Source organism: Salvelinus fontinalis, chromosome 4 (genome assembly GCF_029448725.1).
Source record: "Salvelinus fontinalis isolate EN_2023a chromosome 4, ASM2944872v1, whole genome shotgun sequence".
Taxonomy (NCBI): domain Eukaryota; kingdom Metazoa; phylum Chordata; class Actinopteri; order Salmoniformes; family Salmonidae; genus Salvelinus; species Salvelinus fontinalis.
The window spans coordinates 37,537,121-37,757,538 of record NC_074668.1 but is presented as its reverse complement, the minus strand read 5'-3'; the positions used below and the strand labels follow the sequence as shown (position 1 = coordinate 37,757,538).

At 43.9% G+C, this 220,418-nt stretch overlaps 6 protein-coding genes and 1 non-coding gene across 17 annotated transcripts; 3 read left to right on the top strand and 4 right to left on the bottom strand.

Moving 5' to 3' along the window:
• Positions 1-5,254: 5,254 nt before the first annotated feature.
• LOC129853700 (synaptic vesicle glycoprotein 2C-like) lies at positions 5,255-45,063 on the bottom strand. The gene is made up of 13 exons (XM_055920035.1): positions 44,973-45,063; positions 32,683-33,491; positions 24,446-24,626; positions 23,018-23,169; positions 15,774-15,907; positions 14,857-14,946; positions 14,102-14,212; positions 13,893-13,981; positions 13,246-13,410; positions 10,775-10,908; positions 10,346-10,552; positions 9,515-9,674; positions 5,255-9,365 (listed from the first exon to the last, which is right to left on the bottom strand). Exons 2-13 carry the CDS (start codon positions 33,287-33,289, stop codon positions 9,182-9,184), a joined length of 2,214 nt encoding a protein of 737 aa, XP_055776010.1. The 5' UTR covers positions 33,290-33,491; positions 44,973-45,063; the 3' UTR covers positions 5,255-9,181.
• On the top strand, positions 37,903-71,884 carry poc5 (POC5 centriolar protein homolog (Chlamydomonas)). 4 transcript variants are annotated; one of them, XM_055920037.1, is made up of 15 exons: positions 37,903-38,004; positions 38,680-38,734; positions 53,747-53,842; positions 55,262-55,345; positions 60,569-60,722; positions 61,510-61,617; positions 61,824-62,026; positions 62,865-63,041; positions 63,300-63,404; positions 64,006-64,185; positions 65,330-65,501; positions 68,100-68,236; positions 68,659-68,760; positions 69,072-69,254; positions 69,395-71,884. In XM_055920037.1, exons 3-15 carry the CDS (start codon positions 53,759-53,761, stop codon positions 69,527-69,529), a joined length of 1,824 nt encoding a protein of 607 aa, XP_055776012.1. In that variant the 5' UTR covers positions 37,903-38,004; positions 38,680-38,734; positions 53,747-53,758; the 3' UTR covers positions 69,530-71,884. The 4 variants fall into 4 exon arrangements, with proteins under 4 accessions (XP_055776012.1, XP_055776013.1, XP_055776015.1 ...); XM_055920038.1 differs by lacking the exons at positions 37,903-38,004; positions 38,680-38,734 and adding an exon at positions 45,091-45,182; XM_055920040.1 differs by lacking the exons at positions 37,903-38,004; positions 38,680-38,734; positions 53,747-53,842 and adding an exon at positions 45,092-45,182.
• A 39-nt stretch (positions 71,885-71,923) lies between these two features.
• LOC129853703 (ankyrin repeat and death domain-containing protein 1B-like) lies at positions 71,924-77,082 on the bottom strand. The gene is made up of 15 exons (XM_055920041.1): positions 76,740-77,082; positions 76,012-76,112; positions 75,534-75,632; positions 75,248-75,346; positions 74,901-75,005; positions 74,661-74,765; positions 74,456-74,554; positions 74,224-74,322; positions 73,985-74,083; positions 73,733-73,831; positions 73,383-73,481; positions 73,186-73,281; positions 72,469-72,670; positions 72,079-72,210; positions 71,924-71,979 (listed from the first exon to the last, which is right to left on the bottom strand). The coding sequence occupies exons 1-15, from the start codon at positions 76,912-76,914 to the stop codon at positions 71,924-71,926; spliced, it is 1,665 nt and encodes a 554-aa protein (XP_055776016.1). The 5' UTR covers positions 76,915-77,082.
• Positions 77,083-78,818: 1,736 nt separating this feature from the next.
• polk (polymerase (DNA directed) kappa) lies at positions 78,819-92,611 on the bottom strand. The gene is made up of 16 exons (XM_055920025.1): positions 90,814-92,611; positions 90,467-90,617; positions 90,135-90,254; positions 89,832-89,984; positions 89,253-89,384; positions 88,953-89,109; positions 88,198-88,398; positions 87,773-87,897; positions 87,474-87,640; positions 87,319-87,351; positions 87,106-87,202; positions 86,103-86,274; positions 84,651-85,895; positions 80,024-80,072; positions 79,761-79,841; positions 78,819-79,658 (listed from the first exon to the last, which is right to left on the bottom strand). The coding sequence occupies exons 2-16, from the start codon at positions 90,596-90,598 to the stop codon at positions 79,655-79,657; spliced, it is 2,868 nt and encodes a 955-aa protein (XP_055776000.1). The 5' UTR covers positions 90,599-90,617; positions 90,814-92,611; the 3' UTR covers positions 78,819-79,654.
• A 693-nt stretch (positions 92,612-93,304) lies between these two features.
• On the top strand, positions 93,305-130,630 carry LOC129853697 (ceramide transfer protein-like). Of its 5 annotated transcripts, none has more exons than XM_055920028.1 (18): positions 93,305-93,846; positions 95,456-95,590; positions 106,403-106,519; positions 120,059-120,166; positions 121,212-121,350; positions 121,554-121,637; positions 123,357-123,514; positions 126,323-126,415; positions 126,720-126,806; positions 127,019-127,105; positions 127,701-127,778; positions 128,501-128,596; positions 128,771-128,903; positions 129,039-129,109; positions 129,219-129,347; positions 129,500-129,629; positions 129,912-130,048; positions 130,379-130,630. In XM_055920028.1, exons 1-17 carry the CDS (start codon positions 93,754-93,756, stop codon positions 130,037-130,039), a joined length of 1,866 nt encoding a protein of 621 aa, XP_055776003.1. In that variant the 5' UTR covers positions 93,305-93,753; the 3' UTR covers positions 130,040-130,048; positions 130,379-130,630. The 5 variants fall into 5 exon arrangements, with proteins under 5 accessions (XP_055776003.1, XP_055776001.1, XP_055776002.1 ...); XM_055920026.1 differs by having other exon boundaries at positions 93,306-93,846; positions 121,551-121,637; XM_055920027.1 differs by having other exon boundaries at positions 93,307-93,846; positions 121,215-121,350; positions 121,551-121,637.
• Positions 130,631-131,579: 949 nt separating this feature from the next.
• Positions 131,580-218,273, bottom strand: LOC129853698 (phosphatidylinositol 4-phosphate 5-kinase type-1 beta-like). 4 transcript variants are annotated; one of them, XM_055920032.1, is made up of 15 exons: positions 218,183-218,273; positions 182,514-182,610; positions 181,459-181,527; positions 180,263-180,393; positions 165,850-165,967; positions 163,678-163,830; positions 163,189-163,485; positions 145,474-145,676; positions 145,153-145,236; positions 144,825-144,873; positions 144,613-144,697; positions 142,131-142,286; positions 139,398-139,518; positions 134,925-135,054; positions 131,580-132,844 (listed from the first exon to the last, which is right to left on the bottom strand). In XM_055920032.1, the coding sequence occupies exons 3-15, from the start codon at positions 181,525-181,527 to the stop codon at positions 132,842-132,844; spliced, it is 1,599 nt and encodes a 532-aa protein (XP_055776007.1). In that variant the 5' UTR covers positions 182,514-182,610; positions 218,183-218,273; the 3' UTR covers positions 131,580-132,841. The 4 variants fall into 4 exon arrangements, with proteins under 4 accessions (XP_055776007.1, XP_055776008.1, XP_055776006.1 ...); XM_055920033.1 differs by lacking the exon at positions 218,183-218,273 and adding an exon at positions 217,502-217,775 and having other exon boundaries at positions 181,459-181,563; XM_055920031.1 differs by lacking the exon at positions 218,183-218,273 and adding an exon at positions 217,502-217,773.
• trnat-ugu (transfer RNA threonine (anticodon UGU)) lies at positions 200,822-200,891 on the top strand. Its single transcript has one exon. It is a non-coding gene; the product is annotated as a tRNA-Thr (tRNA).
• Positions 218,274-220,418: the final 2,145 nt, after the last annotated feature.

The following is a 220,418-nucleotide window of genomic DNA, read 5'->3' as shown; positions in this document are numbered from 1 at the left end:
TATTTGGTTTTAAATATACTTACATATCAAAGGTAAAAGCAGATACATAAATAATTTAAAATTCCTTATATTAAACGAACCAGACAGCACGATTTTCTTGTTTTTTTTTTAATTTATGGATAGCCAGGCGCACACTCAGATAATTTACAAACTAAGCATTTGTGTTTAGTGATTCCGCCAGATCAGATGCAGTAGGGATGACCAGGGATTTTCTCTTTGAGTGCGTGAATTAGACAATTGTCCTGTCCTGCTAAACCTTCAAAATGTAACGAGTACTTTTGGGTGTCAGGGAAAATGTATGGCGTAGAAATTGCATTATTTTCTTTAGGAATGTAGTGGAGTAAAAGTAACAGTTGTCCAAAATATAAATTGTATAGTACAGATACCCCAAAAAACGATTTAAGTAGTACTTTAAAGTATTTTTTACTAAAGTACTTTATACCACTGCAAAATAGCCTCAAGATGGCAAATGAATGAAGATGTGGTGAAGATGTGGTGGCTATCTCGTCTATGGAATCATTAGAATAAAAGGGTCGTTTTTTAAAGTTGACGTAGTTGGTATATCAAGAAATGGGATGACATTTGGGATGTCACGTTTGGGATGACATTACACTTGGCTTGCAGACATCAGCATAGTTGTGGACTCCAGTCACATGACTTGGACTGTCTGACTCCAGTTACAAATTTTATGACTTGAGATTCGACTTGAATGAAAATAAAATAACTTGACCTGGACTTGGAGCCTCAAGACTCGGGATTCGACTTTGATTTAAGACTGATACCTTGAATTTATATGGCCAGGTTTTGTAATGCTTTGTCACTCATTTTGTGGCACAGAGTCTATGTGGACTACTCCACACGCAGCCAGAGACAGCAGCCGCAGCACTGCACTTGCAAAAAAAACTGCAACAGATTGGCTAGTGAAACGCACACTCGGCACTCTGGTTGAACTAGAAAACTGCCAATCAATACAGGTCGTGGGTGAGCTAGCGAACAGATTGCTGATTTGCTATACAGATATAGGATCTGGTAAAGCGCAAACGTCAAATTATTGGAAGAAAGGATTGCCATGATAAATAAAAAATATTTTCTGATCAAGAATATTAACTCAGCAATGGGGCAACAATTACTAGCATAGGCCTACTGGTATTTTGGTATGTAACAATTGCTTGAAACTGATAGTTTACTGATGAAGCTTGCATTTGGAATTTGTTTAAAATGAATTATTACTGTGGCGAAGACGCACCATAGGCGAGACTCTTCACTTGCGCTCTCCAAATTCCCACCAGTGGAGAGTGCTGTTTTTCTCTTGTTGAAACGTTTGTTCTTGCTTTCACACGTTTAAATGCATAGGCCCTATGTGATATTCCATCTGATACTAAAATAATTGTTAGCGTTTCATTAATCCATCCCTGTTCCGTTTACCAATGTTACAATGGATGTGGATTTGATTTGATTTATAGAATCCCAATAGATTTACTGGGGTATCGACACAACGAAAAATATATTACAGACAAAAGACTACAATTTACGTACACACACTCACGTTCGTGTTTTTACATGGATCTATCAGTTACACGTACAGTACACATGGAAATTGCCTTTTACATTGTAGAACCAGTTTATTGGTTGTAATTGCCAATTGGTTAATTGTATGATCCTGGGGTCCAATTGCTTATATTATGTAGGCCTACCTGTTTGAGCTTCTGTTAAACAGATTCGATTTGGTTTCTTAAGGGGAAGCTATACAATCTTGCCCTCTACCCGAGGCTATTTCTTTTGGGTTATTACCGGTGTAAATTTGGTAAATCTACTTGTATATTTTGTATGATATGGTGTTACGTTCCCCAGTTTCTGTGTTCTGTTTTGTATTTTAGTGTGTGTTTCAGGAGATGGCTTCTGGAAGTACTCCCCAACCAGCTGATTGGTCTACCCCCAGGCTAATTGGTGATTGGAGCTGACCCCGCCCCCTCGTCAAGAAGCAGCTGACTCTAATCACCATTGCCACCTGAAGATAAAAGCCAGTGTTCTGCCCAAGAGGGAAAGAGATTGAGAGAGAATTGAATATTTTGGAAAGATCGAGAGAAATTAGATTGTGATATAGTGTTGGTTGTGTATCAGAAAGTGTGGTATGTACTGTTGTTGTTGGTAGCAGTTTTTCTATGTCCTGTGTTTGTGAAATCGTTAATAATTACTCTGTTTCGTTTGTTCCCAGGGGGGAAGGAGAAGGCACTTTGGGAGTGCTTAGGCAAGAGGCCCGCGGGCATACATATACCCGTAGTATATTTACTGTCTAGGCACACTAGGTAAGACCTGGGCGGACCACCCCCTGTATTTTGGTTAGGGCACCAGGCGGTGTTAAGTTAGGTAAGTTAAGTGGGTAGGCAGGTTAGATAGGAGAGGGGGAACTTTGATATTTACTTTCTTTGCTTTGGTTCCGTCCAGCCCCTTTTCCCCATATTACCGTGTAAGAAAATAAATTCTAGTAAACGGTAAATTCTGCTTTTGTGTCATCCTTACTCGCACCTACAGTCCATACCTCTTGCACTTCAGAGAGTTGAGTTGTAGCAGGGAGTTGCGTTCCCTCTTCTCAGAGGCGTGCGTAACATATGGTGCTTTCACCATTGGATCACCAGGACCTGTAAATATATCTACACACTGAACATGTCAACCTGCCTTGCCTTCTGCTGATTTCATGCCTTTACCACTGCTACACGGTCCCTATTTAACAAATACATAAACAAAATGTGTTGTAGACAAAATAATGAAATGGGCTGTCTGGTAGCCTCAATAAATACAAAAAGATTTGTATTTGAAAAAGTCTTTGCATGTATAACTTTTTATTTTTACTTGACTTGAGACTTGAAATCTTGTGACTTGCTCTTAGAACGCACGACTTGGACTTGACTTGAGTCAAGACCTATTCTACTTTGGACTCGACTTGAGACTTGGATCTTGTTACTTGTGACTTGCTTGTGACTCGATTCATAGTGACTTGGTCCCACCTCTGGACATCAGAGAGGTTCACTTTACACACCAAGCTTGAAGTCAGCCAGGTGGAAGAGGTTCTGAGTCCCATATGGCTCCCTATCCCCTAGAGTGCACTTACTTTGGACCAGGACCAATAAAGCTCTGGTCAAAAGTAGAGCACTATAAGGGCTACGACTGGGCGATATATTGTATCTTAAGGTATGCCAGTATCGACTCACATACATTTTTAACGATATGTTGATACAGTGCTAAATAAATGAAAAGTTATACAAATTGTGCTACTTCACTGTCAGTTTTGTCTTAGTTTGGTTGAGTATAATACAATTACAATGGTTGCAGTACCTTAAATGTTGACAACATATTGTGATATGATATTTTGGCCACACGCCTGGTCCTAATAAGGGCCCAGAAGGGCCCCCTCTGGTCGAAGGTAATGCATCGTAAGGGCCCATAGGCCTCTGATCAAAGGTAATGCATCACAAGGGCCCACAGGGCTCTGGTCAAAGGTAATGCATCATAAGGGCCCATAGGATGCATTACCTTTGACCAGAGCCCTATAGGCCCTTATGATGCATTACCTTTGACCAGAGCCCTAAGGGCCCATAGGGCTCTGGTCAAAGGTATTGCACTACTGTATAAAGGGGGAAGAGGGTCCTTCTGATAACGCAATTTCCTATAGCTCACTTCATGCTAGTCTGACCACCTCTGAAGCCTACTGCTGCCAGCCATGCTTTTCAGTTCCTGGTAGAATGGGTTTATGGACAGGGATGAGAAATTAATGCTGGCTACACACTATCATGCCAACCTAAACCGTACTTGTTCAGATATTTAATTTTCCATTCCAGCACTGTCCCAACAATGGTGGATTACATACATGTCCTATTTCACACATGTACAAGTGTGTATTAATGCATGTGTGAATTGGAAATGCCATTATCAATGGTGACCCACAAGCAATAAGGGTTACGTGCCTTGCTCAAGGGCACCTAGGCAGATTTTACACCTTGCTCGGGGATTCAAACTAGCGACATTTCAGTTACAGGCCCAACGCCCTTAGCGTTAGGCCACCTGCCGCCATGACATGTAACCAGGCCAGAGCAGTGCACCTTGACATGCCTGCCTGTAATAATTTATTGTGTTGTCCAAGTTTTTTCTTGTCTCTGCTGTGCTGATGTTGCAGGGTGTGTGTGAGAGAAGTCTATAACTCCAAATTCCACATAAAATTTCACTTGACATTTTATCTGTTTGTTTTGTTGGAAGGTTTTTTATTTTTATTAAAAGGCAAAAGCCAGGGGTAGATGTAATTTCTTTACTTGGCATGCGTAATGCCCACTAGTTCTACTTTGGGGTAGGGTTGGTCCTGGTCAGGGTTGGTCCTGGTCAGTCCCTGGATGGGAGACCAGATGCTGCTGGAAGTGGTGTTGGAGGTCCAGTAGGAGGCACTCTTTCCTCTGGTCTAATAAAATATCCCAATGCCCCAGGGCAGTGATTGGGGACACTGCCCTGTGTAGGGTGCCGTCTTTCGGATGGGACATTAAATGGGTGTCCTGACTCTCTGAGGTCATTAAAGATCCCATGGCACTTATCGTAAGAGTAGGGGTGTTAACCCCGGTGTCCTGGCTAAATTCCCAATCTGGCCCTCAAACCATCATGGTCACCTAATAATCCCCAGTTTACAATTGGCTCATTCATCCCCCTCCTCTCCCCTGTAACTATTCCCCAGGTCGTTGCTGCAAATGAGAATGTGTTCTCAGTCAACTTACCTGGTAAAATAACGGTAAAATAAAAATAAATAAATAAATAGTTACGACAATAAGGCAGTGAATATGGAAATGTGGACTGTGTGGATGAGAATTTTGATGTCTTCATTGCTGCTGTTTGTGTTGTTGTTTTAAAACGAATACCACAAGCCCTCACTTTAGTTTAGCCGCATCATCTTTTCCAACTTTATAGGACTGGAATTATAATAGTCTATACTAATTGAAAATCAGCATTTTTCATTCCTGACAACAATTGATAATATTTTCTGACTTGCAAACATTGAAGGCAAGATAACTCATACATTTCTTCGAGGTCTGATTATGGGAGTACAGTGCTAAACAAAAGCTATTATTAGTGTAATACGATTTTGGGCCCATTGCTCTTCAGTCTGCATGCACTCTCTGATATATTATTATCTACAAAAAGACCTGCTGCAGACCTATATAAGCGGCAATGCAATCAAGCTTTATATTCTCAGGAGTTGAATGAACACATGATTGACTTTGCTAGAGAACATAAATCTTTATTTCATATACTTGATGCTCATAAGCAGCACTATTTGCAATTCCTGCCATTCTCCTTTAATTAAAACAATATTCACAGGGCATCATTTGGCAAATATTTCTCTACACAGCTTCATGTTTATAGACGTCTGTACATACAGTCATCCCACAATTGGCATGCCCTTCACAATAATGTACACACCTTTGTTCATCAGAGCCCACACATTTGTTCATCTGAGCCCACACATTTGTTCATCTGAGCCCACACCATTGTTCACTTAAAAAAATGTCCCAAAAAAACTGACGAGTGATACATTCACTTTCTTTCTTCCAAAAATCTACATTTTCTCTTCTTCTGGCAGAAGAATACAATAAGAACACAAAGTTGAGCACAAAAAAGAGAAGTTTCATACACACATGCAAGTTTGTACACACAGTAGTAGAGGACATGTGGCTTTAAGCCAAGGAAACACAGACGTAGAACATGGATAGATGGATTTTTTCGCTTGAACAAAGCTGGAGACGCATCAGTCAATCAAAAAGCATACAGATTTAACTCAGAAGTCCACCAACTACAGCATTGATATGTACAATACTTACACACACACACGCGCACACGCACACGCACACACACACACACACACACTTGTTTTACTATCCTTGCGGGAACCCCAAAAAAATTCCCATTCAAAATCCTATTTTCCCTAACCCTTAACCTAACTCTAACGTTAACCCTAAAACTAAGCCTAACCCTAACTCTTATCCCTAAACCTAACCTCTAAGCCTAAAATAGCATTTTTTCTTGTGGGGACTGGCGAAATGTCCATACCTGTCAACATTTTCCTTGTTTTACTATCCTTGTGAGGACTTCTGGTCCCCACAATGATAGTGAAACCAAACCACACACCCACACAAAAAAAGAGAGACACTTATTTATCCTTTGTAAGATAGGCAATGCTGTCACAATTAGGTTAAGACGCTAGGTTTAACACATCCAGTACCACCATACAGCTGCAATCCTTGTTGATAAATAACTGGTATCTTATTGTATGCACAACACTGCTGAGATGGTAACAGTAGTCAGTCAGTAGCTTTGGTTTGACACAAGCCCAATCAGAATGTTATTACTACTACTATAAATACTCAAGTTCCATTGATTATGTCATCACTTAAAACGAAATCATCAAAAAGTCAGCGGTTGTTCATTTGTAGTGCATACCAAGAAACAAACAATCAGCAAACAGACTTTACCATATCCAAGATGATGTAAAGCTAAAATAAGGAGGGTGGAAGCAGACAGCAGTTTTGATACAGTGAACTACTAACACTACAATATACTCACAGATACGACACACACAGGAACAGGAGAGCTACACCGGCAGTAAGCCACAGAAAATACTAAGGAGCCATGTAGAGATGTAGACCTGTGACTGAGGTCTGGTGATCATACTGCTTACAGTACCAACAGCTATCTGCAGGATGCCTTATAAACATCAGATGCATTTGTCAACTTTGGGTGAGAATTTAGAGACTGAAACGTTATGCAGTGTACAGCACTAATGAAAAGCCATTATACAGTGCAAAGATTTATACATGTGCTGTGTATTGAACTATGTGTGCAGACATTTGGCAAAAAGCCTTTTGAAAAATACTGTTTTGTTACTGATTCTAAAATGTCTTCCAAATGGTCACAGGTGTTTTTTTTTTATAACAAGCACTGGAATAGTTTCCTCAATGTTGTAAAACTGTTTAAATATTGCTTAAAATATCCACGCAATTGCATTCCCACTGGGCACACACTGGTTGAATCAACGTTGTTTTCACGTCATTTCACTTAAATTACGTCTGTGGGGTCACTCTTATGCAAGCAGTTACTAAATATCTTATTGCTCTAAATAACATTTGATATTTTCCAATCCAGTTTAAAAATAATATTATCTTCCAAATTCATCTGAAGGGAGGGCATCTTTTTTGAAACTGATATGGATGTTGTACCTTTTACACGTCACTGTCACACCAATGTGATGATGTACAGTACTTGAAAATGTTGACCATAGTGAGAAGGGACATCACACACACACACAGACAGAGTTCACTTCCTGTTTACCTCCTGTACCCTTTAGTCTCCTGTTCTGTTGTCTATGAGGAGAACGCTCCGGTGAAGAGGCACATTTAAAAAAAGGCCATTCAGTATCTTGAAAAGGAAGCAGCCTGACATGTCATTACAAAGTCAGTGGCGAAGAGAAACGCCAAATCAAAGGCTGAACATAAATAAATCCCAACAAGGAAGCCTGCATAGAATACAACAAATAGGGGAAGTGGAGAACAAGAGTTGATACAAAAAAAATGGATTCTTACATTTTCCCCAACAAATTCTTTAGAACTGCTGCAGATATATACCCCCAAAAAACCATAAATATTAACATATTGATACATTTAGTATGTACACTTCAAATAACAACAAATCAAGTTATTCAATATGGCCTAGAGAGCTGGTGCAAAGGGCTTTGATATTGAGTGTTTATATATGACTGTGGTAGAGTGGGGCAGAACACTGTAATGAAAACCCATCTTTATGCATCTGTCAGTGTAAACTAATAAATAAATAGCCACAACTGACAACAAGCTCGTTATTATAGTTTCAGATGTTTTCTGGGAGAAGCTTCAAACCAGCTACTGTGGGTTAAAACCTGTCCATCACCATGACTCTTCATGGTTGACAGTTCAGGGTATGTGCATATATCCAGCAGACATTACAAGTGAAACATTATGTGAGAACACATCAAGCCTGACAAAGATCCATCTACACTCGGTGGCCCAGAAATACCCTTGTTCTCTCTCCGGTTCTGTCTGTCTGTCTGTCTGTCTGTCTGTCTGTCTGTCTGCCTGCCTGCCTGCCTGCCTGCCTGCCTGCCTGCCTGCCTGCCTGCCTGTCTGTCTGTCTGTCTGTCTGTCTGTCTGTCTGCCTGCCTGCCTGTCTGCCTGCCTGCATGTCTGTCTGTCTGTCTGTCTGTCTGTCTGTCTGTCTGTCTGTCTGTCTGTCTGTCTAGGCCAGCTGTGTTGCAGCTGTGTGGTCTCCAGTCTTTCTGATCATCTATTCCCCCATCTCTCCCACTGCAGGGTGGCTGTGCTCAGAACAGCTTGTTTTCCCCTCTCTCCTCCATCTGTCCTGGCCTAATAAGAACACATTCATATGTACAGCACTAACCATGCCCCTGCAATGACTCCAGACAAACATGCCTGGAAGCTACTGCTCATAAGATACAACGCAACAGGCGCTACTGACATCTATACAACTCACATAGCACTAACTCAGTCCTGACTTCACAAGCCAGCTCATAGCAAACAGCCAATGACACTGATCTAGAGTCTACTTCAGCCAACTACAGGACCCACATACAGTAGTTCCCTTCACAGCCAGTACTATACGGGGATGGATGGACCTAATCCACAGGCAATGGCCCGGCCATCAATCAGTCATGAACAACTGACCATCAATTCCCCTGAACAATGCTCACCACAAGCTTCACTAAAATATCTACCCCACTAACTATTATGATTATATCATGATGAAATAACATGAAAATATTGAGTGACATCATTCCATCCTGGAAGGGGCGTTGTGATATCCCCAAATATTACATTCAACAATAAATAGGAGTTTCCCTTTGACACCAGGGAATTGTGCAGATGGTCTGGAGCTTGGGTTGTGTCTTGTACATACATAAATTGATAAAGTGAAAGTAGATATACTGTTTCATAGCGATATGGGGTGGGGGTGGGGGGTTATGCAATTGAACTCCCTTTGAGACCACAAGTGGCAATAAGCAAATCAAATCTCAAACATCCATAGGACATGTTTGAAGCAAACCCTTTGCACCAGGTTTGGCCCAAGTCTTCCACAGGCCAGGTGGTCCTTCCTGGGGCTACATGAGTACGTTGGCCCTGGTATCAGGCAGCCGGAGCCCCACCAGGCCTCCACACACCAGCACAGATGAGGCCAGGAGGATGGGGATGGACTTGGTGATGCCAACCAGAGAACCAAAGATCAGGTTTCCCAACACTGCAGCCAGCTTACACAAGGCGTTACAGAACCCAAAACCTGTCCCTCTGACACACAGAGAGAGAGAGGGGGGGGGGGGGGATTAGAAAGTCTTTTAGTGATTTACATGAGTTTTATATGTATGTTTGTGTGTTTGTTCATGCTTGTTGTTGTTGCAGATAGGAATGGATCATTTATATTTTCTTGCTAACTATACCTTCTATCTGTAGGGAAGGACTCTGTGGTGACCACGTCCAGTGAGTTCCAGGCTGATATGCTCAGGCCGTTGTAAAGGCACAGCATGAAGATCATCATCGACTCACTGGTGCCGAACCACAGGAAGAAACAACTGATCCCTGACAGAACCATGGAGCCACCTGTACCACACACACACAGAAGCAAACACACACAGACGCAGACACACACACACAGACTCAAACACACACAGACGCAGGAACACACACACACACAGACGCAAACACACACAGACGCAGGAACACACACACACACAGACGCGCACACACAGACGCAGGCACACACAGACGCAGGCACACAGATACACACACACAGACGCAGACACACACACACAGACACACAGACGCACATACACACACACAGACGCAGACACACACACACACAGACGCAAACACACACAGACGCAGGAACACACACACACACAGACGCGCACACACAGACGCAGGCACACACAGACGCAGGCACACAGATACACACACACAGACGCAGACACACACACACAGACACACAGACGCACATACACACACACAGACGCAGACACACACACACACACACATAGACGCAAACACACACAGACGCAGGAACACACACACACACAGACACGCACACACACAGACGCAGGCACACACAGACGCAGACACACACACAGACGCAGACACACACACACACAGGCAGGCACACACACACACAGACGCACACACCACATCCTTTTTAATTTGAACAACCTAATACAGTCATGCTCATAACAAAGTTAGCCCTCCGAAAGCACTATGCACACTATCCCCGTACATACCTAACATGGAAAGGCGTCCGATTTTATCCATGAGCAGTGCCGAGACGATGTTGCCGGGCAGAACAGCCAGAGTTCCAAGGAAATTGATGAAGTAGACCCAGTAGGCGCTGTAGTCGTCGTCAAATGTCATCTGACAGCCCGTCTTGTTGTGGTGAAACGTGCTGTTGATCACCTCTGTGCCATCTATCAGTTTGGAGTCATCGATGTCTGCCATCACAAACAGGAATATAGGCATGACTGAGACAGGACTTTAGCTGAGAAAGGACAATACCTAGCAAACATTTTTCAGCCCATCGAAACTATATCTTTACAAAAAAGGAAGTATGAAAGAAAGGAGAACAGGTCAAGCCTGACAAAGATCCTTCTAGATTCTTCACGGTGGCCCAGAAATGCCACTGTTCTCTTTCTGGTTCTGTTTGTCTGTCTTACCAGTGTTGTAGAAGAACGCCTCGATGAAGGTACAGTTCCGGAAGTAGGATCCCACCGACGTCACGTCGTCAAAGTAGCAGTTACGGAAGGTTGAGTCAATAAAGGTGATGGACTTCAACTTCATATTAACAAATCTGGAAGGTTCAACAGAGGAAAGTGTATGTGTGGACATGGTTAGTTACTAATGCCTACATGTCACGTTCATTTTACAGAGAAATCCTTGGCTATTCTGTATTTAACGTTGATTCATCTCATCTAGTTGACATAGACAAAGCAGATAAAACATGCCAGATGAATATAAAAGCGCCATAGTAATGACTCACATTTCCATCCATACTCCATTTTAGTACATCAGTCCCATTTTCATTGAGGATGAGGTTATAACCGCTTGTCCATCATTACAGTTTTTAACAATCACTTTGGCACTAATTTCAGAACCTTGTGGTCATTTTTCAAAACCCTAGACACAAAACTCATAACGGTCATCACTTGTAGCACAGGCTGTCCAATGTTCAAAACATTGCATTGTGCATTCATATCTTTAAAGAAACCTTGCACTTGCAGAATCATACGTTCAAATAAGTCATTTATCATGAAATACCATAGGAGCATTCATTTAGATCACCCACACACAAGATACCGATAGTTTCACTGTGTAGTTGTTCATACAATCATTAAATATTGTAGTACAAAATATGTGATACGTTTCATTATGCTACTACACGTAAATACATCACTGTAAAAGGACTAGTAGAGAGAATACTACAGACACTGAACAAAATATGAAATGTATTGATGAAATACAATAAAATCACAACATAGGTTTCTTTGAATCAAAGCAAAAATAATTTGCTACAAAAAAAGAAAAAACAGTTAAAGGTCAACTGCAGTGTTCCTCACCTGGCTTACTGTAAAAAGCTAAACAAAAGATTGATTACTGTACTTCTATATTTCCATCAACCCTGTCTTGTGGATTTGGCCACAGGTTCTCATCCACATCACAATGGATGTTTTCATTAGCCAAACATCTTGGGAAGAATCTTCGGGCATGGCAAATTCGGGCCTGACACTGGTCTTCCGTGATGTCATTGCATGCGTCCTCCATGGCCTGGAGAAGGGTGGCTTGTTCACGAGGGCGCCTATCATATACCTTCCACCTTCATGTGGAGAAAAATTCCTCAATTGGGTTTAAGGAAAGGAGAGTATGGGGATAAGTACAAGGTGGTAAATTGTGGATGGGCCTGAAACCATGCTTGCACCATTTTAGCATGGTGGAACCTGACATTATCCCACGCAATGACATAGGTCATGCCATCAGCTCTACAGACCTGATTTAGCTCATCAAGGAAGGTTACATTCGAACAGTGAATCATGTGGCTGCCCGCAACTCAATATATAGAGTATATAGAGTAGAGAGCTTTAGATGTTGTTCGACTAAACATTAGAACGGGCAAGATGCGTGATCTAAGCAACTGACCGTGGGTATGATTGTTGATGCCACACATGGTGATTCCAGCATCTCAGAAACAGCTGCCTTCCTGGGATTTTTACGCACTACAGTCTCTAAAGTTTACAGAGAATGGTGCGATAAACAAAACACATTCAGTGAGCGGCAGTTCTGTGGGCAAAACACCTTGTTAATGAGAGAGGTCAGAGGAGAATGTCTAGACTTATTCAAGCTAACAGAAAGGCCACAAATGCTCAAATAACAGCTGTTTAAAACAGTGGTGCAGAATGGCATCTCTTAACGTACAACACCGTGAATAATTCAGGCTGTTGTGGAGGCAAAAGGTGGTCCTACCCAGTACTAGATAAGTGGCCGGTGAGTGTACAGTAATGTAAAATCTGAAAACATGGTCTGGAAAAGTGGTACATGGGACCATAGAAACAGTGTCTGATAAAGAATGATGATTAAATATTACATCCATAGATAATGTAGTCCAGTTGGTTCATGTTCCACGGTAATTGGTGTCAATGGATCTCATTATCCTGAAACTTTCATGATCTAAACATGGAATATTGTTCGTCAGTTTCCATAAAACTATGCATTTAGAGTAATGCAACAGTTACTTATCATTTTGAGCAGTTGTATCAGTTGATAGTTAGATCATTGTAATGAAATGAATAGACAGTCATTTCAGATGTAATGTGTGAATTGCATTTTGAAATGATAATACTTTGATGTTAAATTGTGTCATTTTGAACAGGTGATTTGAGTTCAATGAACAAATGATCTTAGCTTTATGTGTATTGTATCCAAGCAATTGGGAAAAGCGTTAGAGTTTTGAAAAATGTGCATTTTGACCATTGGTTGTGAGTTTTGTGTCTAGAGTTTTGAAAAATGTGCATTTTGACCATTGGTTGTGAGTTTTGTGTCTAGAGTTTTGAAAAATTACATCAAGGTTCCGGAATGAGTGCCAAAGTGATTGTAAGAAACTGTAATGTGGAAGAGTTGTCTCTTTCTTCCCTACCTGTCGTTGATGAAGACACCATTGGTGTGGATCTGGTTCTCCATGGTGAAATTGAAGGTGAAGTCCTCGATGCGTTCGTTGCTGTGGATCTTCACCTTGGAGGCGTAGTCATCTGCCTGGAGGTGCTTGATGACGTCAGGGAACCACACAGACAGGCCGTAGTACCTGGATCCACAGACACACACAGTGTCGTCACCAACATAAAGGTTAGGTTATGTACGTACCACAGGGAATTTGGCGTAGGGAGTCACTTTAGTGGATATAGGTTAACAAATAGAAAGAAATCCATGTTTATACATAAGAGCCAGTTGAAATGTATTGGAACTATAGGGGTAGAATACACTGTTTCAGTTGGGTTTCCAGGAGTGTTCTTTTCTTCTCAGGCTGCTTGAATTCCCATCCTGTCACACTGAGAGGAGAGGCCAATGAAAGTATATTGATTCAGTAGTTCTCCTGAGAGCAGGGAGCTGCGACCTCAGCTACCACGTTGGACAGCTGACAGAAATGCAATGTGGCTGCAAGCGCAAAAGTCTATGCATTTCCTGACGAAAGAAGTTAGCCTATTCTGACTCCTACATCTCTAAATTAAGAACCAGAACTTTCTATCAGGAGAGAGGGAGTGGGAGTCATTACAATAAAAAGCTTACCCAAATGACAGCGTAAACCAAACAATAGCTAGCTTGATAGTGCTTTCTTTCAGAGGGTAGTCGAAACACTTCATAAAGTTAACCCAGATCTGTGTGGAGAAACAAGAGAGACACATCAATAATGATTTGTGAAAGTGCAGTGCAGGATAATGCTGCTTCTAACATGGCCATCTAGCGAGCCAACAGCAGGAGAGGCAGAGAAAACCCACCCCACATAGCTCTGTCTTGGACCTGAAGAGGGCCTTGGAGACTGGGTTCCCCGACTCTGATTTCATCTCCACCAGCTCATCCAAATGCTTGGGGATCTTGATTCTGTTCACCTGGGATGGGAATTATGGGAAATTGAGTTTTTAATAACATAATTACATCAAAAGTAATGTTTATGCTGTTTCTTTCTTGTAGGCTACTGCTGGTGGAGAAATGTAACTGGAAGGTGGTCTGTGGCTGTGGTCCATTCATTGGATATCCCTGGGTGGTACAAGAAAACACGGGCCCTGGAAGCACCGAGGAATTGGAATTTACCTGGTTCTCTTACCGTATCTACAACTATTCTGCATTGCAATTAGATTTTCCCATGGAAAAAGGTAGGCTCTGCAAATTGATAGGCAAGTTTTGCAATTCAAGATTGATTGAGCCCTTATGCTATTGCATTAGCAGCAAAAACCTGCATCTGAAAATATAGGCTACAGATGTATCATGAGATTTGCAAGGGCTTTAGTTCACTTCCAGAGACAGGAAATCTGACACCAAATTAAAAGCTCTAAATGTAGATTGACTGGGGTGCTGTTTCCAGGCGCGCCTCGGGCATTGCGTATTTGAATGACACAAAATACCTTTCAAAACCTTTTCATATCATAGATATGATCCTCGGCACATATTTAAACATGTCGCAGCGCTGGTGGTTATAAGCCTTCGTTTTTTTACTGTGTGAACAAAGCAAGAGCCGAGGCGGGAAAATACTCACAGTGAAGACTTTCTCCGGCTGCCCACGCGCTCGCATGTTGGTGTCATGGATCTGCTTGAGGATCATCCAAGCCTCGTCGTGCTTCCCCACCTGACAGGAGTGAGAAACGGGGGGGAATTAACGGGATTAACGGAGAGAGAACCAGGAGCGCTCCTCCGTGACAGCCATGCTCACACAGGGAGGAGATGGGGTGAGATGACAGGAGTCACGACAATGATGACTCATTTTACTTCAAAGTGTAATTCTCCTACAGTAACAGGCGTAACCTACTGTCACAGACGTTAGCTTATTATTAGCTTATTATTTGCCATCTTCGACAAAACATGCAAAATGGCGTGCCATGTGTAGCCCAGGCCTCTGCTGCTGAAGCTTTAGGCTGACTAACTGTTTGCCTCATAGGCCTTTCTGTTGAAGAACAAAGCATTTCCAACTTTCATGAACCAGGGGCATAGTCATGTGTGGGCCTGGGTGGACACAGGCCCACCCACTGGGAAGCCAGGCCCTGCCAGGCCCACCCAATCAGACTGAGCAAAAACAAAAAAATTATACTTTATTATTTAAAAAATACTCCTGAGCACCCACTGTCATGAAAACACTTAAGCATTATAGTAACCTAGGATAATGTACCCTCTTCAATGGTTTTCTGAGTAAATAGATGCTATAGGGACCTAAGCTGCTATAGGGCCCTAGGTTAATGATAACCAATCCTTGCACTATCATCAGACTTAAATAACCAATTAACTAGGCTATATGCCTATCTGGGATTGGTCTACATTCTATTAGTTGCCTATACTTGCCTATACTGTTCAGAACTGGAACTATTGAATTGAAAGCTGACCATCCATGCACACACACACTGACATAGTCTGTGAGGGGAAGACATTCTCCCTAAAACCCCATTTCCCATAACACTTTACCTCCAGGTAAAACCTGGGGCTCTCGGGCATGAAAGTGAGAGCCACGACAGCACAAACGCAGGGCAGGGCGCAGACGACCACAAACACTCTCCAACTGTGGAACTGGTAGGCAGAACCCATACTGAAACTCCAGCCTGCAACCAATCACACACAAGAGAACCCATCAGCAACCAATCACACACAATACATCATCAAACAATCAGACACAAGAGAACACATCAGCATATTTTACATAATGGTCACATTCTCAAGAGAGGGAGCTTCGATTTTTCAATTCATACAGTATTTAGCTTGTTTTTGGTCTCCAGTCATAGTAGTTAAAAAATGTCACAGGAGTGGGTCTTTTAAGCTACTTGTGGGCAACTGATTGTTGCTTCCCTTGGTGATGTGACGTCTGTTCTATTTGCACAATTTCTATGGGGTATATTCCAGAAGACCCCACACAGAGGAAAGTGCAACACACAAAGCAAACAAATAAAGGAAGGAAAGAAAGGACATTTAAGTTAAATCATGTTGTACCTGATCTCATCCCACAGGTAGAGACTATGTCCGATTCATCTTCATAGCAGCAACACACATACGCATACACACACACACACACACGTATTCTCACATACACAAACGCACGCACGCACACACAATCAATTTCCAATTCCCCTCTCTAAATGACACTTATCTCAGCACATTCTAAAGTCATTTTCTGGACTATTCAACAGCGAAGTTGCATAAAGATGGCGGCCCCTATGTACTTACCACAAATGCCTAATTTGCTATGTTCACCTTATTGTACATTGCTCTACGTTACTCTTTTTTTGTATTGGCATTATCACAGTATACATGATTCCAATTCTAGCTCCAAGACGGCTCCAATTTGAAAAAACGAAAAATTAGATTGTGCTGATTTACTGGCACATTGGACCATGTGGCACACCGTAGTTTAAGAACTCTGTGGGTCGTGCTAAAAACAATGTCATATCTGAATTCCTCCATCTTTATGCACCTTTGCCATAGGAAAGGAACATGCCGGACTAATTATGTCCTCGAGCTGGAAACGGTTGCTAAAGCCTTCAATTATATCTATCCTTAATCATTGTAATAGTACACAGCCATGTACATAATCTTATCCTCAACACTGAGCTACCCATGTACAGCACTGTAATTTCATGGTGCTTTCCCTTAGGCACAGTAGAACCCTTCAAAGCCTTAAATGTGTTTCATACATTCTGTGAAATAGTTTATAAATATCAAATTTGTTGCCCACTTTAATGGATATTACTGAAAATGGGTCTTACTGAAAATTTGATGGAACATCGAGAAAGTAAAATCTTTTCAGAATCACCTTTATTCGCCAAATAGATTTGTATGTACAGGAATTTGTGGTGCCGCCACAATAAACAGGATTTAGAGACAGATGATAAGCAGGATATGCAGACAGACGATAAACAGGATATACAGACAGATGATGAGCAGGATATACAGACCGACGTTAAGCAGGATATACAGACAGACAACATAATGGACACAGAATTAATACAAATCCACATGCGGTGTAAGAGCTGTCGCTCTCCTCATCCTCAGATGAGGTGAGGAGAGAAGGATCTTCTGACCAAAATGCGGAGTCTGGGAAATATGCCATCTTTATTATAAATTACAATGATGCAGATGGCAACACGAAAACTAAACAAAACACTTTCAAACTACAAAAATAAAAAAACGACGTAGAACGAAAACCTGAACATAAACTTACATAACTGGAACGTAAACTCACGAACAGGCAACAGACGACATCGAAACAAAACGAACAGCCAAACAGCTCCATATGTGAAAAAACATAGATAACGACACGAAGACATCACAGGAGACAATCCCCCACAAACACACAGTGATAATGCCCTACCTAAATATGACTCTTGATTAGAGGAAAATGCAAACCACCTGCCTCTAATCAAGAGCCATACCAGGCACACCGAAACCAACATAGAAACAGATAACATAGACTGCCCACCCAAAACACATGCCCTGACCATAAACACATAAAAAACAACATAAAACAGGTCAGGACTGTTACAGTACCCCCCCCTCAAGATGCGCACGCCGGGCGCACAAGCACAAAGTCCAGGGGAGGGTCCGGGTGGGCAGTTGACCACGGTGGTGGTTCCGGCTCAGGACGCTGTCCCCATACCACCATAGTCACTCCCCTCTTCTTTCTACCCCTTCTAATGCCCACCCTAACACTACCTTCCCCTAAATAAACAGCTAGCACCAGGACAAGGGGCAGCACCGGAACAAGGGGTAGCACCGGGACAAGGGGCAGCACCAGAACAAGGGGCAGCACCAGGATAAGGACCATCACTGGGACAAGGGGCAGCACCGGGACAAGGGGCAGCACCGGGACAAGGGGCAGCACCGGGACAAGGGGCAGCACCGGGACAAGGGGCAGCACCGGGACAAGGGGCAGCACCGGGACAAGGGGCAACACCGGGACAAGGGGCAGATCCCGGCTGAAGGACTCTGGCAGGTCCTGTTTGGACGGCTCTGGCAGGTCCATGCTGGCTGACGGCTCTCTACGCTCATGGCAGGCTGACGGCTCTTGACGCTCATGGCAGGCTGACGGCTCTCGACGCTCATGGCAGGCTGACGGCTCTCGACGCTCATGGCGCTCTGACGGCTCTGGCTGCTCATGGCGCTCTGACGGCTCTGGCTGCTCATGGCTCTCTGACGGCTCTGGCTGCTCATGGCTCACTGACGGCTCTGGCTGCTCATGGCTCTTTGACGGCTCTGGCTGCTCATGGCTCTTTGACGGCTCTGGCTGCTCATGGCTCTCTGACGGCTCTGGCTGCTCATGGCTCGCTGGCGGCTCTGGCAGATCCTGTCTGGTTGGCGGCTCTGGCAGATCCTGTCTGGTTGGCGGCTCTGGCAGATCCTGTCTGGTTGGCGGCTCTGGCAGATCCTGTCTGGCTGACGGCTCTAGCGGCTCCTGTCTGGCTGACGGCTCTAGCGGCTCCTGTCTGGCGGATGGCTCTGTAGGCTCATGGCAGACGGGCGGCTTTGCAGGCTCATGGCAGACGGGCGGCTTTGCAGGCTCATGGCAGACGGATGGCTCAGACGGCGCTGGGGAGACGGATGGCTCAGATGGCGCTGGAGAGACGGATGGCTCAGATGGCGCTGGGGAGACGGATGGCTCAGATGGCGCTGGGGAGACAGATAGCTCTGTAGGGAGGAGAAGGAGAGACAGCCTGGTGCGTGGTCTAGGCACCGGCTGCGCTGGAGAGGAGGAAACAGCAGGAGAGAGAACCCGGAGAGACAGCCTGGTACGGGGGGCTGCCACCGGAGGACTGGTACATGGAGGTGGCACCGGATATACCGGACCGTGAAGGAGGACACGTGCTCTTGAGCACCGAGCCTCCCCAACCCTACCAGGTTGAATGAACCCCGTAGCCCTGCCAGTGCGGCGAGGTGGAATAGCCCGCACTGGGCTATGCAGGCGAACCGGGGACACCACCTGTAAGGCTGGTGCCATGTACACCGGCCCGAGGAGACGTACTGGAGACCAGCTACGTTGGGCCGGCTTCATGGCACCCGGCTCGATGCCCAACCTAGCCCTCCCAGTGCGGCAAGGTGGAATAGCCCGCACTGGGCTAAGCACGCGTACTGGGGACACCGTGCGCTTTACCGCATAACACGGTGTCTTACCAGTACGACGCCTTCTACCTCCACGGTAAGCACGGGGAGTTGGCTCGGGTATCCTACCCGGCTTTACCACACTCCTCGTGTGCCCCCCCCCAAGAAATTTTTGGGTCTTACTCACGGGCTCCCAACCGCGTCGTCGCGCTGCCTCCTCATACCAGCGCTCCTGGGCTGTGGCTGCCCTCTTCTCCTCCTTAGGACGGCGATATTCCCCTGGTTGAGCCCAAGGTCCTCTACCGTCCAATATCTCCTCCCAAGTCCAGAAATCCTTATTGCTCCGTCGAGCATTCCCATACCGCTTGGTCTCTGTATTTTAGGTGGGTGATTCTGTAAGAGCTGTCGCTCTCCTCATCCTCAGATGAGGTGAGGAGAGAAGGATCTTCTGACCAAAATGCGGAGTCTGGGAAATATGCCATCTTTATTATAAATTACAATGATGCAGATGGCAACACGAAAACTAAACAAAACACTTTCAAACTACAAAAATAAAAAAACGACGTAGAACGAAAACCTGAACATAAACTTACATAACTGGAACGTAAACTCACGAACAGGCAACAGACGACATCGAAACAAAACGAACAGCCAAACAGCTCCATATGTGAAAAAACATAGATAACGACACGAAGACATCACAGGAGACAATCCCCCACAAACACACAGTGATAATGCCCTACCTAAATATGACTCTTGATTAGAGGAAAATGCAAACCACCTGCCTCTAATCAAGAGCCATACCAGGCACACCGAAACCAACATAGAAACAGATAACATAGACTGCCCACCCAAAACACATGCCCTGACCATAAACACATAAAAAACAACATAAAACAGGTCAGGACTGTTACATGCGGTATGTACACTATAAACACTGTAGCTGAGAACTACAGTAACAGGGCATATCCAAAACAATGAAGAGGTATATTTTTGTTCTCCTTATCTCGTTTTTACTGAAAATGACTGTTCTTCAGTGTGTGGGAGTGTACATTAGTGTAAGAGGGATAATGCAATGTGTGTGTGTGTGTGTGTGTGTGCTTATGTTCCCTGTTCCTATTTGGGGAAGGAGGGAGAAGAGGGATGTTAGTCGTGACCTCCCACGTCTCTCCCTCTGGATCAGGCCCTTTTCTTTTTAACACGATTTAAAGGAATAACCCCATTATCCATCAACACTGTTCATATTAATGCAAGGAAATTACTGCTAGAAATGAATCTAATGGCAGATTGATACCACCGCTTATCAACCACTGTGGAAATAAAGCCAGACTTGGAGAAAGGTTGTCATACACAGATCATCTCTCTCAAACCACCCGTGTATGGCGGTTGTGGGGCTGTACATCAATTTGTGCGTGCATCAGAGTCATCCACACACCGTGTTTGTAAGCGTTAATGTATAGAACTGCTGGGGTGTTACTGTGGTTGTGTGCTGAGTAATGACACTGTCCTGTAGGTGTGTGTGGGAGGATGCCAAGGATTCCCAGTGACTACCATGTAGGCAATCTCAATTCCTTACATTCAGGGTCTCGTGCATGTGTGTGTTGGTGTGAATGCATGAACTTTGTGTGTCTGTGCGTGCTTGCACGTGTGTGTGTGCGTGTGTGTGTGTGTGTGTGCGTGTGTTAACATGACACATGTATGCTGATGGTAATGTATTAGTGTGTGTGTGTGTGTGTAAGATTTGATGTGCTGCAGTGATTGCCTTGTCTATGGGGATATAGCTGTGCTGTCAGCCCCGGAGGGTTAGTGTTTTTGCCATTGAAAATGCCATTACTGGGATTATGTACATAATTGACTAAGTGGATGGATGGATGGAGGGAGAGAGACTCCTAGTAGTGTAACTAAAGGCTGCAGTATGACGGAGATCTCTGCCGGCTGATTCAGGCTCCTGTAGTCTCCATCTGTGTCTTTGTCATGAGGCTTTAGAAGACATTAGGAGCTGCAGAGCGTTGAAGACAAGTGAGGAGGTATATAAAGAACTTTAATGGAGTATTAAACACCAATGAGGTGGTAGATGTGTGGTAATCCATCATTATCTGTTTCTGTATGAGACAAAAGACTACACCTCAGGCTCCTCAGCCACATCGCTGTTGGCGGGCACTGCGGCAGTTGGAGAGAACATAAAAATCTCCCAAAAGTGCTGGAGTATGCAAGGCACGCTCAGAGAGAGAGAGGGGGGGGGGGGATAAAGGGGGGAGGGAGATAAGGGGGAGATAAAGGATAGAAAGAGAGAGGATATGGAGAGAGGAAGAGTGAGAGAGTAAAGAGAGAGTGTGTGTCAGAAAGAATGAGAGCAGAGTGGGTTTACTACCAAGCCTTCAAAGGGATATCTGCAGACCTGACAGCAGAGCTTTCTCAGTGAGACTCACTAGGTTTATCAGATTGTGTGTGTGTGTGTGTGTGTGTGTGTGTGTGTGTGTGTGTGTGTGTGTGTGTGTGTGTGTGTGTGTGTGTGTGTGTGTGTGTGTGTGTGTGTGTGTGTGTGTGTGTGTGTGTGTGTGTGTGTGTGTGTGTAGCCCTCCTCTATAGCTTCTGCACAATAAAGAGAAACTGTGGATTTTCCTAAAAGCAGCTCAATGATCTGAAATCTTAAATGAACCCCAACTGTTTCAGGTATCATTGCCTTCAATGTCTACAGTGCAGTCACTATTTGTACAAACAGGGATTTCAGTGGCTCAGCACGGCCGGCACAGTGAAATATCCTCCATGAAGCCTCTCACTGACGTCACCCACGGCTGGGCTAAAACACGGCTCGACCATAAATCATGGATAGCTGTAGCTTTGTCCCATTAGGTTAGAGCAAGAAGAAAAAGCTAATTATGCTTGATCAAGAAGAACATCCCCAGACAGAGAGAAGGAGAGGAGGGACAGGGAGGGAGGGCCAGTAAGAGGTGGTTGGAAGAGACATTGGGAGACAGTGAAAGAGGGGGAGGAAAGAGAAGAACAGAAAGAAAGGGAAAGAGAAGATGAGCAGAGAGAAATAGGCTCAGACAGAGAGACGGGTGGTGGGAGAGATTGATATAGTGTGAGGAAGAGAGAGAGAGGAAAGCCCATTTTCAAGCCTTTTCCCTTTTCTTTATTGATGAGTGCAGCTTATTCCAGTGTAGCAGTCGTAAATCACAGTCTCCTATCTCCCACCGTTACGCCTTCATCCTTTAAATATCCCTATGTGTGCCTGTATGTGTATCCCCGTGGTTTCCAGGCCTACATTAATCACTTAAACTGTCCCTCTCCCAGTCTGCAGCCACTTAGTTGACGCGCCAGCAGGGCAAACTGGCACCTTCACCCACGGTCACAGCTAAACGTTCACATCCGCTGGTTATACTCTGCTAACCTGGATTTGTGCAGAAAGTTTTAACATTGTGTCCCATTTTTTTATTTGTTTTTACTTTGTAAACAATACAATGTCAAAATATTATACCACATTCAGGGGCATCATAACCATCTAACCAAGGTTTTATTACTAAAATGCCTATGATGTGTTCATTCCACCTGTGTGAGTGTGAACTAGTCCGGGTGAGTCACCGTAGTGCTTTAACGTGGTATAACAGTATACTACTTACCGTAGTGTGGTATAATGGCCCAGGCCATGGCTGAAGCATAGATCTCGCCAATCATCCAGAACATGCAGAGCCAGCTCAGGTGCTCCCCTCTCTTCTCTCTGGACAGCACCTCCGCAAATAAGGAGAAGACGATGGGTACAACCCCCCCTGTTCTGAAGGAGACAAGGACAGGACAATGAGTTGCTTAATTACTTGGTGGCGCAATGCACCAGAAGATGATATGCCATAGGACAACGAGTAGAGTCTCACGGATTATGCGGAAGGTTACATTTTCTTAACACCTACAAATTAGTTGACCCATGAAAAAGAACTATATCTATAGTACATTGCTGCAACAATAACAAAAAGCTGTTGTTTTTTTGTTATTTAAAAAATATATTTTGTGGGGCCTTTATTTTCTCTGAGGAACCTTTTGTATTGTTCAGATGTGACGCAGCTGGAACAGTTTTTACTACTGTAAAAGTAGATAATAGAAACAAACACTCTAACAATTTTCCTCAAAATAAGACAACTTTGCCAAAAGGGCATTTCCTTGGCTTTCCAGTTAACCATTAGGCTTGGAGCCAGTCGTCCATGACTCGAACAGAAGGCAGTTTGGCTGGCAAGCCTTTTCAATTACATTGAGTCCCTCTGGGGAGAGGGGCGGGAGGCAATTAGTAAATTAGCTTTTGACAGGGACCGTTACACCCCTGCAATATTTTCTCTCTATAAATCAATGCTCTGTTCTTACATTGCTAGACATGTGAGGCTAGAGGCCATGCAGCCAGTGAATAACAATATGGACATTTTGAAATGGTGCTGTAAAGTAGTAGCCTGCTCCACTATCCTGACTGCTGCGCTTTTGTTTTCGTTTCATTGCGTAGCGAAATAGAATGTAAGCTCGCGAGATCAGGATGGTCGTACAGCGCTAGTACAGTAGTTTCCAAATCAAATGTCACTTGTCCATCATAAGGCTGCCTTTAAATGCCCCAGAAGCATATTTCAGACAATCATTTGTCACAGAGCCTTTCACTAAAGGCTTACCAAAAGCCAGTGTGGCATGATGACGGTGATGGCTAAGGAAACATCCCTAGGATTTGGCAAGCCAGGGGAAACCTTGACAAAAACAGATCTGATTGAATGAGACACCAGAATCAGCGAGTGCAAGACCGAAAGAAAGGACTGAATGTTGTTTGTTGAGATATTGCTTTTAGAATTCTTGTGCACTTTTTGCTTGAACTTTTTCAAATTAATTTGACGAATGAGGGGAATTCTTTTGTGCTAATTGTTTTGTTTTTGAGCCTTGTAAAGCATTTTACCAGCAATGTTAAAATCATTAATCCACTCCAAGTAGAAGACGCACAAACGTGTTTACAAAGGCTCACATCAATGAATGAATGAAACAAGGTTTTAGGTTGCTTGCCATTGTAACCCCAGTCAGACACTCACCCAAAGCCTGCGATCATGCGGCAGAACAGGAAGATGCCGTAACCCTGAACGAAGGAGGACAGGAAGGCGAAGAAGCCGTTCACACACATGCAGATGAGCAGACACTGTCTGCGGCCCACCTTGTCCGACATGCCCCCCCAGAAGAACGCCCCCACCATCATCCCCAGGTACACAATACTGCCTGCAGAGAGAGAGAGAGAGAGAGAGACAGACAGACAGAGATAGATAGAGACCGAGACAGAGAGACAGCGAGATACTTTAGATTTATACCATATCTATTTGCACAGCACAAAGCAATGCTCAAACCAATTGTCATCGAACCTTCAAACAAACCAACAAATACTGTGTGAATTTGACTGTGTAGATAAGAATTGTTTACTGGTTGATAAAGCTAATCTTAATGGTGGATTCACATTGTCTTCAGCAGAACACAGTGGACATTACTGTTAAATATTTTTTTATATCCCATGCTATTTTAATATGCAATGTCATAATCACCTCTAGTCCCTCTCTACCTGACATCATATCCCTGCCAGGAGACATTGTGTGCTTCCTAAATGGCACCCTATTCCCTTTCTAATGCACTACTTTTGACAAGGACCCAGTGCTCTGGTCAAAAGTAGTGCACCATCTAGGGAACAGGGTGCCATTTGGGACTGAACTATTAGGATTTATGGCCCCTCCGTGGGCTCTAGCTGCTAAAGTGAAGGGTATAAAATTGTCGCAGTAAAGTATGGAGCGGCATTAAGGCCCATTAGTGCTGATTATCATACATCAATAAGAACATGTTATCACCAAATCTGTTGAATGACTCTGTTTTTGTGTAATAAATTCCACTTCTCCTGAGAGTGGAGATGTCTTGGTAGAATAACAACTTGAAAAATCCTGCTCATCTTTTGACTGTTAAAACCTTTATCTCATGCAGGAATAACAAAGGATCTCTCTTGCCTTACTGCCCAAATCATAACCCAAATTATACTGCAGATTAAACTTTTCTTTCAGTTTTGTGTTCAATTATTTGCACATCCCAAGAGAACACTTCATAAATACTTTCACCGAGAACTATTAAATTCCTGTTACCGGACAGAATGATAAGGAGTTATACAATATAAGTAAGAGTTGAGGGATGAAGTCCGTACAGTAAAACACAACCCATTCTCAATCCCACTGTGATGTGATGAGTAAACACAGATGGAATAAACCTGGACCCACTAGTGTGACATGAATCAATGGGATGAAGAATGTGGTCAGTAATACAGTGCCCTTCTTTGCGAACCATAAGAAAACCTCCCTGGTCTTTGTTGTTGAATCTGTGCTTGAAATTCACTGCTCGACTGAGGGACCTTACAGATGATTGTATATGTGGGGTATAGATATGGGGCAGTCATTGAAAAATAACACTATTATTGCACACAGAGTGAGTCCATGCAACTGATTATGTGACTTGTTAAGCACATTTTTACTCCTGAACTTATTTAGGCTTGCCATAACAAAATGGTTGAATAATTATTGACTTGAGACATTTCAGAATTTCATTTTTAATAGATTTTTAAACATTTCGAAAAACATAATTCCACTTTGACATTATGGGGTATTGTGTGTATAAGTGACAAAACATCTCAATGTAATCCATTTTAAATTCAGGCTGTAACACATCAAAATGTGGGAAAAGTCAAGGGGTGTGAATACTTTCTGAAGGCACTGTACTGGGTGACTTTATCTCTGCATCAATTTCACCCACTGCTGATCATGGTCTTGGAACACTATGAGATATCCTTCTCTATTATTAATGCCAAAGTACTGTTCCTGTACCCTTCTGCTCTATAATCTCAGGAAGATGTTCATCTTCTCAAGTCGAAACAGTATCCACCTTTAGTCATTGTCCTGCTATGGCCTACCAGTCCATTTTGAATCTTTCTAGGATTGAATTATTTCATGCATTGATAGACTGAATGCTGTGAAGTCCTGGTCAAGAGACTTTCCCATCAAACATGATTCCTTAAGAGGACTCAGACACCATCTAAATATATATTTTTTATATAATAAGAAACCGCCATATAAACAGATAAACCGGCGAGTAAACAGGAAATGGCGTCCAAGGGATAGCTCTCTCATTACAAAAGCACTGTCATTTGTATTTTACATTTCAGTCGCTATGACAATAAAGAACAGATTGCAGATAGATTAGGCCATATTCTGATTACACATGGTGTGATATAATTTAGCCTGAAGCAATGACGTCTGGTCCAAATAATTGCAATTCAGGGTATAACAAGATACACCTCATTCAGATCTCATCTCCCCACTGTTGTGGATAGATGAGGATCTGACTTAACTCTCTTACTTCAGGGGTCAAACTGGGGTCATTAACACTTGGCCATAGTCGCTGATCTGAGGTTCTTTTTTATGATCTAATGGTTGAGATTAGGATTTGGGGAGAGTCAGCAAGCAATTCGGCCATCTTGATACAGCCCTGAATCCAAGGCATTAGGATGACAGCATACTCCTTGACCTCTTCCTGACAAAAGGGACAACACAAATAATAGTGATATATCAAATACTGCCCATACTTTTCCCCACACTGTTTTCCAGGCCTTAGATTTCCATTTGACAAACAGACATTTGTGTTACACATGCACTAGGACCATAGATTTTTTAATACATTTTAGAGAGGGTACTTCAGCTTGTCCCCTTCTGTCGTGATGGTGGAACACATCTATACAGTTACATATTGCTGTATGTTTTTTGGACAATATTATATTGATACTTTGACTCCAAGTATTGATTTGTAAAAAAATATATATATTTTTTTTTTTGCGCTAGTCGGCTGTACCTGCATCATATAGCTTTCTCTCCATCTTCTTTTTAAATAGTGAGCCAACATGTTTTCAGCACTTTTATTCTCATGCTCTCTCATCTCTCTGCAGCAGACATGTGATTTTTTTATTATTATAATTTTTTACTTTTACCCCTTTTTCGTGGTATCCGATTGGTAGTTACAGTCTTGTCTCATCGCTGCAACTCCCGTACGGACTCGGGAGAGGCAAAGGTCAAGAGCCATGCGTCCTCCGAAACACGACCCAACAAGCCACAATGCTTCTTGACACAATGCCCTCTTAACCCGGAAGCCAGCCACACCAATGTGTCGGAAGAAACACCGTACACCTGGCGACCGTGTCAGCGTGCACTGTGCCCACAGGAGTCGATAGAGAGCAATGGGACAAGGACATCTCTGCCGGCCAAATCCTCCTCTAACACGGATGACGCTGGGCCAATTGTGCGCCGCCCCATGAGTCTCCCGGTCGCAGCCGGCTGCGACAGAGCCTGGACTCGAACCAGGATCTCTAGTTGCACAGCTAGCAACTGCGATGCAGTGCCTTAGACCACTGCGCCACTCAGGAGGCTGCAGCAGACATATATGTAATATGTTTGGAACATCAAATTGCAATAAAATCACGGTATCTAATTGTAATACTAGAATCGTGAGAATCGCCATACATATCGTATCGGCACCTAAGTATTGTGATAATATCGTATGGTGAGGTCCCTAGAAATTCCCAGCCCTACCCATAAGGGAACCCTTTATGGTTCTAGGAATAACCCTTTCCCCCCCACAAATAACCCTTTTGTCTCAAAAAGAGAGAAAGGAGCCTAGGATGCCAGATATCTTATGAAACAGTAAAACAGTTGAACCATGATCATACTGTCTAATAGCCCCTAGAGGACGTCCGAATACCTCATTCATGTATTGATTGGTCTGTGTTTTACTGCACAGCATCTGGGGGTTTGATTATCTCAGCACTGGCTGATAACGTGAATCATGGGGGAAAGACATCTACAGTATCACTATGTTGAAATACTCTAGCGTCCCATTCACCAACTGTCTAGAAGCATTTAGCCAGCTACACATGGTTGAGTGCTGTACTGATTGTGCAAAACCTATATTTATATGCTAGTATCCTCTATATGCTTTTCAGACACACAAGTACCCATAAAAGCTGTATGACTTCAGACAAGATATTTCTATTTAACTGTGCAGCTTCTAGTCTACAGACTATAGTCCCCTGCTACTCTTGTTATGACCAGGCACTTTGCTAGGCGCTAGTTTGCTCCTGTAGAACCCAAGCAATTATTACGCTGCACAAACTGTTCTGCAGAAGGAAGCAGCAGTGGACAGAGCATCTGGTGGTGAAACAGGGTTGGCCACACTTTCTAAGAAGTATGATACTAGTGCATTTAGGAATGTTCATTCCACACACATTACACATGGTTACTAAATAAAGTACTGCTAGACTAAATGACATACAGGAATAGATATGACCAAATAGACATTCACCCCTCAGTTAAGGCTAGGTTAGAAACAGACAGCCCGTTTTTCAGAGTGGCTCAGTGCTCCCCATTATCTGTAGCCCCTCCCTGTCATGGCAGGGGAGTGGCGGGGGGGGGGGGGGGGGGGGGGTGAATGCAGCTTCATTCAAACCTGCAGGCCAACAGAGGGTCAAGTCAATTCACATGTTATCCTCTGTCACAGGCTTTCACCTTACCTTCGGTATAGAAACCATGTGAGCAAAGCCTGGGCGTCCGAGTCTATTCACGTGTAAAAAGTCTAGTTCTATAGGCTATGGCCCAGAAGTCTGGTGGATGGAGAGATAGATGACATAATGTATACACAGGTCACATCTAGAATAGCTTGGGAAAGGCAGGGTGAACGTGTGTGTTTCTATTCCCTGGTGGGGTCAAGAAGGTGTGAGAGAGGAGAGTTGTGATGATGAGGTGATCTGTGGCCAAGCAGGAGGTGGTGAAACAACATGACTGTCTGGGTGATTGGGTTCTCTCAACAGGGTGAAACGAGACTGAATCTTTGATAGAAAAAAAGACACCCTAGTACACTGCCCTGGGATTTTTTTTTTTAGACCAGAGGAAAGAATGCCTCCTACCGAGACCTCCAACACCACTTTCAGCAGCATCTGGTCTCCCATCCAGGGACCGACCAGGACCAACGCTGTTTAGCTTCTGAGGCAAGCCAGCAGTGGGATGCAGGGTGGTATGCCTCTGGTCCCAAAAGTGAAGAGAATATACAGTATTTGAATTTGGACAGGTTAACCTCATGGCAACGAAACTCCACATCGTCCCATAAAAAAACCCCTGCATCAGAACTCTCTGTCCCAAAGCACTCACATAGATCACAGATATGTCAAAACACATCTCCAAAACAGGGAAATGTTCAACAAACAGTCAGACACGCACCAACACACAAACCCTAAAGGGAAAGGTGCTGGAGCTGAACAGTGCGGCAAAACACACACACATACACCCAGTCAAGTATCATGATTCAGCAGCTCTTGTAAACTTGACCATCAAGGGCAAAAAGAGAGAGATAATCAAATAAATTGTAATGGGGAGGAGAAAAGGGCAGATGGAGAAGGTGAAGGAAAAGGATGTAAACAAATAGAAAAGGGCAGAAAAAATTAGCATAGTGAGAGGAGAACGAGGGAGAGAAGTTCGGAAAAAGAGGAAAGGAGTGAAGAATAAGAGAGTGAGAGATAAAGCAAAAGAGAGGAAACGGAGTTCAGAGAAAGAGTGCATGAGAGGAAGTGAAGAGAGAGAGGGGGGGGGGGGGCATGGTGGTGGTGTTTTTTGTGCTGTCAGATCCTAAGGAGCCCCCTAAGAGTAGTGAGAGCGCTCAGCTGCATCATGGTCTCTTTTCCGATTTCACGCTTTGATGCTCTTCACTCTTAGAGGGGTAAACTGATTCAGCGCCACACAAAACGCTTGCCCTGTTCTGTTCATACTGCATATTGGGGAGTACGGCGTGCCTGTCGGAAGCTAATTCTGTCACTGTAAACAACGGTCTGGTGGTTTCCTTTTATTTGTATTTTTTACTGTTTTCATACTCTCTCTTTACCTATCCTCTTGTCTCTTTTCTCCTCTCCTCTCTTCTGATCTTCTTTCATTTCCTGTCTGCTTTCTATCTCACTGTGCTGATCTCTCCCCGCTCTTCTTTTTCTGCTTGTGTCCTCCTATTCTTCCCTATATCTTTCCTCTCCTCTCCTCCACTCTCCTTTTCCCCTCCTCTCCTCGCTTCTGTTCAGCTCCTTTACACTGAGCAGCGTGTAATCATATTTGTACCAGATCATGTCAGGCTTGATGGGATTCGTGCCCCCTCTTTTGCCGTAAGAAAACCACCACCTCTGCAGAAAAAAAGATTGGGTCTCTTTGTCATATTTTTGGTTGGTGGGGGTAGCAAAGATTTCAATGAAATCTTTATGAAATTATACTTATCTTGGGCCCAGGGGTGCAAGCACAATGGGATGACTCATTCAGCTAAGTAATGCTTCTAAGCTCCCTTGCATCAAGGGTAATGACCAGATAGGCGTGAAGTATTTTGATACTATGAGTGCTCGATAAGAGAGCCCCCCCCCCCCCACACACACACGCTCTCCCACCCCACAGCCCTCTATCACACACACTCTCTCTGCGGTAGCAGCGGGTAGTGTAATCTCTGCAGTGGCACTGCGATCTCACTGCAGTTTAGCCATGCTCAGCTGCCCCTGGCCTGGACCACGCAGATACTCACAGCCTGCCAGCTGGCTACCATATACAGAGAGAGAGACAGGGGGAGGGAGGGAGAGAGAGACAGGGAGAGAGAGAGAGAGGGGGGGGGAGTGGTAAAGAGGAGGAAGGAGGGAGAGATGTAAAGAGAGAATGGAGACAAAAAAGAGGAGGGATAACAAAGGAGAAAGAGACTAAGAAAGGAAAGGGAAAGAGAGTTACAGAAAGGGAAGAAAACAGAGGAGGTGGAAAGTGATACGGTGAGGTGCTTTCTCATTCCTCCATCGTTCCCATGCAGCAGTTAAGATTCCTGTGGGATCCTGTTAGGTACACATTTTATTCTGTAATTTAATCCGATTGATTTCATTGAATTTTTCATATTGTATTATCCTGTTACACTGGGCTCAGTTTGACCAGCTTGCGATGCAAAGCCTCAATATCTTGGATGTTATTGATGTTTCCCTGCGATGGGTCTGCATGGAAACAACTAAGTAAACTCAAGTTGAACTAACTAACCAACGAAGCACTGACACCTGTGTTGTTTGTATACAAAATGCACAGATGTGTATCCCGTCCTCCCGCGGGCGGATTTATTTGAATATTTCTGTAGCTCTAACCTCGCTCTGAAAAAGAAAAATGACAAAACTAAATGAAATGAGACACATCTGATGTCCCAGACCTGTCCCAGACCTGCTGCTTTCAACTCTTAATGATCGGCTATGAAAAGCCAACTGACATTTATTCCTGATTATTATTTGACCATGCTTGTCACTTATGAACATTTTGAACATCTTGGCCATGTTCTGTTATAATCTCCACCCGGCACAGCCAGAAGAGGACTGGCCACCCCTCATAGCCTGGTTCCTCTCTAGGTTTCTTCCTAGGTTTTGGCCTTTCTAGGGAGTTTCTCCAAGCCATCGTGCTTCTACACCTGCATTGCTTGCTGTTTGGGGTTTTAGGCTGGGTTTCTGTACAGCACTTCGAGATATTAGCTGATGTACGAAGGGCTATATAAAATAAACTTGATTTGATTTGATTTTGATGATGATCACATTGGACTCCAACAAGGTCAAAGTAACTCCACAATACACAAACACAATCCCCTTCAGCCTGAGTCACCTCATCTGGGGAGGGAGGGAGGGAGAGAGAGAGAGAGAGAGAGAGAGAGAGAGAACATGAATAAGGGTAAGCAGAGCATGGAGCAGTGGAAGTAGTTGTGCCATGTCTCACTGTGCAGGGGGTGGAGGGCTGACTGATTCTATGTTTTTACAGTATGACATTAACACAGGCAGCCCCTGGACACACACGTCATGTCAGACTCGATAGTGATGGATTACAGACCTGCAGCCATCTGGACTAGTGTGACTCCAAGTGAACACATTGGGAAAACTAGCCCCTCAACAAGGACACAGAAACCAACGTACCGTTACACGCTACTCTGTGGACAACAGTAATTTAATCCTGTTGTGATCTTACAGAAGCTTACAGAAACTGCTAAGCACTCATGTTTTAAACACACACACACACACACACACACACACACACACACACACACACACACACACACACACACACACACACACACACACACACACACACACACACACACACACACACACACACACACACACACACACACACACACACACACACACACACACACACACACACCCCTAACTGCTTACCTAGCCATCCAGATCTGGAGTTGGAGCCACCCAGAGCACACATGTCCGTCTCGGCGCTGGGTAGAACAAACCCCACCACGAACACCTCCACCCCATCCGACATGAGGGCCAGGCCCAGCACCAGGAACAGCTGCCACTGGAACCTGCCGTGGCCACACTCCTGGATGATCAGCTCATACTGCTGGGCGAGTTCCTCCTCGTCCGCCTGCCTCTCCTGCTCCAGCTCCTTACGGTCTTTCAGGCTGTCTGTGACGGGCTGCCCCAGAGCCACCTGCCCCTCCCTGGCCCGCCTGTCTCCGGCCGCTGGGATTCCCTGGTACTCCCCTTCGTAGATCTCATCTTCGTCATCATGGCCCTCTGTGGCGTCGCTGGCATCACTGGCCTGGTCGTTGTCATTGTAGCCTCCGTCCTGCCTGGGAGGGTTACGGTAAAAGTCGTCCCCCTCGTCCACCTCGTCCTCGAAACGGCTGTATTTGCGCTGGGAGTACTCGTCTGTGGTGCTGTCCACGACCTTGTTGACCTTTTTCACAGCGTGCCGCTTGGCCTCCTTGGCGATGTCCTTGGCCCCCTTCACTAAGGAAGTCCTGTTTTCGTTGCTGTCGTCCATTTTAGCTCTGATGGACGTTCAGGGGTGGGAGTACAGGGGGGTAGGAAGAGGGCGGAGGGAGATGGATGGAATCCGGCAGAGAGGTTTGGGAGCAAATCAGAGTGGTGGGTCTGGAGATTCAACAGGGAAAACCCTGAAGTCTGCAGTCACCACAGAAAGTTACCCTCACTGGCTGTGGTGTTCATTGATCAAGCTGTGGAAGCTAGAGAGAGAGGGGGTGGGAGAGAAAGAGCAAAAGAGAGAGAGAAGTTCCAGTCAGATAAGGTGAATAACTCGTGAAGTTTCGACAGCTGCATTCATAACCAGACAAACAGGTGTTGCAGAAAAACAGCACTGACACCTAACTCTCTTAAACATTCACTCGCTGTCCTGCCTGCCTGACACTTTCCCCTTTAATCATTTCCTTGAGTGATGTAAAGAAAATGGCTTTGGCCGTATTACACAGTTTATATTCATGAAGTATATTACATTTCCAGGAGAGCTCCCCTGTTCTATATTTCATGAGTCTCCTTCAGTCTCAGGTCTTAAACAGAGACAGGAAATATGCTGACTCATGATCAAGGTTCTGGAAAAAATGTACTTGTCTTCCAAATAAAGCGCTGGTATATAAGAGCAGGTGTGGTGACCCAAGCGGAACCGTAGTGTCATCCTTAAATCCATGCATGAGGAGGATCCACGGGAAACACTGAAGGCAAATGGCCTCTGTGTCACCAGCATAATGTACAAACACACACACCACGAAGGTGTGTTCGAAGGAAATTGATTTGGCAATGTCACTGATTTCATACACATGAATTAGGACACACAATGGGCAGGGGGAAACCCACCCAGTCAGAGGAGGCCTGGGTTGGCAAGAGGGCACCCTCAGCAGAGTGGAAACAACCGGATACATCCGGTTTTCAGGGGAAATGGAAAGAGAGCCTGTGACGTGACTTCCGCTTTTGGACGTTAACAATGCAACACTCCATCTTAACTCCTCCTCCACATTTACTGGATTGGTTGAATAGTGCAGAAGAGAACCTCCCCTCTCGTCAGGATCAGAAAGAAAGAATTGCCGTTCAGGTGTTTCCTTTACGCCTGCTACATTAGGTTAGCAGGCAGAAGTGTGACCCCAACATAACCCTGGAGTGATTCATTGTGAATGATCAAAGTGTAAACCAAGACCTACAGTATATCACAGACTGACTTAATCGCCCTGGCTGAACTCTTTCATACTACAGCTGCATAAAATATACATTGCTGATTGGAGGGAAGAAAGAAGTTAATTGGGAACTGTCAAGCAATTGTCCAATGGAAGAAGGCTTTGATTCTGGTAGAGACTGAGAGGTGTGTCCGTATTTTGTAAGATTATAAGTGCTGAAATGTTGTATTTTTTTGTATTTTTGATTAACAAGTGTGAGTGTGTGTATCTCTGCATCCCTTCAGTGTGTCTCTGAGCTGCTCTCCATAGGGCCTAATGAACACTGAAGCTCTGTCAGGAGGCCACAAATCACCTCCCAGGCTCCAGCTCCCATTATACAATTTTACTGGGCAGAATGACACCGCTGATTCAAGGTGACTCTGCTAATCTCTTCTGTCTCATTGGCTGGCTTCTGCAGTTAAGACCAACTCTCCTTTTCTATGTACTGGTCATATTGCCTGTGTTATTCATCATTGTGACTAGTACAGGGTTCTCTGTGTTACTGCTTTGTCATTCTCGTTATTGGGATCCTTTTTTTGCAGAGAACCTTAGTTTGATGAACATCGCTGAGCTGTATTACAGAGGACACTCAGGTTAGGTGAAGTTAAATAACCATCTTCAGAGATTTAATATGCAAACCTGTCTCTCTCAACCCCCCTGCTATACTGTGCTACACTGCTATTGGAGCCCATTCTGCAGTTTATCTTGACAGCGAAGCTTGCACTTTTAATGCTTGTCTTATGTGAACTCAGAGTCAGGCACTGCCAGTGGCTTGTCAAGACTCCTGACAGACTCTCAAGACATTGACGCGTCCTAGTGTTTCATGCAGGTCATGAGTTGGGTGGTCACACATACACAAGCACCTCTAAATGCAAAGTAAGCAAGCATACAAACACTCACACACACAGACGCACACTCTCTCATGCACTCTCTCTCTCACACACACACACTGATCACACACACACAGTGGGTTATGTGCGTGTGTGTGTGTGTGTGTGTGTGTCCAGCATCTGTCTGTCAGAGAGTCTGTGGAGCAGAGTCCAAGCCTCCCTGTCAGTGGTGATGAGGATCAGTGAAGACATGTGTGCATACCAAGGCCCTCACAGTCCACCTCACCTGACCACCACTGACGAGACCGAGACAGCACAGACAGCCAGACCAACAGGGGCAGTCTCACTGCCATCTATCATACCACTCCTACATCCCTCTCCTCACATCTGATCTGTCTATCACTCCCCTGCCCTATTCCCCTTTTCTATCCATTATACCTCGCACTACTTTCTTCTGTTCATTTACACCCTTCCATTCAACCTCTCCCTCCACCATCCCCTCGTATCCACCTGTCAAACTAACTAACTAGTTATCACTCCAAACCTCTACCTAGTCTCCTTCAAACATATCTAATTGCCCTAACTGTATACAGTAGGTAAGGCATTTCACCAAACTAGGCTCTATGTACCTTCCTACCGAGTGTGCAAAATGTGTCAAAATTATTATTTTTAAAATCCATTAATGTGTGTACTGATTGAAAAGGGATGTTTTTACAACAAAAAAAATCAACCAAAAAAATACGTTCGGTTGTAACGCCCCATCCCCACCCCCATCATTCTTCATCTCCTCCATTCCTACCAAACCCATTTCAGTTCACACTGTGATGTCATCCTGCACCAGGCCTGACAAGGCAATCAACGCCCAGAGATTGCACTCGCGGGGTACCTCTGTCACGGGAGAGTGTGGACTGGCATACAGAGGGGTTAACAGGGAAAAACTACTTTGGGTTGGCTGAGATCAACAATGCGAAGAGCTATAGATCCATTAGGACCATGATTAGTTGAGTATATCACTGAGTCAGGAGTTCCTGCACCCCATTCCATCTGAGTCAAGACTCAAAGAGATATAGCCACTAGCTAGCAACATTGGTTTTACATTCAATGTATCGCATTGGCCATTTGTGTCTTCAGCAGTGTTGCATGCAAATGGGTCTTGGGGCCCCACAGTTAGTTTATATCATAATATGTTGCTTTCTCAGTTTGGCCTGAATTCATGACACAGATCACCTGACACAAGGCCATTTTACTTTTACAAGCAGGAGGTTAGAATGAAAAACAAAAGCTTGCAGGAGGAGTTTACAGGTTTCCTGATCCACACCTACTGAAGGCAGTGAACACCTCCTTTATTTTCATGAGATCATAAAATCCTATGGTGGATATAATAGCAATGTAGGGGAAGCAATCTATTTAAACAGAAATGATTAATATATTCCATCTTAGTCATGTTTGACTTGTGGATGTCCTCCCTTTTGAAAGACAAGTGTGGATGGACAGTTTGGCAGTTGGTTTGTTCCATCAGCATCAAAACGGAGAGTGCATGACCTCATCTGCAAGACGGAGCCTGGGATTGGGATGTCTTCAGTTAGGAGATTTCATCAGACACTGATGCCATTACTGAGAGTGGAGAGAGAGAAAGAGAGAGAAAGAGAACGAGAAAGAGAGAGAGAGAGAGAGAGAGAGAGAGAGAGAGAGAGAGAGAGAGAGAGAGAAAGAGAGAGAGCGAGGGAGAGAGCAGAATGGTGGAATACATAGAAAAGAGAGATGTATAAAGAGGGATAGGAAAAGGGAGTGGTATGGAGACAGGAGGATGAGAGGAGCGATATGGAGGTGAGATGGGGAGAGGGAGAGGGGGAAAGAGTTGAGATGAAAGAGGAGAGGGGATGGCAGGAAAAAAAGAGAGAGGGTTGAAGGGAGAGAAGAGGGGGATGAGTGAGAGAGATTAAAGGAGAGTAAAGAAAGTGAGAGAGGAATGGAAGAGAGCTAAGGCAAACTTGTCATGTGGGTACACAGATTAGACCTGGAGGAAACCTGCTTCTATAGTGCTCTGTAGTGCAGTCAACCTTCACATGTCAACTTTTGCAGGTTGGCAATACCTTTTTTTCTCTGTAAGAACCAGAATTATAAATATTATTGTTGACTTCAATGAATCTCGTGCTCAGTGGAGATAAGACATACAGTAGGAATTCACCCCATGCTTATAATAATAGATAGCTTCGCTCACGACTGCAGTGAATGGAAGTAATGATGTTGTGACGTCACGTGATAGTGCTGGTCAAAATGAATGGCACTTATATATGCACTCTACACACACTATGTAGTGACCTAAAATAAAGCTGAAGGATCCCATATAGAGCATTCACAGTTCAAGCCAAGGTAGTATACACACATCCGGCAGATTTCACAGATGCAGGACATAATGGCCAATGGGATATCAGATAACTGCACCCTGTTCATCTTTGGTATTTGTATTACAATATCACCTAGTTCCCGTTTACTATTACTATGTCACATAATAGTTAACAGAGTCACATTTGAGTCAGGGAGGGAGGGAGGATCCAAACAGTGTACTGTAGGTGTTGTCCCTTGGTTCCCAGTGGACACACACTGCTTCCTGTTTGATCTGAGCGGTGGACATATGGTCACTCAGCCATGCCAGCCCCTCACTGCAGAGCTAGGAAACACAGAGAGCTCGAACAGAGAAAACGGTGAGCACGCAGTGATTTACCAGCCTGACACTAGTTAGGAAAGGGACTTCTTTGTATCACCACAAGTTACACCAAGAGAGAAAATTATGAAAATGGAGACACACATGTATGTGTGAAGAGATTCAAGAATTTATGCAGGACATTTTTGCAGAAAATTATGTGGTTCAAATGTTAACTGGAGATAGAATGCGAAGTTCAGAGGTCGTGGCTGAATAACATTACTGTATGATGCCAAGTAATTACATTACCAGGTTCAATCATCCCAGATATACAAATGATGTATCTGTAAATTGTTAATTTGCTTAGTGCTTAGACAGGGTTACTTGCATGGCTGACTCACTGGGTCTATTTGGAGGCTTCCACTTTTACTGCATTGTCATTGGACCAGTGTCAATTAACTACCTCTCTCAATGATGTAGCTTTGAGTCGAGAGGGGTTGCTAGAGTGTATGGTCCACCTGGGAGAAAACGATTTGGGTTTAGATTTGAGTGACAAAACTAAAAGATTTGGGATTGATTGGTGTTTGATTGGTTAACTGATTGGAGAACTTCCAGGAGCTTTTTCCTGAATCTGAAAGCCATAGTTTACACATGGCTTAATTTAGCTGTCAACACCATTAAAAGTCAAGTGAGGATAAAGAAAAACTGTCTCTTGTTTCCCACCAACTGACTCCAGACAGACAACACCGCCCATGAAAATCTGTCAAGCTGTTTTGAAGACAACGTAAAGGGTAAGAAGCATGAGTTTTTACTCACCAAGTAACGTAGTATGGTCAAAGACTTATTAACTTAGTTGTAGTCACGGTGTGGTTACCCATAATTCCAAAAATAGTTATGTTTTGGGGTTTTGAAATATTTATGAACTTATTTTTGGATATCTTCAGAACTACCCACAATGCACTATTGTCAATGTCATATGGCGAACCGGTTAGCTACTAGCAATGCACGTAATTACATTCAAGACCAAGTGTTGGCATTAGTGGGCTACTATGTACATCCACGAAGAAGAAACCATATACACTGCATTCGGAAAGTATTCAGACCCCTTGACTTTTCCCATTTTGTTACGTTACAGCCTTATTCTAAAATGGATTAAATAAAACAAAATCCTCATCAATCTACACATAATACCCCATAATGACAAAGCAAAAACAGGTTTTTCAATTTTTTTGCCAAATTTATAAAACCTTATTTACATAAGTATTCAGACCCTGTGCTATGATACTCGAAATTGAGCTCAGGTGCATCCTGTTTCCATTGATTATCCTTGAGATGTTTCTACAACTTGATTGGAGTCCGCCTGTAGTAAATCAAATGTATTGGACATGATTTGGAAAGGCACACACCTGTCTTTATAAGGTCCCACAGTTGACAGTGAATGTCAGAGCAAAAACCAAGCCATGAGGTTGAAGGAATTGTCCATAGAGCTCCGAGACATTATTGTGTTGAGGCAAAGATCTAGGGAAGGGTACCAAAAAAATTCTGCATCATTAAAGGTCTCCAAGAACACAGAGGCCTCCATCATTCTTAAATGGAAGAAGTTTGGAACTACCAAGACTCTTCCCAGAGCTGGCCGCCAGGCCAAACTGAGCAATTGATCAATTTTAGAATAAGTCTGTAACGTAACAAAATGTGGAAAAGGTCAAGGGGTCTGAATACTTTCCGAATGCACTGTAAATGCATGTGAAAAACTGCATCACCTCTTGTTCTGTGCACTTAGCAGTGGATGAGCTAGCGAGTGAGTGTTGTATTCGTTTTCTGTCATTCGTAGCTAGTACAGTAATACCCACATACTGCAGTAATACCCACAAGGACGGGGTTACGGCTCATTTGTGGCCCAAAAATAAGAAGCTAGCTTTGAAGTGGGACTGGTTTGTCCGGTTGAAGCGAGCAGATTGGAATAAGGGAACCGTGCGCACATCTACTGTGTGCAGTGCTCATTTCACCCCAGAGGACTTCGATGGCTTAGCTTAACCAGTGGAAGGATTCGGATTGAGACTGAATGAAACCAGGTGCTGTGCCATTTGTGAATGTGAACCCTGCAACCTCTGTTTCCTATCAACCTACCGGTACACCGCAAGTGTCAGCAGTGATGTACATGAACCGGGTAAATTCAATGTGAATTTACCTCATTACATCGCATTGGATTAGCTGACTCTCCCTCGGCCGGTGAAACGGACTCTCCCTCTGAAGGCCTCTCTCTGACTCTTCTTTGGTAGCTAACTCAGCCGTCAATCTGTATTTCTCCGCTCTCTCTACATTATATCTGGTGGCGTATTTGTGTGTGTTTTGTGGGTTCCTACCTGTGCTAGACAAGTTGTTCTCTGGCTTACTACTTAGCTATTGTCACGCCCTGGCCTTAGTATTCTTTGTTTTCTATATTATTTTAGTTAGGTCAGGGTGTGACATGGGGAATGTTTATGTTTTGTTGGTTTTGGGTGTTTCTATGGTAAAGGGGTTATGGGGTGTAGTATATGGGTTTGTGTTGAGTTCAGATGTCTAGCGTTGTCTATGTATGTTTAGTTATCTAGGAGAGTCTATGATTACCTGAATGAGTTCCCAATTAGAGACAGCTGATTTCGGTTGTCTCTGATTGGGAGCCTTATTTAGGGTAGCCATAGGCTCTCATTGGTGGTGAGTAATTGTCTATGTCAGAACGTTTGTAGCCAGTGTGTGTAAGTGCACAACGTTATTTAGCTTCACGGTCGTTTGTTGTTTTGTTCGTTTTGTTAAAGTGTTTCGTGTCGTGTTTATTTTTCGTCATCTTTAAAAAAATAAAAGAAGATGGCTTACTTTCCAAAAGCTGCGTTTTGGTCCATCAATCCGCCACACGATCGTGACAGAATTACTCACCATTATAGGACCAAGCGGCATGGAAAGCGGCAACAGGACCTACCTACACAGGATTCATGGACATGGGAGGAGATACTGGATGGTAAGGGGCCGTGGGCTCAACCGGGAGAATATCGCCTTCCTCGTGAAGAGCTGGAGGCAGCTAAAGCCGAGAGGAGGCGATATGAGGAGGCAGCACGGAGACAAGGCTGGAAACCCGTGAGTACAACCCAAAAATTTCTTGGGGGGGGCCTTAAAGGGAGTGTGGCGAAGTCAGGTAGGAAACCTGCGCCTACTCCCTGTACTTACCGTGGAGAGCGAGAGTACGGGCAGACACCGTGTTACGCAGTAGAGCGCACGGTGTCTCCTGTACGCGTGCATAGCCCGGTTCGGTACATTTCAGCTCCACGTATCGGCCGGGCTAGACTGAGCGTTGAGCCGTATGTCATGAAGCCGGCCCAACGCATCTGGTCACCAGTGCGTCTCCTCGGGCCGGCGTACATGGCACCAGCCTTACGCATGGTGTCCCCGGTTCGCCTACATAGGCCGGTGCGGGTTATTCCACCTCCCCGCACTGGTCAGGCGACGGTGAGCATACAACCAGGTAAGGTTGGGCAGGCTCGGCGTTCAAGGGAGCCAGTACGCCTGCACGGTCCGGTATTTCCGGCGCCACCTCCCGCCCCAATCCAGTACCACCAGTGCCTCCTCCACGCACTAGCTATATGGTGCGTGTCTCCAGCCCTTTACCACCAGTGTCTAAACCACGCACCAAGCCTCCTGTGTGTCCCCAGAGTCCTGTGCGTCCTGTTGCTGCTCCCCGCACTAGCCCTGAGATGCGTGTCCCCAGCCCGGTGCCACCAGTCCCGGCACCACGCACCAGGCCTACAGTGCGCCTCAGCCGGCAGGAGTCTGCCGTCTGCACAGCGATGACTGAACTGCCCGTCTCCCCAGCGCCATCTGAGCCATCCGTCTCCCCAGCGCCATCTGAGCCATCCGTCTCCCCAGCGCCATCTGAGCCATCCGTCTGCAATGAGCCTGCAAAGCCGCCCGTCTGCCATGAGCCTGCAAAGCCGCCCGTCTGCCATGAGCCCACTGAGCCGCCAGCCAGACAGGAGCCGCTAGAGCCGCCAGCCAGACAGGAGCCGCTAGAGCCGCCAGCCAGACAGGAGCCGCTAGAGCCGTCCGTCAGACAGGATATGCCAGAGCCGCCAACCAGACAGGATCTGCCAGAGCCGCCAACCAGACAGGATCTGCCAGAGCCGCCAACCAGACAGGAGCAGCCAGATCAGTCAGCCAGCCATGAGCAGCCAGATCCGTCAGCCAGCCATGAGCAGCCAGATCCGTCAGCCAGCCATGAGCAGCCAGATCCGTCAGCCAGCCATGAGCAGCCAGATCCGTCAGCCAGCCATGAGCAGCCAGATCCGTCAGCCAGCCATGAGCAGCCAGATCCGTCAGCTAGCCATGAGCAGCCAGATCCGTCAGCTAGCCATGAGCAGCCAGATCCGTCAGCTAGCCATGAGCAGCCAGATCCGTCAGCCAGCCATGAGCAGCCAGATCCGTCAGCCAGCCATGAGCAGCCAGATCCGTCAGCCAGCCATGAGCAGCCAGATCTGTCAGCCAGCCATGGGCCGTCCCTCAGTCCGGAGCTGCAGTCCCTCAGTCCGGAGCTGCCATTCCTCAGTCCGGAGCTGCCATTCCTCAGTCCGGAGCTGCCATTCCTCAGTCCGGAGCTGCCCCTTATCCTGGTGCTGCCCCTTACCCTGGTGCTGCCCCTTACCCTGGTGCTGCCCCTTACCCTGGTGCTGCCCCTGACCCTGGTGCTGCCCCTGACCCTGGTACTGCCCCTGACCCTGGTACTGCCCCTGACCCTGGTACTGCCCCTGACCCTGGTACTGCCCCTGACCCTGGTACTGCCCCTTACCCTGGTACTGCCCCTTAGTCCGGAACTGCCCCTTCATGCAATGGGGTTAATGTGGAGGGGGGTCGTTTGGAGGAAGCCTAGGAGGTGGTTAGGTACTGTGGGGACCACAACCAGAGCCGGAGCCGCCACCGTGGATGGAAGACCACCCAGACCCTCCCCTAGACTGTGTAATGGTGCGCCCGGAGTTCGCACCTCAAGGGGGGGGTTTGTCACGCCCTGGCCTTAGTATTCTTTGTTTTCTTTATTATTTTAGTTAGGTCAGGGTGTGACATGGGGAATGTTTATGTTTTGTTGGTTTTGGGTGTTTCTATGGTAAAGGGGTTATGGGGTGTAGTATATGGGTTTGTGTTGAGTTCAGATGTCTAGCGTTGTCTATGTATGTTTAGTTATCTAGGAGAGTCTATGGTTACCTGAATGAGTTCCCAATTAGAGACAGCTGATTTCGGTTGTCTCTGATTGGGAGCCTTATTTAGGGTAGCCATAGGCTCTCATTGGTGGTGAGTAATTGTCTATGTCAGAACGTTTGTAGCCAGTGTGTGTAAGTGCACAACGTTATTTAGCTTCACGGTCGTTTGTTGTTTTGTTCGTTTTGTTAAAGTGTTTCGTGTCGTGTTTATTTTTCGTCATCTTTAAAAAAATAAAAGAAGATGGCTTACTTTCCAAAAGCTGCGTTTTGGTCCATCAATCCGCCACACGATCGTGACAGCTATGTTGACCATGGTGATGGTCAACATTGGTAAGCTTGGGTAGTTATCTGTATAGGCTAGCTGGCAGGCTAAAATAACTAACTTTGGCTGTCTGGCTTGCTGACTAAAATAACTTTAAATACAGGTAACATTATTTGATAACTGGTTAGATAGAATTATGTATTTCCAAAACATTGGTTTACTTCAATGTAGCTGTAAGCTAGGTGTTGATAGCAACTGGCTGACTAATACAGTGTTAAAGTAACGTTAGCAGGCTGGTAGGGCTAATGTTAGCAGGCTAGTAGGGCTAACATTAACAGGCTAGTTGGCTAGCAACCTTGCAAGCTGATTTGTAACAATAAATTCATCAAGTATTTGCTTGTAAATTGGCTGAAAATTCAATTGAAACCAGTAGTCATGAGTGCAAACGATTTGGTTTAATTTGAAATTATACTTTTGAAGTTATTTCTGTTGGCGTTTACATTATAGGGATTAGGCTTGCTTCCCAGGTCCTCCATATTACATCACACACATGACTTTGGCATTCTTCGGGAATTCTGATCACGTTTTCTTTGTAAAAAGTGAGATGTAACTTTGCATTGGGACTTGATGCATATACTAATGCAAATCCATTAGTTACATGTGGTTAGGTGTATGCTCCCTACCCTTTAAATGTTGCCAAGCAAGCCTACCTATAGTGCTCCTACAGAGGACTTTGATGCAGATTTCCGGTTCACTGGCCATGCTCTTTGGTAGCCTGCCTATCAATCGTTGCATTTTCTGAGGTGCAGTCCACGGATGACTCAGTACCCAGCACGCTACTGTACCCGCAGCCTCGCGCTCTTTTTGGCGGTAATGCAGAGTGCTATAAACGCTCGGGTTAACCAGCCATGTGATAGCCTACTCATTCACCGCAGCCGAGAGCTCCTGTCAGACTTGCAGAGATTTGAGACTGTAACAACTATCGACTTCAATTGAAATAAAATGTAATGAAGAACAGATATCATGGACATCATGACTTTACTTGGTGGGTCTGTAAAAGGGTAGCTACAATGTTACATGACTAAAACCAAACTTTTCTCTTTGATGTTAACATACATTATAGGCTAGTGTCCCAAATGAAGCCTATATATACTCCAAGTAGAGTATCTGGATGGTTCGAAGCACATTTATTGCACGGACTATGCATAGCCCAAAGAAAAGCCAAGCATAAACACTGAAAAAGCTGGTCAACTTCAGACGTAGGCTATGAATGAGATTAAGCAGTAGCTTTTTATCATTAATAAAGTGGGGATCCCTGCCAACATCCTCCACACAGTTGCACTGCAGTCTAGAATTACGCAATGGAACTTTGCATTTAACAATATCAAAAGTGTATTTTGCTACATTAGCCTACTTTGCACTTAGCCTATAGTGAAAATGATTCTGCATTCCCAGAAAGTCTATATGAAACAATAAAGGAAACACTGTAGGCTAGGCTTTTTGAAAAATACTAATCTCAGTTTTGCCTCAAGAAATTAAAGCGCTTACCGTTGTTTAAAGAGAGAGGAAAAGTGGATTTCGCTGGTTGTTAGCCATTGCACCAGGCGAGTTGCTTGTGTCTTGTGAATGTAAATTTGCTGGTGTCCCACTGTAGAACTGAGGTAGTTGCTGTCTGCCGGTGTTTTTTCGATGCTGTTCTCTCCCTGCAGTACTTCAGGAAAGAAAAGAGAGAGAGAGAAGTAGGAGGGACAGGGAGAGGTAGGAGAGAGTGCAATCAATAATTGTATTTCATTGAGTGATGCCGGCAATTCCGTGAAATGGAACAATGTAATTAGAGGGAGCATGACGTGAAACACTGCGACGGACTGTAGTGCTTGACTTGGGCCAGAGCTGTCCCGAGCGCCGTACAGGCATTTCTATTTTTGGGGGGAATTGCTTACTGGATCTGCATTGAATAGCAATAGGGAGTGGGGATTAATTTCCTGATCCCACTTTGTTCAAGTTTATTTGCCGCTAGTCTGTGAATCTGTGTGTGACAGTAGGCTGTTTGAGATTGTGCAGATTAAAAATGCGCCAACCTGAATGCGCATGATGCGCTGTTACAAAATGTCAAATTAGGGGTTGTATGGTCATGAAAAGTCATGGAAATGATTGTATTAATTTTTGTTAATGTAATTCATGAAGACACGCTTTTTAATATTATCAATCACTTACAATTCTACATATCAGCCATTATCGGACCCTTCCGTGCGTGTATGTGTGTGCCAGTGTGAGTGTGTGCCAGTGCGAGTGCGAGTGGGCGGATGCCGGAGGAGAGAACGACATTTCAGCAGCAAGTATAAAATAATGACAGACAAACAGACTAACTAGATAACTACTACAAGTTATGTTTTGAATTGGCTATCTCGTTATTTAACTATAGCTATACCTCAGCATTAATGTAGTTGTCGCCTTTCCACCGGGACTGTAGATAGCCTAAATAAATGTGCATCGTTGGAAAGCTAGGATTCCCCTCTATTAAACAGTAGGCATGTAATTGCAATAACTTTAAACCATTTCTATGAATATCTTAATTGACAAATTAAACATTGATCTCCCCTGAAACATTTATATTTTAGCCTTAAATATTGTAATGAAACAGTCTCGAACCCTCGTCCGGCACGCTATCGACCGTGCCGCAAAAGCAACCTCAAGCGGCAGAGTCGATTTCCGCGCTTATAAACCCAGGGTCGTTACAATATATTAACATGTCTAGTTAGATATCTTGCTTTGAAGTAGCCTACCTTATCCATTTGATCCCTGATTCATTGAATGATTTAATAATTTCATAAAGACAAAAGTATATGGTTGTAATGTTGCAATATTTTACATCAAGGGTGGCAACCATCCTCCAGGATAGCTACTGGGTGTGCAGGCTTTTGTTCAAGCCCTGGTCTAACCACATTGTAGCTTAAACATCAGTTGCTCAACATGACTTTTATAAGCTGACTTGGGTGTTTCAGGGCTGGCTCAAAAGCCAAGCCTGCACACCCAGGAGGTCTCCAGATGAACAACATGTGCAGTTTTACTTTGTGGGGGGTTAAGTGCCCACCACAAAGGGCACAATGGCAGGAGAGGGTAGGCCTTCATGGGATCAGACACAGCAGCCTTCCAGCGTCAATAATGCTTACTTTTTCATGTAGGCTATAATAACAGTCATGAAAATTTGGTTAAAAGTCATGGAGAAGTCATGGACATATTAATAGTGAATAATCAGAAGTCTATAGCATTATTTGTGAATTTCGGTTAACACAGTCTAATGGACCGACATGGAAAAAGACAGCTCGTGCACTTCTTTCATCCCAAGTCAAGCACTCCCTGTATGCGATATGATACGAGGTTTTGATTTCCAGAGCAGGACTTTTTAACAGACAGTTCTTAGATGACTCTAAACAAACACATTTTCTACAGATTTAAGAACTCATGCTATTCTACAAATGCATTTTTAAAATGTCATATCTTTCCGATGACAGGCTAAAGATGAATGGCATCCATTTGAAAGGCAAATTAATGGTGCTGTAAACAGATTGTATTTGCTGAAACGTTTGTGTAGTATAGCCTTGTGTTTATGTTGCAGTATTTTGCTCATTTGTGTTTTATGGAGTCAGCTTTGTTCAATCCGGCATCGTTCCAAATTCCAACAGCTCGACCTGTTGCAAACCATTGTGCCAAATTATAATTCCCGCCAGTCTCCAACAGCGTGAAGTGTAGGCTAAAGAAAACACAATTTACCCTACTGCAATGTTTTCAAGTTCACTTGACTGTCACGTTCCTGACCTTATTTGCCTTTGTTTTACTTTGTTTAGTTGGTCAGGACGTGAGCTGGGTGGGTAGTCTATGTATTTATGTTTCTATGTTGGGTTTAATGTGTTGCCTGATATGGTTCTCAATTAGAGGCAGGTGTTTGACGTTTCCTCTGATTGAGAACCATATTAAGGTAGGCTGTTCTCACTGTTTGTTTGTGGGTGATTGTTCTTGTGTCTGTGTCTGTTGCACCACACGGGACTGTTTCGTTTGTTCGTTCGTTTGGCTAGTCTTTCCTGTTCGTGCGTTATTCGTGTCTATATGTAAGTTCTCAAGTTCAGGTCTGTCTATGTCGTTTGTTGTTTTGTAGTTTGTGTAAGAGTTTTCGTGTTTCGTCTTTCTTTAATAAATATCCTTTATGTCTGCATACAACGCTGCGTTTTGGGTCCGACCCTTACTCCTCCTCCTCATTCGAGGAGGAGGCATTAGACGATCGTTACATTGACAAAAATGAGTAATTATCTTTCTTAAATCTTTGAAAACATTTTTAGACCATGGCTGGTATAATGTTGAAAACAAAGTTGGCTAGCTAGCGTATTCCGCTAAAAAGAGGCAGTGCGTTAGGCTATGTGTAAATTCTTTCTAACCACATAAGGCCAACAAGGCGACAACAGATTTTCATTCGCAGCTGTCCATGGCCCAGAAAGCAATTCTCCGCGAATGGCTGCTGTCCACGGTCCTGAAATTATTTCAGTGCTGAATTTGCGAAGTAACAATACCACTATTACCGTATGTGTGTACATTTTCAGCGGCATTGCTGGTTTAAATGAGCTGATTTGTGCACATTTAGATTGTGTGGGTGAGGAACACCTTAACTCCAGCATAATACATGTATTTTCCCTGGCGCAGGGCCGGCTACTAGTCTACTATAGAATGAAGAATAATCTACTTATTTCGACAGTTTACTGCAGGTCCAAAATTGTACTGGTACGTCCAACACGGTTTACTACTACCAGCACTGGTAGGCTAGGCTACATACCTGTTGGTGGATATGACACACTGGATACATGCATTATTGATTACCTTTCTATTGCAGGCAGTCTCCAGATAATTCAGTGAATTAGGCCACAACACACTTTTCTCTCAATAAAATTGCTGAATCATGATGAGATACAGTCCTTAAAATCTTAACCTCCACTAAATACATTACAAGTAACACTGCTTTGTGCTTGGTTAGTTACAAGCATGCATTCATCAAGTTGATCCAAGTAAAAATATATATACACTGAGTATACAAAACATTAAGAACACCTGCTATTTCCATGACATAGATTGACCAGGTGAATCCAGGTGAAAGCTATAATCCCTTATTGATGTCACTTGTTAAATCCACTTCAATCAGTGAAGATGAAGTGGAGTACACAGGTTAAAGAAGGATTTGTAAGCCTTGAGACATGGATTGTGTATGTGTGCCATTCAGAGGGTGAATGGGCAAGACAAAATATTTAAGTGCCTTTGAACGGGGTATGGTAGTAGCCTCACCGAATTGTGTCAAGAACTGCAGCGCTGCTGGGGTTTTCACACTCAACAGTTTCCTGTGTGAATCAAGAATGGTCTACCACCCAAAGGAGATCCAGCCAACATGACACAACTGTGGGAAGCATTGGAGTCAACATGGGCCAGCATCCCTGTGGAATGCTTTCGACACCTTGTAGAGTCCATGCCCCGGCAAATTGAGGCTGTTCTGGGTGCAACTCATTATTGTTCCTAATGTTTGGTATACTCAGTGTATATGTATACTTTCCTACCTAATTAAGCCTTGACTTAGTAGGTTACATTCATTTTCTTTTGCGTCTCAGTGAAGCGTTCTGTCTGGTCCATTCTTGGAGTAACTCCTTTCTTTACCATAGATCAGGCTTTTTATAATCTAAGACAAACAGTTAGAAGATCATTCAAATGTATTAAATCAGCATAATGGAGAATTAAAATTCTGTGTTGGCATTTAGTGAGAAGCATGGGATTTGCTTTCCCTAAACGCCAACACAGAATTCCAATTCAGATATTAATACCAGTTCCTACCTTTCTGCAAACATACACTGTAGGTTGCACCTGCAGAATAATGGCATGCAACCTAATGCAGGGCAGTCCAAGACCCAAATCTGGCATTAGTCACCAGGAAGAATACTGACTGATAATCAACAAAAATTATGCCATGCGTGTCTCATGCTTCCATATCTATAATGATGGCACCCATAATTACTTGGCAGAACATTGAATGAATGTTATTCATTTAGTCAGTATTTCAAAGTATCATCCTGGTCTATCACCGCTCCCCGGTCATTGCACCTTCTTCTCAGAACAATAACATTGAGGGCATAGTGATCCATGTTCACCGTTTTGTAAGGTGTTTCCCTTTCAGCATTGAAATGAATAAAAAAGTTGACTATACAGTATATTTTCAGCTGATGAAAGAGACTGCAGTCTAGAGTCATGAAAAGAAAGAGACACTTTAAAAGTAGCTAAGAGTTTATTTTATTTATTTCTATACACACAATACAGTACACACAGATTCTAATTCTTACATATGACAGAATATCACACAACGATTATATAATAATGTTATATAATTACATAACCAGAGATAAGTAGGCTCTTCAGATGAAGTGTGAGACAGTGAGTGCTGGGCTTGTTATGTCAAATCCTAGCGCTTCTCAAATCCACAAGCTGTGGAGAGAGATGGTCAGAGAATAAAGTGAGGGACTGATGCAGGACAGGACACTCAGCCATACAGTACTCACATCCTTAAAGACCGCAAACCGTTGCAGCAGTACCACAGAGGAACAAGATCCACTGCAGAGAGATGATTATCTGCACAAAACATCACATTTTATATTCCTCTGTGGGGTTTACCTCTTGTTGTATATGAGGTTTAAGCCACTGTAAGATATGATTATCAAAGGAATTGCATTTAAAATGGGTTTCAGCAGTTTGAGATAAATGCAGAGGTGTAGATGGTAGCAATGGAATGGTGATACTGCCAGGGACTGGTGGTATTATGTTGATATATTTTCTTCTTTTGTTGTTGTTGGAATGACAAGAAATGTAGAGAGCTGGCACAGGCTATATACTGTACGTGCATTAAATACCATCACAGAAAAGACTCACACACAGAAAGGCATTTATACACACAGATGCATACATACTGGCACGGACACACTCACTAACACACAAAAGAGAGGCTTCTCTCTTTGTCCTCTGATTTTGATGATTCACAGGAGCGGTGACCTGAGGCTGGGGACAGTCTCTGCTTTTCATTCAGAGCTGGAAGACAAAACCTCCTCAGGCTATAAGACTTCATTTACTACTGCTGGAGAGCCAAGGAGCACTTAGCTTAATGTACGGGAGAGCAGAATGACCCTCACACACACACACGCTCTGACGCACATGGCCATTGGCCACACGCACACACCATTTTATCACATATTTATTCATATTTCAAAGAATCCTACTTTGGCAAAACATGCCCATACACATAGATACAGAGCTGCACATTAGCAGCCATCATCTGCAAATCAACAGTTATAGTGGGGGTGGACTAGTGCAAGAGTCTAGTCATAAAGTGCCTTATCTTTGTCCAGACAGCGATTTAGACATTGATGATAATAGTTTTTGCCTAGTGGGAGAGGTAACTGACTTAGCTCCCCCCTCTCCCATTTCCTCTCCTACCTTTGTTATTGGTCAGCTGACCTTTATCCCTCTCTTACACAATTGCCAGGGAGTGTATACTTACATTATATGAACGGAGACAGCGTTGCCATATTTACAGGCACAAGACCAAGAAGCCAACCCCAGTGATTGTATGGGAAAGGAGCATCATGAATGCAAAAGGACACTGGTGTTATTGCCGTCGTGATGTGATAGATGACTGTAGCCCGAGGGGATGTCCAATATCGCCAACATGTAATCAAAACTAATCTGAAAACAGCAGGCAGCTAAGAAAAGCACCCCCCTGACTATTATCACCATGGTCTTGTATGAGAGATCATCACTGTCGGATTTGAGCAGAAAATCGGTTGATATCATTATGATTGAAGATAGCACATTGTAGTTGTTGTCAGGAGTCTGCAGAAAATCGATTGTAGGCAGCAGCAGCAATTTTGTAGAAAGTTAAGTTACTTTACAGTTTATTACAGTAGTATAACAAATGTAATTATAGGACCTAAATTCTGTACATTGTACAGATACGTACATGCATCAGGTAGGCGAAAGGTATAAACAAACGTACTTACTTACTTAGGCCCATCGCTCATTTGGGAGCATAGGCCATCTTCTCTATGGCACTCTGTTCTGAGAAGTCTTCTCCAGCTCATTCTATCCACATTGATTATTTTATCTGCCTAAGGTATAAACAAAGGATGTCTTTTTTGTCAACGTACAGAATTAAACAACCAAACGTCAGCCAAAACCTGAATTATACTTTTTTCAATCAGTTTTAGCCCCGGACATTATTTCCTAATTTCTCTACTGTCTACTATTTCAAGGTCCTGAATAGTCTTACGTACCTGAGCTAAAATACCAGGGGGAGGAAAGTCAAATGGATTGTGATTATTGTCCTGGAACAGACTGAACCTCTTACAGGCTAGAAGAGGATGTGAGCTGCATCCCATTTCAACACAGGCCCAGGTGCATTTCCTCTATCTCAAACAAAGGTGCCATTTACAAATGGGATCTAGTAATACACAGTAATACAGAGTTTAATCTCACCCCTATCAACTGTAGTTTATAACCTCTTTCCACTACAAGAATGAGTGTTTTGAGAAAGGGCACTGCACTGCCTGTGGTAAGCATTATCTTCTGCGCTAACTCTTTCTCTTGTATGCCTGTAAGGATCAAAACACAGCAATTACCATTGATATCTAGAAGGGACAATATATCAGCTATTCCATGTGTAGAAATGAATGTGTACCATAGGAACAGTGAATAATAGTGATATTGTTTGACCCACCCACACACACTTGCTTACTAGTAGTCCATCGTATCCAATGATGACTTGAGTGTCTTAGTGTGGCTGTAGTCCAAACCCTGAACCACATTGTCTGTTGGAAATAGGGTATACAGACTCGGATTGGGGGTGGAGGTGCATTTCCTGCTTCATTTCACTTGTCATTGTGACATTGTGTCTCTTGTGACGGTTTCTTTTCTTTAGTTCATTCCTGTCACACACACAATGTAAGGATTATTTTATCATGTACCCATGCCTTGTTCTGTTATATCTTACCACTGCAGAAAAGCATACCAAATTAGCAGTTGCTCACTAATGCCATCATAAAGGGCAGGGAAGCTGCTACAGAAAGATCTGGTGACAAAATCATCTTCAAAGAGACATATGTAAAATGGAAATAGGTCATCTATGTGAAGCTACTGAATTCTGTCAGTCATCAGAACAAAATGCGAAATAATGAAATTAAATGAAATCGTATTTGCGCCGAATGCAACAGGTGTAGACTTTACCTTAAAGTGCTTACTTACAAACCCTTTCCCAACAATGCAGACTTAAAAATTAAGAAAAATTTGCTCAATAAAAAAAAGGAAATAGTAACACAAATATATAACAATAACGAGGCTATGTACAAGGTGTACTGATACCAAGTCAATGTGCAGGGATACAAAGTAGTTAAGGTAATTGAGTTAATATGTACATGTAGGTAGGGGTAAAAGTAAATAGACAATCAAGATAGATCATAAACAGAGTAGCAGCAGCGTATGTGAAGAGTGTGAAAAGGGGGAATGGGGATGCCTAGTCAGTTACACAACTGAATGCATTCAATCGAAATATGTCTTCCACATTTAACCCAACCCCTCAATCTGAGGTTGTGTGAGTGTGTGTGGTGTCAATATGCATTTGTGTGTGTGTGTGTGTGTCCAGTTTGTATTGAGCCAGCGCAAGAGAAAAAAAAGGGGGGTGGGGGGTCAATGCAAATAGTCCATGTAGCCATTTGATTAACTGTTGGCAAACTGTTAATTGAAAACTGATCTATGTGGTTTCATTGCATACTTTATCATGTCTTATCGACTTGTTTTCTGGACCATATGTTATAGTGACCTGAAATACACACCTCCTTCTCAGCCAGAGTAACCTATGCTTTGCCACTTAGGGGATCAGTTGTCAAGCACCCTTTTGGCACTACTGTTCCTCCTTGGCAGAATAGCCCAGATACTTTGTCAGTTTAATCTCAATGACACCGACACACATGGCATTACACAGTGTTTTCCCTCATGCATCTAATTCAAAGAAATGCCATAAGTATCATGTCAATGCTGCTAGCATTGTGTATGGCAGTGCCATTGCAGCCTTCTCACTGCGCATCCAGGTGGTAAGGAGGTCCTAGTCCAAGAGTAACATACATTTCTGCCATGGCCAAGAGGGACCATATGTCTCTGCTGTCTTGAGTCTGCCAGGGCTCTGCAACATATGGGGCTTAATGCTATTAAGCATGAGGTTTATGACCTCAAAGGCGTTTCTGTCTTCGTTTGTACAGGTGAACCTAGCTATGTGTCAGTCGGGCACAACAATGTCAACAGGCAGGTTCTCAGGGTGGTGGTATTCACCAAAGACATATACCTACTTCAGACAGGTAAGTGGGACTGATTGTTTTAATTAATGAATTAACCAAGGCAATGGTCTGCAGGCTACTAAACCAGCAGTAACCAGTACTGCTGCCACCACTGCCATGTGCTATCAAAGAAGAATGGACACACACAAGGTGTTTGCCCTGCTTAATGCCAAATGAGAAAGGAGCATTGACAGATCAATTTCAACTGGCAACGCAGCTAACGTTACAGTACAAGATGTTTACTAGCTGGAGTTAAATATTACAGTAGCCTACCTCTGATCAGTGAATAATACCAGCAGCTAGCAAGCTAACGCGTTAAAGCATGGCTCCAAATCTCACAGATTAATTTAGGCAGATAATATGGAGTAAAATCCATTGTCATCAAATAGTCTTTCTCGATACGGCTAGCTAGTATTGTAAACGTATGGCGCTACTACAACTAACTATTTCGTTATCTAGTTAAATCCAATTGTTACAACATGACACGCAAAAGTACATGACCATCATTTTAGACGACACAGAGTTCAACGTTGTTTCCGTTTACTGTTACCAGAGAAACGCGCTGCCCAATCAAAAGTCGTTTAGTAGGGACCTTCGACTCAGTAACCAATCTAATCCCGCATTGTTGTAAAATTAGCCAGTTTGAAACACAAACCAAGCGATTTGAAACTGTCAAGATCAACAAGTTGATAACACAAAACAAACGCAAGACGAAGGCAGTTCGAGATACTCCAAAGCACCAAGGTAACACTTTTGCAAATGTGGACGTGATATAAGACAAAATTAGACAAATTCGTTCCAAAGCTGCATCGTGTGTGTGTTTGTGGAAGCGCTAGTTTGCTATTGCTACTGTTAGCTAGCTATGTTTACTACGCTAGCTAATTTAGCGAACTGATACTGGTTAACATTAGCTAAATTAACGCCGGCTAGCTAGCTAGCCTAAATGATGTTGATCAAAATGAACATGGTCTGTGCTATTCGGGATTCTAGGGACGTCCCTACCGTAAACATTACCTAACCATTTAAAATGTCAACTTCAATTGGGTAACGTTAGGGCCGTCCCAAGGATAGCACGGACGTAGTGCTATGGCAAAAACCAAAACGTGCCCCAGGAGTTTGGGAAACTCTGCCTAACCATAAACCGTACTGCAAGCATTTAAATTTCAACGGGTAGGGACTTCCCGACAAGGATTCCGAACAGCACCGACCCTGACAATCACCAAACGAGATTTTGTAGGCTGTCGTCGCGAGACTACCCTAACCTTATCTACCTTTATGTTGGTCCTTCTTCTAGGCTGAATCTTTGAATATAGTACAGTAGTTATGTAGTTGGTTTACATCTCAATGAGCTATGTAGTAATTGTCATCATGCTATCTGACTTCATCCAAGTGCCTTTCCTGTTAAAACAACCAGTTGCATTTTTATGTATCTTTCCTCAGATGTCCTCAGATGAAGGGGATCTGAGCAGTCCAGTTCTGCCAGGGGACTCAGATCAGGGCAGCTCTGTCTCCTCTGAGCTGCAGGTAACAAAGCACTTACTTTTACAAATTTATGGAGATGTGTTTATAAAGAAAAATGCAATTCTTCATGTTTTAAAACTCATCAGTTGACTGTTTTGATGAGGTTGCATTTGAAGTTACCACAGCCACAAAGTCAATATCGTAAAAACCAATGGAAACTAAAATGAGCCTTTTGGTCTTCATTTAAGGTTATGGTTAGACATAAAGTAAGCAGTGTGGTTACGGTAAGGGTTAAGGTTAGGTTCAAAATCAGATTTTAAGAAGAAATTGTAGAAATATGTGGGGTTTAGCCATTTATTATGGATCCCCATAGCAGCTACTCTTCCTGGGGTCCAGCAAAATTAAGGCAGTTTATACCATTTTAAAAACATTATAATACACTTACAGATTTCACAACACACTGTGTGCCCTCAGGCCCCTACTCCACCACCACCACATATGCACTAAATCCATGTGTATGTGTGTGTATAGTGCGTATGTTATCTTGTGTGAATGCATGTGTCTGTGCCTATGTTTGTGTTGCTTCACAGTCCCCGCTGTTCCATATAGTGTTTTTTTAAATCTGTTTTTTAAATCTAATTTTACTGCTTGCATCAGTTACTTGATGTTGAATAGAGTTCCATGTAGTCATGGCTCTATGTAGTACTGTGCGCCTCCCATAGTCTGTTTTGGACTTGGGGACTGTGAAGAGACCTCTTGTGACATGTCTTGTGGGGTATGCATGGGTGTCTGAGCTGTGTGCCAGTAGTTTAGACAGACACTTCGGTGCATTCAACATGTCAATACATCTCATAAATACAAGTAGTGATGAAGTCGATCTCTCCTCCACTTTGAGCCAGGAGAGATTTACATGCATATTATTAATATAAGCTCTCTGTGTACATCCAAGGGTCAGTTGTGCTGCCCTGTTCTGAGCCAATTGTAATTTTCCTAAGTCCTTTTTTGTGGCACCTGACCACACGACTGAACAGTAGTCAAGGTGTGACAAAACTAGGGCCTGTAGGACCTGCCTTGTTGATAGTGTTGTTAAGAAGGCAGAGCAGCACTTTACTATGGACATATTTCTCCCCATCTTAGCTGCTATTGTATCAATATGTTTTGACCATGACAGTTTACAATCCAGGGTTACTCCAAGCAGTTATGTCATCTCAACTTGCACAATTTCCACATGATTTTATATAAGATTAAGTTGATGTTTAGTGAATGTTTTGTCCCAAATACAATGCTTTTGGTTTTAGAAATATTTAGGGCTAACTTATTCCTTGCCACCCACTCTGAAACTAACTGCAGCTCTTTAAGTGTTGCAGTCATTTCAGTCGCTGTAGTAGCTGACATGTATAGTGTAGAGTCATCCGCATACATAGGCACTTTGGGTTTACTCAAAGTCAGTGGCATGTCGTTAGTAAAAAAAATAAAAAGCAAGGGGCCTAAACAGCTACCCTGGGGAATTCCTGATTCTACCTGGATTATGTTTGAGAGGCTTCCATTAAAGAACACCCTCTGTGTTCTGTTAGACAAGTAACTCTTTATCCACGTTATAGCACGGGGTGTAAAGCCATAACACATATGTTTTTCCAGCAGCAGACTATGATCGATAATGTCAAAAGCTGCACTGAAGTCTAACAAGACAGCCCCCACAATCAGTTTACAATTGGCTCATTCATCCCCCTCCTCTCCCCTGTAACTATTCCCCAGGTCGTTGCTGCAAATGAGAACGTGTTCTCAGTCAACTTACCTGGTAAAATATAATATAATAATATATATTTTTTTTATCATACATTTCTCTCAGCCAATCATCAGTCATTTGTGTAAGTGCTGTGCTTGTTGAGTGTCCTTCCCTATAAGCGTGCTGAAAGTCTGTTGTCAATTTGTTTACTGTGAAATAGCGTTGCATCTGGTCAAACACCATTTTTCCCAGAAGTTTACTAATTGGTTGGTAACAGGCTGATTGGTTGGCTATTTGAGCCAGTAAAGACTATGGGGATATTTTATATATGAATGCTTCCGCTCAGTGTTTGAGATCAATTGACACTCTTTACCATGGCACTTTGAGATTTATTTTAAACTGCAAAACCCTTACGCACCACTGCACTTTGTATACCAGGGTTGGCTGGCCTTCTCTAGTCACTCGTAGGCTCAGTCACTGGTATACTTTTATTTACAAAGCCATTTTGGATTTACTTCCTTTTTATTTGGGCATTTTTATTGTTCAGAAATGTGGTGGGTACTCTCTTCGTTCGCTGGACTTTATCCTGCTAACTGTTCCAAATGTCCGAACTGAATTTGGTAAAAGGGCTTTTATGTACTCTGCGCCATCGTCTTGGAACACCTTACAAAATAATTTAAAACTGGAAGAACTTGTCCCGATTTTAAATCACTGATGAAGGATTTTGAGGCTGATTGATTCCCTGACCTGTCAATGTTTTTAATTTGCTGTTTTTGAATTTGTTATACTCTTGTGAATTCAATGGTTTTTACTAGATTACTTGTAGTTTTTCATGTTGTCTGTCTGTAATTTTTGCTGCCTATCTTGGCCAGGAAGCTCTTGAAAAAGAGATTTTAAATCTCAATGAGCCCTTCCTGGTTAAATAAAATAAAAAAGGGGGATTTACTATTCTTGGGTAGCGGAAAGACCTTAGCTTCCCTCCAGGCCTGAGGGCACACACTTTCTAGTAGGCTTAAATTGAAGATGTGGCAAATAGGAGTGGCAATATCGTCTGCTATTATCCTCAGTAATTTTCCATCCAGATTGTCAGACCCTGGTGGCTTGTCATTGTTGATACTGACTTTACGGATTTCAAAAGTACAATTCTTGTCTTTCATAATTTGGTCCGATATACTTGAATGTGTAGTGTCAGCGTTTGTTACTGGCATGTCATCCCTAAGTTTGCTTGTCTTGCCAATGAAAAAGTCATTAAAGTAGTTGGCAGTATCAGTGGGCTTTATGATGAATGAGCCATCTCATTCAATGAATGATGGAGCCGAGTTGGCTTTCTTTCCCATAATTTGATTTAAGGTGCCCCAAAGCTTTTTACTATCATTCTTTATCTAATTTGTCTTTGTTTCGTAGTATAGTTTATTTTTATATTTTTTTTGTTTAGTCACATGATTTCTTAATATGCAATCCGTTTTCCAATCAGTTGGGCTGCCAGACTTATTTGCCATATCTTTGGCCTCATACCTCTCAATCATAAAGTTTAAATTCCTCATTAATCCAAGGGGATTTAACAGTTTTTACAGTGAATTTCCCAATGGGTGCGTGCTTGTTAGTAACTGGAATGAGCAATTTCATTAATGTGTCAAGTGCAGCATCTGGTTGCTCCTCATTACACACCATAGACCAGCAAATATTCTTTACATCATCAACACATGAATCACTACAAAACTTATTGTATGACCTCTTATACACTATATTAGGCCCAGCCTTTGGAACTTTGGTTTTCTTAGATATGGCTATTATATTGTGATCACTGCATCCTATGGATTTGGATACTGCGTTAAAGCAAATTTCTGCAGCATAAGTAAAGATGTGATCAATACATGTTGATGATTTAATTGCTGTGCTGTTTGTAACTACCCAGGTAGGTTGACTGACAACCTGAACCAGGTTGCAGGCACTGGTTACAGTTTTCATTTTTTTCTTGAGTTGGCAGCTTGATGATAGCCAGTAAATATTTAAATCACCCAGAAAATATACTTCTCTGTTGATATCACGTACATGATCAAGCATTTCACACATATTATCCAGATACTGACTTTTAGCACTTGGTGGGCTATAGCTGCTTCTCACAAGAATGGACTTTAGGTGAGGCATGTTAACCTATTACTTCAACAGTATTTAACATTAGATCGTCTCTAAGCTTTACAGGAATGTGGTTCTGAATATACACTGCAACACCGCCCCCAGTTGGCATTTCTGTCTTTCGGTAGATGTTATAACTATGTATTGCTACCACTGTATCATCTAAGTGAGTTTTAGAGATAGTCAGAATATGAATGTCAGCTGTTACAAGCAAGTTATTGACTTCATGGACCTTGTTTCTCAGGCTGCATATGTTAATTTTAGCGCTTTTCTGGGTTGCTTGATTGTTTTTAATGCTTTACTGGGAAGCTTATCAGAAGTAGACTTATTCGTGTTATTTCATATTGGAGCTGATAGTGCAGGGTGACCTGCACAATGTGGTCTTCCTACTAGGGCACACTGCCTCAGTGCTAACAATGTAACTCTGGTTCATAGGCTTATGATTACTGCTTACAATAGCTGTAGGATAAACAGAAGTATTCAGTGCAATTAGGGGCACATAAATGAAGTTACTTACATTGTGTTTGCCAATGCCCCTAGGATCATGTACATTTGATGCAGCATTATGACGACTCATTGTCTCAATGGTAGTGGTTAACTGAGCTGGTCTTGGATCATTGAACAGTCATTGTTTCAACGCAGCCTTGAAATGCATGGACAGGAGCCAAGATGATTTGGATGGACTCCTTCATTCCTGTAGAGTATCTTCTATTTCCAGAAGTGACTCCAGCAGAGCAATGAGTCTTTCAGCCAGATGTGTAATGACAGCAGTCTGCTGAATCTTTCACACCCGCAGCCCAACGATGGTACTGGACCTGAAATGATTGGCCATTTTTTTGGAGTCTTTTAATGCAAAAATCAGTTCTTTAAAATCAAATTTCAAATGTTCCGAACTAGCCCTCCTGACGTCGTTTGACCCCACATGGGCTACGACAGTGTCAGCTCCCGGCATTTGTCGTAGAACTGTCAGAAGCAGCCTTGTGATGTCCTGTACTCGTGTAGCACAGGGTTTCTGCCTTGGGAACCGAAATGTTTCTCACCATAGTGTTGCCTATGATGACAGCTGGTGATGTTGAATGGGCCGCTCAGGCAGCCTCACGGTTGGATGAGGGTGGGAGCTTTGTTGCTGTGGTAACTAGTAACTAATCTATCTACGCAGTAAGCAGAACTTTATTGACACTTTTTTTATTCACATTTTTTAAACCTTTATTTAACTAGGCAAGTCAGTTAAGAACAAATTCTTATTTACAATGATGCCCCCCCCCCCCTGGGTTAACTGCCTTGTTCAGGGGCAGGACAACAGATTTGTTTTACCTTGTCAGCTCGGGGATTCGATCCAGCAACCTTTTGGTTACTGGCCCAACGCTCTAACCACTAGGCTACCTGCCGCCCCGTTTCAATGTCTCTTCTCATATGATGGACAGGATGAATATGAAGAACTTCTCCGCTATGCAGTGGTCACTCCTAAGTATGACCCGCAGCCCGCCGCTCAACTGCAGCTTCTGAGTGCCTCACAACTGTCTGCGGATGGACGGAGTTCCCGTGGAAATGATGACGCGAGGTCCCATCGCTCAGCAGGTACAGTGGGCCGCTGCTCACCCACACACTCGTTACACTAAGCCGTTTTGACAGACGCACAGCTTGAGGCCCTCCACATTGCTCCCTTCAAATGATCCACTGTCATAAAGGATTTGGCTTCTCTCCTGCTTTGGGTCTTTCTGTTAAGAAATGCTCCTCTCTCTGTCGCTGTCTTTTAACCTGGGCACACACAAACTCGATTGCACCAAGCCCAACAAACTGTTGAATGTTCCATGTGTATTTCACAAGTACCCAAACACTTGACATGGAGAGATTAACTGCTTGATGATAGCCAAGACCTGTCCTTAAACACAGACTGAGAGGCATTGACACTATTAGTTAATCATATAACTGAGAATGATATCAGACCGTACATTACAGGTGTGTAGGTGTCTGAGGTATTCTATTTAATATCAGAAGAACCATTAATTCTCTGTTCCCAGCCACAAGCAAGCTTACGCGCAGCTTACACCCAGTCTATCAGTCTTTTCTCCAGACCACGGCATTCTCAGTTGTAGAGCTTAAACTGTCATGGTCTAGTGTACTGGGATGTAAAAAGCAGGCAGGATTTTGTGCGCCTGATTGGTAATGATATGCTGGCATCCTGCCCAAACTGCTCTTTAGAGTACAGCCTTTTTTTCTTCTCACTGCAGGGTTTAATTAAGATATTGCCATAAATGCATTCCTGGATGAAGAGCCAGAGTTTTCTTACTTAGTATTCTTACCATCACACGCACTCTCTGTTTCTCTATCACCGTTTCTCTCTCCGGCTCTCTCTGCCTCTCAGGCTCAGTTTCTGAAGCTGAAGATGGGAGACGCTGTAGCAGGGGAGTGAGGTCAGCACGGGCCTCCCCTTTTATAGTGGAGCCAAGGGCACACTCACACACCTTTGAGGGTAAATACACACAGCCAACACATGCTTTATAACTATAGTCCAATAAAAAGCATTATTATAAAGACCATGAGACTGAACAGGAATGGGATATATACAATTATAGTATACTATTTTGATGCTCCCAGAGCATCAAACATTCTTTGGGACCACTGTGGTTCTTTATCAGGTCTGTGTGCAGAAAATCAACCCAGTCTCTTGACCTCCAGGTAATGAAGTGATGGCTGGCAGGTCATCTGTTGCCTCAGACGCTCACTCAGACAGACACTCAGACAGACTGCCGACGCCGTCTGAGAGCTCCAGACACGGCAGTCCAGACCCCCTGGTCACCGTGGTGACGGAGATGTTTATATCTGAGGAGAACCTGAACAAGATGGAGAACATCCTGGACACCTGGAGCGACAAGCTCAAGGTTAGCCTGCCCTGCCTCTTTATTGTCTGTCTGTTCAATGTCTGGCGATTTTGTTTTAGCTTGGCGAGAATAGAGGCTGTGTTCTATGAGGCTGTGTTCTAGGGTTATGTTCTGTTGGCCTGATAGATGCGGTAAAGAGGCCAGTGGTACTCGACCAAAACAATGGAAACGCATGGGGAGGGGAAGATCCCGAATCTCCTCATTGCCCCCCAGCAAAATTAGTGTACATTTAGGCTATTGTTTATATGTGTATTTCACACTATGTTGAGGTAGAAATCGGAGTATCATGCTGTATGGATGTCAAACCCAATAATATGTTCATGTCATCGTCACCAATCAACTGCATTACAGTTTAAAAACACTTGACTACCACCACCGATTTCTCTATGCTAGCTATGCTACCTGCTTATACGAACAGGAGTTAGCATTTAGCAGTCATTTCTAAACCTGAAAAGGGACTATTTCTAAACGTTATGCAGCGAAAAACAGCCAAATAAATCCAAATCTGACTTTAGTAACCACAGTGTGGGCCTGTTACGATGCATCAATCATGTCGGATCATGTCATGACCAATATCCACTTTGTTAGATCAGATTTGTTGAATGTGTGCCAATCCGGCGTCCCTCTTCTATCCCCCACCGTCTGCGTTCCATTGACCTCGTTACCGCATCTACAGCGCTTATCAGATGTCTCTTTCAGTGATGTGTTTCCTAAATGATCAGGAAGTCCTCATCTGATTCTTGATTTGTCATTTGTGATTCAGTATCTATATTGTGCCGTTGAAGTGGACTGCTATGTTTCTTTGTTAAACCATTCCATCCCTGTCTCTCCACCCCAGGCCAACGTGCTGATGGAGCTGAGGAAGTGGAAGCTGGCCTTCATGGAGCAGCACAAGCTGGAGGTGATGAAGGAGAGGGAGAAGCATGCTGCCTGTATAGCAGGCCTCACAGCAGAGATGGACAGCCTGAAGGAACTGCTCCACACCTACGAGACCTCCAACCAGAGGAAGGACGAGGTACGCAGTCTACACATATCATACCACACACACCTCCGCACCACACACCCACTACTGGTAGGGTCTTACCTATGTAAAGACAAGTCATACAGTTCTCTTCAACTGTGTGTGTGTGTGTGTGTGTGTGTGTGTGTGTGTGTGTGTGTGTGTGTGTGTGTGTGTGTGTGTGTGTGTGTGTGTGTGTGTGTGTGTGTGTGTGTGTGTGTGTGTGTGTGTGTGTGTGTGTGTGTGTGTGTGTGTTATTGTTTTGCCCTGTAGGTGATAGTGAACCTGAGCCAGGCTGTGGACAGACAGAGGGAGAGGCTGGAGCTGATGAGGACCTTCACCCACTGGAGACTGCAGCACAGCGAAGCCAGGGAGCAGGTGAGGGACAGGGGGAGAGGGGTCTCCCTCAGAGGGCTAGGGTGTGGTTGAGATGGGGAGCAGTGGGTACGGGACACACGTATACGGCACACTGCATCTTAATGTCTGTTTTTTAAATGACAGTTCACCCCTTTAACCAAGGAATGAGTTGCACATGTCTATTCTGTGAAATGAATGTCATAACATCCTTGGTGAACTGTACAATTTAAGCGCTGACAGTACTCCAGCAGGGTTATGCAAATCCTGGATCTCTGCATGATTAACCGACACATGCATTACCATGTCACATCACATTGAACATGCATACATTACGTTTTCACACTTAGATTTTCCACGTGTGATTTTTTATTTATTATTACGTCTAGTATTATTGGTCCGGTGCCTGATATTCATGGGTTAAATAAGTGATATTTGCATCCATGTGACAGTATTTAATACCTCGTTTTTCACTAAATATCTGAAGTGTAGAAAATCCCAAGTTTTTTCCTGTTAAAATGTGACGGTTTGATTCCTGTGTGTAGCAGAGTCTTCCTAAACATTCCTCCTCCTGTCCCTTGTCTGTCCTGCGGTCCCCCGTGTCCCTTCCCCTCCCTCTCTCCAGGCCCACAGTGCCCGGCTGGCAGAGCAGCACTACCGTCTGCAGCTGAAGAGGAAGGTGTGGGCAGGCTGGCACAACCTGGTCCAGGGGAGCTGGAAGGAGAAGGTGGAGAAGGCGTGCCGCGCCCGGGCAGAGGAGGTCTGTGTGCGCCTGTCAGCTGACTATGAGGACAAGATGGCAGAGGTAGGGAGGAGCTACACACACACACACACAGGTTGCTACATAGAGTAGGCCTATACAGTTCCAGCCATATAATTGCATATGATCTCTGGTTCCAGCACTCTGAAATGGTGTTCTGTCCTAAGAGAAGAAGACCGTTTCACATGAGCACAGAACAGTAGCTAACTACACTTACTGCACAGCCGAGAAACTGAATAAACATTGTCTTACAGAAATAGTGTCATTCACCATACTGCATAGTTCTGCAGGCCTGGCACCTTTCAGCTTTTTAAATGGCAAATATACCTTTTTGAAGGTTTTTCTGTAAGTTGGGCTATGTGAAGAGATTTGAATAATGTTGATGCATAATTGCTGCACTACAGCAGTGAGTGAGCCTGGTTGATGGAGGCTGCAGTTAGAAAGAGAGGAGCAAGAGCAGGAAGTGGGCCTAGCACGCAGAGAGAGAGAGAAAGAGGGAAGGAGGTAGGGATGGAGGAATATCGACCGTTCCATAGACGTGTAGAGCAGTGGAGGCAGCTGAGGGGAGGACGGCTTATAATAAGGACTGCAACGGAGCGAATTGAATGGCGTCAAACACATGGAAACCCAAGTGTTTTGATATATTTCATACCATTCCGCTCCAGCAATTATCACAAGCCCTTCCTCCCCAATTAAGGTGCCACCAACCTCCTGTGGTGTTGAGACAGTATAGTAAAGGCTTGTAGGCCTAGCAAAAAGTGAGGGGGAGGTAAAGAGAAGGTTTTCAGAGTGGATAAGAGGAATGGCAGTACTGTAGATGTGCAGAGAAAGAGTAGAGCTAGAACAGAACACAGCCTGGGAGAGAGAGAGAGAGAGAGTTATTAGAGAGGGATAGAGGGAGGGAGAGATGGTTATTACAGCGAGAGTGAGGAATTGCAGCATGGAGTAGGTGGTCAGTTCAGAGTTCAGGAAGTGAAACAAGCTTCCCTTCAACCTCATTCCTCAGTTACAATCGAGCCAGTCCTCTTATTTATGTTTTCCCCAATGTCACCTTTGCATTTTAATTACAGTACAGTTAACAATGATGATAAATTAATGAGTCCCTCTCTCTCCTTCTCCCCCCCTCTCTCTTTCACCCCCTCTTTCTTCTCTCTCCTTCCCTGTCTCTCCTTCCTCTCCCTCTGTGTAGCACGTGGCAGCGCTGGATGCTGCCCAGGCTGAGATCCAGAGGCTGCACTCCGAGAGGGAGCGTTATGAGGAGTCCATGAAGAAGGCCTTTATGAGGGGCGTGTGTGCCCTCAACATGGAGGCTCTCAGCATGTTCCACACTGGAGAGGGACGAGCGGAGCACGACCTGCACGGTTAGTAACACCCACACACGGCTCTGTCAAGAAACCCCTCTGTTCCTGACACTTTAATTCGTAGAACAGATTGTTAAAAGAAGTATATTATACTAGGAATGGGCATGAGTAATCTAGTACTCGAACGGACGTCAAAACGTTTCAAGTGCTGTGAAACTATTTAGTGGAATGTGCTTTGTGGCTGCCAGAACGGGCAAGTGAAATGTTGTCCCAAATGTTTTGGATTCTAGTGTTCCATTTGTACATGTGCATTTGCAGGGCACTTTTTTTTTTTTTTTTTTTACAAGCCTAGCATCAAACAGTCTTCTCCCTAAATTCCCTTTCCCCTCTGTGTCTCCTTCACTCAAATGCATTCCACCACTCCCTCTACACACAGGTGCTGAGTGCACACACACAAGCTCATGTTAGGCCTACAGAAATAAATGACTACAAAAACGTATCTAACTGATGGGATACACAAGCTACATTCCTTGACAAGTGACAACATGTTATCACAAATTGAAAATGGACTGGTTGATTGAATTAGGAAAATATGTGTTCCAACAACGAGCTGCAGTTTTGGAATAATTATATGAATAGAATTGCGTCCCGTCTATTTTCCTCTTAGGCTACTTTCTGAATTGCTAGTGCCATTTAGAATTGGTTAGCCTAGGCTATAACCCCCCTCCCTAAATATAGACAGGTTCCACATTGAAAATATGCAAAAACATTAGTTTGATAAAGATCAAGAGGGTTTTTTCATTCGAATCATTAAGCCTAGGCCTACTCATCAAACAGATGTCTGGGACATAATTCATCAGCATACTGTGTTCAATGTGGAGATGGTAATCCATTTGATAAATTCCAAAGAACAGGCATAATAAACTAAATAGAACATCTGTATATCGAAAAGAAAACAGATTTTGGTTGATGATTCACCAAATTGAGCCCTGTTACAAATTATCAATTTTTGAGACTAACTTTTCCAGACTCGAAATGCGCATCACTTCGTACTGGCAACTTTTTTCATTCTGAAAAATATTCAGTTTATATATCTTAAAAATCTCAAATTTGGACTCATCAGATCAAAGGACAGATTTCTACAGTTCTAATGTCCATTTCTCGTGTTTCTTGGCCCAAGCAAGTCTCTTCTTCTTATTGATGTCCTTTAGTAGTGATTTCTTTGCAGCAATTCCACCATGAAGGCCTGATTCACACGGTCTCCTCTGAACAGTTGATGTTGAGATGTGTCTGTTACTTGAACTATGTGAAGCATTTATTTGGACTGCTGTTTTCTGAGGCTGGTAACTCTAATGAACTTATCCTCTGCAGCAGAGGTAACTCTGGGTCTTCCTTTCCTGTGGCGGTCCTCATGAGAGCCAGTTTCATCATAGCGCTTGATGGTTTTTGCGAATTGACTGACCTTCATGTCTTAAAGTTATGATGGACTGTCATTTCTCTTTGCTTATTTGAGCTGTTCTTGACATAATATGGACTTGGTCTTTTACCAAATAGGGCTATCTTCTGTATACCACCCCTACCTTGTCACAACATAACTGATTGGCTCAAACGTATTAAGAAGGAAATAAATTCCACAAATTCACTTTGAACAAGGCACACCTGTTAATTAAAATGCATTCCAGGTGACTACATCATGAAGCTGGTTGAGAGAATGCCAAGAGTGTGCAAAACTGTCATCAAGGCAAAGGGTGGCTACTTTTTAAGAATCTCAAATAAAAAATATTTTGATTTAACACTTTGTTTCTACAGGATTCCATATGTGTTGTTTTATAGTTTTGTTGTCTTCACTATTATTCCACAATGTAGAAAATAGTAAAAATAAAGAAAAACCCTTGAATGAGTAGGTGTGTCCAAACTTTTGACTGGTACTAATATATATATATGGGACAATTCAGCAATTAGGATTGATCTGTAATGGTTATGATTTAATTAGGCATTGTTGCTCACTGTTGGCATATAAACAGTGCGGGCCTTGTGTTGTAAAAATATATATTTTACTCGAACAGTCCAAAAATGTCTAATGCCCACCCCTATATTATACTACCTCCCCCAGTTGTATCTGATCAAGCCACGCATTCAGTTTATTAGTCTATTGCCTAGGCTCTGTTACCCTAAAACACAGACACACAGACACAGACACTTAGACACTTTGGCTCCTTGTGTGATGATGGTAAATCTTTGGAAATGCTGACTGCGTGGTGCTCTGTGAAGGTTGTAACCTTGGTGTGGCGGTCGTCGTCCGTAAATGCATGTATGAGATTTTAGGGATTCGGCTTGAACTTAAAGAGTGGTTCTAGTTTCAACACATATATTTATGTGTCTGATTTGAGGGGGGGGGGGGGGGGGGTGTAAATCTAATTCAAATTTTCTCATCAGAATAATCTGGAATGTCATACAGTAATTTGTCTTTTGTTTTATAATTGACAGGGCCGCTGTCTGCAAATTACAGAATGTGATTTATGTTGGTCAGATTTGATTATACTGGGCTTATTTGATTATCAGCTTTCACATGTCCAGTCATGAAGCTGGTCTGGCTTCAGGACTTAAGCCCGTGTACAGGTGATTATATGACTGCTGTTATTGGTCTTCCCTCCATAGATGCTCCGCCCCCTCGGGATGATCCTGGCACCGGCTCATTGGCCCATCTCCAGCAAAGGCCTGCCTCCTCCACTCGGTTCAGCCCGGTCCACTTTGACCCCCCTGTACCACCGTCCCAGAGTGACGCAGAGGAGACAGTGAGATGCTGACACACACACATGCGCGCGCACACACACACACACACACCCACCCTGGTTACAGTCCATAAATGCAATGGCAATCACTACTACTATGGATCAGGTTCCGCCATCATTAAACATCATATTGTCATATAATTTGCTGCAGTTGTATTTATTCTTTCTCAAGACTAAACATTTTCTCACTAACAGTATTTTATAATTGCCACTACACAATGTTCAGTCGCAGCCTGTCTCAAGATAATGGTTTATGACTGCTGACTCCTCAAACACACACAAGAGGCCTCTGTGTGATACATTGGATAGACCTGTTGTATTTACAGGGCATCAGTTTGTCTAATTTCGTCATCTCCTTTCCTGTGTATGGGTTTCTACCTGCACTCTTAATATTTGCCCACTCACTCTCTCCCTCTCTCCGTCAGGTGGGTTCCAATGTCCCAGCCTCTAGAGTTGAGTTGTTCCCCTCAACCACGGTGGTCCACAGCACCCTACCACCAGGGGGCACTGCAAGCTCCCACAGACAGGTTAGTACTAGCATCGATGATGGTCTATGGCACTGGGAGCTTCTTATGGCCATGTCCCGATTCTCTACCCCGCTCCTAAAGTGTGCACTTGCACACTTCCTGTCATGGATCTACAATCATTGCATTGGATTGGTGTAATCATTGGCTAGAGGGAGTTTCACCCAATCTGAAATCCACAATGGGAAGTGTTTGAGAAAAGGGTGTCAGCCACTGTCTCTGGTTACTGTGACCTTTTCCTCACCATTTATCAAACAAAGTGAAAGGTCACGCGTATTTGTTGACTGTTCCTTAATGATCATCATTTGTATCAGGTCAGTACACGGGTGATCACATCGGGTCAACAGAAAGCCTCCAAAACCGTGACCGCTCGCATCACGGCACGCGCCGACCTCCGCGCTCCCAGCTCCGTCCGTGCTTCCAGCAACCTCCAGGTCATGGGTGTGGCTCCTCCCATGAGCTCTGTCATCGTGGAGCGCCATCACCCCGTCACACAGGTACACCATCATCACCTAGCATGTCTATTTTACGATGAACCAAAATCACCAGACAAGTTGATTTATGATCTGTAGAAACACACACCTTCGCTGAACAGACCTCAACCTGTCTCACTTATCGCTCTCTTTCTCTCTCCTAGCTCACGGTGGGTCAGGCCACCGCAGCTAAGTTCCCCCGCTCCTCCTCTCAGCAGGGCCAGGGCCCCTACAGCAGCAAGAGTTCCTCCAGAACACACTCAGCCTACCACGTACACTCTATCAAAGTGGTTGAGTAAACACACACACACACACAACAATATCACCTATGGTTCACATAGGAAAATTCCACTACCTTATATGCAAATACAAGTAGTCTTCCCGTACATGACTTGGTCAAGGTGATACAGGTGCAGAATTGAATATTCCCAAATATTCTACACATACACACACACACACACACACACACACGTTCACTACTATGAAAGAACTATGAAGGACCTGAACCATTTCTGTGAGAACTAAGTTTAGGATTAAAGAAAATAACTTTTCAAATGCAATCAATAAACCTGATAACACTCTGGAATGGAAGGTAGAATGGTGACTGCTGGAAACGCCTTGTCTTTTCAGAGCATTTGGATAATAACTTTTTCACTAGTTTTACTTCTTATTGTGAATGACTGAACTGTTTTTGTATTTTCTTCAGTTTTTTTATTTGTTGTTTTTAAATGATGGAAAGTCAGTCTCTTGACTGTTGTGTGAAAACGCATATTTGAAACAATATTGCGTTGATGATGTGTTGAGAACACTTGTGGTCAAGTTTTCAGGACTGTATCAAGGCCATATGTTCATGTTTTGATCAAAATCTGCACTATAAACTTTTACAGTAAATTGCTTGAACATGAATAAAACACGAATTGCAAATATTCTTAGAATAATAAACCATTCACTAATTAATGTACAGTTGAAGTCGGAAGTTTACATAAACTGAGTTCAAATGTATTTGGCTGAGGTGTTTCACAAATCCTGACATTTAACCTTAGTAAAAATTCCCTGTCTTAGGTCAGTTAAGATCACCACTTTTGTAAGAATGTGAAATGTCAGAATAATAGAATGATTTATTTCAGCTTTTATTTCTTTCATCACATTCCCAGTAGGTCAGAAGTTTACATACACTCAATTAGTATTTGGTAGCATTGCCTTTAAATTGTTTAACTTGGGTCAAACATTTCAGGTAGCCTTCCACATGCGTACCACTGTGAATTTTGGCCCATTTCTCCTGACAGAGCTGGTGTAACAGTCAGGACTGTAGGCCTCCTTGCTCGCCTACACTTTTTCAGTTCTGCCCACAAATGCGCTATAGGATTGAGGTCAGGGCTTTGTGATGGCCACTCCAATACCTTGACTTTGTTGTCCTTAAGCCATTTTTGCCACAACTTTGGAAGTATGCTTGGGATCATTGTCCATTTGGAATACCCATTTGCGACCAAGCTTTAACTTCCTGACTGATGTCTTGAGATGTTGCTTTAATATAGCCACAATTTTCCTACCTCATGATGCCATCTATTTTGTGAAGTGCACCAGTCCCTCCTGCAGCAAAGTACCCTCACAACATGATGCTGCCACCCCTGTGCTTCACGGTTGGGATGGTGTTCTTCAGCTTGCAAGCCTCGCCCTTTTTCCTCCAAACATAATGATGGTCATTATGGCCAAACAGTTCTATTTTTGTTTCATCAGACCAGAGGACATTTCTCCAAAAAGTACGATCTTTGTTCCCATGTGCGATTGCAAACCATAGTCTGGCTTTTTTATGGAGGTTTTGGAGCAGTGGCTTCTTTCTTGCTGAGCGGAATTTCAGGTTATGTCGATATAGGACTCGTTTTACTGTGGATATAGATACTTCTGTACCTGTTTCCTCCAGCATCTTCACAAAGTCCTTTGCTGTTCTGGGATTGATTTGCACTTTTCGCACCAAAGTAACCTCATTTCTAGGAGACAGAACACATCTCCTTCCTGAACGGTATGACGGCTGCGTGGTCCCATGGTGTTTATACTTGCGTACTATTGTTTGTACAGATGAACGTGGTACCTTCAGGTGTTTGGAAATTGCTCCCAAGGATGAACCAGACTTGTGGAGGTCTATAATTCTTTTCTGAGGTCTTAGCTGATTTCTTTTGATTTTCCCATGATGTCAAGCAAAGAGGCACTGAGTTTGAAGGTAGGCCTTGAAATACATCCACAGGTACACCTCCAATTGACTCAAATTATGTCAATTAGCCTATCAGAAGCTTCTAAAGCCATGACATCGTTTTCTGGAATTTTTCAAGCTGTTTAAAGGCATAGTCAACTTAGTGTATGTAAACTTCTGACCCACTGGAATTGTGATACAGTGAAATAATCTGACTGTAAACAATTGTTGGAAAAATTACTTCTGGAATGCACAAAGTAGATGTCCTAACTGACTTGCCAAAACTATAGTTTGTTAACAAGAAATTTGTAGAGTGGTTAAAAAACGAGTTTTAATGACTCCAACCTAAGCGTATGTAAACTTCTGACTTCCAACGGTACATGGAAATGTGTACTACTGTAGATCCATTGAAAAAGAACCACACAAATGCTCTCATTTGGGAAAATATAGAATCTGGTTGTCTGAATGTATGTCTGTCTGTAGATGTCGACACTTTCACCACCCTTTATGAAAGGATGCATTTCTTCATGTCTCCGTCCTCTGTGTCTATTCGTATTTTATCTGCAAAACAACCAAACAGCCATCTATAATTCTCTGTTATGACTTCAACATTAATGTAATATTTTTTTCTATGAGGTAAGGATCATAGATACACTATACCTGCTACGGTCTTTTTGTCTATGGCAAGCAGGTCCTGGTACAGCTCTTTAGCTGGATTCAACTGGGCCAGCTCTGACCCATGGAGCCAGATCAACAGCATTCTGTTCCCATGGTCCTGGTAGCTCCGCTTCCCTACACACAAGCAGTGAACAGACTAAATGAGAACGTGTTCTCAGTCCACTTACCTGGTAAAATAAGGGATATATTTAATAAAATAAAGCTAGTGTAGAAGCTTTCCTTATTGGGTTTGGGACACAATGCCAAGTAACTACAGAACAATACTTTAGAATCCCTCTTGCCAGATCTTTACATTTTGTATTTATAATCAATGAGTTATTTTCTGATATTCCTGTGAATGATTACTCCCTGAGCTACACTGGGTTGTGTCACCTGTCCACTGCTCCTCGATGGCAGCCACCTGCTGCTCGGTGAAGTGCCAGTGCAGCGCCAGCCTCTTCCAGTCATCCGGCTCCAGCAGGCGGTAGGCCAGGTGCCAGGCGGTACCGCGGACATGTTTGCTCTCCGCGCGATGGTCTAATTTAAACGTCAGCGGAGACTGGCTGTGAAGGTTCTCATTAAGCTCAGTGTTGGCCTGGAAGGGTAATCACATTAAGTCACCTCCTGAGAAAGGGCACAAGCTTCACACACTGAGCACGGTGTCCACAGACAAGCACACGCAGGCCCATGCTTATTGAATGCCAGAGCCATTTGTTTTGTGTGTCAGGTAAGGTTGGAAGAAACACTATAAAATTGACAATGAAATTGGTTGTTGAGCATTTCAGCACAAATCATTTTTTTCACAGCCAGCATTAATGGTATTACAGGGATTCATCTGGAGTTGTGATGTTAGGAAATTAATAATCTGTGATGAATGTAATCTTTGATTTCCAGCTCCACTACAGTGCGTGGATTAACAGATGACTATAGCAACGTATTAGTCTCATTGATTGATTAAATTTACAGAACTGTATCATTTAAAAACACATACAGCCATATCACTAATAGGGAGGACTCCCATAACAGTACACGGTCTGCATTCTTTCACAATTATATAAAATAAACAAACACACAATGAAGTTATTTATTTCCATTATGGTCCTCTATTACCCTCCTCCATGTGAAATATCTCTCTGCCTTGATGATCATGTCCACGATGATGACCTCGTCTGCTCGGGCTGCCACACCCAGTGCTGTCTTACCCTGCTGCTCAAAACAAAGCAGAAAACATTGAATGGGAAGTTGCAGTGAAAAGGAGAGGGGTCAAATTCAGGTTAACATCATATTTGTGGTTGTCCATGTTCCACCTTGTCCTGGAGGGTCAGGTCCATCCCAGCTTTCAGAAGCATGTCGACAATGTCCACTCTGGCCAGCTCTGCTGCCACATGCAGGACAGTCTGGGACCTCTAAGGAGGACAGACAGGAGCTCAAGGTACAAGTTGCCCTTTACCACAGATCTAGAGTCAGATTACCAAACTCAAACCCATAACCATTACAATGACTCTAAATCATTAGTTGCATCCCAAAAGGGACCCTATTCGCTACATAGTGCACTACTTTGACCAGAGCCCATGGGACAGAGAATAGGGTGCCATTTGGGATGCAACTGATGATTTCAAAATAGCATTAGGACTGAGTGCACATGCATTGTACATACGTGATCAGTGATGTTGATGTTGCAGCCAGCCTCCAGCAGTGTGTGGATGACAGGGATGTGACAGTTCTTCACTGCCAGGTAGAGAGGAGCCTGGAGGTGCTGCCAACAGAGACACAACCAACATGGACCATTAGATAGGAACTCTCTCGGATGTCAGGTCACTTACTACTGAGTAATTACTAGGATAACATGTTGGCTTCATTCATGTTTGACCAAGACGTAGTACGTAGAATCCTCTATGCTCACTCTCACCTGGTTTTGTAAGTCCATCTGGGCCGTGTTCTCTATCAGGAGTTTCACCAACGACGTGTGGCCTTTCTCTGAGACAGAGTGTAGAGCACTGCTTTGGCCCTAAGGGGGGTGGTAAAGTACTATAGTAGAATAAACTGGGTCTGGAGGGATCCTTCCTTTAATGATTTAGTAACTTTGCCTAGTGGTGACCATTATACTGACTGGTTGGAGTGTGTGGTTGGTGTGGTTTGCTGGCGTACCATGGTGACAATGTTTGGGTCACAGCCTGCCTCCAACAGAGCCTGGACACAGTCCTCATGGGCAGCGTCAGCAGCCAGGTACAGAGCCGTCTCCCCAAGCTGCCCCAGATACATCACTCATTGATCAGCTATTGACCTAAAGCAGCTACTGTATGGTGTAGGCATTGAGCAAACACAGTCAAACATGCTGGCAATCAAACAGCTCCAGACAGTGTTTCCAGTGGGACTCTACCTTATTGACTTCATCACGAGTATCAAAGCTCTTCAACAGTAGCTGGACGGCATCCAAATGGCCATTGCTGGCAGCCAAGTGCAGAGGTGTGTCCCCATTCTAGCAATTAAAGAAAGAGGAAAAGCAGGAGGAGAGATACACAGTAAACAGGAAGGGGAGATGGAGAAACAGCCAAACAGTCATACAGCCTCCTACACACACACACCTGGTCTTCCTCCATGGTGGCCATATTGTATGCCTCCTCCATCAACATCTGCAGCATCTCAACAGAGCCATGCTCTGCTGCCGACGCAAACGCCCTGTGTCCAGACTGAGAAAGAGAGAGAGAAGGAGGGGGAAGAGAAGAGGAGAGGAAGAAAAGGGGTCAGCTTACTGAACTAAGGCAGCCCAACCAACATTTGAAATGGATGCAATGGTTACTGATACTCTATGTCTATGTGATTACCAGGTCCTCTTTGTCCAGTTCTTTCATCATCAAGTCGTAGATAATGAACGTCACGATGTCGGTGTGGTTGTTGATGGCAGCACAGTGCATGATGTTCAGTCCCACCTGAGAACAGATAATACAACTCACCATCTCCATGCATGACACCTCAAGACAATTTGACATATTGGATTCTCCAATGGCTATGTAGAAATTGGCTCGGTGGTTGATTATTGTAATTGACATCCCAGATGGCTGAGATGTCAGAGAACTTAGGTCTGACCAGCATCACAAGGAAAGAGATATCTGAGACACACTCAAGGCCTTCTGGAATAGCAGAGATAATGTTTTAAACAGAGGTTCCCTACCACATTCTGAACACTTGGGTCAGCACCACCATGCACAAGCAACTTCAGGATGGTTACACTCCCAAACCAGGCAGCCAGGTGGATGGCTGTCACTCCATGCTATGTGAGTATGTATGGAAGAAATAGGGGGAGAGAGAAATATAGGGAAAGAAAAAGACAGAGGGAGTTGAGCCGTTTCATTTTCACAAACCATGGCCAACCTCTCCACCTGTCAGATTGTTTGTTGAAGATGACAAGCTTAAAATGTCACCATCACTAACAATGGAATCGCGTTGTGTCGTCCTACCTTGTCCGCTTGATTGAGATTTGCTCTGCGCTGTAGAAGTACTTGGACGGCCTCTATGTTTTTTCCAGCTACTGCATAGTGCAGGGCAGTGCGATCATGCTAGGATCAATGCATGGGACAAGTTAATCGAACAAGTGACACAGAGCAGAATATATGGTGATATTAACTGCAGTGTGGCTAGCTGCAGGTAGCTTAGCGGTTAGGGGGTTGGGCCAGTAACAAAAAGGTGGCTAGTTCAAATCCCTGAGCTGACTAGGTCAAAAATCTGTTGATCTGCCCTTGAGCGAGGCACTTAATCCTAATTGCTCCAAGGTCACTAATGGCTGATCCCTGGCTGGGACCCCACTCTCAGGTGGAGTGGGATGTGCAAAAAACACATTTCCATTTCATAATACACACTTGTACATGGTGAAACAGGACAAATATAAGCACCCCCTATATGACCTTCGGTGTTCCATGGACATGAGGAAAGACTCACCAAGTTCTTTGCGTCGACATTGACCGCCCTCCCCAGAAGCTTCATGGTCTGTACATCATTTATTTTTGCTGCGTCAATGTACTCCTTCTCTAGCGCCAACACTACAAACACACAACAGAGACACAAGGTGCTTCACAATAAGTAACACATCAAAATGCATGTTTTTCTCCAGAGAAAATGTTCTTCTTCAGAGCGTGTGAAATAGGAGTTACTTTGAATAGTATCAGGGTGGAATTAGTCATGTGTGTGTGTGTGTGTGTGCCCTATACAAACACAGCTCTTTCTCTGTGTTTGTAGAGCCTATACATCTGTCACGGGTAATGATTTGACTGGATGTGAACACCCAGTGTGCAAAGAGCTTGTAGGGTATGCCTAACACACCTCACAATCAAGAGGATAAGGATATTCATTGCTTGCTTTGATCTGTTGAAGAATTTGCTAGCATGAATATTCACAAATGTTGCTTAACATGTGATACCATAATTACAAGAACACACTTTACAATCCTGTCAAACAGGGCAAATGCCAGGCTGTTTCCTCGGGCTATAATTCTTAAATTGGACCTTAACCAACCACCTTAGTCATCAGTGTTTACTTAAGTTAGATGACTTTGATAAAAACATTTAAAAAAATCTAAACGGGCTTCCAGTCACTCACCCATTTATATGAGTGCGCACACACACACACACACGCGCATGCGTAAGCACACACACAAACCTGGTACTCACACATCTCTTTATTATCGTAGCTGTTGTCTGTCTCCTTGTTCTGTATAAAGTCTGTGAATCCCTTCACTGCTTTTTTAGAGTTTTTTTGTGTTTTAGGGTTCAGGTTTAGTTCCTTCAGCTGTGCCCCCATCCTCTCCTTCAGAGACTGTATCTCCTTCAAGGACCTTTTCTCCATGGTGAATATCTGGTGACTTCTCCCTGGAACCTGGGTTTGATCCCAGTCTGTCTGCTTTATACAACCTCTGCTTCTCTATACTTGTCTTGACAACCAACCATGTAGAATTACTGAATTAATGCAGAAAGTCTGGTCAGGAACTTGAGCAGATACTGAGGAACCTGAAGAAAACTCCGCACTGTCAAATACACAACAGTCTGGTAACCCTTTCTCTTATACTGGTGATATAGCATACACTGAAGCCCGTCCTGCATAAGTTATACAAATTGGTGTGGGAATGGAGAAATGTATGTACATTTCCTGGGCTGGAGGGCTGACGTCTGTTTGCTCTAGAAGCTCACACCCTTCACATTGAGTGCATGATCAATATTGTGTCATGCACTACCTGCACATGCAGTCTAACATTGGAATAAACTGTATGAGTGCAGAATCATGAATCCCATCTTGTCATTCATCTATTTGATTAGTGACTAAGCGCCTACATGTTTGTAAAGTAGACTATCATTAAATTATTATGAATCTAAGCTCCAATCTAAACTACAACAGTAGTCCAGGTCATATGTGTGTTTAAATGAATTTGTACTAGCTAGGGTTGGGCGATGTCAGATGTAGACTGACATCGCCCAACAGGGTTTCCCAAACAGGGTTTCCCAAACTCGGTCCTGCCCGAGTTTGGGAACTCTTACAATACGAGGTCCGGAGCCTGCTGGTTTTCTACATGATAATGAATTGCACACCTGGTGTCCCAGGTCTAAATCAGTCCCTGATTAGAGGGGGACAATGAAAAGAAATGCAGTGGAACTGGCTTCGAGGTCCAGAGTTGAGTTTGAAGGTGCTAGAGTTTCAGTATGGAACGAAACAGGTGTGTGTGTGTGTGTGTCTCGCGCACATGATGGAGCAAAGTGACAGTCAACTGATGAGGAACGGGCTTTCTTACCATAGTGAGTTAGGTTATAAATCATGAGCTGGATAGAAGCAGTCTACTCTGTTCAGAACTGGATAATAATTGCTTTGCCTCATCCTCCTGTCATAATAGGCTATTGTTTGTTCTATCTCATAAAGCTGAATAGCCTGGCCTAGGCCTATGGCTATAGACTTTCATTCTTGTTATTTTTTAAAGTGGCAACTTTAAGACAACAGTACCTTCTCAGGCTATTAGAATATTTGGGAAATAGGCTACTATTCATAACTTTAATTTGTTTTAAAGTTATGGTAGGCCTAGTAGGATATATTATAGGCCATTTGGTTTTAACTTCGCATGGATGGATTTTTCTGACCAGATGGATAATGTTCCTTAATTAATAAGCTTGAACTTGATTAAACTTGTAATTAGATTTTTCTATAGGCCATTGATATTGTTGGTTCGCTCTCATTATTAGTCCCATGGCTACCCTACATTTGTAGGCCATTCAAAAAACTTTTTGAGATGGAACTCAGATTAATTCATTGTTTGATCGGGAGAGAATGCATGCATAAAATGATGAAAGCATACTATATCCCAAACTCAGTCATATCGAATGGAGAGACAAGGGAATATAGCCTACGTTTTTTAAAACAGCTAGACACAATATAGTTAATGAATAGGTGTAGACTATGAGGCCCATGTATCTGACAGAGCGAGAGCGAGGATATTTTCTGACTGGACATTTTCCGCTGAAATAGGCTATAGCAAATAGGAAGATAGATTACTGGGAATGTCCCTTGTCTGCTGCCCTGACCGACTCCGTTCTAGGCATTCTGCGTGGCGTCAGTCAGTTCAAATAGGCTAAACCATCGTCTGTCACATCACGATGTTGTCACCATTGACGATGGCTGTCAATCTTCATCGATAGACGATTCTATTGTAATAGCTTCATTTGTACTGTACACATTAAATGCTCAACACAATGACACAAGGAGAATAATTAATTGAGCCACATTTACAGTGGTGGCAAGTTTTATTTTCCATAAGAAAAATAGCATATGAAATTTGAATACAATAATATAGCCTATATTTAAGTTATCTTATGCAAAAATACACCATCTCATACTGGTATTCTATTCACAACCCTCTTCTCCACATACACGTGTTTAAAAGACTGAGGATCAACTCTATTGATGCTTATTATTCATTACATTTAAAACGGTGCAACACAAGATGCAAAAACACAGAGTTCACTCCTTCAGCAGAAGGTAGTAGTCACTATAGACACCAGGGTTGCCTCCTACAACGTTTCACAGGAGGACAGCTCATAATAATGGCTGGAATGGCGTAAATGGAATAGTATCAAATACATGAAAACCATGTGTTTGACCACCATTCCATTGATTCTCTTCCAGCGATTACTATGAGCTCATCCACCCCAATTAAGGTGCCACCAGCCGCCTGTGGTTTCAATGGTCGGCTTAACACCTCTGTACATAATAGAATGTCAGTTTGGCATAGAGGAACTATGTCACTACCTTATCCGCTTGAATAAATACAAAATAGTAGCTGGCAAGATGTAGATCAGAGGTTATTTTTAATGTGTGCATTTTGCACGTGGTTAGTTTGCATCAACTACCTTCACTAACACCCCTGCAAAAGTTCTGCTTGCTAACTAATGACCATTATGACTTGAAAAAAACTGCACAAGAGAAAAATGTATTTATTTTGAAAGTAGTGCATCTTCAATGCTTGAGTAAGCAATCCAAATTCCCAGCAATCCAAGAAGTACTAGGTAGGTAGGGATGGTTGCTAGTAAGGTCACCAGCACTCCATTCACCTGAGATCAAGGTAACAGTCAGTCATTATCACTGTCTGAGCATAATACCTCATACACAGGATCGTCTGGGAGTAGTGTGTGTTGTCACCAAAGCTGCATCACCTGAAGAACTTGTCAATGGTGTTCCAAGCTGGGCCCAGGGCTTTGGCCTTCTTAGAGGGGGGTGGGGGAGACAAGCCTCTCCTGGAAGTGTAGCAGAATAAAAACACAGCACATTTTACTGCGGGATTCTCACTGTCTGCACCAGTATCTGCAACCATCTTATTTTGATCTACCACACAACATGTTGAATTAACTCCTTTGTGAATGTGCTGACTTTCAAACTAATCTCTCTCTTTTATGTGTGTAAGGAGGTGTAGTCATACCTTTTGCTCTTGCCTTTCTGCGGCGCTCTCTGCAGGGGCTGCTCTCTCTCTGTGGAGGGAAACACGAAAAACTCCATCAGATTCTTCCGCTAAAACCAGAATGACGACTGTCTATGTCCGGCAAGTCATTTGTGTTAATTTCAGAGCTATAAAGACTAATCTCCCAGGCAGGATAGTTAACTTCTTTGGGGTAGGGGGCAGTATTTTCACGTCTGGATGAAAAGCGTGCCCAGAGTAAACTGCCTGCTACTCAGGCCCAGAAGCTAGGATATGCATATTGTTAGTAGATTTGGATAGAAGACACTCGTTTCTAAAACTGTTTGAATGATGTCTGTGAGTATAACAGAACTCATATGGCAGGCAAAAACCTGAGAAAAATCCAATCAGGAAGTGGGAAATCTGAGGTTTGTAGTTTTTCAAGTGAACGCCTATCAAATATACAGTGTAAATGGGGTCAGATTGCACTTTCTAAAGCTTCCACTAGATGTCAACAGTCTTTAGAATGTTGTTTCAGGCTTCTACTGTGAAGGGGGAGCAAATAAGAGCTGTTTGAACCAGGGGTCTGGCTGAAAGCCATTAGTTTAGTTACACGCGCAGCTGTGAGCACGAGCTCTGTTCCCTTTCATTTCTAAAGACAAAGGAATTGTCCGGTTGGAATATTATTGAAGATTTATGATAAAAACATCCTAAAGATTGATTATTTACATCGTTTGACATGTTTCTACGAACTGTAATGGAACTATTTTTTACTTTTCGTCTGAACTTAGTGCCTGCGTCTAGTGCATTTGTAATAGTAAACTAAACCTGCAAACAAAAAGGAGGTATTTGGACATAAATATGGACTTTATCGAACAAAACAAACATTTATTGTGGAACTGGGATTCCTGGGAGTGCATTCCGATGAAGATCATCAAAGGTAAGTGAATATTTATAATGCTATTTCTGACTTTTGTTGACTCCACAACATGGCGGGTATCTGTATGGCTTGTTTTGGTGGCTCAGCTCTGTACTCAGATTATAGCATGGTGTGCTTTTGCCGTAAAGCTTTTTTGAAATCTGACACAGCGGTTGCATTAAGGAGAAGTTTATCTTTAATCCAATGCTTAAAACTTGTATCTTTCACCAACGTTTATGATGAGTATTCCTGTAAATTGATGTGGCTCTCTGCAGAATCACCGGATGTTTTGGAGGCAAAGCATTACTGAACATAACACACCAATGTAAACTGAGATTTTTGGATATAAATATGAACTTTATCGAACAAAACATACATGTATTCTGTAACATGAAGTCCTATGACATCTGATGAAGATCATCAAAGGATAGTGATTAATTTTATCTATATTTCTGCTTTTTGTGACTCCTCTCTTTGGCTGGAAAATGGCTGTATGTTTTTGTGTGACTAGGCGCTGACCTAACATAATTGCATGGTATGCTTTCACCGTAAATACTTTTTGAAATCGGACACTGTGGTTGGATTAACAAGAAGTTTATCTTTAAAATTGTGTATAATTTTGACTTGTATGTTTGAGTAATTTTAATTATGAGATTTCTGTTGTTTAAATTTGGCGCCCTGCACTTTCACTGGATGTTGGTCAGTTGGGACCTTAGCATCTCACGTACCCTAGAGAGGATAAGGATAAACTGGGAGAGACAGTCTTTCCATTGCCAGGATTAAATGGGTGAAGAAGGGATTTACCAGTGGCAGAGAGCAGGGAAGGGGAGCCCCCACAGGGTGAAATGAGATGTCTTCTTTCTCTCAAAGGGAATCAATACAACTCCAGCACTGGCCTCACACTGACCAAACAAATCCTTCTAGTTTTAACCATAAGACTTCAGGACAGTGTAATTCATTTTCAGGATGGAAAATAGATTTCAGTGTTAACCTAAATGAATAAAACCAGACAGAAAGTATGTAGAAAAAATAACTGACCTACAGTCAGGTCCATAATTATTGGCACCCTTGATAAAGATGAGCAAAAAAGACTGCAACCCTGTTTTCAGTACACCAGCCCCTCCCCTGTTTTCAGTACTCCAGCCCCTCCCCTGTTTTCAGTACTCCAGCCCGCTCTCCTGTTTTTAGTACTCCAGCCCGCTCCCCTGTTTTCAGTACTCCAGCACCCTCCCCTGTTTTCAGTACTCCAGCACCCTCCCCTGTTTTTAGTACTCCAGCCCGCTCCCCTGTTTTCAGTACTCCAGCCCCCTCTCCTGTTTTTAGTACTCCAGCCCCCTCTCCTGTTTTCAGTACTCCAGCCTCCTCTCCTGTTTTCAGTACTCCAGCCCGCTCCCCTGTTTTCAGTACTCCAGCCCCCTCTCCTGTTTTCAGTACTCCAGCACCCTCCCCTGTTTTCAGTACTCCAGCCCCCTCCCCTGTTTTCAGTACTCCAGCACCCTCTCCTGTTTTCAGTACTCCAGCACCCTCCCCTGTTTTCAGTACTCCAGCCCGCTCCCCTGTTTTCAGTACTCCAGCCCCCTCTCCTGTTTTCAGTACTCCAGCACCCTCCCCTGTTTTCAGTACTCCAGCCCCCTCCCCTGTTTTCAGTACTCCAGCCCCCTCTCCTGTTTTCAGTACTCCAGCCCCCTCCCCTGTTTTCAGTACTCCAGCCCCCTCCCCTGTTTTCAGTACTCCAGCCCCCTCTCCTGTTTTCAGTACTCCAGCACCCTCCCCTGTTTTCATGTACTCCAGCACCCTCCCCTGTTTTCAGTACTCCAGCACCCTCCCCTGTTTTCAGTACTCCAGCACCCTCCCCTGTTTTCAGTACTCCAGCACCCTCCCCTGTTTTCAGTACTCCAGCACCCTCCCCTGTTTTCAGTACTCCAGCCCCCTCCCCTGTTTTCAGTACTCCAGCCCCCTCTCCTGTTTTCAGTACTCCAGCCTCCTCTCCTGTTTTCAGTACTCCAGCCCGCTCCCCTGTTTTCAGTACTCCAGCCCCCTCTCCTGTTTTCAGTACTCCAGCACCCTCCCCTTTCGAGGATAACGACACTAAGCCTTTTTCTAAAATGTTTTATGAGATTGGAGAACATATTGGGAGGAATCTTAGACCATTCCTCCATACAGAATCTTTCCAACTCCTTGATATCCTTAGTCTGCGCTTATGGACGGCCCTTTTCAATTTAACCACAGGTTTTCAATGGGGTTCAATTCCAGAGATGGAGAAGGTCATTGCAAAATGTTGATTTTGTGGTCAATTAACTTATGGATTTTGACGTGTGCTTGGAGTTATTGTCTTGCTGGAAGATCCACTTGCAGAAAATGTCATCCTCCTGGCAGAGGCAACATGGTTTTTGGCTAAAATGTCCTAGTACTTGGTCAACTTTATGATGCGGTTGACCTTACCAAGGGCCCCAGGACCAGTGGAAGCAAAATAGCCCCATAACATCAAAGATCCACCACCATACTTTACCGTAGGTATGAAGTACTTTGTCTCCATACAGTATGCTTCTGTTTTTCGACACCAAACCCACCACTAGTGTGTGTGGCCAAAGAGCTCCATCTTCATGTCATCTGACCATAGCACCGCCTTGACTTTGATAAACGGCATTGGCACTTGGATTGGAACCGTTTCTACGGTCAGATAACATGAAAATATAGGTATTTTATGTCAAAACCTGGTTGCCTCTGCCAGGAAGCTGACACTTGGCTTCAAGTGGATCTTCCAGCAAGACAACAACCCCAAGCACTAATCAAAATCCACAAAAATCTACATTTTGCAATGGCCATTTCAGTCTCTGGACTTGAACCCCATTGTAAATCTGTGGTTTGAATTGAAGAGGGTAGTCCATAAGAGAAGACGAAGAATAAAATATCCGTCCCAACGTGTTCTACAATCTCATTAAACATTTGAGAAAAAGGCTCAGGGTCGTTATCCTCACAAGGGGAGGGTGGTGGAGTACTGAAAACCAGCTTTTCCCAAATTTCCTGCATAAAATATAGCTCAGTATTTGTATTATTTATTTTATACAGTCTTTTTTGCTCATCTTTATCAAGGGTGCCAATAATTATGAATAAAAAAATAAATATCCTAAATAAAAGCTAGACATTCAGGAAGAATCAAAAATTCTAATTTATGAGTATTTTTTGCATGGCTGGATTACCAACCGAGCACGCAGGGCACATGCCCAGGGCCCCCGGTTTGGGTACCCATTGATTTAAAAAAGTAATGTTTGAGCATAAGATCACAGGGTGCGGGGGGCTGACCTTTCAAAGCTAGCATTTTCAATCGCTTGTTCTAGGCCCACCATGTGGCCAATTGGCATGGTATTGCATGAGAGGGTGTGGCCCTTGGGCCTTTACCATGTTGCTAAATTTCACAATTAGGCATGGCAAAATGCGTAGAATTGCAGAAAACATTTCCTGTAAAACAATTTTTTTTCTCTATGCCCCCGACACACCTCTTTTTGATCTAGAAAAATACTGAGTTTTACTCAATATATAACCTCAATTTACAATCTCCTGGATTACATATTGAGTAGGAAGAGGCAGAAACAGGACCCATGCAAGCACTGGGGATGAGACTGGTAGTGGCAGCACATAGAAAAACAGAGTGGAGAAGTCCCTGGTCTATTTGAATGACAATGGCAGTAATGCATGATCATTCAGTAAATAAAAAATCTCTGAAACACGGACCTTTGTGGGCAGCAGGTGGTGCAGTGTGGGTGGTGCGGTCCACAGATGTCAGTCCTCCAAGCTCATGCAGGACTTCCTGGTTCAGACAGAGGTCAACGTGTCGGTTAAAAAGGGTGAGGTCATTGGTGTCCTGGGTCTCCTGACACACTGGACAGGTGAGGGCGGGGCCTCTGTGGTCACGTGACTCAGGCTTGGGCGTAGTCATTGGCCGAGGGCCACCGGGGGACAACAGACAAACCCGAACATGAGGGTCACTTTGAGATGAAACCTTCAGGGTGTTAGGGTCTGTACCTCCATGTATAGATACATCTCCATTTGGACAAGTGTTAAGGCAGACAGGGTTCAGGCCCACAGTGCTTAGTGAAATATTAGCTGTACTAGTCTCATATAGAAGTAAACCTGTAGTGGACTCTGTATGATCACCTGCACTTGAGTCTAATTGAAGGCCCACTGAGTCGAACATGCACCTACTGAGCAGCTCCCTACCTTTCTCCATCGCCCCCTCCTCCCTCTTCCCTCCAGTTATCTCTTTCTCCACCTCCTCCTCACAGACACTGGGGCCTCTCTCTAGTTCTGTGTCTGTGTGGTTGTTTTGCCCCATAGTAACCCCACTGAGACACTGGTCAATGTGTCTGTTGAAGACTGTCAGCTCTGTGGTGTTCACCTCCCTGAAGCATACAGGGCAGGTCAGACTGTCTGTCCTTGGCTCTGTTGAACAGCATGATGAAGTAGATGCATGAGCTGTAAGTTCATGTGTCATTTTGTCCGAAGCTGTCAATGCACTCCTAGAGATGTGTGTCTCTGCTGATATATTTGTATTCTTCGGAGTGTGTGTCTGTGTCCCTTTGGGGTTGGTGGTCGATGAGGCTGAGCCCCATCTGGTCTCGAAGCCATTCCAATCTCCCTTCTCTGGTGGGTCCTCTCTCTCAGCTTGCAGCCGCAGCCTCTGGGCGTGAGCTCTCTGCAAGAAGGACTGCTGCTTCTCCCCAGTCCTGCCTACCTCCACCCCTCCCCGGCTAGGTACCCAGGCGTGACCCTCCTGCCCCTGTCTCTGCTGTACCAGGGAAGGGCAGGCAGAGGGCTGGGTCTGGCCTGGAGGCTTAGGTGGATGCTCTTTCACAGGCTTCTGGAAGGAGATCTGGGAGGTGCTACTAGAGTCAGTCTGTTTTTTATGGAGAAATCCCACAATGCTTTTCTGCAGGGGTTTCTTGTCGTCAGCGCTGGCAAAACTGGAAACCCGAACGCCTGCAGACACGTAAGCGTTGATTTAAAACTGCAGTCAATTGTTTTATTCAAGCTTCAAGTTCAAATATATGAATTATTAACAGAATCAGTAGAATGTACTTCATATATTATTGTTATATACAACATATATGAAAGGTGATATTAATGTATTTTCTTGCCAATGGGACACCTCATTTAAACCGACGGGAGAAGGTAAAGTAAGATTACCCATAAGCCTCAGTCTCAGTGGCTGGGGGCTGACGTTGTCGATCTCAGTCTTCAGCAAGTCCTTAGCGACAGCAAAGAGCTCTTCCGTCGTAGCAACAGCACACGGCAACGTCCACGCTCTGGTTTTCACCTCAAAGTTGACATTTTTCAGCTTCAACGTCACCGTCTTGCCCTGGAAGAACACAGAGCAAATTAAAGGGTGAAGCACAGATTAAATCTGGTTGGACCTGGGGAAGGAGTCAAAAGGACAGAACAGACATTGACTGATAGATGACACTAAGTGAAGAAGGGTCAAAGGCATTTTTCTGGGAGAGTGATGGTCATTCCGAAGCAGCCTATTCCCCAGGCAGGCTGAGGCTCACACTGGTCCCTGGTGGTCTCCATAATGGCTCTCCATTTCCTCCAGGTATCAAAAGCATATTAGGGCTCAGTCAGCGGGTGATGGCCGTGCCAAGCCAGTTCTCTCTATCGATTGGGATGGGAACAGACGCTCTGGTAATTGTGAGATGCTGGTTAGAGACAGATTGAGTCTGGGAGCCAACACTAGCGCTGAAATGTTTTAAGACCCCAAAATACCCTCTCTATGGAAATATTCTTTCTGTTCAAGAACCCTTTTCTGCTCTCTCTTCCCCAGAGGAAAGAGTCATCTGAGGCAATCTCAATGCACAGAGCAAGAGGCAGGCAGTCAGGCAATGGCTGTTCACAATGGTGCTGAATACTAACACACCGGCCATAACAAACAGTTCCATGTGTTATGTACTGTCGAACGGCTCTGCATTTCACAAAATAGCCACAAAAATTAAAATACTGGAGTTCGATTTCAAACATATACTACAATTATTTTTTTTACTATGAATCCAATAGGCTATCAGAAGGTGAATTTGAGTTTAAGAATATACTGTTTAAGAATATAAATGTGCTATACAACTGCAATATATTCCAGTAATGACCTATACTATTACTAATAGTGTACTGTAATCAACTGAGCTGTGCTGTAGCGTACCTTGAGCGCCTCCTTCTGCAGGTCCTGAGCCAGGTCTTGGCACAGCTCCCTGCACAGAGAGAACTGCTCCTCTAATGCACTCATCTCTCCAAAAGTCCTAACAGAGAATGAGGGAGATAGAGAAACATGTTGGATTGGATATGGGGAGCATTCGAGTACCATTATTTATCTATGTATTTCACATATATGTTGCCAGAAAAGAAAAACAACCACCTCTCTGTACTCATGCTTTTTCTCTCTCCGTCCCTGTAAGTAAATACAAAAACAGACAGACTCAGTCAGATGACTTGAACTCATTTTACAGATGAATTTTCTGTATAGTTACCCCTCTCCTCCCTGCCCACCCCCCTCTGGTTGCCCGCCAGCACCTCTCGATAAGTGTGGAGCCCAGGCCCATGGAGATGTGGAGGAAGTGATGCCAAGACGTCTCAGAGAACAGCAGGGTCAGCAGCGTCATCTCCTGGCCAAGATGGGAACAGCTGGTGATACCTAGAGCTCCCAGCATCTTCTCTGTCACCTTCCCAATGCCTGGGACCTGGCACACCAAAAGACCATCATCTGTATTTGTAAGTCATCAGCCAGCAACATGTTCCATAAACAATCACCTAGAGAATGCATACCTTAAAATAGGCTGTCTAGGTTTAAGGGTAGGCGTACTACAGCCTACCTTCCGGACTGGCAGGTCTTGTATGAAGTCTATGACAGCCTGTCGGTTAGAGGGGAGTCTGTACTGGCCGTTGGGTTTGTTCTTATCACTACACACCTTGGCCAACATCATGTTTGGGGCAATGCCTAGAAGGAAAAAAATGGGGGGGGAAATTATATCTATATGTCTATATACACACACACATACATACATGCTTGATGTAACTATACACAGAATATGATGATAAAGCTAGCCTGGGATTGTAACATATCAAATATTCCCTGAGGTATTTTAACACAACTAACAATGTAACTCTGAGGTATGTCCAAAAAGGCACCCTATTCTCTATGGGCCCTGGTCAAAAATAGTGAATAGAAAATAGGGTGCCATTTGGGACTCATCCAATGTATCCTCCAAGGAACATGAACACACAGCGTCTCTCTCACCTGCGCTGGCAGTTAGTGAGGTCTTCTGCTCGATGCGGAAGCGCATCTCTCTTACCGCCTCCTCGGCACAGGTCCCAAACACTTCCACCTCTCCCCCAGCAGCATCCTGCAGACAGGGGGAGGAGCTGGGGCTGTTCTCAAACAGGACAGGAGACAAACCTTCTACCTCTACTGTCTCTTGTAGATCACCATGGTCATCGACTAGAGAGAGAGAGAGAGAGAGAGAGAGAGAGAGAGAGAGAGAGAGAGAGAGAAAGAGAGAGAGAGAGAGATAGACAAGGAGAGAAGGTGTGAGATAATGAGAGATGATTCACAGAAGAGTATCCATGTCTCTTATCGTCTGCTCCCCTTGTCCCTCTTTACGCTTGACAGGTGGCAAAAGTGAACTAGATAAGAGAAAGAGACAGAATACACAGACATAGTTCTAATCCCTTCTAATTCACTTTCTCTGTCAGGCAGGAAATAGAGGAAGAATGACATGAGGCTTTTGCTATTAAGATCTTAGTAACCCTCTCTCCTTTTGTTACATCTTCCATATAAAATGTAGCTGCCTTATACTACATCTAAACTACTTACAGTCTACTCTCAAAGTTGTCTTACAAATGAAAACTTTATCACAGTCCGTAAACCACAACTGCAATATTGGTTTAAAAAAAGCTATCCAACAGTGTAACAAACAACCATAACTCTCAGTTATGACATAGTAATCCACTGTGTTTAGACATCTGACCTAGCACTGACATGGATCTAGCTACCTCTAGCTGTCCCAGTGTTGTTGATGTGGAGACGGTGGGTACGGAGGGCCTCTGGCCAGCCTCTCCTCTGCTCAAGGTGGTCACTGATGTCCAGGTATGCTTCGTCGAGACTCATGGGCAGGAAGTGAGGGTCATAGTCTGCAAAGACCTCCCGGACCTAGCAGAGATTTAGGATGATTAGGGACTCATATGTCTCTTTGGGGAGGATTTATATATACAGTGTGTGTGTGTGTGTGTGTGTGTGTGTGTGTGTGTGTGTGTGTGTGTGTGTGTGTGTGTGTGTGTGTCTCAGATCCTTACTTCAGCGCTCACTGCTCTGTATTTGTCAAAGTTGGTTGGAACAATAACCAGGTTTGGGCAGAGCTTCTTTGCGATGAAGCCAGGCATGGCGGCACGAACCCCAAACTTCCTGGCATGGTAGTTGGATGTCGACTGAGGAGAGTGGACAAAACACATACGTTTGTAGAGATAAATAACCTGGGGTTCAATATGGGATATGTGTTGTAGTGCAATAAAAGGACATCTTTCAGATCCAGTTAGAAGACTATAAACCAGTTAATATGTGAAGGAGAAAGATCCCCGGATATGATCCTCCCTCTGGGTAGCAATGATGAGACATTTAACAGACTTGGCTTTGTTATTTTGACATCACATGATAACTGGAGACAATTGGTATGACGAATGAATGACAATCAAACAAAACAACCACTACACTCATCTACATGATTTGTCTCTAGCGGGTCTTGTTGGTCATAGTCTTGTGTGGCCAGCCTTCTAAATCCTGTCTCTTTCACGAGAAGCCTTGGCTTCTGAGGCTGTTGGTCAATATATACGTTTCTAGCAAATGAACAGTCCTGTTCATGGCGTATGGAATCTCACCAACATGCTCATGGAACCCACGGCCATGGGTTTGTCCATCAGGTCAGGACAGTCTCTCGTCTCCACCGCAGCAAAGAAGGCATCCATATCCACATGCACGATCACACGGCTCAGGTCACGACCCCTCTCCAGGTCAGAGGTAATCTTCTCCACCTACAACAAGACGTTCAGAGGTGACAGCTTCAAACAAATTATAACACAGAAATATATACTGTAGAAGTTATACTGTAAACCTACTGTATCTGTGTGTTAGAGGTCACATAATACTTATTTGTGTAGGTGTGTGTGTGTATAGCCCTGTACCTGTGCTTGCGCTTTGGTCAGCTGTTGCTCAGTGATGTGTGCTTTCTGCAACATCATCCTCTCAATGCGCTGGTTCACCTGCTGTTCCTTCTTCAGCTCGTTCTCATAGAACCTGGAGCCCTGCAGAAGAGAGGGAAACAGAGAGGTGGGTGACCTCCAGTAACAGGCCATGGAACACTGTGAGAAGAGAACCCACTGGACCTCAACAGACGTGGGTTTGTCAGTTCCTGTGCCATTAGAGTAAGGTAACTAGCTAGGGTATTGACTCAAAGTCTAGGGTGTTCATTTGGGTGTTTGGATAAACAGACAGAAGTTCTCAACCTGTACTGTACCTTGGAGGAATCCATGATGATCTTGTTTATCTTGTCCCTGTTAAGGCCCTCCATTCCAGCCTTGTTGTCATTGAGGGCCATTCTTGAGAGGAAGCCCTCCCCACTGGAAGAGAAGGTCCCCCCTGTCGCCATACTTCCTTCAAGTGAGACCCTGCATTGAATACATAAACCAAACAAAATTTGCTAAGAAGTATTATGGTAAGTTAACTAGCTTGCTAGCTAACAAGCTAGCTAGCAAAATATGTATTCATCCATAAAAGTTGGTTCCACAATGTAAAATAATCTAAACAGTTAGTAATACTAGTTTCTAACTATCCATGGCAAGAATAATTATTTAGTTTGTTTACGGTAAAAGTATATTCTTTGCCTATGCCTCTTCAGGCTTGAGTTCTGAATTTGCTTCCGCACTCTACGTCAACTAGGGGGAGGTGCAGTTTCCTTGTTTACGGATGTAGACCACGCAACGCGCATATAAACAAAACCTTCAAGAAACAAATTCAGCGACAAACTTTTAACAGGTGTCGAAATGTTGTTGATTTATGAATAACGTGATATTAATACATTAATTTATTAAAACAATCAAATATCACAATCGGTTTCAGGTATTTTGAACAGTTTCTGCATAGCGGCGATGTCCTAACCAGAGATAATGGAGGAATTATCTTCCTTTCTCTACCACCTCTGACCTAACAACCACAGGCGGAGTCCAAGGTTTGTGTCGTCCCCATAGAGATGTATAGAGGACTCTAGTGCCCAAAATATAATTTATGCATGAGCAACGTCATTGAGGACTTTCCCCATTTTGAAGTAAGTCAACCGAGTGAGACTTCCTATGGGTTAAGGAATGATCACATAATTCCATCCAGGTCAGCAGGAGGGATCAGCCAATGAATTATACTTGTGAGCAAACATTCCAGAACTGCAAGTAGCAGTAAATCACCAACAGTGATACTTTTTCAAACAATACATTCCAGGTGGCAGTAAGCACAATTTTGTTTGTTAACCAACTCATAGAAGTAGTAAGAAGAAAATGGACTACTTCAAAATGGAGATGGCCACAATGGCGCTGCCCATGCACTCACAGAAGCCCTACATTTTTTCTATTTTATTCTTGTTTGCATAGTCTCTATGCACACTCACAGGGCCCTACAAACTACGCACATGGATACTCCAACACACTAACACCATAATTTGCTCGCACATACATTTCTACTGACTACTCACATACAATCATCATATACGCTACTGTTACTCTGTTTATCATACACTATATATACAAAAGTATGTGGACACCCCTTCAAATTAGTAGATTCAGCTATTTCAGCCACACCCGTTGCTAACAGGTGTATAAAATCGAGCACACAGCCATACAATCTCCATAGACAAACATTTGGTTTCCATGTGTTTGATTCCATTCCAGCCATTATTATGAGCCGTCATCCCCTCAGCAGCCTCCACTGGATGCCACCTTTCCAACAAGTCAGTTCGTAAAATGTATGCCCTGCTGGCGCTGCCCGGTCAACTGTATGTGCTGTTGTGGCGGGTGGCGCAGTGGTCTAGGGCACTGCATCGCAGTGCTAGCTGCGCCACAAGAGTCTCTGGGTTCGCGCCCAGGCTCTGTCGCAGCCGGCCGCAACCGGGAGGTCCGTGGGGCGAAGCACAATTGGCATAGCGTCGTCCGGGTTAGGGAGGGTTTGGCCGGTAGGGATATCCTTGTCTCAGTATGTAAAATGTAATAAAATGTATGCACTCTACTGTAAGTCGCTCTGGATAAGTGACTAAAATAAGTGATAAGTGACTAAATGACTAAAATGTAAATGTAAAATGTAATTGTGAAGTGGAAACGTCTAGGAGCAACAACGGCTCAGCCGCAAAGTGGTAGGCCACAAGCTCACAGAACAGAACCGCAGAGTGCTGAAGCGCGTAGCATGTAAAAATTGTCTGTTCTCGGTTGCAGTACTCACTACCGAGTTCCAAACTCTCTCTGGAAGCAACGTCAGCACAAGAACTGTTCGTAGGGAGCTTCATGAAATGGGTTTCCGTGACCGAGCAGCCGCACAAAAGCCTAAAATCACCATGCACAATGCCAAGAGTGGGTTGGAGTGGTGCAAAGCTCGCCGCCATTGGACTCTGGAGCAGTGGAAACGTGTTCTCTGGAGTGATAAATCACCCTTCACCATCTGGCAGTCTGACGGACAAATCTGTCCCTATATATATAGACCCCTCAGTTCCAGTGAAGGGAAATTTTAACGCTACAGCATACAATGACATTCGAGACGTTTCTGTGCTTCCAACTTCGTGGCAACGGTTTGGGGAAGGCACTTTCCTCTTTCAGCATGACAATGCCCTCATGCACAAAGCGAGGTCCATACAGAAATGGTTTGTCGAGATCGGTGTGGAAGAACTTGACTGGCCTGCACAGAGCCTTGACCTCAACCTCATCGAACACCTTTGGGATGAATTGGAACGTTTGACGAGCAGTGTCCCCATACTTTTGGTCATGGAGTGTATATCCTGATGCCTAGTCACCTTTCCCCTATACTTATGTGCCTCTATCGATCCAGTATCCCTACACATTGTAAATATTGTTCTGGAACTGACCCTGTATATGGTATGCTTACTTTATAGTGTTTTTATTTTATATCGTATGTGTTTTTGTTCTACCTTGATATTTGTAGTATTGCATTTTAATTGATTACTGCATTGTTGGTGTTAGAGCTTGCAAGAAAGGCATTTCACTGTACATGTGCATGTGACATTAAAACTTGAAACAAACTAATTGGACAAATACTACATAAGAGAAATCTATACATCTCTATGGTCGTCCCAAGGTACGCCAGAGGGCGCTAGCGGGGTAGCTAGTTAGCGATCGTAGTTCTGAGCCATCTGAAAGGATTAGCGCTATGTTTATTTGATCGTTGAGGATATGGCGCATTTGAACAGAAGGACTATTTTGTCTGCTGGATTATGACTGGATTTCTAGCCAGCTAACTAGCTTTCGCTAATTGCATTGCAGAGCCTACCTCTATTAAACGTTACGTCGTGTTGCTTATTGAAACACACATCCCGCAAGAAATTGTGAATTTAGATTGCATGCCAGAGTCTTAACTAGCTACGACAGCTAAGCAAGCCACTCCTGATTGTCTCATGTTTTGCTACAACCTTTGCTGTCTTATCGATTTGGCAACACTCGCTTGGCCACGTCTTATCAATTTGTGTATTTTAGTTTTCTCGTGGTAAACGCCAGCCTCTACCTAGCTAACGTTACCCAACGACCTGGTTGCCAAATGTCGGAGAAGAGTTCGAACTCGTCGGGCTCCGATGAAGATGTGGATCCCGAATCTGGGCATCCTGTTGAACTCGGTGGCGTCCTAAGCAAGGTAAGTCTTACAAAACAAACGATGGATCTTTATTAAAATGGCTAATGAGGGCGTGAACCTCTCAAAAACACTGCTGGGATACAACTAGAATAACTACACTGAACAAAAACGCAACCTGTAAAGTGTTGGTCCCATGTTTCATGAGCTGAAATAAAAGATCCCAGAAATGTTCCATATGCACAAAAAGCTTTCTCAAATGTTGTGCACAAATTTGTTTACATCTCTGTTAGTGAGCATTTCTCCTTTGCCAAGATAATCCATCCACCTTACAGTTGTGGCATATCAAGAAGCTGATAAACATGATCATTACACAGGTGCACCTTGTGCTGGGGACAAACAGCCACTCTAAAATGTGCAGTTTTGTGACACAAGACAAGGCCACAGATGTATCAAGTTGAGGGAGCGTGCAATTGGCATGCTGACTGTAGGAATGTCCATGAGCTGTTGCCAGAGAATTGAGTGTTCATTTCTCTAAGCCGCCTCCAACTTCTTTTTAGAGAATTTGCAGTACGACCAAAAGGCCTTACAATCGCAGACCACGTGTATTGCGTCGTGTGGGCGAGCAGTTTTCGGATGTCAACTTTGAACAGAGTGCCTCATGGTTTGCGGTGGGTTTATGGAATTGGCAGTCATGAGCTATGGATACCGAATACCGTGATGTGATCCGATCCTTAGGCCCATTGTCTTGCCACCCATCCGCCGCCATAAGCTCATGTTTCAGCATGATAATGCACAGTGTTGCAAGGATTTGTACACAATTCCTGGAAGCTGAAAATGTTTCAGTTCCTGGATACTCACCAGACATGTCACCCATTGAGCATGTTTGGGATGCTCTGGATCGATGTGTACGACAGCGCATTCCAGGTCCCGTCAATATCCAGCTACTTCACACAGCCATTGAAAAGGATGGGACAACATTCCACAGGCCACAATCAAGTTTGAGCAACTCTATGAGCAGGAGATTTGTTGCGCTGCATGAGGCAAATGGTGGTCACACCGGTTACTGACTGGTTTTCTGATCCACGCCCCTACATTTTTTAAAGGGATCGGTGACCAACAGATGCATATCAATATTCCCAGTCATGTGAAATCCATAGATTAGGGCCTAATGAATTTATTTCATTTGACTGACTTACTTATATGAACTGTGACTCAGTAAAATCTTTTACATTTTAGCACGTTGTGTTTATATTTTTTGTTCAGTGTAGATAGCTAGCTGCTAGCTTTTGATTCAAAGCCCTCAAACTGGTGTATGAGTTGTGATTGATAGTCAACTGTTGTACACTTCCCTGTGGTGGACACTTCCTTATTGTGGACAATGGTTGGATTAGGTTGACAATCTCAATTAGGCCTACTATCAGACAATGGGTACCACAAACAAACAGCTCCAGCCACTCATAACAAGGTGGGCTCAGTTGCTTTGTATGGCATCTTTGTGGGCCACAAACATCCAGTTCTCTTTCAGTTAATTTGGAAATTCATTAAACTAATCATCATCTTTAGTGATTTGATACTTAAGTGTGAAACTAAATACATTACCTCCTTCCTACTGTAATTGCACTGCTAGTAGAATTGTAGGCTTGACTATCTGCCTTTTGTTTGTTGACAGTGGACCAACTACATTCACGGATGGCAGGACCGGTGGGTAGTGTTGAAGAACAACACTCTGAGCTACTATAAGTCCGAGGATGAGCGGGAGTTCGGCTGCAGGGGCTCTCTGTGTCTCAGCAAGGCGATCATCACAGTAAGTTAGAGTAAAGGTTTATTTCCTCTCAGGAAGCAGCGTTATGGCACATTATTATGGCACCTGTCACAACAAAATGGACTTCATGATTTCCATCATACCAGCAGGGAAAGTGAAGGTAATCTCAAAAGACTACCTCGGTCCCGTTCTATTGGTTTTAAAGATTAGGTGAAAATATGCGAGTGAAATGCTTGCGTAAAACTCAGACAATGTTAGGATGTTCTCTGTCATTACTTTGAGCAATAACTTGTCATTCCTTGGGTCCAATTTTCTCTGCCCCAGAGAGCTAAACATTAACCAGTAATGAGGCTGTTAGTGCACAGTAGGGGATAGAGAGCAGTATTTTATCAGACAAGGGCATACTGACACTACAAGGAGACCCATTTGTAAACACGTGTACATAGTCCTTTATTAGGCAACCGAAATCCTGATTCCGTCTTGAAATGTAATCTTTGGCCACGTACTGTTAGCCTTTGTATGCCATGCCTCTGTTTCTTCTATAGAAAAGTGTGTGGTCACATGCACATTGTTAAAAACATAGGTGCTTGGCTAATAAAGAATACTAGTAAAGATCAAGAAGGCGCGCACACTGTTGAAGCTCCCAATTCACTGCTTTGTTGACACCGTTTCGATCAGAAACGGATCTTCGTCAGGTCAAACAAACCGAGTGTTCACATCCCAAAGTATGTACATGTCACCTCACATGATCATTGCGGACATGACGCACGGTGGGTGCAAAAGCAATTTGTGTATCTCTAAATTTGATATCAATGAGTTGGGCACATGTAGTAGTTCCAGGAAATAATATATATTTACAAAATGACCAAGTAGGAGACCTGGAAGGCAAGACAAATCAGAGTGACATATTCATATAAGAAATGGTCTGAAATCAAACTCTTGGTCCCCCCCCCCCCCCCCCCCCTACTCGGAGTATTAACATGTGTGATAGCAATGTATCTCAGAGAGCTAATGTTGTGACGAGCGTCCTGAGTCCAGGTCAAGAGTCCTGATATTACTCATGTGTTTCGCTATCCTTGTTTTCAGAGCTCATTTCATTTTTGCCTACATAGCGTAGACCACAAATACACTTGATCAGTTACATCACATTTTTTGTGGAACACGTGATGATGGCCTGGCCTGTAATAAGGTGATTGAAGATTGTACATCGGCCACATCTATAGTTACCGTCCGGCACATTGTCTAGAAGGGTACTACGTGGCGCTGGTGGAAGATCAGACCCCACCACCATGTGACTGATGTTGTGGGCGTGTCTGAAGACTACCCGCAGGGGGTTCTGTAAACGTCCAGTTGTTGATCAGTGCTCAAGATGTGCCAGTGTTGTTTTTAATGATGTGGTCGAACTGTTTACTGAGTGAGGAGTACTGAAGGAAGCATTGAAGGCGTTGGTCAGAAGGGCGGGGAGGTTTGGCCGTGAGAATGTCATCCTGGGTCATATTTTAATAACGTTCCCTTGCCTCATGCAGCCAATCATCTGGGTAACCCCTCTGTCTGAAACGCTCATCCAGATAGTCGGCTTGTTTGTCATTGTCGCTCTGTGTACTACAAATACTCCGTATGTGACTGTATTGGCTAATGGGGAGGCTCTTTAAAACAAAAAATTATAATTTTAAGGGGTGGAAGCTGTCCCCGCGTAACAGGGAATTCCTGTCCGTCGGCTTCCTGTATAGGTCCGCGCTAAAGCCACCCCCCTCCCTCTTAATCAAAATGTCAAGTACTTGTTTCGTGTCCATCAAAGGTGAGGGTGAATTTTAAATGTTCACTGCTTGTATTGATGGATTGGAATCGATGGTTCCTCTGCTGTGCCCTGATATAGAAGGAATACATCATCAGTGAAGCGTTTCTAGAGTCTGATAAATGGCGCAGGAATGGATTGTTAGGGCTGGAAGTCACCTTCTCAAACAACCCCACATACAGTTTGGCATAATTTGGTGCCATTTTACTACCCATAGCAGTTTCCTTCTGTTGAATGAACATTCTTAGTCAGATCTTAGTCAGAACAGTCTCGGCCAGTTCAACAATCCAGTTAGTGCTAGGGAGTGTGCCAGTGGGTCGTTGACTAAGACAGTGTGCAAAGGCTTCCCTGATCGGTGATATTAGTATACACGGATTCAACATCAAACAAGCCACAATAGGTCTCCCTGGTGGCTTATCCAATAGTTTGTGGATTTTTGGTAAGACGTGAATAACGCTCCTGATTGGATTGTCTACTTTCATAAACTCATATTCTTTTTGCATAATTTCTCCGCTTTCCAACAGAGACTTCAGCTTGCAGTGAATCCCATCTTTGAACAGTGGTGTGGGGTCACGTGACAATTTCTGATAGAAAGTAGTGGTGTTCAATTGTCCCCGAATCTCATTCACATAGTCATCACAGTTTTAACAACACCACAGCTCCGCCCTTGTCGGCATTACGCACTATCAAAGTGGAATCATTTATTTTTCAATCGTCCAATGCCTCTGTTTCTGTTCTTTAGGGAGGTTATTGTAGACTCTGTATTCTCGTTTCTTATTCAGAATCTGAGACCTCGTTTCCCACCGATCTGCAGTATGTTTCTAGGAAGGGATTTCTGTATCTGGGCGGACAAATGGTGGATTTTGCTCGAAAAGGGGTATTTGTTCTGTGGGAAATGTCATTCTCTATTGTGTCACCCATACTGGACACATCCACATTTGGACTCTTATCATTTATGGAACAGCTTCTGTTTCTTGCCATTTGACCCTTTGTTTCCCTCAGGCAGGCCTCCTGTTGGTCAGATAAGCTGAAATCCAACACCCTGGTTAAACATTACATTTTTTCTCTGAAAATACCATGGTTCAGTACAGAGGTCAAACAAATTGTATTACTGCTATTTGTGCAATATGATCAAATCGGATTAACACTACAATATGGGATGTTGTAACTTCGGGATTTTGGTAATGAAGCCCTGTATCTACTTCCCCAGAGTCAGATTAACTCGTGGATGCCATTTTTATATCTGCGTGCAGTTTGAAGGAAGTTGCAACGGTGTCTTTGTGCTCTTGAGAGAGCATTAGTTCCTTTTCTCTAGGTAAATGCAACTCCGAGGACTACAAGGTTTTAATACTAGCAGCACACCCACCCAGTCGGTGGCATTCAGTCTGGAATAATGAAGGCAACAACAAGACTCATACTGCTTTCATTTAGGATTTACAGTATTTTGCATGTAAAATAAATAAATAAAACTAGGGCAATGTTTATGACCCCCTTACAAACAAGCCCATTTTTCCCCCACATTTTGCCTGCATACGCCTTTATACCTCCCGTGCACATACTGTAGTGGTATGCTGGTGACTAGTAGTAGTGGTGTGCAGATGTGGGTGAGCCTATATTTTAATAAATCCATTGAATATACACCATTAATAATTTGTTTAGGCAGGTCCTAAGAAGCATAAGATTAATAAAAAGTATTTTCAAAACCATAGAATGGCATATTTTGAGTTTAATTATGTTATCTCCAAATGAATGAAATCAGTAGTTCATTATTTTGTTCATTAAACAGACAAGATATCACAGTTACAATACATATGTTTTGTAGTAACAATGTAATGGAATATAACATAATAAAATACAAATAATATTTTTCCCACACAACAACTTGTCACGGAAACGTGTGGAACCTCTATGTAAAAAATAAATACATTGATATTTGGAAACAGAGCCCGAGTTTAATTTTATATTTTTTATCCACGTTTCATCTCTTTCCCACCCTCACTCTACTTTTAGGGAGCGGGCGTAGGGGCTTACCATTGAAAGTATATTCTTCATGATACCGATTTTAGAAAAGAATAGCAATCCTATTTTCTAAAACATGTGAGTGTCGTATTCATATTTCCCAACCTCCGTGGGCTTTTGGAGTTGCATATACGCGATCGAGCAAAATAGTAGACCTACACTTGATTTAGGCTACATTATGGCACGCTAAATGTGACCAGTGATAGATGAGAAAACCAATAGATGAGCTATACCACCTCCACGTATCTGTCCAACCAGAAACCAATTAACCAAATAGTCAATACAGACAGAGATTCAGTGAAATCAAAATCCCATTGATTGAGACAAGTCAGACTTTTGGTCGGGAGTAGGCCTAGGCTACTAAGTGACTGCGAGTGAAGAGCAAAATAATCTAATTGTTAAACTACATAACATGCTGTCAAAAATGTTGTAATAAATTAACCAATTAGACAAGATGGTCACGGGCAGCACTCACCTCCATTTAGCTAACATTTTCCCAGCCTGACTGTAGCCTAACCAATATCCAAACAGAGATTAAATGAAAACAAAAATCGGACATTGATTGATTTATCAAGATGAGTCCCCACCGTTGTCTCAAAGCAGTGCGACGGCGCTGTCCCAATCAAAACGGTTCTGAAATGATCTAGTTGACCACACGCGGGTAGGCTATTGCTTAAAATGTGTTACAAAGATTGGATGACTTTGGGAGTTCCAGTAAGCAATAATTTGATACATGCCTTCAATTGCGTTAGCCTACTTTATTCCAATATTTTCATCGTTCATTGATTTTTAATCCACACATTACACATTAATTCTACATGGATCCATCCCGTTGTGCTTAAGAAAACATGCATGTTTCGTGGTGGGCTATGCGACGAGTTGGGAGAAGTGACATGCCCCGCAAAGTTTAGCACTGGCGGGAGGATGGTTAACTGGCACTGCCGAGCAACCATCGTGAGTTTAAGAGCGTAGTGCGTAGCATTACGGCTACGTTTCATACTAAGCCGTAGGCAGAAGTTTACGAGATGATTACTACGTTGTTAGGCGTAAGTAAAAGTTGTGGCTTTGATACTGGCAATCCCTTTCAGATAAAAGGTATATTTCTATTGTTATTGACTCTACTTTTGTTTGTGTTTAACTCTGTGTTGTTTGTCACTGCTTTATCTTGGCCGACCTGGTTAAATAAAGGTGAAATAAAATGAATAAATAATGAAAATCTGGAAAAAGAAGTTGCCGGAAAACGTCTTGGTGTGAAAGTGATATGATATTAAAGGGATATGCCTCATGACTCCTGCATGCTTCACACTCGGGACTCTGACTCTCTATTGGTTACACAGACTTTTGGCCTCCCATTTTATTCTAACCACCTCTCGCTGGATTTGTATTCATGTTACCTGATGAAATTGCTGTACAATATGATCTTTTTGCCATCTGATGCACATTCAAATGTCGTAATCAGCACTATAGAGCTCTCCCTGTCCTCCCTGATTGTATTACTGTTGACAATATCTGGAAATGTGCATGTACACCCTGCTCCATCTACTGTTGCTAGCCCCAATTCTGACTTGTGCTCTATCTGCTTCCTGATTTCTGCTCTCGTAAAAGCATGGGTTTTCTGCACATTAACACTAGAAGCTTATTACCTAAAATGGATCAATTGAAAGTGTGGTTTCACAGCTCCAATCCAGATGTGTTGGTTGTGGTTAAGGAAGAGTGTTTTGAATACTGATGTTAACCATTCTGGTTCTAAACTTTTTCGGGCAAGACAGATCTTCCAAAGGTGGTGGAGTGGCAATCTTTACCAAGGATCACCTTCCGTGCTCTGTTGTCGCCGCCAAGTCTGTCCCCAAACAATTTGATGGTATTAAGCAGTAAACTTTCAAATAGCTCTTTGTTGACTGTTGCTGGGTGCTATCGTCCACCATCAGCACCGGCATGTACCCTACCTGCCCTAAGCTCCCACCTGGCCCCTTCTGAATTTTTCCTGCTATGTGACCTAAACTGAGACATGCTTAAACCACCCGACCAAGTCCTAAAGCAATGGGACTCCCTAAATCTTGCTCAGATTATTCCCAATCCCACAAGGTATGACTCCAAACACCCAGAAAAAGCTACTCTTCTTGATGTTATCCTCACAAATACTCCTGACAGGTATCAGTCTGGTGTTTTCTGTAATGACCTTAGTGATCACTGTTTTATAGTGTTCATAATGGCTGCTCAGGGAAACAACCTGTCCTGATTTGTCATAGACACTGGCTAAAAAACTTTAATGAGCAAGCCTTCCTTCATGATCTGGCCTCTGTGTAATGCTTGATACCCTCTGAAGATGTTTATATTTTCAGTGGTATTGTAAACAAACAAGCCCCAAAAAAGAAATTGAGAATTAAAAACAGGTGCAGCCCCTGGTTCGAACGTGATCTTGCAGAGTTACTCCACCTCAAGAATTCCATTTGGCAAAAGGCTTGGCACACGCATACCCAGGCTGATTGGCTCTTGTTAAGGCAAATGAGAAATAAGTGTACTCAGGCTATCCGGAAGGCCAGCTAGTCAGCGCATGTCCTGGTAATCCGTCTGGCCCCGCGGCCTTGTGAATGTTTACATTGTGTTTTGAAAGCTTTTGATACAGTAGACCATTCCATTCTTGTGGGCCAGCTAAGGAGTATTGGTGTCTCTGAGGGGTCTTTCTCCTGGTTTGCTAACTACCTCAAAGAGTGCAGTGTATAAGGTCAGAAAATCTGCTGTCTCAGCCACTGCCTTTCACCAAGGGAGTACCCCAAGGCTCAATCCTAGGCCCCATGCTCTTCTCAATTTACATCAACAACATAGCTCAGGCAGTAGGAAGCTCTCTCATCCATTTATATGCAGAGTATAGTCTTATGCTCAGCTGGCCCCTCCCCAAATTTTGTGATAAATGCTCTACAACAAAGATTTCTTAGTGTCCAACAAGCTCAACAAGCTCCAACAAGCTACCCTTAACCTTGTTCTGAACACCTCCAAAACAAAGGTAAAATGGTTTGGTAAGAAGAATGCCCCTCTCCCCACAGGCGTGACTACTACCTCCTGGGGGTTTAGAGCTTGAGGTAGTCACCTCATACAAGTACTTGGGAGTAGGGCTAGACAGTGCACTGTCCTTCTCTCAGCACATTTAAATCTAGACTTGGTTTCCTTTATCGTAATCACTCCTCTTTCACCCCAGCTGCCAAACTAAGCCTGATTCAGATGGCCACCCTACCCATGCTAGATTACAGCGACATAATTTCTAGATCGGCAGGTAATGGTGCTCTCGAGCGGCTAAATGTTCTTTACCATTCGGCCATCAGATTTGCCACCAATGAAACTTATAGGACACATCACTGCATCTATACTCCTCTGTAAACTGGTCATCTCTGTATACCCGTCGCAAGACCCACTGGTTGATGCTTATTTATAAAACCCTCTTAGGCCTCACTCCCCCCTATCTGAGATATCTCCTGCAATCTTCATCCTCCAAATACAACACCCGTTCTGCTAGTCACATTCTGTTAAAGGTCCCCAAAGTGCACACATTCCTGGGTCACTCGTCTTTTCAGTTCACTGCAGCTAGTTACTGGAACGAGCTGCAACAAGCACTCAAACTGGACAGTTTTATCTCCATCTCTTCATTCAAAAACACTCGTACTGACAGTTGTGGCTGCTTTGTGTGATGTATTGTTGTCTGTACTAGAGGTCGACCGATTATGACTTTTCAACACCGATGGCGATTATTGGAGGACCAAAAAAGCCGATGCCGATTAATCGGCCGATTTTTAAGAATGTATTTGTAATAATGACAATTACAACAATACTGAATGAACACTTATTTTAACTTAATATAATACATCAATAAAATCAATTTAGCCTCAAATAAATAATGAAACCTGTTCAATTTGGTTTAAATAATGCAAAAACAAAGTGTTGGAGAAGAAAGTAAAAGTGCAATATGTGCCATGTAAAAAAGCTAATGTGTCTTGTCGTGTGTTTTGTACTGTATTTAAAAAAAAAAAAAAATTCAATTCCCTTTTGCCTTTTGGTAGGCTGTCATTGTAAATAAGAATTTGTTCTTAACTGACTTGCCTAGTTAAATAAAAAAATGAATACAAATAAAATATCAGAGAAACGGAACCCCTTTTCCAAATATCCCAAAGCCTGCGCTCTCTGTTGACGGACTCTGTCAGCGGTATGTATGTGAAGTCTGAGGAATGCAGAAACAATCCATCGGTTAATACCTTGCTCAGTAGAAGCCTGCTTCACAGTTAGGTCGTACACCATAGACAGTACGCTCACCTCACACACATGGTAGATATTTGTGCAGGAAATGCAACAGTTAGATGATTGTGCTTCTGGCTATGGCTCAACCCCCTGCTGTGTCATGACAGTGCAGACTACTGTTTACACATCGCTCTCTGACATATCTTCTGCAGTTGTTCAGTATCTTGTGCTTCTAGAAAAGCTCTTTTCATGCAGTATTTGTGTTTTTTTTCCCAGAAATGGATTGTGTTTTGTATTCTCTGTTACTAGTATGTTCTAGTACAATGTAAACTCATTTCACATTAGAGTTGTTCATGCTGCTATGAAACTACTATTGATCATGAAACTACTATTGATCATGTCAACAATACGAGCAACGTTTTCAAAACCTAAGAACCAGCAAGCGTAGCAACTGTAGTGTTGGCTGAAGTGTTCTAAATCAGATCTCTCCACACACACACACACACACACACACACACACACACACACACACACACTCACAGAGAAATGGATAGCAGCACACTGTGCTGCTGGGGAAGGAACAGATTTAAAGGAGAGACAGCCAGGCTTTATGGGCCGTGTCTGATACAGCCTTGTGCCAGTGGACTTAATGCTTCCTATGAGTCACACAGATAAGAGTTTCTTAAAGGAATGCTTGATAGGAGTAGGGTGGAGAAGTCAAATAAAATGTATATTTGTCACATGCTTCATAAACAACAGGTGTAGACTAACAGTGAAATGTTTACTTACGGGCCCTCCCCAACAATACAGTAGTGCTGATCGATTTAGTGCTTTTTGAGGTCGTTTTTCGGTTAGTTTATTAAAAAATAATCACTGTTTTTGATTTCGGGGGAAGAGACATTAAATGCATTATGTGTGTTGAATGCTGTTAACAACACAGAATAAAACAATTAATAAAAGTCATGATTGTAGTTCATGCGTATCACTTATTAATTCCTTTTGTTTCATTTGATGACTTTATTTGTTTATTCCAAGTCATCTCTATAGAGCTGCTGTCTGTGCTTTCAAAGTAAATATAGCCTACTTTTTATGACTGCTGAATACCAACTATCAATCACTTTGTCATTAGATAATGTATTTTCAGGTAGAGATACCTCGCAAAGCAACTTGTTTCTATCCCTCTCGCACGTTCTCTCTTTGCATCAAAGAGGTCTGTGTCGACTCCAGACAAGTAAGCGGGCGCACAATGGATTATGGTCATTGTAGTTTAGCGCAGAAAATGTGGTAATTAACTATGTAGAATATTTGCCTGTTGGAAACTACAACTCCCTACTACATTGCACAGTTCGGACTTGATCTGATTTATCTCTACAGAAACTGAGCATGGAGCTCACAGAAAAAAAATGAACGAAATGGAGATCAAATAATTGAACCTACGTTGGTCAATCAGTTAAAAAAATTTTTTTTAAATAACCAACTTTTCCGTTATTCGCCTCAGCGCTACAATGCAGAGAAAAAATGAGAAATAATAGAAAAATAATAACGCAATGAATACTGATAACTTGGCTATATACACAGGGTACCGGGTCGATGTGCAGGGGATCGAGGTAATTGAGGTAGATATGTACATATAGGTAACCAAGAGGCAGGTAGCCTAGTGGTTAGAGAGTTGGACTAGGAACAAAAAGGATGCAAGATCAAATCCCCAAGCTGACAAGGTACAAATCTGTCGTTCTGCCCCTGAACAAGGCAGTTAACTTTGTTCCTAGGCCGTCATTGAAAATAAGAATTTGTTCTTCACTGACTTGCCTAGTTAAATAAAGGTAAAATAAATAAGTAGGGATAAAGTGACATAATGAGTCAAAAGAGTGTTTTCCCCATAGACACTGATCTAGTGTCAGATTTGTCTTATTTCCTCCAATGGTGAAGATCTTGTTTAGGGGAAGGGCCATCTGATTACAGATCTGTGCTTATGTACTTCTACCAGCACTGGTACAGGAGGGGAAAGGGAAACCAGCAGCCCTCCAAGTTCAGCTTAACTAATGAAATTAAACTAATGGGGATCGATTTAAGTGTTATGATTTAAAAAGCTAAATGCAATGTTGTGTGAAATTGTGGGAATTACATGTGTGTTCTAGAGAATGTGGTGTGGGGGGCACTGCAGTTTGTCGACAAAGGTTACAGAAAATAAAACTGGGAGCTTAATTAGTCAAGTTGATTTAAACAAGGGCAACATCAGCTAGCATCAGCGGGCCATTTCTATTGGAGGAGCTGTAATTTAGAGAACAGAGAACGGACCCAATCCCAAAGGAAGCTATGGAATTCCTGGTGCATGTGCTTGGATTCTTGAAGCTGGGCTGGGGATCGGGGAGGAGGAGAGGGATGAGAAGGGAAGGTTTATGAAGACCCTGGTTCCGAGAGGAATGCAGGAGACATTAGACATCAGGTTGTAATTACAGCCCTGTTTATTGAGTTCGAGAACATTCTCTATATGGAATCCATATGTGTCAGAACCACATTCCTCATTCATTCGACATGGTGATGGAACATTCCCAGGACAACAACTCAGTGAAAGGCATAATAATAAAGTCTATTGTTGGCTGTTTTTGACTAATCTGAAAGAGGGAACATATCATTTGACATGCTATTGACCACTCGTTTGTTTTAAACTGGTAATGATGGAGACACTTCACTTTTCAGTCATTTCTGCTGTAGGGTTTGATGTCTCCTAGTGTAAGTGTTGTCACTCATGTGTCTCATCTCTCTCTGTCCTCTGTCTCTTTCTCTGTCTCTCTGTCTCTCTCTCTCTGCAGCCCCATGAGTTTGATGAGTGTCGTATTGACATCAGTGTGAACGACAGTGTGTGGTACTTACGGGCAGAGGACCCAAAGCACCGGCTCCGATGGATTGACTCCATCGAATTACACAAGGTAAGACTAAAGAATCTCTCCTTAGATAGAACTGAGGTATTCCCCTTGGTATGTGCTGAGGCTTGGACTGAAGTCAGCTGACATGTCTAGTAAGTGTAGCTCTGGTACCCATCAGTGAGGTGGCACTGGGCAGGGGCTCAGCTTGAAATGCCACTACTTCATGTTGATCTGAGCAGGTTAGATGGTAATACACCATAGCGTCTATACGGTCCTTGTTGTTCCGGCCTGATTTTCGCCGTGTTACTTGTCCAATACTTTCATATCTACACAATAAGTGGGGTTGACTAGTACTGGGGGTAGAATGTACTAGCCTAAGGGTTGATTTTAGAACAGAACAAGAGAAGGGCCTGGTGTTTCTGTGAGGTGAACAGAAAGGGAGTGGAGTCAGGAAATGTGGGGGGGTCACAACCCATCAACCTGGGAATGCTGGGAATCTTGGGAGTGGCCAAAGGGGGGGGCTGTTCACACACTGATGGCGTGACCACCTGATGTAGGGTGAGTCCCATTGCTGACAAACTGTCCTACCACTAACATGTGCTGCATATGGGCAGAGACCAGGCACTCCACAGGCTGACACATTCATCACTGTCTGTGTGAAGGGATCTCTGCTGGTTAGGACAGGAGAGGACTTCAGTTCAGCAGTGCCCTCCACATGGCCGAATTGAAAGAACCACAACTTCAACCGTAGACTACCAAGAATCCATTCAATTAAATCTAGTCCTTGACCTTGTTATCTACCTTTTGGTCTGTTTAAGGAGTTTCTCTTGAATGCTCAGGTAGGAGCAGAAGTCCTTCAAGGCAAGTATTAGACCTCAGGTTGGTGCAGACAGCGAAGTAGCAGTAACACGTCTGTCCACTGTGAAGTGACGTCAGAGAGAAACGGAGAGCGAGGCGCCCATCGTGTATCTGCAACCGTGTGTTTGGGTGTAGGTGTTGAAAGGATGTTTTTTTTTGGAAGTGGTGTGACTGATCACAGGAGCCTGTTAAGTGTCTTCCAGACTAGTAGCGGGTTTATGCCTGGTCTCTGACCAACCGCAAAAGCCAATTTAGGCTCCCAAGTGGCGCAGTGGTCTAAGGCACAGCATCTCCAGTGCTAGAGGAGTCACTACAGACACCCTGGTTCGAATCCAGCCTGCATCGCAGCCGGCCGTGATTAGGAGTCCCCTAGGGCGGCGCACAATTGGCCCAGCGTCGTCCGGGTTTGGCCGGGGTAGGCCGTCATTGTAAATAAGAATTTGTTCTTAACTGACTTGCTTGATCCGAAAATGTCGTAGAGTATGGAGGGTGTGACACAATTGCTGAGCCTCCGGAGGCCAAATTGAGCTCCGTAACGCATCGCCGCGCGCCTCCCAAATGTTGTAACAATTCAGAGGGCTCTGTATAGTTTCACATTGACTTGATTGATTGATGGTAGGTGAGGGGGGGAGGTCCTGTATAAACACAAACTCCCTTGACAACGTTCTTCACAACAGCTCTGCTCAGTATCTCAGTAAATTCTGTACGGCCACTGCAGAAGTCGGATTTACCATGCAGTCTTTAACCCACTCACTCAGCCATACCCACTGCAGGAGTGGAAATGTGTCTGCACTGCCACCTACCGACCTAACAGGGACTTGCATGTGAACTTCCTTGGACGCTTGACTCTCTTGTGGTGTGTGTGTGGTGATGGTTCAGTGTGGCGGCGGTGGTTCAGTGTGGCGGCGGTGGGTCAGTGTGGTTCAGTGTGGCGGCGGTGGGTCAGTGTGGTTCAGTGTGGTGGTTCAGTGTGGCGGCGGTGGGTCAGTGTGGTTCAGTGTGGCGGCGGTGGGTCAGTGTGGTTCAGTGTGGCGGCGGTGGTTCAGTGGGGTTCAGTGTGGCGGCGGTGGTTCAGTGTGGTTCAGTGTGGCGGCGGTGGGTCAGTGTGGTTCAGTGTGGCGGCGGTGGGTCAGTGTGGTTCAGTGTGGCGGCGGTGGGTCAGTGTGGTTCAGTGTGGCGGCGGTGGTTCAGTGTGGTTCAGTGTGGCGGCGGTGGTTCAGTGTGGTTCAGTGTGGCGGCGGTGGGTCAGTGTGGTTCAGTGTGGCGGCGGTGGGTCAGTGTGGTTCAGTGTGGCGGCGGTGGGTCAGTGTGGTTCAGTGTGGGGGCGGTGGTTCAGTGTGGTTCAGTGTGGGGGCGGTGGTTCAGTGTGGTTCAGTGTGGCGGCGGTGGGTCAGTGTGGTTCAGTGTGGCGGCGGTGGGTCAGTGTGGTTCAGTGTGGCGGCGGTGGGTCAGTGTGGTTCAGTGTGGCGGCGGTGGGTCAGTGTGGTTCAGTGTGGCGGCGGTGGGTCAGTGTGGTTCAGTGTGGCGGCGGTGGTTCAGTGTGGTTCAGTGTGGTTCAGTGTGGTGGTATTGATCCAGATTTCAGACAGATCCTGGGTGTAGTTTATGCTGCACTCGACATCACCCCACGGACACAGAAGATTAGTAATATATTGAAACAGCAGAGACTAGACGGCCATTTTAAAAGGGTTGTTGCGCTGTGTCAGCTTCTCCGGTGAGTGGGGGCTAATACGAGGTGTTTGCTTTGCGGGAGCGCCTTGGAAGTGGTGACACCAGTCATTTAGGATGATGACTAACACATTCCATACTAACTAAATGACCTACAGAGACCACTTAGTCATTGTCCTTGTGAGTCATGTTGTATTACACCACAGTACTTCAACAGAAGAGTTAGGTTAAGTCTTTCATTTGACTATACTTCTAGGGCCTATACCCTTTCTTAGTTGTTAACATGGACATCGTTCAACTCTTTTGGCAGCATCTTTCCATTTGGTCAACAAGGTTTTTTTTGAAGCACTTTTAATTTGCGTTCTGTGAAAAACAAGTGTTGATGTCAGCTTTGAAAAGACCTTAGTGACCAACAACACCAAGGATACCTCATTTGCGTAGCAGTGAAGCTGTGTGTGGTCCTGGACAGGTGTTTTACTACTCTGAATTGCAGCTCTTGATGAATAATGCATGTGTTGTAGTCAGCCATCCGACACAATCGCAGATATCAAGAGGTGCCGTACACAATGTCGTCAACGCTACACTTAGCGAAAGCACTGTTAGGCTCAGACAGGACTATTCCATTTGCAGGTACTGGATAGGGGGTGGAAAGGGTGGTGAAACTCAACACCCCTCTAGACTGGTTGTTTGCACAGTCCTGCTCCAGAGGAAGCATAACAAGCAGACTGGAAAGGAGAAAGACAGAGTGCAGGGGAGATGACTTGTAGTTGGAGGGAGGGAAGGGGAGATGACTTGTAGTTGGAGGGAAGGAAGGGGAGATGACTTGTAGTTGGAGGGAAGGAAGGGGAGATGACTTGTAGTTGGAGGGAGGGAAGGGGAGAAGACTTGTAGTTGGAGGGAGGGAAGGGGAGAAGACTTGTAGTTGGAGGGAGGGAAGGGGAGAAGACTTGTAGTTGGAGGGAGGGAAGGGGAGAAGACTTGTAGTTGGAGGGAGGGAAGGGGAGAAGACTTGTAGTTGGAGGGAGGGAAGGGGAGAAGACTTGTAGTTGGAGGGAAGGGGAGAAGACTTGTAGTTGGAGGGAAGGAAGGGGAGATGACTTGTAGTTGGAGGGAAGGAAGGGGAGATGACTTGTAGTTGGAGGGAAGGAAGGGGAGAAGACTTGTAGTTGGAGGGAAGGAAGGGGAGAAGACTTGTAGTTGGAGGGAGGGAAGGGGAGAAGACTTGTAGTTGGAGGGAGGGAAGGGGAGATGACTTGTAGTTGGAGGGAAGGAAGGGGAGAAGACTTGTAGTTGGAGGGAGGGAAGGGGAGAAGACTTGTAGTTGGAGGGAGGGAAGGGGAGAAGACTTGTAGTTGGAGGGAAGGAAGGGGAGAAGACTTGTAGTTGGAGGGAAGGAAGGGGAGAGGACTTGTAGTTGGAGGGAAGGAAGGGGAGAAGACTTGTAGTTGGAGGGAAGGAAGGGGAGAAGACTTGTAGTTGGAGGGAGGGAAGGGGAGAAGACTTGTAGTTGGAGGGAAGGAAGGGGAGAAGACTTGTAGTTGGAGGGAAGGAAGGGGAGAAGACTTGTAGTTGGAGGGAGGGAAGGGGAGAAGACTTGTAGTTGGAGGGAGGGAAGGGGAGATGACTTGTAGTTGGAGGGAAGGAAGGGGAGAAGACTTGTAGTTGGAGGGAGGGAAGGGGAGAAGACTTGTAGTTGGAGGGAGGGAAGGGGAGATGACTTGTAGTTGGAGGGAGGGAAGGGGAGATGACTTGTAGTTGGAGGGAGGGAAGGGGAGATGACTTGTAGTTGGAGGGAGGGAAGGGGAGAAGACTTGTAGTTGGAGGGAAGGAAGGGGAGAAGACTTGTAGTTGGAGGGAAGGAAGGGGAGAGGACTTGTAGTTGGAGGGAAGGAAGGGGAGATGACTTGTAGTTGGAGGGAGGGAAGGGGAGAGGACTTGTAGTTGGAGGGAAGGAAGGGGAGAGGACTTGTAGTTGGAGGGAAGGAAGGGGAGAGGACTTGTAGTTGGAGGGAAGGAAGGGGAGAGGACTTGTAGTTGGAGGGAAGGAAGGGGAGAGGACTTGTAGTTGGAGGGAAGGAAGGGGAGAGGACTTGTAGTTGGAGGGAGGGAAGGGGAGAGGACTTGTAGTTGGAGGGAAGGAAGGGGAGAGGACTTGTAGTTGGAGGGAAGGAAGGGGAGAGGACTTGTAGTTGGAGGGAAGGAAGGGGAGAGGACTTGTAGTTGGAGGGAAGGAAGGGGAGATGACTTGTAGTTGGAGGGAGGGAAGGGGAGAAGACTTGTAGTTGGAGGGAAGGAAGGGGAGAAGACTTGTAGTTGGAGGGAAGGAAGGGGAGATGACTTGTAGTTGGAGGGAAGGAAGGGGAGAGGACTTGTAGTTGGAGGGAAGGAAGGGGAGAGGACTTGTAGTTGGAGGGAAGGAAGGGGAGAGGACTTGTAGTTGGAGGGAAGGAAGGGGAGAGGACTTGTAGTTGGAGGGAAGGAAGGGGAGAGGACTTGTAGTTGGAGGGAAGGAAGGGGAGAGGACTTGTAGTTGGAGGGAAGGAAGGGGAGATGACTTGTAGTTGGAGGGAGGGAAGGGGAGAAGACTTGTAGTTGGAGGGAAGGAAGGGGAGAAGACTTGTAGTTGGAGGGAAGGAAGGGGAGATGACTTGTAGTTGGAGGGAAGGAAGGGGAGAGGACTTGTAGTTGGAGGGAAGGAAGGGGAGAGGACTTGTAGTTGGAGGGAAGGAAGGGGAGAGGACTTGTAGTTGGAGGGAAGGAAGGGGAGAGGACTTGTAGTTGGAGGGAAGGAAGGGGAGAGGACTTGTAGTTGGAGGGAAGGAAGGGGAGAGGACTTGTAGTTGGAGGGAAGGAAGGGGAGAGGACTTGTAGTTGGAGGGAAGGAAGGGGAGAGGACTTGTAGTTGGAGGGAAGGAAGGGGAGAAGACTTGTAGTTGGAGGGAAGGAAGGGGAGATGACTTGTAGTTGGAGGGAAGGAAGGGGAGAGGACTTGTAGTTGGAGGGAAGGAAGGGGAGAGGACTTGTAGTTGGAGGGAAGGAAGGGGAGAGGACTTGTAGTTGGAGGGAAGGAAGGGGAGAAGACTTGTAGTTGGAGGGAAGGAAGGGGAGAGGACTTGTAGTTGGAGGGAAGGAAGGGGAGAAGACTTGTAGTTGGAGGGAAGGAAGGGGAGAGGACTTGTAGTTGGATGGAAGGAAGGGGAGAAGACTTGTAGTTGGAGGGAAGGAAGGGGAGAGGACTTGTAGTTGGAGGGAAGGAAGGGGAGATGACTTGTAGTTGGAGGGAGGGAAGGGGAGAAGACTTGTAGTTGGAGGGAAGGAAGGGGAGAAGACTTGTAGTTGGAGGGAAGGAAGGGGAGAAGACTTGTAGTTGGAGGGAAGGAAGGGGAGATGACTTGTAGTTGGAGGGAAGGAAGGGGAGAGGACTTGTAGTTGGAGGGAAGGAAGGGGAGAGGACTTGTAGTTGGAGGGAAGGAAGGGGAGAGGACTTGTAGTTGGAGGGAAGGAAGGGGAGAGGACTTGTAGTTGGAGGGAAGGAAGGGGAGAGGACTTGTAGTTGGAGGGAAGGAAGGGGAGAAGACTTGTAGTTGGAGGGAAGGAAGGGGAGATGACTTGTAGTTGGAGGGAAGGAAGGGGAGAGGACTTGTAGTTGGAGGGAAGGAAGGGGAGAGGACTTGTAGTTGGAGGGAAGGAAGGGGAGAGGACTTGTAGTTGGAGGGAAGGAAGGGGAGAAGACTTGTAGTTGGAGGGAAGGAAGGGGAGAGGACTTGTAGTTGGAGGGAAGGAAGGGGAGAGGACTTGTAGTTGGAGGGAAGGAAGGGGAGAGGACTTGTAGTTGGAGGGAAGGAAGGGGAGAGGACTTGTAGTTGGAGGGAAGGAAGGGGAGAGGACTTGTAGTTGGAGGGAAGGAAGGGGAGAAGACTTGTAGTTGGAGGGAAGGAAGGGGAGAAGACTTGTAGTTGGAGGGAAGGAAGGGGAGATGACTTGTAGTTGGAGGGAAGGAAGGGGAGAGGACTTGTAGTTGGAGGGAAGGAAGGGGAGAGGACTTGTAGTTGGAGGGAAGGAAGGGGAGAGGACTTGTAGTTGGAGGGAAGGAAGGGGAGATGACTTGTAGTTGGAGGGAAGGAAGGGGAGAGGACTTGTAGTTGGAGGGAAGGAAGGGGAGAAGACTTGTAGTTGGAGGGAAGGAAGGGGAGAAGACTTGTAGTTGGAGGGAAGGAAGGGGAGATGACTTGTAGTTGGAGGGAAGGAAGGGGAGATGACTTGTAGTTGGAGGGAAGGAAGGGGAGAGGACTTGTAGTTGGAGGGAAGGAAGGGGAGAGGACTTGTAGTTGGAGGGAAGGAAGGGGAGAAGACTTGTAGTTGGAGGGAAGGAAGGGGAGAAGACTTGTAGTTGGAGGGAAGGAAGGGGAGAGGACTTGTAGTTGGAGGGAAGGAAGGGGAGAGGACTTGTAGTTGGAGGGAGGGAAGGGGAGAAGACTTGTAGTTGGAGGGAGGGAAGGGGAGAAGACTTGTAGTTGGAGGGAGGGAAGGGGAGATGACTTGTAGTTGGAGGGAGGGAAGGGGAGAAGACTTGTAGTTGGAGGGAAGGAAGGGGAGAGGACTTGTAGTTGGAGGGAGGGAAGGGGAGAAGACTTGTAGTTGGAGGGAAGGAAGGGGAGAGGACTTGTAGTTGGAGGGAGGGAAGGGGAGAGGACTTGTAGTTGGAGGGAGGGAAGGGGAGAGGACTTGTAGTTGGAGGGAGGGAAGGGGAGAAGACTTGTAGTTGGAGGGAGGGAAGGGGAGAGGACTTGTAGTTGGAGGGAGGGAAGGGGAGAGGACTTGTAGTTGGAGGGAAGGAAGGGGAGATGACTTGTAGTTGGAGGGAAGGAAGGGGAGAAGACTTGTAGTTGGAGGGAAGGAAGGGGAGATGACTGAGCTCCAGGTGGATGCTGCTGTTCTCACCCTGCCCTGCTAACAACCTGCTTTTGACACACACACACACACACACACACACACACACACACACACACACACACACACACACACACACACACACACACACACACACACACACAGCCTCTTATAGCCGTGCCTCACTAACCCTCACTCCACACACACTAGCTTTCGGCATAGATGAATGCTGTTCAGCGGTGCAAGCAGCAGGAAGAGAAGGATTCTCATGTTAGTGTGTGGTCTGATTGTCCTTAGACGCAGTGTGTTTCAGGGCGCTAGGAAAATGTGCCACTGGACATTTTACCGGCAGCGTTTTTAATTGACCAGACATTTTGAGAAATTGACCCGGGCCCATATGCATTGAATGCGTAACCTTATTAGGTTGTCCACCTACGATGCTCAGAATGACAGGAATCACATTTAGATGGTAATTCATGTTGACAGAACATGCAAGTTGAGGATGCAGCGATGTGCGGTCCTTACCGAATTCTGATGTGCACTTTGAAAATGGTAGAATAACTGTCCACATGTACTTTTCCTCAGCCGACAAGACCAGTAACAAACAGCAGAATCACTAGCCTATATAAATCTACTATTCCCCCATGGTAGAATAGTTGACCTATTCTATTGGTCAGCTTGTCGACAAAGAAAGGACCTATTCCAAACAGATTCTGGGACAGATGTGGAATGATGGATCACAAATTCATACATCCACTAGTCCTAGGTTACATTAAAAAACAGTCTGATACAGATCAGAACGTTTATCTTTAAATATCATTTATTAACGTTAGAAGTACTGCAATGAGCTGTACTTCAGTAGGTGACTTGCAAATGTTTGTTCCATGAATGCAATTAACTGGAAAATACCTTATCAAAAGCGCACCGCACATGCAAACGGTTTCGTGTGACAGAGATGCAAATATCCATTATAGTTTTAGAAAGAGGGGAGATGTAATATGCAGCAACTAGCATGGGTTGCTAATATGACTGGGATTGTGCCAATGGTCAGAGTTCTGGCTAGGCTACTTTGAAGCAAGTTAAGACATGCCTTTTATAATATGTCGTAAAATGTTCAGGTTTCAAACAATTTTAAGTACATGCTTTCAAAATGCATACGGCCTCCAGCTCATTCCAGAGTGGCGTGTGACGCGGTGAAGTCTGCCTTCCGTTGCTTATGCATTTGCTGTTTGAGATGCTGCTGCAACAGCAGCTTTCACGCTGTCTGACAGATTTTCCACTCAAAAGGCTCTGTATCTACATGCTGCACGCGTGTGATAAATAAGATGCATAACTAATATACTGTACACGTGCCAACTTCATTCCACTAAATAATGCAAATGAACCTAGAGACTGATAAGCATGACCAGTCAAATGTATTTCCATCGGTAAATAGTCTAAAAAGCATTATTTCGCATTGGGATTTTTCTTCTCCCGGACAATTGACCAGCATCGATTTGTAATTAAAAAATATATATATTAGAATTTTTTTTGTATTTATTTATCAGCTTTTAAGCGTTTTTATCGCCCAAAAGCCAGCTAATGGAAAACTCTGGTGTGTTTGAACGATTCCGCTCCTCTTTCACTCATACAACAATCTGGGCATGGTTGGTCTCTCTCTCTGCTCTCGCCGCTCTCTCTCAGTCTGCTTATCAAGCAGGAGAAACCAGCGCCTCGCTCCTCTTTTTAGTCCGCTCCACCTCAGGAACAACTGGTCTTTGAGCCTTTCCCCCCTCCCTCTCCTATTCCTTTGTTCCTGCTCCATGTGAGCTGATGCTGCTGCTTTTCTCATCTTCATCTCTTCCTCCTCTTCCTCTCTGTGCCACAGTGAGACCTGTCTGCAGGGCACTGTCTGGGAATACTGGATTACGTCCTGGGAATAGCAGGAAGAGGGGGAGCGTTGTGGGAATAGCAGGACTCGGGTGGAGTGGGAGTGTTGTGGGAAGGTGCAGCAGGCGGAGGCCGGGATGAGGCCGGCCGGCCGGCAGGACTACTGCAGCAGAAGAGTCCTGTTCTGCTTTGGCTGCTGGAATGGCAGAATGGTGGGCTTGCCTTTAGCACGATGGATAGCATGCTGCCAGCAAATCAATCAATAACTTCAACGGAGCTTTGTCAGCATGATGGCTGCTTCAGATCCAAAACGTTCTCCTCTCTTCTTCACATGCACTTCCTATGTGGGATGTTAGCATGCTAGCGCGCTAGCCACAGCACGAGCTACTAGCTTCAATGATTCACCACGGACCGACTGTAAATTGGTGTTGGCGTGCGTATGCTATGCTAGCCTGCTGCATGCTACGCCTCATTATCAAGCACATTGTCTCATTGGTCCCTGTGTGTATAGTCATCGTATAAAGGGGGAGGGCTGTGGTTGATGCAAAACTAGTATTGGAACTGAATGGGGTTATCGTTGAGAGAATGCCTTCTTGTGTCTCTGCTTTTTATGTCATTTTTGTAGAGATATATATATATAAGGCTAATTGTAAATATCATAGATAAATGTGGATAAGGGAATATTGAATGCCTAGCTCCTAGCCTTTGTTTTACACGTCTTTTTTCTCAGTAGAAGTTAGTTTCTAAGTGAATTTTAATGCTGTATAAAACCATAATATACACTGCTCAAAAAAATAAAGGGAACACTTAAACAACACAATGTAACTCCAAGTCAATCACACTTCTGTGAAATCAAACTGTCCACTTAGGAAGCAACACTGATTGACAATACATTTCACATGCTGTTGTGCAAATGGAATAGACAAAAGGTGGAAATTATAGGCAATTAGTAAGACACCCCCAAAAAAGGAATGGTTCTGCAGGTGGTGACCACAGACCACTTCTCAGTTCCTATGCTTCCTGGCTGATGTTTTGGTCACTTTTGAATGCTGGCGGTGCTTTCACTCTAGTGGTAGCATGAGACGGAGTCTACAACCCACACAAGTGGCTCAGGTAGTGCAGTTCATCCAGGATGGCACATCAATGCGAGCTGTGGCAAAAAGGTTTGCTGTGTCTGTCAGCATAGTGTCCAGAGCATGGAGGCACTACCAGGAGACAGGCCAGTACATCAGGAGACGTGGAGGAGGCCGTAGGAGGGCAACAACCCAGCAGCAGGACCGCTACCTCTGCCTTTGTGCAAGGAGGTGCACTGCCAGAGCCCTGCAAAATGACCTCCAGCAGGCCACAAATGTGCATGTGTCAGCATATGGTCTCACAAGGGGTCTGAGGATCTAATCTCGGTACCTAATGGCAGTCAGGCTACCTCTGGCGAGCACATGGAGGGCTGTGCGGCCCCACAAAGAAATGCCACCCCACACCATGACTGACCCACCGCCAAACCGGTCATGCTGGAGGATGTTGCAGGCAGCAGAACGTTCTCCATGGCGTCTCCAGACTCTGTCACGTCTGTCACATGTGCTCATGTGCTCAGTGTGAACCTGCTTTCATCTGTGAAGAGCACAGGGCGCCAGTGGCGAATTTGCCAATCTTGGTGTTCTCTGGCAAATGCCAAACGTCCTGCACGGTGTTGGGCTGTAAGCACAACCCCCACCTGTGGACGTCGGGCCCTCATACCACCCTCATGGAGTCTGTTTCTGACCGTTTGAGCAGACGCATGCACATTTGTGGCCTGCTGGAGGTCATTTTGCAGGGCTCTGGCAGTGCACCTCCTTGCACAAAGGCGGAGGTAGCGGTCCTGCTGCTGGGTTGTTGCCCTCGTACGGCCTCCTCCACGTCTCCTGATGTACTGGCCTGTCTCCTGGTAGCGCCTCCATGCTCTGGACACTACGCTGACAGACACAGCAAACCTTTTGGCCACCCTGACCCTGTGCTTTTCACAAACAAACAAGGGGTTGGGAGCAGAGTAGAAGACTTAACATCACAGCAGAGAGGAATTAAGTACTGTTGAAGGAAAGTGCTATAATTCTGCTCCTCACTCCACTGAGCTAAACTGTGCTCTAGTCTCCAGTCAGGACAGGTGTTAACATGTTGCGTCCTGACTGTTGATGAGTGTAACGGATCGACTGGTTGGTGACCGTTGAAAGTGGTACAAACAGGAAAAACTTGAGGTGTGTGTCATCTTCCTCGTCAAGGCATACAATGCACCTGGACAAGCCTCCTATAATAGGCCTCCAAACCAGGGTTTCCATTAGCCGGTAAATGTAAGAAAATAAATATGAAAAGCCATTTTTTTAAGTACAATTTTTGCCAGCCAAATTGTCTGGAAGATAATAATATCCATTGCAAAAATGTTTTTATTCATTGACTGAAATATCAGTCTGTGCTCCAACTTCAAAGACAAGTATACTTCATAGGCTAATAAATCCTCAAGCTGCTTGGAAATTAGTGTAGTGTTTTTCTATATTTCCTCACGTAAAAGACTTGAGGTTGTCATAAGGGGCTTCAGCTGTGTTCACCCGACACGGCAACTTTGGTATCGATTGTGTTGATTAGGCCTATCCCCATTTCCAGTGTGCCTGCCGAGAGGGGCTTCTTTCTCCAAAACAGATGGCCTCCAGATTGTGCCTTCTTGAGCACAAAGTAAGGAGGCTGATGCTCATCGCAAGCTTCTCCAAGGAGTTGGACAGTTTTGACTTCTCAACAGCAGCTCTCACTCTGCCGCAAACGCAAGTCAATTAGAGGCAAATTGTTGTGTTTGTTAGGCCCGGTCCTCGCAATTCTGCTGCCGCCCTAGGCAAGATCAACATATGCCGCCCGTGTCATGTATAGTATAAAGATTTGGAATGGATTGATCAACTAGAGTAGAATAATAATGTGTACCATGCTTAATTGGTTGATTTCAGTTAAGCTTATTCAGTGTCAATTGGAAACGAAACATCGTTGCCAACTATTTACATTGGAGAGTTTGTGTTGCAATCACTAGGCAGCCAACTGTCTATCGTAAGAAACAGAGTTATCAATATGCCACGTAGCTCACACATGACGCGATTCACGACCCCCGACATAGTTGAAACTACAAACAACATAACATTTAACATCGTCCAGTAGAACTGTAGAAAGAGTGAGATATAATTTGAAGTGCTTTCATAAATGCATGGCGTGGGCGTCGTTTCACAGGGAGCATTGTAAAATAAGCTTTCTTTCAATGAACCAGCCTTAACAAATTTTGTTTACATATTGAATTTGAGTGTCCAACATCAGTTTAATAATTTCTTCATTTTGTGGCCTCCTAGAGTGTCCTCTTTCTACTGCTGTAGTGCTGAATCACAGCGGGAGAGGGTGGGGCTGATCCGGTCATGGGTAGAAGGGATTCCAGCTTTTGTCAAATTAACCTACCAAAGTAATTTCAATTTTTTGGGGGGGGGGGGGGCGTTTTAGCTAACCCTAACTCTTTTCCTAACCTTAACTGTGACAAGGTGTATCCCTTCTAGCCGTGACCTGCCTGCTGGCCCTGGTGTTCGTAGACAGCACTGTTTTATTTATTAGACCTAATTTAAATGTTCATGCCTAGGCTAAATTAAATTAGAGCGGCCTAGTTTTTAAAACAGCTGTGTTTTATTTATTAATAAAAACATTCATACAAATAGCCCATAGGACACGTTGTTTGCAAATTATATTATGTAAATATTATATTTTGACGTTGTTTTATTACTGTGTAGGCGAGTTGTTCGTCTTGGCTAAATGTTTTTTATTTTTTATTATATTTGATTTATAGCAGGGATGAAGACACAACGGGAAATGTTTTGCTTTTCAATTAAATCAGTCTTGTTGGTATAAGAACATCATTCTAACTTTACAGGCTAATGTATATTCTGTTAAAATGAATTACAATAATCTAAATGTGATTTTGACCACCGTAGGTGGACACCCTAATGCGTTACGCACCCAATGCATATGGATGTCTGGTCAATTTCTGAAATGTCCGGTAAATGAAAATCTTGCCGGTCACGTTGTCCGGGCGCCAAATTTTCCTGACGGAAACCTTGCTCCAAACCTATTGGGTCACATGGGTTAGTCAGGGTTCCTGTTCCCCCTTCTTTCATATAGGCCTATTTGTCTCTGTACACATACTGTTTCTCTGGGTTTGATTTACTCCCCTCTGTGTCTATTTCTTTGGGTGGGGGGTATGATGTTTCTCATTACTATGTAGACTGATCTGAGGTATTATCCTATCCTTCTCTCCCTCCCTTTCTCCAGGTGGAGTCGGGGTATGGTTCAGAGTCCAGTCTGAGGCGTCATGGTTCCATGCTGTCTCTCACGTCCGCTGCCAGTGGCTTCTCCGCCACCTCCACCTCCTCCTTCAAGGTGAACTACCACCACAACACTGTTGTCTGAACATTACAGCCCCTGGAAAGATCTAGGCCCGTGTTTCTTAATCCTGGTCCTGGGGACCCGAAAGGGGGCACATTTTTACTTTTTGCCCAGGATCAGGTGTATAGTGCTAGGGGAGAAAGCTAAAATGTACACCCCTTTGGGTCCCCTGGGCCCAGTCTGTCAAAAAGTGTAATCGGATCAGAATAATCTGGATTTTGTCATCCTTTTTTTTTTTTTTTTTGCTATCGAGGATCAGATATATTTTTTTAGCAAGTTTATCATAAAAAATAAACTGAGAAAATGATTCTGATCCAGATACCATAATATCAAGATCACAGAATTAGTTTCTTTTTTCAGCGCTTTGAATACGCCTACACCTTGCAATCTACTGGACAGGTTGTTGTAGAACTTCTACACTGTCATAGGGAAACAGAGACGAGTAAACTACATGAATAAAGCTACCTTAATTACAAATAATAGAGCCTGCATATCACTTATAAGTAAGTGGATGCATTTATTTGACACTTCTCAATATAACAACTGACCACATGCCTATACTGCCGTCAATTGAACATAATGAACCTTTTGGTTTTTAAATTGTAAGAACCTTTTTTTTTTTTTTTTTTTAAATCTCACCTTAGTTAGATTTTTTGTTTGAGCCTTTCACCTTTCTGAATCCACCCTTCCAGTGGGATCAAGATAATCCATATTTTTTACATCAAAACTATCCTAATCACTACCCTTTGACAATTGAAAAAGTCAAACGACATTTAATCCTGATTTTAAAAGTCAAATTGGTTTACTGTGAATCCCTATCTGGAGGATCCGAATCTCCTTTTTCAGTTTAGAAAAAGTTCTAACATTTAATCCTATACAATTGCCGAAATCCGATCAGACAATTTTTGAAGAACTGGGACCAGGATTAGGAAACCCTGATGTAGTCAGCCCTCCCATTCATTCCCAATGCATGATTGTTTAGTTATGTTCGCATTTAACGGTGAACCCCTGTGTTTGTTTGTGTGTGGTGTTGGACCAGAAGGGCCACAGCCTGCGGGAGAAGCTGGCGGAGATGGAGACATTCAGAGACATCCTGTGCAGACAAGTGGACACACTACAGAAGTACTTTGACGGCTGTGCAGACGGCGTCTCCAAGGACGAGTTCCAGAGAGACAGAGGTACAAATGGATTTGACAAAAAATATCTGCTAAATAATAATTTGAAAGTTCCATTTGGACTCTTGTACTTGAACTGGCCATTTAAACTGCCTCTGTCACATAGATGCGTTTGCTCTGTATTTCTGTGGTGTAAATACCACACCTGCCTAGTGGTTACCCAGGAGGTAGATCAATGATGGACTCTTGTATGTCGTTTCCAGTAGTGGAGGAGGATGAAGATGACTTTCCCACGAGCACGCGTCCCAATGGTGACTGCCTTCACAACAACAACGGCAGCAAAGAGAAGCGTGAGTAACAGTGTAGATTTAAGCAATAAGGTCCATGGGGGGGTGGTACAGTGCGTTCACAGACGCCTTCACTTTTTTCACATTTTGTTACGTTAGTCTTTTTCTAAAATTGATCATTTTTCCCCCTCATCAATCTACACATGATACCCCATAATGACATCACAATACCCCATAATGACATCACAATACCCCATAATGACATCACAATACCCCATAATGACCAAGTGTAAAACAGGTTTTTAGACATTTTTGCAGATTTATTAAAAATAAAAACCAGATACTTTATTTACACAAAATGGAGCTCCAGTGCATTCTATTTCCATTGATTATGCTTGAGATGTTTCTACAACTTGATTGGAGTCCAACTGTGGTAAATTCAATTGATTGGACATGATTTGGAAAGGCACACACCTGTCTATATAAGGTCCCACAATAAGGTCCCACCTTTATGGTCGAGTGACCAGACGGAAGCTACTCCTCAGTAAAAGGCACATGACAGCCTGCTTGGAGTATGCCAAAATGCACCTAAAGGACTCTCAGACCATGAGAAACAAGATTCTCTGTTCTGATGAAACCAAGATTGACCTGAATGCCAAGTGTTACGTCTGGAGGAAACCTGGCATCATCCTTACAGTGAAGCGTGGTGGTGGCAGCATCATGCTGTGGGGATGTATTTCAGAGACGGGGACCGGGAGACTAGTCAGGATCGAGGGAAAGATGAACAGAGCAAAGTACAGAGAGATCCTTGATGAAAACCTGCTCCAGAGCGCTCAGAACCTCAAACAGTGGAAACGGTTCACCTTCCAACCAGACAACGCCCTAAGCACACAGCCAAGACAATGCAGGAGTGGCTTCAAGACAAGTCTCTGAATGTCCTTGAGTGGCCCAGCCTGAGCCCGGACTTGAACCTGGTCGAACATCTCTGGAGAGACCTGAAAATAGCTGTGCAGTGACGTTCCCCATCCAACCTGACAGAGCTTGGTAGGATCTGCAGAGAAGAATGGGAGAAACTCCCCAAATACAGGTGTGCCAAGCTTGTATACCCAAGAAGATTTGAGGCTGTAATTGCTGCCAAAGGTGTTTCAACAAAGTACTGAGTAAAGGGACTGAATACTTATGTAAATGTAATATTTCGGAAAAAAATTGCTTTTGCTTTGTCATTGTGTAGATTGATGAGAAGACAATAATTTAATCAATTTTAGAATAAGGCTCTAACGTAACAAAAAGTGAAGGGGTCTGAATACTTTCAAATGCACTGTATATGGCCAATATACCACGGCTAAGGGGGGTTCTCTGCACGACGCAACACGGAGTGCCTGGACACAGCCCTTAGCCGTGGTATATTGGCCATATACCACAAACTCTGAGGTGCCTTACTGCTATTATAAACTGGCTACCAATGTAAACAAGTAGTTTTGCATCATACCCAGGGTATGTTGCCTGATATACCACAGCTTTCAGCCAATCAGGACCCAAACTACCTGGTGTATATAATCACACTTATAGTAACTACTACTGGCGTTGCTACTACTCATAGCAGTTCCTTTGAGGAAGGCCCTTGGCCCCTAATATAGCTCTAGGGGTGCTGTACTGTGGATGACCCTGTTCTCGTCCCAAATGTGTGTTTGTGTAGAATGTGTGTGTTGTGCATCAAAATATTTATCAGGTATTTTTTTTCTCTCCATCTAACAGTCTCTCGCTCTCTCTTTTCTTTCTCAGTGTTTCTCCCTGCCAGTCCTAAGGGCATGAATGGGATCGATTTTAAGGGCGAGGCCATCACGTTTAAGGCCACTACAGCTGGGATCCTGTCTACCCTGTCCCACTGCATCGAGCTCATGGTGAAGAGGGAGGACAGCTGGCAGAAGAGGCTGGACAAGGTATGTCACAGCCTACTGCTTCACATGTCTTCTTTAGCCAAGGTCACTGGGGCCTTGGAAGCATTCAACCCCTCACCTCCCATGGAAACTCTTCCCCAGTCAGGTTGTTGTTGCAGAAGAGTATGCGTTGTCAATCAACCTGGTGGGTAAAATAGAAGTGGACTGGTGTGTGTCTGGTTTTAGCCAGTGAGCAGACCGTACACCACTCATGCCAAGGTTCAGCAGTTGCATTGTCTAACATGAGGTGGCAGATCCAGTCTGTCTGTTCACTCAGTTTGTGACGTGTGTGTGTGTGTGTGGTGTCTCAAATGGTCGTATCAAGAGCCTTTGCTGTATGGAACTGGATGGGATTGGTGGACCCCGTCAATGCCCCACCCAGCCGAGATTGGCCACACTGTTGTGCAGTAATAGGGAAGTAAAACATTTGAAAAGAATTCAACTCTTCAGGGGAGATCATGGTGGATTTACATGCTATTAGGCTCTCATGTGATCTGTTGAATGACCGAAACATGGCCAGATTGACATTCTGTCTGGAAGCACTTTGTAGTGAAGGCCCTTGTTAAACACCTTTCAAGACACTCCTGCTTCTGAAGGTAGAGTTTGACTGTTTTAGACATTGCATGAAATAAATCACCCTTCAGCTGCCAGGGCTCAAAACTGTGACAAACTCTCTCATTTTGAGCATTTGCCTTGGCAGTCGCTTGGGTGTCAGTGAAGAAAATGCAGCTGGTCGCATTTAGTTTTTGGTTCACATTTTACTTTTTAAAATGTTATTATCAAGATGTACTGAAACAGCAATGGGTATGCGACGATGGGTATTGAAGACCAGGTATTCAAAAAGTCTTGGTTGAATTTTTGCAATGTTGTTTTTCAACCTCAACAAAAAAGAGATTTTTGAGAGTGAAAACATCAGAGAACTCAAACAGGGAAAATTAAACTGGGAAAACTGAATTTGCCAAAACATGAAACGGATTTTATAAGGCCCTACAACTGTTCAGAATCTCTAACAATTAACAGCCTTTTTGAGGTGGCGCAACGGTTTCATTTCTTCCCGCCAGACAATCAATGTAAATATGATAGTCATAATAAAACGTAATTATTTGTGTATGGATGGTAGGTTGCTTTAGGCTACTTGTTCAGCCCACAAATGAAAGATAGCGTATTCTTGTCAGTCGGGCCAGTAGCTTTCAATTGGCATTGGCCCAATGTGGCACTGGCAAATTTACCTGAATGTCAAGCACTGCGAGGGCATGTTAACTTGAAATATGGCTAGTCATTACTAGCCTGCTTCTGTATGGAATGCAGGTACGTTATGCGACTCAGGTCATTATCGGCGCACTGCGACCAAATCATGTGCTGGTGCCATTTAACTGAAGTGGAAAACGTAAGTCTAGAGCCCTGGCTGCATTTCTGTAAAGCAAGGTTTTAATGGGGATATGAATGGATTAAGGATTTAGATTGGAGTCTGTAGATACTGCTGTCTGTTGGTATCCGCCCCCTACTTTGCATCAGACACATGACAAAGCTCCACATCCTCACCCTGCTCAGCTGTCGAAAAACCAGTTCTTCCATTTTATTCCCATGGCAAGTTGCCCAACCCCAAAGAAGGTAGGAATAGGCTGCAGTTGGCTGATGCTACCGGATTGACACTAGCGTGGCTGGGTGTGTGTCTTGAGCGTAGCCTATGTGGATCAGGGAGAGAGCGTCACAGAACGGGACACACACCAACACACAGACTGGACCTAGTAGTAGGATGACTGCTCGGACGTCGTGGTACAGTCTGTCTTTCTGGAAGCCCTCGTTCCACTTGGGGGCCGACTTACTGAAGTACGACGGCCGGAGATGGATCCCACTACAGACATGCAGCTTCTTCTTTACAGTAGGTGTAGGCTTACGTCTCTGCTATGGCTGCTTCCTAGACTCCACAGTGGAATACACTCGAAATGGAACCTAGAACCAGAACTAACTGCTCTACTTCAGTTCTCTCCTTCCCTCCACTATTCTAGTGGATATTTGGAGTTGTATTTGGATTGTTACAAAGCGGTAGTGTATGATAATGGTTTATTCACTGGTTTGACAGATCTGTTCGTTTCGAGGTGGAGATCTTCATTCCGAAGGTATACGTTCTTTCTATCCTTAGTCAGTACAATTTGTAATGGACCTGGGGTAGAGATGAATCAGTACCTTCGTGTTCCATCTCGTAACACTTTGCGCTCCTCTCTCTCTCTCTCTCTCCACACTCCTTGTGACAGGTTCTCAGGCCGGTCGGCCAGGTTTAGTACACATAGGGGGCACAGTGAGCTCGTCTCAGAGGTTGCCAGACAAAGGCGAGACTGTCTTGTCTTGAGTCAGTTTTATTTGCCTGTGGTGGAGCTTGAGACTGGAGGTTAAACCAGTTTGTGCAGAAATAAAGTCCCAGGTGTCTGCTGGCTGGCTGGTATGTAGGCCTGGATCACTGTGCGTTGATGTACAGAGAGAACACACACACCAACGGGGTCAGGATCGAGAACCCTTTTGTGAACTAGACCTACCGTACTCTTAACTGTTTTAAGATCCGTGTAAGATTATCTCCAGCAACTCTTATTTTCTGTTCATCCTCTGAAAGTACAGGGTTGTTGATTTATGGGGTTATTAACCAGCTTGATAACTACCTTTTTTAATGTTTAATTGAAACTAGCGAGAGTTAGAGTTGAGCTGGTGATTTATCCTACCATAAACGCATGCTCTACAAGAACAGTGTTCCTTCCAGTTGACGTGTATGTGTGTGTGTGTGTGTGTGTGTGTGTGTGTGCGTGCATGCGCGTTCAGGAGCTGGAGAAGAGGAGGAGGGTGGAGGATGCCTACAAGTCGGCCTTGAGTGAACTGAAGAAGAAATCTCACTACGGAGGCCCCGACTACGAGGTAAGAATTCCAAACCTTTCAAACTGCCGACACTCTGACACTTCCACCTGTAGTGATGATGTATACTGGAACCACATGAGTGATCTTAGTCATGTTTTACCACTGGCTCATCAGTATAGATACTAGACTAGAAAATGGACATATTGCGGGTCATGGCATTGACATTGTATTAGTCATAGTGGGAATTTATCCGTCAGATTGCGGGGCATTGATTCCTGTTGCATGAGGTTGATTTGGCTACTAGATGCTACATCCTGACCTGGAAGCAGTACAGCTGTCTGACTGTGGTGTTGTGTTTCTACAGGAGGGTCCTAACAGCCTCATCAATGAGGACGAGTTCTTTGATGCGGTGGAAGCTGCCCTGGACAGACAAGACAAGATAGAGGAACAGGTAGGTTACACTTCTACTCTGTATACAGACAGGCAGCTGCTCGCTAGTCCCTCCCTCTGGCCATTCCGTGTAGATCTGAGAAGTCTCTAGAGGGAAAAGCAATATGGCGGGTTGTGGATGTTGGACCTAGAGGTGTGAGCGAGTTTTGAAATTGGACAACCTGAGAGTAATGTGGTGTTGATGTCTGGTTGTGTGTTCCTCCTCCGTGTCAGTCAGAGAAGGTGAGGATACCCAGACTGACCCCCGTCCCCCCTGGAGACGCATACTCCGTCATCGGAACACACCGCTTTGCCAAACAGGTACGCACACACACACAGTCCAACTAAATATGACAGTGCATACAGCACAGTCAAGAGTCTGTTCAGTTGATATGGTTTGTCTCTGACATTCTTCCCTCTCACTATGAAGCTGTTTCACTGTAACAGGCCTGCCAGTACATGGCTATTGGCGTCGTCTCCTCTGTAGGCCACATAGAGAGACATCTGAGATCGTATGTGTGTTGGTTTGATACGTTTTCCAACATGGGTGTTCTTACTGGCCTTTCTCTGGTGGTGTTTGTGTGGGATTTCCTCTACTCTCCAGTCCGGTTGTTTTACGATGTGTTTCTATTGACCTCTCTTTATGATTTAGTCTGTTTGATTTGGGTGACCTTCTCATGTAGTGAAGGGTGGTAACCCTCTCTGCTCGTCTTTCACGTGTGGCGGCATCCCGGATCTCATTCCCTGGATGTTTTTCTCCCCCTCCCCTCTTTCTCCCCTCCTCACCTCTTTATTTCTCTTTCTCTCCCCCTCTTTCCCCCCTTTTCCCCTCTTTCTCCTTTCCTCTGTTCTCTCTCTTTCTCTCCCATCACACTTTCTCTCCCCTTCTCCCCCCTCCTCTTCCTCTGCTGCGTAGCCCCATAGCTACTCTTCCTCCCTGTCCTCCGTTGAATTAGTCAGTGCCTCAGATGATGTTCACAGATTCAGCGCACAGGTACTGTATGTGTTGAGCACCGCTAGTGTCACCAGCCCCCTGGGGATGCACACTGCCCTCTACTGACTGAGACTGACTGCATGGGAATGACTAGGAGCTCTAATACACACTGTACTGTCTACATAGCTTCAACACTGACTGATGACCTGTCCTTCAACTCGTTGTCTCGTTCCATCTTTCTGATGCACTTCATGTGTGTTCCCCCCCACCCCACCCCCGAGATCTGTCTTCAGTGTCCAGGGCTGTCCTCGACGAATCCCTGTTCATTCCCTTTGCAAAATGATGAGAAGACGTTGGTTATCAGTGTAGGAAAGCTGAGCTACAGGGCAGTTTAGATTCATGAAAACGGTGAAAAATGGCCTCGTCATCGACATAACACAATGATATGGGTTGAATTGTGTCTAGCATGAGAGGGAGTGTAGCGCTACGGCCGTGCCCCCTGACCACCATCTGAGCTCAGCGGATGCAATGCATGACTGGATTCCTGTAGTTACCCCTCCCGCCGTCACCCCCTTACACCCTCGCTCCCTCGTTCACTGCATGATCAGGCATGGACCCCAGCAATGTGAGCATCACGTGTGCTGTCTGTATGTGCTGTACCTTGTCCTCTTCTCCCTCCCGGTGATACTGTCTCTCTAATAGCGGCATGTAGTTCAGGCAGAGACTGCTACACCGCAGTGACTGCAGGCCCGCTACATCTGACGTCTGACTGTCTGTCTCAGGTGGAGGACGTGGTTCAGAATCACATGACCTACTCCCTGCAGGACATGGGTGGCGATGCCAACTGGCAGCTGGTGGTGGAGGAGGGTGAGATGAAGGTGAGCATGGGGCTAGCCAGCGTGTTTAGACTCTACCTACAGACTACACACACTGCCCCCTGCATGCCTAGTATAGAAGACTACCTATAGACTCTACCTGCTCACTCATACCGTGAACAGTGATGTGTGTATAGGTCCAATATGGCTACTGTCAGTGACTGTGTGCTATCTCAGGTGTACAGGAGAGAGGTGGAGGAGAACGGCATCGTTCTGGACCCTCTGAAAGCCACCCATGCAGTGAAGGGTGTGACCGGACACGAGTTGTGCCACTACTTCTGGGACACGGACGTACGCAATGACTGGGAGAGTGAGTCTATCTGCCTCTTTCATCATCAGATTAACTTCATAGATTAGCATCTTTTTGTTTTCTTAATTCGCACACAATGTCTAGAATTGTTGTGTTTTTGTTGATTTGTCCCGTCTTGCTCTATTTCTCTTCCAGCCACCATTGAAAACTTTAACGTGGTGGAGACACTCTCAGACAATGCTGTTATAGTCTACCAGACCCACAAGGTAATATACCTCTGCTTCTTCAGGTTCACCGTAGTAGGTCAGGCTCTAGTACAGGTGGGTTGTCTTTGGACGGGTCACCTTTGACTGACAGCCAATGGTTGTGTTTCAGAGAGTATGGCCTGCCTCTCAGAGGGACGTCCTCTACCTATCAGCTATCAGGAAAATCCTGGCGACCAATGAGAATGACCCAGACACGTGGCTGGTCTGCAACTTCTCTGTAGATCACGACAACGCCCAGGTGAGTTCCACAGACACGCCAAGGGATTATTACCATACATGTTCGTAACGTCTGATGCCTAGGAGCTAGGGATCGATGTCGAATTGGAAGGGGTAAAAAAGTGTCTTCCGCTCTCCTCTTACCTTTTCATCAACTCCCTTTTCGTTCTGTAGCCCACCAGCCGGTGTATCCGTGCCAAAATCAACGTGGCCATGATCTGCCAGACCCTGGTGAGCCCTCCAGAGGGCAACAAAGAGATCAGCAGGGACAACGTCCTCTGTAAGATCACGTATGTGGCCAACGGTGAGTACAGCAACTCAATACCTTTATGTCCCCACTAAGTGAGGAGTTGCATGTTCCCACATGGTTGTCCTATACGCCTGGTCAAGGTGACTTTATCCACCTATATATAAATGTTCTTCCATTTTTCTTTTATGTTCCTTATTTGACCAAATGGAACCCAGCTAAGCTGCTCTGGTATTTAAGAGCTTTGTGTGGGCGGAGAATGAGTTAAATGTTGAGTATAGTGATTCTATCACTCCATGTAGGCAGCTATGTATTGACCGAGAGCTTGTTTTACCCTAGTGAACCCTGGTGGCTGGGCCCCTGCCTCAGTCCTAAGAGCCGTGGCCAAGAGGGAATACCCCAAGTTCCTCAAACGCTTCACCGGTTACGTCCAGGAGAAGACCAGCGGAAAACCTATCCTCTTCTAAATCTCACTGGTAATACCTAACTCAAACCCCCTCGTATCCTCACTGCCTAAAGACTTCTATATAGACCGTAGACATTTAATTACTCTTTACCACACAAGTAAATCAATCAGTTGAAGTTGTCTTTCATTGTGTGCCATATTTTAAAGGGAAAATTCACTCAATTATATTTTAGTATTTATTTTTTCCATTAGTCCACTGTTGCATGTCAAGTTTAAGATATTGGACTTTCAAGATGTGAAGTGTCACCACCCACATCATCATGATGCAAAATTAATCATTTGAATAAATAAAAAAATACCAAGATTGTTTTTGGTAACTTTCCTTCTTGTCTTCTCTCAGGTGTTGGAAGGCGAAACACTTTTTTGTCCTGAAGAGATATGGCTACATTTCCCATTCATCTGTCAACCGGAATTTCTTCACAAACCACCCAGAATGTTCCAGATAACATAATCGTATCAGTAGTTGCCAGCCACCTGAGCCACAAAAACATTGTTAAACTGTGTGTTTGTATATGAATTTCTGAATCGACAGAACCAATCTTTTTGTAAATTGTTTTGTAAATAATTTCCAATTATATTATTCTGGACTATACTTTTTCGTTTGCTTTAATCACCGATTATCACAGCGTCTTCTCATGCTGTTAATTTCACAAAGAAGGAAAGGAAAGAAACCGAGTAGAGAATGGCTAACCTTCTCATCTCCCTCTAGTGACGACCTGTGGTCTGATGGGGGGAGGGAGTCCAAAGCTTTGTACTCTTTTTGGCTAAAATCTCTATATTTGTAGATCATTATAGCTGTAAAGGAGGACTATGGATCTGATGTATTGTATAGAGATAATTAGTTTACCGGTGTATGTGAATTAAGGGCTTGTTGGCAACCTGGAATTGGAAGAACTACAGAACAAGTCTCTATTGTCATCTTTAAATGGATAAGATCACTTCAATCTGTTGAATGTGACCCATCAACACTATCAAGTGTTGGTCTCTACTGTTTGCATGTTTTGTCCAAGTAACATACAGCTGATATACGTTGTACCACAGCATTGGGTGTTCAGATGGACCACTTCAAAGGCTTTTGGGACAGGGGAGATGGCCGTTTCTACATGACATTTCACATCCCGACACACTGACCTGTCATCTCAACATGATGCTTTAGACACCAGGACAAATCCAGAGCCCTAGGAACCATCTATCTACTACAGTATAATATGACCAGATGTGCTTTTAGATTGAGACACTAAACTGGAGCTGGGGTTCAGCATTTCATACCTCAAGATTTTATCAAAAAGCTGAGGGGTCGTAGAATCCATGGGGAGCACATTTTAGTCTTGAATGTTCTTTGTATATTTCTAAGTCCTCTGAAGTGTTATTTGCACTATAATGCAATTGGACAATGTTCGGTAAATTAAAATAGTTACACTACAGAAATTAGGTGACTTGCGTTTGTACTTTACACTAGGAAATGAGCAGGGGTTTGGTGTGGATGTGTCCCTCATCATTACCTCTTGCGTTCTACATGAATAGAAAATGTGAGAAACAAGTCAAGCATTTTTATTTATTTTAGGAGTGTCTTTACATTCAATGATTAAAATATTTATCTTCAGCAAACCGTATATTTGAGCTTTATGTAATAAATTATGGTCTCAAAACCGATGCGTGATCATGGAATTCAGAGACAGTTTGATATGGTCTTCAGGGTGAGGTGTCATATACCAGCTTCTCAGTCTAAAATGGAGGCCATCTGCTGCTTAGCTTTTAGCAATAAAGAGGACACACTTGTTCAGTATCAGAGAATCTTCAGTCATGACATCCCTTCCCCATAAAACTAGTCTCTGTGCATCAAAAAAATCTACCATAGTCCTTCATTGTCTGTGCATCTACCCACGTACTTAGCAATGACAGGTGTACATAATGTAAAAATGTGCATATTCCACCGATCCAAAACTGTGTTTAGGTTTGGTGATCACCTATACCCAACATTCAAGAAAAATAGTTCTTACAGTATTCAAAACTAACATCCAAAGTGCCATTTTGACAGGAGCGAGTGCATATCACCGTCCTCCACCTCTGTGCTTCCTCCATGGAGCTGGAGAACCAGTAACACTGAGCCTCTCTCAGGTCAACAGCAGGGAACAGCAGACCTTCACCTGCTGCCTTCAAACTGCTCCTTTACTTCATTCCAATCAGGACTTAATAGCAAGGTGGTTGGTTAGCTACCTTCAACATACCAGCCAATGAGTCTTTAGAGTTGGCCTCGGCGGTTTCAGAATGTATCTGTTCCATTTACAGCATAATGAGTCCAGGCTCATCCATATTAGCCTTGTTTTCCGTGACACTTCTGCAACGGCCAAGATGCTGCTGTCAATGTAAACGTTCATCCAACCAGCTACTACAAAGCAAGTGCTATAACTTTAAAGAGTCACTTCTGGTCAGTAGGAAAATTAAAACATTCAAAGAAATGTTTATTTCTATACTTTTTCTAAATATATATTAATTTATAGGCCATGGAAAAAGGAATATTCTACAAAAAGAAAATAAAGGACTTCTCTGACATGCTCTAAGAAGCGGTTGGGTCTGAAATTGATCACATTAATTATGGAATGTCATGTAATTCCAATGGATGTCAATCACTGTGTCTTGTTTCAGTCCATCAACCTATCAGATGTGAGCATCCCAGTCCTTTGTGTTTTGGCAACAGAGTGGATCTAGCAGCGCTGGGGGTGGAGTCAAAGGAGCCCTGTCCAATGGAGTGTAGCGATTGTCAGATGACAAAAGTAAAATGGTTGTCTGTAAGCCTCACCTTTCACTGAAACACAAGAGAGAAAGTGCAGTGTGAGTAAATACTACAAATACAGCTCATTATATCTGTTCCTAAGGCAGGGGTGGGCATCTTCAGTCCTGGAGGGCCAAATCGAATTTGATGTCACATGCGCCGAATACAACAGGTGTTGACTTACCAGCCCTTTCCCACTAATGCAGAGGTAAAAAGTAAGAACAATTTGCTAAAGTAAATAGTAACAAAGATAACGAGGCTGAACAGATCAGTCAAGTCAATGTGCAGGGGTACGAGGTAGTTGAGATAAATGAGGTATAAGTGACTTGGTAATCAGGATAAGGTGCCTTCAGAAAGTAATCACATCCCTTGACTATTTCCACATTTTGTTGTGCGACAACCTGATATGTATTAAATTTAGATTGTGTCACTGATCTATACACAATACCCCATAATGTCAAAGTGGAATTGTTTTTACATTTACATTTAAGTAATTTAGCAGATGCTCTTATCCAGAGCGACTTACAAATTGGTGCATTCACCTTATGATATCCAAATGTTTACACATTTATTAAACAGCTGATATGTCTTGAGTCAATAAGTATTCAACCCCATTAATATGTCAAACCTAAATAAGTCAAAATGTTCTTAACAAGTTACATAATAACTGCATGGACTCTGTCTGAAATAATACTGTTTAACATGATTTTTAACTGACTACCCCGTCTCTGTACCCCACACATACAATTATCTGTACGGTCCCGCAGTGGATTTCAAGCATAGATTCAACCACAAAAGGCCAGGGAGGTTTTGGAATGGTTCGCAAAGAAGGGCACCTATTGGTAGATTAGTGATAAAAAGGCAGATATCGAATATCCATTTGAGCATGGTGAAGTTACACTCTGGATGATGTATCAATACACCCAGTCACTGCAAAGATACATTCACCACTCGGATTTCACCATGAGTCCATTGGTGATTTTAAAACAGTTAAGAGTTTAATGGTAGTGATAGGAGATAATTGTAGTTACTCCACAATACAAACAAAAAATACAGAGTGAAAATTAGAAAGCCTGTAAAGAATACAAATATTCCAAAACCTGCATCCTGTTGGCAATAAGGCACTAAAATAATACTGCAAAACATGTGGCGAAGAAATTAACCCAGTCTAGGACTTGGGTGGCTGGAGTCTGACAAATTTTTGGGTTTTCCTCGGGCACCGCCTGGTATAGAGGTCCTGGATGGCAGGGAGCTCGACCCCAGTGATGTACTGGGTCATACACATTACCCTCTGTAGCGACTTACAGTAGGAATGCCTGAGCAGTTACCATACCAAGCGATGATGCAGCCAGTCATGATGCTGTAGAACTTAAAGGATCTGAGGCCCCATGCCAAATCTGTTCAGCCTCCAGAGGGGGAAGTGGCATTGTCGCCCCCTTCATGACTGTATTGGTGTGTATGGACCATGATAGGTCCTTAGTGATGTGGACACAGAGGAACTTGAAGCTCTCAATCCGCTCCACTACAGCCCCGTCATTCACACCTGCACGGTTGGGGCTCAAGTATTTCATTGTACACTGAGACCCTATGCATGTGACTAAATAAAAATCTAATGTAAATGGGGGCGTGCTCGGCCTTCTGTTTCCTGTAGTCCACGATCAGCTCCTTTATCTTGCTGATGTTGAGGGAGAGGTTGTTGTCCTGGCACCACACTGTCAGGTCTCATCGTCCCTAAAGGCTGTCTCATCATCGTCGGTGATCAGGCAAACTTGATGGCGTTGGTGTCGTGCGCGGCCAAGCAGTCGTGGGTGTTGTGCAGGCTTTTGTTTCAGCCCATCCCAGAATGAGGTGTGTTAGTTCTAGGCTGCACATACAGCGGCCTTCCAATATCACATATGCCCACCCCTGTCCTAATGGGACCCAAAGACTGTCCGAGATAAACTCTTTTGATCCTGACCACATGTGCAGCTACATATCCAAGTGTGAATAGGTACCTCCCAAATGGCACCCTATTCCTTATATAGTGCACTACTATATAAGGGCACTTGTCAAATGTAGTGCACTATTTAGGGAATAGGGTGCCATTTGGGACACACAGTGGGTGAGCACTCACTAAGTAGATGTCGAGCACTGAGCCGTCGTCCGGGTCCATGTCCACCTCTACGTCCATGGTGCTCTGCTCTGACGTCAGACAGATGGCGCTGTCCTCCAGGGTGAATGTGGAGCTGGACGCCATGTCGTCCCTAAGGGGACACAGGAGAACCAGAGACACATGAGTAGACATACAAAAGAAAGGCTGAGTCCCAATATGGCACCCTATTCTCTACACAGTGTCATTATTTTGTTCCTAGTGCACTACTTTTGACAAGGCCCATTGGGGCTCTGGTCAAAAGAAGTGCACTGTGTAGGGAATAGGGTGATATTTGGGATGAAACTAAAGTATAACATAACACAGTCCTTCCAAACATTACATAACACACTCCTTCCCAAGTGGAGGCTTGGTAACAACTGGTGTGTAGTGGCCAGTGGGTTCCGTATGGATGAAGCCGATATGGTTTTGTTTATTAAGTGGATCAAAATAAAGGAGTCGTTCTTGAAGAATGGTGGCATTTTTGGAAAAATGTTTACTTGATTTTTCTAGATTTGGTAAATAAATCTTCCCATTCCAAATCAACTAATATGGTAGCTTAATGACTTTAAATATTTTTTATCACTATGATAACATTGTTCCACAAATGATAACACCAATGAGACATTTTCAGTAAATAAGGATTTTCTGAAATGGAGGCTGCACATGCTAAAATCTATGGTTATCAATCCTGTGAAAATGATTTACTGGGGTGATATGATTAATAATTTAGCTCACAATGTTATTCCCCTTCATGTAAATTGACTAACACAGTGGCAAACAGGGGAGGGGTCTATATTAAAGAAAAGTATTGTCTGCTCAAGGTCCTTGTACAGTAGATCTTTGTAATGAGGGATTTTCAAGGTGGGAACACCAATGACAACTGGTGGACACATTATGCTATTCAAAAATGTTTAGGTGTTTTAATAGCCTTCTTAGTTTTTATTGATCTATACAATATATTAAAATAACTTTTGTTCACTTTCTAGCATTCAAAATAATAGATGCAGTACGTAGTGAAAGTCTACACACCCCTTGCAGTCTTCACATTTTGCTGCATTGGATTTCTTTCTTACCCATCTACACAACCTACTCCACATTTTCAAAGTGAAAGACAAATTATAGAACATTTTCCAAATGAATAAAAAAATTGATTGCGTATGTATTGATTGCGTATGTCTTCACACCCATTGTAGTCATTTAGCAGACGTTCTTTCCAGAGTGACTTACAGGAGCAATTAGGGTTAAGTGTCTCGCTCAAGGACACAACAGATCTGTTCATTTAGTCGGCTCTGGGATTCGAACCAGCGACCTTTGGGTTACTGTCCCAACGCTCTTAACCATTTTCTACTTCATATTCATAATCTCCAGCACCACCCCAACATCAACATATGGGGAAAAAATGGGTAGTAAAAACAACAGAGGAAGATAAGTGTTTCCAATGACATCATCAACCAATTGGCAATGCCTACCTATAATTGGTTAAAAATCACACGATGCACACCTATGACGTCATTGGAAAGACTTATCTTCCTCTATCGTTTTTACTACAAAACATAGAAACACGCAATTTTCACATATGTTTATATTGGGGTGGTGCTAGAGATAAAATAAATAAATAAAATGTCCCTTTAAACGCTAGGCTACCTGACACCACTAAGTTAATACTTGGTAGAAGCACCGTTGGCAGCCATTAGAGCTGTGAATAATTTTTATTAAGATTCTACCAACCAAAGCTCAGTAAATTTGGTTGGGAATCATTGATGGACAGCAATTCAAATATACAAGTCTTTCCCAGGGTTAGGTTTTCAGAAGACTATGGCGGGTCGTCCTCTAACTTTTTACTTGTGCTTTGCTCCTTTCATTTTTAGTTTGATTCTGACAAACTCCCTAGTCCCTGCCGTTGACAAGCATACCAATAGCATGAGGCTGCCATGACAATACAGGGGATCAACAACATTGCCTTCACTCCACATTACTGGCCTTCATGACGAAGTGAAAAGAACGACGCCTGTGTTAAAAAAAAAAAATCCACTCCAAATCATCTTCTGTTTGCAACAAGGTCGTTAAGTATGACTGCAAGACAACACGGCAAAGAAATTAATTTGTTTTTTATCCAATGCAACACAACACAGAGTGAAACTGTCTGTGTTTTAAAGTATTGTGATGTCAGCGTCATATTCTGGGTAAGCCGGTCACTGGCAAGGACTGGAGAGTTAGTCAGGATCAAAAGAAATATGAAAGAAGCAAAGCCCAGGTAAAAAGATAGAGGAAAGCCTTCTGAAAATATAACCCCGGGAAAGTTCATATTTATCAGCGGGACAATTTCACAAATGTTAATGCCAAAGACACACCAAAATGGCTTTCCAAGAGGTGTTGCGTGTTCTGGAGTGGTCCAATCTTAGTCCTGACTTAAATTAACTTCAGCAATTTTGACCTAAGATTATGGATAAATGTGGCTCTAAGAGTTGTGCGAAGTTGGTAGAATCTTATTAAAAATGATACACAGCTGTAATGGTTGCCAACACTGCCTCCACCAACTGTGAACTCTGGGGTGTGAAGACATATGCAATCAATAAATCCTTGTTTTTGTATATTTTTTAGGATAATTTCCTAAAATGATTGTTCACTCTGAAAATGTTGAGCATGTTGTGTAGGGGGAAAAAAAACGAATTTAATCCCTTTTAAGACTTAATTTTAAGGCAGCAAAACGTGAAGACTAAATCCCAATAAACACGTCACTACAACTCAACACATCACTACTGGGACAAGTCAATTTGCTTACTAAGTACTTTAAACAATGCATAAACATAACGTTTTGCAGTATAAAGAACTTGCAATATGTTTTATCATTGATAAACAGTTCAATATCAACAAAAACATGTCTGATGTGCAACTATTTCTTCATGGTTCCAAAGGCAACGCTATGTTTACGCAAATGCCACACAATTCAAGAACAACCCAAAAAGGCCCAAGGTGGTTTACAACACAACAAAGTTAGGAAACCACTAACATGACAGGCCGTACAGATGGTGTAGCTAAATGCATGGTGAATCAAAGATTCCAACATCAAAAAGACAAAAACACCTTCAGGGGATGTAGAGAGAAACAGTCTGGCTGTGTGATGTCTGGCTGTAGAGGTCTCTCTAGGGGAAGTTTATGGCTATGAACTCACAACAGGATATGAGTGAATCTAGGGCAGGGAATTCTGGGACATTCTGTTTTATGTGAAGCTTCTTTACTGGGCTATGGACATCTAAAAACAGTCCCCAAATAATCTTCTCCTGATTTAGGAAAATAAATGTCCATGAAAACACCGCATCGTGAACAGCAGGGGGCACTAGGGGCTGGCGTGAAATCTGAAACAGGCCATTTTCAAAGTCACCTGACTTTGCTTAAATTGAGGAATGTGTTTACCATTTTATGGCACGTTATTGCCTACCCCTCTTAAAGGTGACACACACACACACACACACCTCAGAGCACAAGTCTGTTACTGACTGACAGGGATATGTATATACACAGTGGAAAGTCACCCTGGCAGCAAAATCACACACCTTTTCATCTAAACAATGCCTCTTAAATCAGACATTCTGAAAGCCTTGAGTCAAATATTAATGAAACAATTGAGGGCAACAGACAGGTGCCTGAGAAGGGAGCAAGACCAGGCAGGCCTCAGAATGGAGGCTTTGAGTTAGAGTCAGAACCTGACACTACTGGACGGACAGACAGAGAGGGCTGGGGGGAGATGAGAGGAGAAGAAACAGACTACTGGACAGACAGACAGAGAGCGCTGGGGGAGATGAGGAGAAGAAGAAACAGACTACTGGACAGACAGACAGAGAGCGCTGGGGGGAGATGAGAAGAAACAGACTACTGGCCAGACAGACAGAGAGCGCTGGGGGGAGATGAGAGGAGACGAAACAGACTACTGGCCAGACAGACAGAGAGCGCTGGAGGGAGATGAGAGGAGAAGAAACAGACTACTGGCAAGACAGACAGAGAGGGCTTGGGGAGATGAGGAGAAGAAGAAACAGACTACTGGCCAGACAGACAGAGAGCGCTGGGGGGAGATGAGATGAGAGGAGAAGAAACAGTTGTTTCTAGAGGGAGGTTAGAATTTTAAGTCCATGGTTTATGGACTGCACTGCATCTGAACTCAACGTGGGTTGAACACTTAGAAATATCCGGCAGGTCTTCCTGGGCATCTTTAGTGGAAACTGTCACAAAGCCTGACAAATCTGAGTCACCTGTTCCATGTGGCTCGCCACCACAACGTGTGGCAGAGTCCTATGTTTTCCCTCAGGCCTCCCAGGTAGCTCAGTGTATCTAACCTGTTATCATTTCCACAAGGGTGTAAATATATCCATTGGGAATTGGGCCTTTGAGAAGACAGGTAGAAGAGGGGTGGAGGGGAGACATGGAAGGTCTGGAGGAAACAGAGGTAGACGGGGGTACCTGTCTTCAGACTGGGTCTCCAGGTTGACACAGATGGAGGAGGAGATGGTTCCCATGGAGGAGCCCTCGTAGAAGGACGGGGTGGCAGGGACAAGGTCAGGACGCAGGTAGGAGCCAAACACTGAGAGACAAACACAAAGCCATGACCTCACTGATAATGCCTTCAGTCAGTCAATCTATAATCGCTCCTGTACTATTAGTCTAAAGACAGATGGACCCACAGGACAGAACATGTGTGTTTGATTTAGTCTAATTAGATGAGATAATAAAGTGTGAATAAAACAATTATGTAAGTGTCCCTGCATGAACCTTCTATCCCTCAAAATAGTAGAGTAGAATTTGTTAACTGGAATAGAGTAAGCGATTAAAAATGAAACATTTCATTTGCTTTATGGAAGGGATCATCAACTAGATGAATATTTGATTAAAACATAATCATTTCAAACCTTGCTGACATTTATATACGATCACGTCTCTCTACTTACGTGGGAATACTTTAGAACAGATAAACATCACTTGGAGTTGATTTGCTGGTGTTTTTACAGTATTTTATGTGACAGTTGTACACAGTGTACCAGGGTGTTTTTAGGATTTCCAATTAACTAAAGAAGCTATGTTGCAATATAAAGCAAGACTTCCCTCTGCCTTATTCAGAAGTCCACACCCTCATCTCTTCCTGTAATATTGGCCAACAGTGGTGTTACCTCAGGTCAAGAGTTACAAAAGCTTAATGGCTACTGCTGACAGGGTCCTGATTCTAACTCAGCCAGCCATATACAGTGGGGCAAAAAAGTATCTAGTCAGCCACCAATTGTGCAAGTTCTCCCACGTAAAAAGATGAGGCCTGTAATTTTCATCATAGGTACACTTCAACTATGACAGACAAAGTGAGAAAAAAAATCCAGAAAATCACATGAATCTATTTGCAAATTATGGTGGAAAATAAGTATTTGGTCACCTACAAACAAGCAAGATTTCTGGCTCTCACAGACCTGTAAACTTCTTCTTTAAGAGGCTCCTCTGTCCTCCACTCGTTACCTGTATTAATGGCACCTGTTTGAACTTGTTATCAGTATAAAAGACACCTGTCCACAACCTCAAACAGTCACACTCCAAACTCCACTATGGCCAAGACCAAAGAGCTGTCAAAGGACACCAGAAACAAAATTGTAGACCTGCACCAGGCTGGGAAGACTGAATCTGCAATAGGTAAGCAGCTTGGTTTGAAGAAATCAACTGTGGGAGCAATTATTAGGAAATGGAAGACAAACAAGACCACTGATAATCTCCCTCGATCTGGGGCTCCACGCAAGATCTCACCCCGTGGGGTCAAAATGATCACAAGAACGGTGAGCAAAAATCCCAGAACCACACGGGGGGGACCTAGTGAATGACCTGCAGAGAGCTGGGAACAAAGTAACAAAGCCTACAATCAGTAACACACTACGCCGCCAGGGACTCAAATCCTGCAGTGCCAGACGTGTCCCCCTGCTTAAGCCAGTACATGTCCAGACCCGTCTGAAGTTTGCTAGAGAGCATTTGGATGATCCAGAAGAAGATTGGGAGAATGTCATATGGTCAGATGAAACCAAAATCTAACTTTTTGGTAAAAACGCAACTCGTCGTGTTTGGAGGACAAAGAATGCTGAGTTGCATCCAAAGAACACCATACCTACTGTTAAGCATGGGGGTGGAAACATTATGCTTTGGGGCTGTTTTTCTGGAAAGGGACCAGGACGACTGATCCGTGTAAAGGAACGAATGAATGGGGCCATGTATCGTGTGATTTTTAGTGAAAACCTCCTTCCATCAGCAAGGGCATTGAAGATGAAACGTGGCTGGGTCTTTCAGCATGACAATGATCCCAAACACACCGCCCGAGCAACGAAGGAGTGGCTTCGTAAGAAGCATTTCAAGGTCCTGGAGTGGCCTAGCCAGTCTCCAGATCTCAACCCCATAGAAAATCTTTGGAGGGAGTTGAAAGTCCGTGTTGCCCAGCAACAGCCCCAAAACATCACTGCTCTAGAGGAGACCTGCATGGAGGAATGGGCCAAAATACCAGCAACAGTGTGTGAAAACCTTGTGAAGACTTACAGAAAACATTTGACCTCTGTCATTGCCAACAAAGGGTATATAACAAAGTATTGAGATAAACTTTTGTTATTGACCAAATACTTATTTTCCACCATAATTTGCAAATAAATTCATTAAAAATCCTACAATGTGGTTTTCTGGATTTTCTTTTCTCATTTTGTCTGTCATAGTTGAAGTGTACCTATGATGAAAATTACAGGCCTCTCTCATCTTTTCAAGTGGGAGAACTTGCACAATTGGTGGCTGACTAAATACTTTTTTGCCCCACTGTACACCCCCGCCACTGGAGTCAGGGCCTGATAATGGATCCCCAAGAGACAAAGAGCGAGGGATAATGAGAACTCGTTGATAATGCTAACTCAGTCACGCACACACACAAAATGGGCTGGCTGTAATAACAGGAATGTGCTATCGTTCCGGTGAGGCAACATTTCAGTGAGGCCTGGAGGTGGACAGGAGACGGTTTTATGGCGCTACTGAAGGACCAGTTTATGGGGAACAAGACCTAAAAGGTCCATCTATCCAGACATAGAGATGTGTTCTACATGACAGATCTGGGGAGCGAAAGTGACTTCTGTTTGGTGCTTTTGGCTCAACCTCAACCATTAATGTGTGGATGATAGTGTGCTGCTGGTCTACCTTGTCCCTCTAGACTAGCCAGACTGCGTGCTCCTCCCAGCCTGTCCCGACTCTCCTCCTCGTTCTCCTCCTTCTGAGAAGACAGGATTTCCTGAGAGAATGACTTCAGAGCAGGGATGGACGTACGTGCTCTCTTAGAAGGGGAGAACCGAATGGCTGCAGAGAGAGAAACAGAGAGAGAGAGAGAGAGAGAAACAGAGAGAGAGAGAGAAACACAGAGAGAGAGAAACACAGAGAGAGAGAAACACAGAGAGAGAGAAACACAGAGAGAGAGAAACACAGAGAGAAACAGAGAGAGAGGAGGGGTAAATGAGTTGTGGGGGAAGAGAGAAGGAAAGAGGAGGGAAGGAAAAGAGGAAAATAAGGAACAAGAGAAGACAGGAGGTAGGGGAGAGAGTGAGTGGGTAGGGGGGAGAAGCAAGAGAGAAATAGGGAGAGATGGAGGGAACAGATTATCCTGATTGCAACCATTATCGTGCATAATCAGGCTCGGAGCGTCTGTCCCAAATTAGCAGTAAAAAGATCAAACTGTTAACGCATAATAATTATTACACAACTGTCCCCCAGACGTTCCATTCTGACTCCCAAGCAGAGCATGAAATCCTCTCCCCATCGTATCTAACTGTGCAGAAGCATTGGCATAATAATGCCAGGCAGCTAAATCCCAAATCATCACAGAAACCATCTTCATTAAATCACCGGTCCACACTGTTATGTAACACTGCTTTATATCATCTTGACATTAAATATTCCCCCAAGCCAAAACCCTGAAGTGAGAGGGGCTTCTCAGCCCCAAATTACCACCACTAGGGGGCTGTCATGGCCCCCACCCAAACATGGGGCAGAGGGCAACCATTTCCACTCTGAAAACAACAAGCTATTCCTGGGAAAAGACCGGCAGGTATCCTAGTGGCTAAGATCGATGGGCCAGTAATTGAAAGGTCGCTGGTTCGAATCCCCTCGCCGACTAGGTGAAAAATCTGTCGATGTGCCCTTGAGTAAGGCACTCAACCCTAATTGCTCCTGTAAATTGGTCTGAATAAGAGCGTCTGGTAAAATGAAAAGTATTCTGTTTGGTAAAATAACAAAATACAGAACAAAAACTATTTAACATCATTGAGAACCAATGTCAGGAATCTATACTGAGTGTACAAAACATTAGGAACACCTGCTCTTTCCATGACAGACTGACCAGGTGAAAGCTATGATCCCTTATTGATGTCAGTTGTTAAATCCACATCAATCAGTGTAGATGAAGGGGAGGAGACAGGTTAAAGAAGGATTTTTAAGCCTTGAGACATGGATTGTGTATGTGTGCCATTCAGAGGGTGAATGGGCAAGACAAAATATTTAAGTGCCTTTGAACGGGGTGCGGTGGTATGTGCCAGGCGCACTGGTTGAAGTGTGTCAAGAACTGCAACGCTGCTGGGTTTTTCATGCTCAACAGTTTCCCATGTGTATCAAGAAAGGTCCACCACCCAAAGGACATCCATCCAACTTGACACAACTGTGGGAAGCATTGGAGTCAACATAGGCCAGCAACCCCGCGGAATGCTTTCAACACCTTGTAGAGTCCATACCCTGATGAATTGATGCTGTTCTGAGGGCAAAAGGAGGTGCAACTCAATATTAGGAAGGTGTTCCTAATGTTTTGTACACTCAGTGTACATCAGTATGTCAGTGTAACTTGATAGCACAGAGAGAAGAGCTGAGGAAGGGTTTTAAACTTGACCCATTTAAGTGACTGACAACAGTGTGTATGTGTCACTGGTTCGTCAACATAACAAACCTGTTCTACACACAATCACTTCCTCTCACAGGAGAAATGTATACTGTACATCAACACAGCTGTGTTGTTGCTTTCAACATAGCTACTTCTATATATTTACCGGAAGGTTCGGTTTTGTTCAACATCAAGCTGTGATTATTTGAAATCAGCTGTGTAGTTCTAGTGCAAAAACCTAAAAACATGCACCCCTTCGAGTCCCCAGGACCGAGTTCGGGAAAAGCTGACAAAGCGTCTGTAAATCATATCCACTCCACAATCACCTGCTATTGCAGGTAACAAACAAATCAAACTAGGAATCTGTACAACCATAAGATTTCCAATAGTTTACAGTTGACTAAACTGTACGTGCCACACTGAAGGATTAACCTGTCTCAGTCTCTGGTGTGGGCAAATGTTTTGGCTTGCGGGCCACATATTCAACAGAGGGCCGCACAGACTCTTTTTCTTCTCTTCTTTTTTTGTGTCAAAATCAATTTGTGAGCCAGAAAAAGCACAGTTATTTGAAAATATATTAGGTACAGTCTACATACTTGTTTTACATTAATTTGTTTACTCAAACCTCCCGCAGGCCATCTTTCCCACTACCCTTGTTTCCTGGTCCCAGTGCCTGGCATGTGTGCCAGTTGAAAGTCCTAACATAAATACAGGTGTCCCTATCATAGGGGACTGAGGAACAAGAGCCAGCAGACTTACTCTGAGTCTTCCGGAACACCGAAGTGCTCATGAACTTGAGGAATCGGTTGGCATAGAAACCGGGCCTGTGCACTGAGACAGAGTCCTGAGGACAGAACAGTAGACAATACAAGCTTTTATCAGAGAGGGGCATTTTAGATCAATAAGAAAGTAACCTATGAATGGTGTGTATTCAGAAGGACACGTATCAGATTTGCAGCATATCAACTTACGCCGTCGTAGACCAGGGCCTTCCACGAGTGCTCCAACTTCTTAATGAATCTGAGGTAAAAAACAAAACAGGAAGCCTTGTCACAAACGTAGCTCGTAATGCAACATTACAACAGTCTCTCTTCTCTTTCCCTCTGCGTCTCTCTTTCCCTCCGCGTCTCTCTTTCCCTCCGCGTCTCTCTTTCCCTCCGCGTCTCTCTTTCCCTCCCCCTCCCCAGCATAGGGACAGAAAACTCCAGGTTACAGAATATAATGCTGAACATGTAATAGTATGTCATTATTCCATGTAATAAATGTTATATTATAGCATGTTATGAAGTCATGTTATACCGGTAGGATTGCAGGATGTCGATGATGCCCAGGAAAATAAGTAGCTTCTCTTCTTTGTGTGATTTCGCAGGAATTCCACCCATCCTGAAATACAGCACAGTAAATACAAGTCCAGTCACAGAATGTAGTCAGTCAGGATTATCTGCCAAGTCATCCTTAAAAGTATCTCAGTGAGGGTTGGGTTTTGATCATTGCGAGTGTTTGTGAGAGTTTTATCCATGCATCTTTCAGTGTATGTCTAAATGTCATCAAACTATGACTGTGTATATGATTGTGTATGTGTGTTTGTATGAGTAGTATGCCTGTGGTGAGCTGACTCACGTGTCGTCTGTGGTGTGGGCCTCGGCAGCCTTGCCGTCCCCCTGGATAGACTCCATGGCTGTGGAGTAGAGGACCCTCTGGGCCACGGGCCGCTTGCCGTCCCCCCCTGCCTGGCCCGGCTCGCCCGCCTCCTTTGGGCTCTGGTCCAGGACATGCACGGCCAGGAGCAGACTGTAGTCCATGATCTTAAAGCTCTCCAACACCTGCAGCACACAACATGAAACCACACCTTAATCACCATGATCTGAAAACGACAGCAACCTGTTAGCTAGCAAAGAGTGGAAATGCAGTCGCCGCTGTCTTGGCCTTGTTAGTCCTCGACTGACTAGTATCAGCCACAGGTGTGTACGTTTTAAACAACAACAAAAAGTTTTTTCTATCATCTGGTTTATTGAAATGTGACCCATATTTCTGTGTGACCAAAAATAAATAGGCACTAGTGATATTCTATTTTACTATGTTGACCAGAAGCTTTAGTTACACAGACTTGAAAAGTACAAAGTGTGTCATGCAACCACCAAGCTAAGTGTGCACCAAAAATAATTGAAGAAATCTTTGTGTAACTGATTCTTGAGCTATATAAAGAAAGGTGTTGCTCCACGGTTGAGTGATGTTTTACATATTGACCCGTGTGAGGGGCCTTCTGCCCTCTTGTCTCTGTTCCCAGGGTTCCTCAGGCCCCAGGTTTCCTCTCACTGCTCAAACAGAACGCTCTCACGACACCAGAGGGGCTCAAAAAACACAATCTGAATATGGGGTCAAGGGTGCTATCAGACCTTTTAGTCTGGCTTGGCTGGCACTCCTTTTGCATGCCAAGTGTGTGTGTGTACATACGTGTGTAGACGCGCTTGCATGGAAAGTCATAATTTTTATGGTGCTATCAGCCATAATAAGATTAGCCATTTTTGGATGCAAATTTGATCAAATTTGATAATCTGATCATTGGACCACAGGAACCATGTCATTCTAAGCATTACCGTGCAAATCCCCAAAACTAATAACACTGTCTGTGTGTGTGTCTGTCTAAGAGAGACAATAACGAAAAAAAGAAAAAGCAAGAACAGGGAATGAAACAGCAGGTTTCGTTCAATCTGTCATAACGGGGAACACCCAGACAAATGTGGCTTGGCTGCAGACCTAAAAATTACAACAATGTTCATCATGATCGTCATGGTAACCCCTAAAGCCAGCAACGCAGATGGATTTCGTCAACAGTATTCCCAGCATCAGGAACATCCCAAGTGGCACCCTAACTTCCTAAGTAGTGCACTATAAAGAGAATAGGGTGCCATAAGGGACTCAGCTATCATTATCCCATATATGGAACTGGCCAATAGAAAACAGGCTGAGGAAAAGGACCACAACAGAACCAGATAATCAGCCTTTTGTGATCTAATCAAAGTAATGTGACCCAGAATGAGGATCTTTGTTGTTAACATCAACACATACTTACTAGGAGTGGACAGTAGGTTATAGGTCAGCAAAGATGGCCTTTTGACATATTATCATACCACTGATGTATCTGTAACTAGAATCCATTGATGTGGCACAAGGAAACATGTGACATGACTTAGTACAGCCAAAATAATATTATAGAACAGCTACAGTGGGGAGAACAAGTATTTGATAACCTGCAAAATCATCAGTGTTTCCTACTTACAAAGCATGTAGAGGTCTGTACGTTTTATCATAGGTACACTTCAACTGTGAGAGACGGAATCTAAAACAGAAATCCAGAAAATCACATTGTATGATTTTTAAGTAATTAATTTGCATTTTATTGCATGACATAAGTATTTGATCACCTACCAACCAGTAAGAATTCCAGCTCTCACAGACCTGTTAGTTTTTCTTTAAGAAGCCCTCCTGTTTTCCACTCATTACCTGTATTAACTGCACCTGTTTGAACTCGTTACCTGTATAAAAGACACCTGTCCACACACTTAATCAAACAGACTCCAACCTCTCCACAATGGCCAAGACCAGAGAGCTGTGTAAAGACATTAGGGCTAAAATTGTAGACCTGCACAAGGCTGGGATGGGCTACAGGACAATAGGAAAGCAGCTTGGTGAGAAGGCAACAACTGTTGGCGCAATTATTAGAAAATGGAAAAAGTTCAAGATGACTGTCAATCACCCTTGGTCTGGGGCTCCATGCAAGATCTCACCTCGTGGGGCATCAATGATCATGAGGAAGGTGAGGGATCAGCCCAGAACTACACGGCAGGACCTGGTCAATGATCTGAAGAGAGCTGGGACCACAGTCTCAAAGAAAACCATTAATAACACACTAATGGATTAAAATCCAGCAGCGAACGCAAGGTCCCCCTGCTCAAGCCAGCGCATGTCCAGGCCCGTCTGAAGTTTGCCAATGACCATCTGGATGATCCAGAGGAGGAATGGGAGAAGGTCATGTGGTCTGATGAGACAAAAATAGAGCTTTTTGGTCTAAACTCCACTCGCCGTGTTTGGAGGAAGAAGAAGGATGAGTACAACCCCAAGAACACCATCCCAACCGTGAAGCATGGAGGTGGAAACATCATTCTTTGGGGATGCTTTTCTGCAAAGGGGACAGGACGACTGCACCATATTGAGGGGAGGATGGATGGGGCCATGTATCGCGAGATCTTGGCCAACAACCTCCTTCCTTCAGTAAGAGCATTGAAGATGGGTCGTGGCTGGGTCTTCCAGCATGACAACGACCCGAAACACACAGCCAGGGCAACTAAGGAGTGGCTCCGTAAGAAGCATCTCAAGGTCCTGGAGTGTCCTAGCCAGTCTCCAGACCTGAACCCAATAGAAAATCTTTGGAGGGAGCTGAAAGTCCGTATTGCCCAGCGACAGCCCCGAAACCGTAAGGATCTGGAGAAGGTCTGTATGGAGGAGTGGGCCAAAATCCCTGCTGCAGTGTGTGCAAACCTGGTCAAGAACTACAGGAAACGTATGATCTCTGTAATTGCAAACAAAGGTTTCTGTACCAAATATTAAGTTCTGCTTTTCTGATGTATCAAATACTTATGTCATGCAATAAAATGCAAATTAATTACTTAAAAATCATAATGTGATTTTCTGGATTTCTGTTTTAGATTCTGTCTCTTACAGTTGAAGTGTACCTATGATAAAAATTACAGACCTCTACATGCTTTGTAAGTAGGAAAACCTGCAAAATCGGCAGTTTCAAATACTTGTTCTCCCCACTGTATGTCCTGGTTATTCCCAATGGTAAATGTCTTTATTTTTGTTTTATAAAGTACATTGTTGCTGGTTGTTTAATCATGGTTAATTATTTATTTAGTGTCCTTATATGACTAATGCAAATCACGAACTCAAGCCCATATGCACAGCCACACGCACGCGCCCACACACACACACAGCCACACGCTTGCAGACACAAACACACACTCAGAAAACACTTGTGCTCTTGTTCGAGCTTTGCCTTTTCCATGTATTTGATTTGCATCTGTTCCTCCTGACTCCCCCGTTCCTATTCAAAGGACACCATTTTGAATAGACCCACACACCAACCTGCCCACAGTAGGCCCATGTGACTCCCAGCTGGCCTGACCACCTCTCCTTGCCAGGCAAACCATCGCGACACAAACCATACTGCTGCCTGCCTTCATCAGGTTGGCTTCTATACTACTGCAACGGGCACTTCAAATGCGTGCATCCTTTTTCAATTGATGCTGAGCAGTGATTTGCCAAGGTACAAAGTCGGTGTTCCTCCTCACCTGCAATAAAAAGCACACCCAGAAAACCTAAATTGTTTCCGTGAAAGTTCCCAGAACATTCATAAGAACGTACCCAGAACGTTGCGCTCACATTTTGTTGAGGCAGTATGACTTAAAAACATTAAATAGTACATTGCGTTATTGTATTACCTGGAAACCTAATGAAAACGTTTGGGGAATGTTCTGTCGTGGTTGTTACAGATGTTGTGCAAAACATTTGAGTTAATGTTAGGAGAACATTCCAAGGATATTTCATTAAAATTCTGGAAAATCTTTTTTTTTTTTTTATTCCATCAAAAATAATTGTTCAATGTTTTTGGGATGCTATCATCCTAATGTTAGATAAAACCCTAACTAAAACTTAACGGGAATCTTAGCTAATGTTCTGGGAATGATCCCGGTTTGCTGGTTAGACAATGTGAGCCAACAATAACTAACAATCACTTCAACATAATATCAACACACTGTAGATGTTCAACTTGTATATGACTTCAAACTGCTGTCTGTCTTCAGAGTTTCTGTAAAAGTGGATGGAAAACTATTAGGGAGACTATTTTAACACGTGTTCACTAAGTCACCCTTTTACAAGATTCCCTTTTCCTTGAACAAATTATCTTCGATGTAATTCAGCACATCCAAGCCCTGTCTCTCCTCTAGATCGGTCTCTTGAGAGGGTCTGTCTTTGAAACCCCACAGTACAGCATGGCCCACTTACAATGACACTAATACACTGGCACCCTTTGAAGAGGGGAATGTCAGAGAGACTCTTTACATTGCAGTTAAAACATGGTGCCAGCCATGCCTTTCATACAGCCATGCCTTTACATTTCATGGATTCCATGTTAACATTTCTAATTCAACGATTTCCCATGGGTTTTTTTTTGGGGGGGGGGGGGGGGTAGGTGTGATCCAGATCCAACTCTTGCCAAAGTAGTGCACTATACGGGGAATAGGGTGTCATTTGACATCGGCCCTGGCTTGATTGGCTTTGTGAGAGGGCATTGTTGTCCCTGTCATGTTCCAATGGAATTACAGAATCACATGACCCAGGAAGAGAGGAGTGGGACCAATAAAAGGTTGTTTTTGTCTGACAACATGACCGGCCTCGAGTTCCATAACAATTATGCAACACTATTTTCCCACCCCTTCTATTTGTGTGTGGTGTGTGGTGTGCGGGCGAGCGCGTGTGTATGTTTGTGTGTGCATGTGAGTATGTGTTTGTTTGCGTCTCGAGTTAATAGGGGGATTCCCAGACAAAAAGATGTTTATACATCAAGCTAAATGGCAGTCAACATCCCTCTGCCCTAGTCAAAGACCTCAACACTCATGATTGGCAACCACTTACAAAAGATTGTCCCCGTTGCTAAACTGTCATTACAATTTACATTGTCATCATCTCAACAACATCTCAGGGCCCAGCCATGCTATGACAATGACATTGCTCTCTGTTCCAAGTCAAACACGAGCATGCTTTCCTTCAGTCTCTCTCTCCCTCTAGTCATAGACATGGACATAGTTTATTCATGTTCTCAGCTCATTCGCCATATGGAGGGCATCGAGGGAGCTGTTGTGAGATGGAGAGGAGGGAAAGAGAGAGTACCCTACATTTTCCTCAGTGACCCACATACAGCACAGCAGCAGAGACGTCATGGTCTCCCAATCTCATCTCGCCCCTAACCTCCCCTTCATACCCTGGCTGAATCTCCGTACAACTCCACCTCTTCCCCCTTCTATCCCTTCCTTTCCCCCCTCTCCTGTTTTTCGGTGCTCCAGCAGGCCCTGGGGCGAGGGGTTTACTGCTTACTCATGGAAACGGACAGAGATATTGCTTTGAGGGCACTTTGCTTCCAGCTCAGGAAGGGAAGACAGGAAGCCGTGACAATAACAAACTAGCTACAGAGTCCAGAGTCACTTACAGTACAACCACTGCATTCAACATGAAACACTGTTCCCTTTAGCGTTGTGCCTTCCTAGAAGAAGAAGATAACTACTTTGAAACACAGAGGATGTGAGAGAAGAAGGAGAGCGGGAGGGACGGAAAAAGAAAGATCCTTCTAAAGACTTCAAACAAGAGGCCATCTTCGAGTCTGTGACGGACTCTTACCTACTTGAGCTGTATCCAATAGAAAGTCAACACTGAGGAGTTTGTGAGTTTAGTGGACAAACATAAGGAGAGGAATCAGTCAGCTATAGCAGCCATTGCCAAAGCCATCAAGGCGTGACCAGGCCCAGCCAATCAGAATGAGTTTTTCCCACAAAAGGGCTTTATTACAGACATAAATACTCCTCAGTTTCAACAGCTGTCCGGGTGGCTGGTCTCAGACAATCCCGCAGGTGAAGAAGCCAGATGTGGAGGTCCTGGGCTGGCGTGGTTACACGTGGTCTGCGATTGTGAGGCCGGTTGGATATACTGCCAAATTCTCTAAAACAACGTTGGAGACAGCTTATGGTAGAGAAATGAACATTAAATTATCTGGCAACAGCTCTGGTGGACAATCCATTCCTGCAGTCAGCATACCAATTGCATGCTCCCTCAAAACCTGAGACATCTGTGGCATTGTGTTGTGTGACAAAACCACACATTTTAGAGTGGCCTTTTATTGTCCCAGCACAAGGTGCACCTGTGTAATGATCACGCTGTTTAATCAGCTTCTTGATATGCCACACCTGTCAGGAGGATGAATTATCTTGGCAAAGGAGAATTGCCCACGAACAGGGATATAAAACAAATTTGTGCACAAAATTTGAGAGAAATACAAATTTTTGCGAATGGAAAATTTCTGGAATCTTTTATTTGACCAACACTTTACATGTTGCGTTTCTATTTTTGTTCAATATATATACCCCTAACAGCATGCTACTCATGCAGACTAACTCCATTCATTAAGTCACCACTTGTCGTTTGCTGTTGAATAACAGCTCAGTTTAGCTATTCTCAGAGTGTCCAATAAAATAAGAGTAGATAAACCTGGTTAACGGAAGGCATGTTTTAGGGGAGTAAAACAAATGCCCTTGACAATCACATCGTAGACTATAATGTTGCGAAGGTTTCAACGGCTGGATGCCTGTAATAGGAAGCATCTTCCTTCCTGTTCCTGGTCTCTGTGGCTCTACTTCCTGATGTCTACATCCTGGTTGCACCTTGGGGCAGGAGGCAGACAGGGGAACACTATAATGATCTCGCTTGTCATGGACAACACACACTGTTAAAACATATGCCTAACAGCCTCTAGGATCAGCTAACCCTCAACAATTACCAACTTGAACAATTTGTTAAAAATCGAAAACTGGCCTAAGATCAGTGTCTAGGGGTAACTTCATGCTCCTCCCACATGAGATACAGTTGAAGTCGGAAGTTTACATACACTTAGGTTGGAGTCATTAAAACTAGTTTTTCAACCACTCAAACATATTTCTTGTTAACAAACTATAGTTTTGGCAAGTCGGTTAGGACATCTACTTTGTGCATGACACAAGTAATTTTTCCAACAATTTTTTTACAGAGATTATTTCACTTATAATTCACTGTATCACAATTCCAGTGGGTCAGAAGTTTACATGCACTAAATTGACTGCCTTTAAACAGCTTGAAAAATCCAGAAAATTATATCATGGCTTTAGAAGCTTCTGATGGGCTAATTCACATCATTTGAGTCAATTGGAGGTGTACCTGTGGATGTAGTCGTGGCCAAAAGTTGAGAATGACACAAATATTAATTTTTAAAGTCTGCTGCCTCAGTTTGTATATTGGCAATTTGCATATACTCCAGAATGTTATGAAGAGTGATCAGATGAATTGCAATTCATTGCAAAGTCCCTCTTTGCCATGCAAATGAACTGAATCCCCCAAAAACATTTCCACTGCATTTCAGCCCTGCCACAAAAGGACCAGCTGACATCATGTCAGTGATTCTCTCGTTAGCACAGGTGTGACTGTTGACGAGGACAAGCCTGGAGATCACTCTGTCATGCTGATTGAGTTTGAATAACAGACTGGAAGCTTCAAAAGGAGGGTGGTGCTTGGAATCATTGTTCTTCCTCTGTCTACCATGGTTACCTGCAAGGAAACATGTGCCATCATCATTGCTTTGCACAAAAAGGGCTTCACAGGCAAGGATATTGCTGCCATTAAGATTGCACCTAAATCAACCATTTATTGTATCATCAAAAACTTCAAGGAGAGTGGTTCAATTGTTGTGAAGAAGGCTTCAGGGCGAACAAAAAAGTCCAGCAAGCGCCAGGACCGTCTCCGAAAGTTGCTTCAGCTGCGGGATCGGGGCACCACCAGTACAGAGCTTGCTCAGGAATGGCAGCAGGCAGGTGTGAGTGCATCTGCACACACAGTGAGGTGAAGACTTTTGGAGGATGGCCTGGTGTCAAGAAGGGCAGCAAAGAAGCCACTTCTCTCCAGGAAAAACATCAGGGACAGACTGATATTCTGTAAAAGGTACAGGGATTGGACTGCTGAAGACTAGGGTAAAGTCATTTTCTCGGTTGAATCGCCTTTCTGATTTTTTGGGGCACCCGGAAAAAAGCTTGTCCGGAGAAGACAAGGTGAGCTACCATCAGTCCTGTGTCATGCCAACAGTAAAGATACCCACCATTCATCTGTGGGGTTGCTTCTCAGCCAAGGGAGTGGGCTCACTCACAATTTTGACTAAGAACACAGCCATGAATAAAGAATGGTACCAACACATCCTCCAAGAGCAACTTCTCCCAACCATCCAGGAACAGTTTGGTGACGAACAATGCCTTTTCCAGCATGATGGAGCACCTTGCCGTAAGGCAAAAGTGATAACTAACAAAACATCGATATTTTGGGTCCATGGCCAGTAAACTCCCCAGACCTTTATCCCATTGAGAACTTGTGGTCAATCCTCAAGAGGCGGGTGGACAAACAAAACCCCACAAATTCTAACAAACTCCAAGCATTGATTATGCAAGAACGGGCTGCCATCAGTCAGGATGTGTCCCAGAAGTTAATTGACAGCATTCCAAGGAGGATTGCAGAGGTCTTGAAAAAGGGTGAACACTGCAAATATTGACTCTTTGCATCAACTTAATGTAATTGTCAATAAAAGCCTTTTACACTTATGAAATGCTTGTAATTATAGTTCAGTATTCCATAGTAACATCTGACAAATATCTAAAGACACTGAAGCAGCAAACTGTGAAAATCTATATTTGTGTCATTCTCAAAACTTTTGGCCACGACTGTATTTCAAGGCCTATCTTCAAACTCAGTGCCTCTTTGCTTGACATCATAGGAAAATCAAAAGAAATCAGCCAAGACCTTAGAAAAAAAATGTGTAGACCTCCACAAGTCTGGTTTACCCTTGGGAACAATTTCCAAACGCTTGAAGGTACCACGTTCATCTGTACAAACAATAGTACACAAGTATAAACTCCATGGGACCACGCAGCCGTCATACTGCTCAGGAAGGAGACACGTTCTGTCTCCTAGAGATGAACGTACTTTGGTGCGAAATGTGGAAATTAATCCCAGAACAACAGCAAAGGACCTCGTGAAGATGCTTGAGGAAACAGGTACAAAAGTATCTATATCCACAGTGGAACGAATCCTATATCGACATAACCTGAAAGGCTGCTGGGCAAGGAAGAAGCCACTGCTCCGAAACTGCCATAAAAAAAGCCAGACTACGGTTTGCACATGAGGACAAAGATCGTACTTTTTGCAGAAATGTCCTGTGGTCTGATGGAACAAAAATAGAACTGCTTGGCCATGCAAGCCAAAGAACACCATCCCAACCATGAAGCACGGGAGTGGCAGCATCATGTTGTGGGGGTGCTTTGCTGCAGGAGGGATTGGTGCACTTCACAAAATAGATGGCATCATGAGGTAGGAAAATTATGTGGATATATTGAAGCAACATCTCAAGATATCAGACAGGAAGTTAAAGCTTGGTTGCAAATGGGTCTTCCAAATGGACAATGACCCCAAGCATACTTCCAAAGTTGTGGCAAAATGGCTTAAGGACAACAAAGTCAAGGTATTGGAGTGGCCATCACAAAGCTCTGACCTCAATCCTATAGACAATTTGTGGGCAGAACTGAGAAAGTGTGTGCGAGCAAGGAGGCCTACAACCCTGACTCAGTTACACCAGATCTATCAGGAGGAATGGGCCAACATTCACCCAACTTATTGTGGGAAGCTTGTGGAAGGCTACCCGAAACATTTGACCCAAGTTAAACAATTTAAAGGCAATGCTACCAAATACAATTTTTTTTTTATATATATTTTTTAAAATTTTATCCCCTTTTCTCCCCAATTTTCGTGGTATCCAATCGCTAGTAATTACTATCTTGTCTCATCGCTACAACTCCCGTACGGGCTCGGGAGAGACGAAGGTCGAAATCCATGCGTCCTCCGAGGCACAACCCAACCAAGCCGCACTGCTTCTTTAACACAGCGCGCCTCCAACCCGGAAGCCAGCCGCACCAATGTGTCGGAGGAAACACCGTGCACCTGGCCCCCTTGGTTAGCGCGCACTGCGCCCAGCCCGCCACAGGAGTCGCTGGAGCGCGATGAGACAAGGAAATCCCTACCGGCCAAACCCTCCCTAACCCGGACGACGCTAGCCCAATTGTGCGTCGCCCCACGGACCTCCCGGTCGCGGCCGGCTGCGACAGAGCCTGGGGGCGAACCCAGAGACTCTGGTGGCGCAGTTAGCACTGCGATGCAGTGCCCTAGACCACTGCGCCACCCGGGAGGCCCAACCAAATACTAATTGAGTGTATGTAAACTTCTGACCCACTGGGAATGTGATGAAAGAAATAAAAGCTAAAATAAATCATTCTCTCTACTATTATTCTGACATTTCACATTATTAAAATAAAGTGGTGATCCTAACTGACCTAAGACAGGGAATTTATTGTTGGATTAAATGTCAAGAATTGTGAAAAACTGAGTTTAAATATATTTGGCTAAGGTGTATTTAAACTTCCGACTTCAACTGCATGTCCCGTCATCCCCTCAGAGCTAGCCCAAATAAAAATCAAATTGTATTTGTCACACGAGCCAAATATAATAGGTGTTTACCATGAAATGCTGACTTAGGAGCCCTTTTCCAACAACGCAGAGTTAAAAAGTACGAAAATTATCACCATTAAAAAAGGAAATACTAACACAATAAAATAGCAATAACAATACTGAGTCAATGTGCTTGGGGTACGAGGTAGTTGAGGTGATTTGATACTGTATAATAGATAAGGCCATTCACCATTGTCAATCATTTTAGAAAAACCATCTATATATAGTCCCTCACTCAACTTTTTTTCATTCAACTTTTTCACTCCGGACGTTTTATCTGGACATGGTTCATCAGGACTTCCAACAGCCGAAGCTAAGTAGTAACAATAACATGATGCCTTCTAATTGCAGTCGCTGTACTCAAAAATATACAGGAGAACGATCGCCTTACGGTGAGGATAGTTGTGCTGCAAGCCCAGCTTCAGACGCAATTGTTAGGCAAGGGTAATTTCAGTGTAGGAAAGGATGAAACAGCGTCTGTGCCACCGGTATGTACAGATAGTAACGTCAGTATAAATCCCCTCGCACGGTCCCCGCAGCTGGACAACTTTCTCATGGCTTCTGGAGGGAAATGCTGTAGGAATGCTCAACTGGTGTTGCTCATTCAGCCGAGAGAAACTTTCAACCGGTTCTCCCCATTAAGCAGCGAGTCGGAGTCAGAGGCCGAGCCTTCTCTGGTCTCTACTCCTCCCGTTACGGGGTCTGAGCAGCCGACAGCTCCCACCATTAGCTCTGACAAATTTGAAACCCTAGTCATTGGCAACTCCATTACCCGCAGTATTAGACTTAAAACGAATCATCCAGAAATCATACACTGTTTACCAGGGGGCAGGGCTACCGACGTTAAGGCTAATCTGAAGATGGTGCTGGCTAAGGCTAAAACTGGCGGGTGTAAAGAGTATAGAGATATTGTTATCCACGTCGGCACCAACGATGTTAGGATGAAAACAGTCAGAGGTCACCAAGCGCAACATAGCTTCAGCGCGTAAATCAGCGAGAAAGACGTGTCGGCATCGAGTAATTGTCTCTGGCCGCCTCCCAGTTAGGGGGAGTGATGAGCTCTACAGCAGAGTCTCACAACTCAATCGCTGGTTGAAAACTGTTTTCTTCCCCTCCCAAAAGATAGAATTTGTACTTTAACTTTCTGGGACTCGCCCACAAACAGGACCAAGCCTGGCCTGTTGAGGAGTGACGGACTCCATCCTAGCTGGAGGGGTGCTCTCATCTTATCTACGAACATAGACAGGGCTCTAACTCCCCTAGCTCCACAATGAAATAGGGTGCAGGCCAGGCAGCAGGCTGTTAGCCAGCCTGCCAGCTTATTGGAGTCTGCCACTAGCACAGTCAGTGTAGTCAGCTCAGCTATCCCCATTGAGACCGTGTCTGTGCCTCATCCTAGGTTGGGCAAAACTAAACATGGCGGTGTTCGCCTTAGCATTCTCACTAGAATAAAGAGCTCCTCCATTCCTGCCATTATTGAAAGAGATCGTGATACCTCACATCTCAAAATAGGGCTACTTAATGTTAGATCCCTCACTTCCAAGGCAGTTATAGTCAATGAACTAATCACTGATCATAATCTTGATGTGATTGGCCTGACTGAAACATGGCTTAAACCTGATGAATTTACTGTGTTAAATCAGGCCTCACCTCCTGGTTACACTAGCGACCATATCCCCCGTGCATCCCGCAAAGGCGGAGGTGTGGCTAACATTTACGATAGCCAATTTCAATTTACAAAAACCCCCAGTCGTTTTCGTCTTTTGAGCTTCTAGTCATGAAATCTATGCAGCCTACCCAATCACTTTTTACAGCTACTGTTTACAGGCCTCCTGGGCCATATACAGCGTTCCTCACTGAGTTCCCTGAATTCCTAATCGGACCTTGTAGTCATAGCAGAAAATATTCACATTTTTGGTGACTTTAATATTCACATGGAAAGGTTCACAGACCCACTCCAAAAGGCTTTCGGAGCCATCATCGACTCAGTGGGTTTTGTCCAACATATCTATTTACCTACTCACTGCCACAGTCATACTCTGGACCTAGTTTAGTCCCATGGAATAAATGTTGTGGATCTTAATGTTTTTCCTTATAACCCTGGACTATCGGACCACCATTTTATTACGTTTGCAATCGCAACAAATAATCTGCTCAGACCACAACCAAGGAGCATCAAAAGTCGTGCTATAAATTCTCAGACAACCCAAAGATTCCTTGATGCCCTTCCAGACACCCTCTGCCTACCCAAGGACGTCAGAGCACAAAAATCAGTTAACCACCTAACTGGGGAACTCAATTTAACCTTGCGCAATACCCTAGATGCAATTGCACCCCTAAAAACAAAAAATATTTATTTTTTTAGCCCTCACTGCTGCTCGATCATCCTATTTATCCAACTTAATTGAGGAAAATAAGAACAATCCCAAATTTATTTTTGATGCTGTCGCAAAGCGAACTAAAAAGCAGCATTCCCCAAGAGAGGACGGCTTTCACTTCAGCAGTAATAAATTCATGAACTTCTTTGAGGAAAAGATCATGATCACTAGAAAGCAAATTACGGACTCCCCTTTAAATCGGCATATTCCTCCAAAGCTCAGCTGTCCTGAGTCTGCACAACTCTGCCAGGACCTAGGATCAAGTGAGACACTCAAGTGTTTTAGTACTATATCTCTTGACACAACGATGGAAATAATCATGGCCTCTAAACCATCAAGCTGCATACTGGACCCTATTCCAACTAAACTACTGAAAGAGCTTCTTCCTGTGCTTGGCCCTCCTATGTTGAACAAAATAAACGGCTCTCTATCCACCGGATGTGTACCAAACTCACTAAAAGTGGCAGTAATATAGCCTCTCTTGAAAAAGCCAAACCTTGACCCAGAAAATATTTTTAAAAAAATAAATAAAATAAAAATCGGCCTATATCGAATCTTCTATTCCTCTCTAAAATTTTAGAAATGCTTCAGTCTGGTTTTAGACCCCATCATAGCACTGAGACTGCACTTGTGAACGTAGTAAATTACCTTTTAATGGCGTCAGACCGAGGCTCTGCATCTGTCCTCGTGCTCCTAGACCTTAGTGCTGCTTTTGATACCATCGATCACCACATTCTTTTGGAGAGATTGGAAACCCAAATTGGTCTACACGGACAAGTTCTGGCCTGGTTTAGATCTTATATGTCGGAAAGATGTAAATTTGTCTCTGTGAATGGTTTGTCCTCTGACAAACCGTGTTCCTCAAGGTTCCGTTTTAGGACCACTATTGTTTTCACTATATATTTTACCTCTTGGGGATGTCATTCGAAAACAATGTTAACTTTCACTGCTATGCGGATGACACACAGCTGTACATTTCAATGAAACATGGTGAAGCCTCAAAATTGCCCTCGCTGGAAGCCTGTGTTTCAGACATAAGGAAGTGGATGGCTGCAAACTTTCTACTTTTAAACTCGGACAAAACAGAGATGCTTGTTCTAGGTCCCAAGAAACAAAGAGATCTTCTATTGAATCTGACAATTAATCTTGATGGTTGTACAGTTGTCTCAAATAAAACTGAAGGACCTCGGCGTTACTCTGGAGCCAGATCTCTCTTTTGACAAACATATCAAGACTGTTTCAAGGACAGCTTTTTCCATCTACGTAACATTTCAAAAATCAGAAATTTTGTCCAACATTATGCAGAAAAAATAATCCATGCTTTTTTAACTTTTAGGTTAGACTACTGCAATGCTCTACTTTCCGGCTACCCGGAAAAGCACTAAATAAACTTCAGTTAGTGCTAAATACGGCTGCTAGAATCCTGACTAGAACCAAAAAATTTGATCATATTACTCCAGTGCTTGCATCTCTACACTGGCTTCCTGTTAAGGCATGGGCTGATTTCAAAGTTTTACTGCTAACCTACAAAGCATTACATGGGCTTGCTCCTACCTATCTTTCCAATTTGGTCCTGCCGTACATACCTACACGTACGCTACGGTCACAAGATGCAGGCCTCCTTGTTGTCCATAGAATTTCTAAGCAAGAAGCTGGAGGCAGGGCTTTCTCCTATAGAGCTCCATTTTTATGGAATGGTCTGCCTAACCATGTGAGAGACGCAGACTCGTTCTCAACCTTTAAGTCTTTACTTAAGACTAATCTCTTCAGTAGGTCATATGATTGAGTGTACTCTGGCCCCAGAGTGTGAAGGTGAACGGAAAGGTTCTGGAGCAACGAACCGCCCTTGCTGTCTCTGCCTGGCAGGTTCCCCTGTCTCCACTGGGATTCTCTGCCTCTAACCCTATTACAGGGGCTGAGTCACTGGCTTACTGGTGCGCTTCCATGCCGTCCCTAAGAGGGGTGCATCAGTTGAGTGGGTTGAGTCGCTGACGTGGTCTTCCTGTCTGGGTTGGCGCCCCCCTTGGGTTGTGCCGTGGCGGAGATCTTTGTGGGCTATACTCGGCCTTGTCTCAGGATGGTAAGTTGGTGGTTTAAGATAACCCTCTAGTGGTGTGGGGGCTGTGCTTTGGCAAAGTGGGTGAGGTTATATCCTGCCTGTTTGGCCCTGTCCGGAGGTATCATCGGATGGGGCCACAGTGTCTCCTGACCCCTCCTGTCTCAGCCTCCAGTATTTATGCTGCAGTAGTTTATGTGTCGGGGGGCTAGGGTCAGTCTGTTATATCTGGAATATTTATCCTGTCTTATCCGGTGTCCTGTGTGAATTTAAGTATGCTCTCTCTCTTTCTCTCTCTCAGAGGACCTGAGCCCTAGGACCATGCCTCAGGACTACCTGGCATGATGACTCCTTGCTGTCCCTAGTCCACCTGGCCGTGCTGCTGCTCCAGTTTCAACTGTTCTGCCTGCGGAACCCTGACTTGTTCACCGGACGTGCTACCTGTCCCAGACATGCTGTTTTCAACTCTCTAGAGACAGCAGGAGCGGTAGAGATACTCTCAATGATCGGCTATGAAAAGCCAACTGACATTTACTCCTGAGGTGCTGACTTGTTGCACCCTCGACAACTACTGTGATTATTATTATTTGACCATGCTGGTCATTTATGAACATCTGAACAGCTTGGCCATGTTCTGTTATAATCTCCACCCGGCACAGTCAGAGGACTGGCCACCCCTCATAGCCTGGTTCCTCTCTAGGTTTCTTCCTAGGTTTTGGCCTTTCTAGGGAGTTTTCCCTAGCCACCGTGCTTCTTTACCTGCATTGGAGTTTTAGGCTGGGTTTCTGTGCAACACTTTGATATATCAGCTGATGTAAAAAGGGCTATAAAAATACATTTGATGTTTTGATGATACATTAGATATTTTTTTTATGTGTTTTTTCCTGTTTCCACCAACAGGTAGTGTAGGTGTGAACAGAGCAGAATAACAACAGAGATAGATATAGTAGTGCCATAGACCAGTGGTTCTGGCCCTGGGGACCCAAAGGGATGCATATTTGAGTTTTTAGCCTTAGTGCTACACGGCTGATTCAAATCAAAGTTTGATGACTTGCTCATTTGAGTCAGCTGTGTAGTGCTAAGGAAAAACTACAATATGCACCCCTTTGATTCTCTAAGTTGACTTGTTATGGTCTTGTTTGTTCTTTGTACATTTTAGGAGTGGTAAAGTAGCTCCTGGCTCCTATTGTTCTGTTAAACAATAACTCTGATCCCACCACTTCACTAGATTAGACAGGACAATCTGGCTATTGCTCTGAAATAGACAGGAATGCAGCCTCCTATCTTTAGAGTTGTGCTCTCTCTTACTTTCTCTCCCTCACGCTGCTGGGAACATTTCTTAATCACACTCAATGTTTGGAAAACTGTCATGGAACTGAAACAGAGCACCCAATGAACCCACAGTGGAAACACACAATCCCAGTGCCAAATACTGCAGAAAGACACAGTCTCCTTTCTCAAAAAACACCATCCAACCCTACAATCACAAGCACACTGTTCTTGGCTTAAATTCAATGTGGCAGAGTATGAAGTGGAAGTGTGTGTGTCTGTGTGTGTGGTGCATGTGCGTTTGTGCATACTTGCATTAGTGTACATGTGTGCTGTGTATGTAGTGTATACTATTTGAGTGTGTGCACTAAGGTGGCAGAGAACAGATGTAGGATCTTAATTTGAGCAAGTTTGCTACAGCAGAAAAATAGTTCTGCAGCAACAGGAAATGTGAATTATTATGTGGATTATAATTAATGGACATTTTATGTAGCGGTTGATGCATTTCAGGTTAAGGCAAATCAAGTCTGAAATGTTAAATTGGAAATGACAAACTTTAGAAGCCTTTTTAAACCTTTAATACACTACAAGTTTGAAGTTCCTGCTGAATACACTAGAAGTTTGCATTTCCAGGAAAATTCTCAGCAACAAAAGAGTGATCAAATTAAGATCCCACATCTGTATCCTGTGTGAAGGGGAGAGGTTGCTGATTTCCCAGACAGAATGAGTCCCAGTACTTCACTGGATTCCCATGCCAAATACAATCTGTGCCCTTCTCTAGTTCTGGCATCTGACCCAATGTCCAAAGGGTGACATAACAAGAAGTTTGGCCATTTAAGTCCAAAGTGTGTGTGGGCATGAAAAGAGCAGAACTTAGCCCTATCTGTGCACTCATTTCTATCACAAGGACCATCTCATCTGATAGCTTTTCTCCTTTCCATTTGTAGGATGACTGGAAAAGCCAGAATGACACTATAACCTGCATACAATACTGAAAGAATGTGCATTTCCTGTTTTGTTGTTAAAACTGCTTCCGCCATGTGTTTGCTAAGATGCTTTGTAATACTGGGATGAGCTGACAAGTTTGAATTATAGCATTACATTCAAACCAGCTGTGTAATCTACTTTTCTTGGTACTCATGCCAGTGTCGTAACATAGTTTTGCGAGGTTCCATCGCAAGTTCGGAGCTTGAGGCACCCAGACAGACAGCTGTACCAGTCCACACCTACCCGGCAGTCTCTCTGCAGGGTCTTCATCAAGGCATTGTAGGTGTCAGCGTCGAAGTAGAGCCCTTCATGCATGTCCTGGAAGTCCAGGTCCTTGTAGACGGGACAGGCCTTCTCCCTCTCCTTCCTGGAGGCACGTCTCTTGTAGGTGGAGCCCTTCAGGTCGTACTTGTAGTGCATCTTGACGGAGCGCGGCAGCACGTTGTTCATCACCACCAGCCGGATGTTGACGCCTCCAGACTGGATGCAGTACAGGCCGTAGAACTTAGGCAGCAGGGTGCGTGGGTTCTGGTTCAGGTTCTGCGTGTGGAGAGAGAGGTGGAATACAGTTAGTTGATCAATAGGTTCTGTTTAATAGGCCTGGGTCCAGGTCTGCGTCCATTTAATGGCAACCTATTCCCTACATAGTGCAGTTCTTTCGATCAAGACCCTATGGGCCCTGGTCAAAAGTGGTGCACTATAAAGGAAGACTAGGTTGGGTGAGTTACTCACCATGTAGTAACCTGGGAGAAGTTTCTGGAGAAACTCAGCCTCTTTGTGCTGGACGGTTTTGATGATAAACTCGTCATCGCTGGTCAGGTAGAACAGAGAGCCGCTGGCCCCGGGGTTGGACAGCTCAATCAGAGGCTCATTACAGATGGAGTACTGAGGAGAAAAACAAAACTGGTTTAATATGCCTGTAAAAACAATAACAAAACTGGTTTAGTGTGCCTGTACAACCACAGGTCCCAGATCTGTTTGTGCTGCTCGACAACTCCTATGGTCCTTGAACTCGCTGCCTAATCCTTAGGGAAATAATGTTCTCTACTGATTTATAAAGCACAACCTCTACCATGGACAAACTACTAACCCCTCACCCGTTTACTGTGGTTAAAAAAGGACTGTTGCATTCCAATAAGGGTGGTCTGGAAAACAAACATACAGTTTCATTCATTCACAGATGCGTGTGCGGCTTTTATGGTGCAGAATATCATTATTGCGCACGCATGCAGACACGCGTGTACACACAAACCCCATCTCCTCCTCCACACACACACACACACACGTCACAAACTGAGTGAAAGGTCTGTTTCGCTAGGATTGGCTGTAGACAGGTGGTCAATAGTTCATTGAGGGTGTGGCATCAGTATAGTACGTTCCGTGATTCTGTGCACTCAGCTTTTACAAACCACACATTCAGCTTTATTACTTCCACAGAGGTTATCTAAGACCATACAATACGCCTCAGGGCAAGGGTGAATGTATTCTGTTTCCACCAGCATTTGTGTGTGTTTATCAGTTGAACCTTCACAGACAAAGCACAAAAGAACATTTCCAGTTTAGCTTACATGAGATGGGCCTCTGGCAATAGAGCCCATGTAGACGACAATCATTCCCAAAACATCTGTTGTGTTATTCTCCAAATGAACATAAAAGCCCTGCTCTAACACAGAACCCCCTCTGTGTGGAAATCAAAGGACCAGGGGAAGTCAGTGAAGGTGGAGTAGTGTGGATGTTTAATGATAATGCAGTAAAACAGAGCTGTGTGTTCTAATAGAGAGAAACACACAGAGCGAGACAGAGAGAGAAGGCATGGGGTTCTCTACAGACTCACTGACTGATGGCAGTCTGCAGTCACGTTGAGCCCACAGCATGAACACATCCGCAATTTATCTGCATTTGCATTCAGGACCCTGAGTGGTAGTGTGTGTGTGTGTGTGTGTTCGGTCTAAATGAATCTCTGTTGTTGTTTCTGTGTTTGAATAAATGCATAATCAACAAGGACACATTACGACAGTGCTTGCTTCGCCCTTCAATCTTGCTCCCTCTCTCTCCATCTCTCTCTGGCTTTCAATCTTTCTTTGCTTGTCCTGTAGCCTTTTGTCTGATAGCAATGATGACTGATCACAAATGCAGGATGTGTCAGGGCATTCATAAGAGCTGTGGTGAGGAGGGTGCAACAGCCTTGGAGTAAAGAGTGCGAATCCGAAACAAAAGCTATGGCATAATAGACAAGAATGGTAGAAAATCATTTCAAATGAAAAGTAATGCGAGTGTAGAATAACATATAGATAATAGATCAGGCAGATAATAGCTGGTCCTGCTCATACAGTATGATATATATTCTATATGGTAGTGCTGCATATTGAAACTCCATGATGTATTCTCCTCTGATCTACCTGTCCCAGTAATAATGACAGTGTAATAATAGAGAGGTGGTAATGACTATGACCTGAAGGGCCCATCTCTCTGGCATGCCTTCTGAGTGGGATTGGTCAGCAACGGGTTAACTGCTGATACACGCACACTCACGCGCGCACACACACACACACAGCCACACATCCACCCACCTCAACCCTCTGGGAAATTATAGCCTGATTTCATTTAAATGTGCAGGGGATGCAATTAAACCCATCATAATGAAATTAGCACGACTATTATCTCATCCCCCAAACCCAACCCCCATCTCCACAGCTGGATAGGTAGAACAGGGTAAAACCACTGCTCTATAAAACTCTGGTTACACTCCAATACACTTTAGTCACCACTGATCCCAATGAGTTGATTGGTGAAAGTTACATGATAGGTAGGATGAACTGTAACCTACGGGATGTGTCTCAATCCATAATCAGGTGTGGACTAGGTGTGTACCTGGTGTGTACCAGGTGCAGTGTTTAGACCTACCAGGTAGTCATCTGGTTTGATCCCGAAGAGCTCCCGGAAGTAGCGGAAGGCCAGCGGGGCGTAGGTTTTGAAGCGGAAGTCTGGGTAGTGGTGAGCCGGTGTCAGGTTGCTCCCCTCGCTGATGGAAACCGCCCACCGGACACAAAGACACAGAACAGTTAGTTACAATATCCCCACATACAGAAACAAGTGAGTTTGGACTAATTTCTGTTCATCAGTTTACTAAAGGTACAAAAACTATCACTGACGTAGACGGACATTCTGCAAACAGACATCACGCATTGTCTTTAACTAGAACTGATGATCGTCATGTCAGAGCATTCAGTGGATCCTGGAATAACGCGACACACGAAATAACGCGACACACCTCTGTGTCTATACTGTATTTATACTCGGGATATCGCTTTTCAACAGTAAAAGTTCAACAACAAAAAAAACGCTGGAGGATGTCTAAGTACGGCTACCCATGGAAAGCCAGATGAACCAGTGGCACACAGCCCTGTTTAGAGTCCAGAGCCTGGCGAGACAGCATGCCTCTGATTACCCTAAACAACACAATAATACAACACCATGTAACACAGGGGACCAGCATTATGATATGAGATCTGTGTCCATAGAGAGAGAGAAGGCATGGGGTTCTCCACAGACTCACTGACGGCAGTCTGCAGTCACCTTGAGCCCACAGCACGAACACATCCGTCATTTATCTGCTTTGAAAGGCTGGTCATGACGCACATCAACACTATCATCCCAGACACACTAGATCCACTCCAATTTCGCAGAACGCCCCAACAGATCCACAGATGACGCAAACTCAGTTGCACTTCACACTGCCCTCTCCCACCTGGACAAGAGGGTAAATAACTATGTGATAATGCTGTTCATAGACTACAGCTCATCATTCCACACAGTCCGCTCCAAGCTCATCACCAAGCTAGGGACCCTTGGACTGAACCCCTCCCTCTGCAACTGGATCCTGGACTTCCTGACGGCCGTGCCCAGGCGGTGAGGGTAGGCAACAACACTTACGCCACGCTGACCCTCAAGACGGGGCATCTCAGGGGTGTGTGCTTAGCCCCCTCCTGCACTCCCTGTTCACCCACGACTGCATGGCCACACACACACGACTCCAACTGCATCATTAAGTTTGCTGATGACCCAACAGTGGTAGGCCTGATCACCGACAGAGATGAGTCAGCCTATAGGGAGGAGGTCAGAGACTTAGCAGTGTGGTGCCATGACAACAACCTCTCCCTCAACGTCAGAAAGACCAAGGAGCTGATCGTGGACTATAGGAGAAAGAGGGGAGGGAACGCCCCCATCCACCGACAGGGCTTTTGTGGAGCGGGTTGAGAGCTTCAAGTTCCTTGGCGTCCACTTCACTAAGGACTTAACATGGTCCACACACACCTGCAAAGTCGTGAAGAGGGCACGGCAGAACCTCTTCCCCCTCGGGAGGCCGAAAAGATTTGACATGGGCCCTCGGATCCTCAAGCAGTTCTACAGGGTGGTGTGGACGGCCCAGTATATCACCGGGGTCAAGCTCCCTGCCAACCAGGACCTCTATGTCAGGCGGTGTCAGATGAAGGCCCGAAAAATTGCCAAAGACTCCAGCCACCCAAGCCATCGACCGTCCAACAAACGGTACCGGAGCATCAGCTCTCGGACCAACAGGCTCCGAACGTTCAAGCCAGAAGACAACCAAATAGCCAGACTGCTAAATAGTAAATTAATGGTACACAGATTACCTGGACTGACTCTTATCTTGCACTGACCCTACGCACACTCACTAGAATGAATATATACACACTACGTTGACACTCCCACACATCCACTACATACGCGCACACACAATACATAAACACACACACGCATAGATACAACGCAAACATGCATACATACATACATAACTCACACACACACACTTTTACACTCATCATTTGCTGCTTTTACTCTGTCAACACTAGTTGTCTTTGGCGCATGTGACAAATACAATTAGATTTTATATGCGTTTTCATTCAGGACCCTGAGTGGTAGTGTGTGTGTGTGTGTGTGTGTGTTCTGTCTTAATTAATCTCGGTTGTCGTTTCTGTGTTTGAATAAATGCATAATCAACACGGACACATTACGACAGTGTTTGCTTCACCCTTCAGTTTCTCTCCCTCTTTCACTCTCTCCCTCCATCTTTCTCTCTCCCCCTCCATCTCTCTCTCTGGCTTTCACTTTCTTTGCTTGTCCTGTAGCCTTTTGTCTGATAGCAATGATGACTGATCACAAATGCAGGATGTGTCAGGGCATTCATAAGAGCTGTGGTGAGGAGGGTGCAACAGCCTTGGAGTAAAGAGTGCGAATCCGAAACAAAAGCTATGGCATAATAGCCAAGAATGGTAGAAAATCATTTCAAATGAAAAGTAATGTGAGTGTAGAATAACATATAGATAATAGATCATGCAGATAATAGCTGGTCCTGCTCATACAGTATGATAGATATTCTATATGGTAGTGCTGCATATTGAAACTCCATGGTGTATTCTCCTCTGATCTACCTGTCCCAGTGATAATGACAGTGTAATAATAGAGAGGTGGTAATGACTATGACCTGAAGGTCCCATCTCACTGGCATGCCTTCTGAGTGGAACCGGTCAGCAAGGGGTTAACTGCTGACACACACACACAACCACTCAGAGAGAGAGAGAATAAATAACCCACATTTCTGTTTTCCTTTCTTTCTCTTATGAGAGACTGACATGGCTCACGTAGAGACTGAATCGGTTTCGGTACGAACCTGTAGCCGTGCCAGGTGGAACAGAACACAGGAGGTTTACTGGGTGATTAGCTCCAGATGATCCTGTAACAACACACCAACGCACTGCACCCTAAATCTCAATCCATTAAAAGGGCGTTAAAAAGGCTTTGTTTTCAGGGGCACCTCCACAGCGAGCTGCTATCGAAACTAGGTTGTTGAACCCTCAATTTGCCGAAGATGTTGAGCTGTGCCCCAGTGCTTCCACTCAGTAACAGGACAGGCTACAGCCTCAACATAAATAGGTGTGATCATCAGCCTACTGCTGAACTAAATCACGCTGTGTGTGTGTGTGTGTGTGTGTGTGTGTGTGTGTGTGTGTGTGTGTGTGTGTGTGTGTGTGTGTGTGTGTGTGTGTGTGTGTGTGTGTGTGTGTGTGTAGCAAAGAGAATGACCTCCAGCTGCACAGAGCTATGTGCTGCCTGCCTGCTGTGACTGAAACGGTATAGTCTCATATTAGAACCAAGAGCACACAAACGCACACAGCAATGAAAGTGTCTTATCCTCGCAGAGCAGAACTAGAGTACTGTTCGAGAAAAGACCACTAGACAAGTTACAGCAGATAAACAATGTGAGAGTCAGAAAATCTGTCTGATACGTACAGGCGCCAACGCCAGCGACAGCCTGACAGTATGAGTTAAGGGAACCAATGGGGATGAGGGAAGTGAAGGAGGATCCCGGAGGATCCTCTCAGAGCTCTGCGTCAGTCACTCTTGCCCTGTTTTTCACAGGGGAGAGAGAGAGAGAGAGAGAGAGAGAGGGAAGAGAGGTAGACAGAAGGAAGAGAGGTAGACAGAGAAAGAAAGAGAGAGAAAGAGAGATTGAGAGATTGATCAAAAACTACTGCTGTTCTGTTACTGCAGGGGTTCCCAAACTTTTTCACTCAGGGCCCCTCTTCCAGCATTGGGGAACATCCCACGTCCCCCGCAGTGGGGGAGGTCAATGTAAATAGTCCGTTGGCCATTTAATTAATTGTTCAGCAGTTTATGGCTTGGGGGTTAAAGCTGTTAAGGAGCCTTTTGGTCCTAGACTTGGCACTCCGGTACCACTTGCCATGCGGTAGCAGAGATAACAGTCTATGACTTGGGTGACTGGGCTTTCCTCTGACACCGCCTATTATACAGGTCCTGGATGGCAGGAAGCTTGGCCCCAGTGATGTACTGAGCCGTACACACTACTCTCTGTAAGGCGGTGATGCAACTGGTCAGGATGCTCTCGATGGTGCAGCTGTAGAACTTTTTGAGGATCTGGGGACCCATGCCAAATCTTTTCAGTCTCCTAGGGGGGAAAAGGTGTTGTCTTGCCCTCTTCACGACTGTCTTGGTGTGTTTGGACCATGATAGTTCAATGGTGATGTGGACACCAAGGAACTTGAAACTCTCGACCCGCTCCACTACAGCCATGTCGATATTAATGAGGGCCTGTTCGGCCCGCCTTTTCCTGTAGTCCACGATCATCTCCTTTGTCTTGCTCACATTGAGGAAGAAGTTGTTGTCCTGGCACCACACTGCCAGGTCTCTGACCTCCTCCCTATAGGCTGTCTCATCGTTGTCGGTGATCAGGCCTAATACGACTGTTGTGTCGTCAGCAAAATGAATGATGGTGTTGGAGTTGTGTTTGGTCACGCAGTCGTGGGTGAACAGGGAGTACAAGAGGGGACTAAGTACACACCCCTGAGGGGCCCCAGTGTCTGGGATCACCGTGGTAGACGTGTTGTTGCCTACCCTTACCACCTGGGGCTGGCCCATCAGGAAGTCCAGAATCCAGTTGCAGATGGAGGTGTTTATTTGAGTCCTTAGCTTAGTGGATGAGCTTCGCGGGCATTATGGTGTTGAACGCGGAGCTGTAGTCAATGAACAACATCCTCATATAGGTGTTCCTTCTGTCCAGGTGGGAAAGGGAAGTGTGGAGTGCGATTGAGATTGCGTTATCTGTGGATCTGTAGGGCGGTATGCGAATTGGAGTGGGTCTATGGTATCCGGGAGGATGGTGTTGATGTGAGCCAAGACCAGCATTTCAAAGCACTTCATGGCTACCGACGTGAGTGCTACGGGGCAGTAATCATTTAGGCAGGTTACTTTCGCTTCCTTGGGCACAGGGACTATGGTGGTCTGCTTGAAACATGTAGGTATTACAGACTCAGTCAGGGAGAGGTTGAAAATGTCAGTGAAGACACTTGCCAGTTGGTCCGCGCATGCTTTGAGTACACGACCTGGTAATCGGTTTGGCCCCGCGGCTTTGTGAATGTTGACCTGTTTAAAGGTCTTGCTCACATCGGCTACCAAGAGCGTTACCACACGGTCATCCAGAACAGCTGGCGCTGTCGTGCATGCTACAACTTTCAAGAGTAAGTTTAAAGCCGGACTGAGTTCCTTAATTTTTAAATAACCCACGCCCACCCCCCCCCCCCCACCCCGGCAGCTCCTCACGCCCCACAGTTTGGGAACCACTGTGTTACTGTATGCCTGTAGCCACGTCATGGCTTAAGCTTCCTCCTACACTCATTTTGTTCTGTTTGTTTTTCCTCCATGGAGAGTCTTTTGTCTCTTCTAGTGGAGGTTAAAACACCTGGTCTCGCCAGTGTTGTCATTGTCACCAGCCGCTCTCAGTCAAAAGATGCCCATGAAGAGACAATGAGAACATATTGTTCTCTCTCTGTATGTTTGGCTAAACAAATTAATTTCAACATTCTGGGATGGCTATTGCACCTGTGTTAAGTAGGATAATTTGCATAAAATCACTTCAACCTGTAGCATATATTGAAATTAGCATAATAAATGAGCATAATAAATGTGAAACTCAAGAGTGCGAGTTAAATCTGACAGTTTCTATTGAAGGACAGACTTTGCATGTCCTGATGTGCCATTTGGAAAGGGACACACAGAAAGCATTTCCTAGTCTCTGCAGAGCTTGGAAGGGAAAGAGGCTGGCATGACCATTAGCAAATATCAATTCTTAAACTTGCTTACAAAACTCAACCAATCAAGAGGATGACATTCTCTGGCGATTTTCTGTTTTTCATATGGGGAAAGGTTTGTTTAATGTCATTCGGTAACAGATTCTCTAGATCTTTTGCGAAATATGTGCGATATAGACGAGAAGATTACTCAAACAGTGCATGACGTTGGCTCATCTGTTAATACCAAGAGATGTGATCTGACGCCACTAATAACGTCATCTCTTACACTTGTGTGTGTGTTTTGTGTGTGTGTGTGTGTGTGTGTGTGTGTGTATGTGTGTGTGTGCATGCGTGCATGTGTTTGTGTGTATGGGTGCGTGTATTCCTGGGTGTGTTCGGGGTTATGTAAAGTGTTTCTTTAAGCTGCTGATGTGATTATTAAAGAGACAATTTGATGGGCCAGACACGGCATGCAGTATGTTTTGCACACTGGCGTTAAAAGACGCAGTAAACTGATTTCCAGGGATTTGGGGTATATAATCCACTGGATTGACAGAGTCCATACACCATGACTTCAACTAGCTGATTCACACTCATGTTAAATGATAGAAGCCTCTTTTTTATTCTTTGGGATATGAATCCTCTATGTGAGTCATTACTGTTGAAGGAGAACGCCTCCTCCCTTGTTTCATGGAGAGATCCAGACGTGAAGCTTTCCTATTTCAGCTAGCAGACAGATCTAGCTCAACCTCTGTTCCCTCCTCAGTCATACTGCAGGTTCACTGCTGAAAGTCAATGAGTCACTTCACAGCAGCGCCAACATAGGCTGTAGTGTTTCTAAAAGGGCTTATTAGGATTCATCTACTCAGGCTGTAAAGCATGTATTTGTGTGAAAGCATACGTAGGTAGATACAACATATTGTAAATTGCTACTCATTATTACTATACTAAACGTAAGGGATAATCAACGAGGGGCTAAGCTATGGAGCGAGATAGCTGCCAAAAGGTTGAACGCACGTATCGCTAGGATCTTAAGAAAATCCAAATGTAAATTGTTAGGATCGTAAGAAAAGCCACGTGTGAAACATGAAACGTAAACGTGAAATTTCACCAGTGAACATTCAAACACCATGTTACGATTACGGACAAACAGTTTAGGCTTGAACAAATCTTGTGTTGCAATTCTGACGTACAATAATACCTTTTAGAGTTTTGGCAGTTTCATCTCACCAACAAAAACAGATGTTCAACGAACAGCCTGTGAGGAGCGCTCAAACATAACACAGTATAAGAAAAGTCAGGGAAACTGGAAAGAGGTATCATGCACGTTTTCAAGTTAAAAGTCTCCATTCTCTATTACTCAGTTGAGTTTACTTCACATTTAGGTAGCTAATGTATTGGCTTTGTTTGCCAGTGCGAGTCTAGATCGCACTAGCTGTATTATGCCTACAACAGTGACGTTTCAGTCTGCTAGGTGTATCTCTACAGCATGGGCATATCTCTGGGTGACGTGAACATCCCCATGCATGCACCTTATCAAAATATGACTAATTCAATATTGCACCATCTCATTCTATGGGCTCTGTCTGCAATCATAACCAGTAGTATCTACCAGGAATAATGAAACAACCAGTAGCATCTACCAGGAATAATAAATCATAACCAGTAGTGTCTACCAGGAATAATGAAACATGACCAGTAGTATTTACCAGGAATCTCATGAACATATGGACTTTGAAATGAACAAGGGAGAGGTTAAACGTAAACTAAATCTGGCATAGGCTTATTCTCACACTTTACAATAACTCTGTTGCAGTGGTCTTAGGTAGCCTCCGTATAGGCTATTCCCTCCATCGCGACACTGCTGCCCAGTTGAAGAGCTTGAGATCGCCATGCAGCACCATGCGCCTTCAGAAGGGCATCTTCTGAGGCTGAGGGGTGCTTTTCTTGAGGAATGCAGCCATAGAGTCATTATACCCTAATGTAGGCCTATTTGACTACTAGCCAAATAAAGTGCACAGCATGCATGATGCGTGCAACTCGTCATTCCAACATATTTGAACATTTAATTCATCCAGTCAGTCAGTCTGTCAGTCATTTGTCTCAGTTGCAATAGGAACTAAATCAAAAAGGGAATAGAAGTCTTATCCATTAGTTTATTGATATCCATGTGTGTATTCAAAATGATCTAAATTCTCACAAGTTCTTTAGCCAATCCCTTTAATAATTGAAATGTTTAATTTAGGCCTATCCAAATAAAAACAAATAGTCATTCAACTTATAGGCAATGCAATTCAGGCTATCATTTTGGGTACTGGTGCTTTGCGTAATAATCGTAGAACTCTATTTGTGTTTTATAACTTTTTATTATAGGGCTTCCCTTAAAAAAATACCCGAGCTCACATGCCTCTAAATACAGTCTCAAAATACATTTGAAACACAGTTGTTGAAGAAGCATGTGCAGTGGCTGATGGGGAAAAGTCCAGCCCATTTGGGACCCAATGGCTATTTCACTCAGGACAGATTATAGCCAAGACTTAATCAATATTTATTTTTGTCTCATTTATTGATATGAATATAGCCTCTGTGTGATGGGGTTGTGCAACGCAAATAGCTAGAATAAGCCTACATACAGAGTGAAATTCACTAATACAATAGTCAAAAGTCCATGCAGTCCACGCTCCCAAAGCCTGGAAAAAAGTGTGATTCATTAGGTTACATGATCACCACAGTAGCACTATGCAGCCATAAAAATAAATTATGCAATTATAAGGCCAATAAATAACAACACCATGGCATACTTAGATAGCGGAATAGGCCTATCCTAAATCCTATTTACTTTCTGTTTTGCAGCTCAGGCAGTTATTCTAGACATTCTGTGTCTTTATTATTCAAACACAAGTCATTTGCTGAAGACCCAAGCCTATACTACACCATCTACTGATGTAACGTTGTTATGGAATGCAGTTCTAAAACAAGCTCTAGACTTTTATCTTGGAAATGAAACCAGAAGCTGCAAAGCAACTCTAACGTCTCGGCTTGATTGACTAGCTAACTTCGACTAGCTACGTTCGGTTCATGTCCTTTACAGATGCCACATCATTTAAAAAAGTTTGTATGTGCTTCCCGAGTGGCACAGAAGTCTAAGGCACTGCATCGTAGGGTGGCGGCGACACTACAGTTGAGGAACAATGGGAAAGGAATTCTGCATTGAAAGTTGATAACTTGTAACATCACTTTTGAGAAAATGGCCTTTGAATATTTTGGTACATGTACTGGAGAGCTCCTCTGTGTCTACACCCATTCAGCATCGTTCACCGCCTCTTAACCTTTAGCCCCACCCATCTTTTTAAGGGTTGATCTGAGCGTTCTGTCCTAACAGCAGCAGTCAAGCACCCAAGCTAACTGGCTAACGTTGGCTAGATTGCTAACTACTTCCTGACACAAATGAGAGAACAGCTCACTGACCACTTTACAAGCCCGAGCAGAGCTGGTTAGGCTGTGTTATCCAGAGCATTGGTGACTGTAACTGTGCTGCTAGAGGCAGCAATTTATTTACGCTTTTTTTTGCAAACTTCTACTAACACCGGCCATATTGGTAAATTGGTCAGTTATTCTAAGCTCTGGCACACTCAGACGAGAGTGCACTGAAATCGGATTAGATAGCCAGAGCGAATTTACCAGCTACGTCTCAACAGCTCGCAGTGACATCATGAACATTCTATTGAAATGGATACTTGCATAGTGGAGTCTTGTTAAAACCTCTTAGTACGGAAATCCCGTTACCAGGATCAAATTCGACAACATCCGGTGAAATCGGAGCGCGCCAAATTCAAAATCATAATAATTAACATTCATTCATACAAGTGTCCCACATCATTTAAAAGCTTAACATCTTGTTAATCCAGCCACTTTGTCAGATTTCAAAAAGGCTTTACGGCAAAAGCATAACATGCGATTATCTGAGGACAGCGCCAAGATTTCAAAACTCGGTCCTCCAGAAAGTGGAGAGCAACACTTATGCAATTCTACTATGCAATATATATTTTTTAAAGCCGCGTTAGTCAGGATTACCTACACATACTGACCAGCTCAAATAGACAGAAGCGTGCTACATAGCAGACCAATACGAACTCATCTCTCGGCATGTCCAGCCCACTCATTATCTCAGCCAATCCTGGCTAGCGGGAAGGTTGCTGGCTTTTTCTGTGGCTAAACCAACTAGGCTCGTAATTTAGCAATTTTATTTGTATTTACAGATGGCATACCAGTTTGTTATAGGGCACATGAAAGTTCAGAATGTTCCAAATGGCATTTCTGCCCCCAAAAAAGCATTTTGATTAAAAAAAATACATTTTATGTTGAAATGGCTTTCTTGTGAAGTAGTGATGCGCGACATACGCCTAGTTTCCTGAAACTAGTTACATTGGTGCAGCTGGTTTCCGGATTAAGCAGGCAGGTGTTAAGAAGCATGGCTTGGCTGGTTATGTTCCGGAGGACGTATTGCTACTCAACCTTCACCTCTCCTGGGCCTGTAGGGGAGTTGCAGCGATGAGACAAGATCATAAATCACGAAATTGGGGAGAAAAACATTTATTTTTTTAAATATGTAAGTGTAAAAAAGATCTGTAACCGAGTAAAGGGAGACGTAAAGTTATTTCACCCCTTTTTACCCCAATTTCGTGGTATCCAATTAGTAGTAGTTACTGTCTTGTCTCATCATTGCAACTCCCGTACGGACTCGGGAGAGGCGAAGGTTGAGAGCCATGCGTCCTCCGAAACACAACCCAACCAAGCCACACTGCTTCTTGATACAACGCACATCAAACCCGGAAGCCAGCCACACCAATGTGTCGGAGGAAACACCTAGCGACTTGGTCAGCGTGCACTGCGCCCGGCCCGCCACAGGAGTCGCTAGTGCGCGATGAGACAAGGATATCCCTGCCGGCCAAACCCTCCCTAACCCCGGACGACGCTGGGCCAAATTGTGCTTCGCCCCATGAGCCTCCCGGTCGCGGCAGAGCCTGGGCATGAACCCAGAATCTCTGGTGGCGATGCAGTGCCTTACACCACTGCGCCACCCGGGAGGCCCTGACGTAAAGTAATTTAATGTGTAAATGTTCATTCATAGTCATAACATAGACGAACGTTTACAAATGTAATTTAATGTTTGCGTTTCATGTTCGAGCATGGCTTTTCTAAGCTGTACTTCGTTTAATTTTAGCCGTTTTCTATTCATATTTATTTGTACAGTCGTGGCCAAAAGTTTTAAGAATGAAAATGAATATTTGTGTCACAAAGTTTGCTGCTTCAGTGTCTTTAGATATTTTTGTCACATGTTACTATGGAATACTGAACTATAATTACAAGCATTTCATAAGTGTCAACGGCTTTTATTGACAATTACATGAAGTTGATTGCTTAGAGTCAACATTTGCAGTGTTCACCCTTCTTTTTCAAGACCTCTGCAATCCGCCTTGGCATGCTGCCAATTAACTTCTGGGCCACACCCTGACTGATGGCAGCCCATTCTTGCATAATCAATGCTTGGAGCTTGTCAGATTGTGTGGGGTTTTGTTTGTCCACCCGCCTCTTGAGGATTGACCACAAGTTCTCAATGGGATTAAGGTCTGGACCCAAAATATCGATGTTTTGTTAGTTATCACTTTTGCCTTGATGGAGCAAGGTGCTCCATCAAGCTGGAAAATGCATTGTTCATCAAACTGTTCCTGGATGGTTGGGAGAAGTTGCTCTTGGAGGATGTGTTGGTACCATTCTTTATTCATGGCTGTTTTCTTGGGCAAAATTGTGAGTGAGCCCACTCCCTTGGCTGAGAAGCAACCCCACACATGAATGGTCTCAGGATGCTTTACTGTTGTCATGACACAGGACTGATGGTAGCGCTCACCTTGGCTTCTCCGGACAAGCTTTTTTCCGGATGCCCCAAACAATCGGAAAGGGAATTCATCCGAGAAAATGACTTTACCCCAGTCCTCAGCAGCCCAATCCCTGTACCTTTTGCAGAATATCAGTCTGTTCCTGATGTTTTTCCTGGAGAGAAGTGGCTTCTTTGCTGCCCTTCTTGACACCGGGCCATCCTCCAAAAGTCTTCACCTCACTGTGCGTGCAGATGCACTCACACCTGCCTGCTGCCATTCCAGAGCAAGCTCTGTACTGGTGGTGCCCCGGTCCCGCAGCTGAATCAACTTTAGGAGACGGTCCTGGCGCTTGCTGGACTTTCTTGGGCGCCCTGAAGCCTTCTTCACAACAATTGAACCGCTCTCCTTGAAGTTTTTGATCCAATAAATGGTTGCTTTAGGTGCAATCTTACTGGCAGCAATATCCTTGCCTGTGAAGCCCTTTTTGTGCAAAGCAATGATGACGGCACGTGTTTCCTTGCAAGTAACCATGATTGACAGAGGAAGAACAATGATTCCAAGCACCACCCTCCTTTTGAAGCTTCCAGTCTGTTATTCGAACTCAATCAGCATGACAGAGTGATCTCCAGGCTTGTCCTCGTCAACACTCACACCTGTGTTAACGAGAGAATCACTGACAATGTCAGCTGGTCCTTTTGTGGCAGGGCTGAAATGCAGTGGAAATGTTTTTGGGGGATTCAGTTCATTTGCATGGCAAAGAGGGACTTTGCAATGAATTTCAATTCATCTGATCACTCTTCATAACATTCTGGAGTATATGCACATTTCCATCATACAAACTGAGGCAGTAGACTTTGTGAAAATTAATATGTGTCATTCTAAAACTTTTGGCCACGACTGTATTTATCCATAAAAATGATGCTGATTCATGATTTCAACTGGCTGAGAAAAGCTGCCCGTCTCATCCCAACACGTTCATTACTATGCGACAGCTGGAGATCGAATATGAACATTGAAACAATGTTGCAAATGTCAGAGAGACAGCAAGGTTTATACAAATCTCTACTGTTGAAAACTAAATGTTAGTCTGAAAGAAATGTGAGACAATATCCAGATGCTTTTTATAGTGGAGATCAAGTTCATAAATTGCCTTGCTGTGCTGATGAAACCGTGGATTGCGCAGTCAGATGCAACAGAGTAAATAGGCATTTTAACGTCTTAGATTTAGCCGGTGGTAACTTGTTGAATAGACACTCGCTGGAATGCAGTTTTAACCAATCAGCATTCAGGATTAGACCTACCCGTTGTATAATATTTTATACTGTACTAAACTCAGCAAAAAAATCCCTTTTGAGGACCCTGTCTTTCAAAGATAATTTGTAAAAATCCAAATAACTTCACAAATTTTCATTGTAAACGGTTTAAACAGTGTTTCTCATGCTTGTTCAATGAACCATAAACAATTAACGAACATGCACCTGTGGAACGGTCATTATGACACTAACAGCTTACAGACGGTAGGCAATTAAGGTCACAGTTATGAAACCTTAGGACACTAAAGAGGCTTTTCTACTGACTCTGAAAAACAACAAAAGAAAGATGCCCAGGGTCCCTGCTCATCTGCGTGACTGTGCCTAAGGCAGGCTGCAAGGACGCATGAGGACTGCAGATGTGGTCAGGGCAATAAATTGCAATGTCCGTACTGTGAGATGCCTAAGACAGCGCTACAGGGAAACAGGACGGACAGCTGATCGTCCTCGCAGTGACAGATTACGTGTAACAACACCTGCACAGGATCGGTACATCCGAACATCACACCTGCGGGACAGGTGCAGGATGGCAACAACACCTGCCCGAGTTGCACCAGGAACGCACAATCCCTCCATCAGTGCTCAGACTGTCCGCAATATGCTGAGAGAGGCTGGACTGAGGACTTGTAGGCCTGTTGTAAGGCAGGTCCTCACCAGACATCACTGGCAACACCACCGTCGCTGGACCAGACAGGACTGGCAAAAAGAGCTCTTCACTGACGAGTCATGGTTGTCTTACCAGGCCTGATGGTTGGATTTGCGTTTATCGTCAAAGGAATGAGCGTTACACCGAGGCCTGTACTCTGGAGCGGGATCGATTTGGAGGTGGTGGGTCCATCATGGTCTGGGGCGGTGTGTCACAGCATCATCGGACTGAGCTTGTTGTCATTGCAGGCAATCTCAACGCTGTGCATTACAGGGAAGACATCCTCCTCCCTCATGTGATACCTTCCTGCAGGCTCATCCTGACATGACACTCCAGCATGACAATGCCACCAGCCATACTGCTCGTTCTGTGCGTGATTTCCTGCAAGACAGGAATGGCAGTGTTCTGCCATGGCCAGCGAAGAGCCCGGATCTCAATCCCATTGAGCACGTCTGGGACCTGTTGGATTGAAGGGTGAGGGCTAGGGCCATTCCCCCCAGAAATGTCCGGGAAAATGCAGGTGCCTTGGTGGAATAGTGGGGTAACATCTCACAGCAAGAACCGGCAAATCTGGTGCATTCAATGAGGAGGAGATGCACTGCTGTGCTTAATGCAGCTGGTGGCCACACCAGATACTGACTGTTACTTTTCATTTTGAGCCCCGCTTTGTTCAGGTACCCATTATTCCATTTCTGTTAGTCACATGTCTGTGGAACTTGTTCAGTTTATGTCGCAGTTGTTGAATCTTGTTATGTTCATACAGATATTTACGCAAACGTTAAGTTTGCTGAAAATAAACGCAATTGACAGTGAGAGCACGTTTCTTTTTTTGCTGAGTTTATATACTATGGCATCAGTAATGTCCCTGCTCCTCACCTTGGCAGGAAGACGCTCTCCACCACATAGAAGTCCTGCATGAGAACATCTCTGTCAGGTTTGGAGGTCAGGTTGCCCACTGTGTAGCCGATGCCCAACTGGATGGCCCCCTTCAGGGCTGACGATGTGGTCTGAGGGTCAGGGACAACCAAACACACCAATCAACACATACATTAACGAATCAACAACTCAATCAAGCAACAACTCCTTCAAACAAAAATATAAAACACAACATGCAACAATTTCAAGAATTGTACTGAGTTACAGTTCATATTAGGAAATCAGTGAATTGAAATCAATTTATTAGGCCCTAATCAATGGATTTCACATGACTGGGAATACAGATATACATCTATTGGTCACAGATACCTTTTTTAAAAAAGGTAGGTGACCTAGGCGTAAACTCCAAAGAGCAAGGTAGCAAATTCCCAGAAGAGAGGCATGTCTTGTAAAGGCCAGTGTAAGATGTCTTGTAAAGGCCAGTGTAAGATGTCTTGTAAAGGCCAGTGGAAGATGTCTTGTAAAGGCCAGTGGAAGATGTCTTGTAAAGGTCAGTGGAAGATGTCTTGTAAAGGTCAGTGGAAGATGTCTTGTAAAGGTCAGTGGAAGATGTCTTGTAAAGGTCAGTGGAAGATGTCTTGTAAAGGTCAGTGGAAGATGTCTTGTAAAGGTCAGTGGAAGATGTCTTGTAAAGGTCAGTGGAAGATGCACGTTCAGGAACATACAGTGCAGTCAGAAAACAATGTCCGATTGTCTGAAACAAGCACATTAACATCATGAAATTGAAAGCCAGCTGATGCCTATGACATCGTCTTCGATGGCTTCAATAGTTCTGAAAATGTCAAATTCATTACCTAGATGTTTCAAATCGACTGCATTAGGCCCTGTTATATTGTGTGTGGCACAAAAATCCCATCACCACCGGTGACGTCTAATCCAAATGAAAATGTAGTAAAGCAGAGAATGGACTGTGAGGATAGCTTCCCATCATGTACTAACTGTGTAGAAACAGGGCATTGATAGGAGCTCATATGACAAAGGGTCACTTTAAAAGGCTTCTTGGGTCACATCAACAAGCTTCGTAGTGATATGGTCATTCACTTCAACAAGCACTGAGAAACCGCCCTTCATGGTTGTCATAAAAGGCCAGTAGAGTCCAGCCAGAGAGAGCAGTATATGGAGGGATGAAACTTTACCTTCTTGTATGTTTTCTCTCCGCTCGTGTTTCGAGACCCTCCCACTCCATTTTCTGTGGTCGTTGACATCTGACGTTAGGACAGAGCAGAAGAATCAGGAACTCACTGGTCAAAGTTCAGAAACAAACAAAGTTTCTTCAGGTGCTACTTTAAGCCAGTGGTACAGGAATAAAGTCAATTCACATTGACTGACTAGATTAATTTTGGGTTATTTCATAATGTCAACACAAAGCTCACAAAGAGGGAAGTTTTTCCACTACCGTCTTTCTCGGGCTAGAGTACACGACCACATAGGCCTACAGTTTGAGTTTGACTAATAGACCTGTGCAGATTGGTGAGCTACGCATTTTTCACTGCATCATCTGACACAGATACACAACCACATTGTCTACATACACTAGACTATAGGTCTTAATGTGACGATGTAAACTAACACAGTATATCTACAGTACCTGGCAGTGATGCTTATCAATAAGACCCTGTAGACAGGAGTGTCCGCGTAAAGCAGGTATAATGAGCATACCCTGCTAAGTGAAAAGTGAAAGTGTAATCAGTCACCTCGCTTAGTGAAAGTGTAATCAGTCACCTCGCTTAGTGAAAGTGTAATCAGTCACCTCGCTTAGTGAAAGTGTAATCAGTCACCTCGCTTAGTGAAAGTGTAATCAGTCACCTCGCTTAGTGAAAGTGTAATCAGTCACCTCGCTTAGTGAAAGTGTAATCAGTCACCTCGCTTAGTGAAAGTGTAATCAGTCACCTCGCTTAGTGAAAGTGTAATCAGTCACCTCGCTTAGTGAAAGTGTAATCAGTCACCTCGCTTAGTGAAAGTGTAATCAGTCACCTCGCTTAGTGAAAGTGTAATCAGTCACCTCGCTTAGTGAAGGTGTAATCAGTCACCTCGCTTAGTGAAGGTGTAATCAGTCACCTCGCTTAGTGAAAGTGTAATCAGTCACCTCGCTTAGTGAAAAGTGAAGGCGTAATCAGTCACCTTGCTTAGTGAAAAGTGAAGGTGCAATCAGTCACCTTGCTTAGTGAAAAGTGAAGGTGTAATCAGTCACCTTGCTTAGTGAAAAGCTCTGCCAGTGGAACAGAGATCACGACCACATCTCTTGGTCATCAGGCAGTCATGGGGAGGTTTCAATCTCCAGGCAGCCTCTGGAAGAGAAGAGGACACAGAGAAAAGACTCCATTTCATGATATGATGACAGAGTGAATGAACAGTAGGAGAATGCCCTCTGCTTCAATGTTAGGCCGTACCTCTTTGATGTCAGAATAGAAACTTGGAAAATGTCTGCAGGCAAATTTCTTTTCATTAGCGTATCTAACACAGTTAAAGTGTTTTCATTATTGGAGCAATTTTAGCGGGTGGCCCCTCAAAATATTAATTTAATATTTCTTGTTAATTTCCGACAGTTATCAAAGGCAATTTCATCCATTTCAAAACCCGAAGTGATTAACCATCCCGCAGCAAATTATCTATTCTCTGAGAAGGTAAGACAATTGGGTATTTTTGTGCATTCATTAGTGAGTTTGCAATGGTGTTCCTGCTGTCAGTCACTCCAAAATTCACCCTCCACACACAGCCATACAAAAACTCCCTGTGAGGAGCTCTGCTGTGGGGGGGGGGGGGGGGGGGGGGGGGGGGGGGGAGGTAGATGGGTGTGTGAGCAGCCATGTGTGCTGCAGTAACTGCGCTGGATAAATGACTCCACGTCAAGCAGAGAGACTCCAGACCCTCAGTGTGTACTACTGTATGAGGACTAATGGAGCCTCAGCCAAGGCTCTCACACACACACACAACCAAGCTATTCACCATTCAGCCACACCATCAGCTTGTGTGTGTGTGTCTAACTAGAATGCCTGTGAGTGTGAAATGAGTCTAAGTGCAGTTGTTAAATAAAGAGAGCGAGAGAGAGAGAGAGAGATGGTGGGGACATTTACACAGCGAGATATTGGATATATTTCAGTGTTTTCTTTGTGTCTATTTCTGTCTGTTAACCTCCAGCTAAACCTGCAGTGGCCTCACCTCCAGCATATCAATGTACCTGCTACTCAGAGCGCAGCCCAGTCAGTCCACCCGCCATTATTACTTACATAAGCTTTGCCTGTGTGTCCCCCTGCAACCTATAAGCACTCCTCCTTATTAGCTGTGTCCAAACATATCTTACTTCATCAGACATGTGTCCAATCAGGACTCACTTTGGTGAGCCTTCATCCAATTAGCATCCTCTGTGTGTGTGTGTTGTTCTTGTGCGTCTACACACGAGTGAGGAACCAAAATGTCAAATGTACAACTATGATGTCACCTGTCGCATACAGCTGGTCTTTCTCCCTCCCAAGTAGATATCATGTCAGGAAGTCTATCAGTCTCAAGACAGGGCAATTCCACAGTAACAGAGAAATGCTGAGACTCAGATTTTTCACTTTAAAATGTATACCAAACAAAAACGAATGATTGCAAAGTAAAACAAACCATACAACTCTTCACAAGGACTACTTTTAACAATTTTCACTGAGCATCTTACAAAAACACATCTACTTGAAGAACAGTGCAGATGCTAAGATTGGTAGCAGAATGACTTTTTTTTGCTGATTTATAACATGAATTTATTCAATATTAAAAATAATCATTAATATCTCAAAACGACCCTTTTTGATTGTGTTCACTTTAAGACGTATTGTTTAGAACAATATACTCTACAAGTATATCACATTCCCAGACTGGGCTCCCTGCTAATTCTGAAGGTAGGATATGTTTTATGAGCACCATCAACACATTGAATGGTAATTGGAATGAGCAATCCTAAAGGAGGGCTGTGATTGGCTGATGTAAAAATGGATTTATGATTAACCAATGTCACAAAGTGCTATACAGAAACCCAACCTAAAACCCCAAACAGCAAGCAATGCAGACACACAGTGGCTAGGAAAAACTCCCTGGAAAGGCAGAAACCTAGAGAGGAACCAGGCTCTGAGGGGTAGCCAGGCCTCTTCTGACTGTGCCGGGTGGAGATTTAATGACCTATAATGTAAATTTCTATGAATAAAATGGGTCATATCATTAAAAGTACCAGAGAGCCCACTCTGGAAAAGTGATGAGTTTGAAGATTATATGGTTCCAGACAATATGTCTAAAAATAAGCTAAATCAAAAACAGTAGTTTTGAGATATTCATATTAATAGTTTTATTGTTGAATAAATTACTGTGAAAATGTGTCTTTCAGAATCTAGACATACTCCATATGTTAGAGCCCATTATGAGTATAACAACACCAAGGTGTCATGTCGTGTTCACAGATCATAGGGTCTTACAGGAGGCATGTACAGGTCTAAAAAGGGCCTGAAATTTCCACTTTCATTATGATTCTCAAAAATGGTTTGTGATACAAATGTAAAAAGCATGTCAAACATCCTTCCTCCCAATGAAGTTTCTATGTGAGAATTTCCAGAACAATCTGAGATATCAAAAATATTGTCAGCTCCGGCTGGCGTGAAATCGTCCTTTTGGAGGATTGTCGATTTAAGTTTTATTATTAATTGAAAATGTTATTCTGTGTGTCTGTACACAAACAAAACACAAAGCAGGCTGACATTAAGAGGAGTATGTAGCAGACAGACACTGTCTTTATCCTCAAACTGAAGCCTTATCTGTGCACCAGCTCTGCCGTTGCTAGCAACACAGCAGCAACACAGAGTAAATACTATTTGACTTGGAGCTGATGTCTGTGCTGTAGGGCAGGTTAGGAGAGACTGTCTGTATGTGTGTGTGTGTATATAAACATTGGCCTCAGGAGAGACTATCTGTATGTGTGTGTTCTCTGTAAGTGTGCGTGCGTGCGAACATTGGCTGTTGGCCTTCATGGGCAACACTGAGTCATAACATGTTTATTCAAATGCAAAATGGGAATGCAATTATCATGAATATATCATGGAGGTCATGCTATTGCATAACATGTATATAAAGAGCACAATTCACAGCCTCAAGGTCATTTCACCTAATCTGGCTGACACCATCTCTCGCTGTGTAGTCATGTGGGCCGCGTCAGCCAGGCTACATTTCACCAGGATGCTAGTCAAGAGAACACAAATACTGTGGAACCCTGAAGTGGGCAGTAATATTTGATATGTGTCTATACAGTAACCTATTTTATACATACACACATCACATGCGACTCGTAATAAGACTGACCAATTAGCCTATTAAAATGTTTATCTGACTTCATAAAAATAATTAGCAATATGCAAGAGACTATGGTTGAGTTACAGTCATAGGTAATGAAGAAACGTCTGAGAAGGAATTCTAAATGCAAGTGTACTTAATTACTTTGTCAAATGAACAATAACTTTATACAAGGCATAAAGCTTAAGTTACAAAGCATTAACAAGCATTACGAGGCATTATTCTAAGCATGATCAGAGAGGGAGAGAGAAAGAGAGACAATGAAACCATGGCTTGTGCCCTGGCCCATGGAGCATGGGAGAGGGGGAGAAAGAGAGAGGAACAAATAAGGAAGAACAATTCATCTAAAGACCCTTTTTATAAGCATCTGAGTTGTTTTGATTCAAAAGCCGAGTTGTTCACCAATAGTATTACTGTAAAGTTAACCTCCAATCAGATGTCAGACTTCCAGGATGTAACCTCTGCTTGTCAGAGGTGAGACAGTGGGGGTTGGAGAGTTCAACACAGAGAAGACTGAATTCCTAAGACAACACAGAGGAAATTCTTGCATAAGGTTGATAAGAAGAGTCCCTTCGGGGCACCCTACACCTTTGTAATAATTATAACAACAACTAAATGTTTTCTGGTGCTGGGTCTGTCTGTCTGTTGAACAGGAGGAATGTTAATTAGCCAGTCGGTCAGTCAGTCTGGCTTCGTGTGTCATTGTGTAGGGGACCTGGACTGTTGGCACTGCTGTGCTGGTGCCTCACTCCTACTCTCCCTGACTCCCACTCTCTCTACCACCCCCAATCTCTCTCTCTCTATCCCTCCCTTTCTCTCTATCCCACTTTCTCTCTCCCTCTATCCCCCTATCCCTAGATCACACCCTCTATTCCCCCATCCTCCCTTCTGTCCCTCAATCCCGCCCACCCCCTCTCTGAGGCTATCTGACCCGTGGCGTGCCCAGCCAGCGCTCCCTCCATCAGACCTTTTCCAAAACAATCCACGAGAGGCCCACAGCTGCAGAGCTGTTGTTCCCAGCTAAACAAAGAAATGTGGATGGATGGCCCACTTTCATCTCATCGTCTGGTGCTACAGCAGCTGTTGAAACTCACTAACACCATTAACGCACAGCCAGATATTGAGTACATGGCTCTGATTTGATGTAAATTGTGTGATGTTTGATCTCAGAGCAGCGAACAATCTTTCTCTCTCAAGGACACTGCGATGTGGTTATAGGAACTTTGTAAGAACGTTGCCATAATGTTGGGGGAAATGCTGAGGACAAAATAAATGTGTACTTCCTGAGGCGAGGCACTGACACTATTCCTGAGCTACAGTAGATAACGTAGCAGGTGGAATAGCCCAAGCAGACAACTTTTATTTTATTTAGATATTTTACAAGTATACTAAAGTATACTTAAATAAAATACTAATTCATATTATACTGTATACTTCAAATACGAGATGTACTTTTATAGCATATCTTATGTCCCAAAAAAGTGTCCCAATTTAGATAATTTGAAATGTATTTAATAAACTTAAATGTTAATAAAACACGAATAAAGTTTACATTAAAATGCATTAAAATGGTTCCAAATTAGATAATAAATATACTTTAGGATATTTAAAATTAAGGACATACAGTACTTACAGTATATATATATATATACACACTGCTCAAAAAAATAAAGGGAACACTTAAACAACACAATGTAACTCCAAGTCAATCACACTTCTGTGAAATCAAACTGTCCACTTAGGAAGCAACACTGATTGACAATACATTTCACATGCTGTTGTGCAAATGGAATAGACAAAAAGTGGAAATTATAGGCAATTAGCAAGACACCCCCCAAAACAGGAGTGATTCTGCAGGTGGTGACCACAGACCACTTCTCAGTTCCTATGCTTCCTGGCTGATGTTTTGGTCACTTTTGAATGCTGGCGGTGCTCTCACTCTAGTGGTAGCATGAGACGGAGTCTACAACCCACACAAGTGGCTCAGGTAGTGCAGTTCATCCAGGATGGCACATCAATGCGAGCTGTGGCAAAAAGGTTTGCTGTGTCTGTCAGCGTAGTGTCCAGAGCATGCAGGCGCTACCAGGAGACAGGCCAGTACATCAGGAGACGTGGAGGAGGCCGTAGGAGGGCAACAACCCAGCAGCAGGACTGCTACCTCCGCCTTTGTGCAAGGAGGTGCACTGCCAGAGCCCTGCAAAATGACCTCCAGCAGGCCACAAATGTGCATGTGTCTGCTCAAACGGTCAGAAACAGACTCCATGAGGGTGGTATGAGGGCCCGACGTCCACAGGTGGGGGTTGTGCTTACAGCCCAACACCGTGCAGGACGTTTGGCATTTGCCAGAGAACACCAAGATTGGCAAATTCGCCACTGGCGCCCTGTGCTCTTCACAGATGAAAGCAGGTTCACACTGAGCACATGAGCACATGTGACAGACGTGACAGAGTCTGGAGACGCCGTGGAGAACGTTCTGCTGCCTGCAACATCCTCGAGCATGACCGGTTTGGCGATGGGTCAGTCATGGTGTGGGGTGGCATTTCTTTGTGGGGCCGCACAGCCCTCCATGTGCTCGCCAGAGGTAGCCTGATTGCCATTTGGTACCGAGATGAGATCCTCAGACCCCTTGTGAGACCATATGCTGACACATGCACATTTGTGGCCTGCTGGAGGTCATTTTGCAGGGCTCTGGTAGTGCACCTCCTTGCACAAAGGCGGAGGTAGCGGTCCTGCTGCTGGGTTGTTGCCCTCCTACGGCCTCCTCCACGTCTCCTGATGTAGTGGCCTGTCTCCTGGTAGCGCCTGCATGCTCTGGACACTACGCTGACAGACACAGCAAACCTTTTTGCCATTGTTCGCATTGATGTGCCATCCTGGATGAACTGCACTACCTGAGCCACTTGTGTGGGTTGTAGACTCCGTCTCATGCTACCACTAGAGTGAGAGCACCGCCAGCATTCAAAAGTGACCAAAACATCAGCCAGGAAGCATAGGAACTGAGAAGTGGTCTGTGGTCACCACCTGCAGAATCACTCTTGTTTTGGGGGGTGTCTTGCAAATTGCCTATAATTTCCACCTTTTGTCTATTCCATTTGCACAACAGCATGTGAAATGTATTGTCAATCAGTGTTGCTTCCTAAGTGGACAGTTTGATATTACAGAAGTGAGATTGACTTGGAGTTACATTGTGTTGTTTAAGTGTTCCCTTTATTTTTTTGAGCAGTATATATATATATATATATATATATATTCAAGTATGATTTCAGTATATTTAAATATTTATTTTTCTGCTTGGGAGGATGGACTGCTGTGGTATGGATTAGAATCAAATGGGTAAAAGGAGCTGGATCAATAATGAAGTACAGGCTCAGTACTTTACTGTAAAGACTCCCTTGTTTACAAGGACCCAAGGGCCAACAACAATCAATCAGAATCAAATGGAACAGCACTGCTGCGTAATGTGTGTGTACGTGTACGTGTACGCGCACGTTTCGTGAGAGACGGATAGATAGAGAAGAGATAAAAGGCAGGGAGAGGGAGCCAATAAAGCACAGTTTAGGAGACTAGCTACAATCATCAATGAGATCTAAATAGGTTCTGCTCTGTGAGTAGTGGTGTGGGATGAGACTGAAGCACTCAGTCTGTACAGCAGGGTAGATCCTCTGTAACAACATTTTACATTTTAGTCATTTAGCAGACGCTCTTATCCAGAGCGACTTACAGTAGAGTGCATACATTTTTTATTACATTTTACATACTTAGACAAGGATATCCCTACCGGCCAAACCCTCCCTAACCCGGACGACGCTATGCCAATTGTGCGTCGCCCCACGGACCTCCCGGTTGCGACAGAGCCTGGGCGCGAACCCAGAGACTCTGGTGGCGCAACTAGCACTGCGATGCAGTGCCCTAGACCACTGCGCCACCCGGGAGGCACCCTTTCACTCCGACTCAAACTCCATTTCATACACAACACTTCACACCTCAGATACATGGGACAATACTCAAATGTAAGTGCGCACACATTTGTCTGCAGAAATCGTGAGGACATTTCGGCAAAACCTTTTCTTGGCAAGCTTTACACAACTGTATAGCTTCACACACAGTGGCACACTGAACTGACGGAGATATGTTTGGTTATGGCTGCCAGGTCGCACGCACTGGAAGTTTGATACAGTGAGGTGTGGCTGTGCTCTCACGGTCTCCATAACTCCAGGAGTTCATTTTCCCCCCATCAGCTTCACTCTATTCCCTTTCTCTCCTCCACTATATCCCTCTGTTCTCACGCACACACATCCCTAGGGGTTTACTGTGAGACAGGAAAGAATATTGGTGATAATAATAATCCCAACATAATCCCATGTTACTGTGATACCTGACCCTCCTAACACAGAAACTAATACTATTAATACTGACAGAAGGAAGCAGAGAGATCCACTCACACGTCATCCACTGGGATTAAATCTGAAAGCTGAGCTGCTCTCACTGATGTGCTCTTGGCTTTTGCTTCAAAGCTCATTAGTCTAAAATGGTCCAAATGTTTGCATAATAACGGTAGAACCTGTTGTTGAACAGCAGAGCCTGGAAGACAAGCAGTAATCTCCAATCATAAAGTTATGATGCAAAACAACACATAGGTACATGTTTGACAGGACAACGGACATGACAGATCTGCTACCAGGCTCAGCCCAGAGACCCTTCTTTTCATTTAAACTACCACTGTAAACCTTGAAACAGTGCATCTCATATCTCCACATTACCTCCATGGAGGGATACTACAGAGCAAAGCTGGCTGTGTTTATCCTCAGTCCCCTGACACTATTGGATTACTGCAGACGATAGAGGACGCGATGGCTAATCAATAGTGTGTCAGCAATGCAGAGACCTGAAGACTGCCAGGCTGCCTTGACTTTCAACCCCGACTGAGGGATGTTAAACAAGCCCAGATGATTTCTGGCACAGACACAGTGAGTGGGCTACATGAAGAGGGAGCTTAGCCCCAGGGATCTACGGTATTAAGATACTTAATTGTAGCAATTGCTGCCTTGGCTAGGACACATCTACTAGAAATTCAAGAGATTCAAATATTGCTGGAACCACCCTGGTACAATTAAAGGATATATTAAATTACCTCCAGTAGATTTATACTGGCTTTATAAGACATCCCTTTAGACAACACTCTCTCTCTGGAAGATACCTAAAAAAACACTCCGATACCTCTGTTAACTACAGCAGAAGATTTAGCAGAAGATTTAAGGACTATTGACTAAGTAAGAAGACAATCCTAGACTGATTAGGTCGAGGCTAACCGTGGTGGTTGTGGGCTCCCTCCCGTTCCCAGCAGACATGCCTGCCTGACCGTGTAAACTCTCTTTGTTCGTCGCTGGAGGTTCGCGCGTCACTCTCCTAATTGGGTAGACTGTCAGACGAGGCCTTATGAAATTGGCCGAGCCCCCTCAGTAAAATTGTCACAGAAGTGTTCCGTTACGAAACAGATGCTGAGAAACAGAAACAGTTTTAATGAACCAGAGAAACCTAGCTGAGCTGAGGGAGATAGAATGACACTGCATAGGAGAAGTGGCATGGAGAGACAGAGAGAGAGACAGAGAGAGACTTCTGTCCTAGTTAAATACCATCGCAACTCATCACAGCCCGTGATGCTTTGCCAAACACAAAGCAGCACCACTGCAGTCCTGTCCTAACTTCAACCTATTACCACATAGACCACACAACAAAGCTCATCCAGTCAATACAGCTTGAAAGAGAGAGAAAGATAGATAGAGAATGAGAAATAAAGACCCGCACACAAAAATCTACTGCGTCCATCTACGCACTACCTATACTGCGTAAGTGTCCCAAAAACCTCTACGTAAGTACAGCATTGAACAATTTTCAGCCAGTTCTGTAACTGTTCCACATTCTGCTTAAGTAAGTTAGTGCCTGTCTGTGGATCCTCTGGCATGCCCTCATACCACTCCTCAGAGAGGAACAAAGCTGCAGGCTAACTGTTCAGAACAGTCCACTGCACCTGGAAACTTAGTCCAACTAGCAGTGCTTAAAGGGATAGTTTGGGATTTTAAACACCATGGGACCACGCAGCCATCCTACCGCTCAGGGAGGAGATGCATTCGGTCTCCTACAGATGAACGTACTTTGGTGCGAAAATTGCAAATCAAGCCCAGAACAACAGCAAAGGACCTTGTGAAGATGCTGGAGGAAACAGGTGCAAAAGTACCTAAATATCTATATCCACAGTAAAACGAGTCCTATATCGACATAACCTGAAAGGCCGCTCAGCAAGGAAGAAGCCACTGCTCCAAAACAGCCATAAAAAAAGCCAGACTGCGGTTTGCAGCTGCACATGGGGACAAAGATCGTACTTTTTGGAGAAATATCCTGTGGTCTGATGAAACAAAAATATAACTGTTTGGCCATAATGACCATCGTTATGCTTGGAGGAAAAAGGGGGGAGGCTTGCAAGCCAAAGAACACCATCCCAACCGTGAAGCACGGGAGTGGCAGCATCATGTTGTGGGGGTGCATTGCTGCAGGAGTGACTGGTGCACTTCACAAAACAGATGGCATCACGAGGAGGGCAAATCACATGGATATATTTAAGCAAAATCTCAAGACATCAGTCAGGAAGTTAAAGCTTGGTCCCAAATGGGTCTTCCAAATGGATAATGACCCCAAGCATACTTCCAAAGTTGTGGCAAAATGGCTTAAGGACAACAAAGTCAAGGTATTGGAGTGGCCATCACAAAGCCCTGACCTCAATCCTATAGACAATTTGTGGGCAGAACTGAAAAAGCGTGTGCAAGCAAGGAGGCCTACAAACCTGACTCAGTTACACCAGCTCCGTCAGGAGGAATGGGCCAACTTATATTGTGAAGCTTGTGGAAGGCTACCCAAAACGTTTGACCCAAGTTAAACTATTTAAAGGCAATGCTACCAAATACTAATTAAGTGTATGTAAACTTCTGACCCACTGGGAATGTGATGAAAGAAATAAAAGCTTAAGTAAATCATTCTCTCTACTATTATTCTTACATTTCACATTCTTAAAATAAAGTGGTGATCCTAACTGACCTAAGACAGGGAATTTTTACTAGGATTAAATGTCAGGAATTGTGGAAAAACTGAGTTTAAATGTATTTGGCTAAGGTGTATGTAAACTTCTGACTTCAACTGTAAATCATCCATATATATCTACAGCAATAAGACAGATCTTGCTTTTGAGGCCTGTTTGAGTGTTTCTTTAATAGCCTACTGATTCCGTGAGCACCAAGACTCACACAACAGGTTAGTACATTTGTGAAATTGTTTATCCATGCCGTAATAAAGTCTTTACACTTTATTTTCGTTAGAACAGTGCCTCTGGTATTATTTCTAATTCATTTTGGGTTGTTTACATTGTTCCAAATTACCCGAAAAATAAAATCTATAATAAAAGTAACCGTTCTTTTTCTTGATCTCCTTATTGTTATGATCATCATTATAATAATAAATGTCATTAGTAGACTTAGTATAGCAGCCTTGTATAACCACCATCGAGCTGTAGGCCTAAGAGCACATCCTGTTTAGTCTTAATACAGTAACTTACTTAGGCCTATATTTCAATACTTATTTAGGCTACTGTACTATATCTATAATTAATTTGTTCATGTCATCACACAGCATACGAGTCATTCATGATTTGAAAAGCAATCAAGCATTTTATTTTTGAAATAACAAAGCGACACTTAAATAATTAGCACAAACAATAAATAAACCGTTCCATTTCTGAAATTGCATTCACAAATGTTTTCAACTGCTTTTAGTCTTTGCTGTAATAATGGCTTTACAAAACAATATTACAACAGACTCTGGTACGCTTACCATTTATTTATTGTTGTTTAGATTGTTCCAAACGGTCATGAAAATTATATAATAATACACATAATATGCACACAGCATTTGCTCCTTACCTTTTTATTGATCTCCAGTAAATGTATTCCACACAGACTTCCCCTTTACCTCCTGAGAAACCAGTGAACATTTCCCCGTTTTGAATTGATTTGTTACGACCTCTGCATCCATTTTGCTGCCACGTGTTACAGTGTTCGGAGTTTGTTTTAACCACATTTTTGATGTGATTAGGATATGCTATTGATCAGGCCCTATTGGTCACGTGCATGCAATGCATAAATGTGTCACGTAAAGAGAGCAAGGGTTGAGTAGGGAATTTTTTTCCTAAACAAATGAGGAATTTCGGTAACATAACTTGGCTGTAATTATGTTACATCTTCAGGGACAGCGCGATAAAAACACTGTTGATGTTCTGTGGTGGTCGCTGCAGCAGGGAGGAGAGAGAGACAACGGGTGCTAGTCTCAGTCACCCACTGTCATTTTTTTTAACACAGCGCAGTCGGGGACAAACCTAGTACAGTGTACATTCAGAAAGCAGTTTAGCAGTTACAACGAAATATAGCTCTCTCGCTCTTGCTTCTGCTTAATTTTTGAAGAAATTAATTTGTTCAAAACTGTTCATGTATTGTCTTTCTCTGTCTTTGAGTCAACTACTCACCACGTTTTATGCACTGCACTGCAGTGCTAGCTAGCTGTAGCTTCTACTATCAGTAATAGATTCATTCTGTGATCCTTTGATTCGGTGGACAACATGTTAGTTCATGCTGCAAGAGCTCTGATAGGTTGGAGGACATCCTCCGTAAGTTGTCATAATTAGTGTGTAAGCTGTCATAATTACTGTGTAAGTCTATTGAAGGGGGTGAGAACCATGATCCTCCTTGGTTTTGTATTGAAGTCAATGTACCCAGAGGACAGAAACTAGCTGTCCTCCGGCTGAACCATGGTGCTACCCTACAGAGTACTGTTGAGGCTACTGTAGACCATTGCAAATCAGTGTTTTAATAAATTATATGGTGACGTGAATATATTTTGTATAGTTTTATCTTTATCTTTGCATTTTACCCCCTCGGGAGGCGAAGGTCGAGTCATTAGTAATCTGAAACATGACCCGCCAAACTGCGCTTCTTAACACCCGCCCGCTTAACCCGGAAGCCAGCTGCACCAATGTGTTGGAGGAAACACTGTTCAACTGACGACCGTTGTCAGCCTGCAGGCCCCCGGCCCGCCACAAGGAGTCGCTAGAGTGCGATGAGCCAAGTAAAGCCCCCCCGGGCAAACCAACACCTAACCCGCACGACGCAGGGCCAGTTGTGATTCGCCCTATGGCCCCAGGATAACTTTATTACGACTATGAGAAGCTGAGACTCTCGGTTTTGCTCTATGGCGCTCACAAGTCACACAAGACTTGTTAGAAGGTAAGGGGTTCTGCTACATATAAGATAATAGGAAATGAGTGAGAGAGAATGAGATCACGACAGAAAGAGAGAGCGCGACAGAGAAAGAGAGCGCGACAGAGAAAGAGAGCGTGACAGAGAGAGAGAGCGTGACAGAGAGAGAGAGCGTGACAGAGAGAGAGAGAGCGTGACAGAGAGAGAGAGAGCGTGACAGAGAGAGAGAGAGCGTGACAGAGAGAGAGAGAGCGTGACAGAGAGAGAAAGAGAGCGAGAGAAAGAGACAGAGCGAGAAGGAGCGAGAGAGAGAGGAGAGAGCGCGCACTGGAGAATAATCAGTGAGTTTCATTTTCAGGGAGTCTCTCTCTCTTTCCAGCAGCACTGTGCAGCAGAGTGGAGCAGAGATCAACCGGAGTCGAGAAGAGTGGAGCAGAGCAGGATGGAGAGAGCAGAGCCTAGAGCAGCAGGTCACCCTCTGTGCAGACAGAGTCACATGGCCCAAACAAGAGGGAGAGGGGAGAAACACAGAGGGATAGAAAGAGGGACAGAGACACAAGTGTAGCAGCAACAAGAGAGAGGGAATAGGGTGAGAGAGAATGAGAGGGAGACAGTGCGAATGAGAGGGATATAGAAAGAGAAGCGAACAAGAGAAAGACAGAAAGAGGGGGTCGATAGAAAAATGGAGAATGGTTTATTAAAGTAAGAGAATGAGAGCGAGGTAGAGGGCAAGCTAGATTGCTTCCTTTGGGACCATTGCTTATGAGATTTTACAGCTCTAGTCCTTTCTTTAAACCTGGTGTTTGTTTGCACAGTGGTTTCTATGACAGTGCTTTTCTGTCTTAAGATGTTCTGTTTTATGGTGCTCTGTTAGGAAGGGAGAGGAATGTACAACCAGCCTTACTGACGTTTGCATGTGGACGGGGAGACATGAGGGTTTTGATGAGCTAGTCAAGTTAGATGTTTAATAGAAAGAAAGGCCAATACAATGCAATCTAAAGTAGCTTGGGAGACAATTTAGGATTTTGGCTACATTTATAGTATAAGAGACATTTATTGGTTAAGTTCATGTTTCATTGTATGTTACAATAAATTACATTGTTTCAATTGTCTCATGCTTTTTTATAATTGAATACTGTCTCTAAGTGATCATGCAGCAGCTCATGCTCACTAATTTGGGCTCATGGGTTTCACATGTTAGAACGCTAGCTGTAACTGTCACTTTTTGTCAGTTGTAGCTTTGCTGAGGAGCCATACGGTTTTCTGACCATGTCTTCATTTTTGATATCCCTGTAGAAATAATTCTACTTATCTGAAGATACTTACAATACCTTTAGTTTACATGAAGATCTGTGGATAACTGTACATACTGGAAACCTGTGGGATAAAGTATTTTGTTTTTTACTCTTTACGCAGGAGTCTCTGGTCGTTTAACTAAAGTGAGTGATGCACGTCTATCATACAGCCTCAAGCGAAACTATCACTGCACCTACATAAATGCTTAGCCTATAGGGCCCGACAGTGAAAACTATGGCTATAGATAGTGATATAGCAAGTGAAAAGGATATGGCGTAGGGCAGGGGTACTCAAGTACTATATTGTCATTTATCAACCCCCACCTCCCAACCCATTCGACCATAAACTGTTCACACCCCCCTTGTTGCCGTAGAGGAAATGTTGCAATTTTTAAGGCAAATTTCATTTTTTTCTGTTTAAAAGCTAATTTCCTTGAAATTCCGAATTGACCCGGACCACCAGTTGAGTATGAGGGGTGTAGGGGCTAAAACGTACACGTTACTAGTACACTCGTGTTCTTCTCGTCTCATTCAGCAACCACGCTGGCAAGCTAAGAGAAGGAGGACTGTGTTCACATCACCCAAAAATGTCCACAAAATTAATTAGTCTATACACTCCAAACCATAACAGTCCACCCACTGTCAACAAAAACACATGACACTTAGAGAGAATGAAGCCTAACCAAGCCCAGCCCAGTCCAGCCCTCGCACAGAGTCCAAGGTCCTCTTTCTCTGCCAGCACTACCTTACAGAGAATAGAAACGTTGCCTTGAGTCTACTACCATAAAGCTGTGTGTTGGGGCATTTAACTGTATATGAGTCCTATTCAATTATACTGTATTAGTTTATTTTGCACAACACGTTGTGAGGTATGTTGACTATGCATTTGCCTATAGAGGTGTAGAGGGAGGTGACACGATTATTCATATGTATGGAGCCGCTGCATGTGGCCATATTTGTTGTTGTGAGAAGCGGCCAAGGGGGCTCAGGGGACATGGTCCCATCACTGATCTAGGGACAGGAACTGAGGGACAGGAACTGAGGGACAGAAGGGAGAGAGAGAAAGATAGAGAGGAGACAGCACAGAGGGGGCTTTCATTGTCACTACCACCACGGACACACACACTCCTCTCTACTTCCTAGCCTCACCCTTTCCTCATGCACACTCACACCACAGTCCCTTTCTCTCTCTCCTCATCGATCTTCCTTTCAGTCTCCCTATTCAGGCCCCAGTGTGGGCCTCTCCTAGCCTTGCCCTTGCCAGGACAGAGAATGGGGAGAGCGGGGGCTCAGCGTGACCAAAACAACAAACAAACAACAACATGACTTACAGCTGCAGCCAATCCAATTCTCAAGAGACAAATAACAACGCCACAAACCAATCCCTGGGAAGAGAATCAAACACCAGCCAATCTCTATCTAGATGATGATTTTGACAGCAAATGTCTCTGTAGCTCTGGCGGCCTCCTGAGAGAGTTTGTACCATCTCAGAGGCTGCCAATGGAACTGTGGGGCTGGGAAGTGGAAATTAGCCATTTGGAGATCATTAAGATCAAACAGATGAAAAAGTGAATTTCTCCATCTAGATTCAGCTGCTGTTACACAACCAAGAGGACAGAGAGAATTCAAACAGTTTCTCCCTGCTGATGAACACATTTTCATGTTGTAGTTGGAAACTCAGTGTTTAGTCGGTGTTGCCAATTAGAGCTAATGCTAACGTTGAATCAGCGCTATGGAGAAATTGCAGTGAAAGAACATGAAACATGACAGTTTTACATATTAAAGTGGAAGTCATTTCAGAAGCTTGCAGGATTCCTGGTAAGTTGGTAAGGATAGGCAACAACAAGTCTGCCATGCTGATCCTCAACACTGGGGCCCCTCAGGGTTGTGTACTTATTCCCCTCCTGTACTCCCTGTTCACACACGACTGCGTGGCCAAACACGACTCCAACACCATCATTAAGTTTGCTGACGACACAACAGTGATAGGCCTGATCACCGACAATGATGAGAAAGCCTATAGGGAGGAGGTCAGAGAACCGTCAGTGTGGTGACAGGGCAACAACCTCTCCATCAATGAGCAAGACAATGGAGCTGATCATGGACTACAGGAAAAGGCAGGTCGAACAGGCCCCTATTACATTTACATTTTAGTCATTTAGCAGACGCTCTTATCCAGAGCGACTTACAGTAGAGTGCATACATTTTATTACATTTTACATACTGAGACAAGGATATCCCTACCGGCCAAACCCTCCCTAACCCGGACGACGCTATGCCAATTGTGCGTCGCCCCACGGACCTCTCGGTTGCGGCCGGCTGCGACAGAGCCTGGGCGCGAACCCAGCCCAGCCTGGGCGCGAACCCAGAGACTCTGGTGGCGCAGCTAGCACTGCGATGCAGTGCCCTAGACCACTGCGCCACCCGGGAGGCTTAATTAACATTAACGTGGCTGTAGTGGAGCGGGTCGAGAGTTTCAAGTTCCTTGGTGTCCACATCACCAATGATCTATAATGGTCCAAACACACCAAGACAGTCGGGAAGAGGGCATGACAAAACCCTGCACACTGACTCTGTACCGGTACCCCCTGTATATAGCCTCGTTATTGTAATGTTATTGTGTTATTTTTGGTATATTTTTTTAAACTTTAGTTTATTTGGTAAATATTTTCTTAACTCTTCTTGAACTGCACTGTTGGTTAAGGACTTGTAAGTAAGCATTTCAAGGTCTACACTTGTTGTATTCGGTGCATGTGACAAATAAATAGACATAGATTAAGGAAATGAAACGCTAGCCACTTTAAATGTCTCCCTATCTTGCATTACTCATCTCATGTGTGTAAACTGTACTCCACACTATTCTACGGTATCTTAGTCACTTTAATTGTGTGTAAATATTGCATCATCCATCTCATATGTATGCTGTATTCTATACTATGCCACTCTCTTAGTCCAATACCGCTCTGACACACACCACCGTTCAAAAGTTTGGGGTCACTGAGAAATGTCCTTGTTTTTTAAAGAAAGGCATTTTTTTGTCCATTAAAAAAACACCAAATTGATCAGAATTACAGTGTAGACATTGTTAATGTTGTAAATGACTATTGTAGCTGGAAACGGCAGATTTTTTATGGAATATCTACATAGGCGTACAGAGGCCCATTATCAGCAACCATCACTCCTGTGTTCCAATGGCACGTTGTATTAGCTAATCCAAGTAAATAATTTTGATTATTAGAAAACCCTTTTGCAATTATGTTAGCACAGCTGAAAACTGTTCTGATTAAAGAAGCAATAAAACTGGCCTTTAAGACAAGTTTAGTATCAGCATTTGTGGGTTCGATTACAGGCTCAAAATGGCCAGAAACAAATAACTTAATTCTGAAACTCGTCAGTCTATTCTTGTTCTGAGAAATGAAGGCTATTCCATGCGAGAAATTGCCAAGAAACTGAAGATCTCATACAAGGCGGTGTACCACTCCCTTCGCAGAACAGCGCAAACTGGCTCTAACCAGAATAGAAACAGGAGTGGGAGGCCCCTGAGCACAACTGAGCAATAGGATAAGTACATTAGAGTGTCTAGTTTGAGAAACAAACGCCTCACAAGTCCTCAACTGGCAGCTTCATTAAACAGTACCCGCAAAACACCAGTCTGAACGTCAACAGTGAAGAGGCGACTCCGGGATGCTGGCCTTCTAGGCAGAGTTCCTCTGTCCAGTGTCTGTGTTCTTTTGCCCGTCTTAATCTTTTATTTTTATTGGCCAGTCTGAGATGTGTCTTTTTCTTTGCAATGAGAGTTTCAAGTTCCTCGGTGTCCAATCACTAAGGAAGAAGGCACGACCATGCCTCTTTCCCCTCAGTAGGCTGAAAAGATTTGCCATGGGCCCTCAGATCCTCAAAAGGTTCTATAGCTGCACCATTGAGAGCATCTTGACTGGCTGCATCATCGCTTGGTATGACAACTGCTTGGCATCAGACCGCAAGGCGCTACAGAGAGTAGTGCGTACGGCCCATTATATCACTGGGGCTGAGCTCCCTGCCATCCAGGACCTCTATACCAGGCAGTGTCAGAGGAAGGCCCTACAAATTGTCAAAGACTCCAGCCATCCAAGTTATAGACTGTTCTCTCTGCTACCACATGGCTAGTCTGGAACCATCATGCCCCTGAACAGCTTCTACCCCCAAGCAATAAGACTACCAAATAGCTAAACGGACTATATGCATTGACCCCCCTTTTGCACTAACTCTTTGGACTCATCACATACGCTGCTGCTACTGCTTATTATCTATCCTGTTGCCTAGTCACTTGACCCCTACCCAAATGTACATATCTACCTCAATTACCTCGTACACCTGCACATTCGACTCAGTACTGGTACCCTGTGTATATAGCCAAGTTATCGGTTCTCATTGTGTATTTATTCCTCGTGTTATCTTTCTATATTTTTTTCCTTTGTCTCTGCATTGTTGGGAATGGCTTGTAACTAAGCATTTAACTGTTAGTCTACACCTGCTGTTTACGAAGCATCTATACTCAGGGAATTCTGTGGTATTCTGCAAAGAGCTTTTTAAAGGGTTGTTCAAAGAAACTCAATTGGTGGCTCAGTTGGTAGAGCATGGTGCTTGTAACGCCAGGGTTGTGGGTTCAATACCCACGGGGCACAGTATGAAAGATTTATGCAGGCACTACTGTAAGTCGCTCTAAGTACAGTTGTTGGAAGTTTACATACACTTAGGTTGGAGTCATTAAAACTTGTTTTTCAACCACTCCACAAATTTCTTGTTTACAAACTATAGTTTTGGCAAGTCGGTTAGGACATCTACTTTGTGCATGACACAAGTAATTTTTCCAACAACTGTTTTACAGACAGATTATTTCACTGTATCACAATTCCAGTGGGTCAGAAGTTTACATACACTAAGTTGACTGTGCCTTTATACAGATTGGAAAATTCCAGAAAATGATGTCATGGCTTTAGAAGCTTCTGATAGGCTAATTAACATCATTTGAGTCAATTGGAGATGTACCTGTGGATGTATTTCAAGGCCTACCTTCAAACTCAGTGCCTCTTTGCTTGACATCATGGGGAACCCCCCCCCAAAAAATCAGCCAAGACCTCAGAAAAAAAATGGTAGACCTCCACAAGTCTGGTTCATCCTTGGGAGCAATTTCCCAGCGCCTGAAGGTACCACGTTCAGCTGTACAAACAATAGTACGCAAGTATAAACACCATGGGACCATGCAGCCGTCATACCGATCAGGAAGGAGATGCGTTCTGTCTCCTAGAGATGAACGTACTTTGGTGCGAAAAGTGCAAATCAATCCCAAAAATAACAGCAAAGGACCTTGTGAAGATGCTGGAGGTAACAGGTACAAAAGTATCTATATCCACAGTAAAACGAGTCCTATATCGACATAACCTGAAAGGCCACTCAGCAAGGAAGAAGCCACTGCTCCAAAGCTGCCATAAAAAAGCCAGACTACGGTTTGCAACTGCACATGGGTACAAAGATTGTACTTTTTGGAGAAATGTCCTGTGGTCTGATGAAACAAAAATAGAACCGTTTGGCCATAATGACCATCGTTATGTTTGGAGGAAAAAGGGGGAGGCTTGCAAGCCGAAGAACACCATCCCAACCGTGAAGAACAGAGGTGGCAGCATCATGTTGTGGGGGTGCATTGCTGCAGGAGGGACTGGGGCACTTCACAAAATAGATGGTATCATGAGGGAAAAAAATTTGGATATATTGAAGCAACATCTCAAGACATCAGTCAGGAAGTTAAAGCTTGGTCGCAAATGGGTCTTCCAAATGGGCAATGACCCCAAGCATACTTCCAAAGTTGTGGCAAAATGGCTTAAGGACAACAAAGTCAAGGTATTGGAGTGGCCATCACAAAGCCCTGACCTCAATCCTATACAAAATTTGTGGGCAGACCTGAAAAGGCGTGTGCAAGCAAGGAGGCCTACAAACCTGACTCAGTTACACCAGCTCTGTCAGGAGGAATGGGCCTAAATTCACCCAGCTTCTTGTGGGAAGCTTGTGGAAGGCTACCCAAAATGTTTGACCCAAGTTCAACAATTTAAAGGCAATTCTACCAAATACTAATTGAGTGTATGTAAACTTCTGACCCACTGGGAATGTGATGAAAAAAATCAAAGCTGAAATAAATCAATCTCTCTACTATTATTCTGACATTTAACATTCTTAAAATAAAGTGGTGATCCTAACTGACCTAAGACAGGAAATTTTTACCAGGATTAAATGTCAGGAATGATGAAAAACTGAGTTTAAATGTATTTGGCTAAGGTATATGTAAACTTCCGACTTCAACTGTAAGTAAAATGTAACAGTGAAGCTGGTTTATCAAGCCCATATGTCTATCTGATCTAATTATATTTTATTGAACTACATAAAACCCAACACTTTCAAATTAATTTCATTTCCAAGTGCATAATATGTATTTCTTATAGAAACACCAATTACATGCCATGTGTATTTCAGAGGACTACTTTAGAGTTGTTATATGCATCAGTGGATCTGATTAATGGAATCTGTAAATACAGGATTATGGGTAGACGTTTCAGCCCTCCGCAGCAGCACTTCAACTGAGCTCAGAGAAAAGAACTGCCTATGGCCTTTAGGTTTATTTGTAAATTTACTGTAATCCGCAGTATTGCAGCCATTGCAGATTCCTTTAGTTTGCACGATCAAATACATTTCATAGAACAAAGAGGGTGATGGATAAAGAGTGACCAGTGTTATCAGGTTGACATCTGCTAGGTGCCAGCCCCTCAGCCTGAACACACACAACTGCTGACGGTTCAGCCTGCCTAGTGAATGGCCGCAACATAACAGATAACAAAAACACACCATTCTGCACAATGGATCAGAGTACAGGAGAGCCTAAACCGAGTCTCTATGAAGTGAACAAGGAGTCAAACACAAGACATCAGACTATAAGTGATAAGACAACAGAAGCCTTCAGAACCACTTGTTTCCTGCCTGAAATCAAGGCCAGCAATATTGTTGTTTTCCCCAAGTGGAAAAGTAAACTGATAAACTCAAATAATTCCATCACTTACAGAAAGGAATTGTTGCCATGGGAGCTGAACCCTCAGCTCCTGTCTTGAAGCGGCCCAAGTCTGGATGTGTAAACCCACAATGCAAATAATCACAACATTCTTTGGAGAGTTTTTCCCCCTCTTCAAGGTTATTCCTCTTCATGGCAATCAATCTTCCATACATAGGAGAAAACTGGGCCTTTACACAGCGACTGCACAAAACAGTACTTACATGTATGACCATTAAAAAGGTAGTAATGGGTAGTAAAGTACAGAATGGAACAGTAGTATTGTAACTCGTGGTCAACCTGTAAACATTATGATGCTACTGAGAAGTTGAACATAGTGTTTAAATGCACGGACTGCAGACAAGACGAGAGAATGAAAAGAAAGAGAAACACAGCTCAGAGGGAGGACTGCGATGAAGAAGGTTCACACAAAATACCCTAACAATCAGGAGCAAAGTGCCTGATTTCATTATGAAAACAAAACGCTGCTAGCTCTATATCAGGACATCTAAAACCAATGTTCCACCTCTTCAACCCCCACATAAGGACAGGGCACGCCAGCCAGTCAGTCAGTCAGATAGTGAGTGTCACAGGCAGCAGTGGTTTATCTAGACAAGGAAAGAAAGTGCTCAGTGCCCCTCTCCCCACAGGTTATGTAACCATGTCTCAAATGAGATGTTCATGGTTGCCATTATGGCCCTATGTACCTATCGGGTCGTTCTGTCATTTCAACAAGCCATGACACCCACCATCTCAGATTGGTCTTAAATCTTTTCTGTTGTTAGTAACCGATATGATTACCATTCCTACAACTTTATTTTTTTTTAATACACTGCTCAAAAAAATTAAGGGAACACTTAAACAACACAATGTAACTCCAAGTCAATCACACTTCTGTGAAATCAAACTGTCCACTTAGGAAGCAACACTGATTGACAATAAATTTCACATGCTGTTGTGCAAATGGAATAGACAAAAGGTGGAAATTATAGGCAATTAGCAAGACACCCCCAATAAAGGAATGGTTCTGCAGGTGGTGACCACAGACCACTTCTCAGTTCTTATGCTTCCTGGCTGATGTTTTGGTCACTTTTGAATGCTGGCGGTGCTCTCACTCTAGTGGTAGCATGAGACGGAGTCTACAACCCACACAAGTGGCTCAGGTAGTGCAGTTCATCCAGGATGGCACATCAATGCGAGCTGTGGCATAGCCCAACATCAGTGCCCAACCTCACTAATGCTCTTATACTAAATGGAAGCAAGTCACCACAGCAATGTTCCAACATCTAGTGGAAAGCCTTCCCAGAAGAGTGGCAGCTATTGTAGCAGCAAAGGGGAACCAACTCCATATTAAAATGGCCATTATTTTGGAATGAGATGATCATGTAGTGTATATATCGATTTTGAGCAGGGGTTGGAGCCGGTTCAGGGAACCGAAAAATAACTATATTTTTCAAGGAACAGAATTGGGAATGAAAGTGATCAATACTGTTCCGGAACAGAACCGTTATTTTAAAAGCATGGGAACCAGTTAAAGTTATTTTCCAATCCAGGGTTGTTTTTTTTGTTGTTTTTTTACCCCCTTTTCTCCCCAATTTTTGTGGTATCAAATCGCTAGTAATTACTATCTTGTCTCATCGCTACAACTCCCGTACGGGCTCGGGAGAGACGAAGGTCGAAAGTCATGCGTCCTCCGAAGCACAACCCAACCAAGCCGCACTGCTTCTTTAACACAGCGCGCCTCCAACCCGGAAGCCAGCCGCAGTAATGTGTCGGAGGAAACACCGTGCACCTGGCCCCCTTGGTTAGCGCGCACTGCGCCCAGCCCGCCACAGGAGTCGCTGGAGCGCGATGAGACAAGGAAATCCCTACCGGCCAAACCCTCCCTAACCCGGACGACGCTAGCCCAATTGTGCGTCGCCCCACGGACCTCCCGGTCGCGGCCGGCTGCGACAGAGCCTGGGGGCAAACCCAGAGACTCTGGTGGCGCAGTTAGCACTGCGATGCAGTGCCCTAGACCACTGCGCCACCCGGGAGGCCCCTAGGGTTGTTTTTTTTGCACCTATGCAAAGCCCTCCCTCTATTTTGGTACCACCCATATGTAGTTTGTTTTTGATCGCAGGTTTAGGCATAGCTGAAAAACTGCAACATTTACCTGGAGCTAACTCTGCAAATAGCACTGCTGTGTGACTTGAAAAGCCATAGTCAATCAATCAATAATAAAGTACTCTTAGTAAAAATGGTCATCTTTAATTTAGAATCTGGAGAAACTATGAGAATAGAAAGATTCAGAACTTTTGTGAAACATCACAACACAGTTGAAAATATATGTCAAATAGAAATCAAAACTGGATGGTTTTCAGAGATAGATGTGAGGGGTTGAGGGTAGCTGAAGGGTGGGACAAAAAAAACGAACAAAAAATATAAATAACTAATGTAAAATATACAGTGTTCGTAAAATGTATGTAGTATGTATAAGCTGGAAGTAGAAGCCTTAGTATTGTTGTCCATTAGCTTACTCCAATTAGGGGAGGGGTGGTTGGGTTAGAGGAAAATAATACAGAAGGCAAAAATATATATTTTTAAATTATATATATATATATATATATATATATATGGGGGATTGGAAATGATGCAGACAAATTACATTGATAGAACCCACAATACAGCTGCAATATTAAAGCAAAAAAAAAGACCTCCCTCTGTCAATCAGAAACTTCTTCCAGTGTCTGCCAGCCAGCTGAATATCTTTGCCAGTGTGTGTCCGTGTAGTATACCTGCCCCTCCCCCTCCAAAGCATAGCTGTAGCCATTTTCTGAAGATTTCTCACAACAACAAGCGTATCTCTGTGAAATGTCAATGGAACACTGAGCCTACAGTACCACGGGCTTTATACTTTCAAAGCCTTTTACATTCAATTCAGCTCGTGTCATGTTAATATAGCTTTTTGCGACCCACAGAAAAACAACTTTGCAGACAACCACCTCAACATGTTAAATCCTCCAAAAGTTGAGATGAGAAAGCTGCACGGTGCTTATTATCGGATGTTTTAGGCTACAAAATGTGACTATTTTTATATTAATGATATGTAAGAGAAAGACCCCACTGAACGATTCAGAACATGAAGAATCATATGTCTTGGTAAATGTATTTTAGAACATAAGGAAGTGAAATTGAAATCACCAAAGCGCCCTTTCACCCACAAAATAGGTGGACACCCTACCTAATAACAGGAACAGCACCATCTACTGGTCAGAATATGGTAATATCAGGATGTAGGATGGGACATAAACCTAACAACTTTAATGACTAATTTCTCTGAAGAGGGAAAAAAAAAATCCCTGGGAATACATTACATTAGGATGAAGAGACAATACTCTTAGCCGCAGCTCCATACTTCTTGTCAAGCACTGATACTATATACTTGTTGTTGGGGTGGGATTGGCGTGGGGCGCCTGTGGTTGGCTTTTGACCATTCCTTTGGATTCCTTATGTATAACTCATTATCAGAAAAAAGTTGTCTAAATCGAGTGTTAGGTACTATATTTATTGAATATTATATGAATCCTATAAATTAAAAATGGCCAAATTGGATGCAATAAATTAGCTTTATTTCTCAGAGATCAAATTATATTTCAACAAAATAATGTTGCAGGAATGGTAATGTTATCGGTTTCCAACAGAAATTAGTTCAGAACAATCTGAGATGGTGGGTGTCAATCTTGTGCTTTTTGAGGAAAAACGACCCCCATCACTCCTTCAGTGTACTGTAATATGCCTGAGTAGTACAGTGTGACTGTTCCTGGGTCAAAGAGCATCATCAGACACACTCAAACCCTTAAACCTTCAGACTGAAGAACATTTATATTGATTGTAACCTTTCTCCTATTCATCCTGTGTGCAGCAGAGAAAACAAGTGGCATCAGTAGTTCTGAGTCACCAATAGCGTAAAAGCTGGTTTGCTGCATACAGACAGAATTCAGACCACAGTCACTCATCAATGTTTAAACTAAGAACTGTCATGATGGTTACAACCCTGTATGGTCACGACTTTAAAATGGTTTTACCTCTGGAATAATGAACATTAAGAAAGCCTATAGCACATAGACAAACCTAAATCAGAAGCCTATAACCGTCTGAGAGAATAATTTCGTCCACCAACCGACTCGCTGTCTATCAAATATATTCGTGGCAGCAATTGAGCCTGTTAGGTTAGACAGAGAAGAACTATTATGAGTTTCGGTGAACAGGTACAAGCATCTCCAATCCCTATCCAGCTGTAAAATATGACAGTGTCACAGGCAGGCGTGGCTCTGCTCTGGCAAGCCTCATATCAGAATGAGGACAGGAACAGTGGCAGACAGAGCACAACTGTTGCTCTGGTGATATTTGTCAAAGGGGACACGATTTGCATGAGCTGCTTTCCCATTCAAACCCACAGTGCCACACTAACCTGACTAAGCTGGCCACCTCCACCGAACAGTCAAATCAGTAGGAAACGGGAAGCTCATCACGAAGTCAAGGCGACACGGACCCATTTTCATCCATGACACTGCACCCCTTTTCCATTGTAAGGTTTCCATAGTGGACCCATTTTTCTCCATGACACCTTGCGACTGTTCCAAAACACTTTAAGGTACAAGCAAAACGCTAAGCTAATGGACAGAGATTGCTAATCAAGCTCTGTCCGAGACATCCAACACAGGGAAAACATCTCCTGACACTGTTTATTTGAACTTAGCCTCGTGGAGTTGGTATGGGAACCAAGCCTAGATGATGAGTAATGTTGCCTGAGACCTGAAGACTTCGTGTTCGATCCTTAAACTAAGGTCTAGGCTTTAGCTCAGCGAGCTAACAGTTCAGTGCAGTCGACCCGAGTTCAAACCCAGCCAGTCATACACGCTTGCTAGAGACAGCGATTCTAGGTAGTTCAGTGTGGAATAAAAGAAACCGGTAGAGGAAACAAAGCACACAAAAGAGACCCACATGGCTATCTGGTTTTGTCTACTTCCTTGAGGGCTGACTCTAAGCGTCTTCCAGTAACCTTCCTCCAGCATGATCACATCCTGTGTGGGTCTGTTTGAGACACCTGAAGAGGGTGCAGGGCAGGTCATCCACACTGTGCTGTGTACAGAGTAAATGGACTGCTTTGATCATGTCCTGTTCCAAAAGGAGAAAACATCTTGCTTGTCTTTGAGTTAAACATGTACATATTCAGTAAGGTGAATGTATGTGTATTATCTTATTCCATTCCAATGGTATAGATGTTAAATGTATATCATTTATGGCCTGCTGTTTTTGTTTGTTGCTAAATATAGATTGAAGAAATGCACATGATAGGTCACACACAATAGGTACTGTCCATGTGTCAATGTCATCACCTGGGATGTTCATGTGAGAGCTGGTCAGGTCTAGTAGCATGTCTGCTCACGAGGCAGCTTTTTCTGAGTCACATTTCCATTAATGATGGGGGGGGATCTTATGCTTCCTTTTGTCCGTCTGTAGCAAACATTTGGTGAGCAATATGTCTGGAACATCGAATCGCAATAAAATCACAGTATTGAATTACAATACATATAGAATCGTGAGAATAGCAATACCACCACCTATGTATTGTGGAAATATTGTATCGTGAGGTCCCTGGCAATTCCCAGCCCTTATTTCCATTAGTCTTCACTATGACCATACTGTATAATACTGGCCATATATCTCCATCACTCAGCATTCTAACAGAGGTACAGTGCATTCGGAAAGTATTCAGGCCCCTTGCATTTTTTTCAGATTTTGTTACGTCACAGCCTTATTTTAAAATTGATTAAATAAAACATTTTCCTCATCAATCTACACACAATACCCCATAAAGACAAAGCGAAAACATTGATTTTTTTTTAACAGAAATATCTTATTTACATAGGTATTCAGACCCTTTGCTATGAGACTCAAAATTGAGCTCAGGTACATCCTGTTTCCATTGATCATCCTTGAGATGTTTCTACAACTTGATTGGAGTCCACCTGTGGTAAATTCAATTGATTGACAGGATTTGGAGCAGCAGGTAGCCGAGTGGTTAGAGCTTTGGGCCAGTAGCTGAAAGGTTGCTGGATCGAATACCCGAGCTGACAAGGTAAACATCTGTCGTTCTGCCCCTGAACAAGGCAGTTAACCCACTGTTCCCCGGGAGGCCATCATTGTAAAAAAGAATATGTTCTTAACCGACTTGCTTAGTTAAATTAAATAAAAGGTTAAATTAATAAAAATGTATTTGAAAAGGCACACACCTGTCTATAAAGTCCCACAGTTGACAGTGCATGTCAGAGCAAAAACCAAGCCATGAGGTCGAAGGAATTATCCGTAGAGCTCCAAGACAGGATTGTGTTGAGGCACAGATCTGGGGAAGGGTACCAAAATATGTCTGCAGCATTGAAGGTCCCCAAGAACACAGTGGCCTCCATCATTCTTAAATGGTAGAAGTTTGGAACCACCAAGACTCTTCCTAGAGCTGGCCACCCGGCCAAACTGAGAAATCGGGGGAGAAGGGCCTAAGTCAGGGAGGTGACCAAGAACCCGATGGTCACTGACAGAGCTCCAGAGTTCCTCTGCAGAGATGGGAGTACCTTCCAGAAGGACAACCATCTCTGCAGCACTCCACCAATCAGGCCTTTATGGTAGAGTGGCCAGATGGAAGCCACTCCTCAGTAAAAGACACATGACAGCCCGCTTGGAGTTTGCCAAAAGGCATTTAAAGACTCTCAGACCATGAGAACCAAAATTCTCTGGTCTGAAGAAAACAAGATTGAACTCTTTGGCCTGAATGCCAAGCGTCACGTCTGGAGGAAAACTGGCAACATTCCTACGGTGAAGTGTGGTGGTAGCAGCATCATGTTATGGGGATGTTTTTCAGCGGCAGGGACTGAGAGACTAGTCAGGATAGAGGAAAAGATGAATGGAGCAAAGTACAGAGAGATCCTTGATGAAAACCTGCTCCAGAGGGCACAGGACCTCAGACTGGGGTGAAGGTTCCTAAGCACACAGCCAAGACAACGCAGGAGTGGCTTCGGGACAAGTCTCTGAATGTCCTTAAGTGGCCCAGCCAGAGCCCGGACTTGAACCCGATCGGACATCCCTGGAGAGACCTGAAAATAGCTGTGCAGCGACACTCCCCATCCAGCTTGAGAGGGAGGATCTGCAGAGAAAAACGGGAGAAACTCCCTAAATACAGGTGTGCCAAGTTTGAAGCATCATACCCAAGAAGACTGTAATTGCTGCCAAAGGTGCTTCAACAAAGTACTGAGTAAAGGGTCTGACTACTCATGTAAATGTGATATTTCAGTTTGCAACAATAAAAAGGTTATTGCTTTGTCATTATGGGGTATTTTGTGTAGATTAATGAGGAAATACAACTATTGAATCCATTTTAGAATAAGGCTGTAATGTAACAAAATGTGGAAAAAGTCAAGGGGTCTGAATACTTTCCGAATGCACTGTATTTCACACATCCAGCCCAGTGTTTTTCTGCATTGCAGAGTGGCCTTCAGTAGGGGATGGTCTGCCTGCTAGCGGCTCTCAGCAGTGGGGAGGAATGTAGCACAATAGTGCAAAGAGCCCTGGTAATGTGCTGGGCAGTGAGTGAGGCAATATGTTTGACTAAAGCAGCATAACTAAGAGTTGTTCCTGACCATGTGACCTTACCAGAAAAAACTATGCCTTAGTAATAAGCTAGGCCAGGGCCTAGTCATTGGCTATATAGCCTAATAGGGCCCTGAGTTTTTCCTACTCAGGTTGTCAGGAAACTCAGGAACCTGAATATTACAGTCAAGATTGTGGAGTCTGTACTAGGCCAGTGTGGTACGTCAACAGTGCACTCAGAGAAGTCTTCAGACCCATTGACTTTTCCCACATTTTGTTACGTTACAGACTTATTCTAAAATTGATTAAATTGTTGTTTCCCCTCGTCAATCTACACACAATACCTCATAATGACTAAGCAAAAACAGGGTTTTTAGAAATGTCATATTTACATATTCAGATCCTTTACTCAGTACTTTGTTGAAGCACCTTTGGCAGCGAATACAGCCTTGAGTCTTCTTGGGTATGACACTACAAGCTTGGCACCCCTGTATTTGGAAAGATTCTCACATCTTTCTCTGCAGATCCTCTCAAGCTCTGTCAAGTTGGATGGGGAGCGTCGCTGCACAGCTATTTTCAGGTCTCTCCAGAGATGTTTGATCGGGTTCAAGACCGGGCTCTGGCTGAGCCACTCAACGGCATTCAGAGACTTGTCCCGAAGCCACTCATGCATTGTCTTGGCTGTGTGCTTAGGGTCCTTGTCCTGTTGGAAGGTGAACCTTTGCCCCAGTCTGAGGTCCTGAGCAGGTTTTCATCAAGGATCTCTCTGTACTTTGCTCTGTTCATCTTTGCCTCGATCCTGACAAGTCTCCCAATCCCTGCCGCTGAAAAACATCCCCACAGCATTATGTCACCACCATGATTCACTGTAGTTATGGTGCCAGGTTTCCTCTAGACGTAACGCTTGGCATTCAGGCCAAATAGTTCAATCTTGGTTTCATCAGACCAGAAAATCTTGTTTCTCATGATCTGAGAGTCCTTTAGGTGCCTTTTGGCAAACTTCAAGCGGGCTGTCAAGTGCCTTTTACTGAGGAGTGGCTTCTGTCTGGCCACTCTACCATAAAGGCCTGATTGGTGGAGTGCTGCAGAGATGGTTGTTCTTCTGGAAGGTTCTCCCATCTACACAGAGGAACTCTGGAGCTCTGTCAGAGTGACCATCGGATTCTTGGTCACCTCCCTGACCAAAGCCCTTCTCCCCCGATTACTCAGTTTGGCCGGGCGGCCAGCTCTAGGAAGAGTCTTGGTGGTTCCAAACTTATACCATTTAATAATGATGGAGGCCACTGTGTTCATGAGGACATTCAATGCTGCAGACATATTTTGATACCCTTCCCCAGATCTGTCGACACAATCCTGTCTCAGAGGTCTATGGACAATTCCTTCGACCTCATAGCTTGGTTTTTGCTCTGACCTTATTTAGAGTCTCATAGCAAAGGGTCTGAATAGTTATATAAAAAACAGATACCTTATTTACATAAATTTGCTAAAATTTCTAAAAAACTGTTTTCTCTCTGTCATTATGGGGTATTGTGTGTATATTGATGAGGAACATTTTTTTATACATATTAGAATAAGGCTGTAAGGTAACATGTGGAAAACGTCTAGGAGTCTGAATACTTCCCGAAAGCACTGTGTGCACTCGAGCATTTCCTATTAAAAGAACCCTTGAGCACCAACATGTGAAGTTCATAGGAGTAGGGTTGCATAGGAGTAGGGTTGTTGATATGCTCCAATAAACTTCACGTTGGTGCTCATCGGTCCTTTTACATGGAAATTACCATTGGCTATAATGGGAAATCAATCATAGTAGTCACAAATCAGTTGGGTCACCTGCTACTGTCCTTCCACTGGCATACTGTTATGTTCAGCTCATAACTGTTGGTAAAAGCAAGACTGAAAACAGTCTGGACAATCGCTCCCTCTCAATCTTCTCTCTCTAGTCACCTCTCCCAGCTCTTACTGCCACCTATCCTCTTTCCATTTACTGGAACAAGCATCCTCACCCACTGAGCACCAACCGACACAGGACGTCCATCAACGTTGAAAAGTAGTTCACATTTGGTCGGTACGCCTTGGCCGGACCAAATCTGAACAGGTCATAGACCTCTATGTTTCACAAGTTTGGACAGCACAGAACAGTATGGAAAAGTACAGTACAGTATAATAGAGCACACTAGAGTACAGTATAATGTACTACACTGTACATACACTACATGACCAAAAGTATTGAGACCTGCTCGTTGAACATCTCATTCTGAAATCATGTGCATTAATATGGAGTTGGTTCCCCTTTGCTGCTATAACAGCTTCCACTCTTCTGGGAAGGCTTTCTACTAGATGTTGGAACATTGCTGCAGGGACTTGCCTCCATTCAGCCACAAGACAATTAGTGAGGGTGGGGCACTGATGTTGGGGGATTAGGCCTGGCTTGCAGTCGACGTTTCAATTCATCCCAAAGGTGTTCGATGGGGTTGAGGTCAGGGCTCTGTGCATGCCAGTCAAGTTCTTCCACGCTAATCTTGACAAACCATTTCTGTATGGACCTCGCTTTGTGCACGGGGGCATTGTCATGCTGAAACAGGAAAGGGCCTTCCCCAAATTGTTGCCACATAGTTGGAAGCACAGACTCATCTACAATGTCATTGTATGCTGTAGCATTAAGATTTCCTTTCACTGGAACTAAGGGGCCTAGCCTGAACCATGAAAAACAGCCCCAGACCATTATTCCTCCTCCCACTAAACTTTACAATTGGCACTATGCATTGGGGCAGGTAGCGTTCTCCTGGCATCCGCCAAACCCACATTTCCACTGCTCCAGAGTCCAATAGAGGTGAGCTTTACACCACTCCAGCCGACGCTTGGCATTGCACATGGTGATCTTTTGCTTGTGTGCGGCTGCTTGGCCTTGGACACCAATTTCATGAAGCTCCCGATGAACAGCTTTTGTGCTGAAGTTGCTTCCAGAAGCAGAGGACAGACGATTTTTACACGCTACAGCACTCGGCGGTCCCGTTCTGTGAGCTTGTGTGGCATACCACTTCGCGGCTGAGTCGTTGTTGCTCCTAGACATTTCCACTTCACAATAACAGCACTTACAGTTGACCGGGGCAGCTCTAGGATGGCAGAAATTTGACGAACTGACTTGTTGGAAAGGTGGCTTCCTATGAGGGTACCACATTGAAAGTCACTTAGCTCTTCAGTAAGGCTATTCTACTGCCAATGTTTGCATGGCTGTGTGCTCGATTTTATACACCTGTCAGCAACGGGTGTGGCTGAAATAGCCAAATCCACTAATTTGAAGGGGTGTCCACATACTTTTGTATATATAGTATATCTACTTTACTGTACTGCACTTAACTATATTGTGCTGTGATGTCTATATTTCACACGTTTAGACGTCTATGATTGGTTCAGATTTGGTCTGGACCAACCAAATGTAGTCTTGTTTAGAGGCGGAGCTCATTATTATAATAGTCACGTGTGTAGAATAATACTCAGATATGCAAAAGAAGGATATATAGCATATTTCTACCTTTGTGTACATATTTAGGATTCATTACCATGAAAAGAATGATATCCATAATTATGCATTTCTATACAGTACAGATCAGGGACCAATGATGTAATTCCATTACTGGATGTATATCCACTTCACCAACTGTAGTTCAATAACGAAACAATTATGTTTTTATACTCAAGGCGTCATGTCATAGCTGACACCCTATTCTTTCTGCAGACATCTTTTTGAATCTTGATTCAGGGCAGATATTTCAGTTTTTTGGAAAACGTGGTCACATAAACAGAGGGAGATTTTACCTTAATTCTGATACCAAACTTTGCATCTGCACAGTTCTTACAGTAAATGCGTTTTTGTAAAATGTTGTGTAAATTGTTCAAAGTAGTCCTTGTGAATAGAGTTGTATGGTTTGTTAAACTTTTAGTTATATCATCTAGAATTGCTTTAAATAACAGCTATGATGGTAATAGTAGTAGTTTGTGTAATGTTTTATTTAGTAGAGTATTTTTCAGTTCAGATTCTTTCTAATTAAATTGCATATAGTCTATAAAAAGTACAGCCATTGCTCAAATGCTGTGGTAATAGTTTTTTTAACGAGAAATCAAAAGGGCTGTGTGTAACCAACCACACGCATGTATGAATGCAAGAGGAAGTTCCCTATTGGTCAAATTCTATATCTTACTGTAAATAAAACAAATTGTATTTATTATGGATGCTGCCAAGGTCCGGCAAAATTAAGGCAGTTATACAATTAAAAAAATATTACAATACATTCATTACAGAATTCACACCATACTAAGTGTGTTCCCTCTACTGCTTGCATCAGTTACCTGATGTGGAATAGAGTTCCATGTAGTCAAGGGTCTATATAGTACTGTGCGCCTCCCATAGTCTGTTCTGAACTTGGGGACTGTGAAGAGACCTCTGGTTGCATGTCTTGTGGGGTATGAATAGGTGTCTGAGCTGTGTGCTAGTATTTTAAACAGACAGCTCGGTACCTTCAGCTTGTCAACACCTCTTACAAAAACAAGTAATGAGGAAGTCAATCTCTCTTCCACTTTGAGCCATGAGATTGACATGCATGTTATTAATGTTAGTCCTCTGTGTACATCCAAGGGCCAGCCGTTCTGCCTTGTTCTGAGCCAACTGCAATTTCCCCAAGTCCCTCTTTGTGGCACCTGACCACACGACTGAACAGTAGTCCAGGTGCGACAAAACTAGGGTCTGTAGGACCTGCCTCATTGATAGTGTTGTTAAAAAGGCAGAGCAGCACTTTATTATGGACAGACTTCTCCCCCATCTTAGCTACTATTGTATCAATATGTTTTGACCATGACAGTTTACAACACAGGGTTACTCACCTCAACTTGCACAATTTCCACATTATTCATTACGAGATGTAATTGAGGTTTAGTGAATGATTTGACCCAAATGCAATGCTTTAGTTTGAAATATTTAGGACTAATTTATTCCTTGCTACCCATTCTGAAACTAACTGCAGCTCTTTGTTAAGTGTTGCAGTCATTTCAGTCGCTGTAGTAGCTGACGTGTATAGCGTTGTGTCATCCGCATACATAGACACACTTGCCTTACTCAAAGCCAGTGGCACGTCGTTAGTAAAGATTGAAAAAAGCAAGGGGCCTAAAATGCTACATTGGGGAATTCCTGCTTCTACCTGGATTATGTTTGATAGGCTTCCATTAAAGAACACCCTCTGTGTTCTGTTAGACAAGTAACTCTTTATCTACATTATAGCAGGGGGTGTAAAGCCTTAACACATACGTTTTTTCCAGCAGCAGACGATGATCGATAATGATCGATAAAGCTGCACTGAAGTCGAACAAGACAGCCCCCACAATCATTTTATCATACATTTCTCTCAGCCAATCATCAGTCATTTGTGTAAGTGCTGTGCTTATTGAGTGTCCTTCCCTATAAGCGTGCTGAAAGTCTGTTGTCAATTTGTTTACTGTGAAATAGCGTTGCATCTGGTCAAACACCATTTTTCCCAGAAGTTTCCTAAGAGTTGGTAACAGGCTGATTGGTCGACTAATTGAGTCAGTAAAGAGGGCTTTACTATTCTTGGGTTGCGGAATGACTTTAGCTTCCCTCCAGGCCTGAGGGCACACACTTTCTAGTAGGTTTAAATTGAGGATGTGGCAAATAGGAGTAGCAATATTGTCCTCTATTATCCTCAGTAATTTTACATCCAGATTGTCAGACCCCAGTGGTTTGTCATTATTGTTGACAGACAACAATTTTTTCACCTCTTCCACACTGACTTTACAGAATTCATTAAGGTGACCTGCTAAAAAGTATTATATAGTGTGTATATCCCTGAGGATGCCAGGTGTTGAAAAGTCCCAAGCTTCCCAGAGTCCTTGGAACACTGAGAAAGGTCCCTAACCTAGCCAATATTGATAACATAATGGATCTCACCTGTAAATTGGTAGGCTTATTTTCCAGAAATCAACAACAGAAATGGGCTATTCAGCACAAACCCTATGTGATCATCAATATGAGTCTAGCCTATTTATCACCAATGGCAACTGTAACGTGTTCAAGAACTGATACCTTGAGCTATTGCTTGGTGAAGGCTAACACCATGGCGCCACTTCCTCGCAATATTACGTAATTTCACACTTTTCTGAATAAACTGTTTCTCAGAGTAGCACATCAACAGCTAGCAGTAAACCTTGCCAGACTGCAGCCAAATTCAAGTTAGCCTTACTAACTGGGGTGCACTGAAGTGTTTTCTTTTGCAGGCCATTGGTAAACAAGTTGTGGTGTTCTCATCAACATTTTGCTGTATTAGTTGGTGGTCACGAAACGGGGTCAAGGTTGTTATGTTGCATTTCCAGGCTTGACTATTTTAGTAATTTAACACGTCCTTGCACTACTAGGTAGCCGCTTAATCTTCGACTGACAAAAACACCTTTGCCAGCAATTGCTTTAACGTCTCCTCGTGTCATGTCACCTGACCAATATGGCACAACTCAAATGGATACTTCAACGGACAGGTAAATATCACAATTATCAAACATAACACATAAATCTTACCAGCTGTTCTTCCTCTTTGGGTAGCGAATTTGATCTCGTCTTTCCGTGAGATTTCAGGGAGTAGTCCAGTCCCCTTTAGGCAATAATTAGAGAGCGCAAGCGGCAGTGAGTGCGGCTCCCTGCGTAAGGTAGCCTATGCTGTATCTGGCTACTGACAGAGTGGTAGACTTGGCTACACACAGCTCTCATTCTCCGCCTCTCAGCATAACCAGGCATTCAGTGCACCAACCTACTCTGCTGTGATGAATTACTTAGATAAGCAAGCCATCTACAGGGCAGTGATGGTAGGTTACAGAAGGTTTGACTTTCACCACTGATTTTCTAGCTGGTGTATGGTGCATTTCATTATGGGGAATAACGTCATCTAGTGGCTGACAACTACATTTGGAATGTCTGCCAACAAAGTTGTACAATTCAATGGCTAGATAGAAAAGGGTTCACTATAAACGGGCATGCCCAAGACTAGTCCTTGATCATGACTCTTGAGTTCCATTACATTACACATAAGTAATTGGATGAAGACGTCTTCTGTATGGGAGAGTTTTGTTAAGAGCAGCAACACTCAATTTGAACATTAACACCAATCGCTTACGGTACTGTTTTGGAAGCATATAGGGACCTTATCTTTAATATCAGCGAGAAAGTATTTTCAAAAAAACAAAAAGTTACATTCATACACACCTTGATAGGGTTAGTGTTCCCACACGGCCATATCGCTATGTTACAGTGATTGTTTATGGAAGACAAGAGTCGGCAATCTGTGATAATTAGCTATCTAGCATGCCTCGAACACCTGTGTGTCATTGTAACTCGGGAAGAGTAGCGGAAGTGTAGTTTCGTCAGATGGAGGCACTCATAGCTGTTTAGATGGATCTATGCAAAACTGCTACAAGTGTATATTTTTTATTTGAAGGATTCTTTCTTGATGATATAAAGGGCCATATGTTTCAAAAGTCGTATCACAAGCAATGATGATTGACATTTCTAAACGTAAAACAGTGTCGGGATTGTAGTCCACATGAGCCAGTCGTGGGTGAAGCCAATGGCTATAAAATGGAGTAGGCAGAATGCCGTCTAGAGTTTTCGAGAGGTACTCCAAGACTAAAGAACCAACTTCTATATACAACCCACAGAGAACATCCAGAGGCACAGTTGACAAAACAACTGTTGTTCAATATTCTCTGCGATGTCCTCAACACGCCGTGTCACTGTTCGTCTTGACAGCGAAACATTTTCAAACAGCTCTTTATTGTCGGGGCAAAGTATTGCAGCAGTCAATTAACCATTATTTAATGAATTCGCCCTCAGCGAATGCTTGCTATGTTTAGCAATATTGTGGGACAGTACATAGCTAGCTCTCGCAATTCCGTCGTTTGCTGAATGCTTTTATGTGAAAAGTCCTTGCTGCTTTTGCAACTGAGAAAGCAACTCTTTCGATGCACTTGCCATCTGCTAAGAATACATATTCCTATATTTCCCTGCATGCTTCGTCTAGAAGTGTCAGGCCAAGTTGTAACGTTAGTCTTTCAAGACAGCGATGCTCTCTTTGCACACCAAGCACACATCTTTCCCTGATACCTCAATAAAGAAATATGTCGATGTCCACTCTTGCTGGAACAACCTACATTCATTGTCTATTTTCCTTTTCGTTGAAATCTTTCAAATTTATTTTTGCCCAATTTCTAGCTAGCTACGATTTGTAACTGACGTGTGTGTCAGCTTGTCAGTCACTATGTTCTCGTGCAGTAGTTTTTTTATACGTACCTTCAAAATAAATGTCACACAAGCGGTGGGAGTTAAATCATTACAGAAAGCCGAGTATTCATTGGGCTTTTAATTTGAATAACAAATGCGTTATTTAAAACTTGACTATTGCAAATTCTTTATGTGATTTGAGCATGATTTCGCGGGCAGTATTGAATCAGGTCGCAGGCCGCAGGCCGCATACGGCCCCCGGGCCGGCCTTGGCCCAGGCCTGTTCTAGAAGCTGCCAGGTCATTCTGTGTGTTCCTACAGCTTCCAGTGGGCTGCCAGACCCCCCACTACACCTACCCCCGCCTCACTAGAAGTACACAAGCATTTTCTGGTGAGTTCTCAGCTGTCATCGAACCTATTCCTTAAATAGACCATATCAGGACCAGACCATGTTTCAAGGGGGTTACCCATGTCATAACGTACAAATAGAGAACAAAAAGATAAACTACTATGCAGTTATTTTAATGACTCAGCATTGGTATGTTGTCATAAAATCAATGAGACATTTTAACAATCCCGATCCAATGCTAAATGTGAGAATTCAGTGTACAGTTCTCTCAGGAGTGTCTGTTCTGTGTAGAGTAGACCCCCATCCCTTTTTTAAATGGTCCCACCCTGGTTTTGGCCCACCTCATTGAGATGAGTATAAAGGAGGGGTGGGGTTGCACTAGTACCAAAAAAATAGGGAGTGAAGCTCAACACTAGACACTCAAGTGAAAATAAAAGGAGAAGAGAAGAATACACAATCCTGAAAGGTATTATATGGTGCTATTGAGAGACATGTGTACACAGTCTTGAGTGACATGCTTGCCTTCCAGGGGCTCTAGGACAGGGCACAGCGGACAGGGGACATGGTGATTGTCTATCAGGAGCGGTGGAGTGGCTGTCCATTAGAATGATTGTATTAGTGGTAAGGCCCCCACTGGGGTGCAAAACTATGCCAAAATAAGGCATGCGGGGGGGCCATTTAAAGTTAGAGAACGTGCTGGGCCATTTGCTAAAGGGGACTCAGGTAAGGAAACATTGTAGTGAGAATGGTAAGAAGAGTTTTCTTTTTTCATACAATATTATTTTTGTTTGTCATTTTTGGGAAAGTGAGGTGTATCACTCATGCTGATTTAGAATTTTGAACTGTGATTATATGTATTTTTCGGAGATCAAA

What these genes read in the sequence shown, in the direction of transcription:
- LOC129853700 (XM_055920035.1), bottom strand. Translation starts at nt 33,289, where the DNA reads ATGGACGACAGCAACGAAAACAGGACTTCCTTAGTGAAGGGGGCCAAG. An exon ending in GGCCATTATACCACACTACG is followed by an intron (nt 15,908 to 23,017) that starts GTAAGTAGTATA and finishes GATTGGTTGCAG; the next exon opens with GCTGGAGTTTCAGTATGGGT. An exon ending in TGGTTTACGCTGTCATTTGG is followed by an intron (nt 13,411 to 13,892) that starts GTAAGCTTTTTA and finishes CTGTGGATCCAG; the next exon opens with GTACTACGGCCTGTCTGTGT.
- poc5 (XM_055920037.1), top strand. Translation starts at nt 53,759, where the DNA reads ATGTGTCAGTCGGGCACAACAATGTCAACAGGCAGGTTCTCAGGGTGG. An exon ending in CCAACCAGAGGAAGGACGAG is followed by an intron (nt 63,042 to 63,299) that starts GTACGCAGTCTA and finishes TTTGCCCTGTAG; the next exon opens with GTGATAGTGAACCTGAGCCA. An exon ending in AGCGGAGCACGACCTGCACG is followed by an intron (nt 65,502 to 68,099) that starts GTTAGTAACACC and finishes TTCCCTCCATAG; the next exon opens with ATGCTCCGCCCCCTCGGGAT.
- LOC129853703 (XM_055920041.1), bottom strand. Translation starts at nt 76,914, where the DNA reads ATGGAGAAAAGGTCCTTGAAGGAGATACAGTCTCTGAAGGAGAGGATG. An exon ending in CTACGATAATAAAGAGATGT is followed by an intron (nt 76,113 to 76,739) that starts GTGAGTACCAGG and finishes GTGTGTTTGTAG; the next exon opens with TGTTGGCGCTAGAGAAGGAG. An exon ending in ACCCAAGTGTTCAGAATGTG is followed by an intron (nt 75,006 to 75,247) that starts GTAGGGAACCTC and finishes ATCTGTTCTCAG; the next exon opens with GTGGGACTGAACATCATGCA.
- polk (XM_055920025.1), bottom strand. Translation starts at nt 90,598, where the DNA reads ATGGCGACAGGGGGGACCTTCTCTTCCAGTGGGGAGGGCTTCCTCTCA. An exon ending in AAAAGCATGAGTACAGAGAG is followed by an intron (nt 87,203 to 87,318) that starts GTGGTTGTTTTT and finishes ATTCTCTGTTAG; the next exon opens with GACTTTTGGAGAGATGAGTG. An exon ending in ACTGAGACTGAGGCTTATGG is followed by an intron (nt 85,896 to 86,102) that starts GTAATCTTACTT and finishes ACGTGTCTGCAG; the next exon opens with GCGTTCGGGTTTCCAGTTTT.
- LOC129853697 (XM_055920026.1), top strand. Translation starts at nt 93,754, where the DNA reads ATGTCGGAGAAGAGTTCGAACTCGTCGGGCTCCGATGAAGATGTGGAT. An exon ending in TTCACAGATTCAGCGCACAG is followed by an intron (nt 127,779 to 128,500) that starts GTACTGTATGTG and finishes TGTCTGTCTCAG; the next exon opens with GTGGAGGACGTGGTTCAGAA. An exon ending in GATCACGTATGTGGCCAACG is followed by an intron (nt 129,630 to 129,911) that starts GTGAGTACAGCA and finishes GTTTTACCCTAG; the next exon opens with TGAACCCTGGTGGCTGGGCC.
- LOC129853698 (XM_055920032.1), bottom strand. Translation starts at nt 181,527, where the DNA reads ATGTCAACGACCACAGAAAATGGAGTGGGAGGGTCTCGAAACACGAGC. An exon ending in TTCTCCCAGGTTACTACATG is followed by an intron (nt 163,486 to 163,677) that starts GTGAGTAACTCA and finishes CTCCACACGCAG; the next exon opens with AACCTGAACCAGAACCCACG. An exon ending in GGTGTTCCGGAAGACTCAGA is followed by an intron (nt 142,287 to 144,612) that starts GTAAGTCTGCTG and finishes CTCTCTCTGCAG; the next exon opens with CCATTCGGTTCTCCCCTTCT.